Source organism: Gymnodraco acuticeps, unplaced genomic scaffold, assembly GCF_902827175.1.
Source record: "Gymnodraco acuticeps unplaced genomic scaffold, fGymAcu1.1, whole genome shotgun sequence".
In the NCBI taxonomy this organism is placed as follows: domain Eukaryota; kingdom Metazoa; phylum Chordata; class Actinopteri; order Perciformes; family Bathydraconidae; genus Gymnodraco; species Gymnodraco acuticeps.
The window spans coordinates 307,534-584,278 of record NW_022991985.1 but is presented as its reverse complement, the minus strand read 5'-3'; the positions used below and the strand labels follow the sequence as shown (position 1 = coordinate 584,278).

The 276,745-nt window shown below is 42.8% G+C and overlaps 7 protein-coding genes and 2 long non-coding RNA genes across 16 annotated transcripts; 4 read left to right on the top strand and 5 right to left on the bottom strand.

Annotated features, from left to right (window-relative positions):
* Nucleotides 1-16,698: 16,698 nt before the first annotated feature.
* On the bottom strand, nucleotides 16,699-32,501 carry jkamp (jnk1/mapk8 associated membrane protein). 3 transcript variants are annotated; one of them, XM_034201067.1, is made up of 7 exons: nucleotides 32,393-32,501; nucleotides 31,494-31,573; nucleotides 29,686-29,840; nucleotides 28,536-28,742; nucleotides 23,717-23,898; nucleotides 23,568-23,644; nucleotides 16,699-17,920 (listed from the first exon to the last, which is right to left on the bottom strand). In XM_034201067.1, the coding sequence occupies exons 1-7, from the start codon at nucleotides 32,394-32,396 to the stop codon at nucleotides 17,702-17,704; spliced, it is 924 nt and encodes a 307-aa protein (XP_034056958.1). In that variant the 5' UTR covers nucleotides 32,397-32,501; the 3' UTR covers nucleotides 16,699-17,701. The 3 variants fall into 3 exon arrangements, with proteins under 3 accessions (XP_034056958.1, XP_034056957.1, XP_034056956.1); XM_034201066.1 differs by lacking the exon at nucleotides 32,393-32,501 and adding an exon at nucleotides 32,201-32,262 and having other exon boundaries at nucleotides 28,536-28,736; XM_034201065.1 differs by lacking the exon at nucleotides 32,393-32,501 and adding an exon at nucleotides 32,201-32,255.
* Nucleotides 32,502-35,070: 2,569 nt separating this feature from the next.
* LOC117536272 (G-protein coupled receptor 135) lies at nucleotides 35,071-39,580 on the top strand. The gene is given in 12 exon segments (XM_034201069.1): nucleotides 35,071-35,868; nucleotides 37,904-38,016; nucleotides 38,019-38,038; nucleotides 38,041-38,277; nucleotides 38,279-38,360; nucleotides 38,363-38,409; nucleotides 38,412-38,466; nucleotides 38,469-38,563; nucleotides 38,566-38,884; nucleotides 38,887-39,044; nucleotides 39,046-39,066; nucleotides 39,068-39,580. Coding segments are annotated over 12 exon segments (1,503 nt in total). The 5' UTR covers nucleotides 35,071-35,698; the 3' UTR covers nucleotides 39,254-39,580.
* A 16,446-nt stretch (nucleotides 39,581-56,026) lies between these two features.
* On the top strand, nucleotides 56,027-82,361 carry LOC117536280 (disheveled-associated activator of morphogenesis 1-like). Of its 4 annotated transcripts, none has more exons than XM_034201076.1 (26): nucleotides 56,027-56,613; nucleotides 59,646-59,839; nucleotides 59,928-60,017; nucleotides 60,431-60,499; nucleotides 63,187-63,281; nucleotides 63,405-63,624; nucleotides 65,011-65,124; nucleotides 65,707-65,817; nucleotides 65,956-66,059; nucleotides 66,203-66,269; nucleotides 66,514-66,631; nucleotides 66,723-66,861; nucleotides 67,397-67,455; nucleotides 72,108-72,295; nucleotides 72,402-72,650; nucleotides 73,176-73,292; nucleotides 73,526-73,623; nucleotides 73,705-73,789; nucleotides 74,282-74,388; nucleotides 76,630-76,718; nucleotides 76,833-77,001; nucleotides 77,140-77,247; nucleotides 77,457-77,517; nucleotides 77,724-77,858; nucleotides 80,852-81,022; nucleotides 81,535-82,361. In XM_034201076.1, the coding sequence occupies exons 2-26, from the start codon at nucleotides 59,654-59,656 to the stop codon at nucleotides 81,736-81,738; spliced, it is 3,153 nt and encodes a 1,050-aa protein (XP_034056967.1). In that variant the 5' UTR covers nucleotides 56,027-56,613; nucleotides 59,646-59,653; the 3' UTR covers nucleotides 81,739-82,361. The 4 variants fall into 4 exon arrangements, with proteins under 4 accessions (XP_034056967.1, XP_034056965.1, XP_034056966.1 ...); XM_034201074.1 differs by having other exon boundaries at nucleotides 73,523-73,623; XM_034201075.1 differs by having other exon boundaries at nucleotides 59,626-59,839; nucleotides 73,523-73,623.
* Nucleotides 82,362-88,788: 6,427 nt separating this feature from the next.
* Nucleotides 88,789-112,908, top strand: LOC117536277 (mitogen-activated protein kinase kinase kinase 7-like). Its single transcript, XM_034201073.1, has 14 exons — nucleotides 88,789-89,229; nucleotides 91,485-91,595; nucleotides 94,593-94,658; nucleotides 98,364-98,409; nucleotides 98,653-98,791; nucleotides 99,595-99,719; nucleotides 100,162-100,290; nucleotides 103,013-103,143; nucleotides 104,903-104,987; nucleotides 106,010-106,140; nucleotides 106,225-106,363; nucleotides 107,050-107,111; nucleotides 109,284-109,399; nucleotides 111,426-112,908. Exons 1-14 carry the CDS (start codon nucleotides 89,164-89,166, stop codon nucleotides 111,595-111,597), a joined length of 1,518 nt encoding a protein of 505 aa, XP_034056964.1. The 5' UTR covers nucleotides 88,789-89,163; the 3' UTR covers nucleotides 111,598-112,908.
* A 2,465-nt stretch (nucleotides 112,909-115,373) lies between these two features.
* On the bottom strand, nucleotides 115,374-118,372 carry LOC117536275. Its single transcript, XR_004567535.1, has 3 exons — nucleotides 117,340-118,372; nucleotides 116,693-116,757; nucleotides 115,374-116,592 (listed from the first exon to the last, which is right to left on the bottom strand). It is a non-coding gene; the product is annotated as an uncharacterized LOC117536275 (long non-coding RNA).
* Nucleotides 117,459-183,778, top strand: LOC117536273 (transcription regulator protein BACH2-like). Its single transcript, XM_034201070.1, has 5 exons — nucleotides 117,459-117,615; nucleotides 160,445-160,724; nucleotides 164,517-165,896; nucleotides 181,565-181,771; nucleotides 183,085-183,778. Exons 2-5 carry the CDS (start codon nucleotides 160,461-160,463, stop codon nucleotides 183,451-183,453), a joined length of 2,220 nt encoding a protein of 739 aa, XP_034056961.1. The 5' UTR covers nucleotides 117,459-117,615; nucleotides 160,445-160,460; the 3' UTR covers nucleotides 183,454-183,778.
* Nucleotides 154,651-172,788, bottom strand: LOC117536274. 3 transcript variants are annotated; one of them, XR_004567532.1, is made up of 4 exons: nucleotides 172,675-172,788; nucleotides 170,174-170,234; nucleotides 160,425-160,712; nucleotides 154,651-154,877 (listed from the first exon to the last, which is right to left on the bottom strand). It is a non-coding gene; the product is annotated as an uncharacterized LOC117536274 (long non-coding RNA). The 3 variants fall into 3 exon arrangements; XR_004567534.1 differs by lacking the exon at nucleotides 154,651-154,877 and adding an exon at nucleotides 157,618-158,900; XR_004567533.1 differs by lacking the exon at nucleotides 154,651-154,877 and having other exon boundaries at nucleotides 160,306-160,712.
* A 4,881-nt stretch (nucleotides 183,779-188,659) lies between the features above and the next one.
* On the bottom strand, nucleotides 188,660-195,006 carry LOC117536270 (gap junction alpha-10 protein-like). Its single transcript, XM_034201068.1, has 4 exons — nucleotides 193,072-195,006; nucleotides 192,114-192,240; nucleotides 190,077-191,546; nucleotides 188,660-189,111 (listed from the first exon to the last, which is right to left on the bottom strand). Exons 3-4 carry the CDS (start codon nucleotides 191,505-191,507, stop codon nucleotides 189,073-189,075), a joined length of 1,470 nt encoding a protein of 489 aa, XP_034056959.1. The 5' UTR covers nucleotides 191,508-191,546; nucleotides 192,114-192,240; nucleotides 193,072-195,006; the 3' UTR covers nucleotides 188,660-189,072.
* Nucleotides 195,007-201,836: 6,830 nt separating this feature from the next.
* On the bottom strand, nucleotides 201,837-232,417 carry ankrd6a (ankyrin repeat domain 6a). Its single transcript, XM_034201078.1, has 14 exons — nucleotides 232,295-232,417; nucleotides 232,081-232,179; nucleotides 231,320-231,418; nucleotides 228,857-228,955; nucleotides 228,107-228,205; nucleotides 227,751-227,828; nucleotides 223,446-223,550; nucleotides 223,189-223,353; nucleotides 221,584-221,727; nucleotides 216,257-216,409; nucleotides 215,341-215,454; nucleotides 214,465-214,765; nucleotides 204,455-204,804; nucleotides 201,837-202,022 (listed from the first exon to the last, which is right to left on the bottom strand). The coding sequence occupies exons 1-14, from the start codon at nucleotides 232,394-232,396 to the stop codon at nucleotides 201,837-201,839; spliced, it is 2,094 nt and encodes a 697-aa protein (XP_034056969.1). The 5' UTR covers nucleotides 232,397-232,417.
* Between the last annotated feature and the right edge of the window lie 44,328 nt (nucleotides 232,418-276,745).

The window sequence follows — 276,745 nt, the reverse complement described above, 5'->3', positions numbered from 1 at the left end:
CTACACTTTATTGTATTTATCTAAAATTAAGCACTTTTAAGATGCACATATTTTCAAAAGCTATTTTATTTATTTTCTCTATTTTATTTGTAAATGCAGCCCGAGAGGAACATTACACATCCACAGTATATCTGTATAGTTCAATGTTAATTGACAATAAATATTGTTGTTTTTTAATTGTACTTTCTTTATTTGATTGGCAGTCAGTTGTTGATTACATGCAGACGTTGATAAAGCTACAGGTCACTTCAATATATATCACACTAATTCATGAAGCAAGTTAGACATTTTGATGTTCCGGACCTTTGCATGGGGACATTTTCTCTAACTGGACCTTGTTGAATTTTAGTTGAAGACCCCTGTCATAAAGATAGGAGGAGAACGAGTCAGAAAGACTGAAGGACATGTTCTTCCATCTCTCGTACAAAGATGAACTTTTAATTGATTTTATATCTTGGATGTTTACAGATGTACAATTAATGACTGTTTTGATATTTCCAATGACCAGACATGTGTTGAATAGTGGTGATTAATATATTTTTGCCGGATCAGATTACACTTTCGCACTAAACAAAATTAATTCAGATTATAAAGTATTGAATCATAAGATATTTCTACTATTATCACAGATAATGTTAATATCCTTAATCGTCCAGCAATCAGGCTTAACAACACTACTCTTTAATGTATTATCCATGCACAGAAAAACCTACAATGATGTTTCAAGTACTGGATTCATTTCAGTTTTGTCCCAAAACAAATACTTATAATATTTCATATAACAATTATGTAGCATATTTGATCCTCAAATTAGAGAAGTATAATTTAAAGAAATTGATATTCTATATTCAACATTAGATAAACACAGAAGAATCCTTTCCAAGTACCATAAGTAGATGCTCAGGTAAGTATGGCTAATAGGAATAATTGATGGACTTAATTTGGTACAGATCAGTGGTAGCATTTACAAATGTAATAATTCAAGTTTTAAGAATGTTTAATATTTGCCTAACTTTTCCTTTTCAGATTTTGAACAATGTACTTGACTAAAATGAATGTATTGATTTGACTAAGTGCCTTACTCTTGACTAAAGCGTATTTAAGTAGACGTAAAAGTAATCCTAAAATTGAGGACACTGCACTTTTGCAGATTACAGATTGATCAAATCACCAGTGTGAACTCTATACTCTAACTGTGAATTTTTAGCTGGATCTCTTACGATCCTGAGTTTTAAAATGCTTTTGACTAGTGATTGCCTTGAAGTAAATCTTTAAAGCGGCAAGCTGGTTTTGATTTTATAGTTTGATGAGTGAAATTAACTAATGGTAAATGATAAAAGATATTAGTTTAAAACAAATATTTAGCTATTTATGCATCTGTGTTTTATGTGTGTTCATTATTGTGCTTTTGACGAAAGATGATCAAACACTGATGAGAGATGATTTTTCCTATTATGATTGGCTGTATCAATCATTGTGATTGAATGTTTCAATCTTATTCTACTTTGTGATGTAATTAATGTAAGGTGAGACCACACTCAAATCTAGAGACGCCTATTGAGTTAAGTATTGACCAAATTATTATTAGACTAATATTTTTAGGTTATCATAAATGATAAAAAGAGTGGACTGTTAGGGAAATAATTGTCCTAGACTCCTAGATATGACGTACATGACCAACCCTGACGTCGGTTTATCTCCTTTAAGGACATAGGCTGCTTCAGCCATAATGTTATTGTTCCCATTCTGTGACCGGGCAACACTAGGTCACAGATGGTCTGTTGTTGTGGGTGCACTGGGACACTTCCTTCTTTGTTGTTTGTGGACTCCAAGGTATGACATCTTCGAGGCCATAAGTGACGGACGCAAGTAACTCAGTGTGCCCAACTGTTTAAGCTATCTTATCAAAATATGTTGATTACTCTCTCTGAAACCAGTTAAATGGGCTAACGAGAGAGAGGCGCTCCAGAATTGACGTGGCAACCCACCCGTGCAGTCAGACCGTGACTGCTGTGACTTGTGATGTGAATCCTCCGGCCGTAACTCCAAATAAACCTCCAGTGTTTGACATCAAAGCTCCTGCTCTACCGTGTCTCCTTCCTGAGTCGGTGAATCCCACTGCATTGCTACACAGAAGTTTCCCTTACAGTCCACATGATGAAAAGATTGAAGAAACTGTTCTACTCTGTACTCTTGACTCCAAAACACCCACTGCTTACAGTGTAGTGAATATTTACATCATGTCTCCCCCTTTATCCCACAGTACCCTCAGTGTTTTAAGATTATTTCCTCATTTTACTTTAATAGTTTCCTCTTTACTGCTATTTTTTATTTACCAATTGATTAATTAATGGGTAATACAACTTTTTATCTTCACTTATTTATCAAGTCAATTCAATTTCTTTAAATGTGGTTATTTTTATTTGAATAAGTGTGTTTATGTGCAAACTCACTCATTCCGATTGATTCCCTTCCCCTCTCCTCTAGTTTATCTCGAGCCGTGACCCCGGCCTCCTCACATTCTGCTCGACCAACTCCTCTGATTCTGACTCCCCCCCATTTGTCCATCAGCTCTCGAATCCATTCGCTGTAACTCTTTGAGGCAGCCATCTGCCCAGTTACATCTGCAGCCCCCATCATGCCACTGTTCTTGTACTGCTTTGCATTTCATCTCCTCCTTTACAGTCTCTCTGCTGCTTTATGGAGCTTTGGTTTGGCTGCCACAGGTGGAGATTGTTCTGGATGCAGTTATTGTTGTTGTTGTTGTTGTTGGTTCAGCTCTGGTTCTCTGTCTGTTCGATGGAGAAGCAGCAGTCTCCTGCTTGGGATAGGTCTTGGTTTGCTCAGGCGGATCGGGGTCTTAGCCGTCTGACAGGCAGAGAGAGAGAGTCCAGGTCTCGGGACGCATTACCTATAGAAATTCTAACACACTGAGGTTAAATAAATCCCACCCTTTCCACTCTGTCTTTTTCTAATCATACTATCTGTCTTGGTTGTTAAATGCCAACATGAATGTCTCCTAAGGATATTACAGAAGTCCTTAAAAAAATATTTCAACCATTTGTAACATATTTACTCAAAACAACTCTCTCAGTAAACCATTTTCTCCTATAAATGAAATACTCACATATTTCAAGCTCCATATATTTCATACAAGAAGAAAATCCCCACATATTGTCCAATATTTTAAATCCCACTGTTACTTAGAACAACAGTAATAACCAGCAGAGAGCATACTAACAGATCACAACAATGCACATTGACTCAAGAGTAGGCCTATGTTTTCTTTCTATTATAATTATTAATATTATCACTTTTTAGTGAACACTTATTCGTATTTTCTAAATGCCTTGTCCATAATCCAGACATGCAAATTGGTTTAGTGTAAAACTGTGTTTTTCCCTATCTGTTTACACTCTAAAGATTCTTTAAATTATTATGGATTAATTACTAATCCGTTTTTTCTTCTGATATATGTTAAATGTAATAGTTCTAAATTCGAACACAGTGGTTCTAGTTCTGACTAAAATACTATACCATATGCCCAGCATATGAAGCCAAACCTTAATTTACCATCAGTCTGTGTTTGTGTTGTTATACCCCCTGTTAGCCCCTAGATGGCAGCACCTGACCAGAAATGAGCTTCACTTCACTGAGGAAGAATGTAAAATTGGTCTCCTGAGAGCAACAAGCTTATGCTTCAACTTCGTTTCTTTATCTGACTCTTCTCTGTTATATATTCTAGCTAAGGTTATTTTGTGTTCACTTTTCTCACTATTTATTACTTCGTATTTCTTTATCTGAGTAAGGTTGATTTATGTTCACTTATTCTATTATATATATTCACAGCTAGTTATATTCCCCGTACAGTCTATCTGGCCTTTATAGTGCGATTTATATTTCAACAGATGGAGAGACTTCTCAAAAACGCTTCAACACCCCCTTACGCGATGTGTTTTTTTTACATATAACTCAACTTCGGTTCCTATGAGCCTCGGAATTGTTATTCTGATTAGTCATGGATGGAGACTCGATACTACCACTTGACTTCCCCAGCAAGTATAGCCGTAGGGACTCTATACCCTACGTTCAAATACTTCGCTGCTTCACTTTTATCTAATATAACTTTCCTACCTAGCTAAAATATGTATTGTATTTCCTATTGTAAAACTAAAACACTGTGAATGTCATTGACAACTCTAAAATGTAGTTTATTTTAGCCAATCACAGATCTTTGACAGAAAACAGGCATCTGTTTACCTCTTTCGTTGTCAGGGCCCTGTTGTTTAGTTGTCAAAGATATTCGAGGTGCGGACCCCTGGACCCAATGCGGTCGCTGGTGTTCCTTCTAGACCCTGCTCATCACGTCATCACGTCAGGGTCACCATTTTGGTGGAAGGTTCACCTCTGCTCCGCGCCGTCCCTTGATGACTGATGAGCTGGTCAATTTATAAAAGAAGGAATTCAAAGCACCAGGATAAAGGTTAAACAATAATCTGTTTTAATGGTAAGAGCAATAATACACAATACAGAGCACTCTGCAACAGTACAAGATACAGAGTACTCCGGGCTCAATTCCTACCACCGTATGATAAACGTACCACGACAGCCAGTCAGGAAGAAAGCCCCGAATGTAAAAATGTTACAGCGTACATACAAATGCTGTGGGAGGAGTTGTGTCTGTTGCTCCGTCCTAGCTATTTGTTATTGGCGATTTCACTTCTGGGCGAGCCCTAGACCGTGAGCTGGTAGTTCTCCATTGGCCAGTTTCACTTCTGGGCGGGACCCTAGGCAATGAGTCAGCAGATGTTGACTCCGTCTGATTCGCTCCCTCTCCTTACAGTGTGTGTGTGTGTGTGTGTGTGTGTGTGTGTGTGTGTGTGTGTGTGTGTGTGTGTGTGTGTGTCTAAATAAGGATGTTTCCTGCCATGCAAATCTCCTACTTCATACAGAGTAATTAAGCACACACATATATTTAAGCCAACTACTCCAAAATGTTGTGGCAATTTAGCACAGGCCTCCTCTGAACTTCCTCTAACCTCGAAGTCAGCTGACTTAACAGGAATACATCTATTGATAATTCAGAACTGGGGTTACGTACTGTAACCCAGCTTCTATGAGTATAGGCGCAGCCCTCTAAGGCTATTGGGTAATCCCTCTGCACGTGTGCAGCACTGACAGACTTAATCCACGGCCACCTATGACGTGGGCCCCACCTACGGACTCACTTCCGTATAAATAGGAAGTAGTCCCTACAATCTACTCCCACACAAACAGCTTTTCTTCAGCTATTCGCGGAGCCAGTGGGGCCCGAACCTTAGAGGGCTGCGCCTATACTCATAGAAGCTGGGTTACAGTACGTAACCCCAGTTCTATTTCGTATAATGCTTCGCCCTCTAAGGCTATCGCTATTGGGTTAAGGGAGAAGCAGGATGTAGTCTACGCCCCACTGGTCCGTCCGTTACCAGAAGCACAAAAACACACCTACTCAATTAATAAACCATGTCCATTTCGCCATGCGTAAATGGAGCATCACATTCCCAGGGAATATAGCATTTAAAAAATGAATATTCTCCATACGGGAAAGAAGGTAGGCTAAATAGGCTACCTGTCGTTTATAAAAAGTAGAGACCAAAGTCCCACTTGTTAAAACGATCAAAGAGGGGGAAAAGGGCAGCTCTCTAAGTGCCGACAGGCAGGAGAGAGGGCACGCAGTTGAGACCCCAACATTACTCACTCTGACAGGACACTCAGTACTGAGTGTGTCAGGAGAGGAATGGGAGACATCCCTCAAAATAAACACGAATAAATGAACAGGGGGAAGACCAAGATGCAGCAGTGCAAATGTCTTCCACTGTCATTCCTCCATGCAACGCCGTGGAGGAGGAAATTCCTCTGGTGCCGTGCGCTTTGATATTCTCCGGGGGATCCAACCCAGAGGAGAAATACGCCTGTGACAAGCCTCACACAGCCCGTGTGACAGGCGCTGTGCCGACAGAGGCTGCCCTATTGAGCGCTCTCTGTAATGCACAAACAGACGCTGGGAACTGCGTAAAGCAGCCGTGCGTGCAATATAGCATGACAGCGCACGCACGGGACGGAGGAGATGAGATGTGGCTTCCTCCTCTGATGTGTGAGGAGGAGGAAAGAAGCCATCCAAAGGTATCACTCTCGATCTAAAAGAGCTTGTGATCACCTTTGGCATAAAAGCCGGGTTAGGGTGCAAAACAGCTGAACTGCCATTTCCTTGGATCTGGAGACATGACGGAGCCACAGAGAGAGCAGACAAATCACTCACCCTTTTAGCTGATGTCAGAGCCAAGAGCAGAGCTACTTTGGCTGACAAAAACTTTAGGGGGACCTGATCTAAAGTTTCAAATGGAGCTTTATTCAGTGCGCGTAACACTAAAGCCAAAAACCCATTGAGGCGCTAAAGCGCGTGACACATGTCTGAGTCTCTGTGCTCCCCGTAGAAAACGTTTTGTCAGCGGGTGACTAAACACCGTGCGGACCCCAAACCTACGTGGCAAGATGAAATGGCAGCAGCATATGTTTTTACTGTGCTATAAGCCAATTCCTGTCCAGCAACAGCTGGAAGAACGACAGCACGAGGCAGGGGGCCCAACGGGGTCCAGGCTTTTCCCTGCACACCACACTGAACGCTGTCCATTTGGCTGTGTAGGATGTGTGTTCAGCAGCTGCGCTGATCGAACACCTCCCTTTATGTAGGCCGCCGCTGCTTTGAATCAACATATGTTGATTGTACAGCAACGGGACGAAGTGCTGGAGAACTTTCCATACGGAGAGTAATTCCAGCACGTTTATATGGAGAGACATGTGAGCCAGCCACTGTCCCCCCACTGCCTGCGACATGCACGTTCCTCAGCCTGCGAGAGATGCGTCTGTGAACTCTGTGGTGTGTGACGTCACTCTGCTCAGGGGCACCCCCACTGACAGGACGTGGAGATTTTTCCAGTAGGTCAAATCCAAAACCACGGAAGGAGGAATGTACACCATGCGTCTCCTCTGACGCACGGGATCGATGCACAGGCGAATAAACCACCTCTGGAGTCCCCTCACTATGAAGTAGACCCAGGGGAATCGCCACGTGACCAGCTGATATCATGTCTAACAGCTGCATCACGGAGAGGGCTGTCACCGCCCCGCGGGGTGTGACGCGCCGGAGGAGAGCTGTCACTTTCTCCCCTCTCCGCTGTGAGAGTCGCGCTCTCATGCGGGCTGAGTTCAATTCCACTCCCAGTTAAATGTCTGGGAGGGAAGTGGACAGCTCTTCTTCCAGTTGATAATGAAACCCAGGTTTGACAGATGAGATACGAACTGTATCGTCTGTAAACCGCTTCCTCCCTTCCTGGAGCGAGCCAGCCACAGCCGGTCGTCCAGGTAAAATAACACTCTCATCCCCATTCTGAGTAGCTGCTCCAACCGTCTTCACCCACTTTGAAAAAGTGCGTGGAGCCAGGAATGAGAAACGCAGGAAATTGCTGTGTTTCGGGATGATGGTTACGTGGAGGAATGCATTCTTCAGGATTATGGATGTGAACCAGTCTCCCTGGTGAACACTCCAGCACCTGTTTGATCGTCAGCATGGGAAAAGGCCATTCCCTTATTGGACACTGACAGATCGAGGATGGGTCTCATTCCCCCCGCCCCGTCTCCTTCGGGACCAGAAAATACCGGGAGTAACAAACCCTGATTTTCTTCCCCATGAGGAACCCTGGAAAAAAGCTTTCTTTTAACCAGAGTTCCTGCCGCTCTGCACGGAGCGCGAGACACTGTTCCCGGGATGACAGGGTTCCCTGTATCCCGTAGAACTGCGGGGGGAGAGGCGAACTGCAGAGACTATCCTCTGCCCATCCGCCTGCTCATCCATCTGTCCATCAGACACACGCGCCGCCACCCTGAGTACCATACAGTACTCTGATAGCGCCGGGTGTACATTCTCTGGATGTGCTGTGGTTGGTGGCAAACCATGCCAGAGCCCTCCACACGCTGCATTTCACACAGGCTCTCAATATGTCGCCGTTTAGGAGAAGACTCGTAAACCGCGCGTTCACGCTCAACATCACTAAGGGATGAGCGGAGGTGTGTGCAGTGCTGTCCACACAATGCGTAATAATGTCCCTCCGTGGGCTTATTACGACCGTGGGTAGGAGGTACGTAGGTAAAATCCGTGCTGCCTAAACCCACAAAATGTAAGGTAGACAGATTGAATAGTAAGCCATGCTGTTTTATTAACCGATAAGTTAAAAAACCCAGCCGGCTTAGGCAGCGAGCCATGCTGCCAAGTAACCAATAAGCTATTGGCAGCTGGTTAACCGGGGAGCCTTGCTGCATATTATCTTCCATCTGTCCATTGAACACACGCGCCGCCACTCAGCACGCCAACCTGCTCTGGATGTGCTGTGGTTGTCATGGTGACGAGCCAAGCCAGAGCCCTCCAGATGCTGCATTTCACACAGGCTCTCATTATGTCCACTGTAATACATTTTCCTGTCAAATAACAGTAAAGTGCCGGCAGTCTCTTCACAGACGCCTGCACTTCACTGTAATACCACAGTACTCATACTGTGAAATGACTTTACAGCCTCTTACTGTAAAAATAAAATACAGTATACTGCTGTATCTTTTCAATTAACAGTAAAATACAGGCAGCAGAGACGCCAGCAATACACTGAAATTATACAGTATTCATACTGTTGAACAATTTCAGTTTATTACTGTAAAAAATTAAATAATTCACAGTAACATTCTGGTTAGGGGGCTGCCAGTAGATTAGTGCTGAAAATTGGCTGTAAAATAACAGCAATTGCTTACAGTGTTAAACTGGACACTGAGGTGCGTTCACGCTCAACACCCCTAAGGGATGCGCGGAGCTGTGTGCAGTGCTGTCCTCACTGTAATAATGGCACTCGTGGGCTCATTACGACCGTGTGTAGGAGGTAGGTTTGGGACAGAGGAGAAAAACCGAGCTGCCTAAAAACCAATAGGTTTTAAAGACAGCCGATTTATGCAGCGAGCCATGCTGCCTATAACCGACAGGTTAGGGGCAGCTGGCTTACCCGGTGGGCCTTGCTGCTTAATATTATTATCCATCTGACCATCGAACACACGCGTCGCCATTCTGAGTAATATTCTGAGAGCGCGCAACATGCTCTGGATGTGCTGTGGTTGTCATGGTGACGAGCCACGTCAGAGCCCTCGCCGCCGTTGCCCATGAAGCAACCCAAGAGGGGCCCGGACCGAAAAGCTGCGAGGGGGCCTCCACATGCTGCATCTCGACCGTGTGTAGTAGGCACATCTGGGACAGAGGAAAACCGTGTTGCCTGCTAACCGACAGGTTAGGAGCATCAGGTTTAAACGTCAAGCCCTGCTGTCTAATAACCGCCTGGTTAAATACAGCTGGCTTGTGCCACAAGCCCTGCTGCCTGACAGGTTACAGCCGGCTCTTGCACCTCCACACGCTGTATTGCACAGCGGCTCTCATCATGTCGCCGTTTAGGAGAAGGCTCGTAAACCGGACATTGAGGCGCGTTCACGCTCAAACCCGCTTGAGGAATGAATGGTGTGTGAAGGCATATCTGTGACATAGGAAACAAGCCCGTGCTGTCTAATCAACCGACAGGTTTTAAAGACAGCCGGTTTGTGCCGCGAGCCCTGCTGCCTAATAACCGACAGGCTATGAGGCAGCCGCTTATGTCATCCGGAGGAGAGCTCTCCTGAACCAGGGGAACGGGGAGATCTCCGGGAGTTCCTGGAGAATACCGCCTATACGGCAGAGCCGAGATGGCGGATAGAGGGACCCGGTGACCCGGTGTCAGCCCGGCAGCCGAACCTATAGGCTCGGCTGCCGGGTCGACACCGGGCCCTGCCCCACCCCGCCTCCCCCGTCCGGAGGAGTGGCTGCCCGCCACTCGGATCCAATAATCAAGGGCTTGGTCCACAGAGTAAGACTCCTGGACTAGCCAATCATCCCCGGCCGCAGCCGCGAGAGCGTTCGCTCTCCGCTGTCTGTGGGCCAGAGGGAGACGGACACAATGAGTGCACGACACCTGGGGAGTGAGAGCCGCGTTTGCGTGTTCTAATGCCCGGCAGGACTCACCTGTATCGTCTGTGTAAAGCCGCTTCCTCCCTGGAGAGAGCCAGTCACAGTCGTAACTCATATGTCGGCTAACACCGAGCCCCGCCCTGTCTCCCCCGTCCGGAGGAGAGGGAGGATGGGGCCAGGGGGAAATGTTTGCTTTCTAGTAAACAGCTCTGAAAAGAGATTGTGCCTGTACAGTGCTTCTGCAATGGAGTGCTGAAGAAAAGTGGGAGCAGATTGTAGGGACTACTTCCTATTTATACGGAAGTGAGTCCGTAGGTGGGGCCCACGTCATAGGTGGGCGTGGATTAAGTCTGTCAGTGCTGCACACGTGCAGAGGGATTACCCAATAGCGATAGCCTTATACGAAATAGAACGACCATTATCCCATGGCCTCTCTAGGAGTCTTGCAGGATATTAATTATCCAATTAACTAAGTCTGCCCAAAAGCGCACATACATTTTCCCCTATGCAGCTTGTTAGAGATTAAAAGGGATATCTAGTCCGCTTTTCAAATATCCGCGCGTCCCTATCAAGCTGGTTAATACAGGAAGGAATCCAGAGCTACCAAGTAAACAATATCTACTTTAATGGTAATATGACAATACAATACAATCAATACAGTACAAATTCAACACAGTTAATCCCTGGGATCCCGAATTTACCTGCACGTGAGCCAGCCAGAGGAAAGAGACTGAACACCGCGTGTGTTTCTGTGTTTATACTCTTTGACAATGGGAGGAGTTATCAGATCCTCCCATTTGGACATCCTTGATTGGCAGCCCCAAATATCACTAACACCTCAAATCTTAGGTTTCCCCAATCACTGTAGCAAGATCTAAAGTGAATGCAAATCAAGACATGCTCTCACCTTCCCCCATCTTCCTTTGTCCTCAAAAACACATGTCAACAGGCCCCACATCCAGCTCACAGTTTCACCCAAATTATTCCCATTTTAAGCTTATCCATAGTTTGCTAACATGAATAAATACAAATATAACTCTACAAATCCCCCTTTTTATCTCCTTCTCCAGAGATAAACTTAGACAAGGCATTTTGAAATATACCCACCGTCATTCTTTTCTACTGTGTCCGTCCCCCAAACTTGTATAACTCCATCCGAAGCTGGTATTTAGAGTACTTGAAACCTTCATGGAGACAGAACACCACTTTCCATGGCAGTGAAGGAACCATGAGGGGGCAGCTGAGTGCTAGAATCATCAACCCCCCCCCCCCCCTCGGAGGAATAGCCCACAAGGACAGCTAATAGGGAGGGGGAGATGCGGCTTCCCCTTCACGGGTAGAACTGATCAGAGAGAAGTAGACTCCTCTGCTGCCTCGACAAGTCCCCTGTGCCGTCCTGGCTTGCCGTGTCTTTGTCCCCCCGATCCGCTGACAGCAGCTTCTGGGCTGCCTGCTAGAGAGATGTCGTCGTCGTCGTCCTCCTCGTCCTCCTCCTCCTCCTCGTCCTCCTCCTCCTCCTCCTCCTCCTCCTCCTCAAAATCACGATACTAACAAAGTGAATGATTTCCTGGTGATACTGCTTCTACCTGTCAGTGCTTAGATATTATCACGCTGAAAAAATGAATACAGAATTCCAACAAACTGTCATCAAATGTCTTTCTATTATAAATTTAGATTAAATGTATATCCCCATAATGACCTAAACAATAAAGTATATGGCTTTTACTTCTTTACCAGGCTAGTTACATGATGTTGTCTAAATTAAATTCTGTCTCAATACACTACTATGTTTTAGCTTTAACTGTAATATGTTCTTTCTACATTTCAAACCTCAGTTACTTTAATGTCTGTTAAAATATTACAAAATTGTTTCATTATCACAGGTCAACTTCTTCGGTATTCTATTATTTCTCACAGTAGCCCCTTGGCCACTGCTTCTGCATCTGTGTTACCTGTTATAATTCAAATCAATATTTAGAAACATCTCAACATTCATCAAACAGTATCTTATCCCCAGATATGGAGCAGGTTAATTACATTCAATTCAATGCTCAGTTTGAACATCTGGGTTGGGGCGGAAGGTTTCTGTCAATCCTTAAAAGAAAAATTGAAATTGTGAATTTTACAGCCATGTTGAGATTTATACATTATACTGACTCCCCCCTTTTACACATGAAATCATGTGTAACAAAACCCTGTAATGGGAGGGGAACAAAAACTGTCAGGTAATTGGTTAGGGACATAACGAACATTATTTACAATTTGACATCCATTATCATTATTTCCACAGTAAACACTTCAGTGAAAGAAGTGTTCCTCTCTGTCCTTCAGGCCTAAAAGAAACAGAATCTTCAGCTTTTAGTTTTACATTTGCAAACCGCCAACTCATGTGAGAGTAAAATATACCGGGTCACATGTGCGGTTTCCCCTTTTTGTGGAATTTTTAGGAAACCTCTCGTTTCCCTTGGAGCACCAAAATAATATGTTCGTCCAAAAACATGCTTGGTTGGTTATTGTTTTAGAATCATGCAGTTACACTGATCACATGCCGGCATTCATTCACACTCACACTGTCTGGTTGTCATGTCAAGTTTGGTCAGCTTCACCCCAGAGTCAGTCATCCACAGTGCCTTGTCAAGTTACACTGTCGGTCAGGGTCAAAGGTCAGTTGGTCTCCGTCTTTTTTGGCCATGTGTCGTGCTCTGCAGAGACTTTGACATTTCAGCATAGGCCAGTATCCTTTGTCTACAAAAATATGTCACGATTTCAACTATGATTTTCAAGATGATTCTCACTTGTCATTGGGACTTCTGCCTCCCACTTTTCCTGAAACTTGGTACAAAACTCACTTCCTTCGAGTACTACTACTACTGCAATCCATTTACACCTAATTAGTATTAAAATGTCTAATGATCTATTTCAGAAACTTGTGTACATAACTATTATCATGAGTCAAAACATTACTAGGATCTGTGTCGCTCTGCATTTCATAGCTCATTATAATTCTGGTCTACTTAAAAAACAATGATAAACTCTTTAGCAGTGTGTGGAACCTTGGGTGTCCGAACATGCAACAATTACTCCCTCCTTTATCAAGGATTTAAAACCGAAGTCCTATGGTAATAACTATGCTACAATGGTGAAATCAACACTTTAGATTGGAATTTTATATGTGGCTTGGCACCAGCTCCCTCTTTAACATTATTAATACAAATAAAGATTTGTCTTATAGAGTGGTTCCTAAAACTATCCTTTTAATGGTGATCAATATTGTAACCAATGAGATCACTACTTTATTCACACGTGTATAAAAATGTCTTAAAGAATGATTTGTTAAAAGATTGAAAATATTGAAGAACATGGTTCTACTCTGTCAGTGTGTTTTAGGATGATTCTCATTTTACTTTAATAGTTTCCTCTTTACTGCTATTTTTTATTTACCAATTGATTAATAAATCTTTCTGTCTTTACGTATTTATGAAGTTAATTCAAGTTATTTTAATGTGCGTTTTGTGAATAAGTGTGTTTATGTGTAACTCACTCATTCCCGTTCTCCTTTTCTCCTCCCCTGGTTTTCTCAAGCCGTGACCCCGGCCTCCTCACTTCTAATCGACCATGCCAACTCCTCTGATTCTGTCTTCTCTTCAGTCCATCAGCCGTTGAATCCATCCGCTGTAACTTTTTTAGGCAGCCATTGGCCCAGTTACATCTGCAGCCCCATCATGCCACTGTTGTTGCACTCCTCCTTTACAGTCTCTCTGCTGTTTTTATGGAGGGCAGATTCTGCTCTCATGTCCTGTCTGAGGGGCTGATGAGAGTATCTCTCTGTATGTCAGCATGCTGTTTGGTTCTGGATGCCACAGGTGGAGATAGTTCTGGCTGCAGTCTTGATGTAGTCTTGTTGTTGGTTCAGCTCTGGTTCTCTGTCTGTACGATGGAGAAGGAGGAGTCTCCTGTTGGGTTAGGTCTTTTGTCTGCTTGGAGGGTCGGGATCAAAGCCTTTCTAACTCAGAGGGGGAGTCCAGGTCTCGGGACACCTTACCTATTGAAGTCTAGCACACTGATGTTAAATAAATCCAACCCTTTCCACTCTGTCTCTTTCTAATCATACTATCTGTCTTAGTTGTTAAATCCCATCTAAACAACATAATTAATGTCTACTAATGATATTACAAAAACTCACTCCAAAAATTGTTTCATCCATTGCTACATATTTACCCAACACAACTCTGAAATACTTACATGTTTCCAGCATCACATATTCCACACACTACGAAAGAAAAAAACATCCCCATATTTTCTCTCATTTTAAATCCCACTGTTACTTCGAACAATAGTAAACCTGCAGAGCACACCAATCGGATCACAGTAATGACATTTGAATCAAGTGTAGGCCCATGTCTACTTTCTGAACATTTATTTATATTGTCTAAATTCCTTGTCTATGATGTGCAAACAGTTCAAGTGTAAAATGTGTTTTTCACAATGTATTTACACTCTACAGATTCTTGAGTTTACTGTCGTTGTAAAAAATGTTCAATTCCTTATTGTTTTGTACCAGTTTTCCAAAATCAGTTCTAATTAATATACTGGGCTATTGTCATTGTTACTATTAACGTGCTTCCCGTCTTCAATACCGGCCAGCAATGTAATGAAAAATGTCAAGGGTGTGCTACCCCCTTTCAGCCACTAGATGGCAGCAGAAAAATGTCAAGGGTGTGATATCCCCTTTCAGCCACTAGATGGCAGCAGCAGAGGTCCGCAGACAATTGCTCACACAGGTATTTTAGGTATAAATCACACCGATTTATTCCCCGTACAGTTTGTCCAGCTTTTATAATGTGATGTTTATTTCAACAGGCTAGTGTACCTCGAATGATGAAACACAGATCGTGAAGAGCCCTTTATCCCACGTTAGCTTTTCAAATTAAGTTTACAGACAAAGGGAAACGCTCTCCCTCGATTTAACATATAACTGACCTCTGGCTTTTAGCTTTCAGCCTTGGTCTGTTATTTAACCCCAGTTTTAAACGGCGACCCGATCTAAAATATCGTGTTTCCAGGTTTTGTCGTGCAGGAATCAAACCTCGCAACCAAACAAACTGCACCGTCTCCACGCCACTCAGGAATAAACTACCTGCAGATCCGCGCCAAACTGCTCTATTTACGTTACGCAGGACTTTCCGTCTACCTGGCGATCAACGTTCACGTTTCGTATATAACTTTCCTAACAGTAAAATATGCATTGTATATTCCATTTAAACTTTCTGGTCGTCTGGATTCTTCCTCAGCTTCGTTATATCTGGCACGTCGAGATCACCACTTGTAAGAGATTAAAAGGGATATCTAGTCCGCTTTTCAAATCTCCGCGCGTCCCTATCAAGCTGGTTAATACAGGAAGGAATCCAGAGCTACCAAGTAAACAATATCTACTTTAATGGTAATATGACAATACAATACAATCAATACAGTACAAATTCAACACAGTTAATCCCTGGGATCCCGAATTTACCTGCACGTGAGCCAGCCAGAGGAAAGAGACTGAACACCGCGTGTGTTTCTGTGTTTATACTCTTTGACAATGGGAGGAGTTATCAGATCCTCCCATTTGGACATCCTTGATTGGCAGCCCCAAATATCACTAACACCTCAAATCTTAGGTTTCCCCAATCACTGTAGCAAGATCTAAAGTGAATGCAAATCAAGACATGCTCTCACCTTCCCCCATCTTCCTTTGTCCTCAAAAACACATGTCAACAGGCCCCACATCCAGCTCACAGTTTCACCCAAATTATTCCCATTTTAAGCTTATCCATAGTTTGCTAACATGAATAAATACAAATATAACTCTACAAGCTACGCACCAACATTTGTATTGTTTCTTAGCTAATGCATGCTGGATATGAACCACTAACTAACAGGACTTTAACTGTATTAGGTCTGAGGAAGCCCCTCTCTTGGAGTTCCTCTGACCTCTTACCAATTCACTTAACATGTGTACATCTGCTGTTAATTTGCATAGACCATTGATAATTAGCAAAGAGACTCCCGGGCCTCTTCTACTGACTTTCTGAAAAATACTCATCAACGGGTAATCATTTTACTCAAGGCAGAAATCACAGGTTGTACTGTACCTTACCTACTCACAAATAGCCAAAAAACCACCTTTTGATTATAACACAAAAGTGGAAGAAAAGACCATTTGCACTAATCTACTTCTACTAAAAATGGGACATCATTATAGGAATATTAATATAAAAAACCTCTATATTTAAGAGGGAAACATTTACTCGTCCATTCAAGTTTAACACATATGAATATATAAAAACACACATATATTAGTGACAACATAATTCAACACACTTCTTATATATCAGGTGACATTAAAAATGAATATACCATAAATACGCTGTATTAAACTTTCTGCTATAACACATTACTATTCATTTTGACTATGTATCCATTATTTTTAAACATGTTTGAGGCTGTGTTCTGACCATGGAATAATGTGTGCTCTGTTGATTGTTCTGTGACTGCAGGTGCATGTTTAAAACCATAATGAAGGTGATTCATATATGGTTGAGGTTTAATAGGGTTCACTAAACAGTCAATAACAGAACTGAAAGCCTTTCTCTCTGTTGTGAAACATTTATTTGTACTTTGAGCGTGTGCATGTGCAAATCATACTGAAAACACGGATATTAACAAGCTTACATAAATATATTTACAATAACAATCATATACAGCCACTTCAATGAGACATAATTGAAGGCTATAGAGAGGTGCTTCCTTGTGTCTCAGTGTGTTTTAAATACATGTTTCCCCTCACCTAACCAGGGTGTTTCTCGTGTGTGTGCGTGCGTGTGTGTGTGTGTGTGCGTGTGTGGATACGATCCATCATTCAGCTTTACGTACAGGCTCTCTTGGCTGGTTTTGAACAAAACATGAAAAATACAAAATGTAAAAAAAAATTGAATATGACATTAGAAATCAAATATACAAGGAAAAATAACGATAACAATTATTGTATTTTCTTTGAGAAAAAATATGAAAATCTAAGAAAATATATTTTATATTTTCCGAGATTAAAGAGAAAACAATTCGGGGAAAAAAATGGATATTCTTTGCGATTTAAGACGTAAATTAATGAAATAATATTTGGATACTGTCTGAAAGTAAAGACACAAATTCAGACCAAAGACGTACATTTACGAGCATAAAATAGCATATTCTCTGAAATAAAAACACAAGTATCCCAGAAGAAAAAACATACCAATTATATACAAACAGAAAACTTTTAAAATAAGTTTCATACAAATCGAGCACGGCCATATAACATTACCAGCCACAATACTGATGTTTCGAAGAGTGATGAAATAAGATGTTCTAAAAGAAAGACTTTGTTATATACAATTAGCTCTTCATCACGACCACCTTCAATCTACAATCTGCATTTACAACATACACTGTATTTACAAAGAAGTTAACAAATGCATTTCTCAAGACACTTAAGGAAAATGCAAAATAAATATAAGACGGGCAGGTAAGATGTGAAAATAGAACACGATTCTATGAAAACTGCCTCCACCGTACTGCAGGCTTGGATCGTATCAAAGACACATTTTATCCGTGTGGTCAGTGCCCGTTCCCACCCTCTGACAGGATGCGGCTGGGCTCCGTGAACCTGGCCGTGGCGATGTAGAAGAGGGCGGGGCAGGGCACCAGGGCCAACAGCGGCAGGTCCTGCTCCAGCTTGTCCAATCGGGAGATAGAGATGATGCCGTACGCGTGGAGCAGCCAATGGCTGAACAGCACCACCAGACGCTTCTTCTTGGCAATCAGGTTCTTAAAGGACTGCACACAAACACACACACATTAGGTTTGCATTCATCCTGAGTGCTTTTTTTTACTGTTTATAACAGAGATGTGCAGGAATGAGTCCTCAAACATGGAAGTGAGTTGGTCTTAAACTTCCCATTCCCTTGTCTCGAAGACAACATTTTTTTAATGAGTTTTTGGTTATATTCCCGTAATATCACTGTTGCCCACTGAGGTAATGACTTCTAGCAACACAGTGGTGCAGGAATGAGTTGTAAAAAAGGGAAATGAGTCTGCATTTGATCACTTCCAGCTCGTTTTCTGTTTTAAGGCCTTAAATTAGGTCTGTGGTTTTGCACTTCCCCTGTTAAGCCCTGAGCCTGTTTTTCAGGTCTCAGGTTCAAAAATGACATTCCCAGAACAAATGACCATATCTTCCCTTCTAAAAGGGTCAAATTAATAATCTTTTTCTCAAAGCAAGGTTACACCTGTGAGTTGGATGTAGAAGTGTCAGAATCAATATAGATGTTTTTATTTTAAAGTAAATTCAGATTTAACAGAGTAAAACAATTTAAATTATTGTGTCCGTCCAAAAAAACATTACTTACATTACTTATAGTGAAAACTACCCTTGAATGATGAGATGGTAGACTAAAAGCTTTAGGAATCCAAACTACAACATATAATAAGTACCCTGTATCAGGATTGATGCAAAACAAGTGACATTTGACCTTTTTAGAGAGATTTAGCACAAAAAAAACACTTCTGGGGCCATTTGGGTGGACCTATCTCTGGCCCCCCTTGCTCGATTTTGCTGATTGACATCTCTTTTTAACCGTCAGAGCCAATGGAATCGAGGGGAGATTCCACATACACACACGTTACCAAAAAAGGAGTGAGAGTGACGCGTAGCCAAAACCGGAAGCTGCGATAACTCTGGTGGCTACCATTAGCAGCCAACATGTATTCTCCGATTTTTACATAAAAATGTAATTATGGATTATCAATAATTTTTTCAAAGTGACAGACACATTGCATTAACCTATGGATTAACCTTCAGTAGCGTTTTTATCGTTTTAATGCCATTGAACGCGACTTTTGATCAGAATAACAGCTACGGTGAGACGATCTCCCGTGTTTGCTCCGTAATGCTACGTGTCTGTGTTTGCTTCCCCTGTCGCGAGTTCTGATCGCTCAGTGATGATACTAATACCTACATCAGAGGTGCCCAGTACGTCGACCGCGGGGGCAATGCTGGTAGATCGCGAGTCATTCATAAAAAAAAAAATCCAGCTCCGTTAAAATAGACAAAACAGGTTTTGATCCCTCCTCCCTTGGCCTCCCTGCCACTTAATTCAGGAGTTTACTTGATTGACCAGTAGCGAGCCGTGACTTTTATACCTAGGCCCTCTGACCCCCACCCCTTCCCTCGAGTTATTACGTCACAGCGTATACTTCAGCGGAATACCAAAACAACGGCCCGGGGTGCAAAACGCATCAATGACAGCGACCCTCTACCACACAAAACAACACCTGTAAACAAGAAAAGTTTCACAGCGGGCGGAACTTAAAGGTCATAAAGTCCGCGATAATAACACCCACCCATTTAGAGGGAAGATATGATTGGTCAATAGTAGGGGTGCAACAACTAATCGACTTAATCGATTAAAATCGATTACCAAATTAGTTGCCAACTAATTCAGTCATCGATTCGTTGGTGACGTCATCACGTGTGTTTTACGCGCCGTTAAGCTCCAACGTTATCGGTCTTTTTATCGGTACTGGAGACATTTAAAAAAGTATATGTCATGTATTGTTGCTACAAAAACATTATATCGCAGTCTTAGTGTCGCCAACTCGTTTCTAATATGCAAAAAGACAACAAAATTGCGTCTGATGTATTTTCGATCAGACGAGATCTCTCTCGCGGGGCAGTTTACACACATGCAGCAACACACTGCAGAGATGGCGGAGAGAAGCGCTCCAAGGTGTGGTTAAACTTTACCCGTCTCGATGTGGAGAATGCTCGTTGCCAAAAGTGCAATAAGAGTTTAGCATGTAAGGGCGGTAACACGAGCAATTTGTCTAAACATTTGGCAAAAGTGCTCCACATCCAGACGGAGGAATGCACCGGGTTCCACTGTCTTTCTAGCAGCTCTGTAGCCCCATCCACGAGTAACGTTTCCACGTCAGGTGTTATGTATGCTAGCAGCAACACACGGAGTTAACTACATGATACAAACATGGGTTAATGATTAGAGGAAACAGAGTTACTCTTTATTTTGTTAAAGTTTCAGCTATTCTGTTTACAGTTCTGTCATCAGATTATTTAATACTGTTGTTTCTTTTTATTTGAAATATTATTTAATTTAAATAAAAAGCAATGTTAATTTTGTTCAAAATGTGTTAAGTTTATTTAATAATATATGTATTTTTGAATCAAGTATTCATCTTTATTGTCTTCATTGTTAGTTTCCACATGCCTAAAACAACCTCAAGCTAAATCTAAAAGTTGATGGCTAAATAAGAGCGCTTGAGAAATTGTGCAAGGCATACAGTAATAGTCCGAATAGTCGATTAATCGTTAGATTAATCGATTATCAAATTAGTCGTTTGTTGCAGCCCTAGTTAATAGAGAAACGCAGTGACGCATCCTAAAACCCGGAAGTACCACGTCTGGTTCCTTCGATAAAAAGCTATGCAATGTCTCCATAGGATTTTGGAAAATAGCTCCAAATAAGGTCTGTGTTTGACACAAATTGAAGAGACAGATCACGTTTTGTTCTACGACATTAAATACATCAGCAGTGACCCCGCTAGTGATTTTTGAAGAGTTTACGTGTCTGAAAAACGATGGTTGTTACAAAGTGGCTGAATAGGACTACAGAAGTTGTGGAGGACGTTTTACGTCATTACACCGAACACGTAAAACACTCCCGCAAAGTTTGTTTGCCCTGTTCTGCTTGAAAGCACGTCCCTGCCTCGTGCAAACTGTTCAAACAAACGCTTCAACTTGTACCATTTACAATCTGTGTGTTTGAATATGGATCTTAAGTTGGCGTGACGTTGAAGCAGCGACCCTGCTGTAGTTCCTTTATAGCATAACGTTAGCATTTTGCGACTAGATTTATGATTCGAAAATGATAAAAGTATGGAAGACATGTGGATATTATCCGGCTGAACAAAACGTGATCCGTCTCTTCAATGTGTCTCAACCACAGACCTTATTTCCAGCTATTTTCCTAAATCCTATGGAGAAATTGCATTGGTTTTTGACGAAGGAACCGGAAGAAGTTTACATCCGGGTTTTAGGACGCGTCACTGCGGTTCTCTATTGTACTGTCATTTGACATTACTCTCTCGTTCAGTTACTATAGCTGGGCCCTCTGAATTCATAGCTGGACCGCCTGGACGTCCAACAGCTCCTCTCTTCACAGTATCTCGCAGAGACGAGCTTCTTTCATTTAACCCTTCACATTCCAACAGAAACTGAATAGGCAGATTCAAAGGATTTATTTCTTTGGAAATGTTATTTTAAATACAATTAAATCAAGTTATTTTGGTAAAACTAATGAAAAATATAACTAAAAAAATATATAAAACAATATATTATTATTTTTAATGTTTTTAAATATTATTTTGTAGAATATCTTAGGCCCCCAAAAAGACAAACAAATGCGTCTATGGTCGGTGTATTTTTGATCTTTCCAATCGAGACGAGATCTCTCTCTCCCGTCTGTGTGCGAGGGGGGCGGGGCAGTTTACACACACGCAGCTGCTACATGCAGCAACACACGGCGGGATGGCGGAGAGAACCGCTCCAAGGTGTGGTTAAATGTTACCCGTCTTGAGGTGGACAATGCTCTTTGCCAAGAGAGTTCAGCATGTGAGGGCGGTAACACAAGCAATGTGTCTAAACATTTAGCAAAAGTGCTCCACATTCAGACGGAGGAATGTACCGGGTTCGACTGTCTTTCTAGTAGCTCTGCAGCCCCATCCACGAGTAACGTTTCCACGTCAGGTGTTCTGTATGCTAGCAGCAACACACGGAGTTAACTCCATTATACAAACATGGGTTAATGATTAGAGGTAACTGAGTTACTCTTTATTTTGTTAAAGTTTCAGCTATTCTGTTTACAGTTCTGTCATCAGATTATTTAATACGATTTGTTAAAACATTGTTGTTTCTTTTGATGTGAAATATTATTTATTTAATTTAAATAAAAAGATAATTAGTTAATTTTGTTCACAATTTGTTTAGTTAATTTAATAATATAGTATTTTTTAATCAAGTATTCATCTTTATTGTCTTCATTGTTAGTTTCCACATGCCTAAAACAACCTCAAGCTAAATCTAAAAGTTGATGGCTAAATAAGAGGGTTTGAGAAATTGTGCAAGGCATAATAGTCCGAATAGTCGATTAATCGTTTCATTAATCGATAGATTAATCGATTATCAAATGAGTCGTTTGTTGCAGCCCTATTGTAGTTATCCCATATATAAATAAAACGTGTTATTCAGCAACCCTTGCAATTTGAGATTTTATTTTTGGTTGGTAGACCTCGGTGAGCTGGGGCCTCACAGACGCACAGGCTGCAGTGGAGATGCTGCGCACAGCTGATCAGCAAAAAATACAAACAAAATCATTCAGATCCAGTCGTCATGACTCCACACCGGGGGGATTCCCCGTTCACTTCTTACAGTTTCTCATCAAGGGGGGGTCTCCTGTCCCCGGTACAAACACACTGCCTGAGGAAGGCTATGTGTATTGTTTTTGTCATTAACCTTTTTCGGGCCATTTATTTATTTATTTTGGTGACGATCCGACCTCCATGCTGCTACTCTGGTTCAAACTGCATCCACCAAACAATATCATTTATCTCCACCTCCCCAAAATAACCAAAATCTGACACGGTGTGAGATGTCTTTTTTAGCTGTTCTGTCGTCATTTCCTGCGATCTTCTTCATGCAGTCAGTCAGAATGAATGAATGGGCGTTTCTTTGACTATTTATAGGCAAATATGGGCGTTACGTGAACCCCGCAAAAGCTGCACCGCATTTCGAGTCGGTTGTGATTTATAAAGGGAAACCGGCGTAGGAAGTGCCGTACGCACTTTCCTCGCCGGTGCGCAATGTTTGGTGAATCGGGAAGTGGCGGAAAATTTCTGGACCTATTTTTCGGATTTCTACTACGTAAGCAACCTTCCCACGTGAATCCTACGCACGGCGTTATAAATGAGGCCCCAGGTCATTTCAAAAGTAGCTCACCAGCCAAAAAAGTGTGGGCACCCCTGACCTACATAATCTGTGGAATCTCAGCTTTAATCGGATATATTGTATGTGCAGTTACGATAAGTATCTTTACCTTGAGTTCTGTGCTAAGTGCGTTAGCATTTTTTCACTCAGGGGTCATTTAGTCATTTTATTCTTATGAGACTTTTGTTTTGGTAAAAATGGTTTGTATTGTCAGTTAGCTGAGTTTCTTCCCATTAATCGGGTATGACACATTAATAGGTTTTTAAATATTAAGAAGCCCTGAGACACAGTTTCGTGAAAGAAAAAAACCCCCCGCAGCCTCCTCCACAGGGGGCTCTCGGCTAACAGGTTAAGAGATGTTCACGTTTCGGTGTACAACAAGAAAATACATATCAGAAACCCACACAGAGCAGTGAGTGTCGTTACCTGAATCTCAGAGGCGGACATGTACACAGCCAGCGTGACCAGGGATAGCACCAGTATGATGTAGGGGAAGGCGTAGTCTGAAACACACAAACTGTCACACACAGCTCAACACACACTACTGAATATTTGTATGTCCCCGCAGTACTCACAGAGCAGCCCTCCGCCCACCGCCTGCAGCACGGTGAGGATGGGGAAGAAGTAGAGAGCAGCGTAGATGCTCTTGAAGCGATCCGACTTGCCCAGTCCACACGCTATCTTCTTCACCAGCAGAGGGCGCAGCAGCATCATCAGCACCAAGCAGAAGGCGTAGTAGATCAACACTATGGTGTAGCTGAGGACCAGAAACACACAATAAACTACAGGGTACATGACAGAAAGCAACAACACAGAGTTTCTATACAATTACTGTTAGGACATAAGTCAAATCAAAGTCAATAAATATCAGATTTTATTGCTACAAAAAAGGAATTTGCTTTGAAAAAAAGGAAAATAAGAAGCTATGGTACCATGAAATATAAATAAACAGAAAAGTAAGTCAAACAAGGCTTAAAAATATATAGTTTATCAGCATTTCAAGTGGGAGAGATGTGCAGTTTTAAAAGAGATATCTGAATAGCTGAACTTAACACAAAATACAAATGGAGTGACATATCAGTTTAAACTCTTGAATCTGACTGCAGAGGGGCCAGAGAAACCAGAGCCCAGTCCGCTCTGATTGGTTAGCTGGCTGGCTCTGTTGTGATTGGTCAACCACTTAAGGAGAGACACCCCAGGTGAATAGGGTAATTGTTTTAACTTAAAGAGCCTGTGACAGCATCCCAACAACTGTTGTGCAATGAAATATTGGGCTACTAGTAATCTCGAACCGTCAGTTTAAAAAAGAAGGTGCGATACCGTTCCGTTAAATATCAATAATTTCGAACATCGTGGGGAAATTCCTTCGACTCATTTTGACGTTTTGGGGGAAGCCGGAAGTGACGTCAATGCGGGAACGCTTCACTGTGCGGCGAGAGAGCCAAACACGGACAAAGTGTGTTGTCATGCGTAGAAATGGTGAATTACTGAGTTTAGGCACATTAATAACGTTTTAATGAAGTTGACTACAGTATATTCATATTTGTCAGTGCTTTCATGTCAATTCGGCGAACATATGATACATTAAATGATCGTGAGAATGATGATTAAAAATCGTTTGTTTGAGCCGGTCTGCATTTCCTGATGAGAAAACAAACCGATGCTTTTTGTAGTTGTAGTACACCAACATGGATTAAACGTGTGTTTTTTTCACCACAATGTTGGGGAAATTAATGGATAAAATGCACGGATTATTATTATTATTATTCCCACTCCGATCGGGACACTAGGTCCACCGTTTCCCCGCAGCGAGGCTCCCCCGTTGACAGTTTACGTGGGCTGGGTGCAGTGGGGGACTGGCCATCGGGACGAATCCCGATGGGCCGGTACCGAAGTGGGCCGGTCGAATAAGTCACTAGCACATCCCCCATAGGCGGCGCGTGAGGCTCAGGTTTGGGAAGGCTAAATAACTTTTTTTACCTGACGCTGCCCGCCTCCGGCGTCTATAGAAAAGAGATCAACTCAGTGTGCGGAGTTTAAATCTCTCAAGTCATATTACAGGATAAAGGAAATACAGTTTAAACTGCCGTATGCAGAGAAGACGCCAACGTGTCGCACTTATCATTCATATTACATCATCAATCAGATCATCGATCATATAATATATCATATATTTCCTTATCTGAGTCAGCTTCTCCAGCCGTATCTGGCCGTGCAACACTTACAGTGTCACATACTGTATGCAGAAGTATTATTTTAAGCAACACATTATGTTGACGAAACACTCGAGTCAAATGTAATTAAAGTCAGATCCACTCGTGTTTTAGACGTGAACGCGCTCTCAGCTGGTGAGAGAAACTCTGGCTTGATTTACCGAGTTGATAACCAGCGTCGTAGGACCGCTTAGCGAGATCTCGTTTGTTAGTTTGTTGTTGTTAGTTTGTTTGTTACTCAAACATATCCAGGGTCTGTTGAACTGGCTTCGTAGTACAGGGCACAGGTGGCTAGCAGCGCTAATGTCAAAGACACAGACATTGCATTATATTGTATTTTACCAGGATGCAGTGACACAAATATTTACATATTTACATTACTATCTACAGCACCCGCCGCCCCTGACATCCCCCACTCCCCCGTTGACAACTTACTAGCGGTACCGAAGTGGGCCGGTCGAGAGTCCCGGGATGATTTTTAGTCCCAGTCCACCACTGGCTACATGACCGTATGATCGCCCATATTGACGCACCTAATTCCTAAACTTCTAACAGATACAACATAAACCGATCCTTCAGACTCATATGAGCTCTCAGACACGTTCAAAATGAAACTGTCATCGCTGTCTGAGCTTGCTGCTGTGTGCGCCATCGTGCGTTGACATGCAGATGCTGGGATCCTGAACGGTGCAGCTGGAGCGCTGTGCCCGCAATGACGTCACACATCATTTGGCGGGACTTGAAGAATCCCCGAGAAGATCCAGAAAATGGTCAACATTGAAGGGCAGATTAATGGATATCAAAGTACAAATATCCAAAATCAGTTTAGTAAACGGTTTTCAAGGGGACAATATTTACTCAAATTGATGGGTTTGGATGATGGGGGAAACTCGTGTCACAGGCTCTTTAAAGGTATCAGCTAGAAATGTCTCCAGTTAATTACTTACAATAAGGCAATTGTTTTTTGTATTACAAGTTTTCTGAAATAGCATGTTTAAATATGCAAATGATCCATTATCTCATTAAATATGCACATATTTTAACTAGGGCTGTCAAACGATTAACATTTTTAATCAGATTAATCACAGCTTAAAAATTAATTAATCATGATTAATCACCATTCGAACTATGTCCAAAATATGCCATTTCTTTATGTATATTGTTGTGGGAATGGAAAGATAAATGAAAGAAGGCGGATATATCCATTTAAAATACAATATGTTTATTATAACATTGTTCTGCGTGTCAAAATGAAAGACAGCCCACACACCTATCAATCATCAAACTGTGGGGTCTTATTTCATTACGTGTTGATTTCTATCAACACGTAATGTTGTATCGATGTATCGGGACTTCCTGCAACAACACCACGCCGTTATCGTGATTCTGATTGGCCAGAAGACATTATCAAAGATGTTCTATTGAGAAGACGATCACTACGTGACAAAAGTTTTCAAAACCGTTTCTAGTCTTCCGTATTTCCAGACAAGTGGCTGAAATCAATCTTACTAACTGCTGTCGGGGCAATTTACTCGGCGCGAGTTGGCGGACTTTATTTTGCTTACTTTAACATCATTTTTCATGGTGGGGCTAAGCCATTTCTTGGTATGGGTGTAGCCTACCACAACGCTGCCACTGGTGGGATGTATGGGGCGGGCCATTCTGCACATGCGTTAAATATTTTTAACTAATTTTTAATTCAAAAAATGTATTACCCGCCGTTAACGCGATAATTTTGACAGCATTAATTTTAACACATTTCAGGAATCGAAATCTGAACTTTGGATAAAGCCAGGTTCAAAATTCTTGTTTCATTTTGTAGTCATATTAGTATCTAAGGCTTTTACTGAAGGGATTTTGGATATCTCTTTTTATCACTCCATAAATCAGAAAATACTCTCAACAGCCCTAAAATATCAATTTTCGCCATGTTTTTAGGTATACAATGTTGTATAATTCAGGCTATGAATGATATATGAACAAACCCTTCTGTAAAGCCTTCATAATATTGATAGGAATATAACTGGAAGGTTTGGTGTATGTACGTGCTACTGAAGTTGAAATTTCGAACTCAGAGTAGGAGAAAAAACTCATTTTGAGAAAACGACCTTTAAAGATTGCAGTGAGGCGCTAGCTAAACCCTCCTGTTCTTTGGATGACAGCTTGCGCATCGACGCACTCCGTGAAGGTATTTCATGTTCAGGGTCATTTTGTTTTATATAACCTTGCTTCGTGCAAGTGACAATTGTTGTTGTCTTCTCTGTGAACGTTTTTTTCGCCGTTCTTTTGGCATTTTGAGATTTCAATTTCTAGCTGAAAGCTAACCAGGAAGTGTTTTAGCACACCACGTGACGCATCTGAACGAATCACGTTGTCAGAAATTGACACCAGCCAATGAGATTTTGTTTCTTGGTTTAAGACCCCTTTGTGCTTTCACGATTGGTTGCTGATACAAAGGAAATGACCATATTTGGATCTGATGAGATTGTGCAGGAGAGACACAGCTTTCCAGCGATACCTCGGTTGACATGGTGCACACAGCGGTCGCGGTACTTTATGTTACGTTAGAATGCTAACTTTTGGTGAATTTAGGAGAAATCTACAGACGCAAATAGACAAACTATAGTAAAATAAACACTTAAATGTGTATTTTGTACGTTTTCCTTCCAAAAGCCTGAAAGAAAACATGTTATGGAATCAAAATAGCACAAAATCTCAAAATTGACCAGTACTTGAAAAACGATGTTTTTGACTGCCGTGTCTCGCCTTAAGAAATGTCCTGCTGCCAATCACGCATGATTTGTTGGTACACTAGCCAATAGAAGCGCGAGTGTTACTTTTTTACTAATTTCAAATGTCAATAATATATTTGAATGATATATATTTATCTCTTTCAAAATAGTTATAAATAACGAAAGAAACATCAAAATAACATCCGATTTCTACGTCAGTCCCATGAGCCCAGGCACAACACTCACACTCCAAAAAGAAGGTTTACATTTGTGATGTGTTATTTATTTTATTCACTCAACGGTTCCTATTCCTTTTTGCAAGACCTTTTTTAAGAGAGTTGAATAGACAAAGATGTATACACTGATGTAGTTAGTGAACCAAATGCAGTTCAAACTATTTGTGGGTGTACATTGTGTCTGTGGGATAACCCAGTGCAGTGATCACTCACAGCGGGTACACGGCCTCCTGGGTGCAGTGCAGGGTGTTGACGTAGTCGGGGCTGGGGTTGTACAGCATGGTGTACCAGTCGGACAGCATCTGGACCCTGCAGGAGTGGATGCGAACCTGCCCCACCGGCTCCGTCACCAGCAGAGTGACCACGGCCGACACGCTGCACTCCAACATGGCTGTGATGTGCTGCAGCAGCGCGCTGGAACTGGACCACACACAGTTATCATGATGGTCTGTTTCACTTCCTGATTGTATTCAAAATGAAATGGTGAAAATGCGTTTCCTGTAGTTTATATCAAGTACTGAATTAGCCTTTATGAAACCAGGTGTGCTGAAAACCTGCCTGCTTGCCTGAAGGTGACTTCAATGACTGATACAGTAAGTGGCTGTGTGTGCTGCTGATCTGGCTTTACACTAAACTCCTCTAATGTGTCAAACAATGACAAACCATAGCAAAGATTTTGTTTTTAGACTCAATGTGGTACTAATAATACAGACGCATCTCTTCTGAAGGAACGGTACTTCTCCACAGTTTGGCTTTGAATCACTTTAATGCACAAATGATGTGCGCACACAAAGATGTGAAGTCTGAAGCTAAATGGAGTTAGCCAGAAGTCCTACTGGTTTAGTTAGCTACCACAAACTGGTAGTCTTATTTAGTGTCTTGTGAGACCTTCAGTCAGGCACAGGCACAGGTCACACTGTAAATGTGCACTCACATATTCAACTAACTGCTAATTCACGTTGGCCTTTGTCCCCCAAGAATAGAAGGGTGCTGTACCCATCAATGCATCGATCGTCAGAGAAGAACCTTGTGTAACGAGTCGCTGCATAGCTCACTTGGTACAGCTGGCCGTTCCAATCAGGCCTGGGGTCCCTCTATGCGTGCAATCCCCTCTATGTCCCCTTCTCAAATCTATCTCTCTAATAACGGTTAAACTGGCCCAAATATAATAATAATAATAACAACAACAACAACAACAACAATAATAAAGACATTGGCGGCCGAATAATAGGTTTGAAAAAAGCGAAACACTTATGACCAGCTTGCTGTACATGATCCTTGACTGTGTGTGTGTGTGTGTGTGTGTGTGTGTGTGTGTGTGTGTGTGTGTGTGTGGTGTGTGTGTGGTGTGTGTTGTGTTCACCTCTTCTTCCCAGAGTACCACTCGATGAAGAACCAGTGCAGCACTAGAGGCAACATGGCCATGAAGCCCAGGTAGAGCCAGTCGTAGAGCTCGGGGGCCTCGGTGCAGCGCTCACACACATTCTGGAGGTTAGTCCGCTCTCCACGGGGACACACCTGCAGGACACGCAGAGACGGCATGCTCAGAAACAACAGAAGCCCTGCAAGCCCCCAACAACATGTATGCATTTCACTGTGCTGTGTGCCTGTAGGTCAGGGTGTGCAAACTGTTTCCACTGAGGGCCACATATAGAAACACATACCAAGGCTGGGGCCCCTCCCCAGAGAGGAGGTATACTGCCTCATAAATTAAGTTAGAAATGAGCTAAATGATGCTTGATACTTGAATTGACTTTAAAGGTGGGGTAGGTAAGTTTCAGAAACCGGCTCGAGTGCACAAACATTTGAAAGTACACAGCCGAAAATAATCCGCCCCTTCCTTCAGACTTCCTTACAGAGCACCTCCTCCAACACACATGAACGCGCACATGACGTCAGCAGACTGGTGAAAGTGGCCGCCTGTTGCTGGCGAGTCATTGAAGTACTGCTGCAATGCACGCCCAATGACGACACGCCCAATGAGGGCACGAGATACATTTGTGCGTGCACGAGATGGAAGGCTGACAGACAGGGCGGCAATCCAGTCCGTTTAGCCGGGCCGGCTAAGCGGATTGGATGTACTTTTTACAGTACCACGGCTTCCACAGAGGACATTTTTTTATGTATTTTTTGTCAAAGCACTTAAGATATTCGTTGCTATCGGATGTTAAGAGCATTCCATGGAATATAACAAAAAGTGTATCTCGAGCCGGTTTCTCAAACGTACCTACCCCACCTTTAAGAAACAAACAGCCTCCATCATAGCTCTCCTGAGGGTTTCCTTTATTTTGTTACAAAACCTGTTGGCAGCTCATCCCTTAAAACAGAAGCCTCAGATTGATTATAATCAGGGGAAATATGAAGGGTCTATTTCAAGCTTACTATATAAATAAGTTATTGGGCTTTTTGATCAACTAAGATTGACTGACTTTATCTGAAACTACGCTTATTAACACATGAATACTACTGTGTAATATATGTTTACATATATATTCAAGAAGTACAATATAAGAAAAGCACAGGTTTCATGTTTGGGCCACATTCTATTATACTTTTAAAATTTGCTGCGGGCCAATTAAAAATAGACGAAAGGCCGCAGTTGGCCCCCAGGCCGTAGTTTGGGCACCCCTGCTCAAAATGAATTGTTAGCCTGCCATATAACCACAGTGTCCACAGTTCCATTACAGCTGTGGGGCCTTTGTTGCATCTCATGTGACATGAAGCCTAAAATGAAAAGTAATAATAATAATTCTAGATTATTTATTATTATTTTTTGTACTCAAATGTAAACATTTCATCCAAAGAGGTATTTTACTTTTGTCGATTGGAATGATGTGCTTAGCAAAAAAAATGACATCCTGCAGAGTGCCGCTGTATCTCATATGTATGCTATGTTTATTGGCTTATTGAATTAACAAATGAATTATATATATTTAGCTAGGTCTTAGAAATGGTGAGGTGCAAGTATGTGCAGTAACATTGATCTTAACAATGTTTTTAGATATATGTCCCTCTGTCTACAGTGAAGCACCTCATCTGAGCAGACGGGACAACAACCGGAAAGCTTCACCAACATTACAACAGCACCGGCTCTGGTGCGTTGCATTCATGAATGACAACCAATGTTACCCCCGTTACCCAGCAGCAGACACTCTGATGGTCAGTACTCACACCACACTCCCCCTCCACCGACCCATTGATCAGCATCCTGCCACAGTACAGGCCCGGGCACGTGGAACTCATGGCCACAGCTGCAAGGGAACACAAACTGCCTTTAATACAACCGTTTCACAGCACAATCCCTCTGATAATGGCTCGTGACATTCAGAGGTGGAAGAAGCACTCAGATCTTGTACTTGAGTAAAAGTAGAAGAGTGTAGGAATACTTTGTTACAGTAAAAGTCCTGCATTGTAAATGTTACTCGAGTAAAAGAACAAAAGTATTGACATCAACACTATACTTCAAGTAGCTAAAGTAAAAGTAGTCATTGTGCAGATTGATCCATTTCAGAATAATATATATGATATGTTTTATAATGATTGATCATGAAAGTGTTCTCAAAGCTGGTAAAGGTGCAGCTAGTTTGAATGACTTTGTATACTGCAGGGTAGCTGGTGGATTTACTCCAGGTGGAACTAAAGTCTGATTTCAACACTTGGTTAGATTTCACATCATTCATCCAGATCTGTGAAGTAACTCAAGGTATTAAATACATTGTAGTGGAGGAAAAGTACAAAGTAGCATACATGGAAATACTCAAAATTGTACTTATGTACAGAACTTCAATAAATGTACTCAGTTACTTTACTCCACTGGTTACGTTACGGTTTCAAACCTAGTTCCAAGATAACTGTAGGTGTTTAAAACTGCCATGCACTTATGTATCGGTTCATTTGAATGAAGAGCTCTCTATCATACATCTGGTGTCTGTGCAGTGTTTTTAGCTAGCATAGCTCACAGCTAGCTTAGCTAAAGGTAGTAAAACCACACTATGACGGTACGGTCAAGCTACCCTAACAAGCTAACTGTCATCAGATGAAAGGGGGATATAAACCCAAATGTAACTTACACATTGTCTCGCCGAAAATGAGTCAAAAACTGGTTTTCCGTCTCAGTGCTGTCGTATTTTCATTTAGCTGACACCCAAACCGGAAGAGGACGGAAACATCTTCTTCTTCTTTGGTGTTTTGCCTGGGTATGATGCTGCTTTGCTGCCCCCCTCTGGGACACGTCTATTACTGCGCCACATATCATTTTGAACCAGTCAGAGGTGGAAGAAGTATTCAGATTATTAAGTAAAAGTAGCAATACTACAGTGTAGGAATACTATATTACAAGTACAATTCCTGTATTAAAAGTTCCATCATATGCTTTTCTAGTTATTACCCGTCCCCTTGTCTGTTATGTAGCTTTTTCTGCATGTAAACGGTCTGCAGAGTCACACACCCTCAAAGTACACCCTGTGAGTAAAACTCTAACTCTCAGGCCCTCCCATTTGACATTCCTGCCCTCCCCCAATAAACACGTTTTATTTTATTTATAAAAAAACAAAACTGTGAATTTTAAAGGTGGGATTTTTTTTTCTTCCATTTTTTTCTTCTGGGGCCTATTGACGTCACTAAATCCAAATTGACCAATTTGCACATACACACACACACACACACACGCACACACACACACACACTCACTCACTCACTCACTCACTCACTCACTCACCCTCACCCTGAGCTCCGCGGTGCTCTGCCAGCCAGGAAACGACACCAGTAATCCAGCTCACACTGTCCGCAGCAGCGAGCCCCGCAACATCCCGCCAACACGGAGCTGACCAACCGGAACGGGGGGGGGGAGGAGCTCCAACAAGGCGTGTAGGACAGAGAGTGCAATACATATACTACAGAGATGCTGTATGAGAAACCAATGTGAGTTTAGAAAATTGCACATCTATTCTAGTAGACCTCAACAATGGAAATATGATCAGTAGAAATGGCCATGGCATGGGACCTTTAAAATGGAAGTCTGAGTACGAAATATATCTCAAATAATGTATGCACTGTCATTTCCCCACGTAACATAACAGTCTGCTTCCACCTTGGCGCACCGGTAACTTTCTCTGTTTTTGTTGTTTTTTTCATGTCCCTTTAGGGGCTCCGTAGAATGGAATAATATCCAACTTATGATTTTTCACGCCACACTGGTTGAAAATCAGTGCTCTAGACTCGAGTATGGATATCATCGTGGTCCAGCAGGTTGAAAAGACAGACACACGATGGATGAGGATGGAGATCCTCTGTGTGTGGGCCTTCAGCTCCTGCAGAGGAACCTCCTAACTGCTGCACCCTGTTCCTGCGCGTTGATGCTGAGTATACATCTTGTTCAACTGTATCTTTGGCAAACACCTTATAATGTCAGTTTACAGGGACATAGATGCAAAAATATATCACCAGTTACCATGGCAACTGCATTAATACGTCACAACATGAAGCTGTGAGCACGTTCATATAGGGGGCGTGGTTTCAGTGAGAGACTGCTGCTGAGGAGCTCGTGCAGAATTCGCGTCCACACCTGGGGTTTGTGCAGCTGGCCTGCTCTGGTTTCGGGCTGTTATTCACGCAGAAATGTTGGAGTAGAAGAAGAAAGCAACAGGGTGGGGGGTTTTTTTTGGAAAAGGAACCCGACTGGGTTTGTTCTCCTCTCCTCACAAAGGAAGATCCCAGGTGTACAGTGCGAACATGGTGCCATGAATGCCCCGCGGCTGAAGGAAAACAGGCGTCTGATGGAGAGGCTGCATTGTGGTGCGTTACTGGACCGCACTGTGGAAGGAAATGAACAAAAACCCGAGGTAACAGGAGAAGAAGGAATCAAACAATCCACTGCCGAATAACGATCGTTTATGCAAGTTGGGCAATAATTCTTAAAAAATGTAAATACGCCATTGTTTTATCAGAAATGTAATCAAATAACTTCCGGGTAAGTTATTAATGGCTTTTGCGAAGTGAGTTGATCGTTGCTGTTGTACACTGGCCTCTTGTATGTAGACTATAGGGTTCTAAATACTGATAAAGCCTTCATCAAATGCATTGTAAATGTGCTACAACATGGCAGTATCTTACACTGGATGTCTTTAATAATATGTTATACAAAATGAAATAAACAAATCACAACATTTGGTCAAATATGCCATCACAACTGGCACGTGTTATGTAAACAAATAGACCTATTTAAAAAAAAAAAAATTAATTAAAGTAACACAAGAGACTTCAAAAGCACATGTGGCCTAAATGTTGATAACCCAACAATTAAATCATTTCAAAATGGTATTCTAGATCAGTGGTTCTCAACTGGTCAGGCCTCGGGACCCACTTTTTTCCTTTGTCAATGAATCGCGACCCAACATTTGAACCGCTCAAATCTATTCAACAAAAAATCGTGCTGTAATATACGCTTTTCAGCATACAATATTAATTAAAGTGAAGTACAGTGCATATATCCCTTATATCCCTTCACAGAAGTATGCTTTTAAAAAAGGTTTAATCAGATTATGGAATCAAAGCTGAACTGTATCACATAAAAAGGCACACACACTGAAAACCCAACCCCAGAAGGGGTTCTGGGGGATTGTCCCCCAGGAGATTATTTAGAAATACTAACATATTCTGGTACACTCTGAGAAGAAATAAATCTATTACTACCAGACATATTAATAATATGTTATGCCATTGTTTGTTTTTCACTTTGTTCTGAAGCTGAACTTGCTGCTCCACACAGAGAGAAGAGTAAAGAGGAGAGTCTGTGTGAATTACTTTGTGGGTAAGGGTAGATAGCTCCCATTGTTCTGTGACCTGTCAATCATCAAACCGGGGGTACATTTTTTCCCCTCAATTTCTTTTCCTTCACTCACCCATTTTGACCCACTCCAAACGGGTCCGCGACCCACTAGTTGAAAACCACTGTTCTAGATGATAATGTATCTGCTAAATGTGTATGCATTTTTATGATGGGCCCCTTTGGATCCAGGGTCTGGGGACTTCATGGCGTACAAGGTGCATGGCCAGTAGTGTTTGTAATAATGAAGCATCATTGTAATACTCACAGAGCAACTGCCTGTTTTCACCAGTGGTGTAAAAACATTTGTCCGTAAAAAAAAGGAGCCGATGTTTTTCTCTAGATGGATCTTTGTTTTACTGCCGTTATAAATGAATAAATCCCATAAACTGTACTATGAAGGTTCAGTTGTGTGTATGTACACAGATTTGAATTGTCTTTTCTTTTTCTCCTGAGATAATGCTAACTGAAAACGTACAAATGGATGAGGAGGAGTTATCAGCAGCTACGTTGAATCCATGAAAGCACCACAGAGCGGCTGTAGTGTGAAGTGATGTGTGTGAGACCACACAGGACTTCTGTTTGTGTTGTTCGTGTGCTTCATCGATGGATTGGGTCTGCTAGCTCGGCCCTGCTGGGGGGTGGCAGCAACTACACAACCGCTGCCCCCCCGGGTCCGAGCTTCACCCACCAGCTGAACACCGCCTCACCTGTGGTGCCAAGGTGAGTCCCTCTGTCACCCACCTTCACATCTTTGCATGTGAGTGGGTCCCTGAAGGCAGCAACTGGTTGGAGTAAGTTGTAGTTAGCAAGTTATCCACAATTTCCACTAATCCTTAAAAAAGGAATACTGTAGCTAGTAGCTACAACGTCCTGGACCTGTAGCGTCCATACGCCTTACCTGGAGCTGCAGTCGCTTTAAGGTGACTCAAACACTTTTTTTATACCTGAAATGTAGAGTGGACTGAGATAAGAAAAAAAATCAGTCAACAATGTCAGTCGTGTCATAAGAAATTCCTGAAAACAACTCCCTCAGGACTTTAAACTAAAAATATCTCGAATTTTTGACATTGAATCCATCAGGGTATGAAAAATAAGGTAATACCAAATTCATGGCATTATGGTAAATAAAGGTAGTGTGATGATTTTTTATTATTTCGGAATACATAACACTCACCCTTTCTTTCTTTCCATTAATTGAATGTAAGTCTTGACACAAATACCTACTATAATAGGTTAACCTTTTTTCTTAAGTACTTTAGTGTTAAGATCCATGTGTCCCTTGAACACACGAACATTACATCACAATCAAAGAGGCCCTATTATGCTTTTTGGGGTTTTCCCTCTCCTTTAGTGTGTTCTATAGGTTTCTGTGCATGTCAATGGTCTGCAAAGGCTGCAATCCCTGTGTTCCCTTCTCATAAATCAAAACGGATGTGTAACAGCGTGATCTGATCTGATCTGCTACATAGGAATCTGACACAGCCTGTTTTTAAAGTTCTTATTTGAATAGTTGTGCTGTCACTGACCACTGTTTCCTCCTCTGGTTAGAGACACATTTAGCTGTTACAAACTGAATATGCCGAGTGCTGTCGTCGTCGCGGTCCCCCCCCCCCCCCCCAGTAGCTCTGCAGCGGTCCAAATATGCCTAAACGCTCCGGTGCAGCAGCCTAAGGGGGAGGCCTCCTGTGATGCTGCCTCTCAGCCTGGGGTTTATACGCCCAATTCAAACCGACCCTACCACCCTCCAACTCTGGGACAAAGTGAACTCTGTTTCTTGTCACACACCTCAGCTGAATGAGGCTCCTTATTTAAGGTGGAGGGTGTAAACCGGTGTAAACACAGCAGCAAGTTTGTGAGGACCCCCCCCCCCGCTCCTCTCTGGCAGAAACAGGAACTGTCGTAACTTTTACATAAATGTGAAAAACATGAACTGCACTGTGTTGACCAAAAATGATGTCTAAAACTGTGACTAGGGCATTAACAGAATAGCTCAAAGAGTAAGGTAACTCCAGCGTTATGCTCCCCTGTATCACACTGTATCATACTGATATCATGCCTTGATACTGTTTTATTGATGAGATTTGGAAAAACTCACATCCAATGTCTGGTAATATGCATATTCTTATGAAGATCACATGATCTTTTAAGTTTCAATCACAGGTTTGCCTATTTATTACATTAAGTTACTGTATACCACATTCACAATTTGAGAGCTGCTTTTGTCAAATAACAAGGTTATTTGACAAAAGCATGCATATATGCAGAGGGTCAATTGTTTAAAGTAGTATTGCTTTGCTATTGGTACAAAAACTATACTCTGAAATACATTGGTTTTAAACCAGTATTTTCCCTTGTAATGTATGGTTATTGTATATTTTCTATTTGAACCAATGGTTAGACTAATAAAATGTATGCTATGGAACCATATTTATGATATTTGGTTAGTGTTGGTGTTTTTAGCTTTGAATATTATGCATAATACATGAACTCTCACCAATTCTAGATGCACTAGTAATATTTTAGTAAATACTTATTGTTGAGTGTCTGGGCCCCTATTCTTAAGCTTTAGATAATGTATTGGGATGTCCTTTTCACATATCTCCATTATCTCCTATGATTGTATTGTATTTTTTACTTTTTCATATTCCTGAGGTATTTCATAAAGTTCTGTAAGTAAATGTAGGACCATACTTTTTCCAGACTGCAGATTGTGCAATGATTTAAGCCTCTTTCTTTCTTTCTTTTGGTCCTTAAGGGTTGTTTCCATAGTGACCAGCCTAGTGACCGCCATCACGGAGGCCACAGTGGGAAACACAGGAAACACGTCCACATTTGGCGGACAGAGAGGGGGCGAGCTGAGCGCGGCGTCCCCCCGTCGGTGCTGAGCGCAGGGTGGAGAGTAACTCGGTCCTGCAGGGCGTCGCCGTGGCCACACAGGCCCTGGTGCTGCTCTGCATCTTCCTCCTTTCCAGCCTCGGAAACTCAGCGGTGGTCATCGTCATCATCAAACACAGACAGCTCCGGACGGTGACCAACGCCTTCATCATGTCGCTGTCGCTTTCCGACTTCCTCACCGCCGTCCTGTGTCTGCCCTTCTCTTTCGTCATGCTCTTCAGTAAGGACGGTACCATGGATGTTCGGTGACGGTTTTTTCTGCGTGGCCAATGGATTTTTCAACACCTGCTTTGGCATCACCTCGACCCTGACTATGACTTGATTTCCTTCGACAGGTACTACGCCATCGTCAGACAGCCCCAGGCTAAAAATCGGGCCGCCAGAAAGCCACCCAGTTGTTGATAGCTGTGTGGTTAGCTGCGGTAATTTCTCCCTGCCTTGGTATCTGTTGGTCCGTAACCCTCCGGAAATCCATAAGCGGGGTTTCTACCACTGTATGTATGTGTTCCACTCCGGGACCCTCACGCATGGGGGACTACATATAGCATCTGCCTTATCGTCGTGTGTTACTTACTGCCCTTCTCCCTCATGTGTTTTTGTCATTATAACATCTGTAAGACGGTTCGTCTCTCTGAGATCCGAGTCAGGCCCGTCACCACGTATGCGTACTTGCTACGATTTTACAGTGAGATGCGAACAGCCACCACAGTCCTCATTATGATTGTTTTTATAATTTTTTGTTGGGGTCCATACTGTTTAATGGGGTTGGTTACAGCATTGGGAGACTACACATTCAACCCTGCGATGGACACAGTGGCTATCTGGCTAGCATGGGCAACGAGCCATCAAACCCCCTGATCTACGCCCTGAGGAACCCCAATATATCCATGCTAATGGGGCGGAGCAGAGAGGAGGGCTATCGGACCAGAAATATCGGTTCATACCTTTCCAACCAAACGCAGAACCGTGATGCTCGGATTAACCAAGCGGAAAGGATAAGGGGACCGCTACGTGACTCGTATAGGGGGTAAATAACAACAGCCGATTGTCCAGCTCGAGTCCTGCTAAAGGAGGTGAAGTGGCGATGTGGGCGTGTAAAAACCCCGCTGTGTTCTTCTGCAGGGACGCTCAGCCCGACACGGCCACACTCGCCAACTCTGACAGTGCTCCGAAGATGAAGACGGCTGACAACCAGCCTGTGACATTCTGAGAGAATCATTGTTTCTTCTCTGATCTGTATTTGCTGCTGCCACCAGTTTGTGGCAAGTTAGGAAATACCTGATAGTATTTATGTGTATTCAGTACACACACTCGGAAATTTTTAGGACTCAATCCACAGTTTGATCAGATTTTTGTTCTAGGAATCAAAAGGATTATTTTAGCTCTTCATGTATTACTATTATATTATGTTACACTGTGTGAAGACAAAGGTCAGGACTGTGAACACTCTATTTTGACTTATTTTATACAAGAACGTTCTGGAATTCCATCATTGATAAAGCATGGAGCGAAATGCAAAGCATTCGTGTTAAAAACATGACAAGCTTGTTATTGTGTTACAAAAGTCTTTGTGTCATTTCGTATGTAATTCAAAAGCTAGGTATTTCACATTTGAAAGAACCACAGTGAATTTCATCCACAAACCCTGGACGCAGGTGATACTGCAAGCCTGGTTGTTATTTGCAGTGCTGGGTTAGGGTAAAGGTATGGGTAAGGGTTATCTCAGATTTCCAAAGCACCTGCCAGTATGTACAGTTACCATTCCAGGACGTGTTCAAACCACCAACTGCTGGCTCTCAAACATCTGGAAACCAGCCTCATCGTAAACCAGTTTATACACTGCTCGAGCAGGGTTATAATGAATAGGATGGGTCCAAAAAACTTAAAGGCAAAGTTCTCAAATGTTTTCCCAAGACCGCTGTAAAGTTCTCGTTCTCTTTATACTTCCATGAAGTCGCGCAGAGCTACGTTGGTGTGGAAGTGGGCGTCGTTACATCTCAACTGGGTTTGAAAAACGATAGACGCAACCAGGTCATTATGGTTATGAGGTGGTACTACTGTAGGTTATCTCCCTAACACTAACTCGTTTTCAGTTGCATACATTTAACCCTAGACCCTAGGAACCCTAACTCTAAGAAGTTGTATACCAGAAACTGTGAATATGAGTAGTCATATGTTTGTTTTGGACATGTTCTTATTAAATATTCAAACTCATACCTGCGTATATAATATAAAAATGACTATATTTTTGATTACCCTTGTAATCATGACACAGGACCAGTTAGGGTACCTCTAATCCCCCACGTCCACTAATGGGAGTACCATTTGAGTTCCGTGTTTAGGCTAGTGCTGTTTCAGAGTTGGGTCAACTTGCAACCTCTTAAGAACCCGTTAGCTAAAGCCCGAGAGGAGCCACGTCATGACGTCAAGGGGTAAGCTGCCTTTCCTACAAATGCCCGAAAACATTTCCTGACAATGACGAAATGCGTCCAAGCTGTGCTCATGTTACTCTCACTCTTACAAAACAAGATTAAATTACATTCTTGAAAAAACAGCAATCTTTGTTTTTGCCTTCAGCTATTGCTGAATCTCTTGCAAGTACGAGAACATAGATCCATCCTCTGTGAGCCACTGCTTCACCTTTGCTGCATTCGTCTTTGTTTGTGTCGCTGTTAAATAAAACTTGGGGTTGCAATTGCTGTTGTTGCTCATGTTTAATCACGGCCCGAGCCTTTGACCGTGACTTCTGACGCTAGCCTCTTGACACTAGCCTCTTGACGGTAGCCTCTTGACGCTAGCCTCTGACGCTAGCCTCTGACGCTAGCCTCTGACGCTAGCCTCTGACGCTAGCCTTTGACGCTAGCCTCTGACGCTAGCCTCTGACGCTAGCCTCTGACCAACCCAGTCTCACAAAATGTATCTATTGATTCGTGTTCACCAACACGATTTCCCCATTTTTTTCATGTCACACAGAACGATTTTAAAAGCAATGTAAATAATAGCAAATTAGAAGGAAAAAAAGATTTAGGAAAAAAAACAGATGTCAGTATTCTGACACAGAACGATTTTTAAAGCAATGTATTTCTATTGGTAGTATGTTTCGTGCCTGCACCAAATAATAACAAATTAGAAGGAAATAAAGATTTAAAAAATACAGATTTCAGTATTCTGAGGCTCTGAGCCCCATATATTTTCCTCGCGGACGGCAAAAAAAGTCAGACATTATACAATTTAAAATAAAAACAATAATCGTGGCTTGATATTGAGTAAGAACATGTTTTTATGAACCACACAGCTTCTCGTCTTCCAAGACCCGACCGGACAAAAAGACGTGTTGCAGGCACGAAACATACTACCAATAGAAATACATGCTTTTAAAATCGTTCTGTGTGACACGAAAAAAAATAGATTGAATTATTTAGTGACTATTACACGAAATGCCGTGAGACTGGGTTGCTCTGACGCTAGCCTCTTGACGGTAGCCTCTGACGGTAGCTTCTTGACGGTAGCCTCTGACGCTAGCCTCTGATGGTAGCCTCTGACGGTAGCCTCTGACGCTAGCTTCTTGACGGTAGCCTCTGACGTAGGTGACTCTTGATGCTGACGCGGCAGAGTTTGGGCTAAAGTAAAACCAGTTTTCGGGGCTTAATGGTGGCGCCTCTGCTCTTAACCAGTCCTGGAACAGCACACGCGGAAAAGCACTTTACGGAAGTCAGGGTCATAAAGTTTACAAAGGGAGGACGTCAGGGTGGATAAACAATGCCAACAACTGCTTGTTGTAGATGTGAAGCTAAGAGACAACTGTGACTTATTTTAGCTTACATTCTGTTTGTTGCCCACATACTCAACTTACACATTTATTTATCTTTTGCAAAAACCAAACCATGCTGCCATGTAGCTCCAGTGGTGAAAGCTACTGATTTAGTCAGTGACCATGATTCCGTTCAGCTGGAATATTCAGTTTTAAAGATGCATTTGAACACCTGTAAGCAGAGCATCTAAAAAGCTTTAGAGCTTTAGATTCTGAAAATACTTCAGTTCAGATGCACACGTTGGAATTACACTTCTTAGTTTGAAACCTTTATAGTAGAAAACATTGATCATTCATGTTTGAGGTTGATGCAACAAAGCCAAAACTTGATCCCCGAAGCATCAAATATGATTACATTATCATTTAACATTAAGGTTATGAAGAGATGCAATTTCAAATGTGAGAATTTTAATTAAACTGAAGTTGAGTTGAGGTTTGCCAGGTACAGCTAAATAAATGGTTTCCTGCTCAGATTTGTATGTGTCTGAGTATTTTCAAAAGCACTATATAAAGGAAATGTATTATTATGTTTTAGGTAAATGGGTACAAAATTGACTACTGTGAAAGTGAGATAAAGTTTTAGAAGTATTTTAGAGCAAACCAAAGAAATAAACATGTCTTTAGTTAAGAAAGGGACTTCATCTGGCTGGAGCGGCAACAACCATCCAAAACAAGTATTGTTGTAACTAGAAAACGCATTTCCTGCTGAAAATGCGTGCGAATGCTGTAAACTGTGTACATTTGTTGCTGAATCTAGCTGAAAATGCAGAAAAAGCTGAATATGTTATTAGCTGAATGGTCTCTGTAGCTGCTTTTAGCTACAAAAACCAAGTAAGTGTGTTGCTGAACTTAGCGGAGAAATACAGAAAAGTGAAATGATTTGAATCAAAATTGTTACTGCTCAAATGCATTGCAATGACTTTGTTGAAAACTTAAACTGGAAGAGTAGGAAAAATAGTGAAGAAGCTTAATATTTAAAAGAAAATGTCTTAAAAGGTATAAACAACTAAATGTATAGCCTCAATGAATGAAGGAGTTATATATTAAATGTAAGTAGTAGTGAATGAATGTGTATTAAGAAGAGAAAAGTAAGTTAAAAAGGCTTTGAAAGCAGCAGAATATTTTAACTGCAAACTTTTTGAACTAACTTGATGGCGAGTGATCTGTCGCCATGGCAACGGCATTTGATTAAACCTCATAATATGCTTAGATGTGTTGATGGCTGCATCGTTACCAAACCTGTGAAGTTGTGGGCCGTTTGGAGCATTTTCCCTGAAGTTATGAGAAAACTGTGTTTCATGGTGAGCATTGTGTTGCCACGGCAACGGCATTTGAAGAAATCTCCAAACTGTCACATAGATGTCTTCATGGCTGGACTGTGAAGACACACGTGAAGTTTGAGCACTTTTTGAAGATTTTCATAGGAATTATAGCAATATCGTGTTTTATGGCGAGGGATGCGTTGCCATGACAACAGCTTTTGAGGAAAACTCACTATTGGCACAAAGACATGTTGAGGGCTGGACCATTAACCATTATCTGAAGTCTGGTGCTGTTTTGACCCTTTTCATAGGCATTACGACAACATTGTGTGTTTTTTCGCGAGGGATGCTTTTCATGGAAACGGCATATGGTGAGATCTCAGATTTGACGTAGAGCTGTTGAGGCATGGACCGGTGATATACAAGTGAAGATTGGGGGACGATCGGACCGTGTCAATTGGAGTTACAGCGACATCGTGTTTTATGGCGAGGGAACACCACATCATGTAACATCAGATTTGACGTAAAGCTGTTCAGGGCCACAGTGTTAACCATCATGTGATGTTTGGTGGCGTTCTGAGCATGTCAGTTGGAGTTATAACATCATCGTGTTCCATGACACAGGTGTTTATGTTTGAGACGTTTTGAAACATTTGTGCTTGAGCCCAGAGATCAAAGGTGTCCATGGTGATGTGCAGTAATCAGTGAGAGGAGAGCCTTTCCATTGATCTGAATGAGAGATAAACCTCTTACATGTGAACGTTTTGTTGAAGAACCGTTGCAGATATCGGTGACATTTCAACGCGTGAAGCGTCTCAGGACCCTGACTGATCTCCTGTCTGAGTCTGCTTTTTATATACTTTCAGGTCAATAATGTGGCCTTTTTGGCAGATTAACAAAGGTGTGCGGCTGCTGCTGTGAGGAAAGATCAGGCTGAATTTACAATGGGCCTTAATGGAGACATGTTGAAAGTTTTTGTTACTTCATGCCCTCAAGAGGCATTTTGTTTAATTATTTTTGCTTAATTATTTTAATTTTCCAAAGTAGGAGAGCTTTTCTTACATTTTTCTATGTCTCAGGAGCGTAGGGTTTGGGAATTATGGTAAGTTTAAAAAATATATATGAAGGCGAGTTTCAAGCTGTCCCCCACTCTAGCTGTGACATCACGCACTCTAGCCTTAACGAGCTGCGCAATACACACTAATGTTAAAATCTGAAGAAGGCCTCTCTACCAAGCTCCAAACTAAGTTAAATATCTCGAAAAGTGTAAAGGATATAAAAAATCTGAATAAGATTTTAATAGCTGAAGGTGTTGTGATCATTTTAACGTTGGAATTAAGTCTCTAGCTGAAAGTATGTGGAAGGAGTAGCATTTGGCGCAAGTCGTAGGTAAAAGAGGATTTGAAGGTTCCTCCCATTGAGTTACATGTTAAAAAAAGAGTTTAAAAAGCTGAATATTTCAAAAAGTATAAAATATTTTGAAAAAGTTGAAAGTGTCCCATCATGTGCTGAAAAGGCTGAATATTTTTGATATGTGAATGGTTTCTGTAGTTGAAAGTATAGGCTGAAGTTATCGGACAGCAACATATTGGTTGAAATAATAATAATAATAAGATTAAAGAGAAAAACAGAAGAACTATAGTGGAATGCTGTTGCACATCATTCACACTAATGATGCGTTTTAACAGCCTCTCACATTGACCAACCCATTATCATTTACTGCAGTATGCAGCTCAACAGGGGAAGGATTCAGGGGCCATGCAGCAGTAAAACTATTTTTCTCATCACTTTGGCTCGCCCCAAACATCTTAATGTATTTATCTTACATTGTGTGTCAACAATAGAGAGATTGTCCCATTTTTTATTTTCAAATGTTACATCTTCATCACGGAAAAAATTAATAATGCTTTGATTAACTTATTTCTTATGTGTTGGCAAGTTTCTGATTTAAAATGTTTTAATAAAGACAGGGTCTGATCTGTACATGATTTCAGCTTTCAATACAGGCAAGCTACCTGAATATCATTTTATTTTATTTTATGCGTAAAATAACTTTTTTTCCTGAAAATAGTTCCAAAATATATAGTTCTTTCTAGGAAAGTATATGAAAACCAAGACCTAGAGCATAAATGCTTATCTTTAGTTTGAAATAATAAAGGAGAAAGGCACCATCAGTGTTTTCAGGGGGACATCCAACCCAGTCTCATAAAAAAACGTGTCATATAGGACGTAGTATTTCTACAAAAACGCCTCTGAAATTGTAAGATCCCTACGTTTTTTTTCACCATTCATTCCAATGGCTGGCGTCTACAGTATGTCACGTGATCTTCACATTTCTCCCTGCAGAAAAAAAAAACATGGCCGAACTTCGTTTTATTCTCGGTGTAAAATGCCTATTTTAAAGTTAGTTTGGCCATTAAAATGCGTTTTGATGTCATTTGATGCGAGAAATATGAGTTGTTATTTCAGATTATGTGTGCAGTGGATGTACATGATCTTTAGTTTGCTAGTTATTACGAAGATTACTTCAGGAAATTGTGTCGATACAATGTTTATCTAACTTTAGACGTAATTCTGTCCTCCTGCTTACCGCATCATTTATGAGAAAACATTTCATAACATTAACACAACATATTCGAGGTGGTTTTAAATAACATATCCTTATTTATTTATTTCTCCAAGTTATATTTTTGTGTGCACTGAGGCAAACAGGCGTTTGTTTAATCATTTTAAGATTGGCTTTAATCAATGTTTGAAAATGAATTCTTCAAATATGATAAATGAGAGGTAACATTTTATTCATGGTATTATTTCCACATATTTCTCTCCATTCTTCCTCCAACAGTGTCGCAGTTTCTCGTCTCTCCCGTTGTTGTGCTTAGTGCGTACGCATGGGTTAGAGTTTGCGTGGAGGACCGCACATTTTCCCGTCAAGTTAGTATTTTATAAATCGCAAACATTGCGTAGAAACTGGCGTACGCCATTTTTTGAGCGTATATCTCTTTATAAATGAGGCCCCAGAGCTGGGAGAAGTACTCCGGCCTTGTACTTGAGTAAAAGTAGAAGTACTAGAGTGTAGGAATACTCTGTTACAAGTAAAAGTCCTGCATTCAAAATGTTACTCAAGTAAAAGTACAAAAGTATTGGCATCAAAATATAGTTATATAGTTAAAGGTGGGGTAGGTAAGTTTGAGAAACCAGCTCCCCCAGGAAGTGCGCCGGACTCAGATGAAAATATTCGTGCTGGCCAAATGGCGGTACTATACTCCCGTTTGGTTGCCAGGCCCGAAAACACTTTTTCCCATTGACTTACATGGGGAAAGAGTGGTCTGTAAATCGTTGGATAATTTTTTTTAAACTAAATAAACTACCCAGTATGAACACTTGTATAGCCATTATTAAAAACATTCGTTACTCAAGTTGTAATAATGTGCTAATAACGTTATTCTGAGAGTTATTTCCCTCTGCATTATGAACGCGCATCTAACCCACGGGACCGCGTCGCCCGGCACGTTCATGTTACGTGTCCTGACCAATCAGAGCACACTGTGCTCACAGGAAGGGTGGGGCTGGAGCTATTGGAGCTACAACGAGCCGTTAAAGGCATCGAGTGAAATTCAGTGAATACACGTAGTTTACAGAGATGCTGTTTGAGAAACCAATGTGAGTTGCGTTTATCTTTACCCATGGATGCACAATAAGAACGGACCCATATCGTCTTACTGCCATCCCACGGAGCTGTAATAATGGATATATTGCACATGTTTGCTGTAATTCATTATCATTCTTTCACACACACATACGGGTATTGGGCCGAGCGCGACACCGTACTTCCGGTCTGCGCCGTTTTACGCGAGGTGCAAGCAGCCGTACACCGTCTAGGTGTTGCTAAGCTTTCTGTACTGAATATCATAGTCTATTGCCTTAATCAATATCTAGTCAACTCTAAAATACCACATACAGTATATGCAATGGCATGATAATATTATTCTGACAAGTGGGGTATTCATCTGGTGTTTCCAGAAATTAGACGTAGATGCAGCCAAAATCGACGAAGGCCACTGTCGTTTTTCCATACATCTGCAGGCAGTCTGTAACAACCCACACAGCTCTAGTTTACGCTGGTAACGACCTAAAGCACACCCCTCAAGTCCAGAGATGTAATCCGAAGACATGCAGCGATTTCTTCGGTCGTTAATTCAGAAAAAAAACCTACTGCGCTCTGCCTAGCTAGTTAGCTAGCTGTTTATATTTGCACTTCCAGGATATTAGCACCTCCAGGAAAATGGCGCATTTATATATATTTATATGGCGCGTGTTGCATTGTGGGTAGCTCGTGACATCACTGTGTGTGAAAGAATACTACATGGGCTGTATGATTAAATCTTGTACCGTAAATGTTGTATTAAATAAAGTTAATATTAATTATTATTATAAGTATATATATATATATATATATATATAAAGTGCAATCATTCTTTCATGCTAAATGAAGCTCTGTTGCTTGGATATCACTAGATCCTGTTACAGCGTAATATAAGTACCGATTGATTTGTACATTAGCATAATGACTAGCTAGCCGCTAGCTGCTAACTGCCGCCTCGTTAATATAAAATCCATCATAATAACAAATCATTACCATGCTGTCATGAACGTGCGGTGCTGTTACGTGTACGCAAATTGACGTGCTTGATGTGAACGAGCATTTTGGTTAAAGTTGCGCATGCGCTATGAGCGCACATACGGGTACTTCTCAGGCATGCCGGGTAATCTGTGACGTTTCGCTCTCTCAAAAGTTGGGCCATTTTATCATCATCCGCTAATGAGCAACTCTCATAGGATTGAATGAGGCCACGCCTCCCACGCTGTATCCAGTTCTTATAGAGAACCCGCAGTAACGCGTCCTAAAACCCGGATGTAAACTTCTTCCGGTTCCTTCGTCAAAAACGCAATGCAATTTCTCCATAGGATTTTGGAAAATAGCTGGAAATAAGGTCTGTGGTTGACACACATTGAAGAGACGGATCACGTTTTGTTCAGCCGGATAATATCCACATGTCTTCCATACTTTTATCCTTTTCGAATCATAAATCTAGTCGCAAAATGCTAACGTTATGCTATAAAGGAACTACAGCAGGGTCGCTGCTTCAACGTCACGCCAACTTAAGATCCATATTCAAACATACAGATTGTAAATGGTACGAGTTGAAGCGTTTGTTTTAACAGTTCGCACGAGGCAGGTACTTGCTTTCAAGCAGAACAGGGCAAACAAACTTAGAGGGAGTGTTTTACGTGTTCGGTGTAATGACGTAAAACGTCCTCCACAACTTCTGTAGTCCTATTCAGCCACTTTGTAACAACCATCGTTTTTCAGACACGTAAACTCTTCAAAAATCACCAGCTGATGATGTATTTAATGTCGTAGAACAAAACGTGATCTGTCTCTTCAATTTGTGTCAAACACAGACCTTATTTGGAGCTATTTTCCAAAATCCTATGGAGACATTGCATTGCTTTTTATCGAAGGAACCGGACGTGGTAAAAATGCTAACTTACTTCCGGGTTTTAGGATGCGTCACTGCGGTTCTCTATTATACATCCATGGAAAATACACAACCGGAGAAAATCTGCCACTTCCTTATAGAGCCCCTCCTCCAACACACACGAACGCGCACATGACCAATGAGGGCATGAGATAAGTTTGTGCCCCGATGGAAGGCTGACAGGCAGGTAGGCCATCCAGTTATTTTAGCCGGGCCAGCTAAAATAACTGGTCGTGCTTTTTACAGTATTACGGCTTCCACAGATGACATTTTTGTATGGATTTTTTGTCAATATAAAAAGTAGTCATTGTGCAGATTGGTCCATTTCAGAATAATATATATGATGTTTTATAATTATTGATCATTAAATCAATCAATCAATCAATGTTTATTTATATAGCCCAATATCACAAATGTTACATTTGTCTCAGTGGACTTCACAGTTTGTACAGAATATCAGTATGACAATACGACACCCTCTGTCCTTAGACCCTCACATCGTACAAGGAAAAACTTCCAGAGTTTAAAGGGTAAAATGGGAGAAACCTCAGGGAGAGCAACAGAGGAGGGATCTCTCTCCCAGGACGGACAGACGTGCAATAGATGCCGTGTGTAAATTGAAAAGATAATACATTTGCAACATAGGTAGTCCAAATGTTTGGAAATGCATGTGTGAATAATAGGAAGATGAATCCACGAGGATATCCATCCAGGACTTATGATCCAGGACCACAGCCACGACTCAAGATCCAGGGCTCGCGATCAGGACCGCAGGATCATCCATGACTCCGGATCCCGCCGTAGATAGACACCAAAAAGAAAGACATTTGGGGAAGCTGGGTTAATCGGAACATGAGAGTACACAGGTATAGACAGAGAGAAGGAAGAAGTAAGATGTCCCCCGACAAACTAAGCCTATATCAGCAAAACTAGGGGCTGAATCTAATCAGCCCTAACTATAAGCTTTATCAAAAAGGAAGGTCTTAAGCGCACTCTTAAAAATGGATCGGGTGTCTGCCGCCCGAACACAAACTGGAAGCTGATTCCACAAATGTGGAGCTTGATAAGAAAAGGCTCTGGCTCCCATTGTACTTTTAGAGACTCTAGGAACAACCAACAACCGTGCATTCTTGGAACGCAATGCCCTAGTAGGACAGTAGGGTATGATGAGTTATTTAAGGTAAGATGGCGCCTGCCCATTAAGGGCTTTGTAGGCGAGAAGAAGAATTTTAAATTCTATCCAGTGTTCTATAGGGAGCCAGTGTAAGGCAGCCAGAACAGGAGTAATGTGGTCCCTTTTCCTAACTCTGGTTAGTACACGAGCTGCAGCATTTTGAATCAGCTGAAGCGACTTAACTGACTTCTTGGTACACCCTGATAATAAGGAGTTACAATAATCCAGCCTTGAAGAAACAAATGCATGGACTAGTTTCTCTGCATCGTTTTGAGGCAAGATATGCCTGATTTTTGCGATGTTACGTAGATGGAAGTAGGCGGTCCTTGAAATTGATTTTATGTGCGCGTTAAAGGATAAATCCTGATCAAATATAACACCAAGATTCCTTACAGTCTCACTGGAGGCCAAATTAATGCCATCCATAGTTTGTATATCTTTAGATAATTTGTTTCGTAGATTCTTCGGGCCAAGTACAATAACTTCAGTTTTGGTCGTGTTTAACATCAAAAGGTTTAAGGTCATCCACGTTTTTAAGTCCTTAAGGCAGTCTTGAATTTTATTTAGATGATTAATTTCATCAGGCTTGATTGATAAATATAGTTGAGTATCATCCGCATAACAATGAAAATGTACAGAATGATTCCTTATAATATTGCCTAACGGAAGCATATATAATGTGAACAAAATAGGTCCGAGCACTGAGCCCTGTGGCACTCCATGGCTAACTTTGGTTTGCGTGGAAGATTCATCATTGACACGTACAAACTGAGAGTGTTCAGATAGATAGGAACTAAACCAGTCTAAAGCAGTTCCCTGTATGCCAACTAAGTGCTCTAGTCTTTGCAATAGGATATCATGGTCGATAGTATCAAATGCAGCACTGAGATCGAGCAAAACAAGAATAGAGACACGTCCCTTGTCAGAGGCTATTAGAATGTCATTTGTGACTTTAACCAGAGCTGTCTCTGTGCTATGATGTGTTCTAAAGCCAGACTGAAAATCTTCAAATAAATCATTGTTTTTTAAGTAATCACACAACTGTTTTGCGACTGCTTTCTCGAGAATTGTTTAGAGGAATGGAAGATTAGAAATAGGTCTATAGTTGGCTAAAACCTCTGGATCGAGGTTGTACTTTTTAAGAAGCGGTTTTATCACTGCTACTTTGAATGATTGTGGAACATAGCCTGATAATAAAGACATATTCATAATATTTAATAAAGAAGTGCTAATTAATGGAAAAACTTCCTTCAACAGCTTAGTTGGAATTGGGTCTAACATGCACGTTGATGGTTTAGAAGAGAGAATCATTGAATTTAATTGTTCAAGGTTAATGGCTGAAAAGCATTCTAGTTTACTATCTAGTGTAATAATAGAACTTACGTTTCCGGGAGCTGTTGATAACACTATACTGGTCAAATGCAAGAGGTCATTAATTTTGTTTCTAAGAGTAACAATTTTATCGTTAAAAAAGCACATAAAATCATTACTACTGAGTGCTATGGGAATAGAAGGCTCAATCGAGCTGTGGCTCTCTGTCAGCCTGGCTACAGTGCTGAAAATAAATCTTGCATTATTCTTATTCTCATCTATTAATGAAGAGTAGTAGGCTGCTCTCGCTTTACGCAGTGCTTTCTTATATTCATTGAGAGTAATATGCCAAATTAAACGAGATTCTTCAAGTTTAGTGGAACGCCATATCCTTTCAAGTTGTCTCGACTTTTGCTTTATTTTGCGGGTTTCGGCATTATGCAAATGTAAACACACTACTAATAGAAATACATTGCTTTTAAAATCGTTCTGTGTGACATGAAAAAAGGGGAAAATCGTGTTGGTGAACACGAATTAATAGATTAAATGTCGTGACTATAACACAAAATGCAGTGAGACTGGGTTGCACACACACACACAGACACACACACACACACACTCACACACTCACGAATACACAGGTAATGACTTGTAGCTACTGTATAGGGAATTAATTGTAAAGCTTGGAAATTAGCATCTTAGCACGTCCGGTTCCGTCGTCAACTTTTATTTTTGACATGTGTTTTATTTAAATGTCTGAAATAAGGTCTGTGGTTAACACAAGCTTACTAAATGTTCACGTCTATTCTATGACAAAGAATACATCAGTAAATACCCCATTGGTAAATGTCTGGAGCTTCATTGTGTCATAAAAACTTGGGTTGCTAACAAGTGGCTAAATGAGGCTACTTAACGTCATCATGCTTCCCATTAGCCACCTTTAGCTTAGCGGTGGTGTTGCTCATCAATGCGACTGTGATGCAGTTCCGTCATAGCTTCATAACGTTAGCTTTTCTCTTCTGTATTTACACTTCAAAAATCATAAAGGGGTGCTAATATGTGGAGATTATTCTGCTGAACAATATATGTAACATAAACATGTGTTTGCCATTCTTTGCAATCCAATGAAACATCCCATAGATTTTTGTTCAGGGATTCCTAGTGATGCTAACTTCCAGGTCCGTCTACAGCAGGGGTGGCCAACCCGCGGCTCTCGAGCCGCATGCGGCTCTTTGCCTAGTTTCATGCGGCTCTTCAGTTCATATCGAATTGTATATGTGTGAGTTTGGGGGAGAGACATTGACTCCTGACTAGTGTTGCACGATGTACCAATACTTGAAAGGTACCGCGATACCCTGCCGTTAAAAACGTTAAGATTCCGCCGTTTCATTAGTATCGGTACTTTAAGAATGACGGGGAAAAGTACTCCGGTGAGAAAGCGCCGTTTTAATAAGAGCCGTGTGTGTTCAGCGCTCTGCTTCCACTCCCTGCACTGCAGCCTTGCCTGCAGTCCCTCCCTCTCAAGCACGCTCTAAGTCCCTCCCCTCTCAAGCACGCTCTAAGTCCCTCCCCTCTCAAGCACGCTCTAAGTGCCTCCCCTCTCTCGTGCACGCGCTAGCTGCCAGAGCATGTGAGAAAACGAGAAGCATGGCTGCAAGTGGGAGTGCAGCTGCCGCTGCGCCTCGGCTTGTTGACAAAAAAGACGCCAGAAGCGAAATTTGGAAGTATTTGAGCTATATCTCTGACAGTGAGGGCAAGCCTACGGACACCACGAGGCCTGTCTGTGAGACATGTATTAATTTTATTTAATACGAATTCTTGTCATTTATTTTATTTATTGTTCTCATTGTTTAAAAGGTTATGTTATGGTTATGGTTCTGGTGTGAAATAAAGCACAATAATTACATTTAAGACTGTTTCCCTTTATTTAAGAAAAGTATCAAAAAAGAATCGGAATCGCAATTCTTGACTTGGTATCGAAACCAAAATGTTGGTACCGTGACAACACTAGCTACTCCTGACAGTTAAACCTGATATTTAGTAGGTCTGTTAAGTATTGAATGCTGATAATTCTGACGTAATTTGGCTGGTCAAAGTTGTTTGGGCTCGGATAAAATCGCTCTGTTACTTTCGTCCCGTGTTACTTTCGTCCCGTGTTACTTTCGTCCCGGCTCTCCCTATGTGTGTATGTGTGGTGTCAGGTGTCAGTATGAGAGGATGACAGCGCGTCTAATTTTGATGTGACCCAAGAGCCAATCACAATAATACCTGCGATGCAGTGAACCAATCACCTTTGAGGGGGGGAAAACCTATCGTTGATTAAACACTATCCAGTGTTTCCCCTACCATTGTGTTGGAGGGGCGCTGCGCCCCGCCAACGGAGCCCCGCGCCCCCCCCTGAAATTCAAGGTGTTTCAAAAATATATATAATATATATTTTTTAAATATATATATAGCACCAAATTGCAAATAATCTATAACTACTGTCACTTTTCACATTGAACATGTGCTCTTTTATTAAATAAACTAAACGCTTTCATTTTAAGTTGTGAGTTTAGTGTTTTTGACCCTAAGAAACACTGATGCAATAATCAATAACAATAATCCACAGCTCCTCTCTCTGCTCCAGAGGATTTAAAAAATATATATCCCAATGCCACAAAGATGCATCAGTGACGTGGTTGAAATCTTGTCTCCAGAAAACAAAAAACTGAAACAAGCGTTATCAGTGACTGTGTGTTTGATGTGGCTCTTTGCAGTAACATAGAAAAAATGTGGCTCTTAACCTCTGACTGGTTGGCCACCCCTGGTCTACAGGAATACATCATCACTGCACCACTGTATTGTGCCTTGTTTAAAGTGTGGACTTCTGAGCAGTGCTTACAGAATAAACATCTTCCTCAGTTCAGTTCTATCATGATATATGTTGTATGTATATTATAACATTTGATTGTTGCAGCTGGTCCTATGTCTAACTACTTTATATAGTTGGATAGTTTAATCTATGAGGGGACAAACGTAGCTAGAGACAAAATCAGATCTTTCATCAGCCCTTCCCTGTCCACATATTTCAAAGTCTACATCGACACTGCAAATTTGGCAAACAGTTGGAACAGGAATAACAGAACCACTAGTGCTCTTATTTTATTCATGTTTTTTTAGGGGGGGCACAAGAACCATATTGGAGAGAAAAACGTAATTGGAATAAATATGAAAAACCTGCAGTGTGGGATTGTTTCCCACCTGTCTGACTGCATAGAGTGTTAGGTAATGTAAGGTCATTTGGTTCCTCTCTGGCCCATACACCATCCTCCTGCAGCAGAGAGCTCAGGTGTACAACACTGAGGCTCTGTTCTGATGCTGCAGTGAAAGTGAGCAGCATGCCGATACCAGGAACATGAAACCAAAACAGCCACATGGAATTCAGACGTCATTCATGTTAATGTTTACATCTGGGTTTCAAAAGTCAAAAGACATAGGGGTAAGACAAGATAAGTCTGTACTTCTTCCTACTCCTATTTCAGATATTTAGTATGTATTTGGTTTGTTTAGGTCTACATTTCATCAAGAGTTTGCTCTTTGTTCAATGTTCATTTTGTGAGTGTGGTATCCGCTTTTTGTAATGACTAACTGTAATATGACAATGGTGAAGAAACACTTCTCACAATATATTTCATATATAAAAAAGACATTTTATATTTGATACTTAAATAATTGGGAGTCAGGATCATTCAGAGGTTAATGCGAATATTTGCACATGTTCTATCCATTGTCAGTTATCATGTTATCATGTTTCTTGTCTTTGCTGACCCTGCCCCAGCAAAATGTAATGTAAACATTTCAAATGACCTCCTCATAGGCTCTTCTGCTCTGCGAGGCGTGGATTCCTTGGTCTGTTCCCAGTGAAGTAACAAGAACAACTTTTTAATACAGATCTGTTTGAATTTGCTTTGTCTCTTATAAAGAGGCATCAATATTTTATAGAGAAAGAGCAAAAGTTCTTTGTAAATAATTTTTCATTGCATTTATGGCCAAAATGATGAAAACAAACTCAAAGAAATAAGTAAATAGTGTCATGTTTAACCCCTTACAATTATTGAGTTTGTTACAGAATTGGTGTAAAAAGTGTTACATTTGGAAGTTTTTATTTTTAAGGAAAGTTTCTGAAAACCCTTTGAAAAGTCTCTATTCTCTGACGGTCAGGCCTTTACTCGTCACTTCCAGTTTGTTGGTTAAATAGTACAGTCATATGAGGGCAGGCTGCTGCAATAACAATGTTAATGCTAATGCTAATGAGGGCAGCTCACATAAAATCCTTTTTCCGAATGTCGTCACTAAACATGATGAGACGCTGCACAGATGGACAAAGACCGTCACGCCTCTCTCCCTCCCTCCCTCCCACACACACACACACACACACACACACACACACACACACACACACACACACTCACGCACGCACGCACACACACACACACACGCACACATGCACACACACGCACGCACACTCATGCACGCACACACGCACGCACGCACGCACACACACACACGCACATATACACACGCACATGCACACACACACGCACGCACACGCGCACACACACACACACTCACACACGCACACACACACACACACACACACACGCACACATGCACACACACGCACGCACACACACACACTCATGCACGCACACACGCACGCACGCACGCACGCACACACACACACACGCACACATGCACACACACACGCACGCACATGCACACACACACACACACACACACACACACACACACACACACACAGTGGGTGAGGTCTGGGCGTGACAGCCTCCGTCAGGAATGCAGTAGTGTGTGTTTTGAACTCTCCATACTCTCTCCCGGGCTGATCTGTCAGTTTTTCTGAATGTCCTGACAGACACACACTGACACCTCTCATTGAATCAGAATGGAAACAGGAAAAGAGGAACACAGAGACGAGGGTCTGTGCTGTACGGATACACGAAGACAATGACAGAGGATTTGATTTTCCGAGACACCTGTGGGGTTCTGACAAACTAGTTCTTGGTGACTTATTTCGCTCATGGATTTATTCTTTTCCCTAACACTTTCTAACTGAAAAAACGTCTTGTGGATTACATTTGCAACATTTTGAATTCAACTCTCAAAGACTTTTAGTTTCAGATTTGTATCTATTTATGTTCATTGCAGCTTAAAATCTGAGTCCATTTCAGCATCACTATTTGACTTTTACTACCTTTTTTAATATTGTATTTCTTTGTATCATAAAAATACACTTAGATATACTGTCAGAAGAAGTCCAGGGTAGTGTTCAGGGATAATTAGCTTTTGAAAAGCTGTAATGTCGTTGGATTTTTAGCTACAGTGACAGCAGAGAGATCTGATCTGACACCTGACACGCTGCTGGAGCAACATGGCCTCTTGCTGCAGCGCATAGACGGGGTCACACAGGTAAGGAGAATCCGAAGATTTATGTAGAGGAAGAGGGACTATAGGGCAAATTACACCATGTATTTAAAAAGAATTATCGTCTGTAATTTGTAACATCTTTGTCCCATTTTAATACTTTACAATACAGCTCACAATTTACATTTGAATAGATAACTAATCAGGTAAAAGTACAAAAGTAACTGGGTCCAAACATATACTTCAAAATGGTGATAAAAGAGCCCAAAGTGACAACTATAGAAGAGGAAGCAGAAACTCTTTATATTTGAGAAGTATAAAGCATGTTTATTTTTATGTGAACATCATTCACATGAACTTTAAAGTTGCTCCTATATTTATATATATCTAATTCCTATATATTTTCTGGGCTAAATTCTTAATTTATAATGTAACTAAAGCTAAAAAGTATATATTTTGCTTAAATTATATACACTCTTAAATATATATCTAAACAGCATAATAAATTACTCAAGGAAGTACAAGTACCTACAAATTCTAAGTAAGTAAATGTGATGTCATTTTACATTTCAACTCTGTTTTTAATGTAAATGCAGAGGAAGAAATGTTAGACTGTAGGGAAAAAGGTAATACCATTGGGCATTCTATTGGAAAGAAGAAATACATGATTCTGCTGAATCTATGAAGTAATAATACTATAACATAATTCATAGACTGTATGATTTAATTGTATGCGACATGGTAGCTTCTATTTAAACAGCTGTGAGGAGGTACCAACATGTAATGTTGTTTTTACATGATTATGAACCATTTAAATCAGTCATTTGCAGGTTTCATAGTTTCAAAATTGTGCAGAGATATTTTGGGCACATTTGGTTTAAGATTAAGAGCGCACAACCAAAAAGTGTTTGTGCGAAAGTGTTGAGAAAAGAACACTCACGGGTTCTTGACCAAAATAATGGTGACTGTACCTCTGACTATAACATTTAACGTTATTTGGGACATTATTAGAACGATCTGATCAAAGTAATGGTCCCTTACACTCACCGTCCTCCTGCATGAAATACTCACTGTTTAAGTAACATTTGCTGAATTCTACAATGACCAGCTGCTTTTGAGTCTTTTAAAAGAAATGAACCACATATTGATGAACGGTCTGTTCTCCTTAGCAGCAGTCTGTTAGCAGGAATAAATAACCTCTGGAACGTCAAAATTCACCTATTAGACCTGAGTATTTAACTAAGCTGTGTCGTAAATCATAACTGTTGAGAATCCCCACTTAAAACCACACATCACTGCAGTGTATTTCCTCATAACTTAAAAAAGGTATTTCTTGTTACTTTGTACCATCAAAGTAGTGTTTCATCTACACTGAAACTGTTGTTCACGCTCCAACATACCAAAGTGCTGTTCCTATCATAAGACTAGCCTTATATAAATGATCAGACACTGATAGAGGAGCACCTGGCCACACCTCATGACTCAGCTGGGTGAAAAACAAGTCTTCCAGTCAATCACACCCAGGTGATTGTGTGTGTTGTTTGTGTGGGTGATCCTGTTTGTGTTGATGGATAGACGATATGTGTCAATGCATGTTAATCCCAATTGTATGTGTGATGTTTCCGAGTTGAAAGTATACAACAGCGTGCATGATAACTCTGTGGTAATAATGCATGGATATTAGTTATCGGTTTTTACATTACTTGACATTTAGCTGTAGAAGGGATGAGTACCGAACCATAGACCAGGGTTGTCCAAACTACGGCCCAGGGGCCAACTGCGGCCTATGGTCCATTTTAAATTGTCCCGCAGCAAATTTTAAAAGTATAATGTAATACGGCCCACACGTGAAACTTGTGTTTGTCTTTCATTGCACTCTTAAATGTATATTTAAAAATATATTCCACAGTATTCATTGTTGTGTTTGTGTTAATAAGCTCACCTTTTCTTATACATTCAGTCATTAAAGTCAATAATTTATTTTCATAAAAAGTTTGAAATATCCCCTAATCTCACATGGCCACATGCACAGTTTGACTTGCTGTAATTACTCACCCTGTCCTTTGGGTCATTAGGAGATCCCAACCCAACATGCCTCCAATGGAATGACAAACAATCCTCACTTGTCCTCCAACAGGTTTAACGCTATTCATTGGACTTCTAGGTCTAGTTGTATGGAATACTTTGTAGAAGGGCATCCTGTATACATCTATTGTATTGTATATATTGTATTGTATGTAGTCAATCAATGTCATGTGGTCATTTAGTATATTGCTTCATGTTCTCAGAAATAGAGGACACATTGGCACATTACAAATAGTCCCTGTTTTGGCATAAAGTATAATAATTGAAATTAAAGTTAAGAAAAGGTTTTCTCCACCTGTATCATGTCTGTTTTTAATTTCTGTCGTTGTTTTCAAGCCTGTTTTGATTGTTTCACCTAGCCTTATTAGTTCCACCTGTTGGTTTTTGTTAAGTCAGAGTCCTTTTTGTAGTAGATCGCCAAGTTATGTTGTGACTGGACAAAGCCTTTAAATAAAGAGTATCTGTGATCTGCAGTTAGATCCTTGCTCCGCTTTCTGTGACAGATCTGTCAAAGGACAGGAGCAGATACTCTCAACAGAAACTGTCTTTATTTAAAGGCTTGGTCCAGAGGAGGCAAGGCAAAACAGAACCCAACAGAACAGAACCTCTCGATGTATGACAAACAAGAATCTGACTTCACAATAAATAGGAGGTCAGGTGGTTCCAGGGCAAATGGGGGACAGGTGAAACTGATAAGACCAGGACAGACAATCAAGACAGACGGGAAAAACCAAGGTTGTTTTAAGAAAACGTTCATTCCCATGAATGTCGCTCAGTGGCACATGAAGCAAGTATGGCCTCTTGAGAACAAACACCCCGGATCTTCCCTGGTTTATTCTTGCAAGCTTCCACATCCTTGGCGCCAATACAGCATGTGTTTTCATTAAGCCCCGCCTTGCATCTCATAAGACAAACCTCATGAAAATAGAAGTTACTGCAAAATGCACCAGGATCAATAACATTGATTTATAGTTATTGTCTTGACTCAATAGTTGTAACCATGGCGTCCCGGATGAAGCAGCCCCAGGGACGTGGCATATCCTCTATATTTTCTTGCTGCTTTAAAGGTAGTGAACAACCAGAGATCACCTACTGTCATGACAACCCCAACAATGCTGCTGTACTGGAGCCCACCCTGCCAATGCCCCCCCTTCCAGAGCTGGACTCTCTATTCACTGAGCTGGTGGTGAGTCGACGCTCCCAACACTGGGTGTTCTACTCCATGTGCATTCAAACATCGGTCATTCACCCATCTCTCCTTTCTCCTGTCCCAGGGTGAACTGGACCTCACAGCTGAAAACAGAGCCGCCATGTTTTCTTTGCCAGCACAGACAAAATGGCAGATCTACTGTGGCAAGAAACTGGTAAGAAATGATTACTACCCATCAATCAATCAGTATTGGAAATGATGGGTATCATGAGCCTTTGGCAGCTGCTTTCACTTAGGTAATAGATGTTAAAGTTGCTCATCCTTACATATACAAATCCCATCATGGAAGTGTCATGTTCACATATTAATTGTAATTCTGTCAATTTTGGAGCAGCTGCAGCTTCCCATGTTCTATTCTTTTGATATTGATATATTCTTTGGCTTATGAGCAACATAACACATGGATTTGGATTTTACAGTACTATATGTAAGCATATCCATTACTGTACGCTGTGTGTGTGTGTGTGTGTGTGTGTGTGTGTGTGTGTGTGTGTGTGTGTGTGTGTGTGTGTGTGTGTGTGTGTGTGTGTGTGTGTGTGTGTGTGTGTGTGTGTGTGTGTGTTGCAGGAGGCAGAGGAGAACGCCTCAACCAGATGGCCAGAGTATTACATTGACCAGCTCAGGTCCCTGGCTGCTGTGAGTTACACTGCCCACTTTTTATCCATGACACAGGTAGAGAGCTTTGATTGAATACCACTCTTAACAAAATGTATAAAAAAACATTTGAAAAATTCATTCAAAAGTGTATTTAAAATATTTTCCACCAAGGCAGATTTGGAGCTGGTGCCTGTTGTGAACCAACCAGAACGGCTTCATGGCTAGGCTCACTGGTCCATGTAATATGAGAGTAACTTCTCATCATACAATCCTTCATTTACTATGCCTTGAAGTCAAACATTGTCTATTAAAGCAGAAACCATATACATTCATCAGGAAATATGCATCAGGGGATGTTAATGACAACAGTCAGTGAATACAATACAATACAATACAACTTTATTTATAAAGCACTTTAAACCTCCAGACCAAAGTGCTGTACAGGCAAATAGATAAAACAAAGCATACAAAAAAGTAACACAGCTCAGCTCACACACCATAAAACAACTATCTAGTGGTAGCTAGCTTGAGGAGACAGAATGCGTAACGATGGTGGGACCCAAGCACCACAACACTTCCGCCACTGAAACATATTGGCATACTTTTAACAAAGTCACTCTGGAAAAGAGTATAAAGTAGGAGAAGAAGTTTTTGCAATTCAATCTGGCTTTGTAAATGTAGAGAGTACATCTTCAACGGGTATACACTGTGACGTCATTGGGCTCCTTTCGGGCTCTGGTCGGTTTAAAAAGCAAACTGGTTCTTAAGTGGTTCCCAAGTTGAACCAACTTTTAACCAAACTAGCCCCAGCATGGAACTAGAACAGAACTCAATTCAGTGGAAAAGGGGGACAAGTCCAGACTCATCCAGTCCTCCAACCTGATACGGCTTTACCAGCAGTGTCTCCATGACAGAGAGCTTTCTGTCTTATTTAAAGCTGTCAGTAACAAGCGGTGTCTCCTGTCAGACACATGCTGTTTTTTCAGGAAATGATTGCTGAGGTCCGGATGTCTGTGACCTCATATCATGCTACTGCCATCAGTATCCATGATGTCCGGCAGTGGCTCAGTCAGTAGTGGCTTGGACTGTGAGCCGTAGGGTCGCCGGTTCAAGTCCCCGACCAGACCTAAAATTGAGTGTGGACTGCTACTTGGAGAGGTCCCAGTTCACCTCCTGCCCTGCCGTGGTGCCCTTGAGCAAGGCACCGGACATCCCCCTTCCCCCCCACTCCCATTGCTCCCCGGGCGCTATACAATAGCTGCCCACTGCTCCTGGTACTAGACTCCTGGTACTAGGATGGGTTAAAAGCAGAGGTGTGCTGTGTGCTCTGCATGTGTGACCATTAAAGAGGGTTTCATCCCTCCTAATATTATATTATTATTGAACAGGGTTTATATTTTGCCCCATACATGCATTTGTCAGGTGTACAGTATCTCTTCATGAGCCTGCTTAACCCTTTAACTACCAGACCAAGAAAGAATCTATGGAAAAATTATTTGTTTGCATTTTTTTATCAAATGGGACACAAATAACCACAAAATGGTAGAAGTGCATTTTCAACAATCATCATACAGTAGAGTATTTATATGCATCAAACTCAAATAAAACACAAACTCAAATAAAAAAAAATATTTTGTGGAAAATGAGCAATATATACAACCAGATATATTCATAAAAGATAATAAATTATAATTGTAAAGAAAAAATGGAAAAAAGTCATGTTAAAGTGGACCTATCATGCTATATATGAAACATATAGTGTAGGGCCATAAAACATGTCTGTGAATTATTATTTTTTAAATACCAAACAGATCATGCATTTTAGCCATGCCTCATTTTGCTCTATTTGCTCTTTTCCAGCGCTGTTTTTGAATGGGCTGATTCTGCTTTTGTGGCAGACTACAGCGCCACTTACAGGCCTGGCATATGTACTACAGCGTCTCCAGCGGTCTCTCATTCCCCTGATAGGTGGAGAGTTGCCCATATAGGCGGAGCTCCCCTTTTCTGACGTCAGAGAAATTCAAATAATAATCAGATCCGTTGCAGCCCCGTTTTTAGAGATTTGTGTATGGAGGAAAAGAGAGAGGGTTGTGTTTTCTGACACTTGGTGGGTTCCCTGGCACACCGGGGACACATATTCATGTATAAAAGACGTACAAAAGTTCATTTTGTATGATAGCTCCCCTTTAAGTGTTTTTCATAATAAAAAAAAAGACTTTCTCATCTTACTGTATATGCTGAATTGGCCTAACAAGAAACCACTGGCCTAACAGCAAATGTCTATATCCTGTGTTGGCCTAACTTGCTCATCTGTGTGCAACATTGGGCTGAATGCCATGCATGAAAGGTGCTATATAAATTATTATCACTCTTTCATTCTGAGACTCATAAGGCAGTACTAGATTTAGTAATATTACCATGAATCTAGCCATTTATTTACCATATTTTATTGGAAAACATCTCTGAAACTCTGAAAAAGTCATATTGCTAGTTTACCATAAAGGCCATATCGATGGTGGTGCTGGCTGTTAAAGGGTTTGCTGATACTAGATTACTTTCTAAAGTACAACATGTCTTGCAGAACATCTGTACCATGGATGTATAAGCGACAATCTGCGCAGATTTAGCCTTTTTTTGTACCACCGAACTATTAGTTAATTTGGTCAAGTCAAAACAAGTTCTGAAAAGTTGTAAGGCATTTTTTTGTTCAACCCTTCCCTTACCAGAGGAAGACTCTGCTGTCACTGGAGGATGAGGAAGAGCAGGGAAAACATAAAATCGCTGATGGTCTGAAGACGGCACTGAGGACACAGCCAATGAGGTACAAATCCAGCACTAGTTATCCTAGAAAATGAACATGTCTTAGTTTTTGTTACATTTTCCCATGTACTGCAGTGATGTAAAGAATAACCCGAACAAGGCCATTCTGATTCATCTCCACCAGGTTTGTGACGCGGTTCATTGAGTTGGACGGCCTGTCTTGTATCCTGAATTTCCTCAAGTCGATGGACTATGAGACCACCAACTCTCAGATCCACACCTCCCTGATCGGCTGCATCAAAGCTCTGATGAACAACTCTCAGGGCAGGGCTCATGTGCTCGGTCACTGTGAGAGCATCAACATCATCGCACAGAGTCTCACCACTGAAAGCATCAAAACCAAGGTACATGCAATGCACTCAATATCCCATAATGACAAAGTTAGAAGAAGTTGACATACTTTATTAATCCCACAGTGGGAAATTACATGTTCACAGTGTTGTTACATCAAACAGTACATCACACCTGAGAATACACTAATGTAAAAACTAGGGCTGTCAGTCGATTAAAATATGTAATCACGATTAATCGCATGATTGTCCATAGTTAATCGCGATTAATCGCACATTTTGTATCTGTTCTAAATGTACCTTAGAGGAATATTTTTCAAGTTTGTAATACTCTTATCAACATATGAGTGGACAAATATGCTTTATGCAAATGTTTATTATTATTTGAACAATGACAAATATTCTCATGAATATTAAACACAACAACCTGGAACCTCTCTCTCTCTCTCTTACTCTCTCTCTCAACCCTGTGTACTTCTCTGCACTGAGCCAGTTGCTCAAACAGACAAGCCTGTTTACAGTTGTCTTCATAACAGTCAAAGCATGAGACTGAAGTTCCCATAGGGGTCAGGATAATGCGCTGTGATGTGCAGTCGACACGTCGGATGCGATCCGAAGGATCTCACGCGGCCCCTCGTCCTCCACAATGTTAAGCTGTAGCCCCCCATTTAGCTATCGCTGTTGAAAGCTTGTTGCTCGTAGACGCATCCAACCATCCAACTAACAACAACAACGTCAAGCCTTTAGGCTTTGAAACTACGGGGCGGGCCGAGGACAAATACACATGCGCTAATAGCACGTTAAAACAATTAGTGGCGTTAAAACATTTTTGCATTAACGCGTTAACTTGACAGCCCTAGTAAAAACGTATGTCTTATTGAGAGGTGTCAGAACGAAGAGACTGCCATGGTTAGAAGTCTGGAGCAATAGGCATTTTGGCAGTCTGCATGAACTGCATTGGCTTTCCAGTTACCAGTCCACACTGTATTTTTGTATGGTCCATGGGGGACTTGAACCAGTAACCATTATTTGACCTAGCTAAGTCCCTATTGATTGAGCTTCTGGCTCTTAAACTTTAGATTACATGCTTCCCATTTCTCAAGGACATACACCTTTTATATAAAGTCTAAGAGTTGACAATACACCTAAGGAAGGAATCATGAATGATTGTTATTACATGTTATGCTAGATCACGCTTTTATCCAAAGATACTTACAGTAAATACACTTCTATACTGTTGACATCTATATCTTTGATTGAAACCATGTCATGAGTCTCAGGACTTCAGAGCTTCCAACAGGAAAATGAACAGATGAACAGCAAAGACAACACTGTGTTCTCACACAATGTTGGCCCTTTAAAATAATCGTTCTCTAGTTAGTCATCATAACATTCTTTGTCCTTCTAATTTAATATTTCCTGTTTGCTCTCTCTCCCTAGGTTGAAGTGTTAGAGATCCTTGGTGCAGTATGTTTGGTGCCAGGAGGCCATAAGAAAGTTCTAGAAGCCATGCTGCACTACCAGAAATTTGCCTCGGAGAGAACACGCTTTCAGGTCTGCTTTTGCTTTGTTTGTGTGTTTCATTGAATCTACTACAAGGGAATATGGTGGTGTGGAAAGAACAGATTCTGATTTATTTACGGGATGACCCATCATGCATGTTGGTTGCCTTATTTGGATCTGTTATAAAAGAAAAACACAAAGAAACATTACATTAGATTAAGGATTCATCCTAGGGACCCTAACAATAATAATACATCAATAGGGCGACTGTGGCTGCGAGGGAGTGCGGTCGTCTTTCAACCAGAAGGTTGTGAGTTCGATCCCAGCTCGTGCAGCCAACATGTCGATGTATCCTTGGGCAAGATACTTAACCCTGAGTTGCTCCCGATGGCATGGCCAACGGGGTATGAATGTGTGTGAATGTTAGGTCCTAGTGGTACTGCTCTGTATGAATGGGTGTGAATGGGTGAATGACATGTAGTATGTAAAGCGCTTTGAGGGGTCGTAAAGACTGGATAAAGCGCTATATAAGTACAGTCCATTTACATCAGATTGTGACAGAAAGTGAGGCCACATCCAGAGTTACCACAAATATGTTTTATGCAACTTGAATATCTTCTGCTCTGTGTGCAGACCTTGCTGAACGACTTAGATAGATCCACAGGCCGCTACAGAGATGAAGTGAACCTGAAGACGGCCATCATGTCCTTCATCAACGCTGTGCTCAGTCAGGGAGCAGGAGAGGTGAACAACCATCCACGAGTCTTTATTCTGCTGAGATCTAGACAGAACTAGAAAGTACTGTGTCTTTGAGTGAGGTGTGTCGTATCGTATTTGTCTCAATCAACGTCTTCCCTTCCTCCACAAATGTTGTGTTTTCAGACCAGTCTGGAGTTCCGCATCCACTTGCGTTATGAGTTCCTGATGTTGGGCATTCAGCCGATCATTGACAAACTGCACTCCAATGACAACGCCATCCTGAACAGGTACATGAGGCACTCTTGAAGATGCCAGCATTTTAAAACATCAATACTGTGTTGTAAAATGAACAAATACGTGAGAGGTCAGGGGAATATATTTGTACTTTGACAAACTTTGTTCCATTCCATTCTGTTTATGTTGTTTCCAGACATTTAGACTTCTTTGAGATGTTGAGGAATGAAGACGAGCTTCTGATGTCCAAACAGTTTGATGCTGTAAGTCATTTTAGACTGTCCAAATGTCTTTTTAGATTACTTAATTTAGCGCCGAAATCCTAGCTCTTGCTGTGGGGATAAAAAGACATAACACATTTCAGTTTTTAAACACTAAACACCATCTGTTACCATAATAGGAATTTGATTGAAAATTGAAAATGTATTTTGCATTTCTTTTTTATGTCAAATAAATGTCAAAACACAGATTTGATATATGTCATGAAGAAACTTTGTTTTTCCTCAGGTCCATATAGAAACTAAAAGTGCCAGCCAGATGTTTGAGGTGATCAAGAGACATCTGAGCCACACTGAAGCGTACCCTCACCTGCTGTCTGCACTGCAGCACTGTCTCATGATGCCCTGTAAGACTGCCTGGCCACTTGTCCACAACTTACTAGTTTACCTTCCTTTTTAAATCACCATGAATCTGACGGTTCTCCCGTCTGTCTGCAGACAAGCAGAGCAGCACCACGCTCCAGTACTGGGTGCTGTTGGATCGGATAGTCCAGCAGCTGGTTCTGCAGACGGACAAAGGAGAAAACCCCGACGTCGCTCCACTGGAGGACTTCAACGTGAGAAACATTGTAAGCATGTAAGTTTCAGAGGGCTCTTCATTTGGGGTAGAAGCCTAGTGTGGTTTCAGGGATGAGTCATTGAACCCAGTAATGAGTTCGCATTATAGCATTTACGGTTCTCTCATCTGGAAGTCAATGGTTTTTTGAACATGTTTTTATTAGTTGCCTGAAATAAGGTTTTAGAGATGTTCATGTATTGCACTAGGATATGACATATTTCAGTAAATACCTCACTGGTGAATGTCTGAATGTGTAAAGTGACTCAAAGAGAGAACTAAACGTCATCACGCCCAACACGAGTCCGCCTTTAGCTTAGCGGTGGTGATGCACAGCCATGCTACTGTATTAAGTTGATAACCAAACATTAGCTTTTTACTTATGGCATTGCATGTATGCTTAGTCAATCATAAAAGTGGTGTTAATATGTGGAGATTGTCTTGTTGAGCGAAACAAGTGATTATCATAAACGTGTTTTTCCCACCGATTTTCTTCAAGATTCCAAGTTCCAGTCGTTAATTGTCAATGAGGTGACGTGTGTATGTTTGTCTATAGGCTCATCAAAGAGAGTGAGGTCAAACAATGGAAAGAGCAAGCTGATAAAATGAGAAAAGGTAAACACACACACACACGCACACACACTCCTGTGCATTACAACAGCTGCAGGTTAATCAAAAACAATACAATGCATGTTTCTCTCTTGATCAGCTAGGAAAGGAAATCTTAGTAAGTGCTTTGCTAATTCACTATGTATTCATTACATTACATTACATTGCATTTAGCTGACGCTTTTGTCCAAAGCGACTTACAATAAGTACATTCGACCAGGAAGACACAACCTTGAAGAAAACAGAATCATATAAGTATATCAGGTTTCATAGAGCCAAACATTTCAAGTGCTACTCAACTGGCTTTAGGTAATCCAGTCCTTTATTGGTATAAAAGTGCTTCGTTAATCGTTCTAACGCTCGAAGTGGAGTCGAAAGAGATGAGTTTTCAGTTTGCGCCGGAAGATGTGCAAGCTATCTGCCGTCCTGATGTCAATGGGGAGCTCATTCCACCATCTTGGAGCCAGGATAGCAAACCCACGTGTTTTCGCCGATGGGAACTTGGGTCCTCCTCGCAGCGAGGGCGCAACGAGTCGTTTGGCTGATGCAGAGCGTAGTGCACGCGCTGGGGTGTACAGTTTAACCATGTCCTGGATGTAGGAAGGGCCAGATCCATTCGCAGCACGGTAAGCAAGTACCAGTGTCTTGAAGTGGATTCTAGCAGTTACCGGAAGCCAGTGAAGGGAGCGGAGGAGCGGAGTGGTGTGGGAGAATTTAGGAAGGTTGAAAACCAGACGAGCCGCTGCATTCTGGATGAGCTGCAGAGGTCGGATGGCACATGCAGGTAGACCAGCCAGGAGGGAGTTGCAGTAGTCTAGGCGTGAGATGACGAGAGCCTGGACCAGAACCTGAGTCGCTTTCTGTGTCAGCTGGGGACGTATCTTCCTGATGTTGTAAAGCGTGTCTCTGCAGCAGCGGGGTGTAGCAGCGATGTTTGCAGTGAAGGACAGGTTGTTATCTAGGGTCACACCCAGATTCCTTGCAGTCTGAGTCGGGGAAACAACTGAGGTGCCGATGTTGATTGTCAGGTCAAGAGTTGGACAATCTTTTCCCGGGAGGAAGAGCAGCTCAGTCTTGTCAAGGTTGAGCTTGAGGTGGTGAGCAGACATCCACTGAGAGATGTCAGCTAGACAAGCAGAGATGCGTGCGACGACCTGGGTCTCTGAGCGGGGAAAGGACAGAATTAATTGGGTGTCGTCAGCGTAGCAGTGGTAAGAAAAACCATGCGGGCTAATGACTGATCCGAGCGAGTTTGTGTACAAGGAGAAGAGGAGGGGACCAAGAACAGAGCCCTGAGGGACCCCCGTAGTTAATTGACAAGGGTCGGACTCAGACCCTCTCCAAGTCACCCTGTAGGTACGGTCTTTCAGGTATGAGGTGAGGAGGGAAAGTGCAGAGCCAGAAAACTCCAAGTTTTTGGAGAGTGCGAAGGAGGATCTGATGATTCACCGTGTCGAATGCAGCAGACAGGTCCAACAGGATGATGACAGAGGAGAGGGATGCAGTTTTGGCAGTGTGCAGTTTCCTCCGTGACAGCAATGAGAGCAGTTTCTGTGGAGTGACCTGCCTTGAAACCAGACTGGTGCGGATCCAGAAGGTTGTTCTGATTGAGATAACAGGAGAGTTGTTTAAAGACAGCGCGTTCAAGTGATTTAGACAGGAACGGGAGGAGAGAGACAGGCCTGTAGTTTATAACATCAGACGGGTTGAGAGTGGGTTTCTTTAGGAGAGGGTTTACTCTTGCCTCCTTGAGACTGTTTGGAAAGTGACCAGAAGTTAGAGAAGTGTTGATGAAATGGGTGAGAAACGGTAGAATATCAGGAGCGATAGTCTGAAGGAGGTTTGAAGGGATAGGGTCCAGAGGACAGGTGGTAGGGCGGGCAGAGGTAATGAGGGTAAGAACCTCACTTGGAGAGAGAGGGGAAAAGGAGGTTAGTGTGTTGGTGGAAGGAAGGTCTGGTGACCCAGCGGTGAGTAAAGGTGAGTCAGAAAAAGAAGAGCGAATATCATTAACCTTTTTTTCAAAGTGGGTAACAAAGTCGCTTGACAGAAGTGAGGAGGGGGGAGGAGCTTTTGGAGGGTCCAAGAGGGTGGAGAAGATGGAAAATAGTTTTTTAGGATTGGAATAGGAAGATTGGATCTTATCTTGAAAGAAAGTGCTTTTTGCCTGAGAGATCGAAGCAGAGAAAGAGGAGAGGAGAGCTTGATAGGTTAGGAGGTCGTCACGGTGTTTGGATTTCCACCATTTCCGCTCTGCTGCCCTAAGGACGGTTCTATTAGCACGCAGTGCATCATTTAGCCAGGGAGCCGAAGGGGACTGACGAGCCTGCCGAGATGTCAGAGGACAGAGCGAGTCCAGAGTGGATGAGAGAGTAGAGAGGAGAGTTTCTGCAGCAGAGTTTGGAGGCAGTAGTTGGAACGAATCAGAGGAAGGGAGGGCTGAGAGCACCGACGAGGCAAAGGTAGAGGGAGAGAGGGAGCGAAGGTTACGGCGGACAAGTGTAGGATGGGAAGAGATTAGTTTGTTATGTTTGGAAAGGGATAGAGAGAATGAAATGAAGAAGTGATCGGATGTGTGGAGCGGGTTTACAGAGAGGTTAGAAGTAGCGCAGTTCCTTGAGAATATGAGATCAAGGACATTGCCAGCTTTATGAGTCGGTGGGGACGGAGAGAGTGAGAAAGCAAAGGCGGTTAACAGAGATGTTAGTTCGTCTATCTTCCCCATCTGGAGGTTGAAGTCTCCGAGAAGTACAGCGGGAGGGCCAGTTTTCAGGGATGTGTGAGAGGAGATGATCTAATTCCTCCAAGAAGTCCCCCAAGGCGCCTGGTGGACGGTAGAGAACAACAATGGTTAACTGTATAGGATGGGTTACTGTGACGGCATGGAACTCAAAGGTGGAAGGAGTAAAGTTAGGTAGCTTGAAGAGGGAAAAGCTCCATTTGGGAGAGAGCAGGAGACCAGTGCCACCTCCTCTGCCAGTGGGTCTGGGTGTATGGGAGAAGGAATATGCAGTGGAGAGAGCTGCTGGGGTGGATGTGTTGGATGGAGTAATCCAGGTCTCAGTGAGAGCAAGGAAATCCAGAGACTGCAGGGAGGTGTAGCCAGAGATGAAGTCAGCCTTAGGAACAGCTGACTGGCAGTTCCACAGGCCACCTGAAACTAGATGATGGATCTCAGTGGAGCACGTGGGATAGACGAGAGCAGGCCGGTTATATCGATTAGGAGATACACGGGGCCAGTGATAATTGCGAGAAGACACATGAACAGGAATGGAGAAAATACACATGATTATAGCATGAGGGGCTAAACAACAAAAGTAAAAATTAAAAACGCCAACGATACTTAGCTCAATCAAAGTAGGATTTGCCTCCTCTTTGCCTCCCTCGTGACTCCCGTAGGACTCTAATGTCTTTGTCAGTCTTACTCCCGTAGGACTCTAATGTCTTTGTCAGTCTTAGCCTGTCTGCCGCTGAAGCTGCCGCTCCAGGAAAGAGCTACCCGAAATGGACGCCTGATTGCTCAGTTCTCACAGCTGAAGTTAATTAGTTAACTATCTACAGCTGATGGGCGACAATAGACTGGCCCTGCCTATGTTAATAATGCAGGCTTGAGTGCTGAGAGCTGTAAAGCAGGTTTCGCCTGAGCAGATCTGAGATTTAAAATCTCTCAAAAGCGATTTAGCCGTTTAGCTACAGTAACAATTATACAGAGTCGAATAAATGAAACCGAGAAGTCTAATTAAACAAGAATATAACTTACAGTGGTTGCTGCGTCAATAGGTAATGTTGTCACCGGGTCCAGATGCACACTGAGTTCATCAGTTTCTAAATGCGGTATTTAAATGCTTTTTGAGCTAAAGGATGACTGAGTCACGCAGTTCTACTTCACGCAATCAATAGACTGGCCCTGCCTATGTTAATAATGCAGGCTTGAGTGCTGAGAGCTGTAAAGCAGGTTTCGCCTGAGCAGATCTGAGATTTAAAATCTCTCAAAAGCGATTTAGCCGTTTTAGCTACAGTAACAATTATACAGAGTCGAATAAATGAAACCGAGAAGTCTAATTAAACAAGAATATAACTTACAGTGGTTGCTGCGTCAATAGGTAATGTTGTCACCGGGTCCAGATGCACACTGAGTTCATCAGTTTCTAAATGCGGTATTTAAATGCTTTTTGAGCTAAAGGATGACTGAGTCACGCAGTTTCTACTTCACGCAATCAATAGACTGGCCCTGCCTATGTTAATAATGCAGGCTTGAGTGCTGAGAGCTGTAAAGCAGGTTTCGCCTGAGCAGATCTGAGATTTAAAATCTCTCAAAAGCGATTTAGCCGTTTTAGCTACAGTAACAATTATACAGAGTCGAATAAATGAAACCGAGAAGTCTAATTAAACAAGAATATAACTTACAGTGGTTGCTGCGTCAATAGGTAATGTTGTCACCGGGTCCAGATGCACACTTTCAATAAAACAAATCCCATTCAATAAAACAACCGTTGGTACATCAGGGACCAAGCATGCGATGCAAATAAGTCACGCTGCAGGAGAGGCAATGCTTCTCAGTAGCTCTGCCTATAAGAAAGACTGTATACTTTGATTAACTCCACCGTAGTTTACAGAATGATCACATACTGTATGTTCCCACACTCCCTTCCCTCCAGAGCATCAGAACCTTCAGCAGCGCTTTGAAAAGAGAGAGCGGGAGGTTGAGGCCAAGAATAAGGAGAAAGACGACATGATGGTGATGCTGAACAAGCTGAAAGACAAACTGGAGCGGGAGAGCAACGAGCACAAGCAAGCTCGGCAACAAGTGGGAGACCTGTCTGCCCGGCTGCAGCAGCTCAGCTCTGTACGTGCACCCAGCTGCGATAAACGTGGTTTATTTGTGTTTATTGCTGTCAATACATGTATAATCTATGGTTATGGCATCTGTTCATAATGAATTCTCTTGTTAGACCTCCAGTGTGCCAGGAGGACCCCCCGTGGCGTATGATGGTTCAGTTCCTCCTGCTCCTGTCCCGGCCCTGCCTTTTGCTCCACCTCCTCCCCCTCCACCTCCTCCTCCAGGAGGCCCACCAGGGTTTGGCATGGCTCCGTTTGCCCCACCTCCTCCACCAGGAGCTCCACTAGGAACAGCCCAGAGGAAGAATATTCCTCGGCCATCCAACCCCCTGAAGTCCTTCAACTGGAGCAAACTGCCTGAGGTACTGCTGTTGCTACGGAGAGAGAGGGACTAACATAGTGTTGGGTTTGGGATGTGTCCCAAATGTTCACTCATCAACTACAACTAATAGAAGTTCTATACAGAGGACTATCATTTGAGTTATGTGCACATTTAAAGAAAACACAATGGACACTAGGTATTGTACGGTACTGAAATCATTCAAATAAATTGGGCAACAACTCATGTATTCTGGGTCTCAGTCACGCCTCGGTCTCTCCTTGCGTTTGTCATAATTCCTCCAATACATTCAAAAAGCACTCCAACATTGCAGACTCAATTCATAATGGACTATGTGCTTAGCATGAACTGATTTCAGCCCGGGTCTTTTCATGGGATTTGCCGACAGTAAGACAAATATATGACATCCGACTGAGTGATGCCAATCAGCTTGTAGTCTCTGTAGGGGGTCAACAGCTGTGAAATGCTGCAGAAATCTCTACAGTGAGTTGTTAGCTGGACTTTGAGATAGGAGGATGATAAACTTGCATATTTGCTGTTGTTTCAGAGCCAGATAGAAGGAACCATATGGAAAGAGATGGATGATCTCAAGGTGTTTAAAGTTCTGGATCTAGAAGAGTTCCAGAAAACCTTCTCAGCCTACCAGAAACCTCAAGTATTACATGTAACGTATCACACTCAGTTTCTCTTTTGCCTTTTATTTTATGTTCATTAGGTATTTGTGTCATTAGCATACAATCCTCCTATTCATAGATGTAGTTTCATTGTGCGACAGATATTGACACTACTCAGGTTGATTGCATGTGTTTGAAATGGAGAATACAGAAACACTGAAAACAAACTTTTACACGGAAGAAGACTTTTTTTTGTATTCTAACCACTATTCTGTATTAGCAGAAGGATCATGAGGAGGACCCGTCCTTTGTGAGGAAAGTGAAGGAGCTGTCAGTAATTGACGGTCGACGAGCTCAGAACTGTAACATTCTGCTCTTACGGTCAGTGCATGTTCCATGTGAATACGTTTGATCCAAAAAAATGTGCATGTTGAAAAGCTGTTATATAAATGTATGTTACAGACTGAAGCTGACCAATGAGGAGATCCGACATGCTGTCCTGTCCATGGACGAACAGGAAGACCTACCTAAAGACATGCTGGAGCAGGTGACCCATTACCACATCTTCTGAGTCACCTCCAGCCCAAGCATTGCTCCCAAAGTAGATTTCAAATGGTTATAATGACAACAGCAACAAGATGTTTAGAATCAGGATGCTGTTTCATTAGAGCATAAAAAAGGTGTTCCTTTGGAGGATCTTTATATTGATCCATATAAAAATGGCCAATATAAAGAAGCAATGTGATTTTATACGGGGCAGATATGGCACAGGGGGTAAACACATGTCTACCAATCAGAGGGTCAATGCTTCTATCACCTGCAGTCAGGTGTCATTGGGCAAGATATTTAGTCCTGTATGTGTATGGATTTCAACTGGATTTCCAGCCACTATGATGCACTAATTGTAACATTCCTATTTATTTACGGCTCAAACGTGTCACAAATAAAACATAAAATAACTGTTTTAAATGAAATACACATTTAACTGTGTGTGTGTGTGTGTGTGTGTGTGTGTGTGTGTGTGTGTGTGTGTGTGAAGCTCCTGAAGTTCGTCCCTGAGAAGAGTGACATTGAGCTGTTAGAAGAACACAAGCATGAGCTGGATCGTATGGCCAAAGCAGACCGCTTCCTGTATGACATGAGCAGGTAAAACACACACACACACACACACACATACACACACACACACACACACACACACACACGCACGCACACACACACACACACACACACGCACGCACGCACGCACGCACGCACACACACACACACACACACACAGCCTGTATTTGTCAGTTAACTAAAGCATGACGGTGACAGACAGACTGTACACTTTGAGGATCCTGTCTGGAGGAAAAGCTGCAGAGCGGGTTGAAAGAGAGAGTAGTTACCTCAAGTATCTGCCAGTATACCAAGTAAAATAAAACTGTCCGGAGTTGGTAAAAAATGTTAAGCAGTATCTAAAATGCTTCACTTGTGCAAATAACTGAAGCAAAGGCACAGGAGCACCCTGTTCTGCTGCTTCCCCTCTGATGCTCTAGCTTAGCCTGTTATATTTCATGTTAAAAGTCATCACAAATGACTGTCACTTGGTTATGATGATCACAACCTGCAGTCGGTCGTCAGCTTTATGGAGCCAGGCACAATGGCAAAAACAACTAAAGGCCAAAGATAGGCCCAGATCCTGTGTCACATGAGAGATTTTCTGGCTTTTCACATTGAACATTTGAACGGAAAACGACATCTTTATTCACAGAAGCAGGGTTAAGGCCACTGATATGTGGTTCCCTTCTCAGTCCTAACTTATCTTGGTCTCTTACCCTTTGTCCCAATCAAAGCTTTTTTCATCGGGCTAGCTTTAAAAATAGCACAAAACGATATCCTCATCATCAGTACCCTCGGCAAGAAAGTGCTTATTGCTTTAACCCAGTGGTTCTCAAACTTTTTCTATCAGGCCCCCCCCTTTGGAGAAAAAAAAAAGTCGGGCCCCCCCAACACAAGTCAGGCTCAGTGGCGGCGCCAGAGATTTCTTTTGGGGGTGCTGTGGGGTAGCTTGACGTTTCATAGAGGGTGCTCAAACATTTAGGGTTTCCCATTAATGTACCGGGAGCTACAGTGGAATGTTCTACTGCAACACTCCCCACGCAAATACACAGGGAGACAGTTACAATGAAGGCTCGAGGCATATAGGTGGAAGCAGGGGTAAAGTGCTATTTTTATAGGTGGTGAGTGGACCTCACATAGGGGGGTCCGGGGGCAAGCTCCCCCCCGGGAAGATTTATTTTTAAATATTGAAGTTGAAAGCATCAATCTGGTGCACTTTGAGAGCAACATGAAGAGATCTATGGATACATCTCTCAACACCCAGATGAATCAGAACTGTAAACAGATTTACTTTTTCTTTATGGATATTTTACAAATCACTCCCCTTTAAACTTTATTCATTTTGTAATGTCATATAGTATTTCATACCTGTTTTTAATTTATTCTCTTATTTTTTTATAACTATAATGATCATATAAACATGTGCCTCGGAAATAATTGTTTACATTAATGGTGACCAAAACGTTTGAGACCCACTGAGATAACACTGAGAGTCCTTTAGCTCACTGAGTCTCTCGGTCTGACAGGAGAGGACTCTCCTCCTCCTTGTTGTTGAAAAAACTCCTTATATCCGTTAGCGTAGCTCGCTAGCACCAGAAGCTGACAACAACAATCTCCGGTACCGGTGCGCTCTCTCTCTTTCTCTCTTTCGCTCGCTCGCTCGCTCGCACGCACACACAGACACACACACACACACACACACACACACACACACACACACACACACACACACACACACACACACACACACACACACACACACACACACACACACACACACACAACACACACACACCACACACACAGAGCCGAGCTTTAATGAAACACAGAGACCCAGATGTAATAGTACTGTATCATATTATTTTCGAATCAATAATTTTTCAAATGAAGGTTTTTTCTTTTTAATCTTTTTTTTTTTTATAACCATTTTTCCTCCTGGTCTCTTGCGTCCCCTCCTGTCATGCCTCTGCGCCCCCCCTAACCTATGTTCTTTTAATCAAACTTTTCTATGTGTCTGTATTAAACAGAAAAGATCGACATCATGTGGCCAAACAGCAAAACAACATAACCAGCTATTCCAGGCAGTGAATACAAATGTATACACACCTCGTAGGCTCGAGCAGCCAAATAAAACATGTAGAGAAAAACATTAGAGGACATTGTGTGACTATCTGTTGACATGTTCACACACAAACAACACAATAGTTTGAGGAAGTTGTATTTGGGTGGCTGTTGGGTCATCAGAGTCCACTCACAGTTTGGCTGTTTGATTCTGTCCTCTCCTAGCATCAACCACTATCAACAGAGACTGCAGTCCCTCTACTTCAAGAAGAAGTTTGCTGAAAGAGTGGCTGAGATCAAACCTAAAATCAAAGGTATTCCTTTCTATCCAAAACTCAGTGAATTCATGGGTGCTGTTCTGTTCAGTTTGTTGTGCCCTGCTGAAGATATTATAAGATGTTAAAATACGTGTTGACATTGTGTTCCAGCTCTGAGCGTTGCATCCCAGGAGGTGGTGCAGAGCGGGGCGCTGCTTCAGCTCCTGGAGGTGGTGCTGGCCTTTGGAAACTACATGAACAAAGGACAACGAGGAAACGCCTGGGGATTCAAAGTGTCCAGTCTCAACAAGATAGCCGACACCAAGTCCAGCATTGACAAGTACGGGTCATTTTCTGTTCACTTTATCCTTTTTCTGAGAAGAACTGTAGATGTTTGTTAGATTCTCTTTTCTTCTAGAAGTCAATGAGAAGTGATAAATGTTTGACTGTTAAATGTAGTATGGTTGTGTGTTTGCAGAAACGTCACTCTGCTTCACTACATGATCACTGTGCTGGAGAGGAAATACCCGAAGATGGCAGCTTTCAGTGAAGAGCTTCAGACTGTGCCAGAAGCTGCTAAGGTCAAGTAAGAACAAACACAAAGACACTGTAGAAGTGATTGTACTGAACCTCACTGCTAAAACAAGACTTTGTGGGGACTGGTGTTCCCTAATAAATAGGTCCTGAAATCCACCTAAAACCACAAATGGGAAGAACAAATGTAGGAATTGTATTTTGTGTAATACAGTTAATATGACTGTCTTGTGTCTCTCTACATATGACCTGTCTCTCCAGCATGACAGAGTTGGAGAAGGACATTGGCAAGCTGAGATCTGGCCTGAAAAATGTTGAGGCGGTGAGTGAATGATTACAAAGCTGTTCAGTTATTTTCTTAGTATGTTTAACACCTAACACCCTGTAAATTCATTTAAAAAAAGACTCATGGAGGATACATGTGGAATATATTGACATATTGAATTCAGTGTGTGTGTGTGTGTGTGTGTGTGTGTGTGTGTGTGTGTGTGTGTGTGTGTGTGTGTGTGTGTGTGTGTGTGTGTCCAGGAGCTGCAGTACCAGCAGGGCCGCTCCCCTCAGGGTCCTCAGGACAGGTTTGTCCCTATGGTCAGTCAGTTCATCACTGTGGCCTCCTTCAGCTTCTCTGACGTGGAGGACTCACTCAGTGAGGCCAAACAAGTGGTGAGTCAAGGGGGATACTGTTATTCACATGTTTAACCAACAAACATAATCTTAACACAAAAGAGTCTAAAGCTGTAGTTAGGGTTAGCTGTAGTTAGGGTTAGCTGTAGTTAGGGTTAGCTGTAGTTAGGGTTAGCTGTGGTTAGGGTTAGCTGTAGTTAGGGTTAGCTGTAGTTAGGGTTAGCTGTAGTTAGGGTTAGCAGAAACAGAACATCTTTATGTGAGTCTGAAGCAATGCTATCCAACAACATTCATAACCCACTGCTGCCAGTCTGTATGTACGTTGTCCTGACTCCAGCTCTGTAATTAACACACATACCTGCCAACCCTACCGATTTGGGCGGTAGTCTACCGCTTTTGACATGTTTCTACCGCCTACCGACTTAGCTGGCTTTCCCTACCGATGTTCAATCTTCCCAAACTATAACAAATAAAACTGACACTGCATAGACACTGGACTCGACTTTTGGCGGACACCGTTTGCAGCGTATCTGTGATCGCATCATACAAACAGTCCTCTGTGTTTCTGAAAGAGAAACAACGTGCAGACCGGGGGTAACGCTGCCTTTTCTCTGCACCCCCGGGGCTGATGGGTAATCACTCCCAAATAGAGAACCGCAGTGACGCGTCCTAAAACCCGGATGTAAACTCCTTCCGGTTCCTTCGTCGAAAACCAATGCAATTTCTCCATAGGATTTTGGAAAACAGCTGGAAATAAGGTCTGTGGTTGAGACACATTGAAGAGACGGATCACGTTTTGTTCAGCCGGATAATATCCACATGTCTACCCTACTTTTATAATTTTCGAATCATAAATCTAGTCGCAAGAAGCAAAATGCTAACGTTATGCTATAAAGGAACTACAGCAGGGTCGCTGCTTCAACGTCACGCCAACTTAAGATCCATATTCAAACATACAGATTGTAAATGGTACAAGTTGGAGCGTTTGTTTGAACAGTTATCAGGAGGCAGGGATTTGCTTTCAAGCAGAACAGGGCAAACAAACTTAGAGGAGTGTTTTACGTGTTCGGTGTAATGACGTAAAACGGCCTGGACAACTTCTGTAGTCCTATTCAGCCACTTGTTAACAACCATCGTTTTTCAGACACGTAAACTCTTCAAAAATCACCAGTGGGGTCACTGCTGATGTATTTAATGTCGTAGAACAAAACGTGATCTGTCTCTTCAATGTGTCTCAAACACAGACCTTATTTGGAGCTATTTTCCAAAATCCTATGGAGAAATTGCATTGGTTTTTATCGAAGGAACCGGAAGTGGTAAAAATGCTAACTTACTTCTGGGTTTTAGGACGCGTCACTGTGGCACTCTATGAGTTTAAGGGAACAGAGACGAGGCATTTGAGTCCTGCAGGATTTCCCCGTTAATATCAGTGTCTCGAAAACACATGTTGGCGACTGAAAGACATCCAGTGTTTGGTCTTTTCCTGACGCATCCTTCACCTACAGTGTCTCAACTGAAAGAGGACCACTAAACACACACAAAATATGATACCATTTTGAGATTTGGGATATTTATCTCCCATTCTTTCACTTTTTCTGACATTTTCAACACCAAACATATCGTTAATGTCTCTGTTTAGTGAACTAGAGCAATCTGAAAGCCTGTACATTATTTATATCACACTTTATCATTAGAAAAATGCAGGAAATCACTTTTTTAATGCAGTATTTTCTGATTTATGGCGCAACACAAAGATATTTCGCTCTGTGCAAACCTTTGACTCTATGTCAACAACATGAAACAAGAATATGAACCTGGCTTTATCCAATGTTCACACAAGAGTTCTGCATCCTGACACATCTACACTGTCTCAACTGAAAGAGGACCAGAAACACATTACAAATATAATCAAATGTGGAGACTTTGGGAAATGTATCTCCCATTCTTTTACTTTTCGGGCATTTTACAGACCAGACATGTCGTTGATGTCACTGTTTACCAAACTACCACTTTTTTTGAAAAATGCATAAAATTATGCAATACATGTTAAATACATGGTTTATACATGTAATTACTGGGTTTCCATTTCTTCTGATTACCTCATTTGGGCGTGTACATTTGCCGTGCAAACCTACCTCTTTTGGATTTGGAAAGGTTGGCATGTATGAACACACATACTGTCTCTCGATTCGGATACTTTCCTCAGTACACTTCCATGTCTAAAACTGAGTGGTCTTGTCTTAAATCCAACACAGGTGTTATGCCCTCACTGGAAGTGACGATCGCTGCAGCAATTATCATTCGCAGTACCAAATCCTCTCAGACTGCTCAATTAACCCTATACAATTAACAGCAGCTTCTTTTTGACACCAGTTACAGTATAGCAGAACTTAAATATTGAAAAATAAATACACATATCTAACTTTTATTTGCATAGTGCTATGTTCACCAAAGCAATAGTGTGTAATTGCAATACTGCTAGTAAGTGTCCACGTTCCACTGTGGACCATTGTGAGAGCTCCATCTGGATACTCATAGTGCATTTTGACATACTTTGCAAGCAGCAAATGTAAGCACAGAAGTACATGATTTGAGACACAGCAACAAATGTTTTTTCTCAAATTGTTGTGCTATTCGATTAAAATGTGTCGATTGTTTGCCTTTTAAGATAAGCCTTCATAGTACATAACTATCTATCCTCAAGTGACTGACAGATAAACGGTGTTACACTCACAGTTTCACATTATATTGTGTGTATTATATACACACAAGTTGGACCTTAAAAAGGCAAGATATCTGAAAAATCTGCCTGTTGATCAAAAACAGAAGCTAAATGAAACCATAAATACAATTACCAATTAGATTTTCAAATTGGTATTTATAATATAACGTATTTGTACTTACTAAATCATGGTAACATCCCGTCAACTTATGAACACAGAAACAGAACATTTCTAAATACAAAAAAAGCCAACGTTTACAGCAGCTCAATCTGTTCGACTCGTCAAAATGTATCATGTCTCTTGTTGCAGTTTGGAAAGGCGCTGGTACGGTTTGGAGAAGACACGTCCAACATGCAGCCAGATCAGTTCTTTGGGATCTTCAACACTTTCCTCACAGCTTACTCAGAGGCCCAGCAGGACAACAAGAACATGGCGAGACGCAAGGAGGAGGAGGAGAGACGGGAACTCTTGGAGGCACAGGTTAGAGGACATGATCATACAAGAGAGATGTACTTTATTTTAACAGAATAGCTAATGTCTGTTACAACGTGTCAGGTACATGTATAGTAATACATACATAAGTTTTGTTCCGTGCATTAAACATAAAACATACTTGAGATAACATGATAGACGTTGCCTACACACTTTCCCTGTTTCCATACACTGATTCAGACGAGATGGGGAAGTATTCAGATCCTGCAAAAAACTTAAATTACTAAGAACTTGTACTAGTATGACACTGTAAAAATACTCTGTGTAAAGTGTCAAAGTCCTGCATTTAAAATGTTTCTTTAGAAAAAGTGAGTAAACATTCGTAGCCAAATGCAGTTTTTTTATGCAAAACTCTTGATTTGTAAACTAACTAAAGCTGTGAGATGAATGCAGTAAAGTAAAACATACATTATTTAATTGAATTGGAGTGGTATAAAGAGTCAGTAGTGATACATGTACAGTACTCATCCTCTCCTGTCTTGATCTGTCTGTTCCTGCAGCTGAAGAGAGACAGGGAGCAGAAGGGCAGGAAGGCCAGAGCCAACGCAGAAGAGGAGAGCGGTGAGTTCGATGACCTGGTGTCCGCTCTGCGCTCTGGAGAAGTGTTCGATCGCGATATGTCCAAAATGAACCGCAGGAAGCAGCGGACACAGAACGTGTTGGAGAGCAGCCGGGAGAGAGTAGTGACAAGACTAAACCAGTGACCAACTTCATCTTTAAAGCTGTCAGGAAGTACACAAACAAGAGTTCCCATCTCTCCTCCTCCTCCACTGCTGTCTATGGAACATAATCAATGTATGTAAATGTAGGCTTTTTAGAATAGTATTGGGCTACCAATTTCCAGAATCAAGAGTCCTTTATTCCTCCTAAAGTGGGGACAATGCAAAGGCACACATATACTTACATATTAAACAAAAAAGCAAGCACATGTTAATAAAATCATATCAATAAGAACACATCCATGTTAAAAACATTGTAGCAGAATTATAAAAAAGTTATTCAACACATAAACATGATGAGGTAGCAACGAGTAATAAATTGTAAAAAGTGTATATTGCACATGGCACAGTTATCTCTAACTTTTGAGTGTTTTTATGTTATATTAATAAGGGAAAGAGAATAGTAAGATATTTAAGTTGTATTACCCTTGTATATATTCCCAAGTTTGCACACATCTGCTTTATTTGTGAATTAGAAATGGGAGGGATGAAACCCTCTCTAATGGTCACACATGCAGAGCACACAGCACACACAGTGAAATGTGTTTTTAACCCATCCTAGTACCAGGAGTCTAGTACTAGGAGCAGTGGGCAGCTAGTGGGCAGCGCCCGGGGAGCAATGGGAGTGGGGGGGGGGGTAGGGGGGTGTCCGGTACCACGGCAGGGCAGGAGGTGAACTGAGACCTCTCAAAGTAGAAGTCCACACTCCATATTTAGGTCTGGTCGGGGACTTGAACCAGTGACCCTTCGGCTCACAGTCCAAGCCCCTACTGACTGAGCCACTGCCGGAGTTCCATTAATAATGTACATTAATCTGTTCTTAATATAAGATTTTAAACTGTTATCATTTAAGTGTTTTTTGTCAGCTGTTACACACTACTCCATCATTTCTTTTAAACAACGCTTTGTAAAAATGTATACAACTATATCCTGCAATAGCTGCATTTAATAAGTTGATGTTTTGATTTTTGTTTACAATCATTTTGTTTTTGGGGTGGTTTGCATTCCCTATAATAATAATAATGATAATAAATTATATTTTCATAGCGCTTTTCTGGGACTCAAAGTCTTTTTTACAATATAAGGGAGGGTGGGGGTTGGGTGGGTACAAACAAATAAGGACAAACAAAGACGATAAAATAATTAGAGTTATTCTCGAACCAGGGATCAGTATTATCTGTTGATACGGGTACATGTACATGTGCCTGTACTACGAAGCTGGTTCAACCTAACCTGGATATGTTTGAGTTAGCCGGTTGGCCTAATCCAAAACATACGCGCTCTCGCTAAACGGTCCTACGACGCGGGTTATCAAGTGGATCGCTCAAGCCAGCCGTGTCCTATCTAGTTAGGTGCGCGTTCACATGAAAGGGGTGGTATCTGGAGCATTCGACCAATCACAAACATGGAGAAGCGTACTGACAGCACAGCGTCATACTTCCTGAATGAAAAGTGAACTTTAATATTAGTCAAATATGAAGAAGTTAAACTTTAAACATCCATGACTTAAACACTTTATCCAGGATCAAAGCCACATAGCAAGGTGAATACAGCTGGTAAAAGAAAAAGTGTTTGAATGCGTACATTAACAGGTTTATGATATCACTGCCCCAGTATTATTTTAAGCAACACATTAACTTGACGAAACACTTGAGTCAAATGTAATTAAAGTCAGATCCACTCATGTCTTAGACGGGGCATATCATAAACCTGCAGGTTAGCCGCTCAGCATAAGTTACCATGGAGATCTAGCCTGCTAAAAAGAGAACCAGCGTCGTAGGACCGGAAACCCCAAGTTTTCCCTGAAGTTAGCCGGCTAAGCGAAAATCCTGCTTCGTAGTATAGGCCTCAGTACAATAGTAAGTGATATATGGGTGAGATAAAAATGTTAAAGGTGTATTTTTTATAAAATGACAGTCCTTTAACGAGGCTAAAGCTTGTCTACGTACAAAACTGGCATTATGTCATGAACAATACCTGCTGACTCAATAAAAACGTGAAGACGGATAAAAAATGTGTTGTCGTTGTTGAGTCATTCATCCTGTTAGATGGGAGCTGAAAGGGGGGGGGGCCGGACCAAACAACCTCCATTAATTGGAAATGCAAAGATTCAGCCAAGGAAACAAAAAAGACATGACTCCAAAACTAGGGTTTGCTTTAAAGGTCCCCTATTATACTCTCTTTCAACAATATATTATAGGTCTCAGATATATAGAAAACATGTCTCTGAAGTGTTTGGTTCCAAATACCAAACAGGTCATTGCAGCATCCCATAATCCCCTCTGTTTCAGCCCTGTTTCCAAAGTGCTGATTCTCTGTCTGTTACTTTAGATGAAAATAAGGAACCACTCCCCACGCCCCTCTGAGAGACATTTGGTTAAAAAGAACACAATAGCCACATTTTTTTCACACCGAGTACTTTGCCCAGCACTTAGTGCCAGCACTTAGTACCCCCATGGAAGTACACTGAACAAAAATATAAATGCAACACTTTTGTTTTTGCTCCCATTTTTCATGAGATGAACTCAAAGATCTAAACCATTTTCTATATACACAAAATAACCATTTCTCTCAAATATTGTTCACAAATCTGAAAAAGTCTGTGACAGTGAGCACTTCTCCTTTGCCGAGATAATCCATCCCACCTCACAGGTGTGGCATATCAAGATACTGATTAGACAGCATGATTATTGCACAGGTGTGCCTTTGGCTGGCCACAATAAAAGGACTCTCTGAAACGTGCAGTTTTATCACACAGCACAATGCCACAGATGTCGCAAGTTTTGAGGGAGCGTGCAATTGGCATGCTGACAGCAGGAATGTCCACCAGAGCTGTTCCCCGTGAATTGAATGTTCATTTCTCTACCATAAGCCGTCTCCAAAGGCATTTCAGAGAATTTGGCAGTACATCCAACCGGCCTCACAACCGCAGACCACGTGTAACCACACCAGCCCAGGACCTCCACATCCAGCATGTTCACCTCCAAGATCGTCTGAGACCAGCCACTTGGATAGCTGCTGCAACAATCGGTTTGCATAACCAAAGAATTTCTGCACAAACTGTCAGAAACCGTCTCAGGGAAGCTCATCTGCATGCTCGTCGTCCTCATCGGGGTCTCGACCTGACTCCGGTTCGTCGTCGTAACCGACTTGAGTGGGCAAATGCTCACATTCGATGGCGTCTGGCACGTTGGAGAGGTGTTCTCTTCACGGATGAATCCCGGTTTTCACTGTTCAGGGCAGATGGCAGACAGCGTGTGTGGCGTCGTGTGGGTGAGCGGTTTTCTGATGTCAATGTTGTGAATCGAGTGGCCCATGGTGGTGGTGGGGTTATGGTATGGGCAGGTGTATGTTATGGACGACGAACACAGGTGCATTTTATTGATGGCATTGTGAATGCACAGAGATACCGTGACGAGATCCTGAGGCCCATTGTTGTGCCATTCATCCACGACCATCACCTCATGTTGCAGCATGATAATGCACAGCCCCATGTTGCAAGGATCTGTACACAATTCCTGGAGGCTGAAAACATCCCAGTTCTTGCATGGCCAGCATACTCACCGGACATGTCACCCAATGAGCATGTTTGGGATGCTCTGGATCGGCGTATACGACAGCGTGTTCCAGTTCCTGCCAATATCCAGCAACTTCGCAAAGCCATTGAAGAGGAGTGGACCAACATTCCACAGGCCACAATCAACAACCTGATCAACTCTATGCGAAGGAGATGTGTTGCACTGCGTGAGGCAAATGGTGGTCACACCAGATACTGACTGGTTTTCAGACCCCCCCAATAAAGCAAAACTGCACGTTTCAGAGTGGCCTTTTATTGTGGCCAGCCTAAGGCACACCTGTGCAATAATCATGCTGTCTAATCAGCATCTTGATATGCCACACCTGTGAGGTGGGATGGATTATCTCGGCAAAGGAGAAGTGCTCACTATCACAGATTCTTTCAGATTTGTGAACAATATTTGAGAGAAATGGTTATTTTGTGTATATAGACATTTTTTTAGATCTTTGAGTTCATCATAAAAAATGGGAGCAAAAACAAAAGTGTACAGATCGCGTTCACACTGGAATAAGTCCCTGAGGGAAGATTACGCAAATGAAGTCTTCTTCTTCTTCTTCTTCTTCTTCTTCTTCTTCTTCTTCTTCTTCTTCTTCTTCTTCTTCTTCTTCTTCTTCTTCTTCTTCTTCTTCTTCTTCTTCTTCTTCTTCTTCTTCTTCTTCTTCTTCTTCTTCTTCTCTTCTTCTTCTTCTTCTTCTTCTTCTTCTTCTTCTTCTTCTTCTTCTTCTTCTTCTTCTTCTTCTTCTTCTTCTTCGGGTTTACTGGCAGGCCGCAAACCACTTCACGGCGTATACTGCCACCCGAAGTCCCCGGCCGGAAGTCCCCGGAGTTGGGGGAGTCCCAGCAGCTTCTACTGAAGCCTTCCGAGTAAATCGCCAGAACGCCGACACCTCCTCATCTCCACCGTTCCCATGTTTTCTTTTGTGTTGCCATAAGTTAGTCTCTCTGCGTTGGTGCGCGGGGCTAATGCTAATAATGCTAATGCCATCAAATACAATGGCGGCTTCACAAAACTTTTCAGAGTTTTACGGGGCGTGGTTTGCAATTCGCCCAGCCAATCAGAAATTGGTACTTTTTTCTCCCCAGAATAGTACCACCTCTCTATCAGGCACTAAATAATGGGGGTAAAAGTTCTCGGAACTAAGTTCTCTTTTTGGTGTGAACCATAGACGGTGAGGCTCAGGTTTGGGAAGGCTAAATAACTGTTTTTACCTGACGCTGCCCGACTCCGGCGTCTATAGAAAAGAGATCAACTCTCAGTGAAAGCACCGCATGCTGACCAATCAGAGCTCAGTGTGCGGAGTTTAAATCTATCAAGTCATATTACAGGATAAAGGAAATACAGTTTAAACTGCAGTATGCAGAGAAGACGCCGACGTGTCGCACTTATCATTCATATCACATCATCAATCAGATCATCGATCATATAATATCATAATATATCATATATTTCCTTATCTGAGACAGCTTCTCGAGCCGTATCTGGCCATGCAACACTTACATTGTAAGTTTTGTAACATAGCCGACTGTATGCAGAAGTATTATTTTAAGCAACACATTAAGTTGACGAAACACTCAACTCAAATGTAATTAAAGTCAGATCCACTCGTGTCTTAGATGGGGCAGTGATGTCATAAACCTGTTGTACGCTTTCAAACACTAGTTTATTTATTTTTTAACCTTGTTCTATATTCTGCATAGCAGCGCTAATGTCAAAGACACAAACATTATATTTTTATTTTACCAGGATCAGGATGCGACAAAAATATTTGCCTACAGTACCCGCCGCCCCTGGGGCCTCATTTATAAAGGGATATACGCTCAAAAAATGGCGTACGCCAGTTTCTACGCAATGTTTGCGATTTATAAAATACTAACTTGACGGGAAAACGTGCGGTCCTCCACGCAAACTCTAACCCATGCGTACGCACTAAGCACAAACACGGGAGAGACGAGAAACTGCGACACCGTTGGCAGAAGGAAGAATGGAGAGAAATATGTGGAAATAATACCATAAATAAAATGTTACCTCTCATTTATCATATATGAAGAATTCATTTTCAAACATTGATTAAAGCCAATCTTAAAATGATTAAACAAACGCCTGTTTGAGACTCCTCAGTGCACACAAAAACATAACTTGGAGAAATAAATAAATACGGATATGTTATTTAAAACCACCTCGAATATGTTGTGTTAATGTTATGAAATGTGTTCTCATAAATGATGCGGTAAGCAGGAGGACAGAATTACGTCTAAACTGACGCCGTTTAGCATTTCTATAGGTTGTAGATACGAGCATGGTTTTATATACTATCATGTTATCAGGTTACCTTGGTTGGTTATTGGAAGCCAAAACATATGGTGGACATCACAAAGTGGCCAAAATCAGCTCATTTTCAGACAGCTTTTTATATAAATGGATCAGGACAAAAAGTGAGCGAATCTTTTTTGAAACTTTCAGAATCTCTTTACACAGAAAAAGTGGTTTTTGCATAAAAGGTGACCTTTAAAAAAATGTATTATCAACATTCTAATCCCAACACATGTTACATTGCATTTCAGAAAGATATCATAATAAAGTTGGAATATTGTCAGATTTATATTATAATTTAGTCAGAATATTGTAAGATGTAGGCCTATGTCATAATATTGTAATAATATCTTCAGAATTGTATACTTAGGTCAAAAATATGTTCAGACTTATGTCATAATGGTGTAAGACGGTTGTAAGATTGATGTCATAATGATACTTTGGCAGAACAGAACAAAGCATGGAGGTGAAAGCTGATCTCCAATACAAATATTCAGTCACTTACACCTATTAATTATTGTGAATAATCATTTTGATTTAAATATTGATCAATTCATTGTGATTCTACTTTTGGCCATTGTCTTGCAGGATAAGAACACATGTAGTTGCAATTCAAACATAGCAAAATTGCAAGGAAATGTTCATTTAAATTGACACTTTTAAACATCATGGAAAGGTTTGGATATTTGAGAAGGTGTGTATATTGCAATATTATAAGACCTATAAACGACAGTTAAATGTTACTTGTAAAGCTCCTCCCCCCGCTTACCATGACTTTTCAACACAGACCCCCCCCCCCCCCACACACACACATAACAAATCCTATTTTAAAGTCTGTTTGCTGCAAAATAATACCAATAATGCTCATGCAATAAGAAAAAGCCAACAACGGTTAATAATCACAACGGGGTCTGTGCCAGTGTAAGAGGCCAAGTGTGTGCGTGTTTGTGTGTGTGTGTGTGTGTGTGTGTGTGTGTGTGTGTGTGTGTGTGTGTGTGTGTGTGTGTGTGTGTGTGTGTGTGTGTGTGTGTGTGTGTGTGTGTGTGTGTGTGTATTGCGTGTGTGTAATATTAGCTATGGAAACATTGTTTGTCGCCCCTTGTGGAGGCTCTCGTGCTAGCAGAAACAAAACAAAGCTGCATTCAAGAGCCCGCCTCAGCAGGACGGCTAGATGAGAAGACCTCTAGCTCGTAATAAAATGAATATTTTGCATCACATGTCACAGGCTTGAGGAGACATCCGTTCGGTAGTCTTAAATCGGTCCAGTCACGGTGTACAGGGTGAGAAATGCTCCCTATTGTTCCGTTTTCCCCCCTCTGTGCGGGGACGTTACCCAGCGCCACAGATGTTTCATTAGGCAACAGTGCTGCGCGAGCTGCTGGTGCCCACTTCCTGAATTCACAGCAACAGGAGCCCACAAACATTGCAGCGAATCGTTTTTCTGTCGGTAAGTAGCAGAGAAGCTCCGGTCGGAACCCCAGCACCGTCGGCTCGGTTTGAGGGGTGTCGCCGCTCCGCTGCCATGGTGGAGACACCAGCCGGCTGTCTGTTTGAAGACATCCAGTATGAAGACATCCAAGTTGAAACGGTAAACTCACTGAGCTACAGCAGAGGGCATTAACGTTAGTTAGCTCTGCGGTGCCGAGGGGAAATGTCCCGGTACTAGCAGCTACAATAAAACCGCGTACTGTTTGTGTTCAACACTTGGGTAACAGACAGACATGCTACTTTAACGGACTGAGCTTTAACGTGAAATACAGAGACAGGCGAACACACTTGTGAGCAGACCTATAACCATGACAGAATCTGCCTTTAAACCCAGTAAAATCGTTTTAACAAGCAGGGCAAGGCCTCAGCCTCCAGTGCAACAGAACAGTCGAGATATGCGTTCTGGATCAACTCAGTGTAGATACTTCTATAAGTGCAGCAGAGAAAAGGGAAAGCTTAAAGGGAAGAAACGTGAGAGCAGTTAACCCTTGCATCATGCTCACATGTTGGACCCTTATGTTCTGTTCGGTTCAAGTTAACATGGTATAGTTTATGGGTTTTAAAAGGGAACCCTAACCTATATTGTCTTTATCTCATTTCCTAGCGATATAGATTATATATCTGATCAATACTTGCAAATACTTGCAAAAATACAGGTTTATTGCCTAGTAGGTTAACACATACGAGGATTAGTCCTTTGTTTATGATGCAAACATAAACACAGTCAAATAAGATGTATTGTAAGAAAATGACCAACAAAATACAATTATTATAAAAAAAGATTTAAAGAAATCTATTATAACGTTAAAATAAAGCAATATTTACATGACATATATAGATTTACCTGTACAATTTAAACACAATAAAATATGTGTGACAACGTCGTCATTTATGTAAAACGATGAGACCACATTCCAGCTTATCTAGGAACAAATATAAATGAAACATTTTTTTAATAATGATCATTTTGCCACTTGGTTTTCACCTTTATCGCACTACCATGAGAGGAAGTACAGGTGAAACATGAATGGAAACACACACAGCACACTTGGATGTAACAGTCTTTGGCTATGAAATACACCTCTTTAAGAATCATTTAGCATGTTTATCCTTTTTATTTTATTTGACATATTTACTAAATGAAATGAAAAAAATATCCTTATATTATTATTTTTTGTGTAAAAAAGGAAAACTGGTCAATTTGACCTAACCACACAAGGTTTAATGCCTTGTGATGTGGTGTAAAAAATACTAAGGATCTTGTATCAGTATTTCAGTATGTAGTGTCTCTACTTTAAAGAGTCCTCTCCTGCTGATGTTCAGGTGTATATCAGTATGTAGTGTCTCTACTTTAAAGAGTCCTCTCCTGCTGATGTTCAGGTGTATATCAGTATGTAGTGTCTCTACTTTAAAGAGTCCTCTCCTGCTGATGTTCAGGTGTATATCAGTATGTAGTGTCTCCACTTTAAAGAGTCCTCTCCTGCTGATGTTCAGGTGTATATCAGTATGTAGTGTCTCTACTTTAAAGAGTCCTCTCCTGCTGATGTTCAGGTGTATATCAGTATGTAGTGTCTCTACTTTAAAGAGTCCTCTCCTGCTGATGTTCAGGTGTATATCAGTATGTAGTGTCTCTACTGGGACACGTCTCCATGCTCTAATGTTCAAAGAGCTCTTTATTGTTCTCATACTGCCTGTGCTGCAGCACCTCTTTTCCCCCTCTGTCTGAAACTAGAGCCCAGACTGCTCCGATTGGTTAGCTGGCTGGCTCAGTTGTGATTGGTCAACCGCTTGGAGATGTTCCGCCCCTATTACTTAAAATGTGTTGGAGCGCTAGCCAATAGAACCAAAAGTGTTACATAGTGATGACATTATGTCACAGAAGTAAACAAAGGAGTCCAATGGAGGGAACACAGGGATTTTAGTCTTTGCAGACCATATACATGCACACTAACCTATAGAACACATACTCATGTACTCCACTTGTGTCCTGAGTTCATGTTTCTTAAGTAAAAGTACAGACATAATATCGGCTTAATATGCTAAATTATCAAAAGTACTATTTGTGCAAAATGGCTCTCATATAAGTGTTGTATAGCATATTATATTATTCAGTTTGTATCATTGGAAAATGCACGTTTGTCTATATGGAGCAACATCGTTTAAAGACATCATTTTATTAATGTAAAAAGTATCTACATGATTCAAATAAATGTAGTGGACTACAGTGTACAATATTATAAAGTAGCAGTAATGGAAATACTCAAGTAAAGTATAAGTACGCCCAAAATATACTTGAGTTCAGTACCTGTGCATTGCTTCCTGGGTAATATATTGTCATGTCTTTCTTCTTTTCAGGCTGTTGGCAGAGGGACATTTGGAGTGGTCTTCAAGGCCATCTGGAAAGGACAGGATGTGGCAATAAAGACCATAGAGAGTGAGAATGAGAGGAACGCTTTCCTGGTTGAGGTACGGATCCCACTGTCACAACGACACCCCACACTGTTACAACGACACCCCACACTGTCACAACGACACCCCACACTGTTACAACGACACCCCACACCCACACTGTTACAACGACACCCCACACTGTTACAACGACACCCCACACTGTTACAACGACACCCCACACCCACACTGTTACAACGACACCCCACACCCACACTGTTACAACGACACCCCATACCCACACTGTTACAACAACACCCCACACTGTTACAACGACACCCCGCACTGTTACAACGACACCCCGCACTGTTACAACGACACCCCACACTGTTACAACGACACCCCACACTGTCACAACGACACCCCACACTGTCACAACGACACCCCACACTGTCACAACGACACCCCACACTGTCACAACGACACCCCACACTGTCACAACGACACCCCACACTGTCACAACGACACCCCACACTGTCACAACGACACCCCACACTGTCACAACGACACCCCACACTGTCACAACGACACCCCACACTGTCACAACGACACCCCACACTGTTACAACGACACCCCACACCCACACTGTCACAACGACACCCCACACTGTTACAACGACACCCCACACCCACACTGTCACAACGACACCCCCACACTGTCACAACGACACCCCACACTATTACAACGACACCCCACACCCACACTGTCACAAAGACACCCCACACTGTTACGACACCCCACACCCACACTGTTACAACGACACCCCACACTGTTACAACGACACCCCACACCCACACTGTTACGACACCCCACACCCACACTGTTACAACGACACCCCACACTGTTACAACGACACCCCACACCCACACTGTTACGACACCCACACCCACACTGTTACAACGACACCCCACACTGTTACAACGACACCCCACACCCACACTGTTACAACGACACCCCACACTGTTACAACGACACCCCACACCCACACTGTTACAACGACACCCCACACTGTTACGACACCCCACACCCACACTGTTACAACGACACCCCACACCCACACTGTTACAACGACACCCCACACTGTTACAACGACACCCCACACTGTTACAACGACACCCCACTCTGTTACAACGACACCCCTCACCCACACTGTTACAATGACACCCCACACTGTTACAACGACACCCCTCACCCACACTGTTACAACGACACCCCACACTGTTACAACGACATCCCACACTGTTATAACGACACCCCACACTGTTACAACGACACCCCACACTGTTACAACGACACCCCACACTGTTACAACGACATCCCACACTGTTATAACGACACCCCACACTGTTACAACGACACCCCACACTGTTACAACGACACCCCACACTGTTACAACGACACCCCACACCCCACACTGTTACAACGACACCCCTCACCCACACTGTTACAACGACACCCCACACTGTTACAACGACATCCCACACTGTTATAACGACACCCCACACTGTTACAACGACACCCCACACTGTTACAACGACACCCCACACCCACACTGTTACAACGACACCCCACACCCACACTGTTACAACGACACCCCACACTGTCACAACGACACCCCACACCCACACTGTTACAACGACACCCCACACTGTCACAACAACACCCCACACTGTTACAACAACACCCCACACTTTGAGTGAAGATGGCTGTGCTGCCCTAACAGTAATTGGTTGTCTCTAGGGATGGGTATCGTTAAGGTTTTAACGGTACTACTACTTTTATCGATACCGCTTATCGGTCCGGTCTTTTAACGGTACTCTTATCGGTTCTTTTGGAGAAAAAAATAAGATAAACTATCTAAACAAATTGTGAACAAAACTAACATTGCTTTTTATTTAAATTAAATACATAATATTTCACATCAAAAGAAACAACAACGTTTTAACAAATCGTATTAAATAACCTGATGACAGAACTGTAAACAGAATAGCTGAAACTTTAACAAAATAAATAACTCAGTTTCCTCTAATCATTAACCCATGTTTGTATAATGGAGTTAACTCCGTGTGTTGCTGCTAGCTAGCATACCACCTGACGTGGAAACGTTGCTCGTGGATGGGGCTACAGAGCTACTAGAAAGACAGTCGAACCCGGTGCATTCCTCCGTCTGGATGTGGAGCACTTTTGCTAAATGTTTAGACAAATTGCTCGCGTTACCGCCTTACATGCTGAACTCTTATTGCACTTAACGAGTATTCTCCACATCGAGACGGGTAAAGTTTAACCACACCTTGGAGCGCGTTCTCTCCGCCATCTCCTCCATGTGTGTGTGTGTGTGTTGCTGCATGTAGCAGCTGCGTGTGTGTGTAAACTGCCCCGCCCCCTCGCACACAGACGGGGGAGAGAGATCTCTCATCTGGATCGGAAAGATCGAACATACTAAAAATAATCATAGAAGCATTTTGCAGTCTTTTTGCGTATTAGAAACGGAGTTGGCGACACTAAAACTGCAATTTAATGTTTGTGTAGCAATAATACATATGACAGATAATTTTTACATGTCTCCAGTACCGATAAAAAGACCTAACGTCGGAGCTTAACGGTACCACGGTCTTTAATAATTCAGCCCCGCGGCCCGGGGCTCAGTACCCATCCCTAGTTGTCTCCATATAAGTCTCCACATTTGTTAACTAGAGAATATCCTGTATCTTGTTGATCTCAGAAGATCCCACATGAGGAATTCAGTCTTCACTCTATTAGCTTATACAGTACAAATACACACATGCACAAACACATGCATTTTTCAGCTGAGAGGTGTAGGAGTGAATTGGTAGCCATGTTTTGGCGCCCCGGGGTTCAGTGTTTTTTTGTTGTTGTCCATACTGGGACTTGAATCAGTCACCTATTGGCTCTAATGCCAAGTCCCACTTCATGCTCCACTGTAGATCTCATAGACAGACAGTTATTAATGTATTAATGTGTTGATGGTAATAAGTGTGTTTTGTTTGTGCACAGCTCCGCCAGCTGTCCCGGGTCAATCACCCCAACATTGTTAAGCTGTATGGCTCCTGTGACAATCCAGTGAGTATAATACACACACACACACACACACACACACACACACACACACACACACACACACACACACACACACACACACACACAGTTACGCTAATAGCTTGTATGATGTGTGTGGTACAGGACAGAATAATGAACTACAGAGCTCATCGTCAGGGTTTCTGATAACGTGTGCCAGAGCTGTTAGTACGGATTTAGCGGATGCTATTGTCATAAGTGCCTTACAATGAGTCCATTCAACCAAAGAGATGCACACTCAATAAAGTAAGAATCGTGCAGGTGCATTAGCTTCCAATGAGCCAAACCATTTAAGTGCTACTGCATTAGCTTCAAATGAGCCATATTATTTATATCTAGATCTGGGCTAGGTTTAATTCACTTAAATGTGCGTAGTCTGTTACCTAAATTAGATTTTGTCCGTCTTTGGGCGAGTTCGACTGATGCTGATGTCATTGTATTATCAGAAACGTGGCTAAATAAATCCATTTTGGCCTCTGACATTTACATAAATGGTTACAGTGTATATCGCACTGACCGGCCTAACAAAGGTGGTGGCGTTGCCATTTATGTGAAAAATAAGTTTTGTGTAACTAATATGGTTTCCAAATCTGTTAGTAAACAGCTAGAATTTTTAGCCGTGAATATTGAGGTAACAAAGGGTCAACAGGTCATGGTGGTGGGCTGCTACAGGGCCCCCTCGGCTGTCAAGGACTCTTTATCGTCATTGGCAAAACTGTTATCACAACTTTCCTACAAGGAAATAGTGCTGCTTGGTGATTTTAATTGGGACTGGTTAACTTCTGTGTCAGAGGACTTTAAAAACCTGTGTACCTCTTTGAATTTTACCCAGATTATAGACAGTCCTACTCGCCCAAATATTAAGTCCCCAAATAAATCCTCCTTAATTGATCTAATTTTCAACAAATGTTCCACATAAATACTCATCTGTGGGAGTATTTGCTAATGATGTGAGTGACCACTGTGTTGTAGCCACATTTAGGGACACTAAGGTCCAAAAGGTTAAACCACGTATCATCACAAAGAGAGACAAAAAACACTTTGTGGAGCAGGGTTTTTTACATGATCTGTTTGATTTTGATTGGGGTAAAATCAATCTGTGTGCTGATGTAGAAACTGCATGGTCTTATTTTTATCTTGGTTTTATGAAAATTATAGATAGACATGCACCTCTGCGTACATTTAGAGTGAAGGGACGAAACAATCCCTGGTTTTCTGCTGAGCTGTCCAGTCTCCTTCATGAGAGAAATAATGCTTGGGCTAAGGCTAGGAAATCAGGCTCAGAGGTAGAATGGCTACGCTTTAGGCAGCTAAGGAATAGCTTCACATCTCAAATAAAAAGTGCTAAATCAAAGTACTATTTGTCAGTTACCACAGAAAACCTGAATAATCCTAGGAAATTTTGGAAAGCCATACAATCGATTTCCACTGGTGATATCCCAAATGAGCTACCTCCGTGCCTTACCACAGCATCTGGCACTATATCAGACAGGGCTACTATGCTAAATTGCTTTAATAAGCATTTTGTGTCTTGTGGCTCTCTGTTTTATTCTGTCACTGACTGTACTTCTGCTTCTGTGAACGCTCCAATCCTTGACTCTGAACAATGTGGTCTGGAAAACCCTTTCAGTTTTACTCCTTTAACTATTGGTATTGTTCATGAAGCCTTATCCAAGTTAGATCCTAGGCAACCGGCTGGCCCGGACAACTTAGAACCTTTCTTTTCAAAGTTAGCTGCAGATTTTATTGCTCCACCTCTTACTTCTCTTTTTAACCTCTCCCTCAGCACAAATACAATTCCAAAAGTATGGAAGTCTGCTTATGTCTTGCCTTTACTGAAAGGAGGGGAGGCAACTATTTTAAATAACTATAGGCCAATCTCAAAATTGTCAGTTCTGGCTAAGGTGCTCGAACGCCAAGTGAGGGAACAAGTAAAGGAGTTTTTATGTATAAATGATATCCTGTCTAAACATCAGTCAGGATTCAGAAAGAAACACAGCACCATCACTGCGACAATGAAAGTGGTGAATGACATTACGAGTATTTTAGATAATAAGCAGAGTTGTGCAGCTCTGTTTATTGACCTTTCCAAAGCGTTTGATACCGTCGATCATCACATTTTAAAGCAGAGGCTACTCAGTATCGGCATATCCAGGTTTGTGAACTACCTCTCTGAAAGGTCCCAATGTGTTCACTTTGATGGGCTGTCTTCTGAGTGGTTAAACATTACTAATGGTGTTCCTCAAGGTTCTGTTTTAGGTCCACTTTTATTCTCCATATATATCAACAGTTTAGGTGAAAATGTGGATGAAGCTACTTTACATTTTTATGCGGATGATACCATGATGTATTGTGCAGGTCCCTCCATTAAGGAGGCTGGTGTTAAATTACAGGCTGTTTTTAACATTATTCAGACTCAGCTCTCTGAACTAAAGCTTCTTTTAAATGTTGATAAAAGCAAGGTAATGCTATTTTCTAAAGCTAAAAAGACACCAGAGCCTGTTTTAGATATTGTAACTATGCAAGGACAAGTACTTGAAGTGGTTACCAGTTATAAATACCTAGGTATCTGGCTTGATGATTGTCTTACTTTTAAACTTCATGTCAATAACCTGCTTAAAAGCTGAGGGTTAGACTAGATTTCTTTTTCAGAAACAAGTCCTGTTTCTCTTTTGAAGCCAGGAAAAGGCTTTTGAAAGGCTTTTGAAAAGACTGTGACCTTTTTACCTGTGCTGGACTATGGTGATTTGATCTATATGAATGCACCTGCCCATTGCCTGGAAAAGTTAGATGCCGCCTATCACAGTGCTCTGAGATTTGTTACTAACTGTAAAGCACTTACTCATCACTGTACCCTGTATGCCAAGGCAGGTCTGCCTTCACTAACTGTACGGAGGCTCAGTCACTGGTACATGTTCATTTACAAAGCCATGTTGGGTAAACTACCTTTTTATATCTGCTCTCTGATCTCTCGACGAATTGAAAGTACGTATTGCCTGAGATCTCATGATGTTGTTTTATTAAATGTGCCAAGTGCTAGGACTGTCTTAGGGAAGAAAGCTTTTAGTTGTGCAGCTCCACTAAATTGGAACAGTCTGCAAACATGTTTCAAACTGAGCACTTTGGTTCCCCTGCATCATTTTAAAACTCAGCTGGCTGACATGCTGTTTGATACTCATGGTACCTGTCTCTGTAAATAGAGTTTGTAAACTGTACCCTGTACATTATGTTGTATGTCATCCTTATTGTTGTTCTGTTGTTTTTATGTTACATGTGTAACTAATGTCCTGCAGGTCACCCTTGAAAAAGAGATCTTTTGATCTCAAGGGGCTTTCACCTGGTTAAATAAAGGCTACAAACAAACAATATTATCCTAATGGAAATATTGCAGTGTTGAAGAGAAGTCCCGGCCTACAAACGGTATTCTTTGGTACAAGTACTGTAGAAAAATAAAACCATGATAATTGTAATATATTTTTATATATAATGTGAATCATGTTTTTTTCCCTCTTATATTGCAAATCCTATTGTAATTTTAGTCAAAAAGAATTCCAATTAGTTATTTTTCCCAATGTGTGCAGCTAAACCACGTAGAGTACCAGCTGTGTTCTGTCAGTGGAGCAGCAGTGTTCTTATTTCATAGCTCAGAGAAAGTTCCAGATGAGCCTAATTTCTGTTTCTTCCTCTCAGGTGTGTCTGGTCATGGAGTACGCAGAATGTGGCTCGCTATATAACTGTAAGTCCTAGCATGTCTGTGAAATATTCTAGTTAATGTATGTACGTTGATATTGCCTCAGCTTTTCTGAAACTCACTCCCTGTTACACTATTCCTTTCAATTATGTTTTAATTATCTTCTTTTCCATTATTCCTTTTTGATATTCTAGAAAGATCCAAAATGGATTTGCTCTAAAATGACAGCTTCTCCTGTAAAGTATTTATCTGATTGTTTTCTTCCCTTTCTTTCCCTGGTGGTTCCAGTGCTGCACAGTGCCGAGCCCCAGCCCCACTACACAGCGTCCCACGCCATGAGCTGGTGTCTGCAGTGTGCTCAGGGGGTGGCCTACCTGCACTCCATGAAGCCAAAGGCCTTAATCCACCGGGACCTCAAACCACCAAAGTATGTCATTAAAGATTCAAAGATTGAAAGGTTAATTTCATATGCACAATAGCTACAGTGTAGCTGTTAGAAAAGAACATTTGAAGTCCCAGGCTTCCACCAGTGTAAAACGCAACATATTTAAGAGATAAAGAACGACGGGAGTAAAATAGTGCTCATTTTCTGAATACGCTTTTGGTTAGGTGCTTGCAATAAGTGCTGTTTAGGATTAAGAGGTTTTCACACGTTTTTTTTTTTCTACAACATAAAATATGTCAGTTAGTCCCCCACTGGTGAATGTCTGAAGCATTAGGTGACATCAAATCAGCGGTGGATAAATGAGACGTCATCTCTCCAACCATTAGCCATCTTTAGCTTAGCGGTGGTGACGCTAAGTCATGCAAATGTGATGACGTTTGTGTTAAGCTTTTTACTTCTGTTTCTTGCAGTTGCGCTTAGCATTTTTTAAAGTGTGTTCTATACTATAATTTTTCTGCTGTATTCTGAAATCCAATGGTAAAATCCCATTGCTTTTTGTCGAAGGACCCCTTGTGATGCAAACCTCCGGTTCAGCCTATAAAACGACGTCTGTCCCTCGATCCACAACAAAAGAAATATATCTCCACATCTTTTGAATAGATTGCATGACATCTGCAGACATTCCTGGATCCAGGAGGACACCTTGTGATGTCATTGTTTGGTCCCAATATTTATGACCAATTGCGTGCAAAGATATCCTATGCAAACTGGAACATCAATCCCACATGAGCTTATTCAAAAGGGTTTTCCTCTGGTCTCTAACCCCGTCCTCTGTGCTGTTTCAGTCTGCTGCTGGTGGCTCGTGGTACCGTGCTGAAGATCTGTGACTTTGGAACAGCTTGTGATATTCAGACATACATGACCAATAATAAAGGCAGCGCAGCCTGGATGGCCCCGGAGGTGTTCGAAGGTGAGATACAAAACACTGCCACTCCCCAATGTGCTCAAATCCCTGTATCTTTAAAGAAAATTCAGATTAGAACTTTTTTCAAATGTGATGGCTTTAATCTCCTAATCTCCTAATCGTGTAAAGGTCAATTCTGGGTGCAGTGAATTGTGAGAGGCTTTTTAGTGAACCTTCCTCGCATATACTGTACATTAAAAACTATGAGTGCCTCTTAAGCATGTGTGCGTCCCCTATAACATCGTTAACAAAGCAATTGACACAAACCAATAGTGATGGAATAAAATGTAACACGTTTTTCTTCGGTTGACCTGTAATACGCAGATTTAGTCCTAATTCAGCTTGTATGATTAGATTCAGTTCATAGGCATTAGCAGCTTCATGTTGACCTGTATTCCCCATAGGTCTGAAGTCCTGAATGAACTCTCCCTGTGCTGTGTGTCCTCAGGCAGTAACTACAGTGAGAAGTGTGACGTGTTCAGCTGGGGCATCATCCTGTGGGAGGTCATCACACGCAAGAAGCCCTTCGACGAGATCGGCGGCTCGGCCTTCTGTATCATGTGGGCCGTCCACAGAGGTGAGCACTGTTACTTTACACTCCATTCAGCAGACGCTGCTTTCACCCAAAGCCACTGACATTGCATTGAACCCAGCAGTGCATAGCTTTCAAAAGCTTTTTTCCTCTTTTTGTGGAAAAAGGTGTTTGTTTTTTTGTCAGCATGTGACCATGGCACACTATGGCTCAGCTTCCTCATGACTAAGCATGTATCAAAGGGTTTTCAAGCAGACTTCAGTGGGAGTTGAAAGAAATGATACAATTCGTCAGCAGGACAGCTCTTTGACCAGTTTATTGCAGAATTTCAACAGCAGCCGGAAAATATGTATACTTTCTTCTAGGGCTGTGCAATTAATCGTATTTTAATCGCGATTACGATTATGGCTTGCGACGATTATGAAAACAGCATAATTGACAAAATACGATTATTTTGCTGGGTGCGCTTTCGCCCCTCCCTAAAAGCCCACTCGGCCACGTGGGAGTGACATGTGTTGTGAGTATTCAGCGCGAGCGAAGATGTCAGAACAAGAGCAGCAACTCATTAAAAAGAAGGGTCGCGGGGAGATTCCTAGTCGATCGCGAGATGTGTCTAAAAATAGAACAACAATATTCTGTTTTATCGTTAATGTCCTGTAACATAATCTTCCTGTGCCAGAATAATGCACTTGAACGCATCAAAGCTTTGTGATTGGCCGGCCTCACCCCATGTGTGGGGGCGTGGCTGGTGAGCAGTGGGCACTATTTCGCTGACTTTGTCCGTGTCAACAGGAGTGACAGTCCGCACACACACAAGACCGCAAATATGGCAGAAGCAAAAAAAACCTAAATATATAATTTTCACTCCGAGTGGGAGGATGATTATTTTTGTATCTATTCCAATTCAAAGTCCATCTGTCTCATCTGCAATGCGAGCGTGGCTTTATTGAAGAAGGGTAATTTAGGAGCGGCATTTCAAAACAGTGCACAAACGCTACGAGACGGAATTCCCTCCTAATTCTGCCCTACGCTCCAAAAGGGGAGGGGCCTGAGAGGACAGCTAAATGCACAGCAGTCCATTTTCACCAGGCCCAACAACAAGAGCAAGGCTGCTACCAGAGCACCTTATCGTGTCAGTCACGTTCTTGCGAAACACATGAAGTCTTTCAAAGACGGCGAAGTTATGAAAGAAGCATTCCTGGAGGCTGCCGACGCGCTTTTTGGGGACAGTAAAAATAACAGTAGCATTTCAACAGGTTTTTGATATAATAAAAACTCAAGTTAGATACCGTTATTAATCAGCTGTAAGTTTTAGTTTGTTTGAACTTATTCATTATAATTATTGTACAAAAGGGTATAATAATGCAAACTTAAATTGATTATAGTCTATTATCAATTCAGGTTAAGAAACTAGTGTTGCTTGCATCCTATTTTAAAGGCATTTATTTTTATACTCTACTAAAATGCAACAAAAAAAGGGTTTGATTCTATTAATGTTGGTCTTTTTATTGCACTTTGGCAGCAGATTCCTGTGTAGCTTCAGATCTGAGTTGTCTTATTAGTAAGCCTAATTTATACTTTTGTAGCAACACTATTTTTATATAATGGCAAAGAAAGGGTTCAGAGTATTTTCTTTTTTTCCTGTGTCATATGTGGCAGCACTGCCACAAGTTCCTCTTCAGAGAGGGTCTTCAGTACAGGTGGCAATATCGTCCCCTGTCTGCGCTCATCTCTGAAACCAGACCATGTCAACAGGCTGGTATTTCTTGCAAAAAATCTTTAAGAGATGACATGAGCAGCCCTACCAGCATTTGCCATGGTGGCCTAAAACATTTTTATTTGGTCTTAAATTGTAGTTCAACATTTATTTCCTGTTACTTCTGGACCATGACGGTGGTCCAGCCTTCAACATTTAACTGAGTGGAATATGATGAATATGTTTTACCAAAATGTTGGCTATATGTTAAGGAGTTTTCAGTAGGTTGTGACAGTGCACTGCATCATATTTGATTTAATTTATTTTGGTCTAATTTATTTTTATTTATCATATTAATATATGTTTAGTATGGTTTTGGAAGTGCGCTCCAACATATTTGTTGATCTTGTTTATTGGTAAAATATGATTTGTTTTAAAGTTCAATAGATGGTCAATGAATAATCGTCAAAATAATCGTGATATCAATTATTGACCCAAATAATCGTGATTATGATTTTTGCCATAATCGCACAGCCCTACTTTCTTCTGTTCTGATGTGAATGGGGAGCTCATTCTACCATTTTAGAGCCAGGATAGCAAACAGGCATGTTTATGTTGAGGGGTACCCGGGTAAAGCTCCAAGTGAGGGAGTATCAAATGCGATTGACCGATGTGGAGCACATGCTGGACTCTATGGTTTAACTGTGTCCAGGATGACGGAAGAGCCTGATCTGTTCACAACTCGGTAGGCCTGTGTCTTGAAGTGGATCAGGGCAGCAGCCAGTGAAGGGAGCAGGGGTTCAGTGTAGTGTGGGAGAACATGGGGAGGGTGAAGACCAGTCAGGCTGCTGCATTCTGAATCAGCTGTAGAGGTCGGATGGTGCTTGCATGTAGACCAGCCAGGAGGGAGTTGCAGTAGTCGAGACGTGAGATGACAAGAGCCAGGACCTGGAGCAGGACCTGGACCTGGACCAGGACCTGGACCTGGACCAGGACCTGCTGATGGAGCCAGTGTTCCTCAGCAGGGAGTTTAACAGCCAGCTTAATGAGTGTCTGCTTCCTGTGACGCAGGTACGCGGCCCCCCCTGATCAAAGACCTTCCGGAGCCCATAGAGACCCTGATGACGCGCTGCTGGGACAAAGAACCCAGCCAGAGACCGTCCATGGAGGAGGTGAAGAACACCATGAGCAACCTCATGAAGGTATGAGATGTGTACATCAGATTAGAGAAACACAACTTGTGAAGACGGAACTATGACGTTAAACATAACAATGGAATGAAATATGACCAAACCATAAGCAAATCAAGAGAGAGCCATCGACTAAGATATGGACACAAGTACAGATAAACACTTGTTTTGGTGGGTTCAAGTCCCATACTGGAATGTTTGGTATCATTTGACCTGAAAATATACATACAAGATGTAGAGCATAACCTTTAATTAAATAAGATTCAAAGGCTTTATTTTTCATGTGCACGATAGCGTAATTTTAGGAATTGACTTGTAACATCAACAAAATGTCAAATGAAATTGTAATTCCGAACATTAGCATTAATACTGTATACTGTAATAATCGATGTATATGTGGAAAGTACTTTAAACCTTGCTATAAATTCATTTTATAACAAGGAAATTATTTTAGAATTGAGTGTTCTCTTTCGATTGGGATTATGTGATCTGCTTTGCAGAGGTGGGGGACTCGAGTCACATGACTTGAGTCACCAGCGCGCAAAGAGCTGTGCCTTTTACGCAACGCCTTCACTGTGTTTACTTTCATTAGAACAGCTAAAGAGCGACCGCAGGCTGCTACGTGTTAACCACACACACACACACACACACACACACACACACACACACACACACACACACACACACACACACAACTGCCCCATTAATCCCCCTATCACTCGTTTTATGAAGGAGATGTCCGGTCACTAAGCCGCATGATGTGTGTGTGTTTGTGCTCTGCTCAGCTCCGCTCTGTGTGTGTGTTCGGTGTGTTTGTGTGTGTCCGACAACGGCATTTGATTTCAAATGACCATGAACAGTAATTTACACACATCTGGCCAACTCCATATGCATATGTGGGTGTTCCCAAATGATTAATGTGTTTAATCTTAATGTCGCACACATATCATGCACCCTGGTACATACACTATTCCGTTGTATTGGCTTTGATGCAATATTTCTTTGTGCACAGACACAGTTAGGAACACAATGAGACAGTGTCATATGGAGCCCCTTAGACAGACCATGGAGGAATGCTGTGACCCTGCTGAAGGGCAGCCAGGGCAGGAGGCTTAACATGTTGATGTAACATGTGTGTTGTACTCCTGTTATCACTTTAGAGCCCTTTTAGAACTTATAGGGTTATCATTTCAGCGCCCCACTCTCCATTGCTGTTTATGTTGAAAATAAAACTAACATTTTCATAACCACAATATTTTAACTGATTTAAATGCAGAAACTGGGCTATTCATCAGAATGTTCTATGACTTGACTTGTGACTTTCTTGACCTGAGCAATGACTTGCTTGACTCTGACCACAGTGACTTGGGACTTGCTCATGTAGGACTTACTCCCACCTCTGCTGCTTTGTGAAACTGACTTAACAGCCGGCATTTAAAGGGTCGTAATGTTATTAGCATTAGCAGTTAATTATTTAAATAAAGGAATTCAAACCTGTTAACTAACCTAAGCAGAACCAGGCTAGTCTTAAGAAAATAGTTTCCATTGTGAATTAGGTCCAACTTGTTTTAAAATGAAATCCTCCTTGTTTACGCCCTGATAGAACCCACAGCTCAGTACACACAGGTTGGAATTGATATTCTCAGTTGTCACTCTGGAAAAGTATAACTAAGTTCTAAACGTTTTGGAACCGTTCATTCAGTGGGTTAATAGTGTGTTTGTACCAAGAATGTTTCTTCACGGATCCTTGTGAACGTGTTGTGTTCCGCAGTACTTCCCTGGCTCTGATGAACCTCTCAAACTGCTGCACCAGTCCTCAGCCAGCCGGAGCGGCTCCTCATCCGCCACCAGCACAGGTAACTTCTCCTGTCTGAGTCTGGAAATGTCTCTACTGTTTCACGTAGACCAAGGCTATGCAACTCTGTTGTTGATGTGAAAGCTAAGGGCTCGGGGGCTGACATTTCACTGAGCTATTATTCTCCGGGGGAAAGACCCACTGGACCTCTCTCCGGCCTGACCACCTTCTGTTCTGCTGATTTGTGTTTACTGGGTAGCATTTTAGATTTACTCCTCAGATATAGGCCGGCCATGGAGTAGAGTGGTCTCAGTCAATGTGTTCTTGGACATGATGCCTAACCCCCACATAGTGTGAATGTAAGTGTCCTGAGCAGATGCACCTTGCCTCTGTCTTTATATGAATGTGTGTGAATGGGTAAATGATGACTTGTATATGTAACATCACTTTAAGGGGTTGCAAAGACATGAAAAGTGCATTATAAACTCCATTTATCATTAATACATTTACTCCTAGGATAAGAAAGATCTATGCTTGACACCATGGGGTACTTGGCTCAGGAGACCGCATGGGGATTTGAAATCAAAATGATGAGACATGCTGAAGTGCTGTTAGTGAAAAGGTTGTCGCTCTTGCCGGACTGCTTTCTAGTTCATGAGAAACACGAGGGTCACTGGTGCAAGGAGAGTTGCTCCTGGATAGCATTGAAGTAATACTGTTACAGGTTCTCTTTGGAGGATTGTTTGTGTGCCCAATGACAGGAAATGCTTGGACAGATTCAGAAAAAGATGGCAGATGTAATTTTATCGGTACACTTGGTCAAAAAAACTGGAGCCGTTATTTTCCGTGTTTATTTGAGTGGAGTTTGGTGAAACAAACCCAGCTCACAGCAGGACTGTACCTCTGGCGAGTTGATAGAGGAAGATTTCTACAGAACAGCTGATCCAAATAACTTCATGCACTCCCCCGTGAGATAATCAAAACTTGGAAACACACACACACACACACACACACACACACACACACCCCCCCCTCAGTCATTGTAGTGTGAAGTGTCTCCTGATCCCCCTTTGCTGTGTGCAGGCTCGTATGCTGACTACACCATGAACAGTAACCGCAGTGACGAAAACGCAGAGCACAGAAACTCAGTGGGCAGAGATGAGACCCTGAAAAGCTTCGAGGCCAAATTCCCTCTGCAGTTCAAACCCTCCAAGGTAATGAGAGCAATGAGAGCGCACACAGTGACATCACAACATCACACTCTGTCCTTCTGATCTGAACCTTCTCCTCCCTTGCAGACGGCCACTCTGCGTTCCAGTCTGTCCAGGGTCTCCAGTGTGGACAGTCAGCCGGGACGCTCTCAAAGCCCGCCCCAGTCTACCAGCCCTGGGACTAACAGCAGCCAAACAGAGCTGAGGATGACATTTAGTCCCACAGGTAGGAAACGTCATCAGGATAACTGAAGCTGCATTCAGTCATACACATTTCAAAAAAGTAAATATTTTTAAGCCTACAAATCTACTACTAATGTCAATATTTAATCAGTTGAATACACGTGTGTGTGTGTGTGTGTGTGTGTGTGTGTGTGTGTGTGTGTGTGTGTGTGTGTGTGTGTGTGTGTGTGTGTGTGTGTGTGTGTGTGTGTGTGTGTGTGTGTGTGTGTGTGTGTGTGTGTGTGTGTGTGTGTGTGTGTGTGTGTGTGTGTGTGTGTGTGTGTGTGTGTGTGTGTGTGTGTGTGTGTGTGTGTGTGTGTGTGTGTGTGTGTGTGTGTGTGTGTGTGTGTGTGTGTGTGTGTGTGTGTGTGTGTGTGTGTCACTCTTTGGTCCTTTGACTGGATTATGAACACATCTGAAAGGTCTATTGTGTTTCTTTTTCAATGGGCCAGCATACGTTGTCTATACCACACCAATGTATTATAATCCAAGCCTGATTGATATTAAAGACCTGGAATATCTTTGGGAAAACTGACATATAACTTTTCCTAATCTTTGAGTCGCGTTGTACTACCCACAATGCACCACTAAGGGGCCTCACAGTGCAGTATGTGTGTCCATGCATTCTGCTTCAAGAGCTCCTTTACATTGACAATGACTAAGTGTGTGTCTTTGTGTGTGTGTGTTCAGCTACCAATGGTTTAGACGGCTCCATCCCCCTGGCCTACCTGAAACTGGATCATCAGTTACAGGTAAGTGGAAAATACATTTAACAAAACCTTCCACTAGTCACCAAGTAGCAAAAACAGTTAGTGTTATATGGATGTTCATTGTTTAATAGAGAACTGGTGAATATGTTACATTGTGGTCAGACTGAAGCTGAAGGCATTTCACTTCCTGTTTACTCCACTTTTCTCTTCCTCTCAACATTACCACCCTTAGAGTAATTTGTGTCCATGCTGTCGGATGATTTATTGATTTGGATAACTTATAAATATACACTCACCGACCACTTTGTTAGGTACACCTTGCTCCCTTTTGCCTTCAGAACTGCCTTAATTCTTGGCATAGGCACAAGGTGTTAGGAACACTCCTCAGAGGTTTTGGTCCATATTCGACCCCACCCTCACTTTCCTCCCTCATGTTAACCAGGTCACAAAAACCGCCTTCTTCCACTTAAAGAACATTGCCCGCATCAGACCTCCCCTCTCATTGACCGCTACTGAAACTCTGATCCATGCCTTCATAACATCCCGACTGGATTACTGCAACAGAGTCCTCTATGGTTCATCTGCATACACTCTCAAAAAACTTCAATATGTCCAAAACGCCACTGCCCGTATGTTCACCTCCACCCGACGCTCATCACGCCTATCCTCCACCTCCACTGGCTCCCCATCAAACACTGCATTGACTTCAACATGTTACTTCTCACCAACAAAACCATCAACAACCTTGCCCCCCCCTACCTCTGTGACCTCATCCAACGACACACCCCCAACCGTGGCCTCAGGTCTGCTGAAGCTAACCTACTGCAGCCCATCAGGATAAAGCTCCAGACCTGGGGGGACAGGGCCTTCGCTGCAGCCCCCCCCCCCCCTCTCGAACTCCCTTCCCAGTCACATCCGAAAGGCCAACACTCTCACGTCATTCAAACAATCCCTCCAAACTCACCTTTTCACTCTTGCCTTCAACTCCTAATCCCCTATTCCACCTAGCTTAGCACTTTTTACTTTTATTGTAATTGTTCTTCTTTACTTGCTTTTAAAGCGCTTTGAGCACCATAAAAAGCGCTATATAAATAACATTTATTATTATTATTATATTGACATCATAGCATCACGCAGTATCTGCAGGTTTGTCGGCTGCTTATCCGTGATGCAAATCTCTGGTTCCACCACATCCCAAAGGTGCCCTATAGGATGGAGATCTGTGGGGGGGCCATTCGAGTGAACTCATTGTTATGTTCAAGAAACCAGTTGGAGATGATTTGAGCTTTGTGACATGGTGTTATCCTGCTGGAAGTAGCAGTATTCAAGAGGATATCCCCCACACCATTACCCCCCCCACGCCCAGCCCAAACCGTTGATACCAGGCAGGACAGATCCATGCTCTCATGTTGTTTACCACAAATCCTGACCCCACTGTTCAAATGTCGCAGCAGAAATGGAGACCCATCAGACCAGGCAACATTTGTCCAATCTTCTATTATCCAGGTTTGGTGAGCCCGTGTGAATTGTAGCCTCAGTTTCCTGTTCGTGGCTGAAGGAGGGGCACAGTGTGGTCTTCTGCTGCTGTAGCCCCTCTGCTTCAAGGCTCCATGTGTTGTGTTCAGAGAGGGTCTTCTGCGTACCTTTGTTGTAACTAGTGGATATTTGAGTTACTGTTGCCTTTCTATCATCTTGAACCAGTCTGGCCTTTCTCCTCTGACCTCTGGCATCAACACGTCTCCCAGAGAACGGCCGCTCACTGGATGTTTCCCTTTTTAGGACCATTCTCTGTAAACCCTAGAGATGGTTGTGTGGGAAAATACCAGTAGATCAGCCTTTTGTGAAATACTCAGACCGACCCGTCTGGCACCAACAACCATGCCACGTTCCAAGTCACTTAAATCACCTTTCTTCCCCATTCTGATGCTCTGTCTGAACTTCACCAGGTCGTCTTCACCACTTTTCCTATCTCTTATTTAGTTGTCATCTTCTATTGGTGCTTGTGAACCATCTTTGATCGTTGTGAGAAGCGCTATGAATGTGATGTTGAAGCAGTTTTAAAAGTGTAGAATTGGAGGGTTAAGGATGTTGTGCCTAGCTTATACACTGTATTAGCTTTTCATAGTATTCCTCACATGTAGCCCTTGTTAATGTTAGTGTTGTGTCCCTGCTGTGGATCAGTGTGTTTACCAGCGATCTGTCCCTGTGTTTCAGCCCCTGGCTCCCTGTCCTAACTCCAAAGAGTCCATGGCGGTGTTTGAGCAGCACATCAGCATGGCTCAGGAGTATTTGAAAGTCCAGTCAGAAATCACTCAGCTCCTCCTAAAGAAGTAAGTCCACACCTGCTATTACTTGATTTCGTGTATGGTATATATTTTAGAATATGATCGAATCCAACCGTCTGTGTTTCCAACATACAGTGTGTTTGGTTGATATCGTGTATGTGCTTGGGTTGTGGGATCACAATTGAACTAGTTTACTTGATTAGTTCAATATTCAATGTTCAAATTGAAGGAAGCACAGTATTTCATAAAGGGTTAGGGTTTAAATCCATTTGTGTGGAGCTGCAGAGATATCCAGGCCTATACATCATGTTCCATAAACTACAAAACATATTTGCTTGGTAAAGATACACTAAAAAGGATCACACTATGATCATTCAAATATATGTTTCAATAGAAATGAGAAAAACAAGGCTAAAATGATCATTCAAATATATTTTGTCATGGTAATATCAGTCAAAAAGAATAGCTTTTTGTTTTACCAAATTGTGCAGTCCTATTAAAGAGTTGAAACAAACACTCACTATCCTTGCTGTCCAATCAATGAGTCAGCTGTTGGGTCATGTGACTGCACTAGTGAGAACCATTTTTTTGTTTATTAGAGGGAGATGAGAAAATGAAAATAAATCCAAGTACAGAGCTGGAGTCAGGACGTTGTTAGCCTAGCTTAGCATAAAGACTGGAGGCAGTACGTAACTCTCCTCATTGTTTTTAACATTTCTGTTTGTGCATGGATTGATAGTGATCTGTGAGGCTAGCTAGGCTAGCTGTTTCCTGCTACTTCCGGTCTTTATTCCATGCTAAGCTAAGCAGCCTTGACTTCTTATGTCACTGAGATGAAGAAGGCCAAATGAAGCAAAGAAATGTAGTTCCAAACATTTCTGTTCTTTTTAGGCATATGTTGTAAAAAAAGAATTGGTCAAAGCACCATAACTTTATCACTATCGGTTGTTTCAGTGAACAGCCAAATGTTTTGCTACTGTATGTTCAATGTTGCAAGGTATTGTGGGACGACATCATCTCCTTTCCTTTCACAAAGGATGGTCCAGTGTTTCCTCAGCTAAAGGAGATTATAATGGAAGCATTCCTTTCCTATCATCATGGCTGACACTGAGGTATTTCAGGGTCATTTCCCTTTGTTAGGAACCTTCCTAAACAAAGTACTTTTGAAGTTGTTAGTCTAGCTTTGCATAAAGACTGGAAGCATGGGAGACATGTAAGTAACTCCCTGTCAAGCACTTTTTCTCTCTGTGCATTGGTTTGAAAGTGATCTTGACTAGCTAGCCAGATTCCTTTTCCTTCTAGTCATCAAGCTATGCTAAGTAGCCCTGACTTCTCATGTCACTGTTATGAAGAAGGCAAACTGAACCAAAGAAACTTATAGTTCCAAAAATGTCATAGGTCCTTTGAGAAGTTTGCTGCGGTCCAAAAATGTGTCAAAAGCATTGTTACTGTCATGATCAGTGTTTGCCGATAACATTTGATTGTTTCCATGAACGGCCACGTTAAATGTTGCAGGTTCAAGGCATTGTCCTCTTTCCTATCACAGAGGATGGTCCTGTGTTTCCTCAGCTAAAGGAGATTACAAAGGAAGCATTCCTCTCCTATCATCTAGAGATTTCAAACCGCTCTTATCATGGCTGACGCTTAAGAACTTCCGGGTCATTTCCCTTTGTTAGGAACCTTCCTAAATATATAACACTATTTGACGACAATCCTTGAGTCAGGGTGTTGTTAGCCTAGCTAAGCATAAAGACTGGAATCAGGGGTAACGGTATCTAACTCCCTGTCAAATAGTGTTTATGTTTGTGCATGTGTTAAACTATGCTAAGCTAAGTAGCCCTTACTTCTCATGTCACTGAGATGCAGAAAGCAAGACAAACAAAGTAAGCATAATTCCAAAACTGTTGGTGTAGTCCTTTGAGACTTAGCACCTTCTCCAAGACAGAGTACATAACATTGTACGCTTCATATTTCATGCAGAACTCTGTGCTGCTGCGGTCTGTACGTGTTAGAGTGATCCAAAGGTGACAGTCAGATTTCCTGTCGGTAACGCAGTGTTCCCTGTGTGCAGAGAGAGCCTGATGTCGGAGCTGGAGCAGGAGCAGAGGGAGCAGCAGAGCTCCTCTCGCCTCATCCAGGAGCACGGCAAGCTGCTGGAGGACAACAGCAGCCTGTCTGCCTACTGCCAGACCTTAAGGGGCAAGCTGAGCCTGGTCCAGAGCCAGAACCAGCAGCACAGCTAGGACCCGCCTCCGCTGCCGACCAATGAGAGGACTCACTCCATGAACTGAGCATACAGTAGGGAAGCCCGTTAACGCATCAAAAAAAGGATAACTGGTTACGAAGTGGGTCCAACACTGGCTCAAACAGACTTCCACTTTAGGATTTCTTTTGTTTTAAATCAGTTTCGAAAGTGCACTCCAACTTGAGAACACCAACGTCAAAGGTGTTGTCACTACAATCATTTAGTAACACAGCATCATTTTTTTTAGGTACAATTCTGATTGTTTCTCAAAGCAATCATTTCAGTTTATCTTTAAAAGAAATACCATATTTTAGTTTTTTTAGATCATGACATTTAAACAACATTTTAAAACACTACGTCCATGTCTGGGCCTCCGTACATTTTATGACCATAACAAGTCATATGAAATTTGACATTTCACGTTTGTGTTTGTATTTTGATAATATGTTCAAATAATTTACAATATTTTCAGTTTGACTTTAAAATAAATATGAGCAACTTTTGTTCTTCTTAGATCATGAAATGTAAACAAAAACAAAAGAAGCTACTAAATTCATGTCTGGGCCTCCGTACGTCTTCTGACCATGAAATTGAATGTTCATTTTGATATTACACGATGGTGATGGACTGCTGGGACCAAGGACACCCATATGAACTGAAATGGACCCAAAGGTGTCATGTGGGGGGAGGGGGGGGGGGGGGGGGGGGACTTGCCTTGCCTTATAGCCAGTGAGTGTTATTTTTGGTGTATTTTTTTGAGAAAAGTAACAATTTGTAAATTCTTACTTTTCTATATTCAGTTGATCACACCCGTTGTATTGTGTTTGATGAAAAAAGGAAGGGAATTGTGGGCCGTACCATTTTAAACCAATTTGACTGTGAATACAAGCCTTACCAAAGGCTTTCCGCTCCAGACGCGGTGCCTCGGAGCCAGAGGAGAGCTTTGTTAACGGCTGTTTGAAATGGAAATAAGTGTAGAATAATGAACCTGACACACATTTCTATATCTGTTTAACTTTCTTTTTACACAGTTATATTTCACGGAATTATATTAACATTATTCTGCACTGCACTTATTTGGGTGAAAGAAAGCACGTGTTTGAGTGTCACTTGGTGCTTTCACTGACCGTGGGTTACTATGGGATGGATTGGTCATTTTAATGCATTTCTTCAGACGGTGCCTAAGGATTGTTCCTGTACAGTTCATTTTTTTCATCTCAGTTTATTTTATAAAACATTTGTCCTGTGATTTTTAAAATGTACATACTGCAATATATGCTTTTAGAAAGTAAAAACAAGGTTTGTACGATGTTGTCATTTGTCATCATTTAAAATATGGATTTTACTGCAAGTTAACAATTATTTCTTAAAGCAGATTTTTTTTCTTGTGACCAACAAAATTATTAATTTCCGCTCCAACACATTTTACATGATAGGCTAAGGGGCGGAACATCCCTAGGTGGTTGACCAATCACAACAGAGCCAGCCAGCTAACCAATCAGAGCAGGCTGGGCTCTGGTTTCAGACAGAGGGTGAAAAGAGGTGCTGCAGTCTCAGTATGAGAACAATAAAGAGCTTTTTGAACGTTAAAGCATGGAGACATGTCCCAGTAGAGCAGTGGTTCTCAAAGTGGGGGGCGCGCCCCCCCAGGGGGGCGCAGAGGCATGACAGGGGGCGCGAGAGACCAGGGGGGAAAAATGGTTATTAAAAAAAAAAAAAAAATCATATTTTGAAAAATTATTGATTGAAAATAATATGATACAGTACTATTACGTGTGTGTGTGTGTGGTGTGTGTGTGTGTGGTGTGTGTGTGGGTGTGTGTGTGTGTGTGTGTGTGTGTGTGTGTGTGTGTGTGTGTGTGTGTGGTGTGTGTGTGGTGTGTGTGTGTGTGTGTGGTGTGTGTGTGTGTGTGTGTGTGTGTGGTGTGTGTGTGTGGTGTGTGTGTGTGTGTGTGTGTGTGTGTGTGTGTGTGTTGTGTGTGATTGTGTGTGTGGTGTGTGTGTGTGTGTGTGTGTGTGTGGTGTGGTGTGTGTGTGTGTGTGGTGTGTGTGGTGTGTGTGTGTGTGTGTGGTGTGTGTGGTGTGTGTGTGTGTGTGTGTGTGTGTGTGTGGTGTGTGTGTGTGGTGTGTGTGTGTGTGTGTGTGTGTGTGTGTGGCTAGCGAGCGAGCGAGCGAGCTACGCTAACGGATATAAGGAGTTTTTTTTTTCAACAACAAGGAGGAGGAGAGTCCTCTCCTGTCAGACTGAGAGACTCAGTGAGCTAAAGGACTCTCAGTGTTATCTCAGTGGGTCTCAAACGTTTTGGTCACCATTAATGTAAACAATTATTTCCGAGGCACACGTTTATATGATCATTATAGTTATAAAAAAATAAGAGAATCAATTAAAAACAGGTATGAAATACTATATGACATTACAAAATGAATAAAGTTTAAAAGGGTGATTTGTAAAATATCCATAAAGAAAAAGTAAATCTGTTTACAGTTCTGATTCATATGGGTGTTGAGAGAGGTATCCATAGATCTCTTAATGTTGCTCTCAAAGTGCACCAGATTGATGCTTTCAACTTCAATATTTAAAAATCTTCCCGGGGGAGCTTGCCCCCGGACCCCCCTATGTGAGATCCACACACCACCTATAAAAATAGCACTTGACCCCTGCTTACACCTATATGCCGTGAGCTGATTATCGAGCCTTCATTGTAACTGTCGCACTGTGTATTTGCGTGGGGATTGTTGCAGTAGAACATTCCACTGTAGCGCCCGGTACATTAACGGGAAACCCTAAATGTTTGAGCACCCTCTATGAAACGTCAAGCTACCCCACAGCACCCCCAAAAGAAATCTCTGGCGCCGCCACTGAACTTTTATTTTTCTCTAAAGGGGGGGCCTGACAGAAAATGTTTGAGAACCACTGCAGTAGAGACACTACATACTAAAATGAGCATAATATGTCCTCTTTAAAGATGCTTTATAACCACAGTTTAATTCAATACTTTCTCGATATAATCCACGTGTCTTCCTTCAGAGTCTTTATCCACAGAGGACAGCAGACTGACAGAGCTGCGAACACTAAACTGAGAATAAAGGAACACATTGAATACATTCCATAAGGGGTCTAATGTGCAATCACTGACTGATTAGTAGCATCTCACAGATCATTCTTTCAACATTTTACAGGAAATGATGACACATATTAATGCTGTCATGCTCTTTTTAATGTACATCCTCAAACATATATTTGAAGAAGTACAAGTGGACAAAGGTATGTTGAGAGTATTGCTTTGATTTGTGGGTCAATTGAGAAACAAATGAGGTGAAACAGTTTGTCCCAAAGCCCCTCACCCCTCAGCTAAAGATCACTGATGGAGCTGCAGTCCAGAGCTGCATCCATGTAAATGTGAGGCTTCAGTTGCCATAGTGATGCAGGATTCTTTTATAGATCCATGTACTACCTTCAACAACAGTTGACATGCTCTGTGCTAATTTGGTTTCTCACACACACACACACACAGATTTTGAACCCATCACCCTCTGTTATGATGCAGACAGCAGCTTCCTCTGCCTTCCTGGATCTGGATCACCTTCTAGCTAGAACTTGTTGTTGAATTGAAGGCACTATAGTGGCTGTATGTAGTCCAAAATAATCTGTGAGGTTTAAACAAAGAATAAAAACGATTCACACCTTTATGACCATTTATTCTTAAAAAAAAGAAAAGACAAAAATACAAACCGTACCAGTTACCTCAATATTAAGTTCTTTATATGATTGCAACTACGGCCAATGGAAATAGATCACTCCCTGGCTCGCCCTCTCTCTCTCAAAATGGCTCTACTCGCAGTATTATATTATTATGGGTTTTATATACAGTTGTTATTGCTAACAAATACACATGAGCATTTTTCATAGTTTGTCTATGTGGAGCCGATTTGAGTGACTTAAATCAAGGTGGATTAGTAGTTGCCTAAAGTATTGCATCATATCAGATATGCCTTATGTTTGTTCTTTATGTAAAAAGTAGTTGAGTGTTAGATAACTAGCAGAGTGAAAACTATCAAATGTGCCTCTGAATTGTAGTGGTATAAAGTAGCATTTAATCAGAATCAAGTTTATTGACGTACCTGGCAATACACTTCATTCTCATTCTGATATAATTAAGTAAAGTACAATTATTTCCAAATATGACTTCAATAAGGTACTAAATGTACTAGTTACATTCCTTCATTGACTATCATAGAGCAGTGTACACAGCATTATACAGTGTTATGTAAACTCATATTTTGTGAATGCAAACACACATGTTTCTGTAGGGACATTTCTGTATGATCCTCCGAGGTGTATGTTTGCCTTTTCTTTGTCATTGCTCCCTCTCAGACTACCCATGGATCCATGGCTGAGAACATCACGTCCCCCGCTGAGCCGACCTGAGCTGCCAGAGGAGCTGTACAAATCAGTTCTGGCTATTTATAACATCTTGACATTGAGAATGTGGGCTGATCTGGATCCAGCCGCTCAGAATGAGGCCCAAGAGGTGGCTGTCTGTGGCAAACTGATAACATGTAGCAGCTCTGCCAGCTCCCTCCGGATTACACTCCGTATTAGAAACCGTATCGTACCTTCTGTCCCGTTGGGATTGGACACAGCACACATCAAACCTTCGAATACATTAGATTTCCATTCACAGGAATTACTTGACTTGATCACATTAATGTTTCTCTGTTTAACAGTGTGATTTCATATGATGTAAATGCCTTGTGAGTTCAGTAACTATCCCAATATGGACAACATTTATTTTTTCTTATTGCTATTGAACAGCTCAACATTGGATTTTTGGGGTGGTCAATGCAGGGGCTCAGTCCCTGCTGAGGGGGTCCAGGTTCAAATCCGTCCTGAAGTCCCTTTAATCATCCCGTCTGTCTCTCCCTTTCAAATCTATCTCTCCAATACCGTGGTGATGGAAGGAGTCCTCCTGACACCCGGATATCGGTTAGCCTGGAAGAAAGTATGTGGTTAATATCATTTTAAGAGATTTTCCAATTTTGTGAACGTCCAAAGCGCTCACATGTCATAAAAATGGCGAACGTTAGCTCACTTAGCTTGTGGTGGTTGCACGCCGCCATGCAGGGTGATGTAGTTCCTTTGTAGGCTAACGTTAGGCTAACAAAAGGAACGTATCATTAGCTTTTTACTTCTGAACAACAAATAACAAAACATGTAAGTATCATAAACGTGTTTATGCCACAGAGATTATTTTCTCCAATATTTGGAAATCCAATAAAAAAATCCCATTGGCTCTTTGTTTGTCAATTTACAAAAATACGTCATCACTGCACAGCTATAAGGCTAAGACTGGCCCATTAGACATATTTTAACATGATCAGTTGGGTCTTGACATCAGTTAGTTTAGCAGCCCTTTATCATTTGGAGACGTCAGAAAGTGTCTTTAAGAGTTGAACATGCCTTCTGTTAGTTTGTGTCTTTATGAATGAGAGCCAGATGACAAAAAGGTCTATTCATGTTTAGTTTCATGCTACATTTTTCAAATGATCATGTGCAACCCAACCAGGGGGATAACATGTGTAAGAGTAAAGCAGTATGGAGTCAGGGCAGGGGGCTTTATCACCATAGAGCAGGGGGGCTACAGAGACGCAGAGTAGGGGGCTCCATCATAGTAGAGCAGGGGGCTAAATCACCATAAAACACAGGGCTACATCACCGTAAAGCAGAAGACTGCATCACCGTATAACGGGAGGGGGGCACATCACCGTAGAGCAGGGGGGCTCGGCCGTTGTTGTGAATGAGGGCCAGCATGACGTCAGCAAGACAATGTCAACAATGCAGCTCCTAGAGGAGGAAAGGCGTTTCATCCTCACACACTCACACGAGACCCTTCTACACACCGACTGATGCCTACGGTGCTTTAAATTCAGCGTTTTGGGCTGTCGGAGGGCTGCGGGGACACAACAATGTGGACTTATTTCTGAGGAGCTGAACGCAGACGAGCAGGGAAAACGGGTAAGTCGCTGCCAACATAATAAGCAACCATTGAGCTTTACTATGGCTGAGTGGAGCAGACTACGGGAGCCCCTTGTCAGCCTCGGATTTGCTACTACTAATCTGTCTGCTCGCGCTGGCGTCCCTCTCTTGTTTGTGTTGTAGTAACGCTGTTGTTTAGCGCTCGGTTTAAGCACGGTGTTTGTTGTTGCAGTGAGTACCTGACACCTCGGTGCTTTTCCCGCAGGTTAGCAGGGATGCTGCGGGTGTAAGCTAGGTGCCTGAGTGTGTTTCCCACAGAAACGTGTTCCTCCTCGCCTCGGTGTTACGTCGGGAAAGTAGAGCCCGAACAAAGTGCTTTGTGTCTTTGGAGGGGTTTCGCATGGCCGTTAGCTGCCCACCACGTTTGAAATGCATTACCAGTCGTATAGCTCAGTTGGTAGAGCATATCCCCGGGTTTGAATCCGTCCTGATGACCGGGGTACGAATCCCGCCCGGGACCAGTTATCGTGTGTCGTCACCTCTGCCTCCCCCTTTCTTCACTGTCACTTAACTAAAGGCACCGTATTATCATTAAAAAACAACAACAATATTTCTCGCTGTTTCTCAGAAAGAATATTGATAGTATCCGCTGTTATTGTGCCTTGTGACAGAGAGCAGCCGTGTGTGTCATTATGACAGACCTGTTTGTTCTAGAAAGAACTTGCCGGTCTTTATAAACGTCCCTTTGTCCTTCTTAAACTATCCACATTGCACTTCTGAAATAAATCCCAATACATTGAACATAAACAGGGGCACATGTTTTGCACGGGAGAGCCCCAGCAGGGGTTCGCGCTGCTGTCATGCTGGGGGAGGAAGGGGCTGCAGAGGGACAAAGGACCCAGCCTCCCACCCCCTTATTCCCGCCCTCTGCCGCTGAACGGCCGCTTTAGTAAACAGCCTCCACGGGATAAAGCTTGGGATAAACAGGAATTCCTGTATGGAATATATTTGAATATGTCTACAATGAGAATCGATCGTTTAGTCTCAAAACCGGCAGTAGGCCTACCTTTGCCCTTCACCTAGAGAAAAATTCGCAACCTTAAATGTATAAGAAATGAATAACAGAGGTCTTGTTTTCATTGTAGGCTATAGGCCTATGTATTAGGCCTACTTATAAACATGTTGGTATTCAATGAACACTCAACCGTTGACTCAGTTAAGATGATATATGGAGTCAGTGCCGTAGTAAACATGCCGGTAGTGAACAGATTAGCTCTTTGTCATCCTTCCTTCAAAGCTCTCTGCCTCTTCCATCCTCCGCCTCTGTGCTACCGGGGAACAGCAGCATCACTGTATAAGCACTGGGGTGTTTTGGGGGGTTACATACAGTTCAGCTGCTGAATGGAGCAGATGAGAGGTGACTGAGGCCAATGAAATATGTACTACTCCACTTCCACTCAGTTATGTTGAGCAGAGAGTGATATCTCTCTCCTGCTCTGATGTAGATTGCCTGCTGATTAGCCCAGTTATAATCCTAGCATGGAGATCCTTCACTGTAAATACAGGAGTATTAAAGGGACACTCAGCAATATCACTCATAGTGCCCAGTTTACTCCAACAGTGTAATGTAACGTAATGTAATGTAATGTGGAGCTTCGGCAAGTAAATAAATAATTATTATAACACAAAATACGTCATCAGTGTTATCCAAGCTTCCGACCGCAAATTCATAACAGAGAATGCACAACCGGGGGTGAGACATTCACATTGCTGGGACAAAAACACAAATGATGTTATTGTGGTGCATTATGGGAGGCATATGTGACACAGCATTTTGGAACCATACAAAGGACTAATTTATTTGTCTTGTCTTAAGCCATTGCTTCTGCTGCAAAATAGAACACCTCAACAGTACTCTTGATACTGCCACTGGATGACACCAAAGTAAGAACAAATACATAACATAATTCACATAATGGTTTTAATTTGATAAATCATCATGCATTATGAATAATGACATTGACATTACACACATTATGACATATTGTGTGTGTTTGGATGTGGATTTAGCATGATTGCCCAAAGTTTTCCCTTTAAGGTGCAAGACTGAAATTTAAAGATGCAAGTTGGAGTTCTGAGTCGCCTGCTCCGAAGGCTCTGCACCTGAAATAGGAGGCAGTATTTCACCTCTGGATCAATACAATTTCAATTTAGAGTCATTTTTTATTTAAAAAATCATAAGTTAACCATTGTTTTTATTTAAAGGTGGAGTAGTTTGGCATATTGTTGATTAAAATGGTACAGTGTTGACGTATTTTGGCCGGACGACGAAGTTAGAATCGCAACGACTCCCTCAACAAAAAGCTATGGGATTTTTCCATTGAATTTTGGAATATGACAGAAAATAAGATATTTGGCAAACACATTTATGATACTTACAAGAAGTCAAAATGTTGGGCTATATAAAAACTACATCACGGTCACATGACTTCACTTCACAACTGCTAAGCTAAAGGTGGCTAATGTTTGGTGTGATGATGTTTCTCCCTTGAAAAAGAGATCTATGATCTCAAGAGACAATCTGGATAAATGTAGTGGCCTCATTAGGTCACTCGTATCAACAATTTTTATGACAGTTTGAAGCGTTGCTAATTCATGGTTATTAACTATATTTTATGTAGAGAAAACAACAACATCTCTTTCCACAGACCAGACCAGACAGCTGAACAAATAAGTTGAAGAAAAACATTGCATTCGAACGGAACCATAAGTGAAAAAATGCTGATAAATGTTTCGTTTTTTAGGAGTCAATCCTGCAACACTCAATTCTAATGAATTCTTTACATTGTGCATTGCATTGTATTCTAATCTGCAGGATGTTATATTTAAACCAAATTCAAACTTTCTGTGACCTATACATTTGGCAATCAGCTGATATACATTTTTAAGAGCTGTTCCTGTTCAGAGTCACCCCAATCCTTAGAAATGATACCTTAAGTGGAATTTGTGGCCACGTGGTTGAAGGTGACAGACTGTGGCTCATTAAAGGATTAGAACACACCCAAACACACTGAGTCACCTGTCTGCTGCTCGATACTGGGGCTGGCTCAACCCCTATGGTTATAACTCAATTAGAATCGAGGGGAAACATTGTGTTAACAGTCAAATATATGTTTAACTTTGTATAACGTGTTTTTTTTAATAGACACATTAGTTACATTCAAAATACGAGGGTACAAAAATGTACAAAGGAATACTAACATTAATTGATAGTGACATTTTAAAGTCGCTGGATCATATGCATAATATTATCATATGGGAATTATTGATATCAATAATGCATTTCAATGTCAAGGTTATTGCAAAACCCCCACCTTGATACCATCACTGGATGCTGGACTTGCTGAGTGACAGCACATTAGTATTGTCCAATATGGCTTATGTTTATTGATTCATCAATATTTTTTCAGTATATAGCACAAGGTGTCAGAAAGTACGGACAAATGTCAATCAATGTTTACCATAGCTCTGAGTGACGTCTTACGGTCCAAAACTGAAAATATTCAGTTAACTGATATAAAACAGATCAAAACGCACATTATCACTTTTTTTGATAAAGCATTACACTGTGGGTTGATTATCCATGGTTGATCATCAATGTACTGGTATCCTAATTGATTACTTAAGTGATCATTTGAGTACTAGCTAGACTTAAGATTCAGATGTAACTAGCAGTAGTCATAAATAAAAATAAAAATGTGTGGAGCCATACTTCAGGGGCCTGTACTACGAAGCTGGTTCAACCTAACCTGGATATGTTTGAGTTAGCCGGTTGGCCTAATCCAAAACATACGCGCTCTCGCTAAACGGTACGACGACGCGGGTTATCAAGTGGATCGCTCAAGCTAGCCGTGTCCTATCTAGTTAGGTGCGCGTTCACATGAAAGGGGTGGTATTTGGAGCATTCGACCAATCACAAACATGGAGAAGCGCACTGACAGCGCAGCGTCATACTTCCTGAATGAAAAGTCAACTATAATATTAGTCAAATATGAAGAAGTTAAACTTTAAACATCCATGACTTAAACACTTTATCCAGGATCAAAGCCACAGAGCTGCACCTGCAAGGTGAATACAGCTGGTAACAGAACAAGTGTTTGAATGCGTACATTAACAGGTTTATGATATCACTGCCCCGTCCAAAACACGATCTGACTTTAATTACATTTGACTCGAGTGTTTCGTCAACTTAATGTGTTGCTTAAAATAATCCTTCTGCATACAGTAGGCCTATAGGCCTATGTGACACTGTGAGTGTTGCACGGCCAGATACGGCTCAGCTGACTCAGATAAGGAAATATATGATACATTATGAAGTGATATGCCTCGGACTGCACTTAATGTTACTCTGATCCGGTTACTTATGTTGTGGCAGATATTTCAGTAAGCTTTCTTAACGCTAATGTTATAATAGTCAGATTGCTCTGAAGATGGAGGTGATATTCTATTAATGTTCACGTTCACACAGTCAGTGATTTTTGCCGGCCGTCTTTCCTGCGACGGCAGCTTTTCTGTATTTCCTTTCTCCTGTAATATGACTTGATCGCTTTAAACTCCGCACACTGAGCTCTGATTGGTCAGCAGGCAGTGCTTTCACTGAGTTGAGCTCTTAGCCTGCAACCTAACCTGCTCCCGACCAGGTTAGCCGCTAAGCATAAGTTACCATGGAGATCTAGCCTGCTAAAAAGAGAACCAGCTTCGTAGGACCGGAAAGCCGGAGTTTTCCCTGAATTTAGCGAAAATCCTGCTTCGTAGTATACCCCCCAGGTGAAGCACCATGTTGATACAGCTGTGTTAAAATGTCCGCATGACGTTGAATCAAGTACTTTTTTGGGTTATTCATTCTAACTTAGGTTAAAACAACCTGATCTTTTAAAAAATGGTCTTTACATTTTACCCCTAGCAAACATGCCACACATTCTAAGAAATCAGCTTTAGGATTCCACATTTCCACAGGGAGTCACGAAGGATTCAGGACTTTGAACCACTTAGCCGTGGTGATATGAAGTCAGTTGTGGCCTAAAGTTAACTTTTGAATTCTGACCAATATATTTACTCACAATTGTGGTGGTGTCAATATGTGGAGATTATCCTGCTGAACAAAACATGTAATTATCCAAAAGTTTCTTTAACACAGAGCTTTTTTGTTGTTGTTGTTGTTGCAATATTCCAAAATCCAATGAAAACATCCCATGTGCCAACCACTGTTTAAAGTTACATGAATCTGTCTGAAAGTGTTGGTTACATTTACAGTCATTTGAAATTGTGAATCAGCCATACCTCGCTACAGATGTTAAATAGTAAGCTAAATAGACGTAGGCGTCCAAAATGAAATTGTATGCAACGTGTGAAGCAGAAATCCTGCAGCTCTACCCGCTGTGACGGACCGGTGAGCGGAGCGAAACACACACTAACCCCCAGTTTCCACCGGGTCCGTCTGCGCCGCACTGCGCTGCGTTACGGCTGCGCCGCGGCGGTCTTAAGGATCGCGGCCACTCTAGTCAATGGGTCCTATTCCACCACACGCGCCGCGTTACGGCTCAGACGCGTCCCAGAAACGTCCCAGAAGCGGCTCGGCGCAGCGCTTCTCTAAAATTAGGATGAATCCTATTTTTGCCGCGGCGCAGCCGTAAGGTCGGGCAGGCAGCCCCCCCTCGCAGGAAGTGGAAAGGTGAGCATCCGGGCCAGGCCCATCCCCCACATATACTAATTTAGCAGACCCCCCTCCTTCATCACAACACCTCCACTACGATACGCACAATGGACGACGAGGTTTTCATCATGGAAGTGGAAAAACACACTATTTTATATGATGTAACCAATGCTTACTACAAGGACAACATCAGAAAGGACAAGGCCTGGTTTTTAGTCGCTGCAGTTTGTGGAGTGGAAGGTAACAACTACATATTAATGTTTTAAAGTTAATTAATACTTGTAGGTACAGTACAGAGCCATTCAATAAACACAATTTAAACAGACACAAAAATAAAACATTTAACTACGTAGCCTACTTACTTTCTTGTAGAAGTACAAATGTCCAGGATGCCCGAATCAATAACAAAACTGCGAGCCTGCACGCACGACGCTACGCTTCTGGGACGCTTCTGGGACGCGTCCGGTGGGTTATGGCGCTAGAGGAGGTCGGACCAAAACCGCGGCGCAGCCGTGACGCGGCGCAGCACGGCGCAGACGGACCCAGTGGAAACTGGGGGTAACGGCCCCTACACACGGCGGCGTGCATTGTCGCTTGCCAGCGGAGGGGGCTGAAACTCGACCAACAACCAATCACATGCATCTCCCGCCCCAGACACACAAGCACGCGGTTTGATTGGCTAGAGCTTGTACTGGCATATGATTCGATTGGCGTCAAAAGTAGAACATTGCTCTACTTTTGCAGCGAGCACCGCGAGAGAAGCTACGCTTTGCTCCCACAATGCAGTTCGGCGAATCATGACGTCACCCCATTCAAAGTGAATGGGCAGAAGTGTTGAAGTGGCAACGCACGCCACCGTGTGTAGGGGCCGTAATGGCGCATTTCCACTACAGCGCAGCGCGGTTTAAGCGTGCCGTGCCGTGCATGGCCCGTTTTTGGTTGCGTTTCCACTAGGCGTAGTACCGGCTAGCGAGTACTATTTCACAGTTTTTCTGGCCCCATAAAACCGAGGTTCTTAGCGGGCCAACAACTGGGCTGAGTCGGCTAAACTAGAGAGAGAGAATCGCTGGCAAGGGGGCTACAACTACAACAAGATGAACATATTTGACCGTGATTTAATTGTAATACACGTTTCAAAATGATGCCGAAGTAACAACATACTGATACCGGTTAGTAAAAACCATGAATTAATGCTTTGACAAGTCTGCAGGCGAAAAACCTTTTTAAAATGCGTGTTTTCTAAATGGAGCTTGGCTAAGCTAACGTTGTATATGCTCCGACCGTCCACACTCACAACAATGGCCTACAGACATAAATAAACCAGCGACTGTATTCGCCATGACACAGGCAGTCTGTGGTTTGTACTTGTTTAACTTTAGTCCAGTTTCTGAACAGATATGAAGAGCTGTGAGCTCTGAGGGCTAAGAGCTAACGGCTGATGTTGGTTTTCTGTGGTTCTCATTGAAGATGACGTCACGGCTCCGCCTACACTGGGTTACTATAGTTACTGCCCCAGCTACTAAACTGTAATGGAAACGCAGCATAAAGTGAGCAAGGCCTAGCTATACCGTACTAAGCTGAGCGAGGCCCTGCAATGGAAATGCGCCATTAGAGTTATACCTAACACACTTAGCCATTTTATCTACCTCTGGAACAAGCTAAACTAGTTATAAATATATTTATTCTTCACTGTCGGGTCACTCATTACTGGATCAGCGAGCTGCATGAGATACTGACAGACTGTCAGGAGAGAGAGAGAGGGGGAGAGAGGAAAAGAGCGCGCTTCCACTCATTTCTCCCATGTTATTATCCAAAGTGAATGTAAACTTGAATAATGTACTTCATTTGAATATAATAATTATGTTTGTTGTTGTTTGTGGAAGCGCCAGTGAATGAGCCCCATTAACTGAGTTGTATTCATCCCTTTAAATGGAAGATCCCCATAGGCCCCGCCCACTCGATCAGATAGGCGATCGGTATCGGCCGATATTGATTCCGGCGATCTGCCCCAAAATTGGCGCTCAGAGCATCCCTACCTCTTTGTCTATTTCCATCCGCACTACGTCATATGAGGACATACTCCCCGGGGGGATGGGTGTGTGTCTGAGTCTACTCACATGTCTGCACTATGTGTCAGTGTTTGCTGCATGCCCTCTATATGCACATTCGATTTATTCATACGCACATGTGCTCAGTCAGAAGCAGTCGGTGGAGTTTCAGCAGCGCTGTGTGCCGCGCCGGTCAACGTGTCCGGGAAGATTTCAATGTCAGATTCATACTTAATTAAAAAGTAAGCTATTGCAAATAAAACCTATCAATACACTTGTGCAAAGAATACATAAATAATACACAAGCCTACGCCATAACTCTCAGAATGTCCCTCAGCTTGAGGCCTACATATTGTTAAGGCCTGCTGCTGCTGTTGTCTCAACTCATTTGATGAGAATCATCTGTAACTTTGGTCTGGTAAATTCCAGCTAACAGACACACTGGTTTCAGGATGCTCATCACTTTGTCTCAGCGGATCCACATTCTTCTCTTTGCAGACAGATCATACAGCACAGCCTGGCAGAATCACGTACCCTTAGTTTAGTTATAACAAATAAACAAGCCTTTGTGATATTACCATCTTCAAGAGCATTCTCGTGTCAATTTAGATTTAAAAAAGAAGAAGTCTAAAACAAAGTGTCGTCAACTCCCGACGGACACACAGCCCATGCAGGACCCTTTACAATCATGGGAATGGATTTGAGTGTAAACACTGCAATGTAGAAGATTTACAATTACAGAAAGAAAAGAGTAAGTGGCAAAACCTAGAGATGGGTATCATGAATTTGAAATACCAACAATTTCAATATATTTCAAATGAAAAAGGGTTCAATAGACGATTGGAAGGGTAAATAAGAAGACGGAATACAAAAGGGAAATAACACATGGAAATGCTTAATTGGAAAATATTCAATGAAAGAATATTAATATCGCATTTGGAAGATGGCCTTTGGAAATGTTTTAATGTGAAACAATGCAGGACGTGTGTCAATATCAACGCTAGCTTTACAACAATTCAATCACAAATCATCAACTTTGATAGTGACTGAAAAGTATTTGATAAACCTAATATAAAAAGAGGAGGCCTGTTGATGCTCTGTAAGAATTAGTCTTCTGGACAATAATTTATAATATTATTATGACTTTATCATGACTTCTGTTGGAGAGCGTTTCGTATCATTAGTAAGGTGGATGTGAAGCCCTCAACAGTAATGCACAGAAGCATTGAGCGGCTGACCCTGGATCAGTGTGCAGACTGTCGTAGCTGAGAACCACCAGCAGGGAGCACATAACCTTCCTGACTGAGGGAATTAAGTGATGATCCATTGTGAGCTTCACATCACGTTAGACAGAACAGCAGTGTGAACAATGAGGGTCCTAGCTAATGCAGCTCAGCATTATCCTGCAGCAGCACCATGTATGAACCAGTGATGTCATGTCAGGGTGAGGAAGAGAGCCTCCTCTGCTGCCGGCTGTTTGTGTCAAACTGATACATAATTCACACTCACAGCACTCACTGTGTGTGTGTGTGTGTGTGTGTGTGTGTGTGTGTGTGTGTGTGTGTGTGTGTGTGTGTGTGTGTGTGTGTGGTGTGTGTGTGTGTGTGTGTGTGTGTGTGTGTGTGTGTGTGTGTGTGTGTGTGTGTGTGTGTGTGTGTGTGTGTGTGTGTGTGTGTGTGTGTGTGTGTGTGTGTGTGTGTGTGTGTGTGTGTGTGTGTGTGTGTGTGAGTGTGAAGAGTACAGACTGTCCCAGGAGGCGCAGCACAGCTCGAGGGCAGACAGAGGGAACTCGACTCAGAATGTCTGATGGATCTCTCTCCCTTCCTTTCTCACAGAGTGCTGCAGGGATGACGTATTTTTGTAGGCCGAGAGTTAGCACCTCCCTGGTACCCTCGACAAAATGCCAATAGAGAGGCGAAGTCCATGGCTGAAGTGGAATAGTCCATTTAGCTTAGGAACCTTCCTAACAGAGTGAAATGACCCGGAAGTCCCTCAGTGGCAGCCATGATAAGTGCCGTTCCAATTCTCTAGATGATAGGAAAGGAGGTTTCAAACTTCCTTTATAACCTCCTTTAGCTTAGGAACCACTGGACCTCCCTCACCGAAAGGAGAGGAGAAAATGCTGCCCCACAATGCCTTGCGGCCGCAGCATTTGCCGTCACAGAACAGTCGGCCGTTCACGGAAACAACCGATTATGACGGAGAAATTATATCATGAAAGTTACGGTGCTTATTAAGCATTTTAAAACGTATGTGGTAAGTTGCCAAAGTGCTTTGTTTTGAACGTTCATCAGTATTATAATCAAAAAGAGAAATATGAACGTTAGTTTTTACTGAAATGATCAAATAAAGTCAACATCTCACAGTCTTCACTGAGCTGTGTGGGGTTTGTTCAACTTTTAAAAGACGTTTGAATGGTGATATACACAGTGATAGATGTTAAGGACTAACGTTTATAATAAATACATCTGTATTGATTTTAAGATCTTTTCATAGTTCATACAATCATACGTATTGGGATCATTTGTATTAATGTGGACCGGAGGGAGAGGGTGACGAGCATAAGTTTCACTTTCCTTTTTTATTTCAATTCCAACTTTGGTCCTGAAGAATATGTTTCTCTGTTGTCCACGTTCATAAAGCATAAAGCAACAGCATCAGAGCACGGTGCAGAGTCTCTAGATGAGTTTACAGTAGTCCCTCCTTCTTATTAAACATCCATGTTGTAGTCCGCTGTATAGAAAACTGTAGTTTCCATAGTTTCCCCACAGCAGCAGACGCACATTCATGAAGTCCGCTGGAGCATCATAAACACGTCGGATAGTGAAAGTGCATTCGGATTCTCTAAAGTACCGCGGTCTCTTCTCCTAAGTCCTTTTGAATTCTCCTATCCACTATCCCTTAACCCCGTGACGTTTCACTCAGAGGTCAGGGAATAGGAGATAGGGTTAGAATTTAGGAGCTGATTTTTGGATTATCCTTTCCGGGGAACCTCCATGGGACATTATTTCGGAATAATTATGTATTGAAGTCAATGGCGAGAGTAAAGTTATCTTTCGATCCCGTTTGAATTGTGCTACGAATTACAAATATGATGTTTGTCAATTTAAAAGATAATTTTGCAAGTACAAAAAAAAAAGTTTTTTGTGTGAAACGCTCAATGAACTACAACTCTGGTCTCGCACAACAACACACGTCACCAAGATGGCCGTCACTACTGTCTTGCCAAAAAAGGGATTGACTACCCTCACTATCACCACAATGAAACACGTCCGGAAGAATGTCATGCAAAGCTGCCTGCCTGCCTTCCTTTGATTCTCTCTCAACTGCCTGGTCTTTTTAATGTTTAATGTCAACCATTTGTGCAGATAGCATGAAGTAGAAAAAGATCGGCGATGCTAATGTAGCGTTAGCATTTCTCCCCGGGGGCATCCGGGCTTAAACTGTGTATTATAGAATGATCACACCGGTGTGACAGTACTCTTCAAAGGGTTCACGAAATATGACTACCACTCTTACTGTTTAACATTGTGGGTTACTTAATGTTTCTTCATGTTAAGACTAATACAAATGACAAGGCTAAGGCTGTAATGCTAACTAACGTGCTCACTTACGCGACTCTGGGATTTGTAGTCTTTCTAGTTGCGTATTTTTCATAGTCTTATATTTCAACAGTTTTACGACAAACTGTGACTTTTTTGACATGGAAATTATTTTTTAAGATTGACAAACATCATATGTGTAATTCATGGCACAATTCAAACGGGATCGAAAGATGATCTTTCTCTCCCCATTGACTTCAATACATTATTTTTTCGAAATAAGGTCCCATGGCCCAAGTAGATGGGCGGGACTTCGCCTCTCTATGGGATTTTACCATTGGATTTCGGAATATTGCTGAACATGAACTCTTTAGCTAACACACATTTATGATACTTACACTTTTTGTTGTTAATCTCCACATATTAACACCACTTTTATAATTGTTGCAGCGTAAATGCAAACGCTGGAAGTAAAAGTTAAGGTAATAAACTATAAAGGAACTACATCACGGTCACATGACTTTAAGTCACCACCGCTAAGCTAAAGGAGGCTAATGTTTGTCGTGCTGACATTTAGTAGTCTCATTTAGTTACTTGTTGGTTGCCATAGAAACAGAATTTGGAAATAATATATACTGTGTAAGTGTGTATAATATAATATTTGATTATATTGGATATATTAAAAATATTTCCTTCACAAATGCCGCTTTCTCAAAATGTCTCTATTTTTTGACGACACGATACTATTTAAAGAATCCAAAAAAAATTGCTAAAATAAAATAGCCCAACAATTGTATGACTATCTAAGCACCTTAATTCCTGATTGATCACTTTTGTTTTTTAATCAATACATTTGATCTTGTTGTTTATAATGCCGTCAGTTGGATTTCAGTATACGAACATTAACGTAAGGTGCCAGTTTTGGATGTTTTGAAACTGTTATTAAACTAAGGTTAAAATAAATACATGCGTTTTATGGCACATTGAAGCTTCAGACATTCACCAGTTGGGCACTTAATTATGTATTTTATGTGAAAATCTCTGTTTGTGTTAACCACAGATCTTATTTCAGGCATATAACCAAAAACATGTTCAGAAAAACGTTGACTTCCCAACGAAAGTTCTAAAATGCTGACTCATCTGCGGGTTTTATGACTCATTCCTGCACCCCTCTATTGTCCTCCTTGTTTCTGTGTCTCCTTCTTCAGTTGTTTCTCCTCCGTACACTCACTCTCTCATCACGTCTATTTTTACCCGCTGAGCTTCAGCAGTGTGTCACGCTGGAGGATGATGTGTAGTAAGTGTGAAGCAGGCTTTCTGTCCTTTGCTTTGAACCATATCTATTGAGGACCACTATGACAAGTGGTCTACTGATTCTGAGTAATTTATTTTAGAAATATCCATTCACAAGACAAAAGTAACGATTGGAGGAAAGGACAGTATTTATTGAATCAGCTTTCCTTATAATCATCACACACAATCACATTCATTCAGCAGCTCCTAGAGGAGGAACCAGGTTGGAAACAACATAAGGATCAACTCATTCTGAATTCCACTAGGGTTAGGGTTTTGGGGAACACGGGCTCTCGGTTACATATTTCTTGTTTAAGAACCTATTAAAAAACTCCTGTAATAAAACCAATACAAGTTTATAAAAGCCCTGTTTTGTCTGTGTTAAAAAAAAATAGATACAATTAAAAAAAAGTGCAATAAAAGGGATAGAAGAGAGCAGCGGCTGAAGCACAGAGCGTATGCGGCAGGGGTTAAAACCTGTACTCCTGCCCCCCAGAGGGGGTCTCCCCTGGTGGGGTGTCCGAGGCTGTGTCCCACAACATCTGGTAAAAGACCTGGTAAGTGGGTTAAAAACATCTGGCTAAAAGTACCGAGGTTGACTCTGTTTAAAATCGGCATGCAGGTAATATTAGTGTGAAAAAATAAAAGATAAATAAATACAGAAAAGTGCTTAGTAAAATAAGTGCTTTTAAAAACAAGTGCTGCTAATAAAAATCATATCAACACAAATGTTAAAATATGTAAGATTTAAAACAAAAATGTGAAATATAAAATACACACGGGTTAGTAGGCACACGTTGAGGGAAAATATTTTAAAAAGAAATCAACCAAGTGTCCCTAAAAGTGTTTAAAACCCAGGCCGAGGTCTAGAGAGGTGGTGCAGGTGAGACATGGGACACGCCTCAGATGATGTTTAAAAATACTTGATTAAAGGGGTTATTTCAGGGTGTAAGTAATAGATACAATATAAATAAAATAATATAAACAATGTTTGAATAGGAAACTGGGGATTAATAATGTATAAAAAAGAATAAAAGATATAACCTCCTCATTTGGAACCTAATGAAATAAGAAACATACAATACACTGTGTTAGGGTTAGGGTTAGGTGAGTACTGTAAACAATGACCAGCAAGTCAAAACATCAGTGTGGACTTTCCTTGAATAAATGTGACATTTTTGTAATGTTTATTTAACATTGATTCATGTAAAACTCATCTGATGGATAATACAGCAAACATTTCACATATTGTTTTTGCAGTGGCTTCAAATATTAAAACAATTAAAAAAGGATCCATCCGTACATGGAATCCCAACTTCTGCTGGCTTCTCACAATAATAATATTTAATATAAAGTGTGGTCATTCTAATTGCCTTCTTCATCAGTCACCAATGTGCAGCAGCATATTCCAGAACATTTCTTCTGTTTGGAAATGAGAAAAAAAAAACACAGCTGCCTTTTTTTGTTCTATTGCACATTCAATATTTCATGGACCCATCTGGCCATCCTTTGCAACAGTGAAAAGTGTCACCAGCAGCACATTTGTCATGGCGGAAACATTTCTAATCCCAGTGCAGGAGATGGTGCTCCTGACATTAAAGCGCTTCATCGAGCGCCAAGCTGCCTCCGGGATTCTGTGTCTTGGAACAGATTTAGACAGCCATTGTTTAGAGTTCTGAGAAATCTGAATGAGGAGACAATCTGGCCATTAGAACAATGTTTGTATCCTCACAGTGTGGAGGATTTAACTGTAATGTTGTTTTTAATAGCATTTAACCAAGTGTAATTCTCAAACAATTCAAACCTATAACAGACATGTCCTTTCCCCCTCAGCCCTCTCTGCAGGGCATTGTTGACATTTCTGCTTTATCTGGTGCATAACCTTCCCACAGATCTGGCAACCCATCTGGCATGGCTGGCAGTGACTGGTGCAGACGGGGGGGGGGGGCAAGGCTAAGCTAAAGCTAAATCTGTTGTTTAGCTTTCGGAGGGTAGGGGACACAGCTGATGAGATCAAATAAATGCTGCTGTTTAGTGACATGTCAGAACTAATTCTTGTCTCCTGTGACCAGCTGTGATGATGGCCAAAGGCTCATGGGAAATGGTGTTTATTCAAGGCATCTAAAAACTGAAATATTGACGATTGGATTGTACATGACTGAACCCCATACGTGCTATTGAGAAAGGGCTATGCATTTTTATTTATTATCCAAATTACAAATGTCAAGGTGGTTTTAGAGGAAATGGGTTAGCGTTTTACCAATTTAGCTTCCTTTGTCTGTAAATTGATTTTTTTTTAGAAGTTTTTTTTTTTTTAAAGAGGCCTGAAATAAGTTCTGTGGTTAACTCAAGCTGGATACATGTTGTTTTGTTCTGTGACAAACCCCACTACGGAAGGTCGGAAGATTTATCTGTCATAAAAACGGCAGTAATATAGCTCAGTTGGTAGAGTTGCAGCAAATGGGGAATTTCTGAACATTTTAGAACATTAGAAATGGCTTTTATTGGGTTAAAAATGGTTTTACTCTGGCTGCTATATAACTCAGTTGGTATAGCTTGTGACCCATGTACCGGTTCTTGTTCACTGTCACTTAAATAAAAGACACTGGTTGCCCAAAAATAACTAAGAAGAAACTAAACGAAACGTTGATTGCTAACAAGTGTCTATAGGACTATTATCATTCATCACGCCAAACATTAGCTTAGTGGTGATGATGTTTCTTCATATGACTGTAATCTAGTTTGTTTTCACCTTAGTGATTAAAATAACACTTCAATCCTTATAAAAAAGTCTTCATAACATATAAAAACATGTTAGTATCATAAACGTGTTTGCCATACGTCTATTGTGTAACATTCTGAAATCCAATGTAAATCCCAATGGCTTTTAGTTGAGCGAGTCCTTTCAATGCTATCAGCCCAAACAACAGATTCAATTATCAGCTATTCTAATACTCACTGAACCATCATCAGACGGACTCCCACCTCCCTCACAAACCATTAGCTCTAAATGTTTTTAGATGTGCTCAAACGATCTTGCGCCTTGCCTCCTGGTTCTCCTCTGGAGTATCCCCGGCCTGAGGAGGGCTGTTGGAGCAGTTAGTGGGCTGATGTAACCGTGCACGTGAAGCTGCAAAGGCTGCTGGATGTTGTGGAGGTTCCACCTGTCGGGACAGATTAGCATCCTCTCACATTCATCTGTGTCTGCTGCTGAGGGAAGACACGGCTCGGCCTTTGATGTGATGCAATTATGGTGTGTGTGCTCTGAAGGATTACAGCGGTGGAGGTGATAAACAACGAGCACTCTGTCATGCTTTGCTTCCACGTGGGTATATCAGAGCCAACACAGCACTACAGCAGCTTTATTAAAACAGGGTGAGGAGATCAAATATGTAATTGTTCTAGATTGATGTGTTTAAACACACCAAGGCAACTTATAACTGTTCAGCAGTGCTGCTCTAACACATTGCAATACATGTGTATTAAAGTGGCCAGGTAGTGAATTTCAGCAATACAGTTTATCTTATCTTATGCTGAATAAATATTTTAGCTATTAATCATGTACATTTAACTATTTCCTACAAACAAGGCATTTCATGTGCGTGTTACATCCTCGCTCAGTTTCCAATGTGCCCAATCTGTAGGTGTTGCCTCAGTCTGGACCGCCCATTGTTCACTATGAAACTACATTTTATAGCTTTTTTTTGTGTTGGCAATCCTCTCAGTTATTCATCCAAATATTTGTCCCCTGGGTTTGGGCTTCAAGTAAAGATAAACATTTGTATTATTCCCAACCTCTCCATGGCAAGTGGCATATGCAGTTAAATGTTATTGGTTATAAATGTTGTCCTTTGGAAGAGCAGCTTCATGATGTTGTCTTGGTTTTTAGAAAGTATCACCAAGGTAACTACAGAGACAGCTACTAAGTGTATGTTCAAAGACAACACATTCTGCTTCTTCTCAGGTGTATCAGTATTTATTTTATTTAACTATTTTTTTTATTGAGTCAGGCACAATGAGTTACATTTATACGGTCTATATTTTTCAATACCCCCCCCTAGCTAGTAAAGTAAATAAATAAATAAATACATACGGTATATAGGTAAAAATAAAGTAATGTAAAAGATCATTTAAAAAAAATGAATAGATAAGGAAATAAAGAATAATAACAATAATACATGTACCCATATACTCACATACTGTGTGTATACACACATATACATAAACATATACATACATATACACATACACATTTATATATGTACATACCTATACCCATACCCACACATTTACATACACATACATACACATACATGTATATAAAAAACAAAAAAAACATACATTCATAGTCCCCCCTTTCTTCCTAACTTAGTGTCTTAAGTTCAGCTATGTAGGCTATCACAGAGCCCCAGACAGATTCAAACATTTCTGAGGAGCCCCTCAGGTTATATTTAATCTTCTCCAAGTTCAGGTACAACATTAAATCTTTAAGCCATAGAGATGCTTTAGGTGCTATCGAGGAATTCCATTCAAGGAGTATTCTTCTACTTGCTAATAGAGATGCAAAGGCTATACTCTCCTTAGTTTTCCTCCTCATCATTCGGTGGCCAGGTAGTACTCCAAAAATGGCAGTTTCTGCACATGGTGTCAATACCACGTCCAAGGCCTCAGCGAGGTGTTTGAAAATGCTTGTCCAGTATCCTTGTAGACGAGGACAAGACCAAAACATGAGTCATGTTTGCTGGTGACATGTGACATCTGTTACAGGTATCCGTGACTAGGGTATATTTTGGAGAGTTTGGTGTAATAGATACGATGGACAACTTTTAGTTGTATAAGATTGAGCCTGGCACAGGACGTACTATTGTTCACTCTCGCTAATGCGCCATCCCAGACCTCATCATTTATTGCTTGGACTAGTTCATCTTCCCAATCTTGTTTGATTTTACCAAGAGATGTTTCTGTGAGACGGGAGATGGAATTGTAAATTCTTGAAACCAGACCTTTTTCGGTTGTTAGTGTCCAGAATTGAGTCAATTATTGAATCCGGAGGAATATTGGGGAAGGAAGGGTTATTTAGTTTAACCCAGTCACGGACCTGGAAGTAGCGAAATAGATGAGAGTCTGGGAGGCTACATTTGTTAGAGAGTTGTGTGACAACCCTGTGGTTGTCCACCAGTTGGTGCTGCTGTAACCTGTGTTTCTTGTAATCAGCAGTGATGGGACCCACCTGTGGCACTTGATTCCAGTAGATAAGAGGGCTGCAGAACAGGCTCTCGCTCTCTCTCAGCTGCCCTGCTCGGTGCAGCAGGACACCGCTCCTCTGTTCTGTTTTATTGTTGGTTGTAACCACTGTGTTGGATAAAATAACTGATTGTTTTGGGCAACTCCGGTGTGGAACTGTTGTCCTTATGTTGCAAGCAGAGCCAGCTTGTAACATATGGGGGCTCGTCCGGGACTTGTAACAGTTGGCTAAAACTACCGAAAACATTGTTGATGTAAAGGTCCCTTAATCTGATGAGGCCTAATCTCTGCCACATAGAGCAGAGGCCCCATCAGTGTAAGGGGGGGGGACAGAGATGGTTGTTATGAATGGGACTATGAATAGAGGATCCATGAAGTCCATGAGCACTTCTAAATTGGGACCATATTCTTAGGGTGGAAACAACTATCGGGTTATTCTAATATTGAGTTAGCCGGCTGGGTAAAGTAGATGTAAGCAAAGCCAAAAGTGAGGTATTAGGACAGGATTTGGCTTCAAACTCACACCAACTCAATGTTAGTTCCTTAATCCATAGAATTACTTTGTGGATATTGGCTGCCCAGTAGTAGTGTCTTATGTTTGGAAGCGCCAATCCTCCTGTAGATCTGTGCCTTTGTAAAAGCTCTCTCCTAATTCTAGGAGTCTTCCCTTGCCATAGAAAAGAGGAGATTAGTGTGTCTATTTTACAAAAAAAGTGATTTGGGTAGGAAGACTGGCAGACATTGAAAGAGGTACAGGAAGCGAGGGAGCACATTCATTTTGATACAGTTTACCCTCCCAGCGATAGTTAAATGTAAATTATTCCACCTTTCCAAATCAGATTTGAGTTTGTCAATTAGTTAATGTTGTTTTTGTAAATGTCTGAGAGTACATACAATTACTCCTGGACATCTTAAAGGGGATGAGTCTATCGGGGATCTGGAGGGCCAGGTCATTTACAGGGAAGCACTCACTCTTGGAAAAGTTTAATTTGTACCCTGAAATCGAGTTAACAGATCTATTATCTGAGGAATGGTAGATATAGGGTTAGAAATTAACAATAGTAAGTCGTTAGAGTATAACGACAGTATGTGTTGTGAATAGGGTTGCAAAATTCCGGAGGATTTTTCAAAGATGGAAACTTTCCATGGGAATAAACGGGAATTTTCAAAATTGAAGGTTGGCTCTTCATAGGGAACTTAAATATAGTTGGGGAAAGACTATTTTAGCATAATCTTGACTAAAACAAACAGATGCCATTCAAGTATTCTTGAATATCCATGCCATAGCACACGCTTACTGCATGGCTATTGAGACCACACAAAGGTTCGCAACCTTGAGGATCCGCTATAACCTTAGTCGGGCTGAACTGTATTTTTGTATGCATCACAATAGCTGCGCCTCTTGTTCTACTACTAAAATTGGAATGAAAGGTTTGGCCAACCCATGATGCCTTTAACCTATGGTGGTCCTTGGTGGTCAGATGAGTTTCTTGTAAAAAGGCAATTTCAGTTTTAAGATGTTTTAAGTGGGAACATATACATATGGGAACTGCCTCTTTTAACCGGGGAATTCATGCCCTTAACATTCCAAGAGACAAGTCTTAGACATGCTCCACCATTTCCTGTTACATTAACCATAATCAAAATTTGACCCAGAAGTATATGAAGAGGTAGCATGGAATTTAATGGAAAGCAGGAGAAAAGAACAACAAAAATACTAAAAACTAAAATAAACATACAGTAGGACCTATCACCCAAATTCCCCCCAAAAAATGCTCTCAAAAAGGAGAGCCAAACACATATTCCCTTTCCTAAGCTTGTTCCTAAAACGAGAACTGGCAGCAGGACTCCAAAAAATATGTCACTTCCGTATGACATTCACCTATAATCTCACTAATGTTCCCGAGCAGACAGGGCTCCTATTTCTACAATTGGTCTGACATGTACATTAACATCTGACATTCTCTGCGTGAGAGGACGCTGGCGCTGACTGTTCGCCGCTTCTCTGTCCGAAAATCTCGTCTTTCTTTGTGTTAATCTAAGAGTTTCTGACCACTTTCTACTGCTATAGTTTTCTAACTATTCTGTGGCTTTTGTGTTTTGATCTGGACACATTTGTTACACCCGATTGCCACTTTTGACGGACGCTCTGGTTTTCTACCCTGCTACACCTGCCATTGTAGCCCACCTGCCATTGTAGCCCACCTGCTAACGCTGCTTCATCCATCAACTAACCGGCCCCATTCTTCATCTTGCCCCTCCCCGTGGGTCCTGACTCTGGTTCTTTAAACCTCCCGCTCCTGCTGGTCCCCCCATCTGCTGTAAAGGACAGCCCGCGACTGACCTCCCATCCTGTCTGATGGCTGCCAACAGCTCCACTTTCAGCGCCGCTGGTCTACAACCAAAGCCAGCGCTGTGCTAACGCTAGCATCCTACCGCGGCACTACGATGTTACGATACTCTGTCTCTTTTTTAACTTTTTTATCTCAATAATTTGTCTGCGCTTCCTCTAAACTTGTCTGTCATCAAATGCCTTGGGCTTCTACGCAGACCATGGAGGTTCCAAACGCAGATTTGTTTACTCCCAGTCCGGACAATCATCCATAACATCTATCTGGTCGACTAACCGCATGTCCCACAACTGTCATGTCATCTGAGCGCACTTATTACTCCATATTATAATAATAATAATAATACATTGTATTTCTATAGCGCTTTTCTTGAACCCAAAGACGCTTACTACTACACCCACCACTGGTCCGTTACAATCCCAGCTGTACCGAAAACCTGGAGTGGATTCCACTGCCCTCTGCTCATTACATTACATTACATTGCATTTGGCTGACGCTTTTATCCAAAGCGACTTACAATAAGTACATTCGACCAGGAAGACACAACCTTGAAGAAAACAGAATCATATAAGTACATCAGGTTTCATAGAGCCAAACATTTCAAGTGCTACTCAATTGGCTTTAGGTAAGCCAGTCCTTTATTAGTATAAAAGTGCTTCGTTAATAGTTCTAACGCTCGAAGTGGAGTCGAAAGAGATGAGTTTTCAGTTTGCGCCGGAAGATGTGCAAGCTATCTGCCGTCCTGATGTCAATGGGGAGCTCATTCCACCATCTTGGAGCCAGGACAGCAAACCCACGTGTTTTCGCCGATGGGAACTTGCTCAGAGCTGGTCCAAATAGCTGGAGTGGATTCCACCGCCCTCTGCTCAGAGCTGGCCCAAATACCTGGAGTGGATTCCACTGCCCTCTGCTCAGAGCTGGCCCAAATACCTGGAGTGGATTCCACTGCCCTCTGCTCAGAGCTGGTCCAAATACCTGGAGTGGATTCTACTGCCCTCTGCTCAGAGCTGGTCCAAATACCTGGAGTGGATTACACTGCCCTCTGCTCAGAGCTGGTCCAAATACCTGGAGTGGATTCCACCGCCCTCTGCTCAGAGCTGGCCCAAATACCTGGAGTGGATTCCACTGCCCTCTGCTCAGAGCTGGCCCTAATACCTGGAGTGGATTCCACCGCCCTCTGCTCAGATCCGGTCCAAATATCTGGAGTGGATTTCACTGCCCTCTGCTCAGAGCTGGCCCTAATACCTGGAGTGGATTCCACTGCCCTCTGCTCAGAGCTGGTCCAAATACCTGGAGTGGATTCCACTACCCTCAACCACCAAAAACTGACAATAACACACTTCCTTTCACCTTCACTCCGCTCCTCCCCCCATCTCACATTCCTCCCCGCACTGTCAACCTGGACAACCTCTTACCTCTTCAGCCTGTGACCACACCACGCCCCTCCCACTCAACTAACATTGCCCTCCTTAACATCCGATCACTCAACAAGAAAGCCCTCATCCTCCATGAACTAATCTTGGAAAAATCCCTTGACTTCCTTCTGCTCACCGAAACCTGGCAACAGCCCGATGACTTCTTCTCCCTCAACCAAACATCCCCCCCTGCCTTTAAATACATCACTAAACCCCGCCCCTTCCGTCGTGGTGGTGGCCTTGCTGTAATCCACAATCAGAACTTCCAGATCACAGAACTAACCCTCTCTTCAGTATCATCCTTTGAATTCATTGCCTTCAAAGCCCCTCCCTCACTGACAGTCATCCTCATCTACCGGCCTCCTAAACCTCACCCCTCCTTCCTCTCCGATTTCACTGAATTCCTCACACTTGCCTCATCCCTCTCTCAACGTCTGTTACTACTTGGTGACCTCAACATTCACATTGACTCACCCACCTGCAAGCTGGCATCCAAATTCATAACCCTACTGGACAATTTCTCTATCACCCAACATGTCACCTTCCCCACCCATGACAAAGGACACATCCTTGATCTCGTCTGCTCTACCAACCTCCCAGTGATTGACCTCCACCCTTGCCCATTTCCCCTCTCTGACCACAAACTCATACAATTCACCATTGCCCCCCCCACCCGAAATCCCTGCCCACCCAGAAACATCACCTTCCGTAATCTACACTCCATTGACCATAACCATCTCTCCGAACTGCTATCATCTAATCTCCCCCTGGACGCAACCCTCAGCTCTGAAGATCTGCTCAACCACCTCAACTCCACCCTACTCACCTCCCTCAACACTTTAGCCCCCCTCAAAAATAAAACTGTTACTTTCAAGACCTCCTCACCCTGGTTCACACCTGCACTCCGTAAAATGAAGCAGCGAGGCCGCCAACTTGAACGTCTTTCAAATAAATCATCCCTCGCAGTCCATTACATAAGCTACAAACTCCATCTCAATGCATACAAAGATGCTCTTATTGCGGCTAAATCTGCCTACCTCTCCAACATCTTCACTGACCCCTCCCGTAACCCCAGGACCCTCTTCTCCACAGTTAACAAGCTCTTCAAACCCCGTTCTGATAACCTCCCTACTTCTACTTCCGCTACTTGCAGCTCAGTCCTCCAGTTTTTCGCAGACAAAATGAATGCCATTAACCACTCCTTCTCAGTTCCATCTGATATACAAGAATCTCCCCCAACCTCCACCGCTACCACTTCTCCCCCCATCTCCCTTGACCTCCTGACTCCTCCTCTCCCAGTTCAACCTGGTTACCCCACTTGAAATACTCCATCTGATCGGTTTCTCAAATCCCACAACCTGCTCCCTTGACCCTCTACCCAATCCTCTCTTGAAGTCCTGTCTCCCCGTCCTCTGCCCCTATCTTGCTAACCTTTTTAACTCCTCGCTGTCCCATGGAATCGTCCCCTCTGCCTTCAAAACTGCTGCCGTTACTCCAATCCTCAAAAAACCCGGTCTTGATCCCTCCTCCCTCACTAATTACCGCCCCATTTCTAACCTACCATTCCTCTCAAAAACTCTTGAACGTATTGTAGACAAACAAATTCACTGCCATCTCCAAACCAACCAGCTTTACGAACCCCTTCAGTCTGGATTTCATCCTCACCAAAGTACAGAAACTGCACTCGTCAAAGTCCTCAATTACCTCCTCACCTCAACTGACACTGGTTCCCTCAATATTATCATCCTCCTCAACCTGAGTGCAGCCTTCGATACCGTGAGCCACAACATCCTGCTCACCCGACTCAGGGACATTGGTATTGAAGGTATTGCACTCAGATGGCTCCAGTCCACTGAACGATCCCACTTCATCTCCCTCCCCAACCACTCCTCTGTCACAGCCTCAGTCACCCAAGGCGTTCCTCAAGGATCAGTACTTGCCCCCCTCCTCTTCATCATTTACATCCTCCCCCTCGGTCAGATACTCCGACGCTTCAACCTGGACTTCCACTGCTATGCTGATGACACTCAGATCTACCTCAGCACCAAATCCCTCCATAACCCACCCCTTACCCACATCGATTCCTGTCTGACAGCTATTAAAACTTGGATGCAACATAACCTCCTCAAACTGAACAGCAACAAAACAGAACTCCTAATCGTCTCCAAATCCACCCTCAGCAAGGTCACTAACATAACTCTCACCATCGATGGCACCATTGTTTCCCCCTCCAATCAGGCACGCAACCTTGGTCTAATCTTTGACCCCACCCTCTCCCTCGAACCTCACATCCGCCAAAAAGTAAAAACCTAATTTTTCCACCTCCGCAATATTGCAAAAATCCGACCCTCTCTCACCCGCCCCGCAGCCGAACGACTAATCCATGCCTTCGTTTCCTCCCGCCTCGACTACTACTTTACGGCATCAGCACTACATCCCTCAACAGACTCCAACGGGTTCAAAATGCAGCTGCATGTCTCCTCACGCATACCAAATCATGGCATCACATCACCCCAGTCCTCAAAGACCTCCACTGGCTTCCTGTCTCCCATCGCATCAACTACAAAATTCTGGTCCTCACCTACAAAGCACTCCACCATCTGGCCCCCCCTTATCTCACACACCTTCTCACTCCTTATCAACCCCCACGGTCCCTCAGATCCACCGCAGCCGGACTCCTATCCATTCCCATATCCACACTCTGCAGCTTTGGGGACAGAGCCTTCTCAGTGGCAGCTCCTAGGCTCTGGAATTCCCTCCCCCATGATCTCTGTGACTCTGAGTCCCTCACAGTCTTTCAGTCCCGCCTCAAAACACATATTTTCAACTCTGTCTACCCATAAGCCCCCCCCCCCTCAATTAACTTCCTCTTGACTGCCTTTTTTTTGTTTATTTTATTCTACTATATTTATTTGTTTGCCTGTCCTTGTTTGTCTACCCTCCGTCATACTGTAAAGCGTCTTTGAGTTGTGATTAGCGCTATATAAATAAAATGTATTATTATTATGTAGAGTAAACAGTCTAGTGTAGTTTGTAGCCAATATAAATGTAACCGCACAAACCAGAAATGAAACAAAAAATGAATGGTTCCTAGCAAGGCTTGTTTCCCCCGGACCATGCCCCTTTAACACCGGAAGTGGCCACATCAATAGTGGAAATGTGCACATGTTGGATAACAACATCCATCCATATGGTGGTTCCATATCAGGATAGCTAAATACAAACAGACTCGGGTTAAACATTTCAACTTCACCGTTTCCAGAGATGTCCGTTAGTGAGTGTTTATTTTCCGTGCATTCAGTCCAGAGAAAGTCTGTGTATCAGTATTTAGTGGTCAGCTGGCTGGCTCTGTTGTGATTGGTCAACCACTTAGAGATGTCCCGCCCCGTACAATGTGTTGGAACGCTAGCCAATAGAAGCACAAGTGTAACATAGTGATGTCACTATTTTCTGGAAGTAAACAAAGGAAGCCAATGGGGGTGTTTCAGGCAGGGCGGGGGGGAGGTGTGTGGGAGAGAAACTCCCTCTGGAGTGTGGGAGAGAAGGATTACACATTACAGGAAAGGGAAAACCCCAAAAAGCAAAAAAGGGACTCTTTAAGATAAACTCTGAAAAGCTAGTTCCTGACAGCTATAGGGCTACAGGTGGTGTTCCTTGCAGCTGAACACTGCAGGGTCATATCTGCTTCTTTTGGTTGGATCTTACTTCTTCATTTCTATTTGGTTTGGCTGCCTTCCCAGAGTACTGAATTAGAATTTCTACACTGTTTCCTGTGCATGACTCGCACAGCAACAGCAGCTTCTGTTTCCCTAAAACCTGACAATCATGATCCTATTAACGCTTTCCGAGCAGCCGGCGGCAAAGTGATGTCAGGAGGGAATGGAAGTGTAAGGACACACAGGTGACCATGGAGGACGAGGAGCTCCCTGTGGATGGACAGTCCTCTGCTTCATCATCATCCCTCAAACAGGGTGCAGGACTGACTCTTTTTGTGGTTTGAAAGGTCAGTCATGTCGGCACAGTGTTCAATATGACAACAGGCGAGAAAACAATACACTGCAGAGGAGCATGCTGCAAAGCATCTGAAACACTAAAATACATCAGTGTATTTCCTAAAGGTGAGGTTAATCTAGTCAGTTTTCCTTTATCCTCCTGGGACCCAGCCCATTGACAAATGTCCACTGTAGTGGACATTTTGTTCACATGTATCTCCTTTTACTCTTTTGAGGTACTCTATCAATCCCTGCTGCACTGTACAGAGGACATCCTGGGCTTTCCAGTGATATGTCATTTGTTAAAATTGCATGAGGGGAAGTTCCTCTTTCTTTTCAACCAAAATGATTGGCATACCAACAACAACATAGTAGGAGGAGGGGTATGTCTTATATTGTTGATCAGTTGTCATTTTTTACCATGAAAATCATATATGTTATTGTTTATTAACATGTAAGGAACTATATAATTAGTTCTGAAAGCAATTAAATAATTCAAGTTGTTCAAATAACAGCTCTTTTATAAGGACCGTCTTCATGGACTTTATGACTCAATATTGTTGCAGGAGACTGAACTGAAGCAGATATTTTCTATACCAGATAGTTGAGGGAGATTCAGATGATGAGAGAGGTGAGGATTTCACACCTGGGATAGAAGAGGGTCAAGAAGAAGGAAACATATGCAGGAGGCTCCATGAGCGCACAGATACAGACAGAGGGACAGATAGGGACGAGCTGGAAAGACATGGCCCCCTGTGGGCCAAGAGTAGCGTATGTCTTATTGTTGTTTTTATTTTAAGTGGAGCCATGACTAATTTGAATTTTCTCAGGAAGGCCAAGTTTGTTTCTATGAACATTGTCAACTTGATACCACATCCATAAAACAAGTCAAGATGACCCTACAGCCCGTGCCGACTGGGGTCCAATTCAGAACTTTTCCCACTACATTGACTACAAAGTCTTTGAAGGTTTGGCAGCATTCACCAAAAACCAAACTAGTGTTTTAGTGATCAAATATACAGCAATGTTCAGATCAATTACTTATTTATTGTTTAAATAAAGGTGAATGTATTCTTGTATTAATATCACTCTATAACCATAATATGTTACATAGTTTATCTGTTAATTAAGGCTGTCTTTTCACACTAAAATGGTCTTGACGTCCTCTACAGTGGACATACTGTAACATTTAAATTTAAACTACATTTAAAAAAGTCTAAATTGCAAGATGATTTTTGAACCCTAAATAGGTAGGAAAAGAAAAATAAATAATTGGAAGATATTTTTTTTCCTCGGTTCCCAGGATTATGGAAACTTTGTGGGCGTCAGGCAGCCCACGTGTGTACTTTCATTTTCACACCCACACTTTTGTCTTGTGAAAGAGAGGAAATAATCCTCTGCTCAACATCCATGCCTTCATGACTCATTTGGCAACAGCACACTGCACCCTCTCAACATTTATTCATTTATAGCTGTTTTGATGTGACACATTTGGCCTTGGACCAAATATGAACCAACAATGTAATTGATAAATATATATATTATACAGTGCTGTTTGAAACATGCATTATACATAACAATGTCCCCACTCTCTCCTTCCTGGGCGGTCCGATGTTCTTCCCTCCTTCAGGCTCGGGTCCTCCACCAGAGGTCTGGGATCCTGAGGGTTTTGCGCAGTGTCTTTGCTGTTCCTACGACTGCGTTCTTCAGGGATCTGGGATGTTGTTGCTGGGATCTGCTGGAGCCACTGTATATCATTATCTATAGTTATCTGATATCATTTTGTGACTGCAGATATTTGAACACTGAGCTAGAAGTTGTTGACAAATTAGATGTTAGATTGCAAAGTATCTATTGTTCCCACATCCTCTTCATGAAACCCTTTTCCCTGGGGTCCCTTGTGAAGTAGCATTAGTTCCATATTCTCTGCCCCTGTTCCACAAATGTCCAAGAACATCTAGTTCAAGTTGTCCATTTCTCTTCGCTGACACAAACCTTGTTGTCCCGGGCGACGTTCAAGCCTGTATGACCCTCGTATTTGCAGTGTTACTCATGCCTGAGGTAGGCAGATAGCAGATAGCATTAACGGTCTTGTCTATGGCCTCCCACTGGACTTGCAGACTTGAGCCAAAGTCAGTGGCCTTAAGATCTTCAATTAAATTGAGAGCCACAAATTGCTGCACATGCCATCTATCTTAGCCCTCGGCATCTTGGTTTATGCCCGTCAACATCTTGGTTTACATTTTAATCTTAGACGACCCAATGATACAATTAACATTCATTAGGTCATTAGACATTTTGTATCATTTATTTTACAGTAAATTAGACCATCATTTCCAAATGGTAATTTTTCTCATAGATTTCTATGCAATAGAGTGCCACAGTGACGCGTCCTAAAACCCGGAAGTAAGCTGCGTATGGGTTCCCTCGACAAAAAAGCAATGCAATTTCTCCATAGGATTTTAGAAAATAGCTGGAAATAAGGTCTGTGGTTGACACACATTTAAGAGACGGATCACGTTTTGTTCAGTCGGATAAATCTATCGATCATAAATCTATCGATTAGACACTGTTGGCACTCTATTGGATTTACAGCTCCAAGCTCCCTGCTGGCCATTAGAAAGAAAGCAGGTTTAAGGCACTTCTTCTTTGTCTTCATATTTCAGACCCTGACAGTGCCAACCGCCCCCCCATTGACTTAAACATTAAGCCATGTTAGTTGCTTAGTGGGAGATACATCAACAATAAAGTCTCTTTTGCTTTTTTCAAATGACGGTAGAACTTGACGAAAACGTATAGAATGTAATAAAGACAACTAAAAGTTTTTTAAAAACTCAGTGTGCTTGATCGTTATGAAGGTGCAGAAATCTTCTGATTAGCTTTGCAAGCTGAGCCTCAAACGGCTCATTTCAGAGTGAACAAGCAGATAATATGCTGAGATGGAATCATGCAGTGAACCATAATAAAGAAATCAGAGACGATACTATGCCTCTTAGACCAGCAGCACTGTTGTTCAGTGATGCCTGGCGTATGAAGAATGAAACTAGTGGAGCCAGAAAGGTTTTTCCCCTCAGATTCTGCAGCCAGCTGCACCGCTACTCCACCAGCTGACCACAGCAGAGAGACCCTGAGGTAGCCTTCTGTTCAGTTTCTAACAGGGAATAAAACCCACTGAGTTCAGTTTGTCACGATGGGTTCGTAGGCCTACATCAATTAGGGAATACCCTGCAGTTATGGTTCATTTTTATTAAACGCCTTTGATCCCAATATATGTTTTACTATCTGCATGTTATATTCCACTTGAACAGTTCTACATAGTAAGACAATATACATCAAACAAATTACAGCTTATTACAGCTTAGAATCTCAGTCAGAGGTTGTGCTCCGAGTCCAAAGAGATGCATCCATTCACTTATATTGTGTATGACCATAGATGTAAGGAGAGTAGATATACACAGATCTGTATGGACTGTTAAAACATATTTATATTTTCTAGCTCAAATGTAATTTTTGTCACTTACAAAGTTTGCTTGGCTACGGATTGGTTTCAGAAACATGTTTGGAAGTTGTTTATAACGTCAAAGGAAATATACACAATTTCCTGTTCACTGAATCGAGAATCACTTTTTAATTGAAATACAATTCCCCAAAAGATTCCCATCTCTATTAAGGGCTAATTGCAGATAATTCAAGAGAAGACATCTGTTGTGAGTCCTCTGTGTGTAAGTGTGGGCGTGTGTGTGGGTTATTAAGAGGAAATTGTAAATAGTTTTCTTCGGTTTTCGGCAATTCCTCCTATCGGTCATTTTATGTTGGGATTAGACAAATGCCATCCTTCAATGCAATCCTTGATTTTGAACGATCATGCTGTATCAGTAATCTTGTCTGGCAATAGAAAGCCTTTGAATCTAAGACTAACTCTCCATTCCCCTAAACATCCAAGTACTGAGAGTGCTCACAGTTACACATCTTCTCCTGATGGAAGCAGCTTAGAGCACTACATTAGTGCTGCTGGACCTATGAGCAGTGTGTGTGTGTGTGTGTGTGTGTGTGTGTGTGTGTGTGTGTGTGTGTGTGTGTGTGTGTGTGTGTGTGTGTGTGTGTGTGTGTGTGTGTGTGTGTGTGTGTGTGTGTGTGTGTGTGTGTGTGTGTGTGTGTGTGTGTGTGTGTGTGTGTGTAGGACAAAAGGTGAAGGTATTGATGGGGAGTTAGAAGGCATCAGAGCCGAAGTGCCTAGGTCAGCTTTTCAGCATCTATAGATTGTAACTTAACCCCTGTTTAAACACACACACACACACACACACACACACACACACACTTACACATGCATACGTTGACGATACTATGCCTCTTAGGCATAGTATCGTCAACTATCAACACATATGTCTTTTGTTACGTACATGTTCCACGCGCCATGTCCCTAGCCCTATAGTCCATTCAGCACTCATCATCGCTCAGCGGTACAGCGGGTCACTTGCCCTTCACACACATGCACTGCAGCCCTCTGACACATGAGCACTCTGTCAGGAGAGCTGCTGCACGCCTGAGGGATGGACGGTTTCATTTTCACTAAATCCAATTCCACTTGACAATGGCAGGATGAGTTATCCAGGCTGGAAGGAGGCTGGGTTTGAGTAAACACTGTTGCCGATAACCTCAGAGGTCATTTATCAGGATTCAGTGACGGCAGTGCAAGTGAGAGCCGCTCTCCCAACAAAGGCTCATTGTTGAGAGGGGGACACTGATGTCATGGCGCTATATTTCCGGAGATCAGGAACTCCCGAGGGAGGGCCTCTGTAATGTAACGAGGATTATCTTTAGCTGTGAATTGTTTCCTGATATCCAGTTCTGCATGATTCACATCAGTTGAGAAGCAAGCAGGCATCTTTCTGTAGAAGAGGATCTGCTTTCATTTCGAGTAAACATCCGTCTGCTTGGAGCTTGAGCTAGGGATTCATCTGCATCTTATTTGGGAACAATAGTAAGCTGCAGGAATGAGGTCTTAAAGCCTGAAATTAGTTGGCATTTTAACACTTTCAGTCCTTGTCTCCAATGATTTTTTGGTTGTTTATTAAATCAGATGCCTAAAATAAGATCTGAATTCAACACGAGCTTAAGAGATTTATAAAATGTGTCAGTAAACACCTTGCTTGTAAATGTCTGAAGCTTTTGCGTGTCTCAAAAACGCCGGTTGATAACAAGTGGATAAACGTTATCACGCCGAACATTAGCCAACTTTAGCTTAGCGGGGATGATGTATGTTAAGTAGTGGTGCACGATAATTATCGGTCCGATATTAGGAATTATGACGTCATCCCGATAAACCCGATAACAGTATTAATAGCCCCGATAATATACAATATATTTTTTGGGTTAAAAAAAAGAAAAAAATACTGCGGTGTGGGTGGATTGGGATGAGGGGCGCTTGTTTTTCACTCGGCTCCTCCCGTTTTGCCAGTACTGTGGTATTAGTGGTTTAAAGGAAGAGGGGAGTTTTTCACAAATCCAGCGCTCCCTAACTCATGCCTGGCTGTGACGTAAATGGTGTGCGGCCGTGAAGCCAGGACAGTAAACAAACATGTCGCCGGTAGTATGGGACTATTTCAAAGTTTCAGAGTTAGATAGTTCGCTTGCTATTTGTATTAACAAATGCAGAAGTTCCACGAGGAGGGAAAAAGGCAACGAGCTATAATACTTCCAACCTGATTAGTCACCTGAAACATCGCCATCGCTACGATGGTGTGTAAAAAGCGTACGAAGACGCCTGCGCTGCTAAATTAGCGGCGAATCAAAAGCCAGCTGCAAAGGCACCGGGGCTTTTACCTATCGACGAGGCCTTTGAAAAAGGCAAGATGTTTGCCAGAGATGACCCCAGGGCTAAAACGATCTCTAACTTCATCATAGAAATGATGGCGCTTGACGAGAGTCAAAACTGTTCTTGGCTTTGTTTTGTTCATAGTAGTAATGCTCATGTCATTTGCTCACTACTAGTCTTTTTTTTACCACCAGGTGTGCAAAAACTACAGGTACATTTCATATATATATATATATTATATTATTATCGGTTATCGGTTATCGGTATCGGTCTTGAGAAGCAGGAAGTTATCGGTATCGGTTTCAAAAAACCCATATCGTGCATCCCTAATGTTAAGCATTACGTTAGTTTTTACTTTTGGCTTCAGAAATCATAAAAGTGGTGTAAATATGTGGAGATTATCCGACTAAACTAAATGTATCGTAGAACTGTAAACACGTGCTTGCCAAAGCTCTGATCTTCTTCAATGTTCCAAAGTCGTATGGAGAAATCCCAGCCACACAATGAATCCCACTAACTTTGGTGATCCCCAAATGTTCCTCTGGTCAGCTTAAAGTCATAGGCGGAGTTTGACATTTGCGCTTGGGGGGGCAAACCTTTTTTACTGACATCAGTACACAGTCCCAACTATTGTGTGGGGTGCTACGGATACAGTAGCAATTAAGCGAGCATTCACCGCACTGTATGACTTTTCCACATACGAACATAACTCATCCCGTCATGCACGCCTCATGCTCATATGGAAGGGGCGGTCTCTCCCCCCAACAACAGTGCATTACATAACTGTAAAACGTATCATAACTGTGCACATCTTATACTTATTTGATACTATATCCCTTGGTTACTTGAACACGCTACAATATTATTAACCAGTGTCCTACCTTAGTGCAGAAGTAGACGCCTTTTTTACGTTCCGCATATATGTCGACTCCACTATCCCCTCAGGTGACAGCTGTGGTTATGTCATCCTCAATGTGAAGAACCGCAAGTGAGGAAAATCTTGTTCCTTCCATCGTTGACCGCAGCCAGTTCCGAATTCTCCTCATTGCAGAAAAACTTCTCTCAGAGGTGGCAGATCCGATAGGCAGAGTCAGTGCCAACGAGCATCTTGTATAGATTTGGATAGCTGTCCTTTTTAACAGTCTTTCGGGTTAGGTAATCGCCGAATATCCATTACTGCTAATTCTTGTAATACAATAGCTGAATCACTTGTATGCAAAAAAAAGCGAAGGAAATGTGTCCTTAACCTCACACGTCACACACACACACACACACACACGTCACAACATGCGACTGCTCAAAAATGAAATGATTTCAAACAAAACATGATATTATTCAGATTTGTATTGTAACAATCATTTTATTACATCTATTAAAATATTGATATACGAAATATTTGTATTGGAACAGTTTTAGACGTAGTAATGCTGTAACATATTTCAGCCACTAGGGGGGGCAATGCCCCCCCTGCCCCCCCTCAAAATCCGCCTATGCTTAAAGTGCTGCGTTTGAGTTACATATTTCAACAAATAATGGATGGAAGCATGATATTTGATACAGATAAACAGGATAAATCTGATGATTCCCCATGTATGCGTCATCAACATTTCAATTTGTCCTGTCCTTTGTCCTGTTAGATAAACAAAGTGAGGATGCAGAGGAGACATGATAGAATGTACTATTTGAATGTAGTTTCAATCAAAATTTGGTTCAAATTTTCACTAGATATCCAGAAAAAATCAACTTGAGTCGCCCGCGGGCATGTTCTAAGAATAGCACTGCTTATGGGTGTTGTTACCACCTAAATTGCTTCCAACTTGTTGGATTCATTTCCCACCATTTCATTAATGTATTTTTACACTAACTGCATTTTGTTTGTCTGAATGCAGCATTAGGAATATTTGTTAGCATTTTCATAAAAACTGCTTTCATAAATGATTCAAGCTCGGGTAGTGCTTCTGTCAGCAAATAGATGTCTTCACACACACACACACACACACACACACACACACACACACACACACACACACACATATACTGTATATATAAGCACTACTCAGTATACCCCACAGACACCATCAGATGAAAATAAGACATAATCAGGGCAGGGGAGAAGACAGGAGAGGGGGGGGAGGAAAGTAGGGCAGCAGAACGTTGGACTGCACCTACACACACACACACACACACACACACACACACACACACACACACACACACACACACACACACACACACACACACACACACACACACACACACACACACACACACACACACACCAACCTAGTGAAGCCCAGCAGGCAGAGTATAGAAACATCCAGGAGTGAATAATTCATCACAGAGCAGACCGGGCAAGGATCTTCCCCCAGAGCTGCTGCTACACACAGATATTAATTAACAAACACTAATAATTCAACAATTTCACTCCGTGTGTGCCATGTGTGTGTGTGTGTGTGTGTGTGTGTGTGTGTGTGTGTGTGTGTGTGTGTGTGCGCGTGTGTGTGTGTGTGTGCCAATGTGTGTGTGTGTGTGTGTGTCTCAGGGGTTTGATCAACCTTAGATGTGTGTGTTTGATTGATGGTTCTGCCGGGTTGAATGTAGGCTATTGGAGCAAGTGGCACTTGGGCAGGAGGAACCTCATATGTGTGGGTGATGTTAAGGTATCGATTATAGAGCGCTGCAGGAATGGGTTCTAAACAACAATGATGAGCTAGCACTGTCACAGGTGTCAGTGAGTTTTTAGTTTGATTCCGGAAATACAAAACCCACAGGTGAATGTCTGAAGCTTCTTCGTTTCATCTAACCAAAAACACATTCAAAACATGAGACAAAGGAATACATTTCCGGGTTTTGACTCATTCCTGCACCAGTCTTTAGTTTTCATACAATCACTAAGAAGATTTACCAAACTTGACTGTGCTTTATGTAGAAGCAGTTCAATTTGTCATCATTAGGGCTGTTTAGAGCCTAATATAATCCTCCCATGAAGTAAACACTGTGGCCTTTAGAGTTTTCAGTGGTGTCACATACTGTTATATCTCACAAGCTCCGCCCTCTACTGGACTCTATTGGTACTGCCCTCGACCTCAACATGCGAGCGTTCACCTACTGAGAAATCTATAAACGTAGGCGGCCCCCGGGGGCGGGCCTACTTGAGTGCCGCGCAGGCCCACAGTATATAAGGCGGCCTCGCCTCCCACCCGTCATCCTTTTCTCTTCAGCGAGCAGGATAAACAACTGAGAGAGTTAAGGAGAGAGAAGAACATTTAGAAGACTGGAAAACTCACCAGTCCTTGAGCACCGACCTTGCCCTACGTGCAACGGCCTAATCGCAGGTGCCGATCCCCACCGCCTGTGTTTCGAGTGTCTGGGGCCTGAACACGCCGGGGACGGCTTGCAGTCTCCCTCCTGTAAGGCCTGCCGGATGGTACCACAGCTTAGCTGCCGGCACCGCATGGAGCACTTTCAGGCCTACTATGCGTCGCCGGAAGAAGCGGACGACCACGTGGACCTCGAGGTGGTAGAGATGGAGGAGCAGGAGGCGGTGCCATTCGTTTTCACCATCCCGGCGGGCCGGCCGGCCCCGTTTGTCGACGAGGAAGACGACAAGGGTTCCTCGATGTCGGGTGCTTCCGGCGCTCAGGACGGGCCGCCTCACAGGTCCGCACGTCAGGACTTCCCAGCGGTGATGGCCATCGAGGCGGAGCGTGTAGGGTTACCGCTCCCCCCGCCACTACCGCCAAAGCCGGTGAGCCGCCTCCGTCAGGGGTTTTACGGCCCGGCTTCCCCGGCGCAGCCGGCCTTCGTTTGTGATTATTGCTCCATTATGCTGGATTATTTGGACAGAATATTTCGGCTCGGTACGCAGATGGCAGCAGCGGCCAATAATCTCGGTGTGTTGGGCGTGTCTCTGATTTCCCCTCAGCAGGCCACCCCCGACCCCCCGCCTCAGGACGGGAGTGATTATTCGGACCGCTGTATTGGCCAGTTGAACACTCTGGTCCACGGTGTAGCTGCCGCAGCTGGCCGTGTGTTGTCCTTGGCCCAGAGTCCTGCATCGGGTCGGGTACCCGACGGGTGACCCGCAAAAAAGGTGATTCGCAGGTGTTATTTTTTCAAACGCTTTTTTCTGGGTTCGGTTCTGGGTAAAACAAAGATGATGCGGGTCGGGTCGCGGGTATTGCATAATAAATATATTAAAATAATAATAATTTAGTTTAATGTTTAAATCCTCAGACCTCTCCCCCGCGGGACCGGGCATAATCATAACCTCTGCAGCGCATTAATCGGCTGCTGTGCACGCCACATTCGAAATGGCTGAGGTGAAGCTCTCTAGCGGAGAATACAGCATTTTCAATAACACTTCCTCAAGAGCGAAATCCAACGTCTGGGAGGCTTTTGGTCTCATCCTAGATGGAGAAAATAACCAACATCCCACGCTTTTTGAGACAAATATGCAACTGCGTGTGTTAATAACTGCACGTTTTCACTGCTCATATACACTGTATGGTTCGGGTCGGGTTGCGGATCTTGTGTCGACGGGTCGGGTCGGGTTGCGGAACTAATTGGCAATATGTGCGGGTAGCGGGGCGGGTTCGGTATTGCACGTCGTGGGTGCGGGGCGGGGAAAAAACGAGGGGAAGCCAATAATACGTCCTTTCTTTTGGGTCGGGGGTGTGGTGGTCAATGTAATATAGTAACCAGATGAGTGATTACAGCACCCGGTATCACTTTACACACATTTGTATCATACAGATGCAGGACTTACACACGCCTGTTATCTAACCGACAGATCCGCACACACTCTCCAGCCGAAACTCTAATAAGCATTCATTCACAAACTAAATCAGGAGACCTTTAACGTTTTACGTCCGATTCGTTCCTTTGTTCCTCTCTGTACACAGCTCCAGTTTGGGCATCGGCCTGTCATCAGATTGTATTTGTTGTTGCTGCTGTAGCGGAAGTTTAGTACAATTATTTTTGATGAAATACTGCAAATCTCCACTCTCCATAATTGCACTTGCTTCAGTTGCTTGCTACTTTCTAACGGCGGTGAGAGTGGTGCAGTGACGCTATCTATCTTCTATCGATTAGATTTATGATTAGAAAATGATAAAAGTAGAGTAGACATGTGGATATTATCCGACTGAACAAAACTTGCATTTATCTAACAGGTTCGTTTTCCACTGACCTTATTTCGAGCTATTTTCCTAAATCCTATTGAGAAATCCCATAGGCTTTTTGTCGAGGGAAACCGAGCGCAGTTTACTTCCGGATTTTAGGATGCGTCACTGCACCATTAAATTGATGCGATTTGATTGGATTGTGAGGCAAGGGAAGCCAGCCGCCTCTGGCTTCCCTTGGCATGGCCCTAACCAATCACAGGTTGGCAGGGGCATCACTTGAGCCTCATCTGTTTGGTCAATCCCTCCATTTTTTTTCACCAAGGGAAGCCAGATTCGGCTGGCCTCCTCTCGCAACATGGGGTGCAATCTACTGTTTCACCATAACATCTAGAGGGGCGCTGTTTGTTTCACTCTTTGTAAAATACTCAATGAGAATGGGGGAGAGACGGGCCGGCAGCAACACACAACAAAGGGAAACAAATCAAAACAAAACAAAGTGTTTTTATTTATTTATTTAAATTATAACTACAATCCGAAAAAACAGGGGAAGCCTGGCTTCCCTTGGCCTCCGGGAGAAAATGCCACTGGCGGGAGCGGGTCTTGAAAATCAGACCCGTGCAGGACTCTGCCCTGGCCACAATGGCAGTGTGGCTGGGACTCACTGCGCTGTCCAGGAAGGACCGCGAGGATCTCGTTGGGGCCCCCATATCCACGGAGGGGCTCTTTGGGTCGATCACGCCGGTCACCCAGCGCTTCCGCCACCTGGAGGAAGAGAGGCTGCAGCTCAGCTACGTTTATAGATTTCTCAGAAGGTGAACGCTCGCATAGTGAGGTCGAGGGCAGTACCCATAGAGTCCAGTAGAGGGCTCTGCCTGTGCTTATATAACTAGGGTTACAATATGTAACCCATCGTTTTCAGCAGTCTAGCAACACAGAGTAAAAGTTAGCAATGTTCCTCCTCTCCAGTTGTAATTTTACACTTGCAGGTCTCCCTTGAAAAAGAGATCATTGATCTCAATGGGATTTTACCTGGATAAATAAAGGTTTTGAATTGAATTGAATTGAGGGGATAATGGATATGAGTGAGCTGCCGTCAGCTGAAGCTCCTCGGCTCTCCTCACACGTTACAGCTCAGACTACATGATGAAACCACAGGCAATGTGTGGTTTACCAAAGCCCCTCATCTGTCTCTGAACAATTTACCCAGCGTGGTTGGGGGCGAGCAAAACACGTAGAAGCATAACTGAACACTGTGCTAATTCAAAGTGTGAAATGGGGAAATGTTTACGCAATTTCTTCAAATTATTTCTGTATTTTGTACTGGTGTAGTCAATACTGACTGCAGAGCCTCCTCTGGCTTTCACATCTCAATTACTCACGCTCACAGGCTGTTACTTCAACTGTAATGCAACAAACTGGGTATCCTTTATAGACTTGAAGGAACTTCTTGCAAACCTCAGTGATTTTAAAACAATACATCTTGTTATTATAGTCAAAAGCATAGGAGGTGATAAAGCTCAGGATAGGGAAGGATAATATTTGACCAACTATTATATTTGTTTTAAACAGAAGATGTTATTATGTTGACAACAGCCGCTCAATGCACCCACTGACAAACAATAACACACAGAACAGGAGCTGAAGGGGGGGGGGGTTGAGTACAGCATTTTTACCAAAACAACAATGCTGGGCTAATGCAGGTTACTACTTGTTCATTGTCATAACACAAACACAACGATTTGAGAGCAGCCAGGCTGTGGAGGCACAGAAGGATCAAGAGCCCTGCCCTTTTGTCTTCAACAGGGCAGATGTGTAAATCCTTTAAAAGGGTTAACCCACAGGCTCCTAGACCTGATGGCATCCCTGGCCGTGTTCTCAGGGTGTGTGCAGTTCAGCTGGCAGAGGTGTTCACAGACATCTTCAACAGGTCCCTGCTGCAGTCTGTAGTCCCCACATGCTTCAAACACTCCACCATCGTTCCTGTCCCCAAAAAGACCAAAATCACCAGCCTCAATGACTACCGCCCAGTAGCACTCACCTCCATCATTATGAAGTGCTTTGAGCGGTTAGTCAAAACCTTCATCACCTCCTCCCTCCCTGACTCTCTGGACCCCCTGCAGTCTGCCTACAGAGCAAACAGGTCCACAGACGACGCCATAGCCCTCACCATCCACACTGCCCTCTCACACCTGGACCAGAGGAACACTTATGTGAGAATGCTGTTCATTGATTACAGTTCAACATTCAATACCAGTGTGCTCTCCAAGCTGGCCATCAAGCTCAGAGACCTCGGGCTCAACAGCGCCCTCTGTGACTGGATCCTGAACTTCCTGACGGGCAGACCCCAGGCAGTGCGGGTGGGAAACATCACATCCTCCACCCTGATCCTCAACACCGGAGCCCCTCAAGGCTGCGTGCTCAGCCCTCTCCTCTACTCCCTGTTCACTCACGACTGCGTGGCCACACACAGCTCCAACACCATTGTGAAGTTTGCTGACGACACGACCGTCATCGGCCAGATCACCGACGGCGACGAGACGGCGTACAGAGAGGAGGTCGGAAACCTGACATCTTGGTGCCAGGATAACAACCTCTATCTCAACGTCGGCAAAACCAAGGAGCTGATTGTGGATTACAGGAAGCAGCAGAGAGAGGGTCGCGCCCCCATCGCCATCAATGGGACTACGGTGGAGAGTTAACAGCTTCAGGTTCCTCGGTGTCCACATGAGGAGGTTCAACATGGACTCCAGGATACTCTTCAACTTCTACAGGTGCACCATAGAGAGGATCCTGACCTTCTACAGGTGCACCATAGAGAGGATCCTGACCTTCTACAGGTGTACCATAGAGAGGATCCTGACCTTCTACAGGTGCACCATAGAGAGGATCCTGACCTTCTACAGGTGCACCATAGAGAGGATCCTGACCTTCTACAGGTGCACCATAGAGAGGATCCTGAACTTCTACAGGTGTACCATAGAGAGGATCCTGACCTTCTACAGGTGCACCATAGAGAGGATCCTGACCTTCTACAGGTGCACCATAGAGAGGATCCTGACCTTCTACAGGTGCACCATAGAGAGGATCCTGACCTTCTACAGGTGCACCATAGAGAGCATCCTGACCTTCTACAGGTGCACCATAGAGAGGATCCTGACCTTCTACAGGTGCACCATAGAGAGCATCCTGACCTTCTACAGGTGCACCATAGAGAGGATCCTGACCTTCTACAGGTGCACCATAGAGAGGATCCTGACCTTCTACAGGTGCACCATAGAGAGGATCCTGACCTTCTACAGGTGCTCCATAGAGAGCATCCTGACTGGCTGCATCACGGCCTGGTACGGCAGCTGCACCGCCCTCAATCGTAAGGCTTTACAGAGGGTGGTGAAAACTGCACAGAACATCACCAGGACGGAGCTGCCATCCATGGAGGACCTTTATTCCCAGCGGCTCAGGAAGAAAGCCCTCAGGATTATAAAAGACCCCATCACCCCAGCCACACACTGTTCTGTCTGCTGCCGTCTGGCAGGCGTTACCGCAGCATCCGGACTAAAACCATCAGACTCAGGGACAGTTTCCTCCGATAGGCAATAAGACTGGTAAACACCTGAACTGTTGAAACAACATCCCTAATATTCATCTGGCTGCTACTTAAAAATTATTTAAAAATTATGTATCTATTTACCTATATATCCTATTTCAATTACTTGCATATAGACTCTTATTGCTCTATTTCACTTTTTTAAAACTATTTTTCTTTTTGTATTACTATTTATTATTTACTTGCACTATATGTTTCTGTTTATCTGTGTTTTATGTTGCACTGTTGGAGAAGCCTGTGACACAAGATTTTAATCGGCAAAACTACACCGTAGCTATGTTCGTATGACAAATAAAGAACCTTGAACCTTGAACAACACATTACTTGAATTCAGAATTAACTAACTAGATTAATACACAAAGTCTATGACAACAAACAAACAACAAACAAACAATCTAAATCTGTGAAAGTATCTGTGGATTTACTAAATACTGTTATGACCTACAAGTACAACTATGCTAATACAGAGCCACTGACCTTGGCTCATACTTAACTCTGCTAGCTGTAGTTGCTGGAGATTATGTAATTAGTGTTAGCCTGAGACGTTAAGGGCATATCGGTGTGCAAAATAGTAATGGTCAATCATTTAGGGACAACTTAGCCGACCTGGTTTTAAGATTCAGATCACCGTTATGAATCCCCAAATTCAGTCTTTACTCTGTTGTTATTTTACAATTACACACATAGGCCCGAAATACACTCACATGCAAAAACAGGAACTATAGACATGCAATCATGAAGAGGTGGCAGAGTGAAAGCGGCTAGTGTTATGGAGCCAGGGAGAAGTTGGGGTTTGGTGCCTTGCTCAAGGACACCTCGGCAGTGCGGCAGGAAGCAAACTTGCAACCGTATTTGTGCCAAAATCTGTATTTTTGGGCCGATCGGGAGCTGCTTTTTAAAGGGGCTCTACTCTGCTCATTTTCAGGGTCATATCAGTATTTAGTTTCTCTACTGTGACATGTCTCCGTGCTTTAATGTTCAAAAAGCTCTTTATTTGTATCATACTGCCTGTGCTGCAGCACCTCTTTTCACCCTCTGTCTGAAACCAGAGCCCAGTCACGTACAATGTCTTGGAGCGCTAGCCAATAGAAGTGCAAATGTTATGTAGTATCTATTTTACGGAAGTAAACAAAGGAGTCCAATGGAGGCATTTCAGGCAGGGTGGGGTAGAGGAACTCCCTCTGAAAGGAACACAGGGATGTTAGCCGTTGCAGAGCATTTACATGCACACAAACCTAACTCACTACGGGAAAGGGAAAGGGAAAACCCCCAACAAGGCATAGTAGGGCCTCTTTAAAATTCTAGAAAAGTACTGTGAATAATGAGAGTAACAGAGTTCTATTCGCTCTGGCCCTAAAGACTGAATTGACTAATAGTTTCTATACGTATATTTCTGTCCCCTCTACTGCAGCAGGAAATGAAATACCTGGTACCAAAAACGGTTAATAGGGTTAATAGCAGAATAGAAATAGTAATAGTGAAGTTTCTATAGCCGACAGTGTGCCTTTTCCTCCTTTCTTTAGTTGTTACTTTCAGCAGGCAGCTAAATGAATGTGCGGTGGGTAAATAGTGTTAGAGAACACTGTGCAGTGTGCAGGCATCATGAAAAGCCAGAGAGAGCCTGCAGCGCTCCTGAAGGGGGGGAGGGGTGGGAGATCTACTGTTTTCAGATGATTGGCCCGTGGGCCACAGGGAGGAGAGCCAGAACACTGCTTCAGCAAGCTCTGCCTATTCAGAAGCCATGAGTCAGCAGAAAGCAGCGTACTCTCTGGCTGCTGACACGCACATAAACACACACACACACACACACACACACACACACACACACACACACACACACACACACACACACACGGCTCAGGGCTGTGAGACAGACAGACTGCACGCTCAGCTGTCTGTGTTGGGGCTTATGTACTAAGGCAGTGAAATTAATCACAATGGACAGACCTGCCTGCAACCATATGAGAAGCTCCTTTCTATCTATATATGCTTTTTAATATCCATCTGTACATATATGTTTGTGTAGTCAGATAACCTTATACACATATCTTACAGTTTATCACAATTCACAACAATAACCCTGCAAAATGCCCTCTTGTGTCTTTCTGCTGTTGAAATATATGTGAGGTGTTCAGGTTACCATAATATTGGTACATTTAAAGAGAATTGACTATGCATTTCCAACACACTAATACTGTAGGTGGACCACATTACATTATTAATGACAATTAATGCAGTTATGATAATTAATTATGCATCTATTATTTGTTAATAATACAAAATAATTATGACTGTCTTTTTTTAATTGAATTGTTTATTTGTGGATTACATTTTTATTAATTATTAATAATATACAGTCCAGGAAGAGGCAGAAAACATACTGGGCTTATTTCCGACTTCACAAAACGTATATACGACTCCACAAAACTGCACTTCAAAATCATTATTTTATTTTAATATTTTCATTTGTGTTAATTATTTAAATATTAAATAACATTTCCATAATTGTTTTTATTTGAACAAATATTTTGTAGTATTCATAAAGGTATAATAAAAGAAGAAAAAGGCAGAACTTGACACTTTAAATACTTGTTTTTAAATACCATTTAATTGAATTGTTATTGGGATATTTAACAAGGTTATTGCTTATTGCTTATTTCCCACATGTTATGCAGACCTAATACTTTGTTCCCACAGCTTCTTACCCTCTATTCTGTTTGTGCAGGGTGCTAGAGGGAGTGATGTCGGCAGACGAGGAGCGGGATGGAGAGGCGGCAGCGCCCCTGTACGTGTATGAATCCAAGGTCCACTGTGCCAACGTGCTGTTGAGCCTGGAGGAGCAGCGGCGGCAGGGCATCCTGTGTGATGTCACGGTGCTGGTGGAGGGCCGGGAGGTCCGCGCTCACAGGGCCGTGCTCGCCGCCAGCAGCCGCTACTTCCTGCAGGCGCTGCTGGGGCACAATGGGACAGGAGAGGTGGAGCCCATCATTAACCTACCAGACAAGGTAAAGGGCCACAAAGACAACACAGAACACACAGGCAGTTCCACGGGGATGAGTCTGAGGTCATTTTGAAGAGAAATGGTAATGGGAAACTCAAACTTTGAAAATAACATTTTGTAACACAGGGTCATTAGATGTGGGCTGTCTTTAGGGTACTCATAATACACCTTTTCCTCTTTGCCCTATCAGCACATCTCCAAGGAACAACAGTTGAATATGTTCCCTGGGCAGCATTGGACATTCTGTAGGGACTTGGCTTGGGAATAAGTGCCAAATAGAGAGGTGCCTTTTTCCTTCCTGGGCACAAGGCAAGACACTAAACCAGCAACTTACTGCATTATATAACACAGAAGGTAAAATAATCAAAGTTGTAATACAATGGAAAAGAGAACTGGACCCAGTACAGATCCTTGGGGCACCCCACAGCTAACATCTTTGGAGCTGATCTGGCGTCATCAATGCAAAAACGCTAGTCTTTTAAGTAGGGAGAGAATCATTGTAGAGCATTGCCACTGATACCCACCCATGTCTCTGCAGGGTCCTAGAGGATATTATGGTCAGTGGTATCAAATTCCCCACTTAAAACAGTAGAACAAGAATGGATTTGACTAGAATCAGCTAACATAAATACAATTTAAGACACTTAAGAGTTTCAGTATTTTCTAGAAATCTAGAGTCAAACTTTACTGTGCGCTTTGTCCATGAGTGACAATTAAAATGTCCAACTCTCCATTTCTATTTCCATAAGGTAAGGTATGTGTTCAGAATAGTCTTACAAGCCTGGTGTCACAGTGAAGGCTGAGGGGGTGCACATTTTCTATAGTTCTCTCCTCAAATGCCTCATATGTAAGGCATGACAGAGTTTCCGTATGCCGGTAATTACCGGACTATAACCGGTCAAATGTGCTGAAGACCGGCAAATCTAAATCTCTCCGGTCAAAAATAATTTCCCCTTAGCGCAATACCGCATCACTTATGTGACAGACAAGAAGAGTCAATACGCTACATGCACAGTCACTTCCTTTCTAATGTCTGACATTTAATGTGGAGAAAGAGATTTATCCTCCTGAGGGGGACATTTTGACCCCTCTTGTAAACAAATGCTTAATGCTGCATAATGCTGCAGTATATTTTTGCCGACAAACCCCTGTTGCCAAGCAACGCTTATAGGTGTCCTTTCATACTCAGGCAGTCATATCATTAGCTAGAACTAGCTAGATCTGATCGATATGGACATAAATGTGAGTGAAGTATAATCGGACGTGAGAGAGAGATCAGAGAGCAGATCAGCTGCTGCTGTCGATGGAGACAGCAGCTCTGTATGATCGCAGCTCCGCCTGCTTTGACGGACCGGTGGGCGGAGCGAAACACACACTTCAAGTTAGACCTAACACACTTAGCTAGTTTATCTACCTCTGGAACATGGCAAATACAGTCGCTGTTGTATCTGTGTCTGTATCATGTTGTTGTGAGTGTGGACGGAGCAGATACAACGTTAGCTTAGCCTGATCGATCCGATCTCCATTCAGAAAACACGGATTTTAGGTTTTTCGCCTGCCGTCTTGTCTGCACACTTGTCAAAGCATTAATTCATGGTTTTTACTAACTGTTATCAGTATGTTGTTACTTCAGCATAATTCTGAAACTAAATCATGGTAAACTATGTTCATTTTGTTGTAGTTGGTTTCTACCACAGTATAGAGGGAGGGAAAGATTATTATTAGTGTGAATGCTGTTTACAGCATTCCACTATAGTTCTTCAAATCTTTATTCTTCTTATTTCAACCAATACTTTGCTGTCGAATAACTTCAGCATACTTTCAGCTACAGAAACCATTCAAATATCAGACTATTCAGCCTTTTCAGCACATGATGGGAAACTTTCAACTTCTTCAAAATATGTTATACTTTTTGAAATATTCAGCTTTTTAAACTCTTTTTTTAACATGGAACTCAATGGGAGGAACCTTCAAATCCTCTTTTAACTACACCGTGCGCCAAATGCTACTCCTTCCACATCACATACTTAGGTCAACAAAGTCATTGCAATGCATTTGAGCTGTAACAATTTTGATTCAAATCATTTCACTTTTCTGCATTTCTCCGCTAAGTTCAGCAACGCACTTACTTGGTTTTTGTAGCTAAAAGCAGCTACAGAGACCATTCAGCTAATAACATATTCAGCTTTTTCTGCATTTTCAGCTAAATTCAGCCACAAATGTTCACAGTTACAGCATTCGCACGCATTTTCTGCAGGAAATGCATTTTCTAGTTATTATTTATTATTCCCGTGTTATTATCCAAAGTTACACTTTTGAATAATGTAGTTAATCTACTATAATTAGTTTGTTTAATATAGAGTCGTTATGAATTTGTTTTAAAGCTCAATAAATAACAAAGAAGACCTTTGACCGGCACTTTTCTCGGCAACAAAAAAATTCTAACGAAAACTCTGAGGCATGAATATAATGTGGTTGTGGTTACTTTGCTGCTGTTTCCATTCAGCACCGCGGCTGATCAGGGAACAGTTCCCTGTGCCCCAGATCTGTCATATTGATTAATTTGTCTGTGTGACTCCACCTTACAGTGATTACTCACACAGGCCTGTTCCACTACAACTTCCCCCCCCGTATGTCTCTCAGCATGGCTTTATTTACCACGTCCTGTCTGCTGTCCGCTCACTTCTCTACATCATTTCTTTTCAGGATTGAGGATGCTGCTGTTCTCTGTCCGGAGGGAATTGTATGTTTGTTAGATGAGATGGTCTATCATCTGAATCTAGCCTCCTAATTATGATCCCATATCAAGATTGGAGTGTTTAACTTTAAAAATCAAAATGTAGGTTCAATGTTTGTATTAGCTGAACCAAACATAACATGGTAGTGAAAGCAGTGCTCTATTTATTTAAATGTAGGAGAGCAATACAAATATGTTGTCACTTATACAAAGGAATACAAATGATAAATAAACATGATCTCAATATTGATCAATATAATGGTGATTATCATTGTTGACATAATCATGCAGGATAATATATATTCATTCCGTACACATGTAGTTGCATTTCACTTTTCTCTTGCAAGATTGAAAGTTAATGGTCATTAGTAATGACTCTTTGAAAAAGGTGTGTATATATTGTCATATTGTAAGATGTAAATTAATTCAAGTTAGATACAAGCTAGATTTAGGCCTGAGCATTATGACCAGCCCTTGATGTCCTAACAATATGTGAATGTGAAGTTCAGATACTTTGAAATTATTGAGGCTTGAATACAAGGTCATATTTGAAAATGTAAAATGTGTCTCATTCTCTTTTTCAAAAGTGTAGGCTAAGTTGTCTGCGAGTCTAGCATTGGACATGTGTGCTACAGTATGATTGGGGTATTACTAGAGTTTTTGAGGGTTCACACATACCTTCAAAACTCAGTATTCAGATTAAGTACTTACTGGTCAGTCCCAAAAGTTTGTATCTGTAATCTGGATAACTTTCCTCCCAGAGGCATGCGTTAATTCTATCAAACAAACCCGTTCCATCAACCAATAAGGTTAGCCCGTAAAATTAACCGTCTGGTGATTTGCGGCCTGGGAAGGAGTCAAACTTGAGGCCTGAATTAAAATCTCAGTCTGCGATGGCCAAGTCTACACAGGACGCACAGCGTAGCAGGACTTTAGCACTGGCACTGGTTACGATGTTTACACTACTGCGCAATGCTTGTGCTGGATATAAATTAACATTGACTCACTTGAAATTGTATATTTAAGGCACTGACATCTCCACCCTTGTCTCCTCTGTAGGTGACTGCTAAAGGTTTCGCTCCACTGCTTCAGTTTGCCTACACAGCCAAGCTGGTTATAAGTCGGGAAAACATCCATGAGGTTATCCTGTGCGCTGACTTCCTGGGTGTTCACAATTTGGAGGACTCCTGCTTTCGGTTCCTTCAAGCCCAGCTACAGAATGACAGCCAACACGCCAGCAATGGCAAGGTGGAATACGATGAAGACATCACGGCGGACGATGCAGTTTTTTCTGAAGCGATATGCTCGGATGACTCTTCAGAGAACACGCAGCAGACCAATCACGTAGCAAGCACTGCGTCCCTTCCCACTGACCTTTCTCAATGTCCTAAATACAGGAACTATCAGTACCAGATCAGTGATAACAAGCACAACGGAGAAGACCATCATGGCAGTGATTACTCCAACCATACCTCAGTAAGTCCTTTGAGCTCACAGCTCAGGGACAACAGCACTGCTTCTCAAACTCTTCTCACCCCCTCCAGGATCAAAGAAGAACCATTTGGGTTTGAGGGAGAAGGGGATGAAAGGAGCGGTAGCAACCCAGAGTTGTGTACCGAGGAGGTGCTGGAGATGGAGCTGGAGGTGGAAGGGGATCCAGTAGCAGCTGAGCACTCCCCGGGCAGAGGCTCACCTTCTTCCTGTTTGCGCTCCTACCTCCAGAGAGGCGGCTTAGATCTCAGCGGCGTGCCCAGCACCACCATCCAGCAGCTGCTCACCAATAGACTGACCCTCAACCACTACAAGGATCTGGTCAAGGACAGGCAGAGGGATAAGAGGGATTATATGGGTCGAGGGGACCTTAAGAATGCAGATGGCATTGACAAGAACATGGATAGACCAGTCTCCAAAGCCTCCTCCTCACAACACGAGGGGGAGCTGGACAGAGCCAGCGTCATTTTCTCTTCAGCAGCTGGAGAGCAACAGATGTTGGCCAATTCCTACATGGACGATCATTTCAGAGAAAAGGTCTCGACCCTGATGCAGGTAGAAGCTCCTTCTTCTGGTCGGTCCCGCCTCCCCTCCAGCTGCCCTGTTCCCATCAATACATCAGCGCACTCCCCCCTCCCCTCTGAGCCCCACACCCAAACGTCCAGCTCCCGGTCCTCCTTCTCGTACCCAGAGGACGCCGGCAGCGGTAGCTCACCTTTCAACCTCCCCCAGTTTGACTTCTCCACATCCCCACACTCAGGCTCCACATCTGGACTGTCTCTCTCGCAGAGGAACCCCCACAGCGGAGAGCTGCTCTTCTCTCAGGGTTGCACCAACATCAAAAGTGAACAGGGATTTGGTGCCAGTGGTGACAACTCCAGCGACGAGTCAGGCTCTTTCTCAGAGGGAGACAGTGAGAGTGGCGTCTCCAGAGTCTCCGCCCCTGAGGTTCGTATATCCTTTTTACTTTATCACCCAAGATTCTACTTTTGTTAGTGTTAAAGGTCTCATGTCATGGCCATTTCTACTGATCATAATTCCATTGTTGAGGTCTACTAGAATAGATTTATATTGTTCAATGTTCCAAACTCACATTGGTTTCTCATACAGCATCTCTGTATACTATGTGTATTCACTCTCTGTCCTACACGGCTTGTTGGAGCTCCTTCCCCCCCCTCCCCGTGAGCCCAGTGTGCTCTGATTGGTCAGCTCGCCCACTCTGTTCTGATGAGTCCACCACCGTTACAGCGGAACATCAGTGATTATGTGTTACAATGGCGTTTGTTAGCAACCAGGAAATGACACCAGTAATGACAAACAGATGAGAATGCTGCGTGGGGTCTGGGTGCCGTGTTGGCGGGACGCTGCAGGGCTCGCTGTTACGAGGAACGAATGGACGCGTGAAGGGGGGGATGTTGAGGGGGCTGCAGCACCCCCATCTGCAAGGCTCCACTAGCACCCTCAAACCCCCCCCACCCTAACGCGGCGCACCTACAGTGTAAGCGCGCCACAGTTTTCGCCGCTGCGAGGCTCCACTAGCATCAGTTATTCAGCAGTTCTTTAACCTGTTAACAACATCTTGCAAGAAACAGCGTCTGAGGGCTTCTTAACATTTAACAAACTATGAATGTGTCATACCAACTTAACGGGAAGAAACTCAGCTACCTGACGATGTGAACCATTTTTACCGAAACAAAACACAAGTCTAATGCCGAGCCTCTGAATTAGCACTAAATTAAAGAATGCTAACGCACTTAGCACATAACTCACGGTAGAAATATTGTATACTTCATCGGATCTGCACAAACAAGATACCATATGAAAGCTGCGATTCCACAGGTTCCAATGGTATACGTATCATCACTGAGCGACCAAAACTTGCGGCAGCGAAAGCCAGCAAAGACAACACACAACTCCACTTTACGGAGCCAAAGCGGCAAATAGGTCTTACCTTTGCTGTTTTCTGATCAAAAGTTGTGTTCAATGGCATTAAACACATAAAGACGCTGCTGAAGGTTAATCCAATGTGTCTGTGTCACTTTGAAATGATTACTGATAATCCATCATCATATTTATGATCAATAAGCCTAGTTTTCAGTTTTCAGAGCGTAACACAGCTTTCGGTTTGGGCAAACTGCGTGTGCATCACTCTCACTCCTCAATGGTAACGTGTAGGTGGATTTAGGAACTTCGCCTCGATTCTATTGGCTCTAACGGTTAAAAAGAGGTGTCAATCACCAAAATCGAAAATGTTGCTAAACCTCTCTAAAAAGGTCAAACGTCACTTGTTTTGCATCAATCTTGATACAGGGTACTTATATGTTATAGTTTGGATTCCTAAAGCTTTTAGTCTACCATCCCATCATTCAAAGGTGGTTTTCACTATAAGTAATGTGGGTTTATTTGGACGGAAACTATATAATTTACAGTTTTTTACCATGTTCAATCTGAATTTACTTTAAAATCAAAACATCTATATTGATTCTGACTCTTCTACATCCAACTCACAGGTTCATCATTGCTTTGAGAAAAAAGATTATTAATGTATCCTTTTAGAAGTGGAGTTATGGTCATTTGTTCTGGGAATGTCATTTTCGAGCCTGAGACCTGAAAACAGGCTCAGGGCTTAACAGGTTAAATGTAGCTTATATTAGCTTTAAAAAGAAACTGCTATAGTGGATATGAGTTTATCAGATGCAGTTCTCCCAAAATGTAAATACCTACATTTCCAAAAAAACGCCTCAGTTATACTCACAGTTTAACACTTTAAGGTAACAATATATGGTGTTCACTTAAAGTTATGATGGGAACATGGATTTTAAAGATAACTGGATTCAGGCTCAGTGGCATGAAGCCACAAAGGCCCTTGAGTTAAAAAATACCCAGATCATCATGAGGCCCAGTGATTTCAACAAGGACTATTCAAGTTTTTAGACTAGGTAGTTGATTTAGCTTAGTTGATAAAAAAACAGTTTTAAAGACTTCTCTTTCCCGATGTAAGTCAATGGGTGAAAGTATTTTTGGGCCCAATGATGTCACAGACTGACTTGAAGTTGTAGTGCCACCGATTGGCCACTATGGAAATATACTTCAACACCCTGTTCACTTCCTCTGTTAAACTGTTTTTATGTTAAACAGATAACATACAAAATGACAGGTGATGACATTTCTAACATATTCTGAGATTTTTTTTTTACTGATGTTGTCAAAAGCTTGCACCTGTACTATAATGGCAAGGTTTCCAAATCAATATTATATTATGTTACTTAAAGGTGGGGTAGGTAAGTTTGAGAAACCGGCTCGAGATACACTTTCTGTTATATTCCATGGAATGCTCTTAACATCCCGATAGCAATGAATATCTGAAGTGCTTTGACAACAAATCCATTAAAAAAAGTCATCTGTGGAAGCAGTGGCGCTGTAAAAAGCACGACCAATCATCTGAGCCGGCCCGGCTAAAGTAACTGGATGGCCTACCTTCCTGTCAGCCTTCCATCTGTGCACAAACTTATCTCGTGCCCTCATTGGTCATGTGCGCGTTCGTGTGTGTTGGAGGAGGGGCTCTGGAAGGAAGTGGCAGTATTTCAAATTCTAGCGCACTCGAGCTGGTTTCTCCAAAATTACATACCCCACCTTTAAGTGTCAAACACCTCTATGCAATAACTTCCTCTCATGAAGCCCCATTTTAGCAGTGCATACTCCTGTGCTAGTAGTTTCAAGCATATTCTCCGTGTGATTTACAGCTGGGACTATTCTTAGACATTTTTCTCTCAGGAGAAATTACACAAACACTTCCAACACATACTCCTTTGAGTCAAAAGTTGCCATAGTGATTTCTTGGAACATGCATTATATGATAAGACACTCACACATACATACACCACAGGGTTCTAACTATAGACGTGAGTGGTTGTGGCCTGGGCTCTGGGTGAGTCAGTGAAAACGATCTATTCTGAACACACTGGAGGTGAGCCGTTTGGATACATCCTACAGGGATCAGACAGACAGATTAACTACATTTATGTGTACAAGCCTTTTCTAATGTTCTGATGTCTTCAACAAACCCTATCCACTGTTGGTGTTCATGGTGTGACGGTTGCTCAAGAAGCAGGTTGGCTTCTGTCAGCCTCCTTGTATTAGAACGTCAAGGAGTTAGATTACTATGCACCAAATACAACCAGGCATAAAGACCTACATATCTTCACTATGTTTGAACTTTTGGTCATCATGTGATGGAATCCAACTATTGATGGATTTCACAACGTGTCCTATTGCAAGATGGTCTCTAGTTGATCGTACAGGCTGAAACCTTAACACCTTTTTAAACCCAAACAATTTTTAAAACTATGAACTTTCCAACATTTATGAGGTGAGGATGTATTGCAAGAATGTTGTATTAGAATGGATTGGGTTTAGCTCAATGTGCCTAGTATACTGCCACTAAGAGCATGGACATAGGAAATTACCAATGATGACACTATCAATCAGGAAACTAGGCACACAACTGTACCATTAGAAATGTGACCCGAATATTTGCGGAAAAATGTGCAGTAGAGGATATTTTGTAGACGTGTGTGTGTGTGTATGTGTGTGTATGTATATGTGTGTGTACCCACACCATATATTACTCCTGCGTCTCCATGTGTGTGGGGTCTGTCCCACTTTTTTGCCCCTGACCTACTTATCTTGGAGCACACACACACACACACACACACACACACACACACACACACACACACACACACACACACACACACACACACACACACACACACACACACACACACACACACACACACACACACACACACACACACACACACACACACACACACACACACACACACACACACACACACACACCAAGGGTGCCCTGTAGGCAGGTGGAAGGTGCCCCTTTCCACCATCTGTTACTCCTGACCCCAGATCTGCCCTCTCCAATTAGGCCAATTGTTTTTTTTCCTCATAATTTAACTATTTAGGGTGTTATTCTTCAATATTTCTAATAAAATATTTTACTGATCCTTTAACATCTACCTGAGTAATTAGATAGGAAAACTACAATTTAAATACAAATGACAGATTCCTAATTCAGCCTGTATTTAAATGAACTTGCTGAGCAGAGACTGAATACCTGCTCCATGCAGATGATCTTATTATGTTATCCTCAACCAGAGACAACTTCTTTCGACACATCTTAAATCATTTAAATTCAAAAGACACACCTCTGTTCAAAGCACTGGAAACCAAACAGATTGGTGCTCTTCCTGGGGTCTTGGTGTATATCTGGGAAGTAAAGACAGAGTTAATGAAAGTTAGCAACTCAAGGGTTCCATTACTAAATTAAATGCGATTTTTCAATTACATTTCTGAATATTGGAGAAAATGAGATCTTTGGCAAATGCAGGTTTGTGATACATAGTTCTTTTCAGCAGGATAATCTCCACATATTAACAACACTTTATAATGTTGTGTCAATGCATCGACATAAGTAAGAAGCTTAGGTTATAAACAAATTACATCACCTCATGACTTCATGTCACCACCGCTAAGCTAAAGGTGGCTAATGTTCAGAGTGAGGATGTTTAATAGTCTCATTTAGTCAATTGTTAGAAACAAATGTTATGACCCAGAAAAAAGCTTCAGACATTCACTAGTGGAGTATTTACTGACATATTTTATGTCGTAGAACAAAATGTGCAAGTCTCTTCAGCTTGTGTTAACCACAGGCCTAAGTTTGGTGTTCCAACCAAAAAGATATTAAAAAAGCGTTGACTTAGAGACAATGGAATAGGAAGTTGTAAAGGCAAACTCATTTCTGGGTTTTAGGACTCATTCCTTCATCACTCTATTAAATAGTTCAAAAGAATGGAAGTGTATTCCATTGTACAGCAGAGAGAAAGAGAGAGATTGTTGAGGGGATTTACGACCATCGAAGGCTCATTTTGTCATTCCAACCTTGTTATGTGTCTGCTGAGAGTCCCAGAGCTATATATAGATGTCTATATAGTACAGGACAGGCTGCACCTAGACACACACACACACTTCTGCTGTCAGACTGTTCTGATGAATCACATTGAGATGTTACATGGTGCAAACACAGACTATTCATTTATCTACACTTTAAATAAGATAATGAGAAAATGCTCATACATTTGTAATCAGTTCAGAGTGAGGAGCAGAATGTGTGTGAAACAAAGAGCTCCTCTCTCTTTGTGTCAGAGCGGCTGGGTCAGTAAGCTGCAGCACACTGACACCTAGTGAGCTCTGCAGCACACTGACACCTAGTGAGCTCTGCAGCACACTGACACCTAGTGAGCTCTGCAGCACACTGACACCTAGTGAGCTCTGCAGCACACTGACACTCTGGCCCAATTCCAATCGACCCCCTACCCCTCCGTTTGTGCGTTCGCACGGAGGGTCCGCCACATTAAGTGCTGTTCCAAACCAACGAGTGTGGAGCGGTGTGGAGGGGGAGTGCAATAGAGTCTGGCTGCAGACCGCAGCAAGGAGGCGGATCGTATAGGGGCGGATCCTAAAGGGTTATAAAACGCCCCCACGAATTTCTTAAAGGTATAGGACGCTCTCTGTCTCTCATTTATTTTAATGCTTTGAATGAATCATAAACGAACTTTGAAAAATAATAATTATAATTAATTTGCATAAAGAATGAAGAGTATACAACCCACAGAGAAGACACATTCATAAATTGTAGGCATATCATTTTTCACTGTTTGTGCAGTGGTAGTAATTATTATTCAAATCAATCAACTACGTTTTATGGAAGATATTGCTGTATATCATTTAACAACATGAGTAGAGGTTTCTGTACACCTAAAATACTGAAGTTTAAGTTACTGTCCTGATGTGTATCATTCATTTGTTCATGTTGTGTCTGGTGGTAAGATTAATTAAAAAAATTAAAATATATACAGTACATACAAAGAGGAAAGTCTTTATTAAACAAACATTTTATTCATGGAAGGTGCCTCCAGCATCATAGAAACAGTCAATGCTGCAGAATCCTGCCAGCTCATCTTTTCTGATGATGCCATAACTAATGTTACATAATTATAGAAGACACATCCGAAGTGTTATTTTTACATATTGATTAGCAGCCGACATTTACTGAAAGGATGCGTCCGTCTCTCGTCTGGTTCATTACAACTAGTAGTTACAAACTGTTACAGTTACAACCTTAATCAGTACCGCACATCTTATTACTCAATTCAACCAACCAAGCTAGCCATGTTGTCTATCCGGATCCATACCATATTATTTGATTAAGTTACAGTATGTAGGGCAGGCCTACTTATATTTCCAAGATAATACAACAGTACACAACAGTACACTAGCATCATGCTAAGTGCTGGTTAGCATCACAGCATATACGTTAACCTTAGGTCAATTAGATGATCATCTTTGGTAACACAAATCAGTATTGTTACCGAGCCTGATAATCTATTGACCTATCTAAGCTTAACGTTATTACAACAGTAGAATAGGCCTGGTTGCAAACGGGACTATAGGCCAACGTGTTTATAGCATCATGCTAAGTTAGCATTTAATACCACAAACATTTTTACCACACACAACTATTATTTACTTTATTAACGCTTAACGAGGTTGGACAGTCGATGTTGTACTTTGATAACGAGACAATTGTGTGTTAAGAAAAATGACATTACAATAAATATAAACATGCATCTCTGGAAAATACTATTACCGCTGTTTCAACTTGTTGTTCGGCCATCGTGAAAGAACGAATGACTTCTTCTGCGAGGATTTATAAAAGCAGCTGGAATCCCTTAAATTGCATTACTGCCACCTACAGTATGTATTTCTGCTGAGTGTCATTATTCTATTTGTTAGGAAACGCCCCTATACGATCCGCCCCCTTGCTACGGTCTGCAGCCAGACCCATCTCGGGGAGTGGGCTATCAAGCCCTCAACCAGCGAGTCTGCATCGGTGCTGACTTGAGACCAGTCTCTACCTGACCGGACTTTTTTCTTTTCAGCCCCGTTTTGTTCACACCGCCTAGAGCCCGACTGGTACAGCCACGGCTGCGTTATGACGTCACCGTTTACGTCGCTGATTTTCTCCCCAACGGCGCTCACAACAACAACAACAATGGGGGACTGCGTCGGGTCGATGATCGTGTTGCTTTTAATCACACAAAGCCAGATTAAATTAAATAACTACTTCTCCAACCTTATACTCCACTATACTACACTCCACAGCGCCGTGGTTAATTGTTTATTAATGTGTTTCAGCGGCATTTACCGACCGCTGCAGTGCTTCTTGTCCACCGGAGTTTATTCTCCCGTTAACTCACGGGAGCAGACGCTGTAAAGTCTTCACTGTCTGACTGTCACACAAGCAGCTGATAAATATCCCCAATTCCCAGTGGCGACTCCAGGGTATGGCTGGGGTAGGCTACAGCCATACCAAGAAATGGCTTAGCCCCACCATAAGCACAAAAGTCCGCCAACTTGCGCCGAGTAAATTTCACAGACAGCAGCAAGATTGATTTCAGTAGCCACTTGTCTGGAAATACCGAAGACTAGAAACGGTTTTGAAAACTTTTGTCACGTAGTGATCGTCTTCTCAATAAAATATCTTTGCTAATGTCTTCTGGCCAATCAGAATCACGATAACGGCGTGGTGATGGAGAATAATTTTGCAGTAGAACTTCTATTTATAGATCCATGGATACAACATTACGTGTTGATAGAAATCAACACGTAATGAAATAAGACCCCACGGTTTGATGATTGATAGGTGTGTGGGCTGTCTTTCATTTTGACACACTATTCACCCTTATCCACAATGTAAAGTAATTCACACAGCCTCTTCCCTCTTCTCTCTGATGAGCAGCAGGTTCAGCTTTCAGAACAAAGTAACAAAAATCAGAAATGGCATTCATTAAAAAAAATGTGTTTTTTATTTTTTTTTACTACAAGACAAATGTGCCTTTTTATTTCATACATTTCAATTTGGATTGAGACAGGGAAATAATCGAAACCTCACACGTGGCGTTTCACTGTCAAGGGGGGCGATATAGCGTGTATGTAATTGCATTGCAAATACTACTATAGATTACCCAACAAAAATACTCTGGAGCCGCCACTGCTAATTCCCCATAAGTGAATGTGTGTCAGTCTGAATTGACGCTGTTTGGCATCACAACGCTGTTGTGAAAGTTTCTCTGGTATAAAATGGGTGATGTTAGCATAGCAACCGAAGCTATACTATCTTGACTACTTGTTGCTATCCTATTGTGGCATAAGCCCAGGGCCGCCCCTGGCCAACTTGGGGCATTGCGAGATGAGCCCCCCCCCCAACCGACAAAGTAGGCTACTTTGCAAATATAATTCCTGGTTATTATTATTATCAACACAGTTACTTTTGTATACAGTGAGGTAAATGGTAAATGTGCATGTATGTCGTTCAGTATGCGTTTACAGGTACGTCTGCATTTCCTGCCAAATACTAGCCTCAAAAAGATTCAAATATAATTAATGCAAATAAACTACTTCTACTAATAATGATAATCATAATCAATTCAATAATATAAATACTACATTATTTTATTATAATATAGTTGTAATATAGTCAAGACGAAACATGCTTATGACATGCTCAAAAACTGATATTTCTTAAATCTGTATTCAAATGTAGTTCCCTCTGTCAGCAATGTATCAACAACTGCGCACACAGTTCTATCAGTATTTCTCTGTGTTGTGGTTGACATGATGATGACTGTTAGGAGTTAAGGGGAGAGGCTGAGCATCACCATGAAATGTGCAAATTGACATAAAAATGAATAAAAGGGGAAAAAATGCTCCATGTATTTTAGGCTGTAAACTTTAACTGTTATGTAAGCCAACTAGACAGACAGTGTATCACTCTTCCTCCTGTACATTAGCAGATAAAAGGCATCACATACTTGAATGAATGGTAAATAAAGAATGCTGGAAATAACTGCATCTCCATTAGCCAACCTGATCTCACCAGAATGCGTGACTCCACCACGACTCCTTAACACCGTATTGCGTGGTGGAGTCACGCATTCTGCTACATTTGCGTGTCGGCACCATGCAAAAAACCCCAATGTAAAGTGAATGAGGCTCTTTTGTCGTGGTGCACACACGCATTTCTACAACGTCCCACAGTGAGCTTTTATTATATATAACGTTTTTTAAAATCTACTTTATAGCTTGTAGTAACTCACGGGAGGCTTCTTTTATTTTATTTGTATTCATAATCATTTTTATTTTTCGTCAGAATGTAAAAATTACATTAGTTACGAATTTTTGTTCTAAAAAAACAGTGCATTGTGTGTAATACAACTGTGATTTTTATTAAATTAGTTAGTTTTTAAGGAAGGCCAGAGCTTCAGCTGTGTCAAATAGATTGTTCCCTTTAGTTAACGTTATTTAAAAGATAATGATCATGTCCCCTTTATTGTATTACGAGCGTCCATTCCCATTGGATAACGGAGAATTGTACACCCGGAAGTAAGTATTCTCCTTACTGTCGATTGATTTTACAGTGATATCTGCACTACTCATCAACTCAAAAACACCAAATTATCCTTGTTAATTACACAACATTGATTGGTTTAAATTGTGTACAATGCTTTTGTATTTTTCCCCTTCGATTCGGAGAAACGAATATTTTTTCGGAGTTTTTGGATGGCAGAAGACACTACACTACCCAGAATCCTCAGCTATCGTTTGGGACTACACCATGTGCTTAGCTTGACAAACCCCGTGATCAGTCCTCAAGCTCTGTGATTGGATGTTGGAGTGGCAGTGCGCGGAGCGTCAAAAAGCACCTTGAAATGGAATGAAACCCATCGACGGCACACTATTCAAAACAAGAATTGAACGTGTCCTATCCCCCCCCCCCCCCCCCCTTAGGTCGCAGGCTTCTCCAACAGTGCAACACAATAAAACAGATACACAGAAAAAATAGTGCAATAAGAGTCTATATACAGATTGGAATCTTTTTTATTTTTTATTTAACTTTTATTTAACCAGATAAAAGCATTGAGATACAATCTCATTTTCAATGCTGACCTGGCCAAGAAGTTAGCAACGTTACACATAACACACACATATAAAAGAGAACATAACTAAGAAAACAAAAGACAAAAAAGCAGTCACTACATTGTGAATATGATATATTAGATAAATAATTTCTAAGTAGCAGCCAGATGAATGTTATGGATGTTGTTTCTAAGTTCAGGTGTTTCATAGTCTTCTGGCCTGTGGTATGAAGCTGTCCCTGAGTCTGGTGGTTTTAGTCCGGATGCTGCGGTACCGCCTGCCAGACGGCAGCAGACAGAACAGTTTGTGGCTGGGCTGATGGGGGTCTTTTATAATCCTGAGGGCTTTCTTTAAGGTTAACGTGGTGTTTTTACTCCACTACATTTATTTTAGTTACTTTACAGATTTGGATTAATGATGTGAAATATAAACAACCCTTAAATCAGACTTTAGTTACACCTGAGTAAAATTCAGTGAAGGTGATTGTCAAGTGCCAACAATCAGGAGAGATATTTGATAGTTGGTGCTTGAGAAGACTAAACATTTATCTGCAGATCCGTATAAAGCATATTCATTACTCGTTATTCTCTAATCGTTCATTAAAGACTATATATAATTGATATTTTGCACATCCCTTTCAAGATTTCAAGATTTTCTAAGGTTTATTGACATATCATATACACAACTACGGTGTAGTTATGCAATGAATGCAAAACTTGGGTCACAGGTTCCTCAACAGTGCATTACAAGACATCTATCAATATGTGTGTACCTCCACCATTAAACTGTCATATTCTGCACATGTATTATTCTATCTAACATCTTATAAGAGTATAATAAAGATGTATAATATCGGTTAAAATAAGTGCTTCAACATAGTTAACATTGCAGGAAAGTTGATTGTCAAGTTCCAAAACAAACCATACAATATATTAGACGTTAAGTACTTTGTCAGGCTTAATATGTATCTGTAGATAGATACCCCCAAAGCTTTTTTCTTATTTAAAAGAAGACCTTAGCCTAAAGTATTCTTTAATGTTTAAATAAAGCCTTATTAGTTTGTCTGTTTTGCACATCCTCCTATCAGGCACTAAACTGTTTTATTGTAGATATTATTTACAGTATCTTCTTGATATTTTCTATTCTATATTTATATCATTGACCTTCTACTTTCCCACTATTTTGTATGTATTCTTAATATTTAAATGTTTTCATCAAACACATTCAAAAGTACTTTACAAAAATGAAAGACATTAAGAAAAAGGCATTTTAAACAGTCATTAAAAAGCAACATAATCTACCTGCATTGCAATTACTCTAAACGTGTAATAACGTGCTTTAACCAGTAGGTGGTTTGGGTTAAAAAGCTGTCAAGTTTACAGTGTTAACAAAATAAAATATACTGCTGTTTTTGGTTTAGTTGACAACGGATATATTTTGTTATTGTTTTGATATTTGTAACAAAAGCGATGGAAAAAAACCCACAGTAACACAGAAAAGATGGTCTTAACATGACCCAGCGGTCTAGTAGTTAATACAAAACAATAATATCAAAACAAATTATTACTACTAACTTTATTGTGAAATTAAAACAGAACGGTAAAAGAATAGTTTCCGATCTATTTTGAGGCCCGATCTCTGTAGATAAATAAAGAACTACGATAGATGTGTAATATTTAATGCAGCCAAACCATTTATTACAATGCATTCATGTGATGACTTCCAAAGAGTAAAGCAAGCACTGCTGAATAAAGTATGATTTGATCTTTTACGAAACGTTTTTATATGGAATGCAGTTGGAGGTCAACCAATCACAGAGCTTGAGGACTGATCACGGGGTTTGTCAAACAGAGCACATGGTGTAGTCCCAAACGATAGCTGAGGATTCTGGGTAGTGTAGTGTCTTCTGCCATCCAAAAACTCCGAAAAAATATTCGTTTCTCCGAATCGAAGGGGAAAAATACAAAAGCATTGTACACAATTTAAACCAATCAATGTTGTGTAATTAACAAGGATAATCTGGTGTTTTTGAGTTGATGAGTAGTGCAGATATCACTGTAAAATCAATCGACAGTAAGGAGAATACTTACTTCCGGGTGTAAAATTCTCCGTTATCCAATGGGAATGGACGCTCGTAATACAATAAAGGGGACATGATCATTATCTTTTAAATAACGTTAACTAAAGGGAACAATCTATTTGACACAGCTGAAGCTCTGGCCTTCCTTAAAAACTAACTAATTTAATAAAAATCACAGTTGTATTACACACAATGCACTGTTTTTTTAGAACAAAAATTCGTAACTAATGTAATTTTTACATTCTGACGAAAAATAAAGATGATTATGAATACAAATAAAATAAAAGAAGCCTCCCGTGAGTTACTACAAGCTATAAAGTAGATTTTAAAAACGTTTTATAGTATAACAGCTCACTGTGGGACGTTGTAGAAATGCGTGTGTGCACCACGACAAAAGAGCCTCATTCACTTTACATTGGGTTTTTTTTGCGTGGTGCCGACACGCAAATGTAGCAGAATGCGTGACTCCACCACGCAATGCGGTGTTAAGGAGTCGTGGTGGAGTCACGCATTCTGGTGAGATCAGGTTGCCATTAGCCTGTATCCTGCAGAGACTGCCTTCTTCATGTCGTGAATTGCAGCTGATGTTTTAATATGGAAATTTGACTTATACAACATTCGCAAGTTGTACATTTGACTCATACAATAACCCACCTTCGAGTGATGCTCTAGTTTCTTTATGTTTTGTTTTTTTCCCTTTTGCTTGTGCCGGACTGAAACTGTCTTTTCACCGACATCTCTTCACCCGCACTAGTGGCCGTATCAAAACCGTGATTGGTCAGATGTCGATTCATTGCAACGGTGTCGGGTTACAGACGTGCTCCCCTTGTCACCTCTCACTCTCGCGGGGGGTGCGCGGAGAACTGAGCAGAGAACTGCGCACAGCAGCTGAGGCCCTCTGGGCCTCTAGGGAGGGGCGGCCCGCGGCCCTGAATAAGCCGTTTTCTTCAGGCACATTTTACCGGCGTATTTTTCATTATGATTCTACTTGTGATAGTCGGACACGACAACCACTGCAGCCCATGTATTGATTCCATCCGATAGCTGCTATAATACAAAACAAAACGTCTGCCTCTCTCCACAATGATCAATAACAGTGAACGGATGGTCAAAGTAAGGTACAAATAAACAGAATCACACGAAGCCTGGTTAGTGTTGCCTGACTTTATAAGTGTGTGGTTTCGTTCTCGTCACTTTGCTCAGCGCTACAGCTTGTTACAACTTTTATTTGCCGTACTCGCCATAAAGGTTAATCTCGTCCCCCTCCGACGTAAGCGTGACGTATGCGATTCTTGCTTCTAGAATCTAGACGTTCTAGACCAGGGGTGGCCAACCCGCGGCTCTCGAGCCGCATGCGGCTCTTTGCCTAGTTTCATGCGGCTCTTCAGTTCATATCGAATTGTATATGTGTGAGTTTGGGGGAGAGACACTGACTCCTGACTAGTGTTGCACGGTGTACCGATACTTGAAAGATACCGCGATACCCTGCCGTTAAAAACGTTACTATTCCTCCGTTTCATTAGTATCGGTTCTTTAAGAATGACGGGGGAAAGTACTCCGGTGAGAAAGCGCCGTTTAATAAGAGCCGTGTGTGTTCAGCGCTCTGCTTCCACTCCCTGCACTGCAGCCGTGCCTGCAGTCCCTCCCTCTCAAGCACGCTCTAAGTCCCTCCCCTCTCTCATGCACGCGCTAGCTGCCAGAGCATGTAAGAAAACTAGAAGCATGGCTGCAAGTGGGAGTGCAGCTGCCGCTGCGCCTCGGCTTGTTGACAAAAAAGACGCCAGAAGCGAAATTTGGAAGTATTTGAGCTATATCTCTGACAGTGAGGGCAAGCCTACGGACACCACGAGGCCTGTCTGTAAGAAATGTATTAATTTTATTTAATACGAATTATTGTCATTTATTTTATTTATTGTTCTCATTGTTTAAAAGTTTGTGTTATGGTTCTGGTGTGAAATAAAGCACAATAATTACATTTAAGACTGTTTCCCTTTTTTTAAGAAAAGTATCGAAAAAGAATCGGAATCGCAATTCTTGACTTGGTATCGAAAACAAAATGTTGGTATCGTGACAACACTAGCTAGCTACTCCTGACAGTTAAACCTGATATTTAGTAGGTCTGTTAAGTATTGAATGCTGATAATTCGGACGTAATTTGGCCGGTCAAAGTTGTTTGGGCTCAGATAAAATCGCTCCGTTACTTTCGTCCCGTGTTACTTTCGTTCCGTGTTACTTTCGTCCCGTGTTACTTTCGTCCCGGCTCTCCCTACGTGTGTATGTGTGGTGTCAGGAGTCAGTATGAGAGGATGACAGCGCGTCTAATTTTGATGTGGCCCAAGAGCCAATCACAATAATACCTGTGATGTAGTGAACCAATCACCTTTGAGGGGGGGGAAACCTATCGTTGATTAAACACTATCCAGTGTTTCCCCTACCATTGTCTTGGAGGGGCGCTGCTTCCCGCCAACGGAGCCCCGCGCCCCCCCTGGAATTCAAGGTGTTTAAAAAATATATATAATTATTATTATTTTTTAAATATATATATAGCACCAAATTGCAAATAATCTATAACTACTGTCACTTTTCACATTGAACATGTGCTCTTTTATTAAATAAACTAAACGCTTTCATTTTAAGTTGTGAGTTTAGTGTTTTTGACCCTAAGAAACACTGATGCAATAATCAATAACAATAATCCACAGCTCCTCTCTCTGCTCCAGAGGATTTAAAAAATATATATCCCAATGCCACAAAAATGCATCAGTGACGTGGTTGAAATCTTGTCTCCAGAAAACAAAAAACTGAAACAAGCGGTATCAGTGACTGTGTGTTTGATGTGGCTCTTTGCAGTAAAATATAAAAAAAAATGGCTCTTAACCTCTGACTGGTTGGCCACCCCTGTTCTAGACCGAAAATTTTTTCGTGACTGGTGTGATGCATTTTTGGAGCCTGCCACATTAAGACTGCAGGCATGTGGAATAGTATTTATTCATTAATCTCTTTGCAGAAATAAATAATAATATTTCCCATCAGTCCAACAGGTTAAGAACTTCCTAATTTCTGTTGTTTACTTTCAGTTCTTAAATCGGCTTTCAAGCCTACAGCTAGGCAAGAATTGAGCAGAAGACCGCATTGAATTGTGGGATACACAGACCAACACTTGATGCACACTTTTCCTCATTTCAAATGTACATACAGGGCTAAGTGTAATGTGTGCTGTCTTATTGTGTTACTACCTGGGTGAAGATGTGACAGTGCAGCTTGTATGTAGCCTGCGAGACAAAACCCAGGGCAAAAAAGGCCATCAAATCCACCCTGTCGATCATAACGGTGTTCAACCACAATATTGATTCCAGATGACTCAGATGTTGGCTCAATTGTTATCCTATAACCTTCGTATGGAGTATGCAAATAAACTATATTGATTGAGATAAAGAAAAATCCTCTAAAATGAAATCAACATCTGTGGTCCTTTCATCAGGTGAAGCTGCCCTTCCCTGTGGACCAGATCACACACCTGCCTCGCAACGACTTCCAGATCCTCATCAAGATGCACAAGCTGACTTCAGAGCAGCTGGAGTTCATCCATGACATCCGCCGCCGCAGCAAGAACCGCATCGCCGCGCAGCGCTGCCGCAAGAGGAAACTGGACTGCATCCAGAACCTGGAGGGAGAGATCCGCAAACTGGTACGGTCCACACACACACGCACGCACTCACATGCACACACACACTTTGTTGAGACTAGGTAAGGTTTTGGCACAACTTGTTTAGGGTCGGGGAAAGATCTGCATTAAAACGTATCAAACTACAACTAATTGCTAAGGTAAGGGATTCTTTGTTGTTATGGTTACAAGAAGAACCACGCACTTGTGGGAGAAAGGGATCAATGAGGTATCAGACAGGGAAGACAAACAGTGGTCTCTGTGTCAGAGCTGTGCCCTCAGCCCTCCCTGTGGAGTGATGAAGATGATAACAGGTCTCATTAGTTCTGCCTTTGCCTGTGACTGATGAGTGTCATACCCCACACAGACACTAGAGGTCGCCTGTTCAATATTAAGCAAGCATTCAGACCCCAAACAGGCCTGGTTTTAAAGAACACAACAACATTGCTGTTTAAGGTTCTGATTGTGATGTGAATTCTTATTTTTTGAGCAATAATACATAAAAACACAAAGAGGCTGCTGATGTCTTAGAATACTTAAGGTTTATTGAAAGGCTTGGCCAAGGAGAAACAAAAGACCAACAATTCAAGCGAAAACTAGTTTGCAGTCACATTGTATGCCATCATTTTACATTCAAAACAGAGGTGTCACCTAAAGATAAAATGGACTTCACAGCTGGTCTGCCTGGTGTGACTTAGGGCTTCCTACCATAATAGAGGACCTTCTGATATCAAAATATGTATTAAGATGGCCCCATGTACTGGGGCTTGGTTCAGATGCGTAGGACCGGGGTTCGAATCCAGCATCGGACAATTTGCTGCGTGACATCCCCTCTGTCTCCCCCTCCCGCTGGTTGCCCAAAAAAAATAATGTATGTATTAAGACTAATGTTGGAATATATTTTTATATATACTAAATATACTACGAAAATGACTTTACAATGGTGAGACAGATTGTATCTTTTGTCACGACAATCTGGAGGTAAACAGCAGACATAATTTGTTCATATAAAACTATAATCTAACAGATGCATGTGACGTGCATATATCCAGATGACTTGACATTACGTCAGGTCATCGGTGTTCTAATGTTGATCCGAACACACCCTGACAGACTGTATTGGAACACAAACCTGATGCTGTGGTTTAATGGTGAGGACACACTGGGTGCAACTTGACAATATAGAAACCGTTTTGAGGTCATATCCTCATGGTGGAATGGTTGTAAGTCGCTGTGGATATAAGCATCAGGTTAATGTACAGAAATGGAATGGAACTGAATGTCAGACTCTGATTGGCCCTGCTGTCCTCCTAACCTGCTGCTCCTGTGTCTCTCAGGTGAATGAGAAGGACAAGCTGCTGAGCGAGCGGAACCAGCTGAAGGTGTGTATGTCGGAGCTGTGGCAGAACCTGTCCTTCCTCTCGCAGCAGGTGTGCAGGGAGGTGCAGGGCACGCAGCCCCTCGCCCACGCCAGCATCGACCTCACCTCCAGCCCAGCATCGCCTTCTGACCACGGGGGCTCCTCCCGCTCTCCTGCGTCCAAACAAAGTAACGCTGCGTGTCTCGGTGAGGGGGGGCGGGAGGGGAGGCGGAGCCCCGAGTGTCCCCTGCTGCTGGGGCCCAATGAGGAAGTATGTAGCCCTACGGTAACAGTGGACTTCTGTCAGGAAATGACTGAGAAATGTACAACAGAGGAGCAGACCTAGAGTCTCACACTGTCTATACCTTGATTTTTTGTTTTGTAATGGATGACACATCGTTGTCTTATCAGCAATACTGTCCAACAGGTGTACTGGCAGCTTCCTGTCTCTCTGTCTCATCCCGACTCCACTTCCTGTCTGCTTCCCTCCCTCCCTGGTGCATCATGGGAGGCTAAACTCAGGAATTCCTCAGAATGTTCACTAATGTCCCTGTAAACACGCACTTTACTTTACAGTCCTGTCAACGCTTCATACTTACTTTGGTACATATAAACATGTGTTTTAACTGTTGAGGGTTACAGGACTTTAAAGTAAAATGTTACCAAAGGTGTGTATTTGTACAATTTTCATTGGATGACGCGGTCAGATGACTCTCATTATGCAAACTTTCTTTGGTCAAATTTCACATGGACTTCTCAGATGGACGTTTTTACACAGTTCTCTTCTGCCTTCTTTCATACGTGCGCTAAGAGACAGAAATACATTACAAAGCACTGCCCCCCCTCCAGGAGGAGACAGGGGGGTCCGGATAGATTAAAGGACCACACCGTTTCTGACTACATTTACACTGACTTTTCCATAGCATGCTCCTGTGTTCCTCAGCTAGGGTTAGGGTTAGGGTTAGGGTTGAGCATAGATGATTTATTTCAGTCATGCTCAGTCAACATGTAGGAATGTTGAAAATAGCTTGAGCTTGTTAGATCATTCATGTACTTCTGCTTTGGTTCTAGTCAAAGTTAAATACGCGGTTTCAAACGCTTCGCTTTGCAGCTTCATGGTTTCCAAATCATTTTCATACAGTCCAAATGGTACCATTTATTTTCATTTGACTTAAGTAGTAACATAAGTTTTAATGACCAAAACAGACAAAATGTAGTTTTAAATTACAGCCAGGCATACAATGAAACAAATATAAAGAATACAATAAATGTATTTAGTGCTGGTTCCTCCATTCATTACAATATAATGACAGGAAGTGCTAAATTAAAATGATCTCAAACGTTTAAAAGGTTGAAATGTTTACACATTGGTACACTTAACTAAAATGACCAATGAATGAAAACAAATCCTTAAAATATAAACAGACATGATATTCAATGTAAGGATTTATTTTCTCATGCAACTTCTTCTTTATTGCTATTTTATTTATTAGGTCAAGTGAAATATAGCTAACATTAGCCCCCTGGAAAACAGAGAACATACTTCAGAGTGTGTAAAGAGAGGACACAGATATGCTGTGGAAATGGAAGTGGTCTAAATGTAAAGGACACCCTGGTGTGGTCTTTGAACAGCAGCTAGACGGATCATAAGTGCTCTCTTTGTTTATGTATTGTCTTAAAGTAGAATTTAGTGTCTGTACTTACGGTGATGATGTATTTAGCTGCACTGTTCTTGTATTGTACATAAGACAAATACCCCTAATGAAAGTATTTGGTTCAGTGTGTTGGTGTAACACACTGAATCTGTTCAAACACAGAGCAACATGATCAATTCCCACTGACCAATCAGTGTCCCTCATGGAGTGTGAGGCTCAGAGCTCCAAACAAACACACTGGCACGGTATCGATTTAGGGAGACGCCAAATTCATCAGCGGTGAAACGTCGATGGTGGGGCACGTGGCTGGGGGAGTGCACTCGGTGGGGGGGTTGGCTGGTGCAGCGGGGTCAGTGAAACCACTTTCAGCAGGTCAAAGTACAATCTGGTTATATTTCACTGCACCAGTACGGAGGAGGTTTAGGCCAATGTGTATTGAGTTCTGACCAAAATAGATTTAGAGAGTTTCGTTGGAATTCTAGGAAAATAGTCAGATTTCTTTTATTTAAAGCCATAGTTCTGAGATTCATTTTTGAACTCTGAGAAATAATGCCAACATTTTAAGAATAAGATCAAAATTATGAGAACTATTTTTGAATTATTAGAAATGTCACGTTAAAGTCAGAATTATCATATTAAATAAAGATTTCTAAAATGCAATCAGAATTTGGAGAAAAAGGTCAGATATCAGATTAAATGTTGAATTGTGGGGGGAAAAAATCTAAATGTTGACCTTATAGTCTGACCTACTATCAGACCTTACCTACCTAGAGAGTTATTGCTCGATGAGTTATAGTTAACCGTTCTTCTGACTTTTAACTCATCATTTAAAATGTTATTTCTGACTTTAATCGCAGACTTTAAAGACTTTATTTGGTTATTGGATCTTTAAAAGTACCCATACTTACCCATACTTCTTAGACTTCTGACATTTCTTCGAAGATTCTGACTCTAATCTCCAAATGAAACATAAAATACTCAATATGTATTTGACATGTGGCTTTAATCCTCCTCCGTACACTAGACACTCATTATTGGCCCTTCAAAATAAGAGCTGTTATTTCCATGATGCCATACTCCTAGTTTAAAAAATAAGTAAAATATTGTATTTGAAAAATAGAACTAAACTACATTACTCAGAATGGCAGCTCTAACAGATCAGAAATGAACAAGTCAATCTGCCTTCAGAGGAAGGTTTCCCTTCAGCCAATGCTAACCCCACAATGAGCTGATGCTCAGAGTACACTGAAGAACACTGCTCACATTTTTATTTTATTCCTCAATGTGAACTTTATTTATTTGGACTCTTGATGTTGGGGGGGTGGGGGTTCGGGTGTAGAGGAAATTGCTTAGATGTAAATGTAGGTTGCTTCCCTCTCTTAGAGTTGATTTGTTAATGGTTGTTCATTTTTGTATTCTTCATGAAAATAAGTCTTTATTTACAAGTCTCACATGTTCTTAGTTAAGTTTAATATTTTAACTTACAAGAGGTGTGAGTATGTTTACAATTTTGTGTATGACCTTTTTGTTTTGTAAAGATATATAAGACCTGGGAATTAAGCTTGCTTAAATTGACATCATGTAATAGTGTTGTGAGAGAAAGAAGCATCTGACAGTGCAGCTACAATGTTTTGCCTTAAAGAGGCCAAACTATCACGAGGGAACAAATGATTTCATTCCATGGAAACTGCATCGCAACAGTCCACTCCCTATTTATTCATTGGTAAGCTTTCTTTTTTAACAGGAAGTCAAACCTTGTGATCATTTTTTTTTCTTTTTCCTTTAATATTCATAAGCATTCCAGTCATGCAGAGTAATAAGTAATCAGCCCCGTTTTGTGACTAAAGGTTCATATAAATACAATAAATAAAATATCTATCAACATGAATATAGACAGAATATAGCCATGAAAAATAATCACACAAATGTAAACAACATTTTGAGCAATAAATAATCTTAAAATCAAAACTGCTAGATGTAAAATGAACTATAATTTATTGTCGTATAATAATAAAAAGAAAATGCCACTTCATTATAATCAGCTAGGTTCTGGATTTCATGACTGCATTCTATATTTCTGTATATTTTCATATGATTTTTTCTGACTTAAGATTTAATATTGACCACTAAGGGTCACTTTAATGTGTCACAAAGGAACATCCCTTAAATGTATTATTTTATTATTATCGAACAAATAGAAGGCAGCACTTCAAAGATGTAAAATATGAATACTGAGAATACCAGTGTTTTTTTTTGTTTTTTTCGGTCTGCCCTGTTGACTATAAATTCCAAATGTGATCTTACTGCCAACCAATAAGCACACACTTTGTCTCTTATTCATTTTCTGATGGAGTTTGAACCACACTTCGCTATGGTACAAAGGTTAAGTGAAGGTATGGATAATCCATCGTAGACTTTATTATCGTGCAGTAATGCAATGCTGAAGTTTACGATCAATTTGCACTTAAAACTGCATTAGCATGCCACAAAATGAAAATGACAGCAATGAAAGCTGTTACATTTACCAGATTAGCTAACACAGGCAAGGATGGAACTTGAAAGAAATGTGAAGCTATAGCGCGGTGCAGAGTCCTACAATGCGGAAATCAGTTAGCATTTGAGCACTTCTGGTTCCCTCGTCTTGAAGTTTTTTGAATATGTTTTTGGTAAATGCTTGAAATAAGGTCTGTGACCAACACTTGCTAAAGAGATGTTCACATTTTGTTCTACAACATAAAATATGTCAGTAAATAGCCCACTTGTGACGGTAGCTTCTATGTTAGCAACCGCTGTTCATAATAACAGCGGTTGCTAACAAGTGACCAAATGAGACTGCTAAACGTCATTAAGCCAAACATTAGTCGCCTTTAGCTTAGCGGTGGTGGTGTTAAGTCATGTGACTGTGTTGTAGTTTATTTATATCCTAACGTTAGCGTTTTACTTCTGCCGATTGCGTTGACGCTTCAAAAATCATAAAGTGGTGTTAATATCTGCAGGGCCACAGATCTTATTTTCTGCAATATTCCAAAATCCAATGTAAAAATCCAATTGACTTACGTTGTCCCTGGACTACTCTATACATTCATGGTTGCCATAGTGAATGTGTGGTAGGTGATGTAGAACCCCTGGTTTACACAGTATCTCTATGACTTCATATAACTCACGTCCACTAACTTGTGACTGCTACTCTGAACAGTTATATTAGCATGTATCTTCATAGAAGTGTCCAGCTTCCATACGTCTTTGAACGCAGCTCTTATCTTGGCACAGTTATTTATTTAAACCATGAGCAGTGGTTTTCAGGGAAGACATTTCCTTTAACTATTTTGGAATCAAATGCTTTCTTTAATCACAACACATAGTGGCAGACTAAAGGAAGTACTTATGTAATCCAATCTGTTTACAGAATCGGGGCCACTTACATCTCAGATTGTGACTTTTGAGGTTTTCTTAAACCTCTGTAGAACAGACTAAGCACTTATCTACCTGGATATTTCAGCATACCTCTTTGTATGGGTACGGACTATATGATAGCCGTGTAGACAGTTTCTGTGGCGTTGTTTCTAACTTTTTACAGTGGTTACTTCATTGTATTTGTAGATTTTTGGTGAGCCATTTTTTACGTGTTCTTATTTTTACCTGTACCTACAACATGACTGTTATTTGCAGATTGAGCATTTTTCATTTCCTTTTTTATCTTTGAATGTTCAAAATGAGTTGTGTTTTGTTTAGATTTATTTGTAAATATTGTGCAACATGTCATGTTTTGTTAATTTGATATGAAAAGGGTTTTAAAGAGAAAAAACAGCATTTTGTCTAGGCATTTTTTCTTGAGAAATAAAACAAAAAGCATGAGAATTCTCCGGTGTTGTGTTCAATGTCTGCTCACACTGTGACTGCTGTTTTGTTAAGAAGCATTTAATGTGAATACAATACAAAGCATCATCATCTCTCATGAAATGACCGTATATAAATGACTATACACAGATACACATGACTCTAATCAAGTGTTAGAAAAAGATCATAACGTCCATGTTACACAAGTTAGTAGATCCTCTGAGCAGTTTGCTCCATGATCAGCCATTAAGATCCACATTAGAAATAAACACAATCCTTTCCTTTTACTACCAACAAGTAGACGTTCTAAGGTGCTTCGATTCCAAATCTGGTGTTCCTACGGCGCTGAGTCCGCTGTCCCATCATGGCTGACTCCACTGGCTTAGTCCCCATCATGACTCCATGCTGCCGGCTGGACCACTGATAAAGTTTGCGGAACACAGCTGCGACGCCATGATGTGAGGCTCCACGCTTCACTTCTTCATGATGGAGGAGATATCCAGAAACATGCTCTGAAAGGACAGGAGGACAGGTTCAGACTGGGTGTAGCTGGGGATGGTGGAGTGTTTCAACAGATCAACAGAACATGAATGTATCGTGAACATATGAACACAGTCAGACAAGAGAACATTACGTTCAACTGAATTGTTCTAATTAATGTGTTTTCTCTATCGTAAATTCATGAAGATATGCTGTGTCACATTCACATTCATTTTATTTGTACATGTATTTAATCACCTCTTATAATTGATATCATTGTTTATCTATGTGATGTAGTAATACTTATTTTAGTTCTGATTCCTGATGTCTGTAACTACTGGGCTTCATCCAAATCAGCAGAGATGAATGTCTCATTCAAAGCACCTCTACCCTCTTCTGCTCTCTCTAAACACTTTGGATTTGTCTCGCCCAGATGTGTTGGCTCAACCTCATAACTCTACCAGTGAGTAATCTTCCTGCTTCTTTGATTATACAATATCAGCTGGTAGGGCTGCACAAATAACTAACTTCAGTTAGTCCGATATTGCAATTGCGATATGATTCACGATATTCAGTATTCTTTAATCCTAGTTCTCAATATCATTGAGAAATATATAAAATGATTATGGTGGGTTTTTTTTAAAGGATCTATAGCCTACTAAACACATATTTTTCTGCGGGATACAATTTATAAACTGGGATCTGTCTTCAGCTTTACAACACTCCATTCAAAATGATATTTTAACACATATTTACCCTTTAACAAATATTGTGTTTCCTGCCATTTCAATATTCCACTAGACCATATTTTGATACAATTTGAATAACTGTGCAGCCCTATCAGCTGGTAACAACTGTTGTACTCAGCACATAAATGGTGGATAAAACCCTGGTGGGGCATGAGCAGAAAACCAGAAGCCCTCTGCTCTGTAGAACTTCTCTTCGATGTTTCTGACTACTGTTAAATGAGACACGAGACACTCTGCTCTTTACTTGCCATTGACATCCTCCGGCCTCCGGCAGGCGGCATCATGGGCATGTCCCCCTGCAGGGAGCCCAGCTCATCGGACTCCTCTGAGGAATGTAAGGACTGGCTGGTGGAGCCACTGATGGAGGACAGGCTCTCGGACGGAGGCCTGATCATGAAGCTGGTCTTCCTCGGGTTGTGGATCAGCCCCTCGCTCGCCATCGACTCCCTTCGATTGTCCCCGTCCAGGTCTCTGATGGCGCTGGGCCTAAAGGTGCTAGCGGACAGCAGAGCCTCCAGGTGGCTGGGGTGAGTCTGTTCTCCCTCACAAGGGTCCCCGAGGAGGCCTGTTACACTCCCCTCCACCATGGTTCCAGCCGAAGCCCAGGCTGGATGGTGGTCCACCATAGCCATGTGGACCTCTTGACCCCCATGGGTTTGAGGGGCTGCACAGTTCTGGCCAGACCTAGGTGGCATCCTGGGTTGGGGACAGATATAGTTGGTCTGAGTGTGTCCCACATAGGCCAGGCTGTTGTGTCTCGTGGTGTCGTGGTTGGCTTTGAGCCCACTGTTGTAGTAAGGAGGCTTCATGTCGGCCTCTGGAATCACTTTGAAGGTCTGAGTCAGGGGCCCGTTGTGAGGCGACGCATTACTCGTCACACACAGGTGCGGTAAAGACGCCTTCTTCTTGGACCTGTAAATAAAACTGTCCTCCTCCGTGTACCTCTCTCCAAACAGTGTCTGTTTGATTTTCCTGATGCCCAGGTGGGATATTTCCAGAAGGTTGAGGAAAAGTGACACACCAGCAATGGCGATCATGAAGACCATGAAGATGGTCTTCTCCGTGGGCCTGGAGATGTAACAGTCCACGCTGTTAGGGCACGGCAGCCTCTCGCACCTATAGAGGGGCTCCAGTTGGACACCATAGAGTACATACTGACCCAGGATGAAGCACACCTCCACCATAGAGCGTGTTAGGATATGGATGATGTAGGTTCTCAGCAGAGAGCCTCTGAGAGGAGCCTTCTTCACCCTCTTCTGCTCGTCCAGCTTCCTTAGCTCCCTCTCCAGACGCCTATGTTCCTCCGAATCCAGCTCAAACTCGTCCAGGTCCTCCTTCAGCTGGGCCTTCCTGCGGTGCCGCTCCTTCTCAAGCGATCGGATGCAGTAGAGGGCATGGCCCATGTAGACCAGCGAGGGCGCCGAGACAAAGATGACCTGCAGGACCCAGAATCGGATGAGGGAGATGGGGAAGGCCCGGTCGTAGCAGACCGCCTTGCAGCCCGGCTGGTCCGTGTTGCAGACAAACTCGGACTGCTCGTCGTCCCAAACGTCCTCGGCAGCGGCCCCCAGGATCAGCATGCGGAAGATGAAGAGGATGGTGAGCCAGATCTTGCCCACGATGGTGGAATGAATGTGGACCTCTTCTAGGATGCTGCCCAGCAGGTTCCAGTCACCCATGGTCAGCTTCTCACCTCTTCACTGCCACATGTCCTCAAACTGTGGAGACAATACCAGAACACATCAGCCTCACAAAGCAGAGCTACTGACAAGGCTGAGGGGAAATTCTAGAGAAAAAGACGGGTTACAAGTTTTATTTTTGTGTCTTGGGCCATCAGCTGCTACCCCCGCGACCCGACCACGGATAAGCGGGAGAAGATGGATGGGCCATCAGCTCTCTCATGGTATTGATAACGGTGTGCTGCTAAAAGGATTACTGAAATCTTGGGACATAGCAACCTAAGACAAATCCAATGGGGCAGGAAACAGAAGCAGTCAGATAATCGGACATGTAAAAAGGTGATCCCAATTTCCTTTGGCTTCCTTTAGATGTAAAACTGTGTATGCACGACTACTATTCCTAAAGTTAATTGGTTCCAACTCAAAAAAGGACGACTGAAAGAGCTCACAAATACATTGTTTCCTTTTAAATGCTAAGTAAATCAAAAACCAGTTGTTTATTGTGAGTGAAACATTAGGAATTGTTTGTTTGAATGTGCACATGGGATTTGTTGACATATCAACAGAATCAAAGCTTTTACACTGAGAATATATTGAGATACATACTGGACCAGTGTTTAGAAGTTGATGTAGCTCCCCTTGAAACTTCCAAACATCACAACAGCAGCTCCAATGAGAGAGCAAGTGGAGTGTACGTCCAATCCGCTGGAGCCAGGCTCATGCTGATCTCTGACTGAAGGAGATAACTGTCAATCATGTGTCGCACAGCCTACGCAAAAAAGAGCCCCAGACCAAAGAGAAGCAGAAAGTCAATGGCTTGGCACTGTGGCTCTATGTGTTACGTATGAACTGCCTGTAACAACTATATCCTATGAACAATGTTATGGAATAAAACACCATGTAAACAAATATCACTCTTAACGGAAATGGAGACTTTGAAGCATCAAAAGATGGCGTTTGCTGAGAATTAGTGGTTACATATTTGGGTTTTATTTGAAATAATCAAGCAAAGGTTTGATTTGCATTTAGGGTTTACATTAGACTCCAGTTTGTAGAACTGCAGCGTTTGTTTCAACATTCAAATGGACTTTACTTCATGTCTCCAAAGATTGTCTTATTGAGATTAGGTGTGTTTGAAACTTCAACCACCATGTTTTAACATAGGATCAAGACGTTTGAGAAATTCATTAGAGGACTCGTACTCATGTGAAGTATGTCCTTGCAATTACCAGTGTCCAATTTCTATGCATTACGTCTGCAACACATGAGGATATAAACATTTTACACAACTTAAAATGTAACTGCAGCCCTAAAAATAACTTACACGTTAGATGTCATGGTGGATTGACCCTTCAATGAGTGTGCAAATGAAATGCACCGAGCTTAGTGCGGTCTTCTGTCAGGTCAATAATCCAGTACCATCAACAACATTAATACTAAAAAGAATGTACAGGTGCCAATTTGAGCCATCTCAGAAACTGTTTACTTGATGTTTACTGACCAATGTCTTGCATTACTTTACATCAAACGACTCTATTAATGAATTGACTTCAGCAGCACTTACATATCAGTGGTATGGGTTCCCTCTCGGCCTCCTGGTGCACGTCGTCATGTTTATAATAGCATCCCAGGAATTGCGTGTGTCAGTATGGCTACCCCATGGAGGTGTTTGGTGTTCCTCTTGTCGCGGTCCCAGACTCCAGTCCACATCCCTCTGCTCTGCTGGTCTTTGTCTCCTGCGTATGCTGGCTGGGTGCTGCGAGCACTCTCCCGTGTTACATGCAGGGTTCACAGGATGTGACCATTGATCGGCTCCTGACGGGACAATGTCCCCTACCCCCCTCCGCTCTCCCACGCCAGCAGTGCCAACTCCAACCTGTGCCATCAATATCCTCTCTGACAGAGAGATGTTTATGGCTGGTGTTCCTCACAGGGCCTGCACTCCACATACAAATGAAACTGAGTCAACCGGGAGGCCTTACCATTTATTTAATGTGTTTTTATAATGGACCAGATCCTTCCGGCTACTCTGCACACAGTTCTAGATGTGTATATATATGCTATATGACTGCCTGGCCTCCATGCTATGTTGATTTCATCCAACAAAGTAGGGACATTGTTAAAGTGTTCATGTGATAAAATAAAATAAAAATGATGATTATATTACCTTTGTGTTCCTTTGTAGGTTCAGCTGCAGCACTCAATACTTTTGTAAAACAGGTCAAATGACTAGGTGTCACTTGTAGTGATGGACCAACAGAGACTCATCCACAAATCTCCTCTCAACTCTACTCAGCATCTTTTAGTTGACTTCGTATCGGCGTCCCCCTCTAAGAGTTGTTTCTGATGGGTTTATGTTAAGATTTGAAGAAAGGATTTTCCAACCCTAGAAAACTGAGATCGCCCACGTACATCGAGGGCCTTTCTGCAGGCCTTGTCAAAGTGTCCATGGGCAGGAGACTTAACCCCACATTCCTCCTGTAGGCATGTCTACGGTATTCAGGTGTATGTAAGTCACTTTGGATCAAATTGTTAGCCAAATGCCATGTAATATAATGTAATGAAATAATTACCAGACATGTACTGAAGAGTAAGATGTCTTTTTATATGGAACAATCAGACACAGAACAATTCCTCTGCTTGTCTTTCCGGAGTGTACCAGAACAACTAAATACCTGGACCACCTGTAGTGTTTTGGACCCCTTAAAGTAGACATGAACTCCACACGGTGACATTCGTTCAGAACCTTTCAGCACCGCCTACTATCCAGTCTCTAATTTACCTGGATTCTGCCACTAGAATAGAATAGAATGGGAGAGATGAATGGTCACCCATGCAGAGCACACAGCACACACAGTGACATGTGGCCTCTGCTTTTAACCCATCCTAGCACCAGGAGTCTAGTACTAGGAGCAGAGGCTAAAGCTGTGCTCTGCCAGAATGGAAATGTTAATCAGAACATGTGTTGTGCTCCTCAGAGGGGGGGCTGCGCCTTCTCGTGGTTCTTCTCCTGGTTTTCCCCTTGGGACTGCTCCACATGAAAACAATCAGAAAAAATAAACCTACGTCCCTCCACATAAACTGTCTGGAGCTGTCCGCTGTGAGGCAAACAGATGTTTCAGTAAGAGAGAGACAGCATGATGGCAGCAGCTTACATCAAGCGTTGATAAAACGCTCGACCGGCTGCTGTGGTCCCACACACATCTGAAGCGTTCATCCCAGGGGAACAGAATCAGGCAGCAGACCTGATGTCGGACTGGAAGTGGTGTTGGTTATCTGCTGGGAGACCTGGGTGTCACAGTGAGGCATTTGCTCCTAACTCAACACTTCTTTAGGTTAAGGCCTTTAGGTCAAGGAATTCTATCAGTAGAGCTGTAAAACACAGTTGTTTAGCTTAATAACTATAACTATTTCAGTCAGACAACTCACGTGTTCCTTTAACATGTTTATTAGAAGCAGCATATAGTTGAGTTTGGCGACTAGGCTCGGGCATCATCACTCCATAGATATACATAGCACGATGAGTGATGATCAAATAACTAACCCCGAGCCTACAGGTGGAAGCTGGGGTGGTGGTGGGGCAGGCAAGCAGTTACGTAGAGGTAGCTGCAGCAATAGCAGCAGCAAGCAATGCATGGAGAGAGATCTGGCAGGTTAAATAGAGCGGCATATTAAGGAGACTCTGTTTGGTTGGTTGCAGAGTGGCAAGGGGGCGTTATGTATGAATGCAGCATAAGTGCTCGAGTTGACGGCCTGAAGTAGCTCGCAGGCTTCGCCCCATTTCTAAGAGGTTTTTACATGCAAATCTCCCTTAATACAACATTTTAAAAACGATGTATTATTATTATATTTAATTATGGTCCGATATCCAAAACAAAAGATTTTCTGAAATATAATGTTGAAATATTTAACATGTTGTCTTTACTTAGTTTAGTATTAAATACCAGCCATAACAGGTTTCAATCCAATGTTAAATCACATAGTCCTTTGATCCTGTGTCAATATAAACTACTGATAGAGTGCAGAATCAAAATAGAGGCAAATAACTTTTTTTTAATTTGAGTTTTACACTTCCCAAACAAAGACAAGCTATAGGTCCCTAATGCTGCATTTAATGAAGGACTATTATTTTTAACTTTTCACTCAAAGCGGAAGATTTATTCTGCAATCTCCACGCTTTGCATTGTAGATCAATTATATTGACTTTTCCACAGTATATGAATGATCTCAGTATACCAGAATGCAGTTGTGTATGCTAAAATGACAATGATGAAATACCATGTTGTCTGCAGCATATTGAATGCTGACACTATGCTGGTCAGGGAGGCCCACAGACCCCACCCCCCTTGCCCTCAGTGCACAGAGTAAAGCAATGGTACATATTACTGGCTTGATTTGAGAGCGCTGTGCTTGGCTGCATAAAATGACCAGTTGTGCCTGCAGGGCCTTTAATTAGGTTTCCATCGCGCTCTGACAGTCAATGCAGCATTGATTTGATTTTTCCCCTCAGAAGCTGCGGCTGTGGTCGCTGAGGCCAAATGTCACCCCAGGATCATTGGATTACACAACCAGCCTCTGCTCCATCAGGACCCGCCCACACGCCTGACTGACAGCTGAGCGGCGAGGGCGGGACTTTGTCCTGTTTGTTGACAGACATCACAACTCATCCACAAGTTTGTCTTGAATCAGTGATCGCAATAGAATACTCCAGGGTAGTGTTCCGATAATCCAAAAATCAGCTCCTAAATTCTAACCCTATCTCCTATTCCTTGACGTCTGAGTGAAACGTCACGGGGTTAAGGGATAGTGGATAGGAGAATTCAAAAGGACTTAGGAGAAGAGACCGCGGTACTTTAGAGAATCCAACTGCACTATCCAACGTGTTTATGATGCGCCAGCGGACGTCATGAATGTGCGTCTGCTGCTGTGGGGAAACTATGGAAACTACAGTTTTCTATACAGCGGACTACAACATGGATGTTTAATAAGAACGAGGGACTACTGTAAACTCATCTGGAGACTCTGCACCGTGCTCTGAAGCTGTTGCTTTATGCTTTATGAACGTGGACAACAGAGAAACATATTCTTCATGACCAAAGTTGGAATTGAAATAAAAAAGGAAAGTGAAACTTATGCTCGTCACCCTCTCCCTCCGGTCCACATTTATACAAATGATCCCAATACGTATGATTGTATGAACTATGAAAAGATCTTAAAATCAATTCAAATGTATTTATTATAAACGTTAGTCCTTAACATGTATCACTGTGTATATCACCATTCAAACATATTTTAAAAGTTGCACAAACCCCACACAGCTCAGTAAAGACTGTGAGATGTAGACTTTATTTGATCATTTCAGTAAAAACTAACGTTCATATTTCTCTTTTTGATTATAATACTGATGAACGTTCAGAACAAAGCACTTTGGCAACTTACCACATACGTTTTAAAATGCTTAATAAGCACCGTAACTTTCATGATATAATTTCTCCGTCATAATCGGTTGTTTTCCTGGACGGCCGACTGTTGAGTGACGGCAAATGCTGCGGCTGCAATGCATTGTGGGGCAGCATTTTCTCCTCTCCTTTCGTCAAGGGAGGTCCAGTGGTTCCTAAGCTAAAGGAGGTTATAAAGGAAGTTTGAAACCTCCTTGCCTTTCATTTGGAGAATTGGAACGGCACTTAACATGGCTGTCAGTGACGTACTTCCGGGTCATTTCACTCCGTTAGGAAGGTTCCTAAGCTAAATGGACTATTGGAATGCAACCCAGGAATGAGTCCTTAACCAGGAAATGAGTTACCATTGTAGCACCTTCGGGGTCAGGTCAATGTTTTTAAAATGATTTTGTGGTTAGATTCTGAAAATAGGGACTGCAGATAACACAAACTTACAGATTTTCAAGTTTTGTTCTACAACATAATTTAATAAACACCCTACTGGTGAAGATGTACGTGTAAAGGTGGTTGCTAACAAGTGATTAAAAGAGAATGTATACCGTAATCAAGCCGGAAATTAGCCGCCTTTAGCTTAGCGTAAGTGATGCGCAGCCATGCTAACGTAATGTAGTTGGTGTATAGCCTAAAGTTAGCTATTTACTTCAGGCCATTGCATTTAAAACTTATAAGTATAATACACATCTTATTTTCTGCAATATTCTGAAACCCAATGGAAAAATCCCATTGGTTCTTGTTGAGGGAGCTGACCTTGGGGTCGACCTACAAACATATAGTACATCATCACTGCAGCACTCCATGTACCTAGCAAGTAACAGTGTAATGTCACTATGAATATTTAGTATTTAATGGTACCTCATACTTGAATTATACTCATTCAGAGCGGAAATGTACTTTTTACTTCAAGAGAAATTTAGATTTTATGTACCAAACTAATGCTGCGCTTTGTTGTTGTACATTAAATTCCCTCCTTAATGGAATTACTGTGTGTGACATCAAACCTTGATCCAACAATCTTTATTTACGTATAATGCAAAGGAATTTTACATTATTTAGACAGTTTAAAGATACAGGAAGCATGAAAACAGAGAACGGTGGAGCAATGACAACACATGGACCGAAACAAAAGGTAAGAGGTATCCACATAATAATAAATAATGTTTGAAGCACATTTCACAGATAAAAGTTATTTAGCTGTTTCAATAAAAGGTAATATTACGGCCTGGATTTATACGGAGCATATAACGTTAGCTTAGATCCGATCTCCATTCAGAAAACACACATTTTAAAAGGTTTTTTGCTTGCCGTCTGTCTGCACACTTGTCAAAGCATTAATTCATGGTTTTTACTAACCAGTATCAGTATGTTGTTACTTCGGCATCATTTTGAAACATGTATTACAATTAAATCACATTCAAATATGTAAATGTTGTTGTAGTTGTAGCCCCCAAGCCAGCGCGTCTTGTTTGAATCATGCGAGTAAACACAGCTGACAGCCGCGGTGAAACTCGAGCGTTTAGAGCGATGCGATAAGAGCGAAGCAAATATTCGCATCGGTATAATGTGGCCTTTTTTTGGTATTCCAAATGGATAATGGAAACATGACTGAATGGAATGTATCATCATCATGTACATCTGGATAAACTATGAAATAACATACTCTTGTTCTTAAAGAGCCTCAGACTATATTGTGCATAATGTTGTATGTTCTGTTCATGTGTGGTCTCCAGAGTTGGGTGTAACGCGTTACAAAGTAACTCGTTATGCTACGTTCACACCGGACGCGATGCGAATATTCGCTCCGCTCTAATCACTCCTATCGCATCGCTCTAGTCTATTGGTGCGTTCACACCGGACGCGGTGCGAATATTCGCTTCGCTGTAATCGCTCGAGTTTCACCGCGGCTGCCAGCTGTGTTTACTCGCATCATTCAAACAAGATGCGCTGGCTCGGGAGCTACAACTACAACAAAATGAACATATTTACCGTGATTAAATTGTAATACACGTTTCTAAATGATGCCGAAGTAAAAACATACTGATACCGGTTAGTAAAAACCATGAATTAATGCTTGACAAGTCTGCAGACAGACGGCAGGCGAAAAACCTTTTAGAATGCTTGTTTTCTGAATGGAGATTGGGTCGACCAGGCTAATGCTGCGTTCACACCGGACGCGATGCGATGTTTGGGGGCGGTTCGATTACATGTAAAGTCAATGCAGAGACGCGGACGGCGAGCATGAGGCGGTGGACGCGAATTCCGCGGCGCGATTGAGGCGATTGAACTGTGCCGCGTCAAACGCGAGAGTTCAATTTTTTCAACTCGAGCGTCAAATTCATGTGACAGCATTCTCGCGGAAGCCAATCAGCGGTGAGGATCTCAGCCTGCCATCACTGACGTTCAACCAGAAAACATCAGCCGTTAGCTGTTAGCAGTTAGCACACAGAGATCACAGCTCCTCATATCTGTTCAGAAACTGGACAAAAGTTAAACAAGTACAAACCACAGACTGTCTGTGTCATGGCGAATACAGTCGCTGGTTTATTTATGTCTGTAGGCCGTTGTTATGAGTGTGGAGTGAGCATATACAACGTTAGCTTAGCCTGGTCGATCCAATCTCCATTCAGAAAACAAGCATTTTAAAAAGGTTTTTCGCCTGCCGTCTTGTCTGCAGACTTGTCAAGCATTAATTCATGGTTTTTACTAACCGGTATCAGTATGTTGTTACTTCGGCATCATTTAGAAACGTGTATTACAATTTAATTACGGTCAAATATGTTAATTTTGTTGTAGTTGTAGCTCCCGAGCCAGCGCGTCTTGTTTGAATGACGCGAGTAAACACAGCTGACAGACGCGGTGAAACTCGAGCGATTAGAGCGAAGCGAATATTCAAATCGCGTCCGGTGTGAACGCAGCATAAGCTAACGTTGTATATGCTCATTCCACACTCATAACAACGGCCTACAGACATAAATAAACCAGCGACTGTATTCGCCATGACACAGACAGTCTGTGGATTGTACTTGTTTAACTTTTGTCTAGTTTCTGAACAGATATGAGGAGCTGTGATCTCTGTGTGCTAACTGCTAACAGCTAATGGCTGATGTTTTCTGGTTGAACGTCAGTGACGGCAGGCTGAGATCCTCACCGCTGATTGGCTTCCGCGAGAACGCGTCACGTGAATTTGACGCTTGAGTTGAAAAAATTGAACTCTCGCGTTTGACGCGGCACAGTTCAATCGCCTCAATCGCGTGATTCGCGCCGCGTCCACCACTCGCCGTCGGAGCAAATTCGCGTCTATCCGCGTCTCTGCATTGACTTTACATGTAATCGCGCCGCCCCCAAACATCGCATCGCGTCCGGTGTGAACGCAGCATTACTGTAATAATATTACTTTTGTCGGTAACAGAGTAGTGTAATGCGCTACTTTTATAATTCAGTAATCACACTACAGTTACTAACATTACCCCGACACGCGTTACTTCGTTACTTACTAAAATCAGTCATAATCAAACCTCAACAAACACCTGCAAAGAACACATGCTAAGGTGAAGCTAACGCACAGCTATTTGTTGTTTGTTTATATCACGTAGTCTGTTCTTCTTCTCTGTTTTCCGGTTGTTGCCTGTTTTGAATGACGAATACACACTACCGCCGCCTGCTGGTAAGGAGAGTTATTGCCACTCACGCATGCGCAGTTCGTACGTGCTCGGCTGAAGTCTTGGCGGTGTGTTCCAGTCTGGTTCCAGTGCAACACATGACCAACACGCAGGAGAACACGCCGACGCAACAGCGTGAGCAGAGATAGACTGCGCAAAATCTACAGATAGCAGGAGACAGAGAACAGCCATGGTCAGATAGGAAAACATTCAGGAGCTATCTGGATCAGTCTTATGCGACAATGGAAACTGAACTAAAGAGAACATTTGAAACTTTAGCAGTCTGCGTGATCTGCCTGTAGGGAGGGGCGGGCCGGCCCTGCGAGTAAAGTAACGAGTAAAGTAACGAGTTACTTTATGTAGAGAGTAACGAAGTAGTGTAATATATTGCTTTTTTTTTAATGTAATATGTAATATATTGCTTTTTTTTAGTAACGACCCCATCTCTGGTGGTCTCCAACCTTATGTAACTTGCAGTGAAGTATTATGATAAAGAACTATAGGGGTAAACAAACTTGACTAAACTATACATAAATATGAAAAACATTACATCTGCCATCCAGCTAGTAGTGAAACTCAAAGTCTTAACACATTAATGAGTGAACTTGACTCAAAAGCAACTCTAAAACTGCCACCCTCAGTTTATATCCATCCATATGCAATTTAAAACACACATTTATACAATAATTAAATAGGAAAAAAGTGAAACTGTCTTAATATTTATATTTGGGTGGGCACTTGTCCAATGGCCAGGGGCCCACAAATAAAGGGAAGGGATTCCCCCAGGGAGTGGGAACCCAACCAAGCTCCATGTTAGTCAATCAGAGGGGGGGTGGTCTGATCCCCAGACCCTGCAGTCAACATGTTGAAGTGTCCTTGGACCAGATACCTAACCCCATTGCTCCTGTGGGTGTGTCTACAGTAGGAAGGAACCGACCATCGGAGCGCCAGCTGCAGATATCCTCTGGTGGGTGGGGGGGGGGGGGTCATGGATGGCAATTGGACAGTGAGTCAAAAGCCTCCTTTTGTACTTTTATCAGTTAGTTGAATACAGTATAAATCCTTGGATCTATTTACTTATTATTTACATTAACCTTATACATTATTTATTTTTTATTTTCTACTTTTCCTGTTGAAGTTGTAGCTGGGTTTTTCAATGTTCAACCAAAGTACAGCAGTTCATCCAATCGTCCATTGGTCGGTGTCAGGGCGCATCAGCTGTCTGCGTTCTCGTTGGTCTTCAGCCTCTCTAGCTCCTCCTCCAGGGCGTTTATTCTCTGCAGCAGCTCCCTCTTGTCCTGCCGAGCTGAGAGCTCCGTCTGCTGCTCCACCTGCGCCACCTTCCTCTCGTACCAGCGCTCCAACTGAACCGACACCGTCTCAAAGAACCGCTGAGTCACCTGACAGGAACAACATGCTTAAAGTGGTTTGAGGTTCAGGATCAGGGTGAATTCTGAATTGTTTTGCTCAGGTGACTACGTTCGAAAAAGGGATAGTTTGTCATTTTGGGAAAATAGTAATATATATTTTTTCTGAGAATGCAATGAAAATACTGATATCAGTTAAATGAGTCATGTACAGAGACAGGAGGCAGTTAGCCTAGCTTTGCACATCCCCCGCCCTGCTTGGGCCTTCTTGACTATTGTCCTTTTCCCAAATCACCCACTCTTTGTTCAGCAAAGTGCAGAGCTGTGCTGTTTTTCAATTTGTGTACTTCTCTACTTATATTTGCTTTTTTTGTGTTAAAAAATGTGCCCCAATTTGAAGAAATGCAAAATGCAGTGCACTATGGTTACCTGGATTGTCAAAACATGGATTGTGGAACACTGGGCAATTCTCGGCTGTGTAACGGAAGTTGTGCGTCCAGCCAAGATTCCTCAGGTAAACAAAGCACGATATTAAAAAAAGGTATACATCTGTTTGTTTTTTAGTGTTTATTAAAGGTCTCCTATTATACTATTTTTAGGCATATATTATAGGACTCCGATATATAAATAACATCTCTATGAATAGTTTTGCTCAAAATACCAAACAGATGACCAATTGTAGCCTCATAACCCTCTATTTCAGCCCTAATAGAGAAGTGCTGATTCTGGGTCTGGCCCTTTAAATGTTTCCGAGCTGTTGCTGGCCACACCCCTTTGGAGCATGCATGATAGTGATGGGAATTATGGCTCTCTGAAGGGAGCCGGATCTTATGGCTCCGTTCCTTTCAAAGAGCCGTTTTTTTAGAGGGGGCGGGGTTACTAGGTTTATCTGCGAAATAATCACCAGGATAATGATTGACTGTATTGCCAGACCTAATGTCAATAATCTGCATTGTAAACATGACACAAGGTGGCGCCATATCCATGTCATTCATGTCAGTGAATGTACTACTTTGAATTTACCCTCTGTAGGCCTATGTGTTAAGTAAATAAAGTTGCCTTGCCTTGAATGAAATTCACGCAACTCTTAATATTAGATAGGCTACTGTGTATTTAAGTGGCGATGGAGATTATTTGTTGACGCTGCTTTAAAGGATATTCTGCCTTTACAAATGGTGTGCTTTATCACTGCCTGGGTTTTGGTTGAAGTGCATCCAAATGCTGCTGCGTTTGGCTCATTTTCCATCCGAAGAACACGTTGTCTACCTGTCCTGTACCACTTGTTATGACTTCTCTCTCGCGCGTATTCCCTTAAGACCCACCCCATCTCACTCCTCGTGCTGAAACCTACCAATCAGAGGAGGGGGGGGGGGTGTTTTCACAGAATACGTTTGGGGAATAAAATCAAGCTTTTTAAAAGGCGAGTGGATTTTGGCTGGCAGTGAGTGCGGACCAACGATTGAACGATAAAAAGAACGGCTCTCACCAAGTACGACTCGGTTCCCCTCGTTCATACTAAAGAGCCGTTCAAAAGAATCGGCTCGCGACTGACACATCACTAATGCATGAGCTCTCCTCTGTGAAGAGAGAGGTTTCTACCCAGATTCTCAGCTAAATGCTGATGTGATTAAAGGCCATATTATGTTCCAAACCACATCAAGGATTATTTCTGAAACAGTATGGAGCTCAAACTCTTTCTCTCTCGCGGGTTTACCATAAGGTGAGTTCCTTTTTATATTTCTGCTTCTTTACACGTACTCTCTAGCGTTAGCTCTGAGTGTTAGCGATGCTTGCTAATGTAAACACAGACCATATTACTTCCAAAACACGTTGGGCATTGTTTCTGATACAGCGATGTTTCTGATAGGGCCGTGGGCTTAAAGCCAGCCCACATTTTAGTAATGTCGTCATGACGCAGCAAATCTGGATCAGCTCCGTTGTTTTTAGAGATGTGGGTAAGGAGGAAAAGAGAGAGGGTTTTATTTTCTGACACTTGTGAGTCTCCTTACACACCAGGGACACATATTTATGAATAAAAGCCATCAAAAAGTGCACTTTGCATAATAGGGGACCTTTAAAGGACCACTTTACTGGGGTTGAAAAGAAGCCAACATTATTTGTAAGGGTTATAGGCCCCGCAGCTGTCGCAATAAGATGCTTCATAGAAAACAAGACCACATTGTTACTTTTCTACACTGTCTGCACACTTTGAATAAGAAGTGTCTCTCCAGAGTTGAGTGTGGGTTTATTATAGTAAAAGCAACGATGAATTGTACAGTCTGTGATGTACAGAATGTGAATACTGGTGTCTGCCGTGGTGTTAAAGGATTGAAAATAAAAAGGACATTCTGTATTTTCATTCTTTTTTTACATTCGGCCTGCAAAGCTAAATGGAAATCAGGTTTTGGAGTGTGCTTAATTGACAGGTCCAGTCTAAACCTGTTAACAGTTCCTCCTCCACTCACCTCCATGGCATGCTGACTGTTCCTCTCCTGAGTGAAGGTGGGCTCAGGAGGCCGGTCGAAGAAGAACTCCAGGGTGGTGGTGCTCTCAGTGGGGACCCCCGCCCTCCTCTGCACACACACCTCTGCAAAGTGTGTGTTGTAGAGCTGGTGCTGGGTCAGGGGAGGGGCCGGGGTGCTGAGGCTGGACTGGCTGGTGCTGCTTGAGAAGCCCCCCCCACACATGGGCACCACTGCTGTGATGGGACTGTCCGGCCCCCCTGGCAGCTGCCACAGGGGGTCTCCAGAGGCCAGCAGGAGCCCGGAGCTGCTGCTAGCAGGCAGAGGGAACAGGGTGGTGTTCTCGTAGTCATCTGATGACAGGTGGGGGGAGAGACATATAAATCATCCATCAGACACAGCATAACCACGGTATACCAGTGGCTAGCCGTCAGGGCCCTCTAGGCCCTCTCTGGGGGCCTAAGTTATTCTAAAAAAATAAAAAGACACATGTAATATATTTTTTCAAATATTTACTTTGTTATATCAAACAAGCATATCAAAAACAAATGTTTTGATATGAGTGGATGAGCTACAGTGAACAATTGAACAGGAGAACTTTGACAGGGTCTACGATGAAACCCAGGCTTTGGTTGGCCCACCGCGCGGCCGTGGAGCTCAAGGAGACGTTTGCGCACGGTACATGGAGCTCCACTGCAGCGTAATTGACAGCCTGCTAACCCAGATTGCCAACCGCTTCAGTGACCACAAAAAGCTTGAATTCCTGGCCCTTCTGGAACGGCAACAGTTCGGGTATTACCGTGACTATTTCCCAACTGCTGCCTTGAAAAGTTTGATGAAGAGCTATGGCGGATATTTCGGCCAGCCTCTACTGCACACGGAACTCACCGTGATCTACGGCATGTCTGACTGAAAAGCCCAGCCGACATTCATCAGTTTCTCCTCAAAAAGTGAAAGCATGAAACAAGTGTCCACCTTCACATGCATCATCTTGACAATACCTGTGTCCACTGCCTCTGTGGAGAGGTCATTCTCTGCGCTGAAGCGCATAAAAAGCTACTTGAGGACCACGACTTGGCAAGTCTGACTGTCAGACTTGGCCTTAATTTCTATTGAGAAAGAATTGCTGATTGCTTTAAAAGCAAAGGATCAGCTGCATGACCCCGCCATCAAGTGCTTCATCCAAAAGGACAGGAGGATGGACTTTGTGTTTAAGTGATTTGATCATCAAAGGTAGGCCTAAGTCATTTTCAATGTGGGCCGCCGTGCCAACTTAATTCATTTGTAATTGTTACTTGGCTGTGGGTGCCCTGTCATGATATGTGTTTATATAAATGGTGTTGTTTTGTGTGGTAGAGCAGTGGTTCCCAAACTTTTTGTGCCCAAGGCACACCAAAGGACAAGTAAAAATCTCAAGCCACACCTATTGTGCAAAATAGCCCTTATAACACGTGTTATCACTCATATCATGTAAAATATCTGTAAATGTGCATAATTATTTACTAATGCCAAATAAAATGTGACAAAGACAACTATATTACTCATGAAATATTTATTAACGAAATATTTCAGAAATTAATTTGAAACTTTATCAAATTAGGCTTCATCAAAGCAGCAACACACTCATTTAAACCAGACAGGTCACAAAATAAAAAATGAGGCAAAGGAAATTCAGCATAGAGAACTGTCAATGCAAGGAAGCTGCATTATCCATGGTCCTGAACTACAAATTATAAATGTAACATTTCAGCAATCAGCATTGAAACATGTGCTATTGTAAATATTTTGCCGACTTACAAATGAGTGAGATACATGTGCCTGTCGGGGCGCGCAGAATGTTTTAATCCTTGGTGGCACTGAGGAGAGGGCCACTCGCAAGTCCTGTTCAACAGAGCCGTGACCTCCTGTTGTTCTTCATAGTAGAGAACGCCAACTCCAGAGATGGGGTCATTACTAAAAAAATGTAATATATTACATATTACTTTAAAAAAAAAAAAGTTATATATTACACTACTTCGTTACTATCTACATAAAGTTACTTTACTCGCCGAGCACGTACGAACTGCGCATGCGTGAGTGGCAATAACTTTCCTTACCAGCAGGCGGCGGTAGTGTGTATTTGTCATTCAAAACAGGCAACAACCGGAAGACAGAGAAGAAGAACAGACCGTGATATAAACAAACAACAAATAGCGTGTGCGGTAGCTTCACCTTAGCATGTGTTCTTTGCAGGTGCTTGTTGAGGTTTGACCACGTGGTGTTTCCAGCAGTGGATAACAGCTTCTGGCCTGGACACAGTTTGCACCTCACCGTCACATTCCTGTCTATTCTTCGGACGAACTCAAAAATAATGGGCATACCTCCACCCCTCGAAAGTTATCGCTGACTCAGCCATGTTTATGCAGCACTGCACGTGGAGATGTGGATGCGCAAGTCGCGCAGATTACGTACATATAAACCTACAAAGTACTGATATAGTAAATTAAAAAATAATTATTTTTTGTGTAGTTGTGTATTGCAATAATAACGTATGGTTGTCACAAAATCCCACGGCACACCCGGACTTGCCTCACGGCACACCAGTGTGCCGCGGCACACCGTTTGGGAACCACTGTGGTAGAGGGTCGCTGTCATTGATGCATTTTTGCACCCCGGGCCGCTGTTTTGATATTCCGCTGAAGTATACGCTGTGACGTAATAACTCTTATTTTTTTATTTTTTTTCGAGTTCAGAGGGCCTAGATATAAAGGTCACGGCTCACCACTGCGGAATGCAAATGGAAAGCTCTCATACAGTAGTTTAGGTACTAAAGATCTGACCACCTTCTGTTCCCTCGTCTCAAAGTCAGTGTTTTTTTAAAAGTGTTTTTGGTTACATGCCTCAAATAAGTTCTCTGATCAACTTTCATATTTTGTTGTACAGCATAAAATACATCAGTAAATATCCCACTGGTGAATGTCGGAAGCTTCTATATGTCATAAAAACAGCGGTTGCTAACAAGTGGCTAAATGAGCAACCCAGTGAAATCCGAAAAACATTTAAAAAAAAAAAGAAAATACTTTATTCCGAGTGTTCTTGCTTTTCTCTTTGAAAGTCATCACATAACGGCATTGTAATACACGGTTCGGCTGCATTAATTATTACACATCTGCCGTAGTTATTTATTTATAGAGCCCTGATGAGAAGACTTCTGGACAAACTGGAAGAACTGCCACCGAAACTGAATATGTGACGTGGATCATAAATATATCAGCAATTAAACAACATCTTCCATTTCCTATCGAAATGTCCATTATAGGCCTACTGTTATACATTGATCGTTATTCTCGCGTCCAGGAGAGAAACTTTAAAAGGAGACTTGATTGATTTAATTGATTGAAAAGATTATTAACAGCTTGTATATTGGGTACAGTACAGCTCAAAACATACAATTGTTAAGGGGATGCAGACCAGAGAAAGACTTTCGTCTTGTTTACATCAGGGTCCCCCATTTCCAATTCATCATATCATTTAAGACATATAAGACATATTTGACATACAGATGGCTTATTTACAATTTACATACAGGTGGTTTTTTACATACAGATTGCTTATTTACAATTTTCATTTTAGATTTCGTTCTAATACATCCTAACCGGACATTTAAGACATACCAAGTCTACAGATATACAGTTAGTAACAGAGTCTAAAATGCGAGTATATACATAGATGGGGGGGGAAGCTGTCCATTGAACGACAGGTTGAGATTTGTACCATTACCGGGGCCAGTTTTGCAATGCTCTCCCCCGAAGGTGCTCTTTAACCTGTTAAACCCCGAGCCTGTTTTTCAGGTTTCAGGCTCGAAAATGACATTCCCAGAACAAATGACTATAACTTCACTTCTAAAAGGTTTATATGAATAATTGTTCTTATCAAAGCAAGGTTACATCTGTGAGTTGGATGTAGAAGTGTCAGAATCAATATAGATTTTTCTGTGTCAGAGTAAATTCAGATGGAACATAGCAAAAACATGTAAATTCCTGTCTCCGCCTAAAGAAAACCCATTACTTATAGTGAAGACCAACCTTGAATGATGGGTTAGTAGCCTAAAAGCTTTAATAATCCAAAGTATAACATATAATAAGTACCCTGTATCAAGATTGAGGCAAAACAAGTGACATTTGCCCTTTTTAGAGAGGTTTATGAAAATAAAGTCCAGGCGGAATAAGCTTTGGGCACATTTGGTTCCATCAGTGCCATTTGACCTTTTTCAGGTACCAGACTATACAAATCATTGTATTACATTGAATAATCACTATAGGTATTCATTCCACCCAAAAAAAAAAAAAAAAAAATATATATATATATATTTTTTTAAATAAATTTTTTTTAAATATATTTTTGTGTGAGTGTGTGTACTAGGTGTGTGTAAGTGTAGGTGTGTGTGTGTGTGTGTGTGTGTGTAAGTGTGTATGTGTAAGTGTAGCTGTGTGGGTACTGTATGTGTAGGTGTGTGTAGCTGTGTGGGTATGTATAGGTGTGTATGTGTAAGTGTAGCTGTGTGTATGTAACTGTACCAACGCACTATACAATAAAACCACACTGTAGGTCATTGTGTGTAGGTGTACTTGCACAATAAAAAAAACCAGAAACATAGGTAACATTTGACTCCAACTGGGGCAGATTTATTTCAAACATTTTACCAACACACTATAGGCATGTAAAAACAAACATTTTACCAATTTTACAATAAAACCACACTGTAGGTTTGTAAAAACAACAAATATTTAAGTATAAGTATTTTTTTTTAAATAAACACTCGCAAAACGTTATACCTACCTGAACTTTATACCTACCTGAATGTTCCAGTATTTAGGTCGTGCCACTCCCTGAAACAGTTCTTTTTGACAGTGAAGCACAGAGGGACCTGGCACTTCCTGCAGTACACAGGTGTCTTCACGCTTTTGAGTCCAGCATCTAGGCACCTCCTGCAGTTCTTCCTGACCTTGGTGGCATCTTCCCCATAATACTCGGACATGCATGTGAGTGGTGGAGGAGGGGGTGGTGGAGGTGCAGGGCCTTCAGCAGGGCCTTCAGCAAACTCCAACAATTCTGCAGCAAGCTGCTCCCTGAAAGTCTTCTGGGTGTGTGGCTTTGTCCTGCTGGGGTCACTCCTCATCTAACAAATGTGGAAAAACAAAGAGATTAGATTAATTCACTGGCTTATACTTATAGGATAATATTGGACTATAAATGAATAATATTACACCAAATAAACAAGTAAACACATGTATATATTCATTCACTGGCCATTCATTTAGAACATGTAACTCCAAAAAGACAAGTAACACTATTTAGCATTTTGCCTAATCATTCCTGTAGCTTCTTGGCTAAGCTAGCACTGTGATGCAGTTCCACCAAACACAAAAGTAATATATAAAAAGGATAATATTGGACTATAAATGAATAATATTACACCAAATAAATAAGTAAACACATGTACATATTCATTCACTGGCCATTCATTTAGAAAATGTAACTCCAAAAAGACAAGTAACACTATTTAGCATTTTGCCTAATCATTCCTGTAGCTTCTTGGCTAAGCTAGCACTGTGACGCAGTTCCACCAAACACATAAGTAATATATAAAAACAGAGAGATTACATTCCTTTCCCGTGGTGGAAGTTCAACATCCGAGTCACTACTGTCCGGATCCAGGTCTGGCTGGAGGAGATCTTCATCATCCGACGACGAGTCATCTGGTATGAGCTATCGTCAGCTAGCATCTCTAGCACCTGCTCGGTGGTGAAGCTCTCCCTTCTGGCTGCGTAATGCGTAATGAAGCCGGAGCGGGCGTAGTTTATACTACGCAGGATCATATATTTGGAACCCATTGGTCGATTTGGGTGATTGACACCTTTTCTGAACCGTTAGAGCCAATAGAATCGAGTGACAGTTAGTAAGTCCCGCTAAACACTTACGTCAAGTAGAGAGAGGTTTGCGTAAACAGCACGTGAGACAGCATTAGCTCGGGACTGCGAAACTTTTTACCTACTCTGCTGCCATGAATGTAATGATAGATTATCAGGAACAATTCTAAAGTGACTAATAGACATTGGATTAACCTTAAACAGCGTTTTTATTCCCTTGAACACGAGCTTTGATCACAAAACAGCAACGGTAAGACATAATTATTGTTATGGTTTTGAAAACAGTTGTTTTTTTTCTTCTCTGTTCTGGCTGATATTTCAGTGAGTTTGTGTCCTACAGTGATGATACTTATAACTAAATAATCTGTGGAGTATCAGCTTTCAGAAGATATGTAGTTTGTGCAGAAAATATTAAGTTTTAAAGATCGTTTTTGCTAGTTAGCACCGGAAGTAGCATCTGCCCGTTTTAGCTAAAGGCTAATGCTAACGCTTCTTAGAAAATGGTTCATATAGTCAGTTAGCTGAGATTCTTCTCGTTAATCTGGTATAACACATTAATAGGTTTTTAAATATTAAGATACCCTGAGACACAGTGTCGTGAAAAAAAAAACCTTAAGAGAGGTTTTGAAGGTAAGTATAGTTTTACTTTCCTTTACAGTTGTGGGAAGAGCGTTCCACCTTGATGTGGCATAATTGCGAAACGTGTATTCCCCCTTTTTTGTGCCAAATCTGGGTTTCAAATGATTTGTGGAGCTCCCTCTGGTGTTATGATCATGGTATTCCTTGACCTTTGGGAAGAATTTTGACATGTACATGGGTAGCATAGAGGTGTAGTGGATCTTTTAGACCAGGCCCATTGCAAGTAGCTGTACTCTGTCGTCTACTCAAAGTGGGCAGAGATGAGGTGGGTTCTAGATGAAAGGTCAAGCAGTAGTCTGACCAGTTTATTTTGCGATGTTTGAAGTTTTATTTTTAGCGCCTTGGAGGTGCTATGGTACCATGACGTGCACGCATAGTCATAGTACCCTTGATTGAGTGCTCCTGCCAGAGTTTTCAGGGTGTTTTTGTTTACCAGAGAGGAGATCCGGTATAGGAATCTAGTTCTTTGATTGACTTTTTGTATTACATTGGATGCCATTTTGTCACAGAAGAGGTTTGCCTCAAGAATAGATCCTAGGTATGTAATTTCCTTCTTACTTGTGACAATAATGTCACCCACTGCAACTGAGAAGTCGTCGGATTTGCTGAGATTATGTTTCGAACCGAAGAGAATGGACTCTCGTTTTGAGTTTTTTACTGCAGCCAAGCTGGTTATTGAGTAATTTCCAAAGTTCACGGGGGTTTATTTTTGTTTTCCTCAGTTTTGACATTGATGAAACTCTTTTTGGCAGTTTTGATCATGGAGCTTACGTCATTTCTTAGTGTCCATTAGTATCATTAAAGTGGCTATTGACGCCGTTAACATGTATTACATATAAAGTTATGAAAGAGATAAGGAGGAGAAAAGGCATGTGGAAGTAAGCAATGAATGTAAAATGTCGAAATCCTCTGTTTAACGCGATATCGGACACAGACGAACGAGGGGGGAAGTCTCCTACGTCACTACAGCTCACAGAGAGGAGGAGCGAACAGCCAGCAAGCGGGAAAGATGAAGGCTTGTGAGCTCTCTTCTGCACGGCCACGACTGGGAGAGGAAGCTGCAGCCTTTCTCTCCTGACTGAACAATATCCTGTTTGTAACATTACCGCGCCATATTTTTAATTAAAGTAACCTTTTGAACCTTCTCAGAGACTCAATTAGTCTCCTTTTAAAGTTTCTCTCCTGGACGCGAGAAAAACGATCAATGTATAACACTACGTCTGTTTCCGTTTTTTTTATTTTGAAATTCAGTTCCTGACGGACGCCAAAAAAGACCAAGATTATAGAATTAAACAAATAAATAAAAACAAGGATAATTGTGTGTTATTGTTGAGTAAATAACAGTGTGTTATTTAGAAAAGAATAACAAATTAGAAGGAAAAAAAGATTTAAAAAATACAGATTTCAGTATTCTGAGGCTCTGAGCCCCATTTCTTTTCCTCACAGATGACAAAAAAAGTCAGACATTATACGATTTAAAATAAAAACAATAATCGTGGCTTGATATTGAGTAAGAACATGTTTTTATGAACCACACAGCTTCCGGTCTTCCAAGCCCCGAACTGACAAAAATACATGCTGCAGGCATGAAACATACTACCAATAGAAATACATTGCTTTTATAATCGTTCTGTGTGACACGAAAAAAAGGGGAAAATCGTTAATCAATAGATTAAATGTCGTGACTATAACACGAAATGCTGTGAGACTGGGTTGAAATGAGACTACTTAACATCATCACCCTGAACATTAGCCGCCTTTAGCTTAGCGGTATGATTGGTAGCAATGTGACAATGATGTAACATGTTATGGCCTAGTGTTCTTTTTTTACTTCTGGATATTCCACTTAAGCATCAAAAATCATTAAAAGTACTTTATTATGTGGAGATTATAACTCTGAAGTAGGCCTATAGTTTAAAAATATTTTCTGCAAAAATCCAAAACCCCATTGCTTTTTGTTGTGATGATTACTTCCTGCACCACAATTATTTATTACCATTTCTTAAAATAGCTTAAGTTGTAATGGAGAAGGCTAAGTCGATATTAAAGGGGCCCTATTCTGCTCATGTTCAGGTTCATGTTAGTATTTAGTATCTCTCCTGTGTATGGATGGGTATCGAGAACCGGTACTAAGTCAGTACCGTTAAGCCGCTGGACAAACGGTGCTGCTATCGGTATATTAATTATGCTACTTCCTTAGTTTAAACAATTCTGGTTGGTTGGGAACCCTCATCCTGTATGACGTATCCGGTTTGAGTACCACTCTGATTGGCCACTATGAATGCCACTTGTCATCTCTCCTAACAGCGCTCTTATTATTGTGAGACTCCCGGGGGCAGACGCAACATCTTGCAAGAAACAGCGTCTCAAGGCTTCTTAACATTTAACAACCTATTAATGATGCATACCCACTTAACGGGAAAAAACTCAGCTAACAGACGATATTGACCATTTTACCTACACGGAACAGAAGTCCAACACCAAGAGTCTAAATCAACACTTAGCGAAAGGGGCTAACAGGGCTAACTTTAGCACATAACTGGCGATCTTTTCTACGTCATGTTATCTGCACAAACGACATATCACATGAAAGCTGAGATTCCACAGATTCCATTGGCATAAGTCTCATCAATGTACGACCACAACTCACTGAACTAGCAGCCAGGAAAGAGCAAGAAAACAACTTCACTTTACGTAGCCATGATGATGATTATGTCTTACCTTTGCTGTTTTGTGTTCAAGGGCATACAAACAGTTAATCCAATGTCTCTGTGTAACTTTAAAATGATTACTGATGATCCATCATTACAATTATAAATAATAAACGCAATAAACGGATTATAATGTTAGCCGGCCGGAGCTTCCGGTTTAGAAGGTGCGTCTCGTTTTAACTGAATAATGGTCATGTTTGCATGGATTTATGAACTGCCCCTAATTACCGCCCCCCTTCCAGAGACACACTGTCAAACACACTCATACCTGCTTGGTATGACATTGAAAAAGTTACATTCAATAATAAATTACAATAAAATGACTGTTGTTTAATCTTCACATCTTGTATTCATGTCTATAATTTTGAGCATTGAAAAGTATCGATAAGAGTATCGAAAAATACCGGTATCGATAAGCAGTATCGGTATCGATAAAATCCTAACAATACCCATCCCTACTCCTGAGACATGTCTCCATGCTTTAATGTTCAAAAAGCTCTTTATTTTTCTCATATTGCCTGTACTGCAGCACCTCTTTTCATCCTCCCCTTTGGAGGGAACAAAGTGCCTTTGCAGACCATTTACATGCACCAAACCTATATAACCCACTACAGGAAAGGGAAATAGCAGAAAAGGGCCTCTTTTATTTGTGCTACTACTACAGTCAATCTTTTTCGTGTCCACAAATTTGCGTCCAGGAAAATCCAAAAATAATCTTTATTGACTGCTTTGAAGAAGCTGTTCTGAATCTCACCTGGTGACCTGTCCACTTTCATTTCAAAGTAGGTCTTGCCCCCCACCATGTCCGGCTCCGGCCCCCCCACACTGAAGGAGGATCTGGACGGCAGGATGTTGACGTAGGTAGCCAGGGACGTGCTGCTGTCTCCGGACAGCACCGACAGCAGGGGCACTGACTCCAGGTCAGCGTCTGCTACACACTGCTCCACAGACTGCGAGGGGAGGAGGTGGTAGTACTGGCCTCTGGCTGGGAGGGGAGCGTCCATGTCCTTCAGCTGGGACACACACCACCTCTTCAGCTCGTGACTCACCGCGGCCTGCAGGAGAACATATTCTACATTCTGAGAATTCTGACTATTATTCTGTGAAATCTGGCATCTCTCTTATAATAAAGATAACTTTCAGTCCTCAGGTGACTCTTTTTACAGTTATTTGATACATAGTTGTGTCAAACAACATTGACCTTTTATTTATAATCAGTATGAGGTTATGTAGAGTGTGTCTTCACCTTCATTTGTTTAAAGCACATAAATCTGTTTGGAATACAATTCTATATATTATTACAGTAAACATTATGTTTTTCCATGGTACAGTATTACATTTATGTAGTTTTATCTTATAATATTTGAGATGAACATAGTATAGATATTGCTGCATTTTCCTTTCATTATTGTATCAATTGCACTTTTTTCTTCTATTCTATGTTTTCTAACTATATTGTATTGTTACATTGTTAGAGCAGCCTGGGACTTGAGACTTTCTTTGCCAAAATCTACGAATTATATATTGTGCATATGACAATAAAAAACGTTGAATCTTATTCCAGCTCAGAAGGTCACAGATGTAAACATAAAATAAATGTTCCCTTCAAAGGAAGGGATCCGTCATGAACCTGTGTCATGAGGGCCTCCTCCCGGCCCTGGGCGGCTCTCTGCTCGATCCTGAACCCCGTCCTCCTCCTCTCTGCTGCGGCTCTCTGCTCACTCAGGAGGTCCAGCACCTTCATCTGCACAGGAGTAGGAACAATTGCTTGAAAAATTGCTATATTTGAATTTAAAATAAATGTTTGTTAATGCACGCAATCTGTATTTGAATAGTCAATATGGTCAAACAATGTAGATCTTAGTTATTGTTCTTCAGTCATATTGCCCAATAAATGTATATATTCACACAGAAATGTAGGAATTTATATCATACTTTAACCATCCAAATGAACTAAAACATCAGTTTAAGAAATTGAAGGTCAAAGCAATGAATAATTAAACTCAGGTCCAGGAGAGGGGCCACATCTCGACACCCCTCTGATCACCTGCTAAGCTACTGTACAACACATCTGGACTTGTTTCATACACTCATCCCTTTATTTCTCTCTCCCTACATCCCTTCATCAATCCATCTCTCCATGCCTGCATCCTTTGTCCGTTCATTCCTTCCTTTGAACCTTGATCCCTCCCCAATGACATCCCTTCATCCATTATTACTCCTTCCCTTCATATGCCTTTGACTCTTAATCCCTCCCTTCCTATATTAATTCCACCTCTTCATCACTACATTCCTTCCCCCTTTTCTTCCTGTCTTCCCCTATCTCTTTCTCTTTAATCTCTTTAATATCTGATTCTCTTTAAACATGTCGTGCTCATTCTAGGTACAGTTAGGAGGCTTCAAGTAGAAACCTCTCTGAGTCTTCCTCTGCTTGGACTTCAGTCTGTTCTCCAGACCGGCCTGACAGACAGCATCCCTAAACAAATATTGTTTTTGCTGGTCCTTGCTAGTGAAATAGAAGTCCTGATGTGTACTCAGAGGCTGACCTGGTGTCTGTTCCTGTGGTCCATCTTGCTGAGTCTCCGGTTGACCTGCTCCTGGACGTTGAGGATGTGCAGCCTCATCTCCTCCTGAGTTTCTGTCAGCTGGCCCTCCAGCTTCTCCAGCAGGGGCTTACAGTGGCACCCACTGGCCTGTGTCTGAAGACAGTGGGCACAATCAGAAGCATCACACTCAGTAGCAGTTATATCTCTCACAGGCTCCGCCCTCTACTGGACTCTATGGGTACTGCCCTTGACCTCACTATGCAAGCGTTCACCTACTGAGAAATCTATAAACGTAGCCGGCCCCGGGGGCGGGCCTACCTGAGTGCGAGCGCAGGCCCACAGTATATAAGGCGGCATCGCCTCCCGACCGTCATCCTTTTCTCTTCAGCGAGCAGGATAACAACTGAGTAGAGTAAACGGAAGAGAAAAAGAAGAAGAAGCAGTGAAAATGGACTCACCCGTCCTAGAGCACCGACCCTGTCCTTCGTGCACCGGCCTGATTGCGGGTGCCGATCCCTTCCGCCTCTGTTTTGAGTGCCTGGGGCCTGAACACGCCGCGGACGGCTTGGCCCAGTCTCCCTCGTGTCACGCCTGCCGCATGCTGCCACGTCTTGGCCGCCAGATGTCGGGGGCTTCCGGTTCCAGTGTCCAGGAAGAGCCGCCGCATAGGTCCGCTCGTCAGGAATTCCCGTCGGTGATGGCCATCGCGGTGGGACGTGTGGGGCTACTGCTCCCCCCGCGACTACCGCAGCCGGCCTTCGTTTCGCCCTCGCTGCCAGACATTTGGCAGTGTGTGGAGGCGACGTGGCGGCAGCCACTGAGGACGAGGGCTCCAGTGGCAGGCATGTCAGGTATCCTGAGGGTGCAGGGCCGCTCGGACACAGTAGGTCCCGGCGTGACCCCCCTTGATGAGAGCCTGGCGGCCCATCAGCTGGATGGGCGGAGGGGAAAAAACCTCTGCCCCCGCTGCCTCGTGACCGGGAAATGCTGGAGTATTTGGATAAAATATTCCGGCTCGGTACGCAGATGGCAGCAGCGGCCAATAATCTTGGTGTGTTGGGCGTCTCCTTGATTTCCCCTCAGGAGGTCGCCCCCGCCCCCCCGCCTCAGTACGAGGGAGATTATTCGGACCGCTGCATTGGTCAGATGAACAATCTGATCCACGGTGTAGCCGCTGCAGCTGGCCGTGTCATGTCCCTCCCTGGCCACGGTGGTGTCACGTCACGTGTGGCTGGGACTCACCGCGCTGTCCAGGAAGGACCGCGAGGATCTCCTTGGGGCCCCCGTATCCACGGAGGGGCTCTTTGGGTCGATCACGTCGGTTACCCAGCGCTTCCGCTGCCTGGAGGAAGAGAGACTGCAGCTTAGCCGTATGCTACCACTGGCCCTTCCTCAAGCTCCTCTGCAGGGGAGAGAGCGCAGCGCGACGGTGAGGAGAAGAGAAAGGCGACGGTATAGAGCCCCCTCGGCTCCCGTTGCCGCCTCCACCTCCGCGACCCGTCCCGCGGACCCGGCTCAGAACCGGCAATCGCGGGGACGAACTGGCCGGCCCCGGCAGGCTCCGGCCCCACCACAGCAGAGAGCTGCGGGGTGGGGTGCGCCGTCCTCCCGGAGCTGACTGGCGGTGGGAGGAAGCGTCCCGGTGGGGAGGGCGACCTCTTCCACCTAGGATGTAATGCAAGTATTGTGAGGCATACTTTCAATAAAAAAGATGATTGCATTTATCCCATTTTAATGTAATTTATTTGCACAATTCCACACTTCCACATGATGTTAACTGTACTGATTCCCCACTCGCTGCCCCAGTTGTAACTCCAGTAAAAGAAACAGCTAGTGGGCATGCGCAGCCGAGGGTAATAAACCGCAGGAAGTGCCATCAGAGCGCTCTGCGGATACAGGGCCATTATGGCCGGCGTGTGATTGTCAGGAGGCACACGGCACTTACGGCCCCTACACACGGCGGCGTGCGTTGCCGCTTCAACGCTTCTGCCCATTCACTTTGAATGGGGTGACGTGCTCGCTGCAAAAGTAGAGCAATGTTCTACTTTTGACGCTTCGACGGAAGCGTCAGCAAATCGAATCATATGCCAGTACAAGCTCTAGCCAATCAAACCGCGTGCTTGGGTGTCTGGGGCGGGAGATTCATGTGATTGGTTGTTGGTCGAGTTTCAGACCCCCCCGCAGACAAGCGATAACGCACGCCGCCGTGTGTAGGGGCCGTTAGAGCGTCCACACAGCAGCGTGCGTTGATGCTTGGAGGTGGGCGTATCTGAAGTTTAGGGATTTTTTGCGAGCAACGCGACCAACAACCAATCACATGAATCTCCCGCCCCCGACATACAAAGCAATAGCATGTTAAAACGAAGTAAACTGGATATAAAATCCCCAAACAGGCGAAAACCTACCAGTTTCACCCACTGACTCTGCCACCTCCCTCCATGCCTGGTTCCTCCGGTTTGTATCCCGGTAGATGAACAGAGACTGATCATACAGCACCGGGTGATTCACTACCGCTATAATGAATTTTCCCTCCATTTTTTGGAATATGAGGAAATGACCTGCGTAGTCTCTCCCAGTATACACGCGGTTTGATTGGCTCGCGCTTGTACTGGCAGATTTGCATAAATGGGATTTCATTGGCTGACGCCTCCGTCGAGGCGTCAAAAGTTGAACATTGCTCAACTTTTGAAGCCAGCAACGCCAGCAACGCTCCACGTCGCTTCCCAAAATGCAGTTCGGCTAAAAGTGACGTCACCCCATTCAAAGTGAATGGGCAGAAGCGTTGGAAGCTTCAACGCACGCCGCTGTGTGGACGGGCCGTTAGCGTAAAAACTCCGGGTAATGCATTTTTTCGTTTGAGTGAGAATTGCATTATGGCATAGCGCACGCCCCCCACGAGGGCGTGCCGCGGTGCGTTCAGGGACCTCAGTAGAAAATCTGAGGCCCTTTCTGTGTCAGCCCCCCATGGGCAGAACTTCCCTTCATGGGGAGTTTTGCGGTGGAGTGGGCCACTAGGGAGTACCACAGCTTCTTAGCTGTGGCCCCCCAGCTTCTTAGCTGTGGCCCCCCAGCTTCTTAGCTGTGGCCCCCCAGCTGGTTGCTCATCCCCTAACACAATGTTATGTGGAATGGAAGCACATCTGTGTATTAACAGAGTGGATGGACAGGACGCTGAAACAGGGTTATACACTTCAGTTTTGCAGCATCCCTCCTCTGTTCAAAGGTGTAAGAGAGAGAAATCTACCATCCCAGAAAGGTTTCTTTCAGCAGAGATTCAGACCCTGTTACAAAAACTAGTGGTGTCTGTTGTGCTCCCCCAGCACAGGGAGAGGGGGCTTTATTCTATGTACTTCCTGGTTCCCAAGAAGACAGGAGAATTCAGACCCTTCCTAGATCTCCGCAGCCTAAATCGGCTCATCGCCTGCAAAAAAATCCAGATGTTAACTGTAAAGCAGTTATTAGAGCTGGTGCAGCCAGCCGATTGGTTCACAACCATCGACCTGAAGGACGCTTACTTTCATGTCGAGATTGATCCAAGGCACAGAAAGTATTTGCGTTTTGCCTTCCAGGGGGTAGCCTGCGAGTACAACAGGCTACCGTTCGGCTAGTCCCTATCCCCACGCACATTCTGCAAATGTGTGGCCACAGTGCTTCAGCCGCTGCACGGCCGGGGCATGAGGGTCTTCTTTTATCTGGACATTGTCATGGCCAGGTCCAGGGAATGGGCAATGTTTCATACATATGCACGGCGGCGTCTTGGTCCACGCTAGGCCCCTTCATAAAGTTTGATCTCTTGGTCATGTCGGGCTCCTTCTTACGGAGCCCCCTAGGGGACGTGGAGAAGAAAAAATAATTATTTGAAAAAAAAAAAGGTTTTGCGAGATCTCACAAAACCTTTGCGAGATCTCGCAAAACCCCGTTGCAGTTTGTAGACGGTCCCTAAGCACTCTCTCCCTCATCAAGCTGCAGATTGTGACCAATTATTGATGTTTAGCTCGGATGACGGCGCGTATTGAACTGTTCGGATAAAAACGACTCTGTAGCTCGTTGTCTACCTTGCTATGATTGTAAAGTCATGTTGTTTGTATTTTTACAACGTTATGTTCATGAGTTATTGATCCGCGAAATTCGAATCTGTCAATAACTCAGCATGTCCCCTCGCTCTGAGTGTTCTCTTGAGGTGTCTTTCACTTATGTGAAACCCGTGCCTATTGCCAAGCACTGATGTTATATCTTTATATTTAAGGCCAAGCTCAAAGTAAAATCGATGAACCGCTCCATTGTTGTGGTTTCTGTGTTGCCGTAGCAGCCGAACTGACCAGGAAGTACATTGAGCTAAATGAAAAGTTTTGCGAGAGCTCGCAAAGGAATTTTGCGATATCTCGCAAAGCATCTTTTTTTTTTTTTTTTTTTAAATAATTTTTTTCTTTCTTCTCCACGTCTCCTAGGGGGCTCCGTACATTCTCATTGTCTGTGCTTGCTGGGGCAACACAGGACTGGTGAAGGGGGGGGGGCTGTGGGTCAGTAGATATATGACCCCCTCCCCTGGACATATTGCACTTATGTTTTCCCATGCTCCTTAGGGACCCGAGAAACATGAGGCGCAGTGAGCAGGCAGGGGGAGCCGTCCTCACTATTTTTTCCCATGCACACCCTTCGCGAGGCAAGCGGGTCTGGGTGTGCTCTATCAGCCAAGTAAACTGCGGCCCGGGCTCCTCCACGGTCATAACCGAGGGAGGAGAGGTTGCGGTGCAGTGGCTGTTAACCAAAAAAAAGCCGGTCAGGGGCAGTGATGGGTTGTTGGACGACAGGGTGTGTATCCATCATGGCTCCACCCACTGTACCCATAGAGTCCAGTAGAGATCGGAGCCTGTGAGAGAGATAACGATGGGTTACATATTGTAACTCTAGTTATATAAGCAGAGGCGGAGCCCTCTACTAGGGGGCCCTGCTTGTCCTCTGCTGCTCGCTGAAGAGGGTGTATGATGACGGTCGGGAGGCGAGACCGCCTTATATACTGTGGGCCTGCGCGCGCATTCAGGTAGGCCCGCCCCGGGGCCGGCTACGTTTATAGATTTCTCAGTAGGTGAACACTCACATAGTGAGGTCAAGGGCAGTACCCATATAGTCCAGTAGAGGGCTCCGCCTGTGCTTATATAACTAGGGTTACAATACGTAACCCGTCGTTATGATCCCGCAGAATATCCTCTTTATAGCAGATGTGCTCAACACAGCTCAACATGTTCAGTTTTAGCACCAGTTATGCTACCTAGACAGTTGTTTAGGTCCCTCGCAGCACTCTGATTTGAGGTTTGGTCATCAGTTACCTGTTTGATGTTGCCATCCTTGTCACGGTACAGTGTGTAAAGCTGATAGACTTTTCCATTCTGAACAAAATCTTCAGCCTCGTCCCAGAGCAGATTCTTCTTGGGGTTATTCTCACTTTTCTTCACTTCATTTTCATTTACAGCCTGTAGAGGAGGAAAAGTCCCAGACTGTTAGTTAAGATTGCAAAGTGTGGTCATAAGCTCTGCTAAGTGCAAGTCTCATTTGTTTAATGCAAGAGTAAACTTATTCAGCTGTGTGTTATCTTTTAACAAAATGTGTCTGTTTTCAACTGCTAAAACAAGGAAGCCATGGAATCAGCCCATGGCATGCTCATTCTTACAAATGAAGAGTAGCCACTTATTTATTGCATTTCTTGGTATATGATTTTGTGTTTTCATACATACTCCGGATATTATGTCTGTGTTTAATACTACAAAGCACTTATTGTATCATAGTACAGATACTTCCATCCTCTAAGCTTATACGCATTTTAGCAAAATAACAGAGTATTTGTGTCTGAATATTTTGAGAAAAAAAAGCTGTGGTGTTATGATGAAGGCATTATTTAATAGAATATCATTATTCTTCGTAATAGAAACTGCAAGCCCTATAGTCTGTTATTCAGCCATCTGATTTAACCATTGTCTACACACATATTCATTTCACTACCTCCGCCTACGTATCTAATGTCTATATGCAAACCCTTGTGTTTAGGAACACCAGGATAGAGGAAGAAGAAGAATTAGAAGAAGAAGAAGAAGAAGAAGAAGAAGATTTATTGATCCCCCTAGGGCAGTGCTTCTCAAAGTGTGGTCCGGGGACCACTTGTGGTCCGTGAGCGCCACCTAGTGGTCCGTGAGTATATTGGTAAAATTTCACATTTTAAATAAATAATTACATTTAAGTTTTCCGCACTCTCGCTGGAATATCTCCGCAATGATATAGCCCAGCGCAACACCTTCGTCACACATGTTGCCACTTGTTTGTACCATTTTCAGGCGATTTTTTATCTGTTCTAGAAAAACGATGTGTTTTGGGATATTTGTGGATTTAGGTGGTCCGCAAGTGTTTTTTTATTGGTTAATTGGTCTTTGGTATGAAAAAGTTTGAGAAACACTGCCCTAGGGGGAAATTCAGTTTTCACTCTGGCTTTTATTTTTTTGTTTAATACACACACAGTATACAGGTGGGTGCACACATGCAAATACACACACAGTTATACACACTATACAGAAAACGAACGAACGAGGAACATGGGAGCAAATCCATGAGAGAACACTAGGGATGATCCAGGGGAAAAACTAAAGGAAACATTAATGAGTAAGAACCACCCCAGAGAAACCCGGACAGGAAGCTTGACAACAGACTCGGACATACAGGAATATATGCACACACAGACTCATTACACTGACAAGACACAGCTAAAGAGGGGGGGCAAAAACACCAGGGCAGCAGATTGATGACACACAGGTGGGAAAACGCAAAGATAGGAAGTTAAACCAGACAGAGAGTGTTCATACAAAATGAACTGAGAAACAGAAAACCTAAACCAGGATCCTGTCTTGATCTGAGAACTCCATCACCTGAAGGTCTGTCTGACCCACCTGCTCCTTGCCTCTCCTCTTCCTCTGGCTTGGGGGGCTGTTGGTGGGGGCGAAGGTCTTGTTGTAGTACTTCTGCAGCTTCTGCTGCTGGCAGGACCCCCCCCTGAGGGCAGTCCTGCTCTCTGTTTGGTCACTGCTGGGGGAGTCCTCCAGAGAACTGCTGTCCTGCTCAGGACAAACAAAGGCACGTGACAAACTCAATTGGAGTGGAGTCCTGCAGATGCTATTAAGAACAGTCGTTTCTCTGTTTTTTTTACTTTGTTTGGAAGAGTTTCTTCTCTGGTGAATGATTGGCTCCTGCGCTCAGCGGTCAGTCTTTCTCTCCGTTTCCTGATTGTTCTTCCTCGCATGAAGCGATGTACCTGAGGACAGTACACAGTCTGTGTCACATCCTGGCCCTGGCTGATCGCCTCACTCTCTCACCTGTGTATTTTCGCTCCCTGTTAATCACCTGCCTGGTCTCAATGAGCCTCAGCTGTCCCTAATGATCACTCCTCACCTGTGTATTTAGTCTGTGCTGTTTCCTTGGTCAGTGCCAGTTCGTCTTGTCTGTATAGCAGAAGGTGCTCCATGTTTCTCTTCTGAGAAACATGGAGCATGGAACATGGAACATGTAAGCTATTGTTCTAGCTGCTTAGCATTTGTACCAACCTAGTTGGTTGTTTTTTTGTTGCTTCTCTAGTAGTTTTCCACCAACTTAGTTGGTTGTTTTTCGTTACTTCAAGTCAGTACATTTTTTGATCATTGCCTGTTTTATTTTACCTTTTGGATTAAACGCTTGACTAAAGACCTTATTGCCTGGTTGTGCTCTTGAGTCCTATTTTTGCTCGTGCCCGTACTTGTGCTTGATAGTAATGTCGTTCAAACCTCGATAGTCAATGCAGGGGCGAAGTGACTTGTCCTTCTTTGCCACAAAGAAAAATCCGGCTCCAGCGGGAGAGGAAGAAGGTCTAATTAATCCAGCGGAAAGTGAAGACTCCACATATTCCTTCATCGCCCGTGTCTCTGGAGCAGATAGGGAATAAAGACGACCCCTGGGTGGTGAAGAGCCTGGTAACAAGTCTATAGCACAATCGTACACACGATGAGGGGGCAGCGAGATGGCTCTGGCCTTGTTAAAAACCTCCTTAAGGTCATGGTAACACTGAGGGACCTTGGAAATGTCAGGGTAATCAGGATCTGACATGTCTTGAATTACAGGGACAGCTGGTGGAGCAGTCAGGGAACATTTGGACAGAAAACAGGTACTTCAAAATCCCTTACACCAAGCAATAATCTTGCCAGTGGACCAGTCTATGTGGGGGTTGTGTAGGGTAAGCCAGGGGTACCCCAAAATGATTGGGTGTTCCGGGGACCGAAAAACATGAAAGACGAGAAGCTTAGTGTGACCGTCCTGGAAACTTAGCTGAAGAGGTTGTGTGTGGTGAGTTACCCTACAGAGAAGACGGCCATCCAAGGCACTTGCTTCCATTGGTCTTGGAAGGGGAAAGGTCTCAAGGTTCAGTTTCTTAGCCAACTCAAAGTCTATAAAACTGGCATCTGAGCCAGAGTCTACCAAAACAGGATGCCTAAGAACCACAGAAGACGAAGACAGAGTGACATTTGGGAGACAACGTGAGGGACTAACATTAAGTGTAGTGCGGCTCACCAGTGCCCTCTTCTTTACTGGCGAGCCAGATCTTTTAGTAGGCGACAGTTGGCGAGTGTCCCCGTTCACCACAGTAGAAGCACCTGCCCTCCCGCAGGCGGCGCTGTCGCTCCTCGGGAGTCAGCTTGGTCCTGCCGAGCTGCATGGGCTCCTCCGGAACAGCAGGGGGCGACAGAGGCCCAGTAGACGGAAGCCAGGGCCTGGGGTGATTCCATGAGGACGAAGAGCTGGGCGAAGACTGCCTCTTGTGGGAGAAATAGGGAATCGCAGTGTCTTTCTCTCGCTCCCTCTCTATCAGTCGCTTGTCAATCTTAATAGTCAATGAAATTAGGGAGTCCAGATCAGCTGGAAGCTCAAGGGGAGCTAACTGATCCTTTAATGTACCGGACAATCCATAAAGGAAAGCATCAAACAATGCTGATTGGTTCCAGTCACTGTCCGCTGCCAGGGTACGGAACTTTATAGCATAGTCAGAAACCCTCTGCTTACCCTGGCGCAATCCAACGAGTGCTCTGGCTGCCTCCCGTCCTGGTGGGATGTGCTGGAAGATCTTGGTGAAGGTCTCAGAGAAGAGATCGAGGGAGTCACAAACAGGAGAGCTTCTCACCCACTCTGTCGTTGCCCAAGCCTCAGCTCGGCCAGAAAGGTGGGAGACAATGTATGCCACCCTTGAGCGCTCAGATGGGTAGCATGCAGCCTTGAGTTCAAAGTGGAGGCCGCACTGAGCCAGGAAAGCCCGACAATCACCGGAATCCCCAGAAAACCGCTCTGGTCGGGAGAGGTGAGGGTCAGAGAAGCAAATGTTGGTAACCCAGGGCCGAATGGTTGCCCTCAGAACAGGTTGTTTGTGTCCTCTCCTCTTCGCTCTCAGGTCATCCACTGGGCTCATGCGTCCCCTCTCTCCTGCCATCCGGGGATCAAACGGACCATGTTTGTGGTCAAGCAACGCTTCTGGTGGCCCAAGATGGAGAGTGAGGTGGGGGAGTATGTTGCTGATAGCCCGGTGTGTGCTCGGAACAAAGTTTCTCGTCGGCCTTCCCCTGGTCTCCTACGTCCCCTTCCTGTACCTACTCGCCCTTGGTCGGACGTCTCTCTGGACTTTGTAACGGGTCTTCTCCTGTCCCAAGGTAACACAACCATTTTGACCATTGTCGACAGATTCTCAAAGTTGGTGCATTTTGTTCCTCTGCCCAAGTTACCCTCTGCCAAGGAAACGGCAGAGGTTGTCCTGTCCAATGTTTTCCGGTTACATGGCTTCCCTAAAGATGTTGTGTCGGATCGGGGTGCCCAGTTCGTCTCCAAGTTTTGGAAGGAGTTCTGCGCTCTCCTGGGTGCCACCGTTAGCCTCTCCTCCGGCCATCACCCTCAGTCCAACGGACAGACCGAGCGGCTCAACCAGGAGTTAGAGACCGGTCTGCGCTGTCTCGTGTCTCAGAACCCCACTACTTGGAGTAAGAATCTTATCTGGGTTGAGTATGCGCACAACACATTGCCTTGCTCTTCTACTGGTCTTTCCCCATTTCAGTGTGCTTATGGCTACCAACCGCCCCTGTTTCCGTCCCTGGAGGGAGAGGTCAGGGTTCCTTCTGCCTTGGCACTGATTCGGAGGTGCCGTCGCATCTGGACTGGGGCTAGACAAGGCTAGACAGTACGTCTGCTCGGTACAAGAGGGCAGCAGACCGCCGACGGCTCCCTGCTCCCACCTATCGTGTCGGCCAGAGAGTATGGCTCTCCACTCAGGATCTTCCTCTTCGAGTCGAGTCCCGTAAGTTGGCGCCTCGCTTTGTTGGTCCCTTCCCTGTCTCAAAGATTATTAATCCTGTTGCTGTGAGACTCAAGCTTCCCAGGTCCATGAGGTCACACCCAACGTTCCATGTGGCTCGGATCAAGCCGGTCAAAGAGAGCCCTCTGGTTCCTGCCTCCAGACCCCCACCGCCCCCCCGGTTCATCGATGGAGGGCCAGTTTATTCTGTCAAGCGGCTCTTGGCGACTCGCTGGCGGGGTCGTGGACGCCAGTATCTGGTGGATTGGGAGGGCTATGGTCTTGAGGAGAAGGAATGGGTATCTTCAAAGAACATTGTCGACCCAGACCTCATCCGGGATTTCCACAGGCATCATCCAAACGAGCCTGGACCGTCCGGTGCCGGTCGTTGAGGGGGGGGGGTACTGTCACATCCTGGCCCTGGCTGATCGCCTCACTCCCTCACCTGTGTATTTTCGCTCCCTGTTAATCACCTGCCTGATCTCAATGAGCCTCAGCTGTCCCTAATGATCACTCCTAACCTGTGTATTTAGTCTGTGCTGTTTCCTTGGTCAGTGCCAGTTCGTCTTGTCTGTATAGCAGAAGGTGCTCCATGTTCTCTTCTGACGTAAGCTATTGTTCAAGCTGCTTAGCATTTGTACCAACCTAGTTGGTTGTTTTTTTGTTGCTTCTCTAGTAGTTTTCCACCAACTTAGTTGGTTGTTTTTCGTTACTTCAAGTCAGTACATTTTTTGATCATTGCCTGTTTTATTTTTACCTTTTGGATTAAACGCTTGACTAAAGACCTTATTGCCTGGTTGTGCTCTTGAGTCCTATTTTTGCTTGTGCCCGTACTTGTGCTTGATAGTCTGCTATGGTTACATCACCTTATTATATTTTATATTGCTAAAAACATGCATAAGAAGACACAAGATGTTTGCTTATGCTTTTGAAAACTGTGACGATCATATTTCTATACCATTTTCTACAGTAGTGTTGCGGGAAAGATCTTCTTTTCTTATTTTGCAATATTCCAAAATCCAATGGAAAACTTCCAGGTCAGCTTTAAAAAATCAATCAACCCACTCTATTGTGATTCCCAACACTGTACACACTAATGTTTTAGTATAGTGAGTATTTGAACTCATTTTATAATGCAGATACTGTACATACCTGAGGAGCTCTGGCCAGGAGGTGGGCCACATCTTTGTGGTTGTTATCTCTGGCCTTATCCAGGGCTGTTTTACCTGACTGGAAGTGAACAGTAAATTATGAACACTAGAAAACCTTTCACTTGACCCAGAGCAAACAGGATTGTTACATTCAACCTATATTCCAAGATCTCCTCCTGATGTCACTATATAGCTATGTGGAGATTGGTGTCTGGTTTATTCTGAAACCATAAATGTATTTCCGTGCCTGGCTAGCTGCCTGCCTGTTTCCTCTTGGTCGTGCATTCTCCACCTCACACAGAGCCATTGGAGTTAGGGAGTCCTATCTGAAACATTCAGCTTGTAAATAGAACTCACGTTGTTCCTCACTTTCCCATCAGTCCCTGCCTCCAGTAAGAGCTGCACCATCTTCTTATGGTTCAGAGCAGCAACTACATGGAGAGCTGTGTCCCCCGCCTGCAGACAGACAGACAGACAGACAGACAGACAGACAGACAGACAGACAGACAGACAGACAGACAGACAGACAGACAGACAGACAGACAGACAGACAGACAGACAGACAGACAGACAGACAGACAGACAGACAGACAGAGTAAGCTCACATTCAATTCAACAATTGATCTAAATAAAACAACTTAACTCAAAACTAGGCTAATGTAGTGGTGAAAGAAAACATTTACTCCATTGTGAGATCATATTTACGTCTTACTGAAATATTTAAATGTTATGCTACTTGCATATTGCCCTTTTGACAACATTATTTAAATGTAAAAAACCTTTTACAAAATGTATCTTATCAAATAGTTTATGTCTATTATTGATTCCTAAAAATAAAATGTGTATTCATTTTCTAAAATAAGAGGTAATTTTCTCAAAATATTACAAACTACTTATTTAAAAGAGGCACAACATGTTCATAATACAGTATAAAATAGTTAAATTAATTCTACCTTGACCACTACATAAAATGTGTTGACACACACACACCCTCTTCCACTAGTGAATACACAAGCCAATTAAATAAAACCAAAGCATGACTGAAATCACACACTCTCATAAAGAAACATATTTAAACATATTATTGTTAACACTGGCATGCTGTACCTGGTTTCTCTGTGTCACAGAGCACAGGGAGCTCAGCAGGGTTTTAGCCAGCGTCAGGTTGTTGTAGCGAGCAGCCACATGCAGACAGGTGTCCCCCGCCTGCACCCAAACAGATGTTTAGTATGTTTGATCATGATACAACAAGTGCTTTGGGAAATGATTGCTAACTATTTAACAGCCCACATTAGTAGAGCTCAATAGGGTCAGAGTGACTGTAATATAAGTTATTTGGGGAATTGACTTGAAACAAGGAAGATGGGGACCAATCTGATAAGCCTTTAATTCAAGGGCAAAGGAAAAACAGCAAATGAAAAATACAAGCGTATTCTCTGTCCATAGTTATTCTAAACAGAGCAAGCAATAAACGTCTTTCCCTAAAGATGAGTCATTTTGATGACTCCACAAATCCCAATAAACACAATCTGTATCTTGACTTTATCTCCTCGACCTTCCATACCAGAGAGCACTGTGAGAGTCTTAACTCGTATACATTTTGGGCAGACAGATTTATGACCATTTTTTGGAGTGATATTTGGTGTCAGGGTCAGGACTCACATTGTTCTTGGTGTCTGGGTCAGGGTCAGGACTCACATTGTTCTTGGTGTCTGGGTTAGGGTCAGGACTCACATTGTTCTTGGTGTCTGGGTCAGGGTCAGGCCTCACATTGTTCTTGGTGTCTGGGTCAGGGTCAGGACTCACATTGTTCTTGGTGTCTGGGTCAGGGTCAGGACTCACATTGTTCTTGGTGTCTGGGTCAGGGTCAGGACTCACATTGTTCTTGGTGTCTGGGTCAGGGTCAGGACTCACATTGTTCTTGGTGTCTGGGTCAGGGTCAGGACTCACATTGTTCTTGGTGTCTGAGTCAGGGTCAGGACTCACATTGTTCTTGGTGTCTGGGTCAGGGTCAGGACTCACATTGTTCTTGGTGTCTGGGTCAGGGTCAGGACTCACATTGTTCTTGGTGTCTGGGTCAGGGTCAGGACTCACATTGTTCTTGGTGTCTGGGTCAGGACTCACATTGTTCTTGGTGTCTGAGTCAGGGTCAGGACTCACATTGTTCTTGGTGTCTGGGTCAGGGTCAGGACTCACATTGTTCTTGGTGTCTGAGTCAGGGTCAGGACTCACATTGTTCTTGGTGTCTGGGTTAGGGTCAGGACTCACATTGTTCTTGGTGTCTGGGTCGGGGTCAGGACTCACATTGTTCTTGGTGTCTGGGTCAGGACTCACATTGTTCTTGGTGTCTGGGTCAGGGTCAGGACTCACATTGTTCTTGGTGTCTGGGTTAGGGTCAGGACTCACATTGTTCTTGGTGTCTGGGTCAGGGTCAGGACTCACATTGTTCTTGGTGTCTGGGTCAGGGTCAGGACTCACATTGTTCTTGGTGTCTGGGTCAGGGTCAGGACTCACATTGTTCTTGGTGTCTGAGTCAGGGTCAGGACTCACATTGTTCTTGGTGTCTGGGTCAGGGTCAGGACTCACATTGTTCTTGGTGTCTGGGTCAGGACTCACATTGTTCTTGGTGTCTGAGTCAGGGTCAGGACTCACATTGTTCTTGGTGTCTGGGTCAGGGTCAGGACTCACATTGTTCTTGGTGTCTGAGTCAGGGTCAGGACTCACATTGTTCTTGGTGTCTGAGTCAGGGTCAGGACTCACATTGTTCTTGGTGTCTGGGTCAGGGTCAGGACTCACATTGTTCTTGGTGTCTGGGTCAGGACTCACATTGTTCTTGGTGTCTGGGTCGGGGTCAGGACTCACATTGTTCTTGGTGTCTGGGTCAGGGTCAGGACTCACATTGTTCTTGGTGTCTGGGTCAGGGTCAGGACTCACATTGTTCTTGGTGTCTGGGTTAGGGTCAGGACTCACATTGTTCTTGGTGTCTGGGTCAGGGTCAGGACTCACATTGTTCTTGGTGTCTGGGTCAGGGTCAGGACTCACATTGTTCTTGGTGTCTGGGTCAGGGTCAGGACTCACATTGTTCTTGGTGTCTGAGTCAGGGTCAGGACTCACATTGTTCTTGGTGTCTGGGTCAGGGTCAGGACTCACATTGTTCTTGGTGTCTGGGTCAGGACTCACATTGTTCTTGGTGTCTGAGTCAGGGTCAGGACTCACATTGTTCTTGGTGTCTGGGTCAGGGTCAGGACTCACATTGTTCTTGGTGTCTGAGTCAGGGTCAGGACTCACATTGTTCTTGGTGTCTGGGTCAGGGTCAGGACTCACATTGTTCTTGGTGTCTGAGTCAGGGTCAGGACTCACATTGTTCTTGGTGTCTGGGTTAGGGTCAGGACTCACATTGTTCTTGGTGTCTGGGTCAGGACTCACATTGTTCTTGGTGTCTGAGTCAGGGTCAGGACTCACATTGTTCTTGGTGTCTGGGTTAGGGTCAGGACTCACATTGTTCTTGGTGTCTGGGTTAGGGTCAGGACTCACATTGTTCTTGGTGTCTGGCTCAGGGTCAGGACTCACATTGTTCTTGGTGTCTGGTGTGGATCCCCCGAGCAGCAGCAGGCGGGTGGTCTGAGCGTGTGCGTTCTGACAGGACAGGTGGAGGGCTGTATGTCCTGCCTGCATCAACACAAAACCCTTACTACAGAGCAAATACACAACACGGAAACACAGGCAGATATTCAGATGTTATCGAAAGGTCCAGGATAGGGATTGTGATCCCTTGTGCCAGGTTCTTCGGTCCACAGAGCCATTCTTTACACAATATAATGCATACAACCCACATTTTTAGTAAATAGAACCTTTTTAGTTAACAGGGTTAGGGTTGGAATGACATGAAGTTTTATATTGTATGTTTTGCAACTGGACACTAAGATATTTGCTAACATGGGTTAAACTGGCTGACCTGTTCCATTAGATGGGGCAAGTCAAGCCATCAGACCACTTTTCTTTGAGAAGTCATATTTTCATGGCCTTTTTTAAAGCTGCATTATTTTCATTTGGATTGACAGAAGACATCCTGAAGTAAAGGTTGTTGCTGTGATTTGACTTCTATCTCATTTTCCTTGCCTAGAGGACAACAGGAGTACACATTGGCTCATCTTACTCCATTATATACTCCCCTATACTGTAAAACCGAATAGTGGGCTGCCTCTTTATAAATGTCTTGCCATATTGTCAAGCAACTCTGTGGAAGGCTACAAGATGAGGATGAACGTTTTGGAAACAACGACTGAAAATAGGTAGACCTTGTTGTTGCAAATGTTCTGTTTTTGTCTTACCTTGTTCCTGATGTTGACGTCAGCTCCTGCCTTGACCAGCAGTTTAACGCAGTGAGAGAAACCATGCCAGGACACCTCATGCAGCGCCGTGTTGCCGTCCTCAAACAGACACAGGACACAGTGTTATCACCGAGTATCATCCTTTAATAAACCACACATATTGAAAGTATATCAAATTATGTTCCTGTAGTCGTGTGAAAGAGTTGTGACTCACTTTGTCCTGCAGGTCCAGAGCACAGCCCCCCTGGATCAGAGCAGCCACAGAGTCTCTGTTCCCCACCATGGCTGCCCGGTGCAGGGTGGTCCGCTGAGGCATGTGGACCAGCGCCTGCTCACTCATCACGCTGACACACACACACACACACTCATGCACACAGGCCTACGGTCCTCTGTGTGCATGCATGTACACAAACAGACACTGTACTTTACTCCATGCTTATCACATAATCACTGAAGTAGTAGAACATGCTTTAGTGTTATGACAAAAACAACACGATGACTTTGACCATAGCAAAGGCTAAGGGGGGTGGGCGGATAAAAATACGTTTAAGAAATATTGCCTGGATTGCTTCTATATCTTTCCTGTGAATTGAATCGTTTATTTTTACAGCTGTTTTTACATATTTTTCTCTTTTGGACTCTAATAACTTTTTCTACTTGATGGCCAGGTGCAAACATTTTTTAAATAAACATTTTTGAATTAAACATGTCACTATATCTAGAAGAACTCTGGTGCTTCCAAAGATCTCTAATGTTTCAACTGTGATAAACAGTGGGTAATGTGCACATATCAGAATACCTTTATTCTGAGGAGCCTGGGACTTAAGATGTTCATGCCATATCTACACTGTTGCATCTGGCAGCCTTTGAAACCTTGAAACCTTCTTTCGTCCCACAGAGGGGAAATGTACAGTCCGCAGTGTGCATGTGACAAGTGGAACAGTGTACCTGCACTACTGTGATCGCATAACGTTAAAATAAACACTGCCAAAACGAGTCATCAGTAACACCAAATATTTCATATGATGAGTTCATTTATATTATCATGGTCGTTAGCTGCAACCAGCAATGCTTTGTCACCATTCAAAACATTTCTGGCCCTTTGATGGCAACATTTTTGGACTGGAAGTGTTTGTGAGGTTGTGTGTTTGTATAACACAAATAGTTGGTGGAGACCAAACCAGAGCAAAATAAGATAGAACATTGGACTTCATCAAGTTGGTTTAATAGGAAGTTGTTATTTCTGAGCAGCCCAGATTATTTTGAAGATAATGAAAAATGACTTGCTTATCAGAGATGGAAAGTAACGAAGTACATTTACTCACGTACTGTACTTCGTACAATTTTAAGGTACTTGTACTATACACGAGTATTTAAATGTTTTATACTTTTAGTTACTTTACAGATTTGGATGAATGATGTGAAATATAATCAAGTGTTAAATCAGACTTTAGTTCCAACCCTTTACCAGCTTTGAGAAGACTTTCATGATCAATCATTATAAAACATATCATATATATTATTCTGAAATGGACCAATCTGCACAACGACTACTTTTGGTACTTTAAGAATATTTTGATGCTAATACTTTTAAAATAAGATAAGATGGACTTTTATTAATCCCTCGTGTGGAAATTGTTTCTCTGCATTTGACTGATCCTAGTGTTAGGAGAAGTGTACTGCCATTTTGAACAGCGCCCGGGGAGCAGTGTGGGGAACAGTGCCTTGCTCAGGGACACCTCGGTAGCACTTGGTCTTGACGGGACTTGAACTGGTGACCTTCCAGTTGCCAAGCCAAGTCCCTATCGACTTCGCCACCACCGCCTTTTGTACTTTTACTTGAGTAACATTTTGATTGAAGGACCTTTACAATTGAACAGAGTATTCCTATACTCTGGTAGTTTTATTAGTACTTCTCCCACCTCTGATGCCTATCCGAGTCAGGTATTGATTATGCCAAAATGCTGCATTAACATGTATTTGGAGTCATGTTTCTGACCACCTGTAGTACAATACTCATTCTCTTCTAGCTTTGTTTGGTCTCCACCACCTTCTGCGGTACCTCTCTGTCTCTTGGGGTTAGGGTTAAATGCTCCTCTATGTTCTGAACTACTCTTAAACTGTGTCTATATTCTGTTTGCTGCTGACCAGCCAGTGTATGATGGCTTTCTAGAGCTTTTTCACTGAAAACATCTGCCTGCTGCTGCCATTGTGTTGTCTGCTCACTCACTGACCTGGATTCTGGTGGTGACGGTCCTGCTCCTTTAATGTTAAGCATCTGACCCAAATGACAAAGGATTTCATGTCAGTTCTGTGTTTGAGCTGCTAGTCAGATTATGTTCCATGCCGAGGTTCAGCCTTTAATCTTTGTTGGCGATTAGAAGCAGTCTAGAACCCAAAGCATGTTAACAGTGAAACACTTCTCATCATTCACCCTCTCTCTGTTGTCTGCACTAATCCCACCTGTATCACATACTACTCTTCTTTGAACATGTCTGTATACTCAGAGCCAACAATATATGATCTGTACTAAAGATTGAAGTTCATCACTGGCTCCGTACAAATGCCTTGCGATGTATCTGCATTTCCAGATACAGCTCTTCTTTTTTCAATTTCCTGTTCCCTGACCCATATGTTTCAGATATAAGATTCTGTTTGGGAGGACAGGTTAGGATTAGCTCCACTTTTTTGAGGAAATGGTGGGAAGTATAGATTTTGATTCAGGATTGGTTAGCCTAGCATAAGCTTAGTACTGGAAGCAGGGGAATATAGTCGGTCATTTTTAAACTTATCAACCAAGGTGAAAAAGGTGTTGTATTTGTAATGTTGTATCTCTTTTGTTTAAATTGAATACAAATAGAAATATGAAAGTGACAATTGTACAGGGAATCAGTGACTAAGTGCAGCTTGAAGTCACAGTGAGGTGGTCAGCTTTGGTACTATTGTGCCTTTACAGAGCCCAAAACCATTCCAAAAACCAAAACCTAATTGTGATATTGCTACAGATGTAGACGCTTTTGGAAAATATCCAGTTGATTCTTACTTTCTTACTTTTAAATACAAATTGGAATTCATTGTTTGCACAAAATCACAACTGTGGAGTTTGTCCCTTATCTATTAGCAAAATGCAGGTAACTATCAGCGCCACCCTGTCAGAGAGCAGAAGTGCGTCCCTTCTCCGGGCGTTTCACAGGCTGCGACAGGGGGCGACAGTGACAGCTTTAACTGTCATGCAGACTTTGAGTCTCATGGCGGCTGCTCACATTGTGGTCCCGCTGGGGTTACTGCATATGCACCGCCTGCAGAGGTGGTTCTCCAGCCTGCGTTTGGATCCCAAGAGGCATAAATGCCCCCCCCCCCCGTCAGTGGAGGGCAACCTCCGGTTTTGGGGGTCCCCGGATCACTTCCGGAGGGGTCTCCACTGGGACGGGTGACCTCCTACATCACAGTGTTCACGGACACATCCAGAACAGGAAGGGGAGGGACCTGCCTGAAGAGGGCTATAGGTGGGCGCTGGGCTCTAACAGAGTCTCGACACAGCAACTTCCTAGAGCTACGGGCGGTAGTGTTAGTCCTCCGGCATTTCATGCCGGCGCAACAGCCACTGTGCCCTGTGGTTCTCCATGGCCCTGAGGGACGACCCGCCCTTGGGGGTGGACGAGTTTGCACACGAGCCATGGCCAAGGAAGCTGCTCTACGCCTTTCCACCGCTGCGTCTCATTCTCCCTCTCCTGGGGAGAGTGAGGCGAGAACGTCTGTCAGTCATCCTAGTGGCTCCGGACCGCGCCGGGGCGCCGTGGTACTCAGAGATGACACGGATGAAGGTGGGCCAGCCCTGGGCGCTTCCCCAGTTCTGGGGGGCGATTAAGAAGCAGGTGCAATCGGGGCGTTACCCACTCTCGGTCGTCCTCTTCAGGCTTGGCTCCTGAGAGGGACTGGCTGAGACAGGGTGGTTTGTCTGATAGTGTTATTCAGTCTATCCAGGCAGCTAGAGCTGGATCCACCACAGCCTGTTACAGGCCAAAGTGGCTGGGATTCCAGCGATGGTGTGAGGAGCGGAGAATAGAGCCCCTATCTTGTGAGTTGGGCTCTATTTTATCCTTCTTACAGTTACTGGTGGACAGAGGGCTTGCGCATTCCACAGTGAAAGTGTATGCAGCAGCCATCTCGTCCGGCCATGAGGGATTTGTCGGCATCATGTTATGTGGAGCGCACGGCTGCCCTTCGACGCACCGAACAGCTGTTCCTGGGGGCGGGGTGATCGGGAAAGCTCTGTCCAAGAAATGCCTGGCAGGCTGGCTCTGCGAGTGCATTGCACATGCATACGGACAGGCGGGGAGAGCCTGCCCCACGGGGATTCGTGCGCACTCCACACGGCCCTCTAAGGCAGTGGTTCCCAACCTTTTTTGTCTTGTGTACCCCCTGAGCCTTTTAGTACAGTTAGTATATGTTTATAAAACGGACAAGTCCAATCAAGCAATCTGATGTTTCTTAGCCGTGATATAATGAGCGTAGGCCTATATCCAGGGAATAGTTGTTGTTACTTTTCACAAATCAGTATCCCTCCGCGTCTGAGAACCGTTATAAAATCCTAAACTAAACTTTATATAGTAAACTAACTAACTAACTAAGCTTAAGATGGAAACATTTAAGGTTAACTTCGACCTCCGGGGTGGGCTTACTATGGAGGAGTGACTGGATTGAGAAGTGCCTATCTCCAGAAAAAAAAGCACCTAAATGACGACATTCGCTATCTGTTATTGTTGTTGCATAGCAACCACCTCGCACTATGTGCAGAAGGCACATATTTTATTCCCGGGCTGATTTTTAGTCCCAGTCCGCCACTGAACGTAGCTATTATGTAAGGTAATTGTAAATCAAAGAAGTGCAGTACATGCTATGTTATAAAGTGGAGGGCGGGAGTTTATAAACCAAAGAGTAACCGCCCTTACGGGACGCTGTAATAAGTAAAGCGAACGCACCCGCAAGGACACCTGGCCTTGGGATTTTGACAGGATTGTTGCACAAAAGTTTCGAGCGCGCACAGAATAAATCTGAGAGCAGAACAAATCTGTAAACAGCAATATATGTGAGTGCACGCGTACAGTTTGAGCAGAAGCAGAGCAAATCTAAGTGCAAGCAGGCACTATTTGAGTGCGAGGACAGGGTTTGAGGGAAATAAATACATAAAGTATGCTCTCAAATTTAAATACCATGCTCTTGAATAAAGATAGGGAATAACCCCCATAGTTTATGTCCGACGCATCTTTGTAACGCACGAAGGACAGGAGCTGCGCTTCTCCACTCACATCTGTCATTTCATCCAGCTGCAAAGCGAACTGACCGGCTAGTTTTATTTTGTTCACCACTTATCCAATTATATTCACAGACATATCATTGATCCGACGGGATACTGTGTTATTCGACAGGGGAACTTTCTTGAGTGCTTCGGCTGTTTTCTTGTCTATCATCATTTCGGCCAACGCAGTCGCTGCAGGGAGAATGAGCTCCTCAACAATAGAGTGAGGTTTTTTTTATTTAGCCACAAGCAGGGACACGGCGTAAGATGCCTCGAGTGCTTTCATTGACACATTCGTGGCTTTCATCATTACTGTCTGGCTCGACTTAAATTCCGACAGCTTTGGTCTGTAAAATTATTCACTTTTATCGACACTTCCCGAGTGTTTGGTGCTCTGGTGTCTCTGTAAATGCGCTGGCTTCATCGCACTATTAGCCAGGACTTCACCGCAAAAGAAGCACTGAGGCTGCGGTGGGTCCGCAGAAATAGAAATGAATCCAAATAATATATTCAATTCAATTCAATTCAAAACCTTTATTTATCCAGGTAAAATCCCATTCAGATCAATGATCTCTTTTTCAAGGGAGACCTGAAATGTTTCACTGTACTGCCTTGGTTTAAGTTTGGCCTCTTTCTTACGTTTCTCGGCGGGCTCCTTTGAACCCTGGCCTGAATCCAGAGCAAGCGGACGTTTCAGCCATTTATCCATAGCGCAGACCTACCAGTATTTTTCTGGCTGCAGGTAAACAGCTGTTTTCATTGTGGGATTTTGGCGCGGTTGTGCGTGCCACAGACTATTGTCTCCCTAGGGAAACAAATCGCGCACTATCATTTTTGACGGGATTATTATTTGTTTTACTTGTCACCTTGGAATTCCACGTACCTCCTACAGTTCCCTCGCGTACCACTAGGGGTACGCTTACCCCCGGTTGGGAAACACTGCTCTAAGGGATCCCGGGATGGGCGAGGTGCGCACTGGCCCATTACGGGGCGGAAGGGCTACCCCCTTGGAGGGGTAGCCCTCCACACTTTAGTCCACACACACTCAGCACAGGCAGGGCCGGCCCTCGGCATAGGAAGTATAGGCGAATGCCAAGGACGCATCAACCCATAGGGGGCGCCGGAAAAAAAAAAAAAAAAGTTAGAAATAAAAAATAATTTGTAAACACAATTTCCCGATTTTGGATCAACAAAGTACATCTTATTATCTTATACTAACAGAACTACGCCTATATTGCGTACAGCGCCCATAAACTATGGCACACCCCCCCCAAAATCAAGTTGAACCGCCCCAGCCCCAGTAAAAACCAGAGGTTTATGTGAAATAGTTCTTTTTTTTAAATAATGGTTTTAGTGGGCAATTATAGGTTTTAATTTTGTATTTGTGTTCATTTAAAATAAATCAAACTCCCAAAAAACGTACACAGCTTCTGTGTGCTTTTATTAACATTGGAATTTACTGTGTAAGCGGCCGCGGGGGGGGGGGGAGAGCTTTAGAGAGCTCTCTCCTGAAAGACTGAGAGGCTCTGATAACCTCAGCTCAGTGAGGTAAAGGCTCACCTTTATATGATCATTATAGTTATGAAAAAATAAGAGAGAGAAAATATCCATAAAGAAAAAGAAAATCTGTTTACAGTTCTGTTTCATCTGGTGTTGAGAGATGTATCCATAGATCTCTTAATGTTGCTCTCAAAGTGCACCAGATTGATGCTTTTAACTTCAATATTAAAAAAAAAACTCTTACCGGGGGTGCATGCCCCCAGACCCCCCTAGAGGAGGTGAGGTCCCCCCCCATTTATAATCATGTTCACATGGATAGGAAACTAAATACAGTTGCACACATCTTGTGTCAATATCTTTGTTTTGGTGGTCATGCCACAACCGCGCACGTGCGAATCATAGTGAGTGTCTGTATTTTGGGGGGGGCGCCAGCTAAAATCTTGCCTAGGGCGGCAAATTGGTCAGGGCCGGCCCTGAGCACAGGGTCAGGGTTTGAGTGTGGGGCATGGGCACTTGCACTCTCCCTGTGATCCTTAGGGACTTAGATAGGTGGGTGCACAGTGAGCTCATACAGGGCTGGGGATTCTCCCCATCTGCCTATGGGCGGAGGGCCCCTCAGCACTGTTGTTTGAGCACACTTTCTGCGAGGCAAGCGCAGCAGAGTGTGCTCTGTCAGCCGCAGCCCAGACTTCTCCACGGTCACAACCGGGGTAAAGGAGAATGTGTGGCAGCAGCTGCTGACCAGAAAAGCCGGTCAGGGGCAGTAGGGTGGAATGGTATTGTTGGACGACAGTGCGCGTATACATCAGGGCTCCACCCACTGTACCCATAGAGTCCAGTAGAGGGCGGAGCCTGTGAGAGATATAACGCCGGGTTACGTATTGTAACCCTTGTTATATTGCTATAGAAATCTCAGTAGGTGAATGCTTGCATAGAGGGTAGTACCCATAGAGTCCAGTAGAGGGCTCCACCTGTGTTAATATAACAAGGGTCACAATACGTAACCCGGCGTTTCTAACAGAAAAGCAGAGGTGGAAGAATTATTCAGATTCAGATTATTAGTAAAAGTAAAAGTAGCAATATCAATAGTACAGTGTAAAAATACTCAGTTACAAGTACAAGTAGTTCATTCATTCTACTTAAAAGCATCAAAATGGCTTTTTATGTAGAAAGGTACTTTTAAACACAAGATAATCACTTCAATGTTGTACCTTGTGAAGGTTGGGTTCATTTAAACTACTTTATACACTACATGGGAAGCTTAGCCTATCATAATATATGTGTTGATTTATATTTTGTATCAACCTAAATGTGCAGATTAACTAGTAACTAAATATGTTGTGATGTAGTGGAGTAAAATATACAACATTTAACAACATTTAGTAGTATCATTTAATAATACTCAAGCAAAGTTCAATTACCTAATTTTCTACTTCAGTAGAGAACTTGAGTAATTGTACTTAGTTACATTACACCTCTGCATAAAAAACATGCATTGTATAGTTTGGTATTTTTTTTACCTCATCCTCCATGGAGCCTGCAGACTTCAGTTATTCCCTGTTGTAGAAAAAGGAGCATCCATGCAAAATCCAAATAAAAGCCTCTGGAAGAGTCTCTTGCTGTGTTTGTTGTCGTGTAAGAGGATGATGCTGCGCTAACAGTCGAGCGGCGACTCAGTGTGTGAAGATGTGCTGAGAGGATGCCAGCTGTTGTAGTGCATTACAGCTTAGAGAGAGAGAGGCTGGGGTTGGGATATGGGACTACAACAGTTCTTTAACCCTCCATCTACACGTGACTCCGTCCTGATATAAAGGTTTCATCGTGTTTGTGAGCTGTACAACTAGGATATGAGATTTCAACAAAGTGTCAGCTTTCTTTCTCGTTTGAATCTTAATTTCAAACACACACACACTGTTTTAGTGTGCTTGTGTTTGGTGAATCTCACTGAGAAGCGATCCGTGTGGATTAGGATCAAGACACTCAGATTAAATCTCTAATTTACCCTGCCTTGCTTGGAAAATGTTGTCTTTTTAATCTAAGATGTTGTTGTACATGAGAACAAAGCAGGATAAAGAAAGACATCTCTGGCTAAATTAGAATTCAAGTAAAGTCATGATGACAGCTGGGTTACATGCATCAAACATGAAAATCAACTGGTCAAACTTCACAGATACTCAGATATTTTACTACATGAGCAGCTGGTGATGTGCAGACACTAGCGTTAATTGAACAATATATTTTTTGAAATCATTTTTATTAGAGATTCCATCTTAAATATTGACATGGTATTTGAATAAAGTGATGTAAAAAGAAATGCCCTCATATTCCATCCAAACATTGGAAACAAGGAGTTATACTGTATATCAAAGTCACTCTGCCTTTTTCCAATATATATATATAGATATAGTGCATCACTCTTCTGGTCTGGGCAAGTGTCTTTGATCTATGACCTTTGCAAAACTAAATCAGATGAGTCCTCAGAGAAGGGTGACTTCACACCTGCCTGACAGGGACATTTCAAAGAATCCAGGGATTAACCTGGAACGTGTTCTGTAATCCTGGAGCAGCCAGGATAAGGATGTCACCTTTTTCCTTCAAATTCCCAAAATCTAAAGGGGCCAGACTCACAGATGTTTGAAGATACTACCCAGGATGCATCAGACAGCCACAGGAAAGCTTTGATCCTATAGTCGGTAAACGACGCCACATGTGTGTATGACTTGGCTTTTGATGACCTTGCAAGGAATAGCTTTACAGCAGAAACAATTAAGTCATATAAGGGGACTAAAAAAGGACATGAGGTCATTGGGAGCGTTGAATAGAGCCTATTGTTATGGTGCAGGTGTGAGCTACAGCAGCGCTCTCTCAGTCATCATCTGTGAGTTTTTGTTCACTGGTTTGAGAGGCCCGTCTTACATTTTCCGCCAAAGATTTTGGAAATTGGTCCTTGCGCAAAGCATTGTGGGGATTTTAAGACCGCAGAGTCTACACATGTGCAGCCTCGAAATTTCCCGCAATGAAGTACGCCGGCCTCGGTAGAATTCTAAGTATCCTGGACATTGTCCTTCGGCGGCACTCAATGACGTAGTATCCTTGAAATAGTGGCTCTGGAGCAGCTTTCCTCGACATTGAGAAACACCCTGCGTCTCTTAAACGATGGCTTGAATCTGGCTTCTTGGAACGACGAACAAGACGAACTGGCAACTGACAAGGGGAGACAGGACAATGTATACATGAGGTAAGTGGGCACAGGTGGAAACAATCAGGGGCGTGGCAGACGCTGACGATGGTGGGAAAAAGAACCAAGGCAGGAAGTAAAGGGACCTGGAATGTTCACACCGCAGTACTTTTCCCACTTTAGTTCATGAGAACTATTTAGTTGTCATGAACTAAGTACAGATCGCGTTCACACCGGAATAAGTTCCTGGGGAAGGATTAGGCAAATGAAGCTGCTGATGTCACTTCTTCTTCTGCTTTGGGTTTACTGGCAGGTCGCAAACAACTTCACGGCGTATACTGCCACCCAAAGTCCCTGGCCGGAAGTCCCCGTAGTTGGGGACTGGCTTCAGTAGTGTTATCAACAGCTCCCGGAAACATAAGTTCTAATATTACACTAGATAGTAAACTAGAATGCTTTTCAGCCATAAACCTTGAACAATTAAATTCAATGATTCTCTCTTCTAAACCATGTATGTTAGACCCAATTCCAACTAAGCTGTTGAAGGAAGTTTTTCCATTAATTAGCACTTATTTATTAAATATTATGAATATGTCTTTATTATCAGGCTATGTTCCACAATCATTCAAAGTAGCAGTGATAAAACCGCTTCTTAAAAAGCACAACCTCGATCCAGAGGTTTTAGCCAATTATAGACCTATTTCTAATCTTCCGTTCCTCTCAAAAATTCTTGAGAAAGCGGTCGCAAAACAGTTGTGTGATTACTTAAAAAACAATGATTTATTTGAAGATTTTCAGTCTGGCTTTAGAACACATCATAGCACAGAGACAGCTCTGGTTAAAGTCACAAATGACATTCTAATAGCCTCAGACAAGGGACGTGTCTCTATTCTTGTTTTGCTCGATCTCAGTGCTGCATTTGATACTATCGACCATGATATCTTATTGCAAAGACTAGAGCACTTAGTTGGCATACAGGGAACTGCTTTAGGCTGGTTTTGGTCCTATCTATCTGAACGCTCTCAGTTTGTACGTGTCAATGATGAATCTTCCATGCAAACCAAAGTTAGCCATGGAGTGCCACAGGGCTCAGTGCTTGGACCTATTTTGTTCACATTATATATGCTTCCGTTAGGCAATATTATAAGGAATCATTCTGTAAATGTTCATTGTTATGCGGATGATGCTCAACTATATTTATCAATCAAGCTTGATGAAATGAATCATCTAAATAAAATTCAAGACTGCCTTAAGGACTTAAAAACGTGGATGACCTTAAACTTTTTGATGTTAAACACGACCAAAACTGAAGTTATTGTACTTGGCCCGAAGAATCTACGAAACAAATGATCTAAAGATATACTAACTATGGATGGCATTAATTTGGCCTCCAGTGAGACTGTAAGGAATCTTGGTGTTATATTTGATCAGGATTTATCCTTTAACGCCCACATAAAATCAATTTCAAGGACCGCCTACTTCCATCTACGTAACATTGCAAAAATCAGGCATATCTTGCCTCAAACGATGCAGAGAAACTAGTCCATGCATTTGTTACTTCAAGGCTGGATTATTGTAACTCTTTATTATCAGGGTGTACCAAGAAGTCAGTCAAGTCGCTTCAGCTGATTCAAAATGCTGCAGCTCGTGTACTAACCAGAGTTAGGAAAAGGGACCACATTACTCCTGTTCTGGCTTCCTTACACTGGCTCCCTATAGAACACAGGATAGAATTTAAAATTCTTCTTCTCGCCTACAAAGCCCTTAATGGGCAGGTGCCATCTTACCTTAAAGAACTCATTATACCCTACTGTCCTACTAGGGCATTGCGTTCCAAGAATGCAGGGTTGTTGGTTGTTCCTAGAGTCTCTAAAAGTACAATGGGAGCCAGAGCCTTTTCTTATCAAGCTCCACATTTGTGGAATCAGCTTCCAGTTTGTGTTCGGGCGGCAGACACCCTATCCGTTTTTAAGAGTGCGCTTAAGACCTTCCTTTTTGATAAAGCTTATAGTTAGGGCTGATTAGATTCAGCCCCTAGTTTTGCTGATATAGGCTTAGTTTGTCGGGGGACATCTTACTTCTTCCTTCTCTCTGTCTATACCAGTGTACTCTCATGTTTCCGATTAACCCAGCTTCCCCAAATGTCTTTCTTTTTGGTGTCTGTATACGCCGGGATCCGGAGTCATGGATGATCCTGCGGTCCTGTGTCCTGCATCGCGAGCCCTGGATCTTGAGTCGTGGCTGTGGTCCTGGATCATAGGTCCTGGATGGATATCCTCGTGGATTCATCTTCCTATTATACACACATGCATTTCCAAACATTTGGACTACCTATGTTGTAAATGTATTATCTTTTCAATTTACACACGGCATCTATTGCATGTCTGTCCGTCCTGGGAGAGGGATCCCTCCTCTGTCGCTCTCCCTGAGGTTTCTCCCATTTTTCCCTTTAAAACTGTGGGTTTTCTCCGGAAGTTTTTCCTTGTACGATGTGAGGGTCTAAGGACAGAGGGTGTCATATTGTCATACTGATATTCTGTACAAACTGTGAAGACCACTGAGACAAATGTAACATTTGTGATATTGGGCTATATAAATAAACATTGATTGATTGATGTGTGTCTGTGATGTTATACTGAATGTAAAGTAACTGGAAATACCTGTGTGTGTGTGTGTGTGTGTGTGTGTGTGTGTGTGTGTGTGTGTGTGTGTGTGTGTGTGTGTGTGAGAGAGAGAGACTCCTGTCCAACCTCCCAAACTTTCTTTTTATGTGTGCATTGTTATTTGTGCTTGAGCAACATTTTACTTGAACTTTATTTCAATGAAATGAGTTGTAATTATTGTCCTACATTTTAATTTGTTTTACAGAGATGTTTCACAGCTGCCTGGGCCTAGTGCCCCACAGGCGGCGTTTATCCAGCAGCCAGAACATCCATCTGTGCCTGCCCCCAGATCAAGATCTACTGTGGCTCAAGAGCCTTCACCAGAGCCATCACCACCAAGGACCAGCATCACTACAGCTGCCTCCACCTCCATCTGCGGCTGCCACCAGGTCAAGATACACCTCAGCACAAAGGCTCCACCACAGCCATCACCTTCAACCCAGCCAGCAAGGAGGTCTCGTGGAGGTTTCGTATAGCACTTGTAGGCTACCCCCCACCTACACAGCAGCCCATGCACCATCACCCCCATCTTCACAGCAGCCAGACCCACTGTCTTGGAAGACAGACAAAGACCTTGAGACTGTCTTGACATTTATAATGAATATTGGTTGAAAGTTCTGATGTTCAATATTGTAAATAGTGAGATTTTCCAGTTTCTTATATTTATATAAATAGTTGGTTGAAAAAAACCTATTTATAATAAATTGTTGGTTGAAAAAAAAATGTTTGAATGCTCAATTTGTATTTGTATTTTTTGTATTTTGTAAATACAGTACATTTGTGTTTTCACAAGAGTTTTGAAGATTTTCCGAAAATCGGATGTCAAATGTTAAGCTTTAGAGCAGGGGTGGCCAACCAGTCAGAGGTTAAGAGCCACATTTTTTCTATGTTACTGCAAAGAGCCACATCAAACACACAGTCACTGATACCGCTTGTTTCAGTTTTTTGTTTTCTGGAGACAAGATTTCAACCATGTCACTGATGCATTTTTGTGGCATTGGGATATATATTTTTTAAATCCTCTGGAGCAGAGAGAGGAGCTGTGGATTATTGTTATTGATTAATTCATCAGTGTTTCTTAGGGTCAAAAACACTAAACTCACAACTTAAAATGAAAGCGTTTAGTTTATTTAATAAAAGAGCACATGTTCAATGTGAAAAGTGACAGTAGTTATAGATTATTTGCAATTTGGTGCTATATATATATATTTTAAAAAAAAAGTATATATATATATTTTTTAAACACCTTGAATTTCAGGGGGGCGCGGGGCTCCGTTGGCGGGGCTCCGTTGGCGGGGCTCCGTTGGCGGGGCGCAGCGCCCCTCCAAGACAATGGCAGGGGAAACACTGGATAATGTTTAATCAACGATAGGTTTCCCCCCCCCCTCAAAGGTGATTGGTTCACTGCATCGCAGGTATTATTGTGATTGGCTCTTGGGCCACATCAAAATTATACGCGCTGTCATCCTCTCACACTGACACCACACATACACAACATACATAACACGGGACGAAAGTAACGGAGCGATTTTATCCGAGCCCAAACAACTTTGACCGGCCAAATTACGTCAGAATTATCAGCATTCAATACTTAACAGACCTACTAAATATCAGGTTTAACTGTCAGGAGTAGCTAGTGTTGTCACGATACCAACATTTTGGTTTTGATACCAAGTCAAGAATTGCGATTCCGATTCTTTTTCGATATTTTCTTAAAAAAAGGGAAACGGTCTTAAATGTAATTATTGTGCTTTATTTCACACCAGAACCATAACCATAACACAAACGTTTAAACAATGAGAACAATAAATAAAATAAATGACAAGAATTCGTATTAAATACAATTAATAAATGTCTTACAGACAGGCCTCGTGGTGTCCGTAGGCTTGCTGTCAGAGATATAGCTCAAATACTGTCAGAGATATAGCTCAAATACTTCCAAATTTCGCTTCTGGCGTCTTTTTTGTCAACAAGCCGAGGCGCAGCGGCAGTTGCACTCCCACTTGCAGCCATGCTTCTCGTTTTCTCACATGCTCTGGCAGCTAGCGCGTGCACGAGAGATGGGAGGCACTTAGAGCGTGCTTGAGAGGGGAGGAACTTAGAGCGTGCTTGAGAGGGGAGGGACTGCAGGCACGGCTGCAGTGCAGGGAGTGGAAGCAGAGCGCTGAACACACACGGCTCTTATTAAAACGGCGCTTTCACCGGAGTACTTTTCCCCGTCATTCTTAAAGTACCGATACTAATGAAACGGAGGAATCGTAACGTTTTTAACGGCAGGGTATCGCGGTACCTTTCAAGTATCGGTACACCGTGCAACACTAGTAAGGAGTCAGTGTCTCTCCCCCAAACTCACACATATAAAATTCGATATGAACTGAAGAGCCGCATGAAACTAGGCAAAGAGCCGCATGCGGCTCGAGAGCCGCGGGTTGGCCACCCCTGCTTTAGAGCTACTTCTCATCACACAGTGCTCTAAGGTGAGTAATTCGCATTTATAGCAAGACCAGAGATTGTCCTGCACATTTTGATATGTAACACATGGGGTGTCATGTTATAAGAAGTAGCCTACATTTAAAAGGTGATTTAAGGAAACATCTAAAAATCAAGAAAATACCCTTAGACTCCAGAGGGTTAAAGGTCCCATGTCAAAGCCATTTCTACTGATCATAATTCCATTGTTGAGGTCTACTAAAATAGATTTATACTGTGCAATTTTCCAAACTCACATTGGTTTCTCATACAGCATCTCTGTATACTATAGTATGTGTATTCACTCTCTGTCCTAAACGGCTTGTTGGAGCTCCTGCTTCCATTCGCCGTTTATAGTCAAAATCAGCAAATTTGCCGAGCTCTGCTACAACTATAGGGAGCGATGAGAAGTGAGGCAGGGACGTCTTTCCAGCCCGCGCTCCAGCCAGTTACTGTGGGACTCGTGAATTATCGCGTACGATGACTTGGACTCGGACTCGTGCATTTTTTCCTCCACGATGACTCGGACTCGACTTGTACATTGATGCTCCGACTTGGACTCGGACTCGAGCAAGTTTTCTCTGGAGTCTGATGTCCTCTATCCTGGCGTGTGCACCTGCGAGGCGAGTTCACGTACTGGGCCCCGCTATTCCAGTCTAAAGATGTCTAGAGACACACCCCGCATCGTGCTGTATGCTTTCACACATTCTGCTTCCACATTGGAAAAGAGCAGCGCAAAATGCTCATTATGTGGAAACAATATTGAAGAGAAGGCTCCGTAACACATTACTCTAAGGATCGAGTTCAGACATAGGCTGTCTTGAACACTATCATCAGAGTAGTGATCTAATCAATAAATAAAGATTCAGCCCATAACACGAAAGCACATGGCTACTTAACATGCAGAATGACGTCATTTTGCATGCTAAGTAGCCATGTGCTTTCTGGGGCTCAATCTTGATCAGTAAACCGATTTAACCGGTAAAAGTTCCTTCAAAAATAAGAGTCCCGATCTTATTACTATCAAAATAAAAGTGCAAAATGAAAACGTTACCATAGGAAAATATTGGCATACAAATATAGGCTAATCACTTGACTCGGACACTCCTTGGGTGACTCGGACTTGGACTCGGACTCGAACACATGTAATGATGACTCAACTCGGACACTCCTTGGGTGACTTGGACTCGGACTCGAACACAGGTAATGATTACTCAACTCGGACACTCCTTGGGTGACTTGGACTCGACTACGACTCTCCCTTGGTGACTCGGACTTGGACTCGAAGAGTGGTGACGGAGTGACTTGGACTCGTGAATTGACTACAACACTGCCTCACACACACACACCTCACACACTGCACACACACACCGCACACACTGCACACACACCTCACACACACGACACACACCGCACACACACATCTCACTCACACACACCTCACACATCTCACTCACACACACACACACCTCACACCAGGGGCGTCGCCTGGGGTAGGCATCCGGGGCTTTATCCCCGGATGTTTTTTCTTTAGCCCCGGACAAATTCTCCCTCAATAATATAATACATTAACCTATTTTACCTATAGGACGGACGGCAGAAGTGTAATTTCCTATGTTCAGTGAATGCAACACAGAGGCAAGACGACGCCACCAGACCAATCAGAGAGTTGCATGGAAATAAACGTGTTTTATTAGCTGACAGTTACGTACCTCTCCTCTGTGACAATGTTTAAACTTTAAATTGTCAGCCCCGGACTCGGAGATTCTGAAGATGGACATCAGACATTTCTTTAATAAAAAAGACGGCAATTCTCAAGTGGTGGCTCACACAACAACCCCAGAGCCACCACCTGAGCCAGATGAACAAGGTATGTACCTGTCAGTAAATGTACAAGTTATGCGAACATGTAAGCAAAGCATACATTATAGCTACGTTGACGTTACTTTGAATCGCGCGGGTAAGCTAAACCGTTAGCAAGTAGCTATAGCTAGCCAGATATATTAAATAAACACTTTGTCATACAATCTAAATGTTGTGTTTTTTAGCGTTACTTGGTGATTTCAAAGAAAGGTCTCTGGGAAATGTTGACTTACTGTCTGTGTTCGACATGAAGCTAGAAGCTACCTTACAGTACACAGTTGATCCTGATTCCTGAGTCCTGTCAGTTAAAGTGTTTCATAGTTATCTTAGCTAAGCATCAACCTAGCACTGAAATATATGGATGTTATGTGACAGTATTTCTGAGAAAAAGTCAGCTGAAATGGTGGCATAGTAGCCACTGCTTTACGTGTCGACAGCATGTTTGAACGTATTTGCAGCAGTAAATGTGGCTGTCTGGCCACTGACGTTGCCATAACAACACCTGCATTTAAATGTGCAACCTCTTTTTGTGACAGATTTTGCATGAAAATATAATTCTTCTGATTGATATTTCCTATTGACAGCTAGTTTATATGTGAACATTATGAGATGGACAGCCAGCTAACAAGCTTGTTATACAAATATTTCAGATCAAAGCCAATCCAGTGGAAAAAATGTATATGATCAAAAAATGATCTGCATTGTCGGAGGCCTTTTTTCCTCATTATCATGTCAAATTGTACAGCTTTCCTTAGTGTTGAATGCAGAAAGATGACTATATTATTAAGTGAAAATGACTATATTAAAGTGTTAAGTAAATATATTAAGTGAATTATTCAAACTGCATTTGTATAGGAATGATTCTGTCCTATTGGCAGATAACTACTCTAACAGTGATATCTACAAGAGATGTAAATTTAACTATTTTCAATTGGTTAGTATTACATTTTGTGACAGTGTGGTGACACTCATTTTAATGAAGTGTGTATCTTGAAATTCATTTATTTGACAGAGCTGGAAACTGATACATACTTGTTTGTGTTTACCTACACAGTCATCACAGATGAGCCAAACAGAGTAGAGGATGAATAAAGGAGAACAGGAGAAAGGGACACACAAGAAGGAGAAACAACAGACAAGAACGACAATGGAGACAACAATGAACAGGAACACCAGGGGGGGTATACTACGAAGCAGGATTTTCGCTTAGCCGGCTAAATTCAGGGAAAACTCCGGCTTTCCGGTCCTACGAAGCTGGTTCTCTTTTTAGCAGGCTAGATCTCCATGGTAACTTATGCTTAGCGGCTAACCTGGTCGGGAGCAGGTTAGGTTGCAGGCGAAGAGCTCAACTCAGTGAAAGCACTGCCTGCTGACCAATCAGAGCTCAGTGTGCAGAGTTTAAAGCGATCAAGTCATATTACAGGAGAAAGGAAATACAGAAAAGCTGCTGTTGCAGGAAAGACGGCCGGCAAAAATCACCGACTGTATGAACGTGAACATTAATAGAATATCCCCTCCCATCTTCAGAGCAATCTGACTATTATAACATTAGTGTTAAGAAAGCTTACTTAAATATCTGCCACAACATAAGTAACCGGATCAGAGTAACATTAAGTACAGTCCGCGGCATATCACTTCATAATGTATCATATATTTCCTTATCTGAGTCAGCTGAGCCGTATCTGGCCGTGCAACACTCACAGTGTCACATACTGTATGCAGAAGTATTATTTTAAGCAACACATTAAGTTGACGAAACACTCGAGACAAATGTAATTAAAGTCAGAACGTGTTTTAGACGGGGCAGTGATATCATAAACCTGTTAATGTACGCATTCAAACACTTTTGCCAGCTGTATTCACCTTGCAGGTGCAGCTATGTGGCTTTTATCCTGGATAAAGTGTTTAAGTCATGGATGTTTAAAGTTTAACTTCTTCATTTTTGACTAGTATTAAAGTTCACTTTTCATTCAGGAAGTATGACGCTGCGCTGTCAGTGCGCTTCTCCATGTTTGTGATTGGTCGAATGCTCCAGATACCACCCCTTTCATGTGAACGCGCACCTAACTAGATAGGAAATGGCTGGCTTGAGCGATCCACTTGATAACCCGCGTCGTAGGACCGTTTAGCGAGAGCGCGTATGTTTTGGATTAGGCCAACCGGCTAACTCAAACATATCCAGGTTATGTTGAACCAGCTTCGTAGTACAGGCCCCTGAACAGACAAGAGTCAATGAGTAACATGACTGATTTAGGGACTGCAGATACAGGGCCAAGGCAAGTGAGACACCACTGCTTTCCATCCAGCATGTTTGGCTAGCAAAAGAGATCATTTCAACCGCAAACAGCAAGAGATGAGGGATTATTATTTCCCCCTTCCATCCCTTTTTTCTGTGTAATCTGATTACTAACAACTTCTAATAATTTGACATAGTTTATGATTTAATTGGAAAATGAAGTGTTTTTAAATAATAAACCCGTTTCTGATTCTGATTCTTTGATTTCTTTTTGACATATGGGTGTTGAAAGATGTATCCATATCTCTTAATGTTGCTCTCAAGTGCACAAGATTGATGCTTTTAACTTCAGTATTTAAAAAAAAAAGGGGGACCCCAGAGGAGGTGAGTTCCCCCCAAAATAGCACTTTATCTCTGCTTATGTAACTCCGGTGTAGTGTCCCCTCGTCAACAGATCACTCAGAGCTGGTGATTACTTTCCTGCATTTCAATGGACAGCATATAAAAAGGACACGTGAGCTGCATTGCTTAAGAGATCCTCTCATGCTATCTCTTTTACAAAATAAGTGTCCAGTCAACAACAAAACATCAGTGATCGTACAGTAATAGTGGTAGTATATTTTTCACAAGCAATGTGAAACATTAAACTTATACAAACTGGTGTACAAAACTCACATACCTGCGTTGATCTCCTGGAGTGTCTCTACTCTTTCTTCTCCACATCTCTTGTCCACCATCAGAGATTGCAAACATTTCAGAAACAGCTAGAGGTAGGGGACAAACAACTTGTTCGCTGGGCATGTCAAAAACCTCCCTGCTTTGATCAAGACTTTAGGGAGCCTTTCAGCCCCTCTAGCAAAGGGACTGGAAAGCAAGCTTTGAAAATTCAGTACCATCTACATGCTGTCATGTTCCAGACACTGCTCTCAACCACTCAGGGCCTGCACAAATACCTGCAGAAAGAAACACTTGACTTGGTGCAGGTTGTAGATTACAAAACAGCAGTTGAGAACACACTGAAAAGTTACCAAAGTAACGAGAAAGCACATGAGGTCTATGACAAGACCAAGGCCCTGTGCAATGATCTTGATATTGCCGAAACTGTGACACAGAGGAAGAAGCGTAGAAACATGGAATACTTTGTAGTCAAGGCATCATGTGGAGCAATGTGAAACATTAAACATAAATAAACTGGTGTACAAAACTCGCATACCTGCATTTAAATGGACAGCATAAAAGGACACGTGAGCTGGGTTCTGGTGCTCAGATTAGCTATTGATGATCACGTTGATAAATCATATAAAACAAATAGCCAATCACACTAAAAACATGTTGCTGTGACTGTGAGCATTAAACAATTAACATTAAACTAAACAAACACAACAGTACGTTATTGTCCTAATAAAATAAAAACATACATTTTGTCCACCGAGATAATACAGGCACCTTACCCTCAAGAGATCCTCACGTGCTATGAGAATCTCCCACAATCCATTGCCGTAACAAAGCTAATGCAGGCACACGTTTGTGACACCAGATGGCGCAATTGTGTATGTGCGTGTGGGGAGTTTTGCAGTAGAACATTTGACTGTAGCGCCGCCACTGTGGGCTAAGCCCCGAATGTTTCCAGGTCCAGGCGACGCCCCTGCCTCACACACATCACACACGTCTCACACACCTCACACATGCCTCACTCTCACTCCCTAAGCGTCCAACACACTCTCACTCCCTAAGCGTCCAGGAGCGACGTTTGGTCAGTGTCCGTGGCGTCCAGTTGTAATGCTCCTAGGCTCCTTCAGCGTCATAAAGGGACGCAAATAGCTTTCAACTGATTGCAATGTATTCCCATCTGCGGCGGGATTTGACGCTCATGGAAGCACGGCATTCGTTTGTGTCGGCTGCCCTTAAAGGCAATGTGAGCGTCCATTCCCATTGGATAATGGAGAATTGTACACCCGGAAGTAAGTATTCCTCTTACTGTCGATTGATTTTACAGTGATATCTGCACTACTCATCGACTAAAAAACACCAGATTATCCTTGTTAATTACAAAACATTGATTGGTTTAAATTGTGTGCAATGCTTTTGTATTTTTCCCCTTCGATTCGGAGAAACAAATATTTTTTCGGAGTAAAGGATGGCAGAAGACACTACACTACCCAGAATCCCCAGCTATCGTTTGGACTACACCATGTGCTCTGTTTGACAAACCCTGTGATAGTCCTCAAGCTCTGTGATTGGAGAGTGTGCTCCGAGGGTTACGCCGATTCTCGAACAGTACTTGAAATGGGATGGAACCATGCACGGCAGACTGTCCAAAACTGGATTTGAACGGGTCCACCGCGTCATTGATTGTTCAATACCTGACAAGGCCGGAAATGAAATATCTACATACATCTTATAAGAGTATAATACATTATATATAATATCAGGTAAAATAAGTGCTTCAACATAGTTAACATTGCTGGAGGTATGCACAAATATTGATTTTCGCGGCAGACTCCCGATTTGCATATCCCTCTCCCGGTTTCCTCCCGGGGTCATATTTCTCCCGCATTTCTCCCGATTTCTGACAAAATCAGATTTACTCACGACTGTTTCCACTCGGACTTTAATACAGCTACACCATTGTTTGGTTTCCATGGTAGCGTGTCTCTTTAGCAGCGCGCGCAACTGAAAGTCTAAAGAGGGTGAGGCAGATAGTCACAGGAAACAGAACAAGAATCGACAACACTGCCCTCTGCTCACTCCTTTCCTGTAAAATACAGGTCCAGCCCACACATATGCTCCATCAAGGATGGTGCGACAGGCTGCAAGACAGTGCACTTACAACTACATGTTAATGTTAATCTAACAGCCCCCCCCCCCCCCCCCCCCCGACGGTGGTTTTGAAATGCTCCCGATTTCTGAGGTCTCAAGGTTGGCAGGTATGACCTCAATGCGAGGGCGTTTAAGAACAAATCTATCCATCCGAAATATACAATTAATCCTAGAATCTCTGCTGTCTGTCTGCAATTTACTCGGCGCGAGTTTGGGGACTTTTCACTGTGAACGTGACGTTTCAGTTTGATTGATTGATTGAAAAGTTTATTAACAGCTTTTATATTGGGTACAGTACAGTACAGCTCAAAACATACAATTGTTAAGGGGATGCAGACCAGAGAAGGACTTTCGTCTTGTTTACATCAGAGTCCCCCATTTCCAATTCATCATGTCATATAAGACATTTAAGACATATTTGACATACAGATGGCTTATTTACAATTTACATACAGGTGGTTTTTTACATACAGATTGCTTATTTACAATTTTCATTTTAGATTTCGTTCTAATACATCCTAACCGGACATTTAAGACATACCAAGTCTACAGATATACAGTTAGTAACAGAGTCTAAAATGCGAGTATATACATAGATGGGGGGGGGGGGGAAGCTGTCCATTGAACGACAGGTTGAGATTTGTACCATTACCGGGGCCAGTTTTGCAATGCTCTCCCCCGAAGGTGCTCTTTAAGAGAGGTTTTGAAGGTAAGTATAGTTTTACTTTCCTTTACAGTTGTGGGAAGAGCGTTCCACCTTGATGTGGCATAATTGCGAAACGTGTATTCCCCCTTTGTTGTGCCAAATCTGGGTTTCACATGATTTGTGGAGCTCCCTCTGGTGTTATGATCATGGTATTCCTTGACCTTTGGGAAGAATTTTGACATGTACATGGGTACCATACAGGTGTAGTGGATCTTGTAGACCAGGCCCATTGCAAGTAGCTGTACTCTGTCGTCTACTCTAAGCCATCCTAGGTTGTCAAAGTGGGCAGAGGTGAGGTGGGTTCTAGATGAAAGGTCAAGCAGTAGTCTGACCAGTTTATTTTGCGATGTTTGAAGTTTTATTTTTAGCGCCTTGGAGGTGCTATGGTACCATGACGTGCAAGCATAGTCATAGTACCCTTGAATGAGTGCTCCTGCCAGAGTTTTCAGGGTGTTTTTGTTTACCAGAGAGGAGATCCGGTATAGGAATCTAGTTCTTTGATTGACTTTTTTTATTACATTGGATGCCATTTTGTCACAGGAGAGGTTTGCCTCAAGAATAGATCCTAGGTATGTAATTTCCTTCTTACTTGTGACAATAATGTCGCCCACTGCAACTGAGAAGTCGTCGGATTTGCTGAGATTATGTTTCGAACCGAAGAAAATGGACTCTGTTTTACCCAGGTGTAATGATAATTTATTATCGGCGAGCCAGGTGCAGATTCTGCCGAGCTCGGAGCTGAGGGTTTTTTCAACCTGCAACCTGTTCCTGTCAGAGACCAGCAGGGCTGAGTCGTCCGCGAACAGGAACAAGTTGCAGTCACATGCTGATGACATGTCATTTACATAAATTCGGAACAGTAACGGACCTAATATGCTTCCTTGTGGAACACCACAGCTCACTGGGAGGGGGGGGGACATAGTACCGTTTACCTCCACCATCTGTTCTCTCCCCTCCAGGTAGGATTGCATCCAGCTCACCGATAGTTTATCAAAACCAATTGCTTTTAGCTTGTCAATCAGAATGGGGTGATTGACAGTGTCGAAAGCCTTTTGTAGGTCCAGCATCACCATGCCGCAGTACTTGCCCTCGTCCACCTCTTGTTTGATGTGGTCCCTCAAATAAAGAAGGCATGTGTCAGTGGAGTGGGATGTTCTAAAGCCAGATTGAAATTCATAGATTAGTTTCTTTTCCGCGAGGTACTTTTCGACCTGTTCATATACTATTTTTTCCATGACTTTCGAGATGGAGGTAAGTATAGAGACAGGGCGGTAGTTGCCTGGGTCCAATTTGCTGCCCTTTTTGTGCAGGGGGGTTACTCTTGCAATTTTGAAGTCTTTGGGTACTTTTCCCTGTTTTATGGAGAGGTTAATTATGTGAGCTATGACTGGTGAGATGGCGGTTGCTGTGTCTCTGAGGAATTTGGAGGTGATATTGTCGTGGCCAGTGGCCTTGTTAGGTTGGAGGGCGCTCAGTTTAATGAGTACCTCTGCTGTTGTTACCCTTGCTAGACTGAAATCATCTTTGCGTACCCCTAGGTTTTTGTAGTAGGTCATGATGTGATCTACTCCAAAAAGCCCTGAGTGGGAGGGTAATTTATTTACAAGAGTTGTGGCTATGTTTGTGAAAAAAATGTTCAAGTACTTGGCCACATCCAGTTTGTCTGTGATGAGCCTGTCATCTGTCTTTATGTTTAAGTTAGAAAATCTCGTTTTGAGTTTTTTACTGCAGCCAAGCTGGTTATTAAGTAATTTCCAAAGTTCACGGGGTTTATTTTTGTTTTCCTCAGTTTTGACATTGATGAAATTCTTTTTGGCAGTTTTGATCATTTCTTAGTCTGTTTCTTTCAATTTTTAGTTCAGTCACGTGGGCCTGGAGTTCACTGCTCGTGCTTTTGGAAAGCATTGACTGACTTTTATGAAACTCAGAGCATTTTTTGTCTCTGGTTTTCATGGCGGTCAGTATGCCGGAGTGCATCCACGGTAATGCATGACGCAGCAGACCCAACTCTTGGGTTGCTCTGATTGGCTGTAGGTCTATTCAAATTGCATTCGGAATATAATGCAACTCCCCCACTACTTAGACTATTCCTTGCATAAGCCCGAATGGTCTCAACCATATTGCGTCAGTAACGTGCACTTGTTGTTACAGCAGGATCAGTTTGTGTGTTGTGGACACGACCGGTAGATTTTCGCAATCCGTGTTCTCAACATGCTTACTTTAACACAATTTTTCATGGTCGGGCTAAGGTAGGGCTAAGCCATTTCTTGGTATGGCTGTAGCCTACCCCAGCCATACCCTGGCGCCGCTACTGACACACACACACACACACACACACACACACACACACACACACACACACACACACACACACACACACACACACACACACACACACACACACACACACACACACACACACACACACACACACACACACACACACACACACACACACACACACACACACACACACACCACACACACACACACACACACACACACACACACACACACACACACACACACACACACACATACACACACACACACATATATATTTATATAAATATATACAATTTCAGAATCAAACAGAGCACTCTCATAATAACGTAACACTATCAGAGACTGGATATATCCCCCCCCCTCTCTCCCCTCTCTGGTCGCTACAATGAGGAAAATAAATTATGTGAAGTTTTATTTACAAGTATTAAAAGTAAGCAGAGGACACCAAACCAACTGAGACCTGTCTGTCCGCTGCATCTACGCACACACTGTACCACACACACCTACACCACACATGCACCTACAGCTCCTAAAGCATATAATCAGGCTACAGCCGTTGTGTATTTTATTATGTGAAGCACGAAATGGTTTTAGAAAAATATGGACTCTTTGTTTGTAGATATCTACTATAAAGCAAATAAAGAGAGTAGTGTAGTGCCAAGAGATAGGAGTCGGAGGCGGTGCATCAAAGGTGCAAAAGGTTACTTTATTTAGCAGATAAGCATATGTTGTCCGGTTGCAGTCCGGGAAGAGAAGAGAGAGAAACCAGGGTTGCATTCCAATAGTCCATTTAGCTTAGGAACCTTCCTAACGGAGTGAAATGACCCGGAAGTCCCTCAGTGACAGCCATGATAAGTGCCGTTCCAATTCTCCAAATGTAAGGAAAGGAGGTTTCAAACTTCCTTTATAACCTCCTTTAGCTTAGGAACCACTGGACCTCCCTAACCGAAAGAAGAGGAGAAAATGCTGCCCCACAATGCATTGCAGCCGCAGCATTTGCCGTCACTCAACAGTCGGCCGTTCACGGAAACAACCGATTATGACGGAGAAATTATATCATGAAAGTTACGGTGCTTATTAAGCATTTTAAAACGTATGTGGTAAGTTGCCAAAGTGCTTTTTTCTGAACGTTCATCAGTATTATAATCAAAAAGAGAAATATGAACGTTAGTTTTTACTGAAATGATCAAATAAAGTCAACATTTCACAGTCTTTACTGAGCTGTGTGGGGTTTGTTCAACTTTTAAAAGATGTTTGAATGGTGATATACACAGTGATAGATGTTAAGGACTAACGTTTATAATAAATACATCTGTATTGATTTTAAGATATTTTCATAGTTCATACAATCATAGTATCGGGATCATTTGTATTAATGTGGACCGGAGGGAGAGGGTGACGAGCATAAGTTTCACTTTCCTTTTTTATTTCAATTCCAACTTTGGTCATGAAGAATATGTTTCTCTGTTGTCCACGTTCATAAAGCATAACACAACAGCATCAGAGCACGGTGCAGAGTCTCTAGATGAGTTTACAGTAGTCCCTCGTTCTTATTAAACATCCATGTTGTAGTCCACTGTATAGAAAACTGTAGTTTCCATAGTTTCCCCACAGCAGCAGACGCACATTCATGACGTCCGCTGGCGCATCATAAACACGTCGGATAGTGAAAGTGCATTCGGATTCTCTAAAGTACCGCGGTCTCTTCTCCTAAGTCCTTTTGAATTCTCATATCCACTATCCCTTAACCCCGTGACGTTTCACTCAGAGGTCAAGGAATAGGAGATAGGGTTAGAATTTAGGAGCTGATTTTTGGATTATCGGAACGCAACCCAGGAGGGCACACAATATATATAGTTAACCTCATATATGTCCGTGCGGAAACAATACCCCCAACCTGTAGTTCCATGTGTGAATTATGTGTCAGTGTGTTAATAAGTGATCACTACACGAGCCCCCCCAGAATTCAAACATGGCAAAATCCTCGCGTCCGGGAGGAAACACCACAGGGGCCGAGGAGAGGGTAGGGGGCCTAACGAGGGCGAGGGCATCCCCAGGGGGTGGGGGGCGGGCCGGAACGGGCCATCGTAAGCGGGCCGCATTAGGCGTTGTGGCGAATTAAGAACACATCCGCCAGACGTAGAAAGCTGGGTCACTGTGCTGGGTCACTGTGCTCCGGGACCACCGTCGAGGTGGTGAAAAAGCGAGAGTGTCCACACGAGGTCAACCGGCCGGTAGAACCTCCTCTCCGGCACTGAAAAAAATAAATCGTTAACAGTCAGATGTTAACACGTTGTTAGTTGCTAGCCGTTAGCTGCCGCTGTTAGCTGCTAGTTGTTGTTAGCTGTTAGCCGTTGGCTGTCGTGGTTAGCTGTTATCTGTCGCTGCTAGTCGTTACTCGATGTCGTCAGCCCCGGAGCCTCTGCTAGGCGGCGTGCCCCCACCAGGGAAGGTGCCGCTGCGTGTAGTGGCCAGCACCTCAGGGGTAAATTGCCGGGCGGCCAGGAAGAACCGGCTAGCTTCTTCGGCTAAAGCGCAGGGCTCAACACTAGCCGTGTTAGCTAGCGCAGCCTGGACATGCAGCCGCACGTCCCGAAGAAACAGCCCCATGAGGTAGAAGTCGGGTTCCCATACCTAGCAGATCGTGTATCGTCTCCGTGTAGTCGGAAGGCTTGCTGTCTTCCAGTGCCAAGATGATGCGGGAATGGCGAGCGACGTCCTCAGCCATTCCGTGGGGGGCGCACGAGCCTCAGTCTGTGTGCACGTGGCAGCCACGGACGTCTCCAAAAATCTCCGGCAGTTTGCGAAAAACGGCCTCAATAGCCATGTTCAGTCCAATCTCGGAAACTTCAGCGAGATTTAAGACAGGCTCACCAGTGTAGTGCCGAGAGATAGGAGTCGGAGACGGTGCATCGAAGGTGCAAAAGGTTACTTTATGTAGCAGATATATAGCATATGTTGTCCGGTTGCAGTCCGGGAAGAGAAGAGAGAGAAACCAGGAGGGCACACAATATATATAGTTAACCTCATATATGTCCGTGCGGAAACAATACCCCCAACCTGTAGTTCCATGTGTGAATTATGTGTCAGTGTGTTAATAAGTGATCACTACACAAGGCCTGTTATACTGAGTGATATATATTATACACACTGCACTGCTTTCTGCACGGACCTCAGCTGTTCTCACTGTAAACATCGCATCGCGATGAAAGCAGTTAATAAAATAATATCCAGGGGATGCATGCAGAGCTGTCATTGGCTGAGATAAATCCGGCCGTGCGTCACGACTCTTTGAAACATCTCTGTTCCCGGAAATGCATCCACGAAGGAGCCGTGGAGGACCGTGGAGGACCCATCAGTGTATCCTCGGTTATAGCTCCTCCAGAGAGCCTCCTCGATGTTCTATCCTCGGTCCTCGAAGTGCATTTAGAGAAATTAGATGTCCTTCAACATGGCGCGCTGAAATTCATTTACGGGTCACTACCGGAGGACCGAGGAGTCGAGGAGTCGAGGAGGGGGAATTGATGAAATGAGAAAGGGCCATTGTATGGAGTTATCTCCTGATGTTGTTACCTGGCTGTGATTGGTGGAGGTTGTGATCACATGATTAAACAGTTTGTGCTCAGCTTCTCTCTAAAGTGTCCAGAGGAACCTGAAGGTTTTATGTTTTATTGATGTAAACGTCACCGCTCACACACACTAAACTCCTGTTTTAAACAATGTAAATTATAACAAAACTAATTTTGATGTCTCGGGTTCCACTGCTTTAAAAATAAGATTCATTTCATTTAATTTCAAACCTTTATTTAGACAGATAGGTCCCTTGAGATCATGGATCTCTTTTACAAGGGAGACCTGCATCAATTTAGTTAGATGGACTGTTAGATGTTTTCCATGGATTTAAAAATGAATTAAATACATGTATTTTAAAAAAAGTGTGTGTGTGTGTATTATTCAATTTAAAAAATGAAAAAGTCCCATCATAATAACGAGAGATGATCCAATCACAGAGCTCCAGTGCTTTCATAAAATAGATCACCAACATATTTCTATATAAAGGAGAAATTATGCAATAAATATATTACACTTCCAATAAATTCAATAATTATTTTTGCGATACTTTTCAGAATAAATATAAATACCATTTTAACTCTCATTGCAAACAGTTGATTAGCGGAAAGCTTTAAAAACATGAATTCACATTCCCTCCATCTCTCTCTCTCTTTCCCTCCCTCCCCCCTCTGACATCTCTCCCCTGACCTCTCCAACCTGCCTCCCACCTTTCCCCCCTGCCCCAAATGGTCCTGGACTTTAACTTTTTTTTTTCTAAATGTACCTAATGTCCATTTATTGCTGGGAACCTGAGCTGCAAGGAGAACCCACAGAGCAGAAAGGAAGGGATGTTCTTTTTTTCATGATGACAGAATCTGGGAACGCTTAATGATCCCAAATAATTCACAATGCGGGGGAACCCTGAGTGACAGATTTGAGTGTGTTTTTGGTTGGATGCCTGAAATGAGATCTGTGGCTAACAGATGTTGCAGTACATACCCCCACTGATGAATGTCTGAAGCTTCTATGTGTCTTAAAGACAGCGGCTGGTGGTTGCTAACAGGCGGCTAAATAGGACTACTCATCACACCAAACATTATCCGCCTTTAACTTAGCGGTGGTGACATGGAGTCTTGTGACCATGATGTACGTTAGCTTTTTACATCTGGCAATTTCCTTCAACTTTTATACAAGTGGTGTCAATATGTGGAAATGATCCTGCTGATCGTTATGTGTAAGTATAATAAACAATTGCAACAGTACTTATTTTCTGCAATATTCCAAAATCCAATGGAAAAAAAAACCTATTGCTTGTTATCAGGAGCCCTGGAGATGCTAACTTACTGGTCGGCCTTCAAAAAAGACGTCATCCCTTCTAGTGAATCGTGTCTCTGTGTCTAAATAACATGAGCGCAGCATCAACTTGCCTCTACTCTGACATCTGACCTCTGTTAGCTCACCAAAAGCATCATCTCTGAGTCATGCTTTGCTGGATTCAGATTGCGATCTTTTTTAGGGAATGCATCATCTCAGTGTAACTCATCAGAAGAAAAGACTGATGGAAGGAATGTGGAGACATTTGTACTGGTACTTGCTTACCATGCTGCGAATGGATCTGGCCCTTCGTACATCCAGGACATGGTTAAACTGTACACCCCAGCGCGTGCACTCCGCTCTGCATCAGCCAAACGACTCGCTGCGAGGGGGACCCAAGTTCCCATCAGCAAAAACACGTGGGTTTGCTATCCTGGCTCCAAAATGGTGGAATGAGCTCCCCATTGACATCAGGACAGCAGAAAGCTTACACACCTTCCGGCGCAGACTGAAAACTCATCTCTTTCGACTCCACCTCGAGCGATAGAATTATTAACAAAGCACTTATATACTGATAAAGGACTGGCTTATCTATAGCCAGTTGAGTAGCACTTGAAATGTTTGGCTCTATGAAACCTGATGTACTTATAGGATTCTGTTTTCTTCAAGGTTGTGTCTTCCTGGTCGAATGTACTTATTGTAAGTCGCTTTGGATAAAAGCGTCAGCTAAATGCAATGTAATGTAATGTAACACAGGGGAACCCGATACAGTGACATTACATTTCATTAAAGTGGACTTCTTATCTAATCTAATAACTTTTCTAATAACTGATCTAATAACTTTTCTAATAACTGATCTAATAACTGAACTAATAACTGTTCTAATATATTTTCTAATAACTGATCCAACAACTGTTCTAATAACTGATCCAACAACTGTTCTAATAACTGTTCTAATAACTGATCCAACAACTGTTCTAATAGCTGTTCTAATAACTGATCTAATAACTGTTCTAATAACTGATCTAATGACTGTTCTAATAGCTGTTCTAATGACTGTTCTAATAAATATCCAGACTGAGTATAAATTGCTCACTCTGACTTGTTTTGATGTCTGACTCTATTGGTTCTCAGTGATCAGCTGATGTCAGAGCTGCTGAGTCTTCTTCACTCTTTAGTGAAGAAGACTCAGTTCTATGTTCTCGGGGATGCTCGGGCGGCCGTAGATGAAGTCGTTAAGGAACCTTTTCCATCGCGATAGTCTGCTCGTCGTTGTTGGGATCAGAAGAGAGTTATGTTCAAACTCCACCTCCTCCTCCACAGCCTCCTCCACTGCCTCCTCCCACTCCTTGTCCTCTTCCACAGCCCCCTCCTCTTCCTCCTCCTCCACCCCACATCGTTGCCAGGAGGAGGAGGAGGAGGAGGAGGAGGAGGAGGAGGAGGAGGAGGAGGAGGAGGAGGAGGAGGAGGAGGAGGAGGAGGTGGAGGAGGGAGGAGGTGGAGGAGGTGGAGGGTTCCTCCTCCTCCTCCACCCCACATCGTTGCCTCAGCGTCTGGTTCTCCTCTTCCTCCTCCTCCTCCTCCTCCTCCAACCCACATCGTAGCCTCAGCGTCTGGTTCTCCTCTTCCTCCACCTCCTCCACCCCACATCGTAACTTCAGCGTCCGGTTCTCCTCTCGCAGGCGGGCGATCTCCAGATCCTTCTCTTCTTTCTCCACATGGAGCTTTCTGTTGATCCTCAACACAGTGATGATCTCCACATGGTTCTCCTTTCTCAAGATGTCCATCTCTGCTTCGTCCTTCATCTGCGTCTTGAGGAGATTTCCATATCTCAGGTTCAGGTTCTCCAAGTCATCCCTCAAGACGTACCGATCAATCTCCATAAAAACCTGTATTTCCTCACAATGTTCCTTCTGTTCTTTAAGATCCTGGTTCTCCTTTAGCAAAGCATTTATCTCTCCATCCTTTACTTCCTCAGAACGTTCTTTAGATTCTGTGACATCCTGGTTCTCCTTTAGCAAAGCGTCTATCCCTCCATCCTTTACTTCCTCACAACTTTCGTTAGGTTCTTTGAGATCCTGGTTCTCATCTAGCAAAGCATCTATCTCTCCATCCTTTACTTCCTCACAACATTCTTTAGGTTCTTTGAGATCCTGGTTCTCCTTTACCGAAGCATTTATCTCTCCATCCTTTACTTCTTCACAACATTCTTTAGGTTCTGTGAGATCCTGGTTCTCCTCTAGAAAAGCATCTATCTCTACATCCTTTACTTCCTCACAAGGTTCTTTTGGTTCTGTGAGATCCTGGTTCTCCTTTAGCAAAGCGTCTATCTCTCCATCTTTTGCTTCCTCACAACGTTATTTAGGTTCTGTGAGATCCTGGTTCTCCTTTGGCAAAGCATCTTTCTCATACTGATATTCTGAACAATCTGTGCTGTTGTATTTGCTGTAAAGTGTCTCTACTGTAGGCTATTTTTATTATATGTACAGCACTTTGGCTCGACCAAAAATCGTTTATAAATGTGCTATATAATAAAAACTTGATTTGATTTGATCTATCTCTGCATCCTTTACTTCCTCACAAGGTTCCTTCAGTTCTTTGAGATCCTGGTTCTCCTTTAGCAAAGCATCTATCTCTCCATGCTTTACTTCCTCACCAGGTTCTGCAGGTTCTGTGAGTTCCTGGCTCTCCTTTAGCAAAGCATCTATCTCTCCATTCTTTACTTCCTCACAACCTTCTTTAGGTTCTGTGAGATCCTGGTTCTCCTTTAGTAAAGCGTCTATCTCTCTATTATTTACTTCCTCACACGGTTCTTTAGATTCTGTGAGATCCTGGTTCTCCTTTAGCAAATAATCTATCTTTCCATCCTTTACTTCCTCACAACGTTCTTTCGGTTCTGTGAAATCCTGGTTCTCCTTTAGCAAAGCATCTATCTCTACATCCTTTACTTCCTCACAAGGTTCTTTCGGTTCTTTGAGATCCTGGTTCTCCTTTAGCAAAGCATCTATCTCTCCATCCTTTACTTCCTCACAAGGTTCTTTAGGTTCTGTGAGATCCCAGTTCTCCTCTAGCAAAGCGTCTATCTCTCCATCCTTTACTTCCATACAACATTCTTTAGGTTCTGTGAGATCCCGGTTCTCCTCTAGCAAAGCATCTATCTCTCCATCCTTTACTTCCTCACAACGTTCTTTAGGTTCTGTGAGATCCTGGTTATCCTCTAGCAAAGCGTCTATCTCTCCTCCTTTACATCCTCACAACGTTCTTTAGGTTCTTTGATATCCTGGTTCTCCTTTAGCAAAGCATCTATTTCTCCATCCTTTACTTCCTCACAAGGTTCTTTAGGTTCTGTGAGTTCCTGGTTCTCCTCTAGCAAAGCATATATCTCTGCATCCTTTACTTCCTCGCAACATTCTTTAGGTTCTGTGAGTTCCTGGTTCCCCTTTAGCAAAGCATCTATCACTCCATCCTTTACTTCCTCAAAACGTTCATTAGGTTCTTTGAGATCCTGGTTCTCCTTTAGCAAAGCATCTATCTCTCCAATCGTTTACTTCCTCACAAGGTTCCTTCAGTACTTTGAGATCCTGGTTCTCCTTGTTACGGTGTGTGTAGGAAGCAGGACCCAAATGCAGATTAAAGTGACAAAAAACTCCTTTATTTCAAAGCTATACTATTAAATAAAGACTAAACAGAACACTCACACTCAGACAAATCTAAACAAGACAAAACACAACGCAGACAGAAAACCAAAGACAGATCTAGACAAGACACAACGCAGACAGAAAACCAAAGCCAGATCTAGACAAGACAAAACACAACACAGACAGATCGTGACATTACCCCCCCCCCCCCCCCTCAAGGGACGGATCCCAGACGTCCCAAAACAGTCCAATAAACGTCCAAAAAAACCAAAAACAAACGTCCAGCAGGGTGGGTGGAGGGAGACCGGAGGAGGGACACAAAACTAGGGCCTCCAGGGTGGGTGGAGGGGGACCGGAGGAGGGACACAAAACTAGGGCCTCCAGGGTGGGTGGAGGGGGTCAGGAGGACGGGTTTGGGCTGACAACCCAGGTGCACAGTGGAGGACCCGGAAGGGATCTCGGGCGGACGGCCCGGGGGCAAGGCAGAGACCATGGAGTGGGTCTCGGGCAGACGGCCCAGGGGCAAGGCAGAGTCCATGGAGGGGCTAAGGCCACAGCGGGCGAACTCAGGGGGCCGAGCATGAGGGCGAAGACCGCGGCACTCAGGGGGCCGGGCTCGAGGGCGAAGACCGTGGCTTTCAGGAGGCCGGGCTGGAAGGTGAAGACCGCGGCTCTCAGGGGGCCGGGCTCAAGGGCGAAGACCAGACAGCTCCGGAGGCCGGGCAGGAAGGCGCTGACGGAACAGCTCCGGAGGCCGGGCAGGAAGGCGCTGACGGGACAGTTCCGGAGGCCGGGCAGGACCCGGTGTCAGCCGGACAGGAACCAGAGCCGGTGGGACAGGCTTCGGCAGGATCCCCCACGGAAGAGGACCAGGAGTTGGCAGGACCCCCGGCGAGACAGGTAACGGCGGGACCTCCAACGGAACAAGACATGGGATTGGCGGAACTCTATGCGGGTCCTCCAACGGAACAGGACATAGGGTTGGCAGGACCCCCGGCTGAAGAGTCGTCGGCAGGACCCCCAACGGGACAGGACACAGGGTTGGCAGGACCCCCGGCAGGAGAGTAGTCGGCGGGACCTCCAACGGCACAGGACATAGGGTTGGCAGGACCCCCGGCAGAAGAGTAGTCGGCGGGACCCACAACGGGACAGGACACAGGGTTGGCAGGACCCCCGGCAGGAGAGTAGTCGGCGGGACCTCCAACGGCACAGGACATAGGGTTGGCAGGACCCCCGGCAGAAGAGTAGTCGGCGGGACCCCCAACGGGACAGGACATAGAGTTGGCAGGACCCCCAGCGGAACCTCCAACGGCACAGGACATAGGGTTGGCAGGACCCCCGGCAGAAGAGTAGACGGCGGGGCCTCCAACGGCACAGGACACAGGGTTGGCAGGACCCCCAGCGGAACCTCCAACGGACCAGGACATTGGGTAGGGACTCGAGAGGTGACTCGAGAGGTGACTTGAGAGGGAACTCGAGGGAACTCGAGAGGAGACTCGAGAGGTGACTTGAGAGGGGACTCGAGAGGGAACTCGAGAGGGAAACTGAGAGGTGGCTTGAGAGGGAACTGAAGAGGAGACTCGAGAGGTGACTCGAGAGGGAACTTGAGAGATGACTTGAGAGGGGACTGGAGAAGAGACTCGAGAGGGGACTCGGGAGGTGACTCCAGAGGGAACTCGGGAGGTGACTTGAGAGGTGACTTGAGAATTGTCTTGAAAGGGGACTCGAGAGGAGACTTGAGAGATGACTCGAGAGGAGACTTGAGAGGGAACACGAGAGGGGACTTGAGAGGGAACTGGAGAGGAGACTTGAGAGGAGACTCGAGAGGGAACTGGAGAGGGGACTCGAGAGGGAACTGGAGAGGGGACTTGAGAGGGAACTGGAGAGGAGACTTGAGAGGAGACTCGAGAGGGGATTCGAGAAGAGACTCGAGAGGGGACCTGAGAGGGGACTTGAGAGGGGACTTGTGTCGGTCGGTACGCCGACAGGACACGGGGAGCTGGCGTCGGCTGGAGAGCCAACAGGAGACGAGGAGCTGGAGTCGGCCGGTACGCCGACAGGACACGTGGAGCTGGCGTCGGCCGGAGGCCAGTCCTGGAGCCGAAACTGCAGTTGGGACCATGGCTACTGGGGCCGGTACTAAAGCCGGAACCATGGCTGTGGGGACTGGTTCTGGAGCCGGAACCATTGCTGCTGGGGCCAGGACTGGGGCTGGGACCATGGCTGTGTGGGACAGTTCTGTAGCAGGGACCATGGCTGCATGGGCCGGTTCTGGAGCCGGAACCATGGCTGTGGGGACCGGTTCTGGAGCCGGAACCATTGCTGCTGGGCCCGGTTCTGGAGCCGGAACCATGGCTGTGGGGACCGGTTCTGGAGCCGGAACCATTGCTGCTGGGCCCGGTACTGGGGCCGGAACCATGGTTGCTGGGGCCGGAACCATGGCTCTTGGGGCTCGGGCTGCTAGCCTGGACTTGCGACTCCTTCTCTTAGTAGCCGCCTGAAGGCTCCGTGGACCGCCAAAAGCCAGACGAGTTCCAAAAAACTACTCCTGGACAGGAGCAGGAACTGGGGCAGAAGCACTGGTTAACTCCAGACGGAACACACCGAGACGTTTGTATTCAGCAGGCTGGAAATCACACACCCAGAGGAAGTTCAAAATCCAGCCAGGTAAGAATTTCACCAAGTCTGGTTTCTCCATAGCCAACCGGTGCGCCTCTACCAGAGCGGCCTCCTTCTGCAGAACACTGGACGCTCCCTTCCACCAATCATAGCAGCAAGCCAAATAAAAGGGAAAATGTTGTAGTTCCACCTCAAATGGATCATCTGCTGGGTCCATTTCTTGGTCGGTTCGTACTGTTACGGTGTGTATAGGAAGCAGGAAAAACCAGAACTTAAATACACACAAGACTACTCATACAAACAAGAAACAGGTGAGGAGGGAGGAGAAAACACAGGGACACCAGGTTAACACAATCGGGTAAATTAGACACACCAGGGAAACTGACAGGGAACCACAGACAGATCTAAACAAGACAAAATACAACGCAGACAGAAAACCAAACAGATCTAGACAAGACACAACGCAGACAGAAAACACAACACAGACAGATCGTGACACTCCTTTATCAAAGCATATATCTCTCCATCCTTTACTTCCTCACAAGGTTCTTTAGGTTCTTTGAGATCCTGGTTCTCCTTTAGCACAACGTCTATGTCTCCATCCTTTACTTCCTCACAACGTTCTTTAGGTTCTGTGAGATCCTGGCTCTCCTTTAGCAAAGCATCTATCATTCCATTCTTTACTTCCTCACAACATTCTTTACGTTCTGCGAGTTCCTGGTTCTACTTTAGCAAAGCAGCTATCTCTCCATTCTTTACTTCCTCACAACGTTCTTTAGGTTGTGTGAGGTCCTGGTTTTCCTCTAGCAAAGCATCTATCCCTCCATCCTTTACTTCCTCACAATGTTCCTTCAGTTCTTTGAGATCCTGGTTCTCCTTTAGCAAAGCATCTATCTCTCCATCCTTTACTTCCTCACAACGTTCTTTAGGTTCTGTGAGATCCTGGTTCTCCTTTAGCACAGCGTCTATCCCTCCATCCTTTACATTACATTGCATTTAGCTGACGCTTTTATCCAAAGAGACTTACAATAAGTGCGTTCGACCAACAAAATACAAACTTGAAGAAAACAGAATCATATAAGTACATCAGGCTTCATAGAGCAAAAACATTTCAAGTGCTACTCAACTGGCTTTAGATAAGCCAGCCCTTTATTAATATATAAGTGCTTTGTTAATAGTTCTATCGCTCGAAGTGGAGTCGAAAGAGATGAGTTTTCAGTCTGCGCCGGAAGGTGTGTAAGCTATCTGCTGTCCTGATGTCAATGGGGAGCTCATTCCACCATTTTGGAGCCAGGATAACAAACCCACGTGTTTTTTCTGATGGGAACTTGGGTCCCCTTTGCAGCGAGGGTGCAGCGAGCCGTTTGGTTGATGCAGAGCGGAGTGCACGTGCTGGGGTGTACGGTTTAACCATGTCCTGGATGTAGGAAGGGCCAGATCCATTCGCAGCATGGTGCGCAAGTACCATTGTCTTGAAGTGGATTCTAGCAGTTATCGGAAGCCAGTGAAGGGAGCGGAGGAGTGGCGTGGTGTGGGATAATTTAGGAAGGTTGAAGACCAGGCGAGCAGCTGAATTCTAGATGAGCTGCAGAGGTCGGATGGCACATGCGAATAGACCAGCCAGGAGGGAGTTGCAGTAGTCTAGGCATGAGATTACGAGAGCCTGGCCCAGAACCTGCGTCGCTTTCTGGGTCAGCTGGGGACGCATCCTCCTGATGTTGTAAAGCGTGTATCTGCAGCAGCGGGTTGTAGCAGCGATGTTTGCAGTGAAGGACAGGTTGTTATCTAGGGTCACACCCAGATTCCTTGCAGTCTGAGTCGGGGAAACAACAGAGGTGCCAATGTTGATTGTTAGGTCAAGAGTGGGACAATATTTTCCCGGAAGGAAAAGCAGTTCAGTCTTGTCAAGGTTGAGCTTGAGGTGATGATCAGACATCCACTGAGAGATGTCAGCTAGACAAGCAGAGATGCGTGCGACGACCTGGGTCTCTGAGCGGGGAAAGGACAGAATTAATTGGGTGTCGTCAGCGTAGCAGTGGTATGAAAAACCATGCGGGATAATGACTGATCCGAGCGAGTTTGTGTACAAGGAGAAGAGGAGGGGACCAAGAACAGAGCCCTGAGGGACTCCTGTTGTTAATTGACAAGGGTCGGACTCGGACCCTCTCTAAGTAACCCTGTAGGTGCGGTCTTTGAGGTATGAGGTGAGGAGGGAAAGTGCAGAGCCTGAAACTCCAAGTTCATGGAGAGTGCGAAGGAGGATCTGATGATTCACCGTGTCGAATGCAGCAGACAGGTCCAAAACGATGATGACAGAGGAGAGGGAGGCTGCTTTAGCAGTGTGCAGTTCCTCAGTGACAGCAAGGAGGGCAGTTTCTGTGGAGTGACCTGCCTTGAAACCAGACTGGTGCGGATCCAGAAGGTTGTTCTGATGGAGATAGCAGGAGAGTTGTTTAAAGACAGCGCGTTCAAGTGTTTTAGACAGGAACTGGAGGAGAGAGACAGGCCTGTAGTTTATAACATCAGACGGGTTAGGTGGTAGGGTGGGCAGAGGTAATGAGGGTAAGAACCTCACTTGGAGAGAGAGGGGAAAAGGAGGTCAGTGTGTTGGTGGAAGGAGGGTCTGGTGACCCAGCGGTGAGTAGAGGTGAGTCAGAAAAAGAAGAGTGAATATCATCAACCTTGTTTTCAAAGTGGTTAACAAAGTCGCTTGACAGAAGGGAGGAGGGGGAAGGGGCTTTGGGGGGTCCAGGAGGGAGGAGAAGATGGAAAATAGTTTTTTGGGATTGGAATAGGAAGATTGGATCTTATCTTGAAAGAAAGTGCTTTTTGCCTGAGAGATCGAAGCAGAGAAAGAGGAGAGGAGAGCCTGATAGGTTAGGAGGTCGTCACGGTGTTTGGATTTCCACCATTTCCGCTCTGCTGCCCGAAGGACGGTTCTATTAGCACGCAGTGCATCATTTAGCCAGGGAGCAGGAGGGGACTGACGAGCCTGCCGAGATGTGAGAGGACAGAGAGAGTCCAGAGAGGATGAGAGAGTAAAGAGGAGAGTTGCTGCAGCAGAGTTTGGAGGTAGTAGATGGAACGAATCAGAGGAAGGGAGGGCTGAGAGCACCGATGAGGCAAAGGTAGAGGGGGAGAGGGAACGAAGGTTACCGCAGACAGGTTTAGGATGAGAAGAGATTAGTTTGTTATGTTTGGAAAGGGGTAGAGAGAATGAAATGAAGAAGTGATCGGATGTGTGGAGCGGGTTTACAGAGAGGTTAGAAGTAGTACAGTTCATTGAGAATATGAGATCAAGGACATTGCCAGCTTTATGAGTTGGTGGGGACGGAGACAGTGAGAAAGCAAAGGCGGTTAACAGAGATGTTAGTTTGTCTATCTTCCCTGTCTGGAGGTTGAAGTCTCCGAGAAGTACAGCGGGAGGACCAGTTTCAGGGATGTGTGAGAGGAGATGATCTAATTCCTCCAAGAAGTCCCCCAAGGCGCCTGGTGGATGGTAGAGAACAACAATGGTTAATTGTATGGGTTACTGTGACGGCATGGAATTCAAAGGTGGAAGGAGTGAAGTTAGGTAGCTTGAAGAGGGAAAAGCTCAATTTGGGAGAGAGCAGGAGACCAGTGCCACCTCCTCTGCCAGTGGGTCTGGGTGTATGGGAGAAGGAATATGCTGTGGAGAGAGCTGCTGGGGTGGATGTGTTGGATGGAGTAATCCACGTCTCAGTGAGAGCAAGGAAATCCAGAGACTGCAGGGAAGCATAGCCAGAGATGAAGTCAGCCTTAGGAACAGCTGACTGGCAGTTCCACAGGCCGCCTGAAAATAGATGTTGGATCTCAGTGGAGCATGTGGGATAGACGAGAGCAGGCCGGTTATATCGATTACGAGATACACGGGGCCAGTGATAATTGCGAGAAGACACATAAACAGGAATGGAGAAAATACACATGATTATAGCATGAGGGGCTAAACAACCAAATAAAATAAAATACCATCGATACTTTAGCTCAATCAAAGTAGGATTTGCCTCCCTCGTGACTCCCGCAGGACTCCAATGTCTTTGTCTGTCTGACGCTGAAGCTGACGCTCCAGGAAAGTGCTACCTAAAATGGACACCTGATTGCTGAGTTCTCACAGCTGTGGGGCCACGTCCCTTTAATTAGTTAACTCTCTGCAGCTGGTGGCCCTCAAAAGGAAAACTAGACTGGCTCCCTCCTAGCTTGTTATTGTATTTTAAGTGGCCCAATGGTTTTACAATTACATTAAACCCTAAGTTATAAAGTTATGAGTTTAACCCTTAATACAGTTACACCTACTCAATAAAGCTCTTAGTATTCTACAAATGTTTAAATCAAAGTTAACCCTAGCAGTCAGTTATTTCAGTTTGAAGGTTTCAGTCAAATTACTTGTCCCAAGTTTCTGCCTGACAGATACTGTAGCGGTTTTGAGATTTAAAATCACAATTTCAGTCAGATCAACTACAGAGCATTGATACAGAGTACACACACTGAAACAGAGAAGTCTAAAAACAGAATGTTACTCACACAATTCTAGAAGTCTCCAGTTGCTTTCCTGTCAAAATCGAGTTGCACTTCCTCACAACGTTCTTTAGGTTCTGTGAGTTCCTGGTTCTCCTTTAGCAAAGCATCTATCACTCCATCCTTTACTTCCTCACAAGGTTCTTTAGGTTCTGTGAGATCCTGGTTCTCCTCTAGCAAAGCATCTATCTCTCCATCCTTTACTTCCTCACAACGTTCTTTAGGTTCTGTGAGATCCTGGTTCTCCTCTAGCAAAGCATCTATCTCTCCATCCTTTACTTCCTCACAACGTTCTTTAGGTTCTGTGAGATCCTGGTCCCCTTCTAGCAAATCGTCTATCTCTCCATCCTTTACTTCCTCACAAGGTTATTTAGGTTCTGTGAGATCCTGGCTCTCCTTTAGCAAAGTGTCTATCTCTCCATCCTTTACTTCCTCACAACGTTCTTTAGGTTCTGTGAGATCCTGGTTCTCCTCTAGTAAAGCGTCTATCACTCCATCCTTTACTTCCTCACAACGTGCTTTAGGTTCAGTGAGATCCTGGTTCTCCTTTAGCAAAGCATCTATCTCCCCCCGTCCTTTACCTCCTCACAAGGTTATTCAGGTTCTGTGAGTTCCTGGTTCTCCTTTAGCAAAGCATCTATCTCTCCGTCCTTTACCTCCTCACAAGGTTCTTTAGGTTCAGTGAGATCCTGGTTCTCCTCTAGCAAAGCATCTATCTCTCTGTCCTTTACTTCCTCACAACATTCTTTAGGTTCTCCTTTAGCAAAGCATTTATCTCTCCATCCTTTACTTCCTCACAACGTTCTTTGGACTCGAAGTCGGGAGTTCCCAATCGTCTTTTTGGAATCACGTCGTGGGTCACCAATTTTGTTGTTTTCAAAATTCCAGGAAAGACAGACAACTTCTAAGTTTAACTATTTATTAAAAGAGAGCAAAATATATATATTCACTTGGCCAAGGACTCCGTCACGTCATAGAAATTACAGGCAGCAAAGCTGTAATCTGTAACAACTATTTCCGGAAAAGAGCCTCGAACCTCGTGCGACTATACATTTTATTACACAGGGCGTTGCCCGTACATTTATGATTGGTCAAGACTAGATGGAGAGATACCGCGGTTTAGACTTGGTTCTCTTTGGTTGACTCAGACCGTCTCTTGGCAACACGATCCTCCCAATCAGCATTCGGCCGGCTGGCGAAGTCCCTCCCTACTCTGTCTCTATTCTAATAATTTGTTTTCGCTAACGTTTCTACAGATATAGTGGGAAACTTTCATAATGCTGCTTCCTAGCTATGCGTGGGTGCAAAGCTCACCCACAACTCAAGGCCAGAGTGATGTCCTGTTTATGAATAACTCTTTGTATTCTTCCAGTGTCTGCACCTGATCTTTCTACTCTGTTATTGCAGGCTAACATTTTCTTATGAGACTTTTCCCTTCGTTATCCACTCCATCAAACCTTGGGATTGGTGATTTTGTCCATTTATTCCAAAGTCACATCAACATAAAATGAGCACAATAATTTATAAGCTTATAATGTCATAATAAGAATCAGTCTTTCTAATATTAAATACAAATAGACTCCACACTTATCGGATCTGCACAAACAAGCTTTGCTAGCAAGCTGAGATCAGAACTTGCGACAGGGGAAGCAATACCAGACAACACACGACGTAACTTTAGGTAGCAAAAAACTGAGATATGCTCACATTTTGCTGTTATTCTGATCAAAAGTTGTGTTCAATGGCATTAAAACGAGAAAAAACGTGGCTGAAGGTTAATCCAATGTGTCTGTGTCTGTGTCTGGCCCCGGTAATGGTACAAATCTCAACCTGTCGTTCAATGGACAGCTTCCCCCCCCCCCCATCTATGTATATACTCGCATTTTAGACTCTGTTACTAACTGTATATCTGTAGACTTGGTATGTCTTAAATGTCCGGTTAGGATGTATTAGAACAAAATCTAAAATACAAATTGTAAATAAGCAATCTGCATGTAAAAAACCACCTGTATGTAAATTGTAAATAAGCCATCTGTATGTCAAATATGTCTTATATGTCTTAAATGACATGATGAATTGGAAATGGGGGACCCTGATATAAACAAGACGAAAGTCTTTCTCTGGTCTGCATCCCCTTAACAATTGTATGTTTTGAGCTGTACTGTACTGTACCCAATATACAAGCTGTTAATAAACTTTTCAATCAATCAATCAATCAATCTGTCACTTTGAAAAATTATTGATAATCCATACTTCCATTTTTATGTCAAAAACTGAGTTTTCATATTAGCTGCTAATGATAGCTTCCAGAGTGTATGACATATGACAGCTTCCTGTTTTGGGTATTTTGGCTACGCCTCACTCTCACTCCCATTGGCTCTAACGGTTAAAAAGAGATGTCAATCATCAAAATTGACCAAGGGTGGCCAGAGATAGGTCAAATCCACCCAAATGACCCCAGAAGTGTTTTTTTTGTTGCTAAATCTCTCTAAAAAGGTCAAATGTCACTTGTTTTGCATCAATCTTGATAAAGGGTACTTATTATATGTTATAGTTTGGATTCTTAAAGCTTTTAGTCTACTATCCCATCATTCAAGGGTGGTTTTCACTATAAGTAATGGGTTTATTTTGGACGGACACAATCATTTACATTTTTTTACTATGTTCAATCCGAATTTACTTTAAAATAAAAAAAATCTATATTGATTCTGACTCCTCTACATCCAACTCACAGGTTTATCATTGCTTTGAGGAAAAAGATTATTAATTTACCCCTTTTAGAAGTGTAGTTATGGTCATTTGTTCTGGGAATGTCATTTTCGAGCCTGAGACCTGGAAAACAGGCTCGGGGCTTAACTGGTTAAAACCTACCTCTTCTCCTTAGCATTTTGAAATCTTGTAGATCAGGGGTGCCCAACCTTTTTTTTTAACCAAGAGCTACTTTCAAAGTTCCCAGTCTGCCGAGATCTACCAGTCCAAATAGAGAGGAGTAGCCATAACTGACAGCCTACCTGCATATTCTATATGCACACAACGAACAGAAAAGCATACCAGATATAATAAATGTAGATGGAAAAGTGAAAATCAATGTATTTATTTTCTGATAAAAATAAAAACATATAATTGAGCCACATCCATTATATCAGTCGACTCGTCAAACTGGAGAGAAAAACACTCACAGGCACTATTGTCCCTCTTCAGTTGCTCCTCAACGTCCTCCAACATCATCTCACACCGCCGTGTAACAGTATTCTGGGACAATTGCACATCCTTAATAGCAGTCATGATGTCCGCCTTATTTTTACAGTCACCAAAAAGTACGTCGGCAGCCTCCACGAATGCTTCTTTAACAACTTCGCCGTCTTTGAAAACCTTCATGTGTTTAGCAACAACGTGACTGACACAATAAGATGCTATGGTAGCATCCTTACCGCCCCTACACACGGTGGCGTTGCCCGTACATTTATGATTGGTCAAGACTAGCTGAAGAGATACCATGGTTTAGACTTGGTTCTCTTTGGTTGGTGCACAGACTTTGAAAAAAGTCTCTTGGCAACACGATCCTCCAATCAGCATTCGGCCAGCCAGAGGAGGAAGTCCCTCCCTACTCTGGCACCATCATACGTAATTTGTTTCCGCTAACGTTTCTACAGAAAAAGTGGAATCTTCATAAGGCTGCTTCCTAGCTATGTGTGGGAGCGGAGCTCACCCAAAGCTAAAGGCCGGAGTGATGTCCTGTTTATGAATAACTCTTTGTATTCTTCCAGTGTCTGCACCTGACCTTGCTACATTAGTATTGCAAGCTGAAGACGTCTATTTATTCCAAAGTCACAGCCACATAAATGAGCACAATAAGCTTATAATGTACTAATAATAATCAGTCTTTCTAATGTTATATAAAAATAGCCTCCACACAAGCTCGTTCTAAATGTTTACAAGAAAGCACCTGGTATTAACAGATCAAAAAATATGTTCTGTCTGTAAAG

Coding starts and splice junctions, on each gene's coding strand:
- jkamp (XM_034201065.1), bottom strand. CDS start 32,243: ATGTATGATAGAGAGCTCTTCATTCAAATGAACCGATACATAA. Junction 23,645..23,716: donor GGTGGGCGGAGGGCTGCTCT/GTGAGTACTGCG, acceptor TGTGTGTTTCAG/ACTACGCCTTCCCCTACATC. Junction 17,921..23,567: donor TGTCCGCCTCTGAGATTCAG/GTAACGACACTC, acceptor GTTTGTGTGCAG/TCCTTTAAGAACCTGATTGC.
- LOC117536280 (XM_034201074.1), top strand. CDS start 59,654: ATGGCGTCCCGGATGAAGCAGCCCCAGGGACGTGGCATATCCTCTATA. Junction 63,282..63,404: donor CTGAGGACACAGCCAATGAG/GTACAAATCCAG, acceptor CATCTCCACCAG/GTTTGTGACGCGGTTCATTG. Junction 66,862..67,396: donor GTGAGAAACATTGTAAGCAT/GTAAGTTTCAGA, acceptor GTTTGTCTATAG/GCTCATCAAAGAGAGTGAGG.
- LOC117536277 (XM_034201073.1), top strand. CDS start 89,164: ATGGTGGAGACACCAGCCGGCTGTCTGTTTGAAGACATCCAGTATGAA. Junction 94,659..98,363: donor ATGGCTCCTGTGACAATCCA/GTGAGTATAATA, acceptor TCTTCCTCTCAG/GTGTGTCTGGTCATGGAGTA. Junction 109,400..111,425: donor ACTCAGCTCCTCCTAAAGAA/GTAAGTCCACAC, acceptor CCCTGTGTGCAG/AGAGAGCCTGATGTCGGAGC.
- LOC117536273 (XM_034201070.1), top strand. CDS start 160,461: ATGTCGGCAGACGAGGAGCGGGATGGAGAGGCGGCAGCGCCCCTGTAC. Junction 160,725..164,516: donor TCATTAACCTACCAGACAAG/GTAAAGGGCCAC, acceptor TCTCCTCTGTAG/GTGACTGCTAAAGGTTTCGC. Junction 181,772..183,084: donor AGGGAGAGATCCGCAAACTG/GTACGGTCCACA, acceptor TGTGTCTCTCAG/GTGAATGAGAAGGACAAGCT.
- LOC117536270 (XM_034201068.1), bottom strand. CDS start 191,507: ATGGGTGACTGGAACCTGCTGGGCAGCATCCTAGAAGAGGTCCACATT. Junction 189,112..190,076: donor GAGGCCGGAGGATGTCAATG/GCAAGTAAAGAG, acceptor CTGTCCTTTCAG/AGCATGTTTCTGGATATCTC.
- ankrd6a (XM_034201078.1), bottom strand. CDS start 232,396: ATGCCTCAGCGGACCACCCTGCACCGGGCAGCCATGGTGGGGAACAGA. Junction 223,551..227,750: donor TCCTGGCCAGAGCTCCTCAG/GTATGTACAGTA, acceptor TACTGTCCTCAG/GTACATCGCTTCATGCGAGG. Junction 216,410..221,583: donor AGGATGGCAACATCAAACAG/GTAACTGATGAC, acceptor CACTGTCTTCAG/ACACAGGCCAGTGGGTGCCA.